The 288358-nt window shown below is 32.3% G+C and overlaps 6 protein-coding genes and 2 long non-coding RNA genes across 15 annotated transcripts; 3 read left to right on the top strand and 5 right to left on the bottom strand.

Annotated features, from left to right (window-relative positions):
* The first annotated feature begins 23260 nt into the window (after positions 1-23260).
* LOC143043581 (uncharacterized) lies at positions 23261-24930 on the top strand. Its single transcript, XR_012968479.1, has 3 exons — positions 23261-23359; positions 24218-24337; positions 24814-24930. It is a non-coding gene; the product is annotated as an uncharacterized LOC143043581 (long non-coding RNA).
* A 38526-nt stretch (positions 24931-63456) lies between these two features.
* Positions 63457-156417, top strand: LOC143042684 (uncharacterized). Of its 8 annotated transcripts, XM_076215112.1 has the most exons (9): positions 63457-63581; positions 63897-65186; positions 116679-116708; positions 138110-138479; positions 151206-151440; positions 151948-152171; positions 152810-152934; positions 153886-154020; positions 155035-156417. In XM_076215112.1, the coding sequence occupies exons 2-9, from the start codon at positions 65113-65115 to the stop codon at positions 155237-155239; spliced, it is 1398 nt and encodes a 465-aa protein (XP_076071227.1). In that variant the 5' UTR covers positions 63457-63581; positions 63897-65112; the 3' UTR covers positions 155240-156417. The 8 variants fall into 8 exon arrangements, with proteins under 8 accessions (XP_076071227.1, XP_076071228.1, XP_076071231.1 ...); XM_076215113.1 differs by lacking the exon at positions 116679-116708 and having other exon boundaries at positions 63458-63581; XM_076215116.1 differs by lacking the exons at positions 63457-63581; positions 63897-65186 and adding an exon at positions 116370-116466.
* A 16241-nt stretch (positions 156418-172658) lies between these two features.
* Positions 172659-177625, bottom strand: LOC143043580 (uncharacterized). The gene is made up of 5 exons (XM_076215825.1): positions 177467-177625; positions 176672-176803; positions 174859-175035; positions 173726-173816; positions 172659-172744 (listed from the first exon to the last, which is right to left on the bottom strand). The coding sequence occupies exons 1-5, from the start codon at positions 177525-177527 to the stop codon at positions 172729-172731; spliced, it is 477 nt and encodes a 158-aa protein (XP_076071940.1). The 5' UTR covers positions 177528-177625; the 3' UTR covers positions 172659-172728.
* A 16591-nt stretch (positions 177626-194216) lies between these two features.
* Positions 194217-203650, bottom strand: LOC143043798 (uncharacterized). The gene is made up of 5 exons (XM_076215979.1): positions 203642-203650; positions 197990-198255; positions 195883-196762; positions 195036-195186; positions 194217-194485 (listed from the first exon to the last, which is right to left on the bottom strand). Exons 1-5 carry the CDS (start codon positions 203648-203650, stop codon positions 194217-194219), a joined length of 1575 nt encoding a protein of 524 aa, XP_076072094.1.
* Positions 203651-203723: 73 nt separating this feature from the next.
* LOC143042683 (uncharacterized) lies at positions 203724-206332 on the bottom strand. The gene is made up of 4 exons (XM_076215111.1): positions 205665-206332; positions 204975-205058; positions 204513-204626; positions 203724-204079 (listed from the first exon to the last, which is right to left on the bottom strand). The coding sequence occupies exons 1-4, from the start codon at positions 206248-206250 to the stop codon at positions 203895-203897; spliced, it is 969 nt and encodes a 322-aa protein (XP_076071226.1). The 5' UTR covers positions 206251-206332; the 3' UTR covers positions 203724-203894.
* A 17444-nt stretch (positions 206333-223776) lies between these two features.
* Positions 223777-228946, bottom strand: LOC143043579 (uncharacterized). Its single transcript, XR_012968478.1, has 3 exons — positions 228732-228946; positions 226635-226706; positions 223777-223831 (listed from the first exon to the last, which is right to left on the bottom strand). It is a non-coding gene; the product is annotated as an uncharacterized LOC143043579 (long non-coding RNA).
* An 8954-nt stretch (positions 228947-237900) lies between these two features.
* On the bottom strand, positions 237901-248520 carry LOC143042681 (tubulin beta chain-like). The gene is made up of 7 exons (XM_076215109.1): positions 248362-248520; positions 241895-242003; positions 241244-241354; positions 240477-240929; positions 239961-240203; positions 239054-239239; positions 237901-238272 (listed from the first exon to the last, which is right to left on the bottom strand). The coding sequence occupies exons 1-7, from the start codon at positions 248416-248418 to the stop codon at positions 238091-238093; spliced, it is 1341 nt and encodes a 446-aa protein (XP_076071224.1). The 5' UTR covers positions 248419-248520; the 3' UTR covers positions 237901-238090.
* Positions 248521-262158: 13638 nt separating this feature from the next.
* Positions 262159-281397, top strand: LOC143042680 (phosphoglycerate kinase 1-like). The gene is made up of 12 exons (XM_076215108.1): positions 262159-262341; positions 266603-266653; positions 269354-269506; positions 270362-270506; positions 271432-271535; positions 274449-274568; positions 276950-277064; positions 277509-277688; positions 278058-278134; positions 278389-278489; positions 279923-280021; positions 280738-281397. Exons 1-12 carry the CDS (start codon positions 262280-262282, stop codon positions 280776-280778), a joined length of 1248 nt encoding a protein of 415 aa, XP_076071223.1. The 5' UTR covers positions 262159-262279; the 3' UTR covers positions 280779-281397.
* Positions 281398-288358: the final 6961 nt, after the last annotated feature.

The raw sequence follows: 288358 nt of genomic DNA, 5'->3' as shown, positions 1-288358 counted from the left end.
CAAATGCCTGAATTTTTCGTAATGTTAAAGACATTCCCAAGAAACTTTTGAGTTCACCATCCTGAAGCTCAATTGTTTGAAAAATAGTTGGCGTTTTTGGATGCAATTACAGTAAGTGCCAAAAATATCAGATGTCACCAATCAGAATCAACATTGAATATTATACATTTGATTCTCTTGTCCGGGGAAGATATGTAGATTTGTTTACCTGATACAGTTGATGTTTTCCCGAGGAAAATGCCTGAGGGAAATATGACTTTTTTTAAAAATTATAAATGCAAAACAGATCTAGAACTATGGATAACTGTCAACTTCCGCTTGAAAAAAAAGCTGAATCAGTCAACCTTTATGTTGATATAACTACGAAAGCAAATAGCAATTGTTTCTACTAGTGCGCCATTGGTTTATCAACATATTATACCGATGGACTTGGAATTGAAGGGAGGTAGACAAAGTTGTGATATTTACTAACAAAAAGAAAAATTTAGCAATGGAATATTGTGAACATACCAAGACCATAAAAGTGTATGAAAGAACTTGATCATGTTGATATATTCAACAAAGTCTGATAGCAATTTCATGTTTAATATGGATAAGTTTAAACCATTCAGCACTAATAACAGTTTTCAAAGGTCATATTGCTCAAATATTATATTAAATGTACATTACCTTTTTAAACAAGTTTACAAATGTTTTGCAACGATGCAAAAACTAAACTTCGGAGTAAAAATAAATATCTTTATCAATGAATTCAACATACTGGTATTTATTTGATTTAACAGATATATATAGAGAGTATTTAGTTAACTTGAATTTAAATAACAAAATAAGGAAATATACAATTAATGGTTTTAAACAAGGGAAATAACCACTGCATAGTAATCCTGCGCCACATCACAAAATTTTACTGGTGCGTTGTTGTTTTCTTATCTTTTCGGGGTAAGGTAATAAATGTTTATTTACGGGATCACACATTTAACAATTTCAATATTTTTATCTTTAGAAGGAGATTGAAATTTGTTTCTTTTCTAAAACAATCAAATTCAAATGTTTTAATTTATTTAAACTGCTGATAAGATGAAATCTTTTAAAGACAAACGTATCATTACTTTTTGTATTATCCTCGTGAAATCAAATAATGTAATCTCATGAAAATTACAAATTTCAATTCTCATAACGAAAATGATTTTTCAGAAGTGACTTCAAGAGATGTGTGTTACATTTATCAAACCAATTAACTTTCAAATTTGTAGAGTATTTTGCAAAATCTTTTTTTGCAGCTTAAAATGAAAAATGTTTGGCGTAAATATACACGGTTTTTATAATATAAAAACAGAAAACTTATCACCCACCCCAATACAAAAAAGCAATACAATTCTAGGAATTAGATTAATAGAACGCTGTCAATGTTAGTCTTTCCACTAAAAACTCCAAAATAATAACACATTCATATTTAACATAGTTTTACTGTTTCACATCAACTAGTTATCCATATTCATTTCGTTATATGCCTGATTTACTTGTTATCTTGTATATAATCGTTGCTGTATCAACTTTGTAGAACTTAAAACATTTCTCTTAATTAAAACTACAATATCTCAATATGTATATGGTGAATTTATGTCTAGTATAGTATACACTAGTAACCCGAATTTAGCTTGAACGGACAAAAACGTGTTAACGCTATTTAAATGAGATTAATTGTTATTTGATAAAGATTGACAAAAATTAAAAAATATTTTTACTTCATTTCAATTCATTTCAATTCATTTTAACGCCAGTCAAATAGATTTCTTTGCGGTGAATCAATTGAAATCAAGTTGCTGGTAATGTACGTCCAACTATTAGGCCACGCCCCCGTTAAACTATTTCAAATAGGCATCAATTCGTTTTAAACATCGTTGAGACCCGAGCTTTGTACAGGTAAATCACTCAAGCAAGACAAACTTTATTTATTTATCGGGTTTTTTTTCATCCAATTTTATCGAATTCAGTTAAATGTGTGTATTCTTAGTAAAGTCGCATGCTTCACAATTGTTAACAAATGAATGAACAATAGATGTGACATTTTTAAAAGAAATTTAAATAAAAACATTAAAATATTGATGCACGGTTTAAAATTCTGTTGAAAATAAAATAGTAAACTTGCAAACTTTCAATCCATTTGTTCTCATCGAGGTCCGCGTTCATGTGTCAATGCGATACGTAACATGAAAGTCCAATATGTTACAAATGTATAGACTCTACGATGTCCGAGTTCTGTCCGAAATAAATAATTGATAGCACTTATAAGACATAATGTTGGAATATTTGTCTTTTGTTGAAGTCGACACGTCTCCCTTTAGATGGCTTTCGGTTATTTCCGTAGTTCGGTTGCTGTCTCATTGGCGTATATCTTACATCTCCTTTTTTTTCGTGCATCACTTATTTATCATGTGCACTGATGGCTGAAAAAAATCTGATCATATACCTCGTTAGCACTGCCTGTCACGTTTCTTTTGCATCAAATAGAGCGGTTTGATTTGGATTTGAATGGGTTTTACTAAACGTCTAGTGGCAAATATTTCACCCATAATACAGCCATTATGTCAGTGGCACATCTGACGAAAATTCAAACCACAGATTACAAATTGCGTTTTTTTTTCTGAAGTTTATTAACGAATGATATGCTGCCTTATACTCTAATATCAGTTACCCATTCGTGAACGTAATGGACGTATGATGAATGAAGTTCCATGTTTTATCTTTTATATAAAATTTAAAAGGTTCAACCGGGTTGAATCATTACATTTACAAAAAAACATCATTTTATTTTTAAAATAAATTCAACAACAATATAAGTATATTTTAAAAATTTAATTGACAGTTTATATTGACCATTATATACATATAAAGACCGATGTCGATAACTCCATTGATCTTTTTTATCGTTATATTTTTAGCACGAAATAAATACAGGAGTTAATCATATCATAGAAAAAATATCAAACAACGTTAGTTAAGACACGATGGATAAAATCTAATGGTTTATATTTCAGTTTCGAATCAGATTTTTTTAGGCACAAGTGTTACTACTCATTTTGATAAACAGTGAGACGCTTACTTGTAATTCGGAATTGACGAATAAACGTAGCGAAATTACCGTACTTATAGATTATACTGTTGTTTTCCATCTTAATTGTATTGTCATTTTAGGGACCGTTATAGCTTGCTGTTCAATGAGGACCAAAGCTCCGTGTTGAGGCCGTACTTTTGACCTCTAATTAAATTATACCATGTGACTTGACGGAGAGTTGTTTCATTGGCACACATACCACATCTTCTTATTTATATTAAACGGGAGCAGTTTATTACATTTTCATTTAGATAAAAAAAAATATAAAAATTCAGTGAATCAAATGAATTTGTAGCATATTGTTACATTCAAAAGTATTTAATTTTGATTGATAGTATACATTATTTTTATTGCATTGGTCCACAAATAATGCCCAGTGTCAAATATTACACATCGATGACCACTTAGATTAGTTACTTTAATTAAACTCATTTCCTTGGCTGGTAGTACACGCTTGTATTTTGTCCTTTAAAGTTAGTCTGTCGGTTTAATCATGGAAGTAATATTAAATATTAATGAATCACAGTTTAAGGAGAATTCTTCGTCATTTGCAAATAGATAAAAAAAAAAAAAAAGTATGAAAATTTGCTTACGACTGAATTCAGGCCGAGAGAAATATGTTTTGTTTTATTTCAGATTACAATTGAATTCAGGCCGAGAGAAATATGTTTTGTTTTATTTCAGATTATTTAGTACATATACAAAAATATTCTTAATCTTTTACAATTTACAAATAAAATTTGATAGTCCTTTTTATGCACATGGTAGATGAAACTTGTATGATCTAATTTTTTCAGAGGTTTGTGAAATATTGAAAATAGTACGTTCCGGCAGTGTCTCTGGTTCCGGAAAACACAATTCGCTATATAAAATGCTTGTAAAATTCCGTTACATGTGGTACGCTCATATTTGAATGCCTTCCTATAAGAAAGTGAAAAAAACAGTTTTTGAAATTCACCTAAAAAAGATTAAACGAATAGTTTAACTTACTTTTCAAATATCGAATACACAAATAAATCTCTAATTTATCCACGCTTGAAATTTGTTTTTACTGACAGGTGTCTGCTGGTATTCGATTGGACATCAGTATCAATGTAGGCGTAACAGCCTATCATATTTATCCAATCAGCTGTCTTGTGTGCGATGACATACGGTCCACTTTTTCCTTGTAATGAATTATAAATTGATTGCAATAAAAATTATTCAATACACTATAAAGCAAACAATGTCTAGCCCAAAAATGACTTACACGACGCTATACTATGCATTTTATACTTAATAATTATTTACAAATTAAGACAGCGTAAAAATAAAATAATAACATTAATAATAATTACTATTTAACGGTAGAGCTCTGAAATTAACGGGGACTACTATGTTATTAGTATGATAGTCCCAGCAATTTAACAAATTGATCATCAAAAGGACGGTTGTGCAATTGTGGTCCAGGGACTTGCCGGTACGTCTAAAACCCACCCAGGCCGCTTTGGTGCACTAAGCCCTAAGACATTTATGGAACACTACAGCGAACTTTCTAGACAAATTTGATATTGTCAGATAAAAATAGCCAACGCTTATATTGAAGAATAAACAAGTCATGAAAAGAAATATTACTATACATTGTACGGACATTTTGACTAATTCACTAGCTTTGATACAGCGGAAGCAAAAACATCGAGCGTAGCAAAGATAAAAAAAATAATAATGCTAAAATTATGTATTTTTAAATCAAAGGACAAAGCGTACGCAATGTCACCCGGAATCCGAATCTGACTGACTAGCAAATTACTACAAAATTAAACCAAAAAAAAAAGGAACAACGTATGTTAGAATCAGGAAAAAAATGGATTTAGATTAGATTTGTGATCATTGGAATTTATTAAGACTTTTTAAAATATCTATTTCTAGGAACTTTTTTTAGATCGAAATTAATAAAGTTCATATATAAGTCATGATGTGGTACAGCTCACACCGATAAATATATTACGGCATATTCATATAAAATTACAAATAAACCTTTCAATAATGAATTCTTATAAGCTGATGTTAAAGCTCATAATATAAGAGATATGGGATATAATTCAATTTGACGGCAACCAAACGACAAAAACACTATAGATAAATCAAGACCGCATGTTTAGTCTTCAACAAGAAACATGTGTCTACACGAAATGCCAAGCTCTAAATCGTCATGAACTTGTAGATACAATATTCAAAAAACAACAATATTAAAGTCTAAATAATATAAATATTCATTATTCACACATATTCTAGATTTTCTAAATCGTTTGAGACACGTATGCAACGCCCATGTATTTTCCATTCACATAATGTTTTGACGGTTTTCCTTTTTGTCGAGCCTTCGACTTTAGTCGAAAAAGCGAGACTAAGCGATCCTACTTTCCGTCGTCGTCGGTGTCGTCGGCGGCGTCAACAAATATTCACTCTGTGGTTAAAGTTTTTGAAAATTTAATAACTTTCTTAAACTATACTGGATTTCTACCAAACTTGGACAGAAGCTTGTTTATGATCATAAGAGAGTATCCAGTAGGAAATTTTGTATAAATAAAATTCTATTTTTTCTGTAGTTTATTTATAAATGGACTTAGTTTTTCTTTGGGGAAACATTACATTCACTCTGTGGTTAAAGTTTTTAAAATTTTAATAACTTTCTTAAACTATACTGGATTTCTATCAAACTTGGACAGAAGCTTGTTTATGATCATAAGATAGTATCCAGAAGTAAAGTTTGCAAAAATAAAATTCCGTTTTTTTACTTATAAATGGACTTAGTTTTTCTACGGGGAAACATAACATTCACTCTGTGGTTAAAGTTTTTAAAATTTAAATAACTTTCTTTAACTATCCTGGGTGTGTACCAAACTTAGACAGAAGCTTGTTTATGATTATAAAATAGTATCCAGAAGTAAGTTTTGTAAAAAAAAAATCCATTTTTCCATATTATACTTTTAAATGAACTTAAGTTTTCTGCCAGAAAACAACACATTCGCTCTGTGGTTAATTTAAAAAAAAATTTAATAACTTTCTTATACTATTTTAAATTTGTACCAAACTTGGACAGAAGCTTGTTTATGATCAAAAGCTACATGTAGTATCTAGAAAGGACATTTTGTTAATATTTGGTACCTGTGTATCTGTATTTTACTTATAAATGGACTTCGTTTTTCTTCCAGTTAACATTACATACAGTCTGCAGTTAAAGTTTTTAAAACATTTATTCGATTCATAAACTATCCTGAAATTTTTACCAAACTTGAAAAGAAGCTTCTTACAATCAAAAGATAGTATCAAGAGGAATATTTTTATTGATTGTTTTCCTCATTTTTGTTGAGCCTGGGAGTTACAGCAAAAGTAGGCGAGACACTGGGTTCCGCGGAACCCTTACAAATTTTTTATTTATAACGTCCTACAAACATTGCTCAGACTAGACAGTATGAAAGATTAATTTTAAAACACTTTTATAAGTCAGCGTATAGGTTTATTCCTTGAATGCCAACATCCTTTGATCTACCGACAATTTACCTATAAATAATGTTGGCTTTCGAGGAATAGGTGCAAAAAGTTATCACAACACGAGAGCATGCTTATCAAAAATGGACATTTAGAGGTATAGGGGGAGGGTTGAGATCTCACAAACATGTTTAACCCCGCCGCATTTTTGCGCCTGTCCCAAGTCAGGAGCCTCTGGCCTTTCTTAGTCTTGTATTATTTTATTTTAGTTTCTTGTGTACAATTTGGAAATTAGTATGGCGTTCATTATCACTGAACTAGTATATATTTGTTTAGGAGCCAGCTGATGGACGCCTCCGGTGCGGGAATTTCTCGCTACATTGAAGACCTGTTGGTGACCTTTTGCTGTTTTTTTATTTGGTCGGGTTGTTGTCTCTTTGACACATTCCCCATTTCCATTCTCAATTTTATTTAATTCGAATTGAATTCGAATCGAATGCGAATCGAATTCGCTAATCGCGTACATACACGCTTCTTTTTTATTCGAATTAAATGTCCGTGTGAACGAGGCATAATTAAACAGACAGTTAAAATCTAATTCATGTTTGTTACGTTGTTGATTTTTTTTTTCTGATGATACTACTTGAACGAATATGGATTCTCTTAAAATGAAACTTTGAAAAGTGTTGCATCACATGTGCATATTGTGAGAAATTCCAGTTTACACAAATGTGAAGCCTCTTTGGACTTTGAAGGTTTTTTTCAATATTTCTATAGTTGTGTGTGCTGTAACATCCTACCATATTACTTGATTAAATTTCTTGAAACTTTGTATCACGTGTTAGAATACTATTGATGTATTATGTTCAGTTTGTTCAGGATATTTTTCTTGGTAATAATACTACACACTTTTTTGCAAGTGATTCATAAAATGATACTGGTAAGGGGTTTATCGTGTTCGCAAATCATCGGTGTTCTTATAAAACAAAGTAATGTAGTTTGATTGGAATTGAGACAAATTTCCACAAGAGACCAAATGACACAGAAATTCACAAGTATAGGCCACCGTACAGTCTTCAACTATGAACAAAGCCCATACCACATAGTGGAACTAACTATACACATCAGATGAAACCGGTTTAACTTATCAGATGTAAATAAATAGAAATACTACACAGAATAGACGTGGTCAGGTTCTTGTATATCCAAACAAACAAAAAACACTTGTAAAGTACATCCTCTGAGAAAACTTGCAGTTACTGGCAGCTAGTTCAAAGCCACAAACAACTAAAAAAATCAATCCGCTATAGACTAAATTCTTGTTGCCCTATTTTATGGTTAATTGTTTAATTAAAATATTCATATAATTCATGTATATATACGTAACAAATAAATATTTATAATAATATGGAACAAAATAAATCTCTAATATCCTCTTTTAGTTTGAAATAATTATATTTAACTAAATATAAATGTTATATTTATATATATGTCTTATGTTAATAAACATGATAAAACTTGTTCATTCCCAAATTTATTTATTTTTTAATAAATAGTAACAAAAATCATTTTCTTTCTATCTTTATATTCATAATTATTTAACCCTTAAATTTTGCTACTTTTCTTATCAAAATGGGATAAAATGTTACAATTTCATCAAGTTCACTAATTATTTTTTAAAGTTAAATACTTATAAAAACAGAAATATTTTTGTTGGCATTCAAGGAATAGGTAAGATATAAAATGTTGGCATTCGAGGAAGACACCAGCGTAAACACGGTGTTTTTTTTTAACAAATCGATAATTTCGTTGCCCAGGGATATGAATTTGACATTAAAAGTCCCTCAAACCTTTACAATACCCGGCCGTGTCATTTCCATTTTAATAGATCGAGAACACGACCTTTTAGGATATGCATGAATTACCATACGTATGTCCGAGCATTTGTTATAATGTATTAACGTGTGACGTAATTTATTTTGAACTCTTTTTTTTTGGGCGCTTTTTTTACCAATCCACTAAACAAGAAACAATGCATGATGGGCTACAACATGTTTACAATCAAACGAAAACAAGTGTTATTTACTGAAATACAACACATTTATTCATGCTTTGCGGTATTATCAATTTCGCTTAGATTTTTTTTTGTATCCATATTTATATCTTGTGATATGAAGTATTCGTTCAATGCTCAGATTAACGAAGAATTATTTCTATGCAAAGAACAGAGTATTAAATAACCAAATAACCCGATATAAAGTCATTTCTGTATGATTGCTGATGACACAGAGATTTCGGGTATTCGTCCGCAAGACAGCAACGTAACGACAGTTTTAACACAAAGCCAATTATCTTTAAGACAAACTTACTAGTGTAAAGCTAACAGTCGGTGCTAACTTTCATAAAGACAGTTAAAAAAATTAGGGATCCTTGAATTTTGTGCTCGTAAACACAGGAAAGATTAAGAGGGGTTCAAATTTATATTGGGGTCACTAAATTTTCATCGCTTTTCACAAAATTGATTTTATGATATTGTACCCTTTTTTATGATGTAAAAAATAATTTAAATCGATAATTTATTTCTCTATAGGAAACAACAACGTATAATGATCAAGCGGGACAATTTAAAGCCGATTATACCATGTATACGTTATGTTTTCTTCTCATTATTGAAGGCATTGCGGTTGCCTATCATTACTTACATCCATGCACTTCATTTGAAACTTTAAAAAAATTTATTCACACAGAAATCACAGCTTATATTAGTGTGGGTGTAAGGGCAGGAAAGTTATATAAAATACAAAACTATTAAACCGTTGTTTTCCCCGTTTGAATGGTTTTACACTAGTAATCATGGGGCCCTTTATAGCTTGTTGTTCGTTGCTAGCCAAGGCTCCGTGTTGAAGGCTGTACATAAGCCTACCATGGTTTACTTTCATTAATTGTAATTTGGATGGAGAATTGTCTCATTGGCACTCACACCACATCTTCCTATATCTATTTTCTATACACCTTAAGGGCGTTAGCCTGAATGTGTGCGTCTTTCTTACGCCAAAATAATGCAGAACGACAAATTGAATTATTAAGGACAGGGATTGATTGAATGATTGATTTATTGTTTGTTGCTTAACGTCCAGTGGCAAATATTTCATGCATATTCAGGACGAGAACAAGTTCACAATGTATACACTAGGTATGTTGATACGATAGAGGCCATCTGGGATGATGGTCAGGGAAATTTGGACTGCCACTAGAAAATGAGGATACCTTGTATAGGGACAGAAATTTTGATTTGCAACAGGCCACCTACGGACCCCTCAAAAGAGTTGTTGCAAGGATTCTTAACGTGCAAAGAGCAAAGAGCGTTGCAGTCTCTTTACACGAGGCATCAGATTTCACGTCCCCCTTCTGACCGGACGTGACTGCGAACTTGATACATCCCGCACAGCCAAATGGACGCCCCATTTCGGCAAGCGTTTTACTGCCGGTCGGGAGAAGACTGGCCAAGTGACCATATTTCTATACCCCATTCACCCTAAAGGACAGGGGGTTTCAATACTAACGGATTCCCTGTTAAGAAAATGTAGGTGATCTTTCAGCAATTTGATAATATGCTATTGAAATGCATATCCAATTTATTTATCGACAACTTTATGTCAAAAAAGGTAAATCATTTTGACAGAAAACAAAGACACTTTTCCTTGCATAATTTAATCTTAAATATTTAAAAATTGTTATAATAAATGGGTTTTTTTTTTAACATTTTGATCACAGCCAAATTTTGTACGGTGTGTAGAAATGCCGCAAAGGACTTCTTAGTGCACTGAAGGACTATACAAATCATTGGTGCATTAAGAACAAAGTTTTTGCACTAAGGACATTAAAACGATGTTATTAGACCACAAACATGGATATGAGAAGATATAAGTATATAACTCATAAATATAAATTTGGGTATCAATATATATCATAATTTTGAAATTGACTTTCTTTTTTATCAGCGCATGCCATGTGACCGAAGGCTTATTGCAAATTCCCAAACATCAATGTTCAGTCAACCTTATCCAATAAACAATTGTCATTTGATCGTTACTAATTGATAAGTTTATGATAGTTGTAGAATAAACTTAATGATTTAGCGTAGTTTATTTTCAACTTGATGAAAGAATAATTTTATTTTATGTCCATCTTAACAACACAGGAGTTTACATTTGTACATACTTTCATAAGAGATTGATAGACATTAAGATGGGAAAATGTGGCATTCGTGGGGATCTTAAAAACCCGATTACATCATTATTATATTGTGTGGGAACGGAACTGTACGGTTTCTACATTTTCGACATTCGAAAATATAACAAGTTGCAACATGGAAAGTTTTCCAATAGTGAATCAAATGATACAATATAACGTTTCTTCTAGACATTCAAAACATTCTATATGTATATATGAACCAATCAAATAATAAACGACGTATGCATACAAACGTTTTTCGTCGAATGGAGGAGCTTTTAATATATCGATCAGAACTGTCACACAACAGCGATAAAAATGTCAATAATCATTGAAATACACATCGTTGAGTCCAGAAATTTTAAAAGTACTATTTCTGATGTATGGTCTTACTTGTCTGAAAGTTTGAAAGCCATTGCACCAGTAGAGATTCACAAATTATATTTTTTTCAATATCGGATAAATTAATTGACTGTACAATCGCTTACGAGTTTACTGTACTATCACTTGGGCCTTTCCTGTACAATCGCTTGTCCAACTTATCAAAGCTTATTTTCAATAATGATGTGATATAATTTGCAATTATACAACTATCCATCAAATTAATTGGATGTACACATGTAAGCTATATTAGGCGACCATACCTTATAATCGGCTATATATATATATAAAAGGTCCCAACATAAACAAGTTTTGAACAATTAAATTCGAAAACTAACGGCATTATCTAGAAAAAACAACAATTTACAAAAACCAAAAATAAAATAATATGCCAGACATGAACCAACGGCAACCACTGAACTACAAGCCACTGACTTGGGATTTTCACAGAAAGAAGATGACGCGATAAGCATGCATGTGTGTGTACGCTCAACCTCCTAAACTGAAGTGGATGTAAGCAATTAAAGGCAACAATCCGGCCTTCAAAAACGAGAAAACCCCTTCCATATAGTCGACTGATCACTAAAAGGCCCCGACTGGAAAATGTGATTTTTTTTAAACTCTAACCAGAGTGCATGTTTATCAGCTTACAGAACTTGAAAACCAAAAAAATCAGTTATAAATAAAAATACGGATAAACATTTTTTTTAAGCTATCTTAATCATAAACAAGCTTCTGTCCTAGTTTATTATAAATCCAGGATAGTTAAGAAAGTAATTTAAGTTTCAAACACTTTACCCACAGAGTATTTTTTTGTGGTTTGTAGATAGCTATTGCAACAAAAGTCGGAAGGCTCAACAAAAATGTAATAAACTATTATACTTTGCGAAATATGTGTATCTTCTATTATATCAGTATGTGTTGGTTAAAATAAAATCTCTATACATATTTTACTATTTCAAAATATCTTTATAAAACATTTCAACAGAACTTTAAAAAGTGAACTTACGGAACAAGCAAACGAACTTAAAAGAAACAAAAATAAGAAGAAAATACACTCTTACATAGAAGTAAAAACTATAACAGTCAGAAAAGCAAAATAGATATGACAGTAATAACTATACCATAAAAAAACCAAGAACAACATGAAATAACATAATATATACATTCTTTATAAGTATACTAGTGTATTCAAAACGGGTCAAGGTTGAATGAACATGAATTTTTATATATTACTGTCAACTGAGTGTGGCGCGTGTCGATAAAATATAAAATAACTTTCTAAATGTGATTATAAAATTGTTTATTTTTAAAACGTTGACTTATATATGCAATGCCTTTTGTGTCAATTGTATCATTCCATCAGGTCCTTTAGTGCAATTTTTTGTTCTAAGTGCACTAAGGGGGACTTTTGCGGTATTTTAACGGACACCCCAAAAAAGAATTAAAGGACAAAACGTTATTATGTGGATTTTTTTTCGGAAAATGTTTCATTTGTCAAATATTTGAGAACAAATCTATTCTTTTTCAATTCAATACATTTTAGGTAAACACTTAGAGTTACACATACACGACCCTACATTTTTGATAGAAAAAAATGCATTTTCAATATCGTATAATCTTTTTAACTGTATTAAATTTGCGGTTTTGTGATATGTGCATGTAGTTTGAACAACGTCGTCAATAGTGTTTGAAAGATGCTATAAAACATGATTTAAAACCTTATACACCACATACGGTAGTACATGTATGATACCATTACGAGTGAACGTATGATATAAATGTGAAATAGCCATTGTAATTGCCACGTTATTTTATGGATCGTTCATTTTATTACCTTTAGATTATTAACAAGTGCCATCGAACTTAATCTTTATAGACCGTATATTCAACGCATACATACGCTAATTTTACAGTTTAGAGGTAGAAGACGAAGAAGAATTATTTATAATAGTGCAATCTGAACAAGCAAATAAATAAATACATATTTATATTTATATTAAACAAGTTTTTTATTCAAATGAAAGATAGGATAAGCGCATTTACAAACAAATGTACATATACTCAATGCTACACTTAAATTTAGGTCATACATATGTATTGTTTAAATCTATGAGGATCTTGACGGGGTCCTTCATTTCTGTTTTTATTGTAGTTTTATCACTCTCACTTCACGGCCTAAGAGCAGTTTCAGAAGCTTAGTTCAAACGGAGACACGGTTCCTTGATGCGGCCTAAAGAGGATAACGAAATTAACTATATAAATGATCTTACATATAAAATATTTGTATTTTGCGTTATTGATCGTTCCTGATGAAGTAAAATCCAGAAACGTGAATTGGACGTATGAAATTTATAAGATAAGATAAGATAAGATAATTTTATTAACCAATCAAGGTGCCCAAAATTTGAGCTATACAATCAAATGAATGAATTCCTTTTTTTTTTTTTAAATAATATCAACGAATGATTTTATGTTTCATAATTAAAAATAATATACTTTTTTTATTTTAGCATTTATAATACAATGTATCTTCCACATAAAAGGGCGTAACTCCTAATATCATTCTGACACACTAAACGGATCTTGACCCGATCTGAAACTTTTAAACGTTACTTTTTATGATTTGTCTAGGTTTGTCCAAACAGTCTTAACACACTGGATTTAACGCTAGAGCATATCAAAAGGCGTAAGAGAATGCCGACTAATAGCCAGTCAAGATCGTTTAACTAAACCTACCCGTTGTTATCGCAAACTAAAATTTATCTCATATATACAGGATACATGTTCATTTATTACAAGAATTTTTGTACGTCAAGGTGTATGATAGCACGATAATATACGAATCGTAACAACGCTTCAATATGCTCGTCTACTATATGCTCTTCCACAATTTACGCCTGTTTTGCTCCAGCGACCGGTATTACAGTTTAACATAGTTTAAAAGCTCATTGATCTGTTACTTTATTTACAATTTTGAGCAAGACTTAACTGTTTATTATTAAAATTCAACAAATGTCAACATTATCTTCATCAATTTTATTATTTAACAAAACATTGTTTTTCATTACAAGCAATTTCATATATTAATATACAGCTAGTGAATATTTGTTGTCTACCGAAAGTATAAGATTTAAATTATATACGCAATCAATAATTTCTGTGATGTTACTTTTATTTTCCGTTACATATCTAATTTACGAGTACAAAATAGTAAAACAGAAAAATAGAAACGATAAATATTCAGGAATACCTAAAGTTTCGTAAGCAATTGCAAGGTATCACACGTTACTTAGATTCCACGAGTTTTCATAGCAATTAGCAATTTTTAAAACGAATATGTGAGATAAAGATCTACTGCATTTTGGCAAATTCAAATTATGTTATACTACTATTTTATTTTCAACAGATTCACATTTCTTAAACCGTGCATCAATATTTTAATGTGTTTATCTAAATTTCTTTTATTCATTTGTTAAAAATTGTGAAGCATGCGACTTAACTGAGAATACACGCATATAACTAAATTCGATTAAATTTGATGAAAAAAAAAGTTAAATAAATGAAGTTTGTCTTGCTTGAGTGATTTACCTGTACAAAGCTCGGGTCTCAACGATGTTTAAAACGAATTGATGCCAGTTTGAAATAGTTTAACGGGGGCGTGGCCTAATAGTTTGACGTACATTACCAGCAACTTGATTTTAATTGATTTACCGCAAAGAAATCTATTTGACTGACGTTAAAATGAATTGAAATGAATTGAAATGAATTAAAAATATTTTTTAATTTTTGTCAATCTTTATCAAATAACAATTAATCTCATTTAAATAGCGTTAACACGTTTTTGTCCGTTCAAGCTAAATTCGGGTTACTAGTGATAGGGATCAACAAATGTATGCATTATTCGATAGAGATCATGGTGCATAACTCAATTAGAAGGTTACTCCTTCACTGAAATTAATAATGCAACAGTTAGCAGCTAGCCAAATTCTAAACCAAATGATTCATGAACCAAACTGTTTTTTGATAACGTCCATCAAGTCAAGTTATCAAAACAAAAAACTCAAAACAATTTTGATAGCAAGCTTTGTTAACAATGGTTAATATGGTTTGAAAACAATTGCGACACCTGCATGTATATGAAAAGAAAAGGCAGCTAATCGTAACCTTGAAATTCAGTCATTCACTATAATGTTATCAGTTTCCAACAACTTGTATGCAAAATTTGTATTTGAGTTGTCTAATCAGCGAATAAACGTAAAAAGTCAACCGATCAGGATGATTTGGAGAAGATTTTTTGTTTTTATCCTTTTTCGTATTTAAACATAATATATATATATATTTAATTATCATTAACTACATGTTGGAATGTATCATAATGTGTGGTGTTCATTTTCGTATTATCATTTGATCATAACTGATCACTTAATATTAAAAAGGATTGCATGAAAAACATTTATGTCTGGAATATTTTCTAAAGATTTGGAAAACAAAATGATTTAAAAACAATACAAAAAATATACCCTCTGACTTTTTTCTGTCAAGAATGCCTCAGAAGCAACATTTCTTTTATTATTCAAATATTGTTCGTTTATGCCACAATATAGGGGGAGGGATATTGAAGCCTGATAAATGGATTATTTTGTTAAATTTTGAAAATATTGATTTTTGTAAAAACATCCAATATTAAAATTCAAAATGTTTACTTTAGATCAAAGACATTTCGAAACTTTCAATTATATTTTGAAACACGAATATATAATTGTTTGATAGCAAAAGAAAAACTGGAGATATTTGATTCCATTATGTTAGAAGAAAAGTGGTAAAGACAGGAAAGAAAATAATTACGGAGCTTTTTTGTTTACGTTTTTCAAGCACATTCAAAGTAACTAGTTACCATGGCATGCTAAAAAAGTTGAAAAATAGAGTTCTCTAGCTTTTTTGTACAATGATGTTTTTAGGTCGATTCAAATTCTCCCAACTTTTATTCAGTTTTACAGGAACAGAAAAAGACCTGAATGAAAAATTCCAAATGAGGTTTATTAAAAAAATCATGAAAATTTTTAAAATGTTTATTCATTTTAAACATTCTGCATTGACATATAAGACCAAAATGTTTCTGGAACTCAAAGTAACAAGTCAGCTTTTCTGTTTTGTTTTATCGTCAATTTGTTTTTATTTAAGTATAATATTACACATACCATATGAGGACTTTTACAATATTTACTCTACTTGCTAAACATCCTTTGTAAAATGCACAAGATGATATTTGTTATTTAAGACCAGGTTTTAGAAATAATGATTTTATCATCGTACGCGGGTATGTTAATGCTGTATTTTCAAAAAAATGAAAAAATGATACTTAAATTTCAACTTTTAATAAAAAGACTTTTTGACTCATTTATAGTGTAATTTGTTATATTTTTTAGTTTTGCTAGTATGTTGACAATATAAATTTTCGTTTTCAAAAATAACATTCTCAAATTATCACGTGGTTATCACGTGACACTCAAAATCTATTTATAAACGTGAAAACAGTAAACTCAAAAGTGCTAGCGTGTAGACACTCTTTTTTTTCTAAGTATTGTTATCTGTGGATAGCTTATATACTAAAGTATTAGAAAAGTGTTACTCGCCTCCTTTGAATAAAAAGATTAATTAAATAAACGGAGATTTTCGACTGAATTGCGCCAAAAATACTATGACCTTCAGATATAAGATCGTTTAACACTTAAACGGTATAAACAACAAGAACCGAGTAGCAGTTTTCGTAAAATATTAATATTCAGCTTTCTGTACGTTCATTTGAATCGAAATTTCATCATTTCTGCACGCTAGCACTTTTGAGTCAAAGTTAACTTGTTTCACAAGTTTTCGGGTCCGTCATTGTTTACAAACGCACAAGTGACTTTCAAAGGGAAGTAATTCTGTAATAAGAAACAAAAATTTCAGTCATCGGGAAATTGTTGCTGATCTTTATTTAAATTATGTTTTGTTGCATTTTCTCCATGACCAATAAAGAAACAAAGTATATAAATATATATTTTACTCGGAGAATAGATCAGAATGATTATAATTACACATCGGCGCCTTGGTAAGAATACCCCTTTTCTTTCTGTTTGGTATTTTTTGGCAAAAAAATTATGTATTGAATTTTTCTACGGACACTGTAGCTTTATCTACCAATAAAACATGACCTCCGTGTATTCGCACAACAGTGTGGGAAGTGTTGTTAAACACCATTCAATCAATCAGATAGTTCTTTGAATTGTGTTTTCTATTTTGTCAGATGAGGTGCCTCTCATGTTTCGGTTTTGCCTCTTGTCACAGTGTAAACAGTCAGAGTGTACAATAAAATCTTGAATCTTGCTCATTCTTCATGAATCATACAGACCCATACACTGTACATCATTCAATCGTTGGTCACAGTGGCAATCACACCATATAGTAATGACAGCTTTGAATATATATATATTCAATGTCCTGCTTATTTTTCTCTCAATAAATCTAATTACCACATGATAGAAAACATAGATTAAGAAAAATAGATGTTGATTTCATAGAAAAAAAACTTATGATGGTCAGTAAGTATGGGACTATTAAATCAATTTATACCAAAGTCCAAGAGCTAATGGAAATTTGATTATGAATCAAATCCTGCAACATTTTTATCACACATTCCCTTTACACCATGTACACATTCAATGAACATTCTGTGTCTCATTCAAGCATACTTAAAACTCCAGAATATGTATTTATTCTATGTATGTATATATGTACCATTATCTCTGTAACTTAAATTTGTATTTAGTTTATGAGAATAAAATATTCCAAAACTGCAGAATATTTTCTTTTACAGCTTATTTCCTAAAGCTTGTAGAGCAAAAGTTTGGTTGGCTTGCTTGTTTTGTTTGTATAAACATTTACCCAAGCTTAAAGCACTTAAGATTGTCATCTTCAAACAATAAATATAGGCAAACTTAAACCTGTAAATATTATAGTTAAATTCAATTGGATGTTATTTAAATTATCATTGTACAATATATACAAACAAAGCAAGCAAGGTAACCAAAGTCTTGCTCTACATGCAATAGGAAAATAGCTGTAATCTGTGCCTTCTTGTTAAGGTACAGGAAAAAAAATATTGGTATATATAGGGTGTAAAGTTTTTTAAAGAATATATAATTTTGCAGGGTAAAGAAAAGATGTTATTTGATTAAAAAAAATAGATACAAATTCTCTTAACACCCCCCCCCCCTCAGTTCAGACCCCAATTTATGTATCTGAGGTCTAAATCTATATAAATTAGAAAAATCATGAACTTGGACAACTGTTTTAATTATCTTTATTTTATTTATATCAATATATTATAAATAATATATTATCTTTTACAATTGCAATGCTATGTAAGCTTCATGTAATTAGATAATTGAATTAATATTGATAATTGCTCTTTAATAAGCATTATTTGGTACTTACTGAAAAGGTGGAGTGAATGTTTTTGTAAGGGAATATATGATCAGTGTCTAACAGAAAACCCTACATGGCAATCTCAAAGTTGTTTCTTTTAACCCAAGTAATCTAAAATATACATTCACTGATTGATTGATTTGAAATTGTGTATTAAATGCAGTCAACATGACTTATTTTACTTCATGTGGTATGTTTTTCAATGTGTCACAACTTACCATCATAACCAAATAACATAGAATTTTTTGTTTTTTGTTATAAAACATGTTTCACAATCATAGAAATTAGGGAATGGTTGATCCTATTGATGAATCTATTTGCTAATTTGTATGTGAAAACATTTCATCATTCCTAACACTTTTGCTTTTGTTTCACATTATTATTAATAAACAATATTAATAATTTTAATTTAAATATTCCATGGAGCACAGCTAAATATACTTTATCCGCCGAATGAAATCACAATTTGTACACAGTGACACATTTATGAAGTAAAAGTTCAGTGAAACATCCTCTCCTCAGTGATCATATTAATTAGGACACAATATCACATACTATATGTTCTCTACTTTCTCATAAATTTTTCCTTTGTTGATCATGAACTAACACATGTTCCAGAATCATTGCAGTTAGTTATTCATTCATTTCAACATATTTCCTTTTGTTGAACCTGCTTTTTAATACAGCGGCAAATTTTTTTTCTCACTTATTTTTAATACAGTCAATTAACTTCTACATTGTTCTAATTTGTATTCCTTTTAGCACAGTTAAAACAGTCTTGATTCCATTCATTTTGTCACACATATATATGTATAAGTAAAGAGTTGCCTTTTCAGGAAAATTAATTTTCTCTTTATATCTCATGTACAGAAATCTGATAATATGAAAATAATATCCTTGTTTGGGTTTCATTTGTTGATCTTCCTTTGAATGACAAGTGCAGTCCTTGAGTCTTATTCATTTTATCAAATGTGCTATTGTATTGGAAGTGGCCATTGTTTCTCATTCATCTTAAAATTCTGCAAAAAAAAAAGGATATTATTATACACAATATAATTAATTTATAAGCTCCATTGCTATATATATGCATCTATTACTTCAATCATTGTACTTGATTAACATGCTCTTAATGTGCCCTGTTATTAATATTTTGAACATAAAAATTATCTTATTCTTAATCTGATACAAAAAGAGAACTTCAATATAATCAAATTTTAGTAAGCTTAATAGCCTAAGCCCTTAGTATCAGCAGTGGTTGGTAAAACCAATAGTAAACTTACATGTTTGTAATAAAATAATTGCCATGTTTGTTTACTTTCTTAACACATAAATATAATAGACATGTTAATCTAAACTCATAGTCATAAGCAATTAATCTTTAAATAGCTTTCATATCATTTCATGTGACTATAAAATAAGTGTCAGTTACAATAATATAATATTTGAATGCTTACATGATAATGCAGACTTTCTACATGTCAAGTCACTTGGAAGCAGTAAAGAAAACCAGTGAATACAAATTCTGCAAAAGACAAATATAAAATTGCATAATCAAAACTTTAAAAGCAATAAACACACCAAATTTTTTTTTAAAAACATGTAGGAAATAGGCAATAAAGGAGATATTTAAAAAAAAAAAGATTGATTGTTGGTTGCTTAACGTCCAGTGGCAAATATTTAAAAGACTGTTAGGTATTTAATCTGTATGATATTGAAATATTTACATCAATGTAGATTGACAAATTTTAAAGTCACTTATTTGTATTATAACATTTTAATAGTTATCAAGCAAATCCTACAAGTAATAAATAGTCTTAAAAATGTCAATTGAATGAAACTGGTGATCAATTTAAAATTTTCATATCTTTAACTAAAAATTTAATTGGATAATATATTAACTGAGATGAGCAAATTCTCTCATTTTGTAAAATCTCAGTAGCCTGTTAACTGAAATATGACTTAATGGTACATTTTATTTGTTTGTACATGCATTTATAAATTCTTTGTCTTTGTGTGACTGGTATTTTCTCATAAACTTAGAAATGACAATGTATATATAAATACTTTTTGTGAAACAAATCCAAGTTTTATATTTATAAAATTCATGCTTAAATCACAAATTAAGTCAATTAAAAAAAAAACAATGTCATTCTTTGTTTAACATGTAAAAACACCAACACTGCTCATTTGTGTGGGTGGTGTATAAAAGTATAAAAAAAATTGACTAAGCCTAAGGAGAGGTGGACTTGGTATACATTTCCATTCTCAATTTTATTTTAATGATAATATAGGGGGTGCACCCCTTACTACCAAAGTTAAGGAGCTATGTATACATAAATGAATAGTTTTAATTTATTGCATACACTAAACAAGGGGGAATTAAATGGGGGGAGGGGTAATTATTATGTAACAGTTGGCTTGGAAAAAGTCAAGTCTACTATAACTAATATTAAAACAATCTTTCTCTGAGCATTGTTTCCGTTTAGCCAACTTTATTGTTTCATTGATTGATTCATAGGTCAAAGGTTTTCGTCGTCGGTTATCGAAATAAATGACGAATTATGAATTTGTTTATTCACTTCAACAAATTCAATAAGAAGAAATGGGTACGGATGATAAAAAGTTACAATTTACAACGTATTTACCTCAAAATGTATGCAAAATCCACCTTTCCATTGTGATTTCCATGTGCCAACTTCTTTGACACGGTGCTCAACAGCTGATGATAATGAGTGTGACGTGACAAGCTAAAAATTGACGTTGATCAATCTTAGTTTTTTGCGATTTTCTTACTCAAAACTGTAAGTGTTCAAGAGAACAACGGTCATGTTTGAAGATTTTGTTAATGTCGCAATGATGTTGTCGAAAAACAACAAGTTGATAAATCTTTGATCTCGGTGTAGCCAAAAAATCACCACTCCATAGCAAATTCTCCCAACGTCCGATTTAGCCAATCAAAATTCGTATAGTTTCGAAAATGACGTAATAGATGAGATTTCGATGCAATCACCAAAAATCGTCAAAAATGATTTGAAACCGCATTAACCTACCCGCGTAAACATATGTTGCTGTTAACAACTATTTTCTCTCAAGAAATTTATATTGAAAATATCTACACCCGATTCCTTTGGTTGACAAGGTTGGTTGAAGAAATTATTTTATTATCGTAAACATGAATATGTTGTTATTAAAAATTAATTTCTCTGCAGAAAGTAGTATTATATTTCTATTGTTATGTGTCAAATGGAGTACAAAACCCACGTCATTTGCCTTTGGTTGTCACGGACGTTCACACATCCATCATCCTCGTGCAATTTCTTTGTTAATAGCGTACGGACGAATCAAAAGCTCACAACAATAACACTCCCATAATACAAAATATTGTTTTAGTGGTTCATTGATCCGACTCATTTAGATATAAAAGATATAACCAGCATCGTGTTAGGCATTTTCTGAATAATCTTCAGATAGCTAACATGGGAAAAACTGCTCTGCTCGTTTTGTTAGTTGCAATAAAAATGATTAACCAGAATAAAGGTAAGTGTTTGTTTTCAAAAACTTTTGAATAATGATAAAACAATTTTACAAGATTAGTGTAAATCAATGTAGTCAGAGATTGTTATATACCTCAATACGTAGGTTTGGCAATCAAATATAAGTACAACTAGCATGAATTGTCTATTTTTAGAATGTCTTTGCTATTTAGAAAAAATATGAAATACATAACATGCTAAAAATTAAACAGGGCTTCCATGTTCCATTTATCAACGGTTGTTAATAAATGACAGTCAGTTTTTAAGGAATATGATTTTGGGATCGTGTTCTTTAATTGATACGTTGCTGTGAAGTGGTTTTGTTGATCGTTCCAAATTTGCGAAAATTGAGAATGGAAGTGGGGAATATGTCAAAGAGACAACAGCCCGACTATAGAACAGACAACAGCAGAAGGTCACCAATAGGGTCTTCAATGAAGCGGGAAATTCCTGCACCCGGAGGCGTCCTTTAGCTAGCCCCTAAACATATATATATATATACTACTTCAGTGAAAATAGACTTCATACTAAACTCCAAATTATAGTTGCTAGTCGTTTTACTTATAGTCAGAAAAAGAATTAAAAAAGCCGAAACCAAAAATGATATTGACAGGAAAGTGTTGTTTCGTATTTTAATACCAATTAATGAATTTAGACTATCATTTATTTTCAAACTATCTTTACAAAACACTAACACATTGTGGTATTGAAATATTTTTCAACACAAATGTTTAGCCCATAGTAAATCTAGAATTTATTCTATCTTTGTGAAATAGTTGAGTCTTTCAAGAATCTACAGCTGTTGGGGTTAGTGTTATTCAATCATTATTTTTCTGTGAAATGATTCTGTGGAGTGTTGCATTTCTTTTTACTTTGTTTTTTTCTACTTATGGTAAATATCTTGACTACAGCAGTAATCCATTCAACAGGAAGATAATAGTTTACTTAATATAAATTAAAGATTTGTGAAGAAATACAGGGTTTGACTTATTTAAATCTATAATAAGTTATTATAAAATTACAGGCGAATCAAACTTTGCATGTACCGGACGAGGTGGACATTGTTCAGGTTCTCATACATGTCCGTCGTTAGGAGGTAATGTGGAAAAACTATCTGTGAGGTGCAGGTGTGGGAAGGCATGTTGCAAATGTACTGGTAAGTTTATACGAATTTAGTTTAGTTATAATTATTGTATCATTGTTTACTAATCGAAATAACTAATGCTAAGGCCTATACGCTAGCCATGAATAAAAATGTCAGAAAAGAACGATACAACACGCAAAACTGAATAACTTTAAAGATATTCTCTGTCTTCAATATTTCGAAATGTTATTTTAAATAAATAGAATCAAAGAATAGAATATTTATGATATAAACTAACAAAACATTAGTTCACCAATGCCGTAAGTCCATTAGGAAAATACAATTAAATCTAGACAACAACTGAAAACGAAGAGAAACATATAAATGTTAATATCAATACGACCGAGTGAGTCAACAAGGTGAACATATTCTGCAATACAAGGTAAGACACATAGTCTTAAACTTTCTCTCTTGGCAATGTAAAATGAACTAATGCGCAACAAATTCAGTTGAATTGTTATGCTAATTTGTCGTTATTTTCGTCTTTGAAATAGCAAATACTGACATACATGTATTCCTGACTTGGGATTTGCAACTACAATGTAATGATGATTTCATTGGTTTTATTATATGGAAATAACAAGACCCATTAACAAGACAAGTACGTTTTATAACTCTCATCGACGACTATGACTTATGTTTTAGGATCTGATCACTTACATTACTACTATTTTGTTACAAGAATTTATAGTTTTGATTTGCTATCCCTTAACAGTTGATACAAACCCTGGGACTGGGGTCATTCGTATTATATAAAGGATACATTTGTACCTTTGAAATATAAATTTAGACTAAGGAATCCTTTTAATGAATCCAAAAGAAGTCTCCGATGTGAGAATTTTTTAAAATCCATCATTCTTTTATTCCTAGACAAATGTCCTGTTGGTTCTACATGTATGAGCGAAGGTGAAACCTGTGATGGAACCAAAGATACTAACGGTTGTTGTGGCAACATGTTTTGTTGTACACCTATTCCTACAACGACACCACGTAAGTTATACAGTTGAGAATGTAAATTGGGAATTCGTCAAAGAGACAACAACCCGACCATAGAACAGACAACAGCAGATGGTCACCAATAGGTCTTCTTGAATTACAGTGGAAATAAACCTCGGTTAATATGTTTTCTTAGTCAAACAAATAAAACTGCAGATTCACTTTTTTACGATATCATTTTCTGTAGATCTTTATTAACTATATATCAATGAATCTTTTTTTAAAGCACATTACAATTTGATTTAAATGTGGAAAGGCTTTCAATTTGTGGTCTGAACAATATGTTTTGCAGTAGTCCTTAATAGTAATACTATTATCATTATTAGTTTAATTGATATAATGATTATTACTAGTAATAGTAGTATTAGTATTGCATTCATAAAGAAAAAAGTATTATAATTCTTCCTTCACTTTTAAAGACATTTTGGAAAATATGTTTCCTCATTCAATTTGTACTAATTTGTTTTTAGATGAAGTAGATTGCGTGTGTAAAGACACATGCAATAGAGACGGGACTGACGAGGAGTATGTTGATATAAATGAAGGGTGTTCCGGAAATAATAAATGTTGTAAACCCTGTTCTAGTATGTTTATAATTAATTAGCACAAAATAACCCTAAACAAATAAACAATGCTACTAACATAAACTACTATAGTAAAACATAATTATTTTTTTATATAACAAAACAAAATTATTCATGATTACACTAGGGTGAAATGTTTCTCAAGTGATTTCTATAAGAGGGATATCAGCTGAGTGTTATTCATTTGAAAGCAAATTTTTTTCACGTGAATTTCACATGGATCTCACATGAAATTTACGTCAAAGTTATGCATGAAACCAACGTTAAATTTTATTAGAACTTCATGTGACGGGAGATTTACATTTGTTATCTAAACATTTACATGCTAGATGAATTTCTTTATTTAAACCAATCATTTGATTCTTAAGTGACATTCACATTCTCTTGGCATGATATTCACGTGAAAATCAGACGAATTGATTTCACCAAAGTTTCAACTATAATTATAAAAAATCTCGAAAAGAGACCAAATGGCACAGTAATTAACAACTATAGATTTATCAGCTATAAAATGCCCCGCAACGAAACATGTATAACAATTCAAACAAGAAAAACTAATTGCCTAATTATGTACAAAAAATGAAAGAAAAACAAGTATGTAACACACAACATCAACAAACAAAAACCACTAACTTACATGCTCCTGGCTTGAAACATAATGTGGTGGTATTCAAATCTCCCCCATATGACAGTAGTATAACAGTACGACATTAGACCGAACTATGAAAAGAGCTTAACTCACCAGATAGATACAAATAACAATAAGCTTGTCTGTAACGATAAGCTCGTTTGAGGTGAAATTGGTGTGAGGTTTTTCTACCAGTGTAGGACAGTAATTTGATTGACAAATTGGTTAGAAATGAATGTCACTGCTGTTTTCCATCTAAATTATTAACTTTACAGGTACATGTGGTGGAAGTTTCACCGGACCAACAGGAAGTTTTACTTCACCAAACTATCCATCTAACTATTGCAATAATCAAGATTGCATTTATAACATCACTGTTGCGGATGGTGATTTGGTATTATTAAACTTCACAATCATTCATTTGGATGACACTCCTTTTTTTTTGGATCCAGATTTGGTTGAGGTATATTAATTTTAAATTGCAGTAAAAAAAGATCTCGTTTAATAATTCTATTAAGTTGATATTTTGATTTCAGGTTATAATACTGAACAGAAAAAAAAACACCAATACACTAGCGGCAAAGATGTTATACCACAAACATTAGGGTCAAACATTTGCACACCAGATCCTGATTTCGACAATAAATGTCTCTTCAGTGATGTTAGGGGTCGAAAGGTATTTGAAAGGCCACATAATTTACCTCAATGTAGAAAAGACTCTTTAAAATTAAAGAGTCTTTTTTACATTATATAGGATGAACGGATCATATGAACCGGATGGAAAATATGATTCAAGCTCAAACGAAAAAAATGTAAACAAGTCTAAATTGAAAACTACGTTCTAACATACGATTGCTTTGAATAATGACCACAATTTTAATACGTGTGCTTGTACACCAAATTTTGTTGTAGAAGGGTCTAAATACAACACAAGCAACATTTCAGCTAGAACAAATAAATTGTAAAACCGGAGGCATAGGATATGCAATGAATTATACAAAATGCGAAAAACATATATCTTTCTTGAAGGTGGTTAATGCAGATAGTATTGCAGAAGGTACGTGGAATCGTGGATATACGAGTGGGCCCCGTCCGCTAGTAGTTCGAGTTCCTGACAATCCTTCTTCTAACACAGTTATCGTCACTTTCCATTCTGGTAACACACAAACCAATCCTGGGTTTCAAGTTACTTATAGAATAGTTTGGTAAGTGCATATGATATATAATCACACTTTTTTAAGAGAATGGTATTGATATTGCAGTTGAAGAGATTTTGATACTGTTGCAGAATCAATGCTTAAGTTAATAAAAAAAAGACATGAACATATATAACGGACGTAGACGAACAACTGTTTACAAAACTGTACACATTAATGTTTTAAGTTTGAGTGACACGAATTTAAATGAATAGGAGGGCTTTGACAGAGACAAGATGCTCATCTATTTCGGAAAACGGGAAAATCGGAAGGTCGTCCGTGCAACATAGATAGTACTTACATGATAATGATTTTTCAATGCAGAACAAGAACTTACGAAAAATCATAAAGAGAAAAATAATGAAAATACACATCTGAAGTTTTATAATGCTAGTGTTACGAATTTGCAGTTTAAGAAGGTTATAATAGTTCTACAGTTATATATTTTCCGATATCTCTATTAGTTTCCCATAACATCTGTTCATCGTTGAAAACTGTATCTAAAATCATCCCTTTATCATTGGTTGCTATCAGACGCTTACCTGTACAGTTGTTACTAAGGTGCTCTCTTCGAGGTCCGCGTTAGAAGTATAAATAGTGGTTAGCTATCCAGTGTAAATTGTCATTCTTATCGGAGACGTCGGAAGAAGAAGATTAAAAAGGTAGGACCGTTAATATTTAAAGACGAGTAGCAGGAGTATTCAAACAAAGTGGAGTGTTTGAAACCTGTTGAAAAGATATAAATAGTTTCGGTTCCGTAGAAGTTGTATAAACAGGGTTAGTGCTAAGGTTTTGCGTTCCACATCTCTCACTATTGCAGTGAGTGTTTGCTGTTAAACCATACCTTAGTACTACCCTGTTCCAACAGTTTTATAAATATATTTCAATAAAGTTTCATACGTTCAAAGTTTACAACAGTTTGAATAGTTTCCATACATTCGTTTTATTCAGGTTTCAGCCCGTTTGATACATTTCGGTTCAGCCGGTTTGATACATTAAGGTTTAGTCCCGTTTGTAAACATTTAGGTTCCAGACAGGTTCCAAATATTTAGGTTCCAGACAGGTTCCAAACATTTAGGTTTCAGACAATAGTTCCAAACCGTCTGACCCGTTTCAAACATTTAGGTTCCAGACAGGTTCCAAACATTTAGGTTTCAGACAATAGTTCCAAACCGTCTGACCAGTTTCAATCATTTAGGTTCCAGACAGGTTCCAAACATTTAGGTTCCAGACCAGTTTTATACATTTAGGTTTCAAACCAGTTCTATACATTTAGGTTCCAGACTATAGTTTCAAACAGTTGGTTTTAAACAGTATCGGACAGAAAGGGTTTTAAACAGTTTTGATTTAACAAGTTCGGATTAGGTTGATAGGTGTTGAAATTCGTTTTTATGTATTATAGTATTTGTTTCATATTTGATAGAGATAGTGTAAACATTTAATTGACTTTAGAACTTTTGAATTGCTTTTCAAATCCAGGAAACTGGTACGAACCCGAGGATAAAAATATCTAAACGTCCTCGCCCGGTTACACGTTACAAATGGTGGCTTAGCGGTGGGATTTGTCTAGCATTTCTCAAGCGTATTTTGTATATATATATATAAATTGTATGTTATCATGAATTCAAATAGGAGAGATAGTGTTTTATATGATCCTGACATAAGTTTAACTGAGGAACAGTTAAGTCAGGAAATAGATATTTTAACTGCCGAATTAGAAAAATATCGGCATGTTAAAGACAGATCAATTTCCCATGTTGATACACCCCGAACAGTGTTTAGACATAGTGATTCGGGGATAGGTTCAGTCAGGCGTTCCGAACAATTGTCAAAACAAACAAACTCTCCGATTTATGAAAAAAATGTAAGTAGTAGTGTAAATGGAGGCGGTTTAGGAGCCCGACCTAGATCTTCAGTCAGGTTTGAAACATCAACACCTGCTGCAGAAAAACAGTCTTCGAAACATTTTACTGAACAATTACAATTCCCAATTAATGACAAATTTGTCACAAAAAGAGCAAGTAAAACTGGTTTAACTCGTGATACCGAGTTTTGTGAAGATAAACAATCCTATGCTTCGGATGGATACAAAAATAAAAACATAGTTAAAACTGCTACCTATGATGGGAAAGGTCCTTGGCTTGACTTTAGGTCACATTTTGATGCCTGTTCCCAAATTAATAACTGGACAGACAACGAGAAAGGTCTGTATTTGGCCGTTTCTCTCAGGGGTCAGGCTCAAGGTGTTTTGGGAAACTTAACCCAGGAGTCTAGACAAGATTTCAAAGAATTGGTTAAGGCATTAGAAGAGCGTTTTTCTCCGTCTAACCAAACGGAGCTGTACAGAACTCAGCTCAGAGAGAGACACCAGAGAGCTGTAGAGACGTTGCCTGAGTTGGGCCAAGACATAAGAAGGTTAACTAACCTTGCATATGCAACTGCACCAAACGAAGTGCGGGAAACTTTGGCAAAAGAACAGTTCATAGACTCGTTAATAGATTCGGATATGAGGCTCCGAATAAAGCAGGCAAGACCTACTGATTTAAATGACGCTATTAGACATGCAGTTGAGCTTGAGGCTTTTAACAAAGCTGAAAGCAAAAGGATTGAAGGTCAGGGATATTTAAGAACTGCGTCTGAAAATAGACACAGTGCTGACAACATGACAAGTCAGCTTTTGAAAACAATGTCAGAGACATTAATAGAGTTGCAAAAAGAAATGAGAGACTTGAAACAAAACAATAAAGGTAGGAAGCAGGGTGGTGCCCCGCAGCCCTTTCCATTTAGGTGCTATGCTTGTGATGAGGTAGGCCACAGAGCTTTTGACTGTCCTACTTATCCAAACTTTCAATATAATTATCAGCAACCTAGGTATCAGACCAAACCTAAAACAAGGTATACTAACCAAAACTATGAAAATTTAGATTTGACACCGGGAAAAGTGGGGGTCCATAAACTATCTCCTGATGCAGGTATGTTCTTGAAAGCAAAAGTAAACGGAATTGTCACAGACTTGTTAATAGATACCGGGGCCACAGTTACAGTTATCTCCACTAAAATGTTTCAGAAAATGTCAAATATGCCACGTATAATTCCAACTGAAAGGGATATAATTACAGCTAATGGAGATTCCTTGCATGTGTCAGGCAAAACTGAACTTGAAATTGAAACTGACAAGTTCAAATGTACAAACACGGCCATAGTTGCTGACATTAATGTAGACTGTATACTAGGGTTAGACTTCTTGAGGACACAAGAAGCTAACATAAATATATCTAAGGGGACTCTAACTATCAAGGGACACGAAGTAAGATTTTATGTCCAAGGTCACATAGGCTGTTATAGAGTTGCAGTATCAGAAACTGTGAATATCCCCCCTAGAAGTGAGATTGTTGTGAATGGAGCTATAACTGATGACGTTCCTGACTCATTTGAAGTAGGGATTGTTGAACCTGCCGATGACTATAAAAGAACTGATAAAGCAATAGTAGGTAGGGCTCTTGTTGCAAAAAGTAAAAACATTCCGCTTCGACTTATGAATTTGTCTTCACAGATTCAAACTTTGTACGGCGGAACGATCATTGCTAAAGTAAGTCCGGTTGACAAATTTTCAGAACCTAATTTTGATTTAAATCAAACATCAGAAACCCCTGTCCCTTCACATTTAACAGATTTATACAATGAAACGGCACAGGATTTAACTAAGTTCGAGGCTGCAAAAGTTAGAAAACTTTTACAAAAGTTTTCACACATATTTGCCAAACATGACGCAGACTTCGGAAGGACAAATATTGTGAAACATAGTATTGAGGTTCAAAATGCTAAGCCCACAAGAGAACCTCCCAGAAGAGTTCCATATCATCTTCAGGGGGAGTATGATCAGGCTATAAATGATATGCTAGATAAAAATGTGATAGAACCGTCAACAAGTCCTTGGGCATCAGGGGTGGTACTTGTTCAGAAAAAGGATGGATCGACACGCTTCTGTGTTGACTATCGTAGATTAAATAAAGTTTCCACCAAAGATGCATATCCTCTTCCCAGGATTGATGATTCATTGAATCAGTTGTCCGGAGCAAAGTGGTTCAGTACTATTGATATGTGTTCTGGATACTGGCAAGTAGAAGTCGAGGGTAATGACCGTCCTAAAACCGCTTTTGCGACACGGAAAGGACTATTTCAGTTCCAAGTAATGCCGTTTGGACTTTGCAACGCCCCAGCCACTTTTGAACGATTGATGGAAACCGTACTAGCAGGTTTGCAATGGGAGGTTTGTTTAATATATTTAGACGATGTAATTATTTTCGGAAAAACCTTTGATGAAATGTTAACAAACCTTAGTTCAGTTTTTGAAAGACTCTCAACTGCAAATCTAATACTCAAACCAAGAAAATGTAAACTGTTTGCAAAACAGGTAGAATACTTAGGTCACATTGTTGCAGAAAACGGTATCTCAACTGACCCAAAGAAAATTGAGGTTGTCAAAAACTGGCCAGAACCAACAACTGTTACAGAGTTGAGATCATTCATAGGTTTTTGCAGCTACTACCGCCGGTTTATAGAAAACTTTGGTAGCATAGCAAAACCTTTACACAGCCTTACACAAAAGGGTAAGACATTTGCTTGGACAGATGAATGTCAATGTTCGTTTGACAAATTGAAACGGTTCTTGACTAGTGCACCAGTGTTGGCACATCCAGATTTCAAGCAACCTTTCATTCTTGATACTGATGCAAGCGCATACAGTATTGGAGCAGTTCTTTCGCAAATACAAAATGGACACGAAAGAGTTATTGCTTTTGCAAGCAGAAGTCTCACAAAAAGTGAGAGGAGATACTGCGTTACAAGAAAAGAACTGTTGGCAGCTGTTTGCTTTACACAGTACTTCAAACATTATCTGCTTGGCAGGAAATTCACAATACGAACGGACCATAGCTCTTTGAAATGGCTCATTAACTTTAAGAATCCTGAAGGGCAGATGGCAAGATGGCTTGAGGTGTTATTTTCCTTTGATATGGAGATACAACACAGAGCTGGTCGTAAACATAACAATGCAGACCCTTTGAGTCGTTTGCCATGCAAACAATGTACACATTGTGAAAATCAAGACGACGATGCTAATGTCATATGCCTTATATCAGGAAATCAAATATCACACGGTGATGTTGAAGACAATTTAAGCATGAAAGATGCACAACGTGCTGATTCTGATATACAAGAAATTAAGACTTGGCTTGAAACTGACAGAAAACCAAGTTTTGAAGAAGTATCAGGCAAGTGCTACGCTGTTCAGTATCTGTACAGTCAACTGAGTAAATTAACACTCAATGATGGTTTACTATGTAGGAAATGGACAATGTATGAATGTCACATTTCCTATTTACAAGCTATTGTACCCCTAAAACAAAGACGGAAGGTGTTACATTTTTGTCATGACACTAAAACATCTGGTCACTTGGGAGTTAGAAAGACTCTTAGTAAAATTAGACAACATTTTTATTGGCCAGACATGCAAAATGACGTAAGACGATACATTGCTGGATGTGAAATATGTTGGAAGCGAAAACATCCAATTAAAAAGAAGCAGGCTCCAATGCAGTTAGTCAAAACGGGTGTTCCAATGCAAAGAATTGCAACAGACATTTTGGGCGAGCTTCCCGAAACAGAAAATGGCAATAAGTATATACTAGTTGTCTCAGACTATTTTACAAAATGGACGGAAGCTTTTCCAATGCCCAACATGGAAGCACAAACTGTTGCAAAAATCATTGTTGAAGAGGTTGTTACTAGATTTGGAGTTCCCCATTACATACACTCTGATCAAGGGAGGCAGTATGAAAGTAAATTGTTTCAAGAAATGTGCAGACATTTAGGAATTACAAAGACTCGAACCACTCCATATCATCCCCAGTCGGATGGTATGGTAGAACGGTTCAACCAAACATTAGAAAACATGCTCAGCGCTTATGTATCAGACAATCATAGGGACTGGGACAAACAGCTCCCGTACGTAATGATGGCCTACCGATCAACAGAGCATGAGACAACTGGGATGAGCCCAAACATGCTCATGTTAGGTAGGGAAACTGTAACTCCATTAGACTTGATATATTGCATGCCACCAGCTATAAAACCAACCCCTTCAAACATATGGGTATGGGAACTTCGCGAAAGACTAGAGGACGCACATGCCTTAGTGCGCAAACACTCCCACGGTGCGGCAGTCAGACAAAAGACCTATCACGACCGCCGGACGTCATGGGAACGGTTTGAAAAAGATGATAAGATATATGTCTACTTTCCACAAAAGAAGAAAGGTTGTACACCTAAATTTACTTCTTTCTGGAGAGGGCCCTTTCAGATCTTAGGAAAAGTGTCTGAAGTTTTATACCAAGTGGACTGTGGTAGGAATAATCAATCACAAATAGTTCATTGTGATAGACTTAGGAAAAAGGTTGCACAATCAATGAGAGGAGAGGATTCATGCGATGCAAGTGAGGCACATGAACCAGACATAATTGAAGTTGAAAATGTTGAGGAGGTTGAGGAGTTGGTACAGGAGTCGTGTCGACCAAAACGAAATACAAGACCTCCAGCTAGATTTAATGATTTTGTTGTACATAGTGTTAGATAAAAGTTTTTATTGATATGTTTATATGTATAAAAGAAAAAAAGAAAAAAAGATATATATAAATAGTAACCATATGCAACTAAATATGTTTATGTACTGTTAGATTAACAATTAAGTTTCATTCTTGTTTCAGTACAAAATGCCGCTTACTAAAGTTACAGCAAGGAAGACAAAAGAAGTTAGTTTGGTGTCGCCTTGTATCCTCTGTCAAAAGGAGTTTGGCAGCGAGGAGGATTTGAAAACCCATTTACTTCTCTGTGTAAAAGAAAAATCGGAAATAAGATGTGAAGATTGTGGAACCATCTTTAAAAAGCATGAATATATGAAAAGGCACATGAAAAACATTCACGGTGTAGAGACTGGGAAAAGGAGTTACAAAGTTATAGAAAAGAAAGCTAATGTTTCACAAGATGATCTGGATCAGTATGATCCAGGGAACCTGATAGATGATATTTCAGATAACAGTAGCAGTGCAGTATTAGATACTTCAGATGATTCAGATAGCGATGAGCAGGATTCTGAACGAAAAGCAGGCTATATTGGTGAAGTTACAGACAGATCAGTTAAAGATATTTATGAAGAAGACACATCACAAAAGAAAGAAGAAAAGAAGGTTCATACACCAGAGGATCAACAGAGTGACCCTACAGTAAGGAAAAGGTGTGCCCCATTACCAGTCTCGGCACCAGCAAAAAGAAAGTCTCAGTTCTGCATACGTGTAGACAATGTTGATAAAGAAGCGAGTGGAGAAATGACACATCAGAAAACACAGAAGTGTGTTACAAAAGAACAGGCCACACAAACAAATGTAGCCAAAGAAAGGAAAATGGTGAAGATTGTAACAAAATATGTTGAGAACGGTCACCAGATAGAAAAGGTTGAGGAGCATGAGACAGTTTGGATGGTTTGAGAAATTGATATCTGTTTATTGATGCAGGAAGCATCATATATATTAAAACTGTATCATAAAACATGTTTTTTTTATTGCTGTTGTTTATAAATGTATATGTCCGTCCGTCGGATGGGGACGTAAAATCCGAGGTCCCGTGTTCAGGAAGTACCACGTCTTGTGCACGTTAAAGAACCCTTTACAAGAACTCTTATTGAGGGGTCCATAAGTGGCCTGTTGTGAGGCAAAATTGTTTTAAACCGGTTTTTGGCAACACAACTTTTCAAGTGGTATTCAAACTAGAATATTTGAAATGGTTTTATGTGGTCAAAGTTTAATCTAAGTTCAGTATTCAGTTGCTTGTACAAATGTGAATTAAAGTAGGATATTTTGAAAATAGAAAGTTAACAAACAAAACAGAAAGAACATGCAAGTCGAAAGAGGCTGACAGGAACCCCGGAACTGTGAGTAGGCTAAGGTACCCCTAGGTCTGACGTTTGTCAACAGATTGTTGTAGGAAAGCCATTAGTTGGTTATCATGGTATAACCCTCGGTGTACAAACAGTTGCTGGGAGAGATATTCTGCGGAATGAGTGGATACATTGAGGTTTAAAGTAGAACCTTGGTATGGTGTCAGCTAGTTTTAACGAGAACAGTTTTGATTGTGTTTTGATTACGTCAGTATAAAATTGTAAAACTCATGCGAGGACGCATGAAATCGGAGGCGTGGGTAGTGTTACGAATTTGCAGTTTAAGAAGGTTATAATAGTTCTACAGTTATATATTTTCCGATATCTCTATTAGTTTCCCATAACATCTGTTCATCGTTGAAAACTGTATCTAAAATCATCCCTTTATCATTGGTTGCTATCAGACGCTTACCTGTACAGTTGTTACTAAGGTGCTCTCTTCGAGGTCCGCGTTAGAAGTATAAATAGTGGTTAGCTATCCAGTGTAAATTGTCATTCTTATCGGAGACGTCGGAAGAAGAAGATTAAAAAGGTAGGACCGTTAATATTTAAAGACGAGTAGCAGGAGTATTCAAACAAAGTGGAGTGTTTGAAACCTGTTGAAAAGATATAAATAGTTTCGGTTCCGTAGAAGTTGTATAAACAGGGTTAGTGCTAAGGTTTTGCGTTCCACATCTCTCACTATTGCAGTGAGTGTTTGCTGTTAAACCATACCTTAGTACTACCCTGTTCCAACAGTTTTATAAATATATTTCAATAAAGTTTCATACGTTCAAAGTTTACAACAGTTTGAATAGTTTCCATACATTCGTTTTATTCAGGTTTCAGCCCGTTTGATACATTTCGGTTCAGCCGGTTTGATACATTAAGGTTTAGTCCCGTTTGTAAACATTTAGGTTCCAGACAGGTTCCAAATATTTAGGTTCCAGACAGGTTCCAAACATTTAGGTTTCAGACAATAGTTCCAAACCGTCTGACCCGTTTCAAACATTTAGGTTCCAGACAGGTTCCAAACATTTAGGTTTCAGACAATAGTTCCAAACCGTCTGACCAGTTTCAATCATTTAGGTTCCAGACAGGTTCCAAACATTTAGGTTCCAGACCAGTTTTATACATTTAGGTTTCAAACCAGTTCTATACATTTAGGTTCCAGACTATAGTTTCAAACAGTTGGTTTTAAACAGTATCGGACAGAAAGGGTTTTAAACAGTTTTGATTTAACAAGTTCGGATTAGGTTGATAGGTGTTGAAATTCGTTTTTATGTATTATAGTATTTGTTTCATATTTGATAGAGATAGTGTAAACATTTAATTGACTTTAGAACTTTTGAATTGCTTTTCAAATCCAGGAAACTGGTACGAACCCGAGGATAAAAATATCTAAACGTCCTCGCCCGGTTACACGTTACACTAGTATCAAAACCCTACAGAACAACAATATTACAGTAAAGTTTATAGCTTCTTCAATATGTTATTGCCTACAAGACTTTCTCACTTGAACGACTGTTCACATCCTATCTAACTAACTTACCGATTCCATTCCATTTGTAATGTTCTAATCGTATTCAATTTATATATTATTTTAATACTGATAAATTAGTATTTAAAAACACCAAGTGGCTATAATAAAATATCAAATGTATCCCATGGTGTATTCATGAATTTATCAATCAAGAATATGTACAATTTGTATCGTCTGACATATTTACTCGGATGTATGCAACAGATTTGTATATCGTGTTATGATGTTATTATTTCTCATCTACAAAATTGCCTATCCATGTAGAAGTTCAATCAAAAGGTCAGTTTTATCTTGTCCAATAGAAACCTCTATTCGTGACCCCAAACACAATGATATTGCGAAATTGTGTTATACATTTTGTAAAACAAAGGACTGGTTGTTTAGATATACTGATTATATTAGTTATTTCAAGGCTTCCATATATATTTCAAACAGTATTTTGTTTTTCAATTTACACAGTTAAGGATGGACATGTCCCAAAGTCATAAATATTTTAATTATACGAAAACAATCTGTATCTGTGTTTTATTTCATTTTCATTTTTCAACTCTATTTGTATTTTACAGATGACAGACCTGCACATACATAAACACGTGGAACTACAGCCAGTAAGAACTAACTGTTGAAATAAAAACTAAATAAAATTGTTTGAATGCAAGCTATTTGTTTTCCTTGGTAAAACTTGTCATTTAAATTCTAAAATAACGTCTGACTGAAGATATATATCAATCAATTTGTTGAAGTTTCAATAAGCGTAAGATTTTAAAACATTCGATCATTATAATTTTTATTTCCTGAGGATGGGTAACGCCGTTACCCATCCTTGTTACGCAATATCTCGTATATAAATACTTTCAAAACGAATCAAAAGTCGTGGTATGAGTGCCAATGAGACAACTCCCCAAACATGTCACAACTAATAAGCCGATGGAAAGCTACATTATAAAGGGTCCAAACATGACTAGTGTAAAACAATTCAAAGAGAAAACATAGTGATTCACAAAGGATCCTTCAAGTTATTGTAATCGACCGATTCTAAACATAAGTGATTGATTAAAATACAGAGGAACAATACTACCATCAAGATAATTCTTTAGCATGCAAGAACATTTATATTGGTTTTAATACCAATATACACTCAATATACACTATTCCCAATGTAGTTGTTTATCATAATTATCTTCATTAGTATAAAATAAATTATCTTCATCCTTGAATATCTTCTATTGTTTAAAGTTTATGATAAGATATGTCAATATGTAGCAGTTGGCTGATGCAATCATCTATATTTCTTGAATAGTATGTAGGCATGTTTTATCAAAAGACGATAGGAAAATCTGTGTAATTTGTGTATTGTATTGACTTCTCCAACGATCATCAGCAGACTAGTTAGTTTTATTTTCACAATAACATATCAGAAAATGTTCTAACTCGTGTGTATTTATAGAGTATCGTTGATCATCTCAATAAGGTTTATTTTCTCGCTTGAGCTGGGACCATTTGAGATGATCAATGATAATCTGTTTATTGTTATTTGCCTATGAAGACGTTATCAATTTCATTGTCAATTTCATTTACAACACCACGTGCGCCCTTAATTTCTTGTGATGATTTTTCATATCACTCTACCGGGCTGAGAAAGGAAATTATGAGTCAGTTAGATCATGTAGATCAAAGGAAAATTTCGTAAAATTGTGATGAAACAGTTTAGATTTATACATGTACACAGGCACTGGAAGTTCTATCAATGATTATAACATATTGACAATTGGAAGCAACTAGTGTCAATTTATAAAATAAATTCCCTTATGTGGGCCACATTATTCTCTCAATTTTGGACCAGTTTGTATACTAAACTTTTTATTAAATGTACACAACCTATTATTGGCCCTCATTCCCATTCATGGTAAATTTTTTACTTCCAAACATTTTATGAGACAAATCAATATACTGTTATTTATACATCACACCGTACTGGTAACCTGAATTTTGGATACACCAAACCAGATACTTCATTTCTGAGAAAAAGGTTATACCCTCAATTTTTGATATATTCATACATTTTTGTATTTTTCAAAGTTATCAGTCAATGTGTGTTCTTCAAGGATCACCAATACTTCCTCCTTCGTCTGATACCTGAATTACAAAACTATGTTCTACGCAATTTTATATTGACACCTATGCGTAGGAATTACTTATAAATCTGTACTACTTTCATTGAGGTGAACATTTTTATTCTCAAAATTGATTGCCTCGCTGTGACTTTGATATAAGGAACAGCAATAAAAGCACTGTTCCTTTGCTTTTTTGTGCATTTTGTTATTTTGCGTCCTAGATAGATACCTATACCCTTTGTTTTTCTCGCAAAGTATATAGAAAAGAGCACTTTTTTATATACATATACATTGACACTTTTTTCTTCCAATCGCCCATATTTTATAATAATTGATAGAACGTTTAGTGGCGAATTTATGAACGTTGGCTTATGTTTGTCTACATGTTTTTGCAAAGTAACCTACAGCGTTACTTGAATTGCAATGGCTGTTTATCAAGATGGTTTAACATTAAACAGGTTATACTTTCAATGATTTACTTAAACACCTGTAAAGCAGCTTATCTGTTATTACACGGTTGCAGGGTGTAACTATGTCGAACAGACGTGCCACCATACTATATTAAGGTCAAGATCTACAAGTAACAAACAACTCGACTTACACATCAACATGTCAAAATGAAAAACATTGAAAATAGAGTTTATGTAATTATTTGCTTTTCAGCCTTGCTACCAATTTACGTCTGCGTAGCTACCACAAAATAGCGTCCCAATACCGTCATCACACTTTAGCCTTAAAACAATAAACTTTGATAAAAGCTGTTATAAAAATTACAAGACAGGTACATGTGCAAAAATGTAATATCCGTCAAATTGTGTGAAAACTGACCCATAATGGTCTATGCAAAATTGAGAATGGAAATATGATATATGAGAATCATTGAGAATGAGAATAGGATATGTGCATTGAAGATGAAATTAGATAATAAATCTTACTACTGATACATGTGCATTTTTTTTATGTGTTGTAAGTGAAAAATCATAGGTAAACACATCAGTTTGAGGTTGCCAGTCCCTAGTGTTTAAATTGATGTTTCCAGTATAAACAAACACGATAATCTCTTTAAACATGTTGCAATATTTCACAACCAACTTATCCATGTTATCTTTGATTGTTTTTCCAACATCGACTGTATGTTTTGTGTGCTAAACTCTTGATCGCAAATATATATTTTTGATTTCCTATTGTTGATTATTCATTATCGGATAGTGGTGTTTCCTTGTCGCCATCTTATGATGTTTAAATATATCGACTTCGGTTTGCTCGTATATGTTGCAACGTATTTGATTTTAACGAAAGAAATCTCTGTATTACTGCAAATATTACGACAGTTTTATAGATGTCACAAATTGAAGAATTTCAAAATTTGATCATCGATACAAGAACATTATCAGTCAATACATATCAACATGCAGACATTTTATACGTTCAAATCCAGTTTTTTTATGGTTAAATACGACACATAGCATACTCATGTCGGAATTTACCTAAAAAGCTAACAAAACCTTTAATCGGACGTATTCAGAATATAGAATACTGTTGCCAGGTCATTAAATATGTACCTTTTAAAATTAATATTGAATCATTTGTAAAAGTCTTATAAAATCGTTGTTTTTTTAATAGGTTTTGAGAACCTAAACTTGTCAATGATAAAGCTATGAAAAATCAAGAGAGAACATTTTCTCGCAAAATTTCAATGGCTAATATCTCAAAAACAAGCAAATTGATCTATATATATTTTGCTTTATTGGTTCCTTTATTAATCACCTATCATTTTATACTAGTGTTATGAAAAGCTTGTTATTTTGAAACTGAGTAGCGACTTTCCTTATCAAGAACTTTCGTTAATAGTTGTATTTAAGTCATTCACATTTACCGAACTAATATCATGGCAATTGACACCCGTATTCAAAAAGAAAAATCAACGCCAAATTACTTTGGAGCTCAATAAAAAGTAAGTAGGGTATTATAGAAGAACTTTGTTAATACGTAATTTAACTAATGCAGGTAAAGACCCTCAAACTTATACAATATGGTTTGATTATGAAACAAGAGGCTCTCAAGAGCCTCAATCGCTCACCTGTATTTCAGAGGAGATTTTTAAATGTTAGCAAACTTGATGATCAAATTGTGTAAAATTGTCTTTAAAAGGCAATAACACCTAAAGGGGTCAATTGACAATTTTGGTCGTATTTTTTTTTTTGTAGATCTTACTTTGCTAAACATAATGGCTGTTTACAGTATACTGCAAAATTTTGTTATAACTACCAATTCGGTTGCAGCAACCCAAGAATGGTTTGTTCGTTTCGTCTGAAAATTTCAGGGCTGATAGAACTTGACCAATTGAACAATTTACCCAATGTCAGATTTGCTCTAAACGCCTTTGGATTTTTTTTTAAAGGTTTTGAGGTATAAGCCAAAAACTGCTTTTGCGAGGTGATCCTATGTTCTATTTTAAGCCATGGTGGCCATGTTTGTCGATGGATCAAAACTTTGGATACAATTTATAAACTAGATACCCTACGGAACATTTACTCAAGGTTTGAAAGTATTTGGCACAGTTGGTTTTTTTAACTAGTTTACGACGACAGACGACGGACGTCGACGGACACCAAGGGATGGCATAACCTCACATTGGGGACCCTTCGGGTCCCGGTGAGCTAATAAAATCTAAACTTCTCCTGTTGAACGATGAATGCAAACCGTTCTAGGAGAAGCATTTGGACCTAAAGTCTCTTCAAGTTGGTGTTTAAGATCCCTTATACAAGAAATATATTATTAACAAGTACACTGTTTTACACAACGTACAAATGCTAAGTAAAAGGAATTCAATGCCAAGGTTGGATTACACGGGAATTCGATAACATTAAGAAAATCATCAACATGTGTTAAAAGGGAGATAATCAAAAAATATTGACGGGGAAAAATCAAAATCATGAGGTCCCCAAAACTTTACAATTATTGATAACAAAGACTTAGAAAGAAAAATACCCGTAACAATGAGAAAATTAAATACCAGTAAACAATCTTAAAAGTGACGACGATGAGAAAATGAAATACCAGTAAACAATCCTAAAAGTGGTGACAATGAGAAAATGAAATACCAGTAAACAATCCTAAAAGTGATGACGATGAGAAAATGAAATACCAGTAAACAATCCTAAAAGTGATGACGATGAGAAAATGAAATACCAGTAAACAATCCTAAAAGTGGTGACAATGATGACTTTGCTGAAACAAATCCCAAAACTTCAGTTGATGATAATGATAAAGAAATTGACAAGATTGAAAAGAAGACAGGAAGTAATGATACATGTATCCCAAGTGATACAATAAGTAAGGAAATTTTTGATGAATAAACTCACAATCAGAGAGATTGTGCGGGTAAACAAAAGATATCGATAAAATCAAAGAAACTTCACATAAAATGGAAACTTCTATTTAATGAAAAAATTCAAACAATTGACAAAATAAATGAATTTGCAAATAAATTGATATACCTAGAAATATCTAGTACCAAGATGTGTTATAAAATATCAAAAATGTCAACAGTGACAAAGGGAATCAAATCTGAAATGAATATTATTTCTGAAAAAGTAAAAAATGAACACACAAAAAAAAGAAAAATTGCGGACAAAAATATTTGTAAAGCTGTTGACACTACTAACATGGAATACAAAAATATATCACAGAAAATGTAAAAAAAAAATGTTGACCACAGAGGATAAAATATACAGTCAAAATTGTATATTCAACTGAAAAAATTGATAAAAAATGATTGAGAGAAATTTATGATAAATTCGGGGGAAAAAAGTGATAAATTTTCAAAACAAAAGAAAAAACTGAATCGCCAGAACGTAAAATATCAACAGATTGAATTCATCAAAATCAAAGGAATCACTAAGAAATACAGGTACTAGAAGCTTCATTCGATCACAAAGCATCAACATGCCTGTCAACAATGTGGTTATACAATAATATTTTAATGATTCAGATTTTGAGGACAGTGTAGATCAAGTTATTCCTTCTTTTCTGGAATTATATTGAAGAAACAAAAGAGAGTATGTCCCCTGACTGCAACATCTTTTTAGGAGATTTTTTGCCTTGATACTACCAAAATAGAACAGAAACACAAACATTTGATGAAAAAAGGCTAGACTTTAATAAAATCCATTAAAATCATACTGAAGAATATGGATCAAGCATTAGACAGAATAAGCTGACTCAAAATGACTTCATGTAAGGAATACTTCTGTCTTTAGAAAAGAGGGTTCCTACATATGTCAGAAATTTAAAGAATTTTGTTTACCCAATATTAAAAGTCAGTTCTGTGAACAATCAACAAAGGTAAGAAGGAGTCCAGTACAACCGAGGCTCTGATCAGACAATTGTAATGAGGGAAAATGTTCAAACACATTTGATGCATGTGTGTATGTTTAAATAAAATAAACTAGGACAAATTAATATCACATCAAATGCATTGTTAACAACGAAGTTGCGGAGAGATGATATAAAAGTAGAAGTTTTCTGTTAGAGTTTCATTGTCTGTCTGTCTCTCTGTGTATCATTTAATGACATAAAGTAAATTATCAACATAATTGAAACACACGGCTTTGTATTCGAACGAACGAGTATTCATAATTACAATCACACTAGCACTAAAAATTAGTGAAACTCGGAAATGGTCTATATCTATACTCGACTTACTGGTTTTTACTCGACAACTCTAAATTCTTTTGAAAGTTACTTGATAATACTCAATGGTAGTCTGAACCATACTCAATAATCTAAAATTATACTAGACTAGTACTTGACCAGTTTATACGGGTCTGAACCATGTTCGAACTAGTCTGAACCATACTCGACCTAGTCTGGACCATACAAGATAAAGACTTAACCAACCTAGACCTATTCTTTGTATCTATCAACTCAATTTATCAATATAGGAAATGTTTTTAAGCTTATTTTTAAACAATGTTATTACATTTTTATTGAAAAATCACATAAATTAATGTAGAGTACTCTATCTATGGCCTTTAAAGCGCAATCACAAATCAAATAACTTTATTTGCAAAACAACCACGCAGGAACCGTGATCTGTTATAATACTCATTGGTCATTAGTGTTATTCTGTCATCAGCATAAAGTTGACCTTTTCCGAATTACGTCGATAGTACAAGATTTGGCGGTAATTATTATAATAGTTTTTTTTTTCCTTTGTTTGAGATCGTTCTCTACAGCAAAGTAAGAAATAAATGGTGGATACTTGTTTATTATGATGCGCAGAAAATGTTGGTAAAACTGAAAAATGTCTACGTTGGTGTTCTAAATACCTATATCCAAAAACAGTAAAATCTCAAAAATACTTATCTCCGAGGAAAATTCATAATGGAAAGTCCCTTATCAAATTGCAAAATAAAAAATCTCAAAACACATCAAACAAATGGATGACAACTGTAATATTCCTGACTTGGTACAGACATTTTCTCATGTAGAAAATGGTGGGTTGAACATGGTTTTATAGCTTTCTAATCTTCTCACTTGTATGATAGTCGCATCAAATTGACAACGTTGCGTGATCTAAACAAACAGACATAAAAGGCACAAATGCAATAATACAGTAGTCAACATTGTGTTATAATCCTTATTACTAAAAAAGCAAACACACATGTAACAAAGAAGCACAAAAGGGCATACATACCAAGCATATTAGTAAAATTTAAAGACAAGAATACACAAATTTACCCTAGTACAATAATGCAATGACGGGATGTATGGAGCCACGTCATATATGTACCGAAGAAAGGTAAAAGGGCATTTAGACAAAGCACATAGCAAAACTGAACGACGAGCAAGAAAAAAGTTTTCGAAGTAACACCAAAAAGAGACAAAGCACATGAGCAACATGAAAGACACGAATACGAGAGTATCAAACAATAATGACAGAATGTACACGTACAACAAGTATATTCTAATACCAATGTAAAAAATACCCAACAGAAACAGCACTTGCATTTCTGATAATACAGAACAATACCAGACTGTACTGAACTGATACTGATTTTTTGTGTAAAGAAGAGGTATTAATTGACTTTGTTTTGAAATATGCCGTAAGATTAATCAACAGAATTATTTAGAAATGAACATTAAAAATAAGCAAGCAGTATTGGTAAAATACATTATACATGTGATATTCCCACTAATGAATGGTTTTTACACTAGTAACTTAGGGGCCATTTAAATCATGCTGTTAGGCGTGAACTAAAGCTCCGTGTTGAAGGCCGTACCATGACCTATAATGGCTTATTTTGATAGATTGTTACTTGGATGGTTAGTTTGCACTCATACCACATTTTCTTCAAAATAGTAACCTAGTTTACCGACGTAGTCAAAAGAATGATATTTCAGTATTTCACACAATGCATAGGAATTTTTACGGTTGCTTCAAAGCAGTAAAACAATATCTCAGATTAAAAGCAAGAACATAATTACCAGGATTGTTAAAGATAAACAAAAAGTACATTTCATCTCGACAAGTAAAAGTAAACGTTGAAATTCTGTCATAATATCAAAATCTGTGAGGTCGTCGTTGTATATCATAACTTAATTCATCTATAAACACACATCCTCGCCGATCTTTAAATACGTCAAATAAGGCTGCGGTGTCTCCATGACAAATTAATTTTTCGTCTCGCAGACTAGGCTCCACACAATATCGTTTGTGTATTTTAATGACATTACATATACTGCTTGATAACGAAATAAGGTCATAACCATTCATATGCATCTTTATATACCTACACGACACTTCCTATGTTGAACATTTTATAAAATCATCATGTGACTTTGTCTTTCCTTTGAATTTCTACCTAGACGACGATCTAGGTCTTGATACGTTGTTAAAGATAATTCAGTTACATAACTGTCATTACAATCTACGTTATATCGCTTGGTGAACCAATTTGATCTTTTATTTTTTTCTGATTCAAACCACATTGACGAGTCGACTCGTGTGTAGTGAAAAGGCAATATTTGCAAACTGTTATCTTAATGATTGATTTATCAAGAACATTATTCCTTATTCTGAAATCGTTACTTTCAGATTAATAAAAAAGTGGCATATTATAATATACAAACAAATTAATATGCCATATACATGTATATATCAGTCTTTAAAAAGAACAAACATATAAAGTAAATCATAATATAACATCTTCACACGCTTAAAACACATGTCTTATGTCTATCTCTGGATTCGCCTTTAGTGACAAGGTAACACTACGACTATTGAAGTTATATGTTTATATAGTAGATGTGGTCGATTGGTCATACGGCTAAGCGATTGGTGCTGTAGTGTATCAAAGATGTGATTTCGAATCCCGCTACGGAACGGACAAAAATTTGTCAGCAAACAAAATCTAATTCTTACACTGTGTGGTGTAACTTTCAGACTTATGACCTTCTGCTGTTGTCTGTTCTATAGTCGGGTTGTTGTCTCTTTGACACATTCCTCATTTTCATTCTCAATTTTACATATATATATATTATTTATATTTTCAGTGTACTTTGAAAAATGCATGTGACATTTGGCTGATGATGTCAAAACTAATATAATATTGATTACAAGGTAAGAAAGATGATATACGAACAAAATCAAGAAATTCATAATTTGCATAATCAATCATATTAAAAATAGTGTTGTATAATGAGCTTATATCACCAATTGAAAGCAATTTAGTTTGCTTTTATATTTGAATCTATCAAATTATTATATCAATATCGTGATGAAAGATTATACTAAATGACATTCCACAGTTTCTGTAAACCATACTCTTCATATACCTCATTCGAAACAAATGTATATTTATGATAAGATATACTATTGAAATTATGTGAACAAAATGTCCTATAAAAAATGCCAGAACAAGTTATTGTATTAAACCAGAACAGAAGGAACACAGCATGGGAGGTATGTGGTCTGTACCCTATGTCAACTCAGTCTGTACCAGCCATCATGGATCCGTTCACTTAAACGGACTCAAACTCAAATTGGCTTGCACTATGCCAAACGCGCTAGACCATTCGACTATCTAGGCTCTACAAATGATAAAACTCTCGTCAGTTTTTATCTAGCGTTTTAACACAGTACATGATGTATTAGGCATGAAAATGGAATTCCTACAGATCAGCTGAACTATCAATCGCTGAGGATCTCGGTTTTCTTAGGAAGTACTTCATATACGTCAAAAATAGCCATTCAAGGTGATATGGGACTTACAAGTACGAAATCAGCACAAATTTTGGAAACTTTTCGCCTTTTTCTTAGAGTGAGCAAAACTTACGATACAAGACTTGCATATAAAGTTCGTATGTGGAGTAAGGATTGTTTAAGTCATGGGACGAAAACTGTATTAAGAAAGGACGAATTTTGGGTATTGAAAATGTTATTGATGATACTTTTTCCATCAAAGAACCATAGTATATAACAGGCTCAACTACAGACCTATATAGTTTCGTAAACACATCATAAGTCATTCCACCACACGAAATAAATTTAGCATGAAAGTGCTCTGCTTACTGATTTAGTAATTTCTCGTACTGTATGTTTATAATCCAAAACTTCGAATTCATTCAATAACATTAACGGTACCAATTTTCCTGCACCAGATGCGTATTTCGACAATACATGTCTCTTCAGTGATGCTCGTGGCAAAAATATTTGAAATCCAAAGCTTATATAAAAGATGAAGAGCAATTATCAAAAAGGTTCAAATATTATAGCCAAATTCATGAAAGGAATCAGAGCTTTTCACGAGGGAGATACATTTCTTAATTTATAATAATTTCTAATATTTTGTAACAGCAAATTTTAATAACACAAAAAAAAACGTATTTTCATGCCAATACCGAAGTACTAGCTCCTGGGCTGGTGATGCCCTCGGGGACTAATAGTCCACCAGGAGAGACATCGATCCAGTGGTAGTAATAACATTAACGGTAGTCCCAAATATCTGTAGGATGAAATATAATTAACTGAAATATCTCCGCATTTAAATTCAACGGCAGATCTAGCAATGTTTTTATTACGAAAATGTATAACCTTCGTTTTTCCTGTATTTAGAGTCATTCTCCATTTCCTACACCAGGTGTTTAAACAGTCCAACATCTTTTGTAAATTCTGCTCATTTGAAGCTACCATCGCAACATCGTCAGCGTAAAGAAGAATAGATGCATTTAAGTCACCAATATCTACACTAGCATAAAGCGAGCGAATATCATCCGCAAGATCGTTAACATATATAGAATACAAAGGAGGAGACATTTTACAGCCTTGTTTCACACCGTATTGAACCGGGAAAATATCTGTCAAGTTGTTTCCTAATTTTACAGCACGTTGTGTCGCATCGTAAAGAGACTGAATTGCTTTTAGAAACGTTCCGTTAATACCAATTTTCATCAGCTTATACCACAACATGTCCCGATTAACATTATCAAAAGCCTTCGTCGCATCCACAAAGCACACAAAAGAATAATTCCTTTGTAACTTTCTATTTTTAATAATTTTTGTAAGTATATATAAATGATCCAAACAGCTTCGGTTACGTCTAAATCCATATTGCTCTTCTGCTAACATGTCATTTTGTTCTAACCAATTTGTCAATCTTTTATTCAAAATATCCGCATACATTTTGCACGGCACTGATATTAATGAAATTGGACGATATTCAAGTGGATTAAGGGGATCCATTTTCGGTTTCGGAATCGGAGAGATCATACTCGTTAACCATTCACTAGGAACGTGTCCTTCTATGAAACAAAACTGAAAATTTTTATATAGCAAGTCTATACACGTGTCATTTCGCAAAATCTCACTCGGTATCTCATCAATTCCTGCGGATTTACCTTGCTTAGCTCGAAAAACGGCCTCACGTACCTCATCTCTTTCTATAGCTCTATTAAGTTTAGTTGTATCAATATTATTGTCATTGACTAAATTATTCCTATTTTGAAGTTTATTTTTAATGTCCTTAAGAAATTCGTCATCATACGAACCATTCATGTCAGCACTGTTGTACAGCTTTTCATAGCCTTTTTTTTATTTTTCTAAAACAGAGTCAATGTCACTTATAATTTCTCCTGTTTCTGATCGAATTTGAAAAGTCTGTCTCGATTTGCGATCATTGGCAAGTCCTAATTTGCCTATAGACTTCCAAAATTCAGAAGAATTTTGTTCGCCAAGTTTTTGAAGTTTATTGTGTTGTTCTAGCTGATAATTTTGCTTCGCTTTACGATTTAATTTGTCGAAATCTTTTCGTGATTCCATAAATCGAGTACGGAGTTTGGATTTTCCAATTGATTTACACCGCTTCCATTGCCTCTCAGCATAACACGTTTTGTTCCACGAGTCCTGTAATTCCTCAGACCAATACGGTTTCCGCTTACACTTATTCGTTCGCATATTAGAAACGGGCGGTTTCAATTCTTTACATGTTAGCTCCAATTCCATAATAAGTAAACGTTTCAGTTCGATAAAAGCCTTATTCACGTCTTTACTGCGGTTTAAAGCAACTTCAATTCGGCATATAGTATCTCGTAATACATTCTGCATATTTTCACTAGAAAAAGGTTCGTTAATCAATCCATCTAGCTTGAACTTTCTTGGATCTTTAACCCGATTTGCTCCTATACCGCTTTCGCTTTGTTCTATTTCCGACATATCCGTTCTAACTCGTATGCCCCATTCTAACAGAGAATGGTCCGGAATCGATTAGTATCCGACAAGAGATAACTCAGTCACTAAGTCTGACATTGTATTCACTTTAAAATTAATTACCTCATTTAACTGTTCATGTGGAGAAAGGACATAGTCTTCAACGGATTTCCATGTACCTTTAATATGAGTAAAATCTTGCGAGCCAATTCGTCCATTTACCATACACATGTTACAATCTACTAAAATTCAATGAGTAAATCACCATTTCTATTTGATACACTATCAACAATTTCTCTTATTTGTACATTATCAACATCTTCAATAAAATCTTGGGCATCTCCACATCTAGAACTAAAATCACCACAAATATACAATTTACCAATATTTTGATACATATACACCTGTTCTAGCAGTTTAGTATAAAAAAAACTAGTGAGTCATTATATATATACAGAATTTTCTGGTGGTAAGTAACATACACATAAACATATTATATCATTTTCATTACTCAATTTTATCCATAGAATATCTTGTACTTCACTGTTTAAAATTTCAACATTAAAATAATTCAATAAATCGTTTTTAACTAAAGCCGCAATTTTAACCCCACCAGAACCTCTCTTGGAATTAACATGAACTTTGTTCCTGATTCTCTGAAAACAAGTATACTTTTATTAATCTTCTACATGTATTTTATCACTTTCTCTCAAAAAAGTTTCACATAAACATAGAATATCAAAATTTAAAGCGCTTACAACATGACATCTAAAGTTTGAAATGTCCTCCCTTGTATGAGGGGGGGGGCAAGGGGGGTCCCAATAACAGCAAAACAGCAAATTGATTTGGCTTATAACAGATAACAAGGAATTAAAATGGACAAAAACAGATAACAGTAAATGAAATATGATTGAAAGATTATGTCTCCATCATATGAAAATCAAGCACAATCCCTCCAGTTGCTGAATGTTTCCATTAATTGTAACTCATAACAATACAGAAACAGGTCTGCAATTAGTGGTGCACAGTTAGTCCCCATTGGAATTCTGATAACTTGACGATATATGGAAAATCCATAGCAGACAAAAATGATGTTTTGTAAAAAAAAATTAAGGGCAGTTATGGTATCAAAGCAGGCTCAATAGACATACTTCTTTTGTTTGTTATTACTAAAAAATGACCTGAAAGAGTTTGAATATATTCGCATTCTGATTTTTTTTAAATGCACGTTCAATGCATGAGGTGTGTGGTATTTTTCTTAATAAGACTATGACCACAGAGGTATATGGGGTAAAAAAAATCAAAAGCACCAATTATAAGTTTGCAATTTATCAAGTACTTTGAACTAATTTTGAAACTCAAAAGTAATTTATTTCACTATTTTCAAAGGCTATATTTGAACAATTTATTATCAGTTTTTTTACAGTGAACTAGTAAGTAGAATACATAGTAAAGTAGTGGAACAATGGCTTGAAGACGAACTAAATCTTTGTTTGTAATGAGTTATGTGCAGCTTAAGAACCCAGGACATGGTTGGAACTTTTATTGTACAATGTATTTGGTTCTGCTTTGAAAAGAATCACAGATCTGAGTCTTTGTACTTTATTATATGGTTGTAAGGACCTAGTCCTTAATTGACATCCTCATCAGATATCCCTGGCCATATATTTCCTTTTTGCCATATTAAGAATTGTTCGAATTTAATATGTACGTACTGGAAACGAGGAACAATATCCCCATACAAAAAACATTACTACATATATATAGGAAGATGTGGTATGAGTGCAAATGAAACACCTCTCCATCCAAGTAACAATTTATAAAAGTAAACCATTGTACATGTAGGTCAAAATACAGCTTTCAACAGGGAGCCTTGGCTCACACTGAATAGCAAGCTACATGTTCATAAAAAAAATGGATTTTATTACAAAGGATAATCATAAGATATACTGGAGTTGTCATGGACCTAACCGTTCTATTAATATGTTTATGTGATGATCTGTGATGGGTATATGTTTATGAAATCCTTCACCGAATACGGGACCACCATATTACCAGTGGTAGATCCCAATGTTCAATAATCTTCAATTTTTACCGAATATTGGCTGTCAAAACAAATGCTAACATTCCAATTTTCAATAACAGTTAACAGCAAATACATTATCACAATAACAGATAACAAAAAACCTAATATTCCAATAACAACTAACAATGAATAAGACAATAACAGCTAACAGCAAATATATTTTCAGAATAACAGATAACAAAGAATCAAATTGCCCCATAACAGCATAACAGTTAAACCCCTTGCCCCCCCCCCCCCCTCTTGTATAACATATTAATTCAAATCAAATGAAGTAAATGTTAAGTTTTAATTTGGATTATCCTTCTTTTGATAGTTCATGTTTTTTCCCGAGACCTCGTCTCTTATTTGAAACTTTAGTACGCTACAAATAACATAAATCTATCAAAAGCTGTTCAATTCTTATTCACCGATTTAACTCAAATTCCCATATTCGGTTTATAACATACTACAACGTATATTCAAATTACAATATGTCTGAAATAAACAATTTAAAATAACAATTTAAAATGCATAGGCTCAATGACATATGTTACAGGGAAAACGGTAGTATTTAATTTTCCCAGCATTAGGTTGGCCTTTTGTGTACCAAGACAGGTGAAGGAAGTCAACTTAGGAGCGCCATGATTGGATGTAAGGGTACAATATATTTTTTTTATTTATCTATGAATAACTGCAGTGTTTATATTTACAATATAAATTTTAAAACCTATTGAAATATTTTCTAGAGAATTATTCGAAAAGGCTTTCAAAATTTTATAAATTTGCTGCAAAATGACGGTGGGCATGGATAACATAAACAAGCTCCGTTGGAAATTGGTCATGATACTATTTGGCTTAAATATTTAAAATAGAGTAATAAACTACTAACACCACACATAACTGTTTAATCCAGGTTGTTATTATAAAAAGTGGTAAACTTAGAAAATGTTAGTATTGTCGCCTATGGCAGAATAAATAGTACCGTTTTCCCTACATGCATCTTGTGTGTATTATAGTCTAGACGCCATCTTATTCGCCATCGAGATTACCTCGGAGACTGCCAACGATCACATAAGGCCACAGACCACAATTAAATTCTCTATTAGTTCTTTACAACGTTTTGTTTCATTTAAAAAATTTCACCTAGTCTTTTTGTCAAATTTTTTGTGTGTGTAAAGTGCAGTTCGTCCAAAAATATATCCAAAATTCAGAAAGATTGCTTCTCTGTATTTTACAAATTTAGCCAATACACATCCATACCCCTATGAACAAGTCATGAGATGTTCCGAAAACTGTAAATATAACCTTTTTGCACCTGGCCTAATCACTCTTTCCATATCAAAATCAGTTAAAATAAAACATCCAAAAGTTTATTTCAGCTCTCTTCTTTAATTTCCAATCCAGAAAAACAGAAATGTATGAGAAAGGGAAAGAAAAAAATAAAGAAAAAATACACCATAATTAAAGGGAACTATATTCGTTTTATACGATTTGATTTACAACGAAAAGCGGGATCATTAATTGTGGTCAAAACCCGATATAAACATAAGCATAAAATATAGGTAGATAGATTGCGAACTCGTGTCACTGGACATTTATAAGTCTGATTGATTTCATGTAATATCTTTAAAAAATCAGTGTTTACCTGTATATTAAGAATGAACTTGGTGAATCAAATCAGTAAACGAAATGATTCACAATCATGTTAACCCTGAATTGCAGATGCATTGGTAGGTCAATTATTACATTGAACAAAATTCAAATAAGAAAAGTATAAACTGATTGAACAATAAATAATATGTGTAAGCTTCGTTGTAAAGCGAAGCGTTGACGCGTGATCTGTGCTTCAATCAGATTCATCCTTCTTATAGCGTTTTTTTGGTTATGTGGTTATTTGGTCGTTTGTATAGTAAGTATTTGATTACCGGAACAATTTTGGTCATTTGATAATCTAAGACTAAGACTGTAAGATTTGATCATTGTGTTTAAAAAAAATAATTACCAATAACAGACGGGGCACTTAGCGAACTCCATAATATTATGGTATTCCGTATTTTTTAGGAAAATTAAAGTTGTCTCCCTTAGACTAACATGATAAAATTCATATGGGAGATAACTATATTTTTAATTGATTTTTAATAAGGGAGACATGAATAATGTGATTATCTTAATGTATTATAGCTATTTTCACATTTCTTGCTTTCCTCTGAATTTACCGATGCCAATTAATGAATTCTGTTTCCATATAATGATATGTTTAATATAACGGTTTTCTTGAAAAAGTTTGCCTAATAATTTGTTTAAAATCAGCGTTAACTATCGATGGTACACATATTCAAACCCAATTTTTCTTTCTCGTTTATTTGAAACGTTGATTTAGATTGATATTTTTATTTATCTACCGTATGTTTTTTCCTGTTGTTTTTTTTTTTTTTTTTTTTTTTTAAATCTCTGATATCTACAGTGATGTGTTTTGTGATGCTTACACTTTGGTCTTTGTTCATTTGTATGTCTACTATAAATGAAATAGTTGCCACTGGACGTTGACTGCATGTCCCAAACAATATTCAACCATGATGTGTCTTTTATACACGTAGAAGGAGTAATCAAATATCATCCTCCAGATTTTTATAAGATATTCTAGCATACACAGTGGCGGATCCAGCCATTTTAAAAAGGGGGGGGTCCCAACACAGAGTAAAGGGGGATTCCAACTATATGCTCCCATTCAAATGCATTGATCGGCCATAAAAAAAGGGGGGTTCCAACCCCCGGACCCCCCCCCCCCTGGATCCGCCACTGATACATCAATGTTTTGTTTATTTCCTAATTGGTTTACATTTTTGCCTTAGAAATTCCAACTTATATCTTTAATGCATAACTCATTAGACTCATAGAAAAGCCAAGTTTGTTATCTTTTCATTAATGAAAATATGTACATTTGAATATTATATATCAGTATTTATAAACATATTTGAATTTGATTTATATATCTACTAAATGAATTAAAAACCCATAATAAAATTAAGAATGGAAATGGAAATGTGTCAAAGAGACAACAACCCAACCAAAGAGCAGAAAACGTGAGATAACTTATTTTGCACAATGTTTCTTATACAAAATTTACTAAACGGCTGATTTTTCAATTATCTATTTTTTTTTCGTAATGGCAATAATCTAGTGAGCGATGTCATCACAGACATAACAATAGCCCAATAGTCCTATTCGACCCATTAATTAAAAAAAAACTTCATCAGTAAGCATGGTAAGTGGAGATTTCGCACTTTATTTCTCGTCTGAACCTGCATGAGATATTTGTCGATGGACGTTTAGAAAATAATCATAATTAAATCTACTAATTAGAAATAAGAGAGAAATTGTCTGTCGTCTGATCTTATGTGTTCACTTTAATATAACGAACATGTTCTTATTATTAAAGGTACAACATATCATCTGTTTCTTTTCAAATAGAAAAAGAATGAAAATAAGGCACGTGGTTCTAAAGATCAATCAATAACAAAAGAACAATTGATGGAAAAAATATATATAATTATCTCAGTTATTAACAACAAAAGACCAATTATTGATGACAAAAGAACAATCAATGACAAAGGTTCAATTAGCAATGGTAAAAGAACACTTTTAAAATGACAAAAGAACAATTATTGACAAAAAACTAATGACTAAAGAACAAATATTTACTAAAAAAACACCAACTACTGCCAACATACAATTAATTGCAAAAGAATAATAATTTCTCTAGGACAAAAGAATTACTAATGGCAAAAAATGGCAAAATAACAAATAATGGGAAAAGAGCAATTAAAGACAAAAGAAATGTATAAATGACAAGAGAAAAATCGCGGCAACGAGTGTTTTAATGCTGCTTGCAAAACCTGCAGCATACTTACCTAACATAGTTATAGTTATTTTATTTACGATATATATAAAAGAGAAACGCTGTTCACGGTACATGTATGTGCCTTATTCTAGCGTAAAACAGATTTCTGTTTATCATAAAATTACGTCTATTGCATTTAATGTGGGCAAAATTATATCTTTTTTTAATTTTGGGGCAACTGAGCACCTGAGATCTTCCCGCTTTTAATACATGTATGTGCTTATCGGTGTATTTAATTTTCTGTGTTGCATGTCATTTTGGGACTATCTATTATTTTCATTTGGCCAAGGTCAGGTGTTCTGTCTTTTGACCCTTTATTCTTCATGTAACATTTTTGAACGTTGAACGTGTCGATTGAGTATAATAACGGGGTTGTTTCGCAAATAACAAAATGTAGTAAAAGTCTCTTTCTGGTGCTTATGTGTCTTTAAATAACCAATACGAATTACTAGCGCGGTATAAAAGCTATTATTGCATTTACTGCACGCCAACTATTGACTATAAAAGGACATTTTTAATATTTTACTACTTATATTTGCTAGACCTCACCGATAAATAAAAATAAAATAGTTTCGCATTCTTTAAGAGTTTTATTAATGCATAAATAAACCTTAAGATGACATAGTGAAATGACCCCCGCATTACGAAGTTGACCTGACACACGTGACACGACAGAGTTGTTAATTTCCTCTCCTTTGAAGCCAGGTGCACCCATTACTGCGAACAGGATTTTAATCCCATGTTTTTTATTCATACCATGGTATTTTCATGTTGTACATCATGTAATTACACTAAAATTGTGTGTGGCGTAAACTGTTTTCATTCATTTTTTCAATCTTCTTTTGAAAGAGGTGGTTTTATGGGTTGAACTGGGTTATTTATTTTTTTTTTTTTTTGTGGTTTGATTTATATACATAAGATGAAAAATCTAAGCGCTTGTATTTTTTAATTTTATTTTTATTTATTTTTTTTTTTTTTTTTTACTATTGTAGTAAAAAGTTTTAAATTTATCAAATGATTGTTCTTTTTTTTTATCTAAAAGGGCAATATGTGTTCATAATAAAAATTGATCATATAGATCTTCATGCTTTTGTGTTTTAGATAATATTGTTATACGTTATACATTAAACTTATTCATTCTTTTATATCAGCTTGCAATTTTCCCTCACGAAGTAAAGCCCATTTGCTCCACATAGGGCTCGGTTCGCTGACATAAGGCTCAATTGCCCGTGTTCTGGTTTAATAATTCACTTGTCAGTTATCATGACTTGAAATCGACCGCGTGTTTGGAAAATGCGACACACTAGATGCATATTTCAGAGTCATTGCAAAAACTCTTTGACGAGTTTGTCAGAGGACTGTTACAAGTTCAATATTTTATTCATAATCCATTTTATATACAATTTAATCCCAGTAGCAGTCAAAATAATCCAACCCTTCATATAGGAGGTTGAACCAACTCATAGCTATTATATGTCCTCCTCCTCCTCACAATGTACGTATTCGAGGAATATTTTTATTTGAAATTAAACAAGCAGGTATCCATCAAGTAACCTGTTATTATCTTCGATGTTTAAAACACAATAATGTAGTTTTGTTTGAAACTTTATTAATTAGAATACTTCGAAACTTTGAAACCTCTAAAATTTCGTGGTAGCATGCCTGCCGCGAGTACGAGGACACGGTTATAATAGTTTTATTGATGTAGATGTCATACCAGAGTTTTTAATTTCTATTCTTAATTTTTCAACTAAGAGCGCGCAATGAGGAACAGGAGCAATCACTGGTCAACTCGGAGTCCGTAATGTGTTTGAGCATGTTGTCTTTGTTAACTGTTACCTAAGAGCTGGTACATTAAAACCTATATTCCGCGTGTCTTTCTAGTACAAAACAGATACTATTTTCAAAATAAATATGTTCTTGTCCTGATGTATGTAATATTTGCTGCTGAACGTTCTTAAACACAAATCAATCGTTCTTTTAAACTTGTGCTACATACATTAACTTGTTTTCGTTAGCCTTCTCCTAATCAAGAAGCTGCTTAAGGTGCCAACACTTTAACTAAAATTAATTTGGCTCGTTTAATTTTCTTAAAATTTTTGACAAAGTATTTACTTTTACCCTTTTACAAAAATATGAAAATTTCAAAAAATTTGAACCAACCGTTTTATCAGAAAAATTACACTGGTTATATAGCAGTTTGACAGACACTTATTTTGATCATTGAGAAGATTAATATTCCCTTAACAACACAACGTACACTATGTAATTAAAACGTTTAGCTGATTTTACAGAGTTATCTCCCTGTAGTGTTAGGTACCACCTTAAATCAACAAAAGGTTTGAAAATATCGACTGAAATAAGTTTACCGTTAAAAGAAACTATTTGGTCTTCAATCCACCAAACAAAAAATTATGCAGTCTTAAAGAAATACTCCAAGGTGAACAAACAAGTATAGATGTCTACATAGTGAATTCAAATATCACTGAACTAGTATACATAATTGTTTAGGGGCCAGCTGAAAGACTCCTCCGAGTGCGAGAGTTTCTCGCTGCATTGAAGACCATTGGTGGCTTTCGGCTGTTTTCTGCTCTATGGTCGGGTTGTCGTCTCTTTGACACATTCCCCATGTCCATTCTCAATTTTAACTAAAGTAAATTTATTCATTTTGTATTCTCATTTTGCTAAATGAATAAAAGATAGTTTGAAATGAACATTTTTGCCTAAAAATAATAGAGAAAAGATAATTTTGTTCAAAACCTGAAGAAAGGAAGACTCTCCAAAATAAATCTAGAATTAGCTACATGTGCGTATCAAAGTATTCAAATAGCCAAATATCCAACTGTATACCCTCCCCAACCCCACCTTATCCCCCGGAAATTAAATTGGTATATCCTAACAAGTCTCAGTTTAATTTAAACCCATCAAAATTCACACGATAAACCGTTAAAAACTTGTATATTTGTGTATGTCTTCTACGTGTTAATTTCAAAGTTAAATTATTCAGATTACAACTACTTTATACAAGGGTATCATCTTTTAACATCTCTTCTTATACAAAACAGATTGTGCATGATCCCTAACTGTTCGAATTTGACCATTTAATTCAATAATAGACGGGTTTTGTTACACACACATATATATATATATATATATATATATATATATATATACTATGTATGCCGATCAACTAGAAAACAATTAAGAGGGGCTGAATAGGGGTTCTCTATTTCTGTCTTCTTTAACTTTTTTCTCTGTTCTATGTTTATGGTGTCCCCTTATTCTCTATTGTTTGTCATAGTCAAGCGCCCTATTATTCTTTATGTGTCCCCCCTTTTTTATTATCCAATTGTTTAACTATGCCTTAAGTTATCTCGTTTTTCTTTTATTTTACCTATTTTTCTTTATGTATTACCCCCCCCCCCCCCCATTTTTTCTATTCTTTACCATCTCTTCTATCTCACTATTCTTCTTGTTTGCTCTTTATTCTGCGCTTTTTCAACATTACCCTTTAGACCCCATTCAGACCCTCAGAATAAAACCATTTATATAATGTATGACAATAACAATAATATCAATTTCATTTATATCAAATACTTTAGTATATATCATGAGTAATTAGTACTCGAGCACTGTGGTGTACATTTTATACAAAATGTCTAGTCATCATTTTGTTTGTCAAGACTTCAATCCGTTGATTTATCTTTTTCATGGGAAATTAGTTTTGCTCATTTTTGAAGGTCGTATGACAACATATATGTGTTACATCTACGTCATTTCGTCTCGATTAGATAGTTGACTCATTGGCAATCATATTACATCTTATGTTTTATAGGTCTGTCCAGAGAGTATACATTATTTAGCAATATCACTATAATGTTGAAATGTTCCGTTTTGATGTCTAGTAATCGGTTTATCTACCATAGTTTCGTTCGGCTGATATAAATCCCAACCAATCTATCTTAATAACTTAGTCCTAAGTACTGCGTTTTTAAAATATGTATCGATAATACTAATGTTTAATTCTTTGGTTTGATCTTATCTATGACCAAACCCGCAACTGTCCACACTCGAGGCCCGAAAGCTACCACAAAGAGTTCGGTCATTTAATCATTGGTCTCAGGATATAATTTTTAAAATGTATACGTATTTATTAACTGTCTTGAATGTAATAAGATAGAAATACACGATTTACAAACAGAAATAAATAAATATCGATTTGAGGACCGTTCTTGCGAGGTTGTAACATCATACATTTAGTCTTTGCAATTTTGAAATGAATAATGCAAAGTAAAAGATGTTCAAAAGACAAATAATTTCAAAACTGCATGGTAGAACGATCGGATATGGGCTATTTATATTGATATAGCTGTATATTTTGTGTACTTTTTACACATGCGTTTATACACGTGTTGACGACTGTATCCGGCTATCCTAATGATTCGGGTTCCCTTACAGATAAAAAAAAAACTGTTCGCTGAAAAGTCAAATGATGAATATTTAGATATAAGAAGTTGTGTTAAAATTCTATCTCAACTATGCAATGGGATTTTGCATTTTAATAAATACCATTGAAAGTACATTTCAACAGCTTGGTGCATTGGGTTTACTTTTGTCTATCCGATATACTTTTTTACATACATAGATTAAAGAGGATGTGGTATTAGTGCCAATGCAACAACTCTCCGTCCAAGCAAGGAGGTTATATGTCATATAACTTGGTCCAAGTCACAATTTGTAAAAATTAAGTAAAACCATTATAGGTCAAACTATGGCCTTCAACACGGAGCCTTGGCTCACACCGAAATGTACATACTTTTTAAACCTATTTATGGACATACATTTTTGTCATTACACAAAAAATACATTTGCGATGAAATGTCAGATTAAATCGAAACCGCAGACTTGCAGTTTCAGATTTGCCTTTCACAACTGCATAATTAAACAATTAATTGAATTATATTGCAGAATTTTCTTATTAACAATGAATGAAATTACATATTTATATATTTAATGATCTTTAATGCTGAAACCATCACTAACAATATGTAGTGTCATTTCTTTCTACTGCATCAATGTCAAGATCTGTAAAAAATGTGCTAACTGTTGTATTTCAAGTAAATATTTTTTCATAAAGGACGGCTTGTTTCAATAGATCATGTGACAGGCCGATGTTTTTTTCTCAATTGAATTGTTTCATATTTTTCTTGTCGGGTCGACTATACGGTACTGATTTTTTCTCATTGTTGAAGGAAATACATTTACATATAATTGCTTACATTTCCTTCATTTAAACCTTTGTAGATGGTTGTCTCATTGGCAATCATATACCACATCTTCTAATTTTCATACAAAATCTAGTTATGAACAAAATCGGATGCTTTTGAAGTCCTTGCTTTAAAAAAAAACGGGCATTGTAACAAAACATTGTTGTCGGGAAAAAAGATGATGCTGTATTTTTCTGATGGAGTCTACGGGACGGGGTTTTCTCATTGTTGAAGGTCGTATGGTTAATGGTTTAACTCACTCTCAACAATGGTGAGCGATCACAGACGACATTTTCAGGCAAGTCCAGTCACTGTTCGGTGTGAGCCAAGGATCCCTGTTGAAGGCCGTACTTTGACCTATAAACGTTTACTTTTTTATATGTATACAAATTGTGACTTGGATTGATAGTTGTCTTAATGGCACTCGTGCCATATCTTCGTGCATCTATTTGTGGAGAATACTGTATCGAATGGAAAATATACCCGACGCACTAAACTTGAAATGGACTTTCAATGGTATTTAAAATGCAATGTGTTATTGCATAGTAGAGATAGAATTTAAATTTCCGTTGTTTTTTTTTTTTTCTACACAAATCTGTATAACTTTCTTTTTAATCCTTTGGGAAGTTGTCTTTCGTTTTCAATTTGAAAATATTTGTATTTCAGCGCGTAGCTAAGCTGCTAAAAATTTAAATGTCAACTGTCTTCGATATTTCAAAAAATGTGTACAAATTCTCGGTCAAAAAGATCACGACACATACACTTATGAAGTGCAACCTTGATTACAAATGCATTAATCCTGAACAAAGTAAGGTGCGCTTCATAATATTTGCATACCCTTGTATCTACGGAAAACTGCATTTACTAACATCACTTACATATCAACAGATTAAACAGGTTAAAAAGGTCGGACAATTTCCCACATTTATAAAAATCGGAATGCAAAAAAATTGACAATAATATTTAAATAGAATAGACCGTATTTGTTAAGTTTAAAGTAATCCTCTGAAAAGGGCATTTGTCTGGATTTTTGACAGAAATTGATGAAAAATGAAAATCCGATCATTCAAATAAATATGCACGAAACAGCAAAAAAAATGATATAAGTAAAATATGTTTAAAATAGTGTGCATCAGAAGTCTATTATAACATTCATCTTTAGGATGAATGCATAAACGCGAACGATGTGGAAGTCAACGATGTATAAATACCAAACTACAGGGTAGCTCATGTTAACCTTACTAGTGACACGTTAGCAAAGCCAGTAAACTGGTATTTGCGACCATCAAATCACCGGAGCTTAAAATACAATAGTGTTAGCTCCATTCTAATGACACTGACAGTAAAAGCAATGTCAAATCATACATTTAAAATCTGTCCTAAGTGATCTGCGCTTATTTGTACGTTTTCAAATCATCAATTGTGAATTGATGCAATGAAAATTAGTGACATTATCCAATCAAAATAAGCGTTCCAAACGATGTTGTCTCTATCAGGACCATCTTACAACATCTTTTGGAAATATTTTACCCAACAACGATTTAGAAACGATGCTTAAATTGTATGGAAACTAGAACGTTGTTTCTACATAAAGAATATTGCAATAAGTCTAGGTGGCATATTTCGTAACAAAACTTATTTTAATCGACATTACAAATTTCCACTATCACTCCAAAGACAGTTGTAACAATTGATAATATAGTTCATTTGTTTTCATCCTGACCCGACCGTGGAACATTTTTCACAGGACACTTAGTTAACAAAAACAACAACCAACCAATGATTACGTCCACACACATAAAATCGAAAAATCCGCCGCCCCCTTTTGTCGACTTATTTTTGCAACTCTCAAATTAATCCAAACATATTTTAAAATTAGTATATGTGTCAATATATAAATAAGGAGATATTGCAAGATTGCCAATGAGACAACTATCTCCAAGAGTTCAAATGATGTCGATAGAAGCAATTAAAGGTCACAGTATGTTTTCTTTAAACTTATATATTGAACACCTGGTACTAAAAACGTACGTTTTATATATGATTGTATGTATTAAGGATGTTTCAAAATAACAAGCCTTTTAAAAGACTGGTATAAATTGACAGTATAGAAATAAAATAACAGAACATCCAGGAAAAAATTAGGCTCTGTGTTCTTGTTTTCGAGTTATAAGCCATAGAAATATTTTAATGGCGCTACATGGATAAAACCAGGGGATTCCGAATATCTGGCAAAACATCAAGACATCCATATCTTCGACAGTGCTTATCTTTTGTCATACCTTTATGTTATTTTGTAAATTTGAGAATTTTGTTTTCATGTTATACATGATCTTTAATCGTTTGAACGTTCTGTTTATTCTAATAACAACTTTTTCGACTCGAGACGATTTAGAGATTGATATTTGATATAGAAGTATATTGTGTGCTGACGCATACATGTTTTCTTTCAGATGTTTACCTTCCTATTTTTCGTTAGGTTGTCAGCTCTTTACAGGAACAATTATATGTTGGCCAAATCACCTTCCATTAATATTTCTAAATGCCAAAAACGAGCACATTGTGTTTGTTCTTGTGGGCATATAATAATTGTGATAATCTCAGAAAACAAAAGATATGAATACAAAGAAATGTGGGGATACTTTGATGAAACCGAACAAACAACAAAACTATTCTAGGGTAAAACAAACAATTCTACCCTATAACAAAACTATTCTAGAGTATAAACAAAAAATGTTCTTTATTAGAACAGAATTATTACACGGTAGACTAAGACCGATGTTCTTTGATTGAACAAATCTGTTCTAGGGTAGAACAAAACTGTCAGAAATTGTTCTACCTGTGTTGTGAGAATGTGTCTATACATAAACTGTTCTAATACAGTTCTCCGTCAAGTTCCTCCGTATGAGAGGTTAGACCTAGTCCGAACTGTAGTTAACATATTGAAGTTGAACTTTCTCTATTTGTTCTATTTGCATGTTTGCATAATCCAGTATCTAAAGCTAATCTTAGTGTTGTCTTTCAAAACTGAAATTTTTCTAATCATTTTATCAAAATGATTAAAATTTCATCACACGTGCCAAGAAAAATTATGTCATTAAGATAATATATGGACAGACAGATAATTACAAAACAATATAATCAGTCGATGAATATAAATGCATTTTTATTAACCTGCATTATGCAGACGTAATATGTAGTGTTTAATTTGTTGAGACAGGCGTATGGTTCAATTTGAAATTGTCTTTCATCATATACATGTAGGTATTATTTCTGTCTTATAACGTGTTAAAATTTAAAGTTTGAAATAATGAATTATTAGAAAGTTTAACTTGTCAAAAGAATTACGTATATTCAGACGACAAATGTGAAAGGGATTTGTATATTTTTTAACTTTTTGTATATTTTTTTTTAACTTTTTGTATATTTTTTAACTTTTTGTATCAAATACTCGATTATAAAACTATCATTTATTACATAACATGAAAGCAAATGTTCTCAATGTATTTTATCACATTTGACTAATTCTGTCTTTATATGTTTATTTGTTTTCCTTTTTGTTAACATTTTTTCAGAATAGTTTCGGAAAAAAATACACGGTCAGATGAGACATATACTGGTTCTTAGAATCTAGGGAATCTCACGAAAGAACAGCTAACCATACTTCTGATATATCAAGACCAGTAAAGGACTAGAGGTCGAGAAGGTTAAATCGAAAGTGTGATACCATGCATCTAAGCGTGATATTCTATTCGGAATAAGTTCTCATAGCAGTATAATGATAAATCCGAACGTAAAGGAATATTACAATTTAATATCACCTATTATGGACACGAAGACTAATACAAACATTAAATTAATGTATTATAGTATATGTAATGTATAATTTGAGAAATCTTATCGTGTATGTTTATTACAAGTATCAGATGATTTAAACCAGATTTTGACTTAATTCAATTATTTGCTGAAGTTGTTCACAGTAAAAGGTGAGGACAGTTTCTATACTTATAAAAATCTATAGAACACATTCTCCATCGTAATGTGCATTCTCGTTTGCTGTCTTAAGGATTCAATATACGTGTTTTAATGGCGTGCACTTGTCGCCGTTATAGACAAATAATCGAACGCACGTTTGCTTCGTTTGATATAATAATTGCCGTAACAATTACGGGCAAGTGGAATACGGACTGAAAATTTGTAGCAACAGACACAGTGAAGTGTTATAGCAACGTTTAGTATCGGAGAACACTTGTTGTATCTTTATTAGATATGGTTAAGTGAATATGGATATATTTTATCAGTCTGTATACTTGTCAATGCATCAACACATTCGCTAGCTGTTGTATGTGCATTTTGTAGAGTGAGTTCAGTGAATTTTTTTTCTTCTTTGAATAATTGAACGATTTACTTTAGCGAATCACTACTTTGTAAACGAAGAAGATCTACCCAACTTTGTGCGTTTTGTTGAGTGACTTGGGTGATTTTTTCTCTGAGTTATTAATTAATTTTCCCTTAGCGAATCTCTTCATTGTATTCAAAGAAAATATACACAACTTTGTGCTTTTTGTTGAATGACTTGGGTGAACTTTTCAAACTCTGAGTACTTTACTCTAGCGAATCACTGCACTGTTTTCAAAGAAGGATACTTGATTCTACAACATTAAATTACTTAACAAACATTTGAATATAGTAAGTTTATTAAACTTGGAACATTATTTAAATTCGATGCAAGTTAATTTAATGAAGGCGCGTGTTTTGTGTTATTAATTAGTTTGAAGCGACAATATCATAATGGATCTGACCAATACTCATAGACGGCGGAAACAGGAGTTATTTAACCCTGGACACTGGCATCGTGATCACCGGTGAGTTTTAATTATTTATAAATTTTTACCTTCAACTTCCTTTGTCTGGCTTTCACTTTTTTTGGCTTTTAGTATCCCAAATGAAGACAAAACCAGAGAAGTTTATACTTCCGAGACTTTCATATATTGTTTGCCTTGAGTGTCCTTGATGAAGTTAAATCAAGAGAAGCTAAAATTTCCTTGACTTTCATTTTTTTGCTTTGAGTACTAGTGTACCCGATAAAGGTAAATTATTCCACTAAAGCGGATGTTTTCTTGCCTTTCAATTTTACGTCTTGAGCATCCAAATTGATTTAAATTCAAAAACTGATCTATTAAATGTTATTTCATGCGTTTGGTTATTTTACGGTTGTTGTTTCGCATGTTTTGTTGTGTACCTGAAAAGTATATTGACTACCAGTAAAGATATAGTTTCAAATTGTTGAACGGTACTAAAACCTTTTAAGCATTTCAGAAACTCAGATTTTGTATTGCAATAAACACACTACAGAAACGGGTTGTCTCTCCGGCAGATCAAATTGATGTGTAGACAGAAATATTTGTCAAAGAGTTTTGAATTGATATTCATTGAATCAAAATTATAACATTAAACTTAATATTTTGGTGGAGAATTTAATAGCATTCGTAATCATTGACAAGCAATGAATTAAGTTATAACGTTTATATATTCTGTTCGAACTCTTAAAAGTTTTTCGATTTCACAAATCGCCTTTAATGAACAGTATTTCACAGTTTGTTTTTAAGTGTTTTCGAAACAAATGTTCACCTATCTAAGAGTTAGTATAACATTAAAGTTTAAATTTAACTTACAATTATTTAAACCTGAAGTGTGCATACTTTTATATAGTTAACATCCTGAAAGTTTATTTTAATTAATTTTATTAAATGCATGGTAGTGCATATTTTAAGGGCCAAAACTGACAAATTTCTATATCTCAACGTAAATACTAAATTTAAAAAATGAGCCTTAGTTTTTATTAAAATTTGTAAGGTTTCAATTTCAATGAATATGTCAATATACATATTACGTTTCCTTTAAATGTAAAAAAGATAAATGTATTTAATTGAACATTTCTTTATGAAAAAGCATGTTTATAAAAACTGTTGATAATGAACGAGAATATTCATACAAATTGATAACCATTAATTATAACAATTTCGGTTACGAACTAGGAGTATGTATAACAAAGGTGATATCTTTGGGGGAAATGGCTACACTATGTTTGCTGGATAATTATTTTTTTTGGTCGAATATTAGTAAAAGAGTCGGTTTAACGTCAATAAGACAGCAACCCAACTATACAGAACACCAAGACACATTCTTTTTGGTTTGCTTTAAATGATTTTCTTAGGATTAGTATAAACAAATATATAGATAATGAAATCGTGAAATCGTTTGTTTCATTTGCTTTGATAAAGAATGTGGTATCGTCTTTGTTAAGAATACATATAAATCGCATGCTTTCGATGCCGCTTCCGGGTATGAACAACTCTGCAAGATTATTTCAAATTCAAAGAAAGTACAATTGCAGTTTTAATTTTCAGGTTATAGTGCAAATGTTAGTAAACTACTTGTATTATTGTTGCGAAATAAGATAAGCTAGATATCAAAAATGTGTATAGATTACGGTAATATAGTATATCTAAAACGAATTTACATCAAAGTGGATTGAATCAAAAAGCTGATAAATGTTGTCTTTCTTCGAAAAAACACAGCCTTTTTTCACATGTACAACGCAGTATTTGTATAAGCTAATATTTTAATTCAATGCAGGGTCAATTTGAAACTTAGCCATCTCCTTATGTGTATAGCGCTTGTGTGTGAATGAGCGAGAAATTAGACTTTAAGCCACATTAGTCAACAAACAAACTTACTGTATGTCATTGTGACACACAAAAACATAAATTAAAGACTAACAACCATATTTATGACGTCCATTTATATCATTGTGCTAGTACATATTTTTGATTATTGGCCAGCTGAAGCCAGCCTCCGGCTGCGGGATTTTCTCGCAGTATTGCAGACCCATTGGTGGCTGCTCTTCGGTCGGGTTGTTGTCTCTTTGACACATTCCCCGTGTTCATCCATTATACAAAAAATACTATTTCCTGGTTTCTTCTGTCGTCATTCTCTTAAACATTGCTTGCCAACTCACGTTACAGTTTTGATCAATCAGGAAATTAACACTCGTTTGCTCACTGTGGACAAACAGTAAATGAACACTTCACTTTTAAATGACCACTCCTTTTCCTGTTTATTTCGCCTTTGCTATAAGTGGACATCTGAAGTAGATCGATTTCAATCAGTTTAATTTGATGGCTATTTGTTTTCATCAATATCAAATATTTGTAAACATTTAAATATATAAACGTAACCTGCAATTAATGTATTCGTTGGGTCATGTTGTTCCTCTTCACACCCTTGTGATAAATTTTAATGACTTCCGGTTACTTATATGGACAAAACGTAGTAGTTACCAGAAGCAGACTTATATTATTTTATCGTGATTTTATATTCTTATTTCAAGTGAAAGAGTGCTTGAGTTATATTTCGCGATGCCAGGTTTAAAACCAGCTGATATTATACTTTTAATTATATACAAATACGACTATTTGATCGTATATTACAATATGTTGTACTATACTTAATAACTATACACACACTTTCGGCATGTTTCACACAAATATTGTTTCAGCCTCACATTTTTCAATATTATATGTGAACTACTTGATTTTTGGCAAGATTGTGTTTAACCCTTTGTCTTATTCAGGCTGTCCCGTAATTATAAGGAGGTCAGTCAAGGTCGTTAAACACTTCCAGTAGTAGTAAGGAGATTACGTCTTTCCATACCATACTTGTACTGGACATACCAAAATATGCCCTAAAATCGTCGAATATAACTTTTAAACGGAAAAGAGTTTTGCTGATAATCGGGGTCGATCGAAGTTGCACTACAAAAAGAAGATATGTGTCAAAGGGGTAAGGTTCCGCGATGTAACCGGCTACGTATGGATTTAATGACACTCTCTATACACGTGTTTCGGAATCATGTTTCCGGTGTAACCGGATGTGGCTTTGCATGTATGTACATCTAGCATAAACGGACGACCCTCTAACATTGTAACCATTGGTTTTCCTGCAGAATGGGAAAAGTCATTATCATAGACCCATAGACTTGAGTGTCATATGCAATCCCTTGAAGAAAAAACTTCATTGTGCACATTTCATTGTGGGTCTCATTGGGGTCTAAGCGTGACGCGGGATTGTCTATTTTTGTAAGCGTGACACGTGAAAGTCAAATTATTGTGTCGTGAAAACGGGAAATGAGGTCTAGCGGGACCCGGGAAATGACAAAAAAATGAGAATTGCTTACGTACATAGCATAAGCGGGATACGAGAATCTGACAAAACAATAAGCGGGATCCGGGATCGGAACCCCCCCCCCCCCCCCCCCCCCCCCCAATGAGACCCCCTTCATTGCGATCGTGTTGCTGAATCTTTCCTTTAACCACACATAAAGAGATTCAATGAGATAAAAGTATGCTGCCATTTTTTTTTAAATGGACAATTAAATTGACAATTCGAGTAGTTTACTAAAACAGCATAATATTGTGGCACGTGAAGCGTTACTTAATAAATTTGTATAGAATGAAATAAGTAAAGGGATAGATATGTTTACATAACAAGATAGTTGTGTGGTATGTAAAGTGCTACTTGATCAAATTATAAACTTTAAAAATTTATTAAATAACACTTGTTATTTAATTCCAGTGGTCATGTTTCGAGTAGATTTGGTAGGCCACTTGTAAAATGTGTCGCACTTATTATGATTGATCGATTTTTGTTTGTTCAAACGTCACACTTGGTAATAATGTCAAGAACTCAAATGCACTTAGTCAATAAAATGATGAACGAATTTAACAGCGATATCTGAATAAGATATCAATATTAAAGATGGCTAACTCTTCGATGAAGGAAAGGCATTACCACCGGATATGGTGACATTCATTAGATAACCGGAAGTGCATGGGTTTGATGTGACTGGAGACATTATCGTTGGTGGAATATTCGTTTTCACCTACATTTGGCTTACATGTTGGTTTAACAAAAAAATGTCGTCCTCAGATTAATTTAAAGATTTAGTACTACGCGCTAGCTTGTAGACAAGTGCATGTAATGTAGGCTATATACAGCAAACGTGAACGCACATACATATACAAGAATCCAACAACCAGTTCATGTTAATCTGGTTAATCTAATCCAGCCATGAACTTTGAACTCATCGTTCAAAAAACTTTGATATGTGTAATTTTTAATTCATTCTGCAGGTGCATGTCTAGATCATATTATTTTGAAATAGCAAACCAAAAAAAATCAAAGGACTTCTTGGCAAAATGTATGACCTCATCGCTGTTTCGATGATTTTTATCTTGTCATTGTCCAAAAATAAGGCTATCTATCCTGTTTATTGTGCATTTCCTTTAAATTAATGTGAAAAGAAAGTATATGTAGGTTATGCGTTCATCAGACAGCAACCCAGCGTCATTGATAACTACATGTAATAAATTCAGTGCCATTCCTCGTCCAGTTCAAATTTAAAGTTACATCGATAAATTTCGAATGAAGCGACTTACAAATGTATATAATTAAAATAAATACTTGAAGTGTATTGTAAATGCACAAGGCAACAATAGTTTATCAATTGGCAAAACTAATGAATAGGAGATCCATTTCAAATGAAATAAAAATGTGAGAAAATTCACAAAAGTACTGAACTCCGTGGAAAATTCAAAAAGGAAAGTCCCTAATCAAAATTAATGGCAAAATAAATAGCTCAAACACATCAAACAAATGGATAACAACTGTCATTTTCCTGACTTGGAACAGGAAGCATTCAGTCCTCCCCAATTTTTGAAAGAGTGATAAACGATTCTTATATTATTTGGCTGTCATATTCATGATATATTTGTCACTGGACATTAATCAAACAGCAAAAAAACAATCCTTCAAACAAGCAAGCAAGCAATTGATATCATGGTTCGTTATAAGTGAAATGCAAAACAAAATAAAATGTATTCTCAACCATATTTCTGGATTTTTTTCCAACCCTAAATCGACTTGTCACATGTCTGTTCCCTTTTCACGAATACATGTATCACAAATGTCCATTTCTAATTGTGAAGTACATGTCTCAATCATTTCGATAAGAATAATGTTTTCTATCGTTTAAAAAAAACTAAGATTAAAAATGACGAAATTGTGAAATAGTTATTTTTAATCTCAATTGAAACAAACTATATCGGTCTTTTCTGATTACGTAAATGATAAAATGGCGTTAACAACAACACCAGGACTAAAGAATGTCCTAAATATTGGACAATTACTATACAGGGACATTTGTGTCAATATGTATTGATAAAGTTTAAACGCGAGATAAATAAATATATGTGATTCACGGGCACATGTAGTTATGACTGTGAAGCTGCAGTCCTTGTCCTTTTCTTATGCATGCATAAGTTATATTATATACATGTATGTCTGCCGAAGCTCGGTGGTTCTCTCGGGCGCTTAGGCATCGTCTATCATCTAAACTTACCACCGGAAAAACCGATAGTGCTGAAAGTAACGTTAAATAATTCAATATGCATGTATGTGTGTGTATCTTTCCTTGTTTCTTTACAAAGTTTATATATGAACTGCCAGTTATTTCCTTCCTATCCACCTAAATGTCTATTTAAGGGTTTTACAGAAAGCCTGTTTTAGGTTATCAATGCCCTCAACTTCGTACTCTTTTTTTGGCCTATTAAACTGTGTTCGTTACTGGTGAGTCTTTTGTAAACGAAACGCGCTTCTGAATTACAAAATGTAAAGCCTGATATCTGTGATGAGCAAACTAGACTCCAGCTGGCAGCCACGCACAACTGTGTGTTTAAAAATGTACAAAAGCAAAATATACACACAAAAATGTATTGTATAGGGTTATTGTACCAGTTTTAAAAGAATATTGTTAAGACGAGACAAAACACGAAAACACAGGCCCAATACTAAATATTGCTGTTTTCTGTTCTTTGGTGGGGTTGTTGTCTCTTTGACACATTCTTCATTTCCATTCTCAATTTGATATAATAATTGTGCAACGGATGTGTAAAGTTATATTGTGAAAGTTACATTATATAAATTATCCGGACACTGATGCGCCTCGTTTATATAATTAGAGGGTTGTTTAAATGATGTCTTGTGGCAAATATTTCATGCATATTCAGTTGGAAATTAAATTAAACAATATATGCATGGTATTCATCTTGCAATACATGTAACAGATGCATGTTCCAAATATACATGCTACAACGATCTGTCAAATAACGTTAAAAAAAATGGAATAATAAATAAATTATAATTGTCCCTCAAAGAAAGCAGAATGTTTAGTCACTTGGCATCTGTTTGTTAAATTTTAAATTCAGAAATAAATATGAAATGTCAATATATAAAGTGTGAATATGAATTATTATGAGTTTGTGTACGTTTAACGCCCTTTTTAGCTCACCTTTCCTAAAAGGAAACGTGAGCTTTTGCCATCACTTGGCGTCCGTCGTCGTCCGTCCGTCGTCGTCGTCGTCGTAAACTATTTCAAAGATCTTCTCCTCTGAAACTACTGAACCAATTACAACCAAACTTTAGCTGAATGATCCTTAGGGTATCTAGAATAAAGATTGTGTTTTATTTTCCATTTTGTGAAAAAAACATGGCCGCCATGGCTAAAAATAGAACATGGGGGTAAAATGCAGTTTTTGGCTTATATCTCAAAAACGAAAGCATTTAGAGCAAATCTGACATGGGGTAAAAATGTTCATTAGGTCAAGATCTATCAGCCCTGAAATTTTCGGATGAATCAAACAACCCATTGTTGGGTTGCTGCCACTTAATTGGTAATTTTAAGGAAATTTTGCAGTTTTTGGTCATTATCTTGAATATTATTATAGATAAAGATAAACTGTAAACAGCAAAAATGATCAGCAAAGTAAGATCTACAAATAATATGACCAAAATTGTCAATTGACCCCTTAAGGGGTTATTGTCCTTTAATGACAATTTTTCACAATTTGTTCATCATATTTGCTAACTTTAAAAAATCTTCTCCTCTAAAACTACTCAACCAAATTCAACCAAACTTCAACTAAATGATCAGTAGGGTGTATAAAATAAAGTTTGTGTTTTATTTTCTATTTCGTCAAAAAACATGGCCGTCATGGCTAAAAATAGAACACAGGGTAAAATGCAGTTTTTGGCTTATATCTCAAAAACTCCAGCATTTAGAGCAAATAAGACAAGAAGTTAAAGTATTTATTAGGTCAAGGTCTACCTGTCCTAAAATTTTCAGCCGAATTGGGTAACTGGTTTTTCAGGTATAATGCCCCTGAATTGATGATTTTGAAGAAATTTTGCAGTTTTTGGTTATTATCTTGAATATTATTATAGATACAGATAAACTGTTAATAGCAAAATTGTTAAGCAAAGTAATATCTACAAATAAGTCAATTTGACCAAAATTGTCAATTGACCCCTTAAGGAGTTATTGCCCTTTAAAGACTTTTTTCACAATTTGTTCATCATGTTGACTTACTTTAAAAAATCTTCTCCTTTGAAACTGCTGTATCAATTTCAGCCAAACTTAGGCTAAATGAGTTTCAGAGTATCTAGTATAAATTTTATATTTTATTTCCTTGTATGTCAAGAAACATAGCTCCTATGGCTAAAATAGAACATAGGAGAAAATGATTTTTTTTTTGCTTTTGAAGAAAATAGGACGATTCAAAGAACATTTAAATAAATTGAAAAGCCAAAATAATCATTGATGAGAGATTTAACCCAAAAAATTAAGGTGAGCGATTCAGGCTCTTGAGAGCCTCTTGTTCATATTTACATCCATATTTTCGTTTCAAAGAAATTGACTTTGACAGATATGCTAAATTGTTCTTACATGTCTATTCTGAATATTTGATATGCAAGCACGTGACATTTGTCAATGTACTGAATCGTTGTTTAATTAGACAACAATATTAATATAAGGAAACCATTGCCATGCAGTAATTGTTTCAATGGTCTCTTCATCTGTCACTTTACGACTGATACAAAACAAACCTGGTGGAATATATAGTTTTGAAGACTTTGATGTCTTAAGGATGTACTTAGGTAAGGTTTTGGAATTCGTGTTAAATTTTCAGACTCCTTGGTGTTTTTCCATACAAAACAAGGTAACATATTTTGCCCCATAACACCCATTTCTTTTTTCATATAAGACTAAATAGCTCATGAAAGGTCATTTACCAAAATTTTAGAAGATTCTTAATTTTTTTTCTTTTGTTTTAGGACCCAAATAATACCAATGCAAACATCAGGTAAAAGTCCAAGTCAGCATTTTCCCGCCATATTTTTAATCTCAAATATCTCGAAAAGGAGGTTCATGACCTATCAATATTTTTAGTTTATTTTAATCCTTTAAGAATGCTCTACTACCTTATAGTATCAATTTTAAATTTCTGATTTATCAATTTTCACCTAACCTCACCTAAGTAAAAATGTACATCCTTAAAAGTGACTTTGAGATGAAGAACATCAGTAAAGGCACTGTTCCTTTGCTTTTTGTGTGGTTTTGATTCTTGCTGTGCATTAGCTGATTTTGTGTCATGAATGGATGCCCAATATCCTTTGTTTTTCTGTTATAAGCAAAACTGCAGATCGTGTTTGTTTTTCGTTTAATGTTTAATAAATATTTAAAAATAAGATTCGAGGCTTTTCATTGCTTGCCATGCTGTATTGGTTTTGTTTATTGTTGTAAGCTGTATTGGTTTTTTTTTCTATTGTTGTAGGCTGTATTGCGACCGAACTGCTTACTTCTACTATCTTGTTATTTCTATATTACACTTAAGATGCTTTCCTATACCGGTATAGTTAACAGACAAGATATAATAGTTTGGTGGCATAAAAATAAACAGACATTATAAGTTAAAACCTAAAAGGGGAAGAGGTCGAAGAGGTCCCTTTGTGCCGCTGCTGTTTGTCTGTCAGTTCAAGTCCACGTGAGAACCACAAGGCTCTTCACGCCGATGATGTTTGCTTTTCTGTGTAAAACCATACGAGAATATGAACGAGTGATTGCCATAGTCCGGATTTCGTTATATGAGCAATTTTGATTGATTCTTTTTTTCAAGATATAACAGCGTTAGAGAAGGCAGGGGCGCTCGGTCCACCTTTTGTGCAAAATTTATTTAGGAAATCACTGAAACATGACTCTTAGGCAGCCCCTCTTTCCATCCTTCCCCTGATGAAATTTTATTGATCCGCCACTGAGAGGGACAATCCTTTAATTTGTATGACAGTCCTGACACACTGTGTCTATCATTACATGTATATGTGTATACAATTGAAAATTGCGCGTGTATCTGAAATGGGTCGGTAACAGCATTCAGTTATGTCTGTTTGGCTACTGTAAACGCGTATGCTAAAGAAATGCAAACCTCACTTCATGCATCTAAAACGCTTCTCTGGTATAAACTGCCCTCAAGATCGGTTAAAGCCGTATATTCGAATTCAAAATATGTATAAGAACCGGAACAGTTGAAGAGCTTTAAAAGTGACATGTAGACGACTTTGCGGTTTTGGGTGCAAATATATCAATCATTTTAAAATAACATTACAGTTACGTAATTTAGTCATCACATAAGTAATGTGTTGCACAAAAAATGAACTTTCCTTCAAGGCAATAAACATATTGTTAATTTATATGTGTGACTGTTTTCCTCCTTTGTGGTTTTAGGATACGTCCTTGTTACTGAGAATGTCATTCATGAATGTTAAATTTGTTAAAATTTACACCTTACTATTAACTCGAACTAAATACGAACTATTGCATAATTATTGTATGTTTTGACAATGTTCGTTTGCAGTATATTGCTTATGTCTAGTCATTAACCGGTTGTTGGTCTTATCCGGAAGAAGACAGCCATGCAAATGAAAAGTATAAAAACTGGATTATGACAGTCATTGTCACCGCTATAATCCATATTTAATTGCAAAGATATATACAAATAACACACAAGTTGAATTGAACAGTATGATTGACTTGAAAATATATAATTCTTGTTTTCGTCAACTAGTCTTTGGTCTAAATCAGTAAAGCTGCGTTCCCAGCGTGATAAAGCAATAACCAAATTCTGATACAGTCGGGATCAAGATAAAATGCTTGACTTCAATAAGCGAGGCGAGCGCTGCATGTTGAAAGGAGAAGTAATGCTTACTTATTTCAATTACGAGTTTATGTAATAGGTAGCTTTGACATAAGCGGGTATTGATCTCATAGGAGGCCACCCGCACGCTAGGCGAACTTAATACCACGAGTTTGTCGAGACAGTTCTATCAAACCATACCGATTGAACTTCTAAAGACTACTGACATTCAAATAAAATTAAAACGAGAAAGAACTTGTCATCTCTAAAAAAGAAAAACGTCACCGATTCAATTCCAATGTATTGTAGTACAAAATTGACATCCATCTCAAATTGTAAACAATGTATTAGTGAAAGTCAGCATGCCTAATGTAATTTAAGCCATTATCTTAAAAATGATATTAAGAAATAATTAATTTCAAATTTGAATATGTATGTGAAGGGCGTTTAAACCTGCTTATTGCGTAAACATATCATTCATCCAAATGCAGACTGTATTGTTTATGATAAGACGAGACAGTCTTATTTTATTATCAAACAATTGTCACACATTTGTGATATAAGTATTAAAATGTGAACGTGAAAACAAATGAAAGACATCTTTACTGGTTCTAATTTCTGTCAAATCACGACATTATAGAAAATCACATGTATTTGAAACACAGACTTTTTTGGGGGGGTTCATCTTTGTCAAGACCAATCAGTGCACAAAAATAGGGATGAATGAACTCTACGGAAAAAGCAACTGTAAGCATATTTACACTGTATATCATCTCCACCGGATATAGGTACATGTACCCTTGGCCTGGTTCTCTGTTCATTGTCCAAGAAAAACAACATTACTGTACAAATACCAGAGTATAGCTACATGTACCTGGTTATCCGGTGGTGATGATACACAGGGTGAAGGTTTTGTACCATTAAAACATTCAAACAGGCAGCAATTGTTTGCACCTGTCCTAAGTCAGGAATCTGATGTTTAGTAGTTGTCGTTTGTTGATGTGGTTCATAAGTGTTTCTCGTTTCTTGTTTTTTTTTATATAGATTAGACCGTTGGTTTTCCCGTTTGGATGTTTTTTATTAGTAATTTTAGGGACCTTTTATAGCTTGTTGTTTGTGTGAGCCTAGGCTCCATGTTGAAGACCGTACTTTGACCTATAATGGTTTACTTTTATAAATTTTTACTTAGATAGAGTGTTGTCGCATTGGCAATCATGCCACATCCTTCTGATACATGATAGCTATCTTACTACTTTTAGAAATATCATATAGCTGCAACACAGCTTTATAGTCGTTTAGAAAGAAAGTTCAGGGGTTGATCTGATTCTTAAAAAAATCAGGCAGATGTGTAAATGAGTCAAGATGAAATTTCAAACAGCGGTTTGAGTTTACGAAAAAGTTGTTATGACACTGATCAGCGTACTTGACTATTGTCGAAACTGTTTAAAGAATGACTGTAATATTTTTTCTCTCTATGAAGAAATAACATAAAAAATGTGGTGCACACTGAATAACGCGCGTAGCGGGTTATTTAACAGTGTGCACCACATTTTTTATGTTATTTCGAATAGACAGAAAAAATATTACAGTCATTTCTTATAATTTAATTCTAAATTCCATTTTAAACCGTAGAAAACCTTGAAAAAACGTTGATGACGTTACGGTCACATGACTAAATTATGTCTATGGTCTGATAACAAAATAACGTCAGCCAATCAGAAGACGCGTTACATCCAAAATTAAATTATATCCAAATAACAATCATGAGTCCATAAAAAATACCTGATAATAATATTATGAAAAAAAGGTGTTTTACATAAATTCAGAAATGTATTGATGAACAATATGAAAACAGTTACTATATGGAAACCAAAACTAAAGAAACAAAACAGAACTGCGGGAGTTTCGGGTAAACTTCGGAAACATTTCAGTAAAATTATGTTAAATGTCAGCTATTGGTATCAACTATACTGACAGATCTTTAAGGTTCTATATATATGCCATCTAAAATGTCCCTCGCAAGCGATTTGTCGTGCATTCAAAAGAACAAGGTTTGACATGTTCATTGTATACGTATAAAAACAACAAACTATGCATTGTATATAAACAACAATAAAATGTGTATATAGACCAGACAGACCAGACAGACGTATATCAAGTCAATTCATTTATACTCTCGAACCTCTATTCTATTTTTTTCCTGCTAACATCTGTTCCATGCAACAATTAGTGATTAAACTGTTTATCTCATAATTGGCAACGAATTGAATTAATAATTTAAAGAAAATTAATAAGGGACATGTTGCAAGTCTAAGGCCACTTTTTTCTTTGTAGATAGTCATCCATTATCTTGAGGAGACACACACGTAGCCGTTTACTAATGGTGTAATATTTTTATTCGTAATTGATTAACGTATTATTTCCGCATAACATTCAATTGTGTCAACGTTAATATTATGCATATGAACACTCTGGTGGGGTCGGCTTCACGTGTATGTACTATGTACGTATGTACTAGTAAATGCCGCCGTTATCTGAGGAACGACTCGAAAGCTGCGAGGGTGCATTGGCATCCATGTACATATTGACTATCGGGATTAATGGAGATGTGTAACTAACGTATTTGTACGACAATGTTTTACAAGAACAATCAATCTCCACCCAACACAAGAGAATGCTAGGACACCGGGAAGTCTGTTATTATAGTGGAGGAAGCCGAAGTACTCGGCGAGAACCATCGGGCCATTCGGTAGAAACATACACACCGGAGAGATATCAGAAGATTGGGGTCAACTTTGACCAACCGAGGCCTCCAAAGTACCCTTTCTAGTTTAAACTCCCATCTGTGTACCAGAGAAGTGTGTGGGAGGATGAAAACCACCCTTGGGATGTACTGAAATTTCCCGGTGCCCCGAGTCGGAATAGAACCCGGGACCTTCAGCAATCTAGCCATTGGTCTTTTTTCTCTTGGTCACTAGACCACGAGCCAACACTAACTATCACTCACTGTTACATGGGTTTGGGTCTACTGGTGTCTGTTTGTCGGTACAACGGTCTTGTAGTAGGGTGTTCACGGTTGCTGCAAGTCATGATTTTACTTACTGAGACTAAAACAGAGAACTGTCTTCATTTCGTTCTTTACTCCAACATAAATGAGGAACTCAATGGGGAATCAATCGAGCTTAATTTGACAAATGGAGCCAAGGCTCCGTGTTGAAGACCGTACCTTGACCTATAATGGTTTACTTTTATAAATTGTGACATGGATGGAGAGTTGTCTGATTAGCAATCATACCACTTCTTCCTATATCTCTCTATATCTTATCAATGTATTAAAATATCAGTCCAGATCGATAAAATGGTGCACTTTGTTTGAGATCATGACAAAAAATACTATAAAAACTATAAAAAGCATCTATTAAACACACCTGTCCTATTAGAAATAGTGAAAGTATTATTGCTTGTAACATAAATTTTAACTTTACAAATAAAATCTTTTATGATCAATCCATTTGTCTTGAAATCAAGTTCTAAAATCAAGAAACAATTTGTCTAACTTAATTGGACGCCAAATTGAAGTTTGTGGATTACTTTGTACTATGAATATCTTATATTGAAAATTAACATTATAAATTTAAGTCTCCACGATTTTATGATTTTTTTTAGATTTTCACAAAATTTCAGTTTTTGTCAGAAATGGTTTTGGAATTAACTATGATGTCATGAAATATACATCGCTTTAAAAATCACCATGTGAAATAGATTGTTATCTGTTTTCATTTCAATGCAATCATCGTTAAAGTCAAAAGCTATCTGAAAACAAATATCGTGCCGCGAGCATTTATGTTTTTTGTCGCACTTTAAAATGACAAAAATTAACAGAGTTGCAAAACAAAGCTTTTTTCAATATTTTTTACTTTAAACTGATTGTCATAAGTTTATCATTCGTAGATATTTCTTATGTATATTATCAACTACTATCTTATTAAACGAGTGAGAGAATAACAATATAGATAAAAAGATTTACAGGGATAGATAAATTTATAACAACTTTCTCTTAAATTGTGATAGTTTTATAACATTGTGGTTATTTCGCAGTTGATTTCAAATAAAATCTACATGTTTTAAAAGACGAGTCTGTTTCTCATAATATTGAAATTACAAATAAATACGTTTTTTGTTTTTCCCTTTCATTTGTTAATTTTGACCCGCCTTTATTTTCAAAGATGAAACATACATTTGTACCTAAATGCTGGACAAAAAAAAATTTATACTGATGAATCATGCTGAAAACTTATTGTGAAACTTTAAGACAGCGACCATTCATTCCTATTTCTTTTATAATGAGGGATATGTGTGTCCATGACTTTTAAATATTTACTTTGACGTATTTGGGTAAACATACTTTGTTTTAGAAGAGAAACGAATATTTTTTTTTTCATTTGAAATTAAAGTACAAAACAACAAATATTATACCTGTATGTTGTTTATCATGAAAAGCTCGTTTTTATGTGAATGAACCTGTAGTGTCCCAAGAACAACAACCAATTATCATATGTCTATAAAAAGGTGAATGGTGGGTGCTAAAATATAATAAGAACCAAAGGTGGGGACGCACTCAGTATCAAGCGTAGAAAACTGTTAAACGCCTCAACCAAAATAGACAATCTCCCATGCAGAGTTATAGGTGTCATACCACCAATTACTCCTCCAAATTTAGAAAGTAGGCCTACTCGGACAAAAAATAGTGCATTTGATGGTATTGTTCACCTAAACTAACCAACAAATTTGCAGAAATGAAACTTTTGTTCAAAGAGAATTATATTAAGACCATTTTGCGCCAAATTTTACCTGTCTAGGAGTTTGCATTTAAAATTGATGATTAATGCGCTCCATGGTATACTAATTTAAGATTTCCAGAAAACCAGGGGTTATTTTTAGTGGTACCTCCTTTCGGGAGCTCTCTTCTTTCTTATATGATTTTAAATGTATGTTGAAAATTGGCATGCAGAAAGGTGACACCTGTACAATTCAGCATATACCTAGTTTCTATGAAGTTAAACTTAAGGTAAAATATTTAGAAAGCTGTGAAAATTGCAAAATTTGGTTGAACAGATAGGGACTTTTAATTGGTGATGTGACACCTTTAAAGTCCTTGCTATCTCTCAAGGACCGATAACTCTGCATGGGAGATTGCAAAATTGGACGACAGAAAATAAAAGGTACACGGAAAATTGAGGACTAAGCAACATGAACCGCATTTAAGCGTGTCCATCGAAGTCTATCATAATATGCTCAACACAATTTAGAACAATTAAATAAGATAGAGAATGGGAAAAGGGAATGTGTCAAAGAGACAACAACCCACTCGAATAGTAAAAAACACCGAAGGCCACCAAGCATGTGTCCTCGACACAGCGAGAAAATAATAAAATATTTATTTGTAAAATTTAGGATAATTAAGGAATGACTGTAATATTTTTTCTGTCTATGAAGAAATAACATAAAAAATTTGGTGCACACTGAATAACGCGCGTAGCGGGTTATTTAACAGTGTGCACCACATTTTTTACGTTATTTCGAATAGACAGAAAAAATATTACAGTCATTTCTTATAATTTAATTCTAAATTCCTTTTTAAACCGTAGAAATCCATGAAAAAATGTTGATGACGTCACGGTCACATGTCTAAATTATGTCTAACAAAATAACGTCAGCCAATCAGAAGACGCGTTACATCCAACATTAAATTATTAGAAAATGCTTTACAGTCTTTAATTTAGATTATTTAAATATCTTGTTTGATTAAAAAACAAACCAACTCTGACATTTTCTTTTTTCTCACAGGAGAAATCGCAGTTTTAAATTTACGGTATAATAGTAGTCGTAGTAGCCAAAGATATTCGTTAGAGATGTTGTCTAGATCTGATCGATGGGGATATATCTGACATTTCAGATTGATGGTTAGAAGTACATCAGTATGTCTAGAAAAGTTATTTGATACATAATTTAATGTTAAAGAGTTTAAAATTTACTATCGGCCATGTGTATAGAGACAACTGGGTCATCTTCAGTACACATCTGCGAGCAAAGGAAAATAAAAAAAAAATGAAAAAAATAGTTGAAATTTGAAAAAAATAACCTATCTGTTAGCGAAGTGTCTTAGAAAGGCACATTTTGATTCGCAGTATCAAACGCACCTAAAAATATTTCGCGTTCAGGTTCATCATTTAATGGAAAAACCATCACCGAGTTTTGCACGTTCATTTTAATACCTTAAATTTCTTTTTAAATTAGACACGTTTAAATATTTCAAGCAGAATTTCAATTTCAGAGGTTATCAAATAAAAATCAAAGTTCATTTCTTGTTGACAAGTTGATTGACATATTGAGGGACATATTTCACACGTGCAGGTGTAAAAAAAATACTGTGAAATAAAAAACGCAATCTTACCACTCGTAAAAGAAATAGTGGCAATAAAAGACAACCATTATGGTGTTAAACTTATAACTACGTGAAGTTAAATGCACTTGGTCTTGATAAAGTCTCCAATGCGCAATTTAATCAGATTTTGTATTTTAGCACGCGGAAATTACATGCTAACATCGGTGGTTTTTGGCGTACCCTAAAATAGCAAACAATTTGTCAAATTTGTCCTTTCCGGTTCAAACATGTGTACATGTACAGCACAACAATTGTTCTGAATTATTAAAGCAATGGTAATAGGAAAAGACAGCTTAAACAGCCATTCAATCATCGTTGTGTGAGAACGGTGTGTTTGATTAGTACTACATAGTACAATTTAGACATCTGTGGTTTGCTTAATTGATAATGATAAATCACCTACACATTAATTTTACGCTAAGGATCGTCCCGTGGTTAGGTGTGATAATGAAGGCATGCTTCTATTTCACCTTGTAAACAACTGTAGGTTATTTAATACTTCAGCTGAAGATTATGAACTTAGCCGTAGAAAAACCAAGGAAGCTAAACCAATAAGGGGATTGCCTTTGTACTTGATGTACAGTGGGTTTAAAAACACAATTGAAGCGATTTGACCGTTGATATATCTAGATGTAGGAGTCGCCATTCGTTTACCGGATATGTTATAACGTATGTCCATGAATGTTGTCAGTTCTTGAAGTCGACCTTAATAAAACATTTGTTTATTGCTTTATATGCGTAAATGGCAAATAGCAGACCCACTCGAAGCTTGTTCGTGATCAGCTTGTGGTCATGCAGTGGGCAACTAGTTTATGTTAGAAAGCTTACTTGACTGTATATAATCAATTTAAGCTTTCTGACTTTAAAAACAGCAAACAGCAATATCTGTTAATTTATATTATTAGTATTTAGAAACTAATCATTGGAAACCACCATTATCAATTATTGTTTTTAAGTGATAAGACGTTCATAAAAGTGATGAGCATACATTTTTTTTACAAGTTCTATTATTTTATTACACTCTCTTCCATTAAATAATACAAATGTTTGACATTTAAGTGTGTTTATAACCCGTGTCTCGAAAAAAAATAATTGCCAGTTACTACTGTGCTTGATCTTTGGTTCATGCAATGTTGTTTACATGTTAACATATTTAATGGAAATTACATTTTCCAGATAAAAACTGTGAAATACATCACTTCATACTTGAAGGTTGTCGAGTAGAAAGAAACTACACATGCAGTTAACTATCGCAATAATCTCCGTTGCTTCTGAAATTTCAAATGTTTACATTTTCATAAACGACTCGTTTTTTAATCAATGCTGTATAACACATCATAATATAAGAAAATTGAGGCAGTTGTGTTAAACTTTGTATCTTAGTGGGGGGGGGTATGATTGTTTTGTTTTTGTGTCTATTTCACTGTGGTGTATTCGCGCGAAACACATGAAATAAATCCTGAAGTTAGAAGAAAAAAGAACGTTTAATGTCATGGTTGGAAATAACAAGGATTTAACATTTTGTTTCTTCGATTATTGTAATGTAAACTGGACCTTGACAGGGCGGATCCAGCCATTTTATAAGAGGGGTTCTCAACCCGGGATAAATGGGGGGTTCTAACCACATGTCCCCATTCAAATGCATTGATTGATCGTCCAAAAAAGGGGGTTCCATCCCCGGAACTCCCCCCCCCCCCTGGATCCGCCAATGCTTGGTGACCTAAAAACAGAGTAAAAGCCCTGAAGGAAACCGAGTAATTCACAAATTGAAAAGATTCACGTAGGACTTTCTTTTAATTTAAAATTTTGAGTGTCATCTGACCAGTTCAAATATCAATAACAGCTAGAAAATATAGAAAATATTTTTCCTCTTTGCCATTTAGGTTCTTAAGTACCAGGGGCCTGTTTATCGAAACTGTCTTAAGTTCCGTCGTAAGAAATTCGTAGGACAGAATTTAGGATAAAGTTAGGACCGACTTATGACACGTCTCAGCATCAGCCATGCACATCGACGTTATCTTAGGATTATCTTAGCAAGGACGTCCTAACCGATGTCCTAAGTATTGGCGGAAAAGATTAAATAAAAACCCGAATGTCTTTGCAGGTGTTATATCTTAAAGCGAAAGTTAGAAAACAACAAAAAATAATTAAGCTGAAAAACTCAAAATAAAAAAGTTTGACAAGAGAAAAATCGAAACATAAAAAACATTAAATTGCGCATTGTCCAACAACAGTTACATTGCAAAAAAGAGTGCACTAAAGAAAACAATGTCAGGAAGACTGTGTAGAAGTTTGGTCATAAATAAATTGTTCAAAAGCAAAATGGAGTGGAAACTTTGAGGGATTATAAGTTTATGAAGTTGTAAACTTTTTCAGTAATGTTAAAGGTAAACTATTATTTTCTAATTGGATTAATTATTTGTAAACTAGACTGAAGCCGGCTGCAACTTTTAGCAGCCATTAAAGATAACATCCACATTTTTCCAGCAGCAACTTTTGATGATATGTCTAAAAACCCAAAAACTGTACGAGACTCAAACATTCAAAAAATCGCAAAATCTTAGTTGAAAATAATAATTTACAATGTATACGTAACAGCGGAATTCGAAAATTTCCCGTTTTAAATATGTATGTGAAGTAAGCGGCCGGTTCGTCATTCGATATTCAATATCCACTGTCCAAATAGTAAACCTATATTATCAACTCATGTGCTTTTTACATCAATATTTTTTTTTAACTAATGTCAGTTTCCACTAGTGGCCCAATACCCATTTTAATAGTTACTCCTAATGATATGATTTGGTTTTGCATATAAACAGACTTAATTAAAACACCAAAATGCATGTTACAAATAAAAAGATTTAAGACTAGGAGAATATTTATTTAGCTAGTACAACAATGTAGTCTACAATGTTAACCATTTCCAGCTATTTCGAGGTGCATGGTTATTTAACGGATTGTCTATATGTTTCAGCTAGTCGGAAAAAGTTTAAAATCTTTATTTTTCGTGCCATTCGATTGCGTATATTTTAGCACGAAAAGGAGACTGCATGATAATGTCCCTTAAATTCGAAAATGTAAATTGTAATTTTAATCCACCATAATAATAACATACTCGTATCAAAATGTATTTTGTCCAAAAACTAGGTTGAATGTAATCACCTTTTTGCACTTTTACATGGAAAGGTGTCAAGATTATCTAAACATGTTCATTTATCAATGGAATTAACTTACTTATGTAAGACTTGAATATTATATTGTAGAACTGTATTGAAATTTTAAGGGGCACATAATCGCCGTTATAATAAGATACCATCTTTATTATTTTAAAATTATTTTCAGATTTATTTCTTTTTTATCTATTTTTTAATTTATTTTATTTTAGAACGTTGAAAGCAATATAAAAACGCTAAAGAGAAAAAAAATGCCATCCGAACGATACAATTTAAAAATATATATATATATATATATATATATATATATATATATATATATATATATATATATATATATATATATATATATATATATATATATATATATATAAATATATATATATATATATAAAGAAGTCAAGTACAAAGGAAAATTAAAGGAAAATTAAAGGAATTAAACGATTTCGGTATTTTTGTTTTCACTTAAGGCTATAGGAAATACAAATCCATTCTCTTGAAAAGTATAACAATCGAACAAACGAAATATGAAAGCATTTTATTGAGGACATTATCTGTAAAGACACATAAGTTTAGACTAAGCTTTTTTTTAAACTTTCGCTTATCTACGAGAGTGGCTAGTTTGATGTGAGGCTGATCAAGATTCACGTTATGTTAAAGGGGCACTAGCTACGAGATGATAAAAAATATAAAGTTTGATTTTTTTTTGTTCAATCAATAATGAAAGTGAAATAGTGAAATGACAATTCTCTTTTCGCAGCCAAAAAGGTTCAATTTTGCCAAATTACGCTAAGAAACATTGATTATTAGTTATTCACTTGCAAGTGAATGAGTCGACCTCTTTAAATCCGTATTCATGTGAACTTCAATTTAACCCCTAGCTAGAGATTGACAACGCATGCATTGTACATGTATGTGTATTGGTTATTTAAAGAAAAAGAATGTCAACAATGAAAGTGAAACTACGGTAAATCATTTGATTACTAATTCGATGCACATAAAATTATTCTTATACGGCAAAAAACAATGAGAAACATCTATTTTTAATCTATAAAATAAAATCAAACAGACCTATAAAAATCCAATTGCACGTGTTGGTTTAATCTATTCATATCTTTATTTATGTTTACATCGCTTACATGTATATGGTCATCTGAGGTCAAATCGATAGTTAATTAGATGACTAAAATACACACGAAACGAACCTATATATTATCTACCCTATGCTCTGTAAAACTGTTTATTTAAGACTTTTGATAGTTTGGATAAATGTTTTACATTGTTATAAATCAACTATGAGAATTTGAGTCAAATCGGTGACCATGAATTTGACAGCTAGTGCCCCTTTAATTAGCCGGAAACAAGACACGGATCCGAATGATGCAATTATAGATCTTTTATGGGAAATAAATCAATTGTTCAAATCGCTCTCATTAAATTGGTTTCTATAATACTAAAATTACGAGGTCCAATTTGTCAGGCGTCATCACGCAAAAACGACGAATCAAAGAATTCAACTTTATATACAACTAATATAGTACAAAGGTGTAGATTAAAAATTACACCACTCCAGGCCCTTTTGTTTTCCACGTAATTAATATCGCCAATAATAAGGAAGTTCCGGGTCGAGTCCGATACCGATACCAATAGTATAATCACCTGTTACCTATTACCTTATCTGTACGTTCCGCATCTGACAGGCGCACCACCAAACGGTGTATTCAGGATTAATATGCTATATAAACGGGTCATAATAACAGGGTTGACACTACTAAATTGTCAAATTGTTACCCATTGTAGTATTTTAATCCGTAAGACTTTCTAAGATAACAATACGAATACTAAAAATCTGGACTAAAAATAAGTTTCAATTTGTGAGCGGGCATGACGTAAAACAGCGAATCAAAGAATTCAACTTTATTTATAACTAATATAGGACAATGCTGTTGATTAAAAAATACTCCATTCCAGGACCTTTTGTTTTCCAAATATTTAATATTACCAATAATTGATAAGTTCCAGTTCGACGGGTTCAAACAGAAAGATTTGAAAGCAGAGAAAATTGTGTATCTTATAATCGGCATGACTTTATCAGATGACAGTACTAATACTAAGATAAGGCTTTCGCATAGTTATATACTTTAATTCAGTCACGGACCCGCGATATCACGGGTGTGTTCTAGTATTTTATAAATGAGATAAGCTGTATTATCGCAAAAATAAACAAAAACGGTTTTGGTAATAGCAATACAAACACAAAACAAACATATTTAACAAGCCTAAAAATGGCCGAAAGTTGTAGTCTGACTTTACCGATATCAAATATGTACGAATTATTACCGTATCATTAATTTTCGTCTTATTTGCAGGTCGTAATTTATTAGTCTATAGCTTAACCATTAAAACCCGAACTATTGACTAGTTATTTTTATAGTTATGTAACTTCAATAATTATTGTGACGAATTACGCTCCCAATTTGGTGTTAAAATTTTATCAGCAATTTAGTTTTCTTATTAAAAGAAAAAAGTCAAGAGTTCAATAAGATATTAGACGGGAGATTAAAGTATATATCAAAGTCCATTAGAAAAATGAATCAAACCTTAAAATACCAAATATCGATATGAAAATGATAATTAATTATTCAAAAGTTTCAATAGTTTGAAAATTTGTTCTCAAAGCCTGTCTGCATGGGTTTATTTATGTATTCCGTTTCCGTGATTAACACCTAAATTTTCAAAAGTGTTTAATTGTATCTCTGGACTGTGACTTCACATGCCGCTGTCTTACAAAACAAGAGTTATCTCCCATGTATGCAAGGGTTTGTCGTTCTTTTGTAGATATTCAGAAAACGATATCTATAGGGAAATGAAAAAATTGAAAATCCAAACTTATCGATCTGTCGACAGGGAATATACAACCGTTTAATTGAATTGAATCTTTTTTTTTCGAATTGGCCCTGTTCGAAAAGCAATGTCAACTCTTGATTTCTATCGACAGTGGAACGTTTTCAGTATTGCACATGCTGATTTATCAGTATTAGGGCTGATTTCTTCATCTATATTATTAAACGAGAAGACCTCATTTTGTGTGTCGCTTCTCTTCCTTCCACGATAAATTAATCAACATGCCTCTGTGTTCTATAGGTAACATACATAGTCGCATTTGTCATCCATTCTGACTTAAGATTTTTCAGATTGAGTTATTTTTGGAGAAAAACGACAAAAAAGAAGTCCGGATATTGATTCCGTCATCAGACTGACTTTTAGATGTAGATAAGACTTCCGGTTTGGCACATGCACAAGTACAACCAATCGTATGATAGATAACAAAAATGAAAAATAAATAAGCTAATCAGAGCGTTCTCCATATCATGGTGTTTAGGTCACAAGGACCACAACTATTACACCTCCTTAGAGGATAGGACAATTATTTTTCGCGTTTATCTACATGTTAACTACGATTATACTACTTTAATATATAGAGACTCTGTATTCTGTCTACTGTTTTCTTTGAAATGTTTACTATTTAGGGGGTCATACCAGTTGCATATATATTTGAAAAAAGTAAAACACGTTGAAACAAGAATATGTCCATATATAGTACACGGATGCCACATCGGCACTATATTTACTGAAGTTCGAGTTGATTGGACTTAAACTACCTCGACCAAAAACTTTAACCTGAAGCGGGACAGACGGACGGGCGAACCATCAAACGAATGCACCGATGCACCGACTAGAAAACATAATGCCCATAAATGGGGCATACAAAATTTATTGTTGAAAGTGAATTTGAAGGTAGTGATTTGGCAAAAATATTGTTGAAAGTAAATTCGCAGGTAGTGATTTGGCAAAAATGAAAGTAGGGTAGAGATTAGAGGGAGGCAGGACCTATTTCTGGACGTCGGGATCGGGTGTTTTTAAGCTCGGGATTTGGGGATTGGTTCTTACGGGATCCGGGAATATATTTTTCGATTTCGGGATTTTGGGATATGAATTTCTTTAAATTCTGCATCTCGGGATTTCATGTTTTTAAGTTCTGGATAATTGAATTTAACAGAAAGAAAACAAGTATCGGACTTTGGAAAAAGGAAGAGGGCTTTTGATACCTTTTATGAACTTATCCATACATAATATCTTTTACAAAAAAATCATCCTGTAACAGTTCACAAGCTGTATATGCCCGCGATTTCGCGGGTGTGTTCTAGTATCATTTAATAAGTTAAGATTATACATGTTGTACATAAAAAAAATCTGAATGGGTAATTATGGATAATATAAAGTTTGGGTTTTAGTTGCATTGTGGTAAGCTAAATACAATAGGATTGAGGATGTTTATAATTGATATTAAATTTTCATTGTTTGTTGGCTGCTATACGTCCAGTGGCAAATACTACATGTATGTTCACGACGATTCGTCATTGATATTTCATTTCTAAAAAATATTCCAAAAATCAATGGTATTCGAATGTCTCGGGGTATCTTGTACTACAAGGTTGTCTTTGAAGCAAGTTATTAAACAGAAATTAATCTTTAACAGAAGCTCATTTTTCATTGTAAAATTAGCTGCATTATCGAAATGTATGGGGTCTTGATTACGTTTTATTCTCCCTTTGATAACATTTGCTTCTTAAAGCTTCTTTACTTACAACTGCGTACTAAGATGAATATACAAGCGTATTTATTTCTGTTTTATTTCAACTTGATAGTGGATTAAATCAAAGTAGGCCTGCATAGTAGTACGTGCTGAGAACACGAGTTAGAGGTTTGATCGGGATTAGATTGAAGCAGGTAGAAACAAAAATTTCTGCTGATATTGTAAGTCAAAGGAAATGTAACAAGATAGGAATTGTGTTTTTGTTTGTTAAACAACCTACAGGAGACTGAAGACAAAAATCGTCGCTTCTTTCAGTTATTTACATGTAAATATAAATGAGACAGCAATATTTAGGGAAACATTCGATTCGCAAGCTGTTTGTTACCTATCTAAGGGCAACTTCTCTTTGGATCTCACTTTGCCTCTAAGCGACACGACAAGTTTTCACCATACATATTTAAAGTAAAGTCAAAAGTTATATTCCCATCCAGACACTTAATTGCCCATTTGTTCCCTTGGGCTGTTTTCTGCTCTTTGGTCTGGTTGTTGTCACTTTGACCCATTCTCCGTTTCCATACATTCTCAATTTTGTTAAATGCATGTTCGTTTCACTTGCTTGTTTAGACAAAGATACAGTTTGTTATAACTTTTTGGTTTGTTTTTCCATTTCAAAAATCTTAAATTGCAAACTATTCGATAATTGAAAAATGGACTATTATACTAGTGTACAGTGAAGTACATTTATCAATATTCCTTTATTCCTTATTGAAGATGTTATATGAGTATGAGTGACTACAACAGTAAAACTGACCATGGGCGCCCTCAGCAAGAGTAAGCTGAAAAGTTTCATGTGTCCAGATAGCTTGGTATTCTCACAAATATTTACAGACATGGCTGAATATTTATCTATCCCTAACTCGATATACAAGTGAAACTCATTACTTTGTATGATATAATTAAAAAATGGCCACGAAACGTCCTTGGCGTAACAATATTCATATCATGTGATTTATAAATTACAACATAAATCATATGGATTATGATATAAAGAATTTCATAAGTGACGAATTTAATTTCTTTGCCGAGGAATGCACATGATCAAAGGTGCATTCTGAAAGGTGGTCTGTCTTCGCCACCTGAGGCAACAATTACCTCACAACTGGGGTGAAGTGTTGACTACCATGATTTATTTCCATTATTTATAAATGAACACTTTACGTTCTTGTTTAAACATTTGTACGACTGAGATTTAACACCTTCTTCAAGTTTTTCAAATTAAATGGTGTCAAGTTGTTTTTATATTACATAATGTCAATATACAGTAATCAAACCTAAACAGTTATATATGTACAATGTAAGTAAGTGTCCTATTGTGTCATATTATATGCTGTTTAAATGCTCATCCGTTGTATACGAGATCCCTTTTATAGAAATCAATTTTCTTATGGGTAATATACATACGATCTTTTTTCTTCTTCTCAAGATAGGTTTGTAAGTTTGTAAACAAAGGTGAAATGTATTCCATGACTCTGCAGAAACAACAGATTCACACTTTGAACATGTAGATAAAATCTACAAAAAATAGATTATTTCATGTTGTTTGTTTTACTTGTTACGAACGAATATATGATTAAAATAAATTAACGTTTTTAGTTCCTTTTATTGAAACACCAACCCAACACCACAAATAACTCAAATACATTTAGATTTAAATAATGAGTACATCTAGATCTGTTCAAGAGAATTGATAAATAATGCCAAATGTCCAGTAGCAACTATTTCAGACATGTTTTACATTATGCATCAATTTGCTTAGATCAATGAGCTTCTTTGTTGGGTTGGTGCCTTTATGCAACGCTCTTCCGGGTATATAAAATGAACAATTTACTTCCTCTTCCCGTTTAGTCTATGGTTGATAAATTTGTCCCAAGCAGTAAACCAACTACATGTAATTACAAGATTGATTATTGTTGACATTTCAGAGGGTGGTAAAGGGTTATTTTCGTGCAACGTGATCGCCGTTTTTTATTTCACGTTCAACGTGTTTTTACTTTTTTATTTGACGTTCAGTCGTGCAAGACGGGTGCCTAGTTCAACGTGTTCTGCTTATTTAATTTTACGTGCATCGTGATTTTCAGTCTTATTTTGCGTGCTCGGTATTTTTCAAATAAAATTCAAACACTCGGCAGAGATCGTCAAAAAATACTTTTTTAAAAGCCGTAAACCAATTATATCATAAATGTGTATACTAAATCGGGAATATCAATTAAAAAAAAAAGAGTCAAGATATACAAGAAGACAGTGACTCAGTCACAAAAGGTTCACATAAAAGTATTTATTTTTCGTGCAACGTTCATTCAAGAAATTTTTTTACGTTCAACGTGAAATTATGTCTTATTTCACGTTTTTTTTTTCGTGCAAGCACCCCCCTTTACTACCCTCATTTCATTACTAGAAGTTCATAAGAAATACCGACAATGTTGTCCAATCCGATCAGGGAAGCTTTTAATTAACGATTGGTAAACATCTTACAGAAACAACTTTTTACCTCTGCTTGCCTGTTAACTGTTGTCGGGTAAATTGTTATAACGGCTTTTTTCAATTTTTTATTTATTCGAGCGTAATTGCCGAGTCTTCTGTATACGAAATGGGTACCTAGCGTACATACTTTAATCCTGACATTTACGAAGAGTTTAATGACAGAAACAACTTATCCTCTCTGTTTACTTGTCCGCTGTTGACTGTTAAATTGTATAAGGGCAGAAACAAATTCGGCGACGTCAATTTGTTTTTCGGGGGGATTTCGAAATTGAATATTCCTCAGTGGCGGATTCAATGGGGTTCGGGTGTTTGAACCGTATCTTCTTAAACTATCAATGCATTTAAATGGGAACATATAGTTGGAACCACTCTTAATCCTGGGTTTCTACCACCACTTTGAAAAATGTCTGGATCCACCCCTTTACCTGGCCAAGTAAGAGGTGAAAATTATTAATCTTGCACACGTCAGGATGGAAATTAATATTCAGTACGCAATTTAAAGAAAACATATAAAAAGATGAAAATTATTTTTTTGCGCATCAAATCCACGGGGAATACAAGACGAGTGCATACATGTATCAACAGATAAAAAAGAATGCAATCCGCGAAATATTACCTTCACCTCCCTCGTAAACATATTAATGGTGTCCCTTAATACCGTTAGGTCTGTTTGCGGTTATTCTCAACAGATTAATTATAGATTGATAGATATGACTATTTTAATGATCTGGTAATATCTACGAAACTATAAAAAAAAACTTCATGTATGCTTTTAGAAAAAAAGTAACAGAAATTGCTTGCTTAAGTTCGACATCTTGTTTCTTAGTTGCGGTTTAATAAACGTGTTTAGATTGTTCTGGTGAAATATCTTTTAAATTAGTTTTTTCAAGCACCATTGCCTTCTATAAACGTTTGCAATGCCGATCTTTTGTTGAAGGTTATTTTACTTATAAAATTAAATATAATCGATTATACAACTATATATTTATATATATATAATATACGATGATTTAATTACAATACCAAAATATTTATTTTTAATTTGTGAATATTTATACAAATGAAATATACCAGATCGTCAGCACTTTTTTTAATTCTGTTTCAACAATTATCGTGCATTATTTTTAACACCTACATAAAATGTAATTTCATGCACAATTTAAAATTATGTAAAACGTTATTATTTACTATAAAAACGTCAAATTTGACATAATGATGCTGATTACTAGATGAAAAAACTGATGAAAACGACTTTAATGTCAATTGTTTCACCTCAAAGATCAAAAGACTACAAAAAAAACTCCGTCGCCTGCAATATATGTTCTACTGTTAATGTGCACGCATGACCTCCAGACGCTGTTAATGTGCACGCATGACCTCCAGACGCTTCATCACATGCATATGCACCAAATTACAAGATCATTAAAATTGTTCTCAACATATATTTGTTAAAGGCCATGCCAAAAAGAATACCTTAATATGTACTCTTAAAAAATAATACTTATAGTAATTAGCAGCATAATAAAATCCGCTTACTGTGGTTTTATATATTTTCTTCCGTAGATTGAGTTTAACTTGCAATTCCGTGGACATTTGATTTCGTAGCTTTAGCAAAGACTAAACATACATGCTTCTCATACGGCTGATGCGTAATATTCAACGGCAATTATCACATGCATGTTCAATGAAAAATGTAGCATGTCTGTTCAACGGCAAACATATCTGACATTGGACTCGGACTTCTCTTAAACTGAGTTATACTGTATATATTGCTGTGCGTTTGTTTTTTCTACATTGGGTAGAGGTATAGGGTGAGAGTTGTGATCTCAAAAATCATGATTAACCCCCACCGCAATTTTGCGACTGTCCCAAGTCAGGAGCCTCTTGCCTTTGTTAGTCTTGTGATTTTTAATTTTAGTTTCTTGTGTATAATTCGGAGTTTAGTATGACGTCCATTCTCACTGAATTATTATATATATTTGTTTAGGGGCCAGCTGAAGGAGGACTCCGGGTGCTGAAGTTTCTCGCTGAATTGAGTGCTTCGGCTGTTGTCTGCTCTATGGTCGGGTTGTTGTCTCTTTGACACATTCCCCATTTTCATTCTCAATTTTATGTTCATCGGCAAAATGTCGCATGTGTTTTCAGCGGCAAATAGTTCATGCATGTTTAGAGGGAAATATTGCAAGTATGTGAAGCGAAAAATTTAACATGCATTTTGAACTGCAAATGGAACATGTCAAGTTGCAAGTATTGCATGCATGTCCAGCAGCAAATGTTACATACATCTAAACGTTAAATATTACGTGAATAGTCAGCGACTTCTACAATCCCCTTTCCTTTCATGAATGTGACCTACCGAATTAGACTATTTACCCGATTTGTTATAACATGAGCAACAGGACGGCTGCCATATGTGGAACAGGATCTGCTTACCCTTCCGGACTACCTGAGATCACCCCTAGTTTTTGGTGGGGTTCGTGTTGCTTATTCTTTAGTTTTCTATATTTCGTCATGTGTACTATTGTTTGTCTGTTTGTTCTTTTCATTTATAGTCATGGCGTTGTCAGTTTATTTTCGATTTATGAGTTTGCCTGTCCCTCTGGTATCTTTCGACCCTCTATTATAACATTCATTTTCAGCGGCAGACATTTCATGCATGTTCAACAGTTAATATCACATGCCTTGTCAGTCCCAAATATTACATGCATGTTCAACGGCAAGTATTGCATATATGTTCAGCTGCAAATATTACAAGTATGCCCAGCGGCGAATATTACATACATGGATATGGTGATAGCATGTTTTATTAGTTTGACTGGCTCATTGAAACAGATCACGATATGCTTGTCTAATGAAGGACGCTTGCTGAACACTAGCATAACTGTCTCTCCGACCCAACAATGATTTTAAAATGATTGATTGATTGACTCAAACAACCAAAACATAAAAAATGAGGAAGGTAAAAGTAAAAACAGTCAACTCCATTATAATTTAGTGTTATCAAGTAAAGCAAATAAACAAACCTTAAAAACGTTTCATGTAAGACAAGGAAGATATTTTAATGACAAATCAACGATTACGTCACTTTCATATAAATAACCAATCAGAACTGTTACTATTTTCACTTTCGAAAAGTAAGTCTTTAGTTCAGTGAAAGAATTTCGGAGTCCTTGAACTTTGATCTTGTCTTTTGCGTATTGAAATTTATAATACTGTTGTAGAGACGAGAAAAGAAAAAGGTATTTATATATGAGCCTTTAGTCCATATCATTTTGTAATGGCAGAAAATTGAAATTATTTTCTATTATCTTTAAAAAAAATATATGGTTTATATATTATTGCTAAAGCAAACGAGTGGTAAGCATGTCCTTTGTTGTGTAAATATTTGACTAGTTATCATTTCCATGACAAAAAATGATAATTCCAAACATAGATTTTTGCCAAATTAATTGTGTAGATAAAATTAAGTTAAGTTACGCAAGCAAACTTAAAAGTGGAAGGATGACCGTCAAGTGAATACCAGCTGTTCAATCATAAGTGAGTAGTGTATGGCGTTGGTGTCCGTCTAAATCCGTACGTCAATTGTATGCTAACATTTTCACATTTAAAACTTAACTTAATTTCTATCTGCCCCACTCCCCCCCCCCCCCCCCCCCCCCCAATAAACTTGAAGAAACGAAACTGTTTAAAGGGATTGGTTTATTACCAACAGCAAAATTCATATTCATATTATATATATTTCAAAAAATGGAAATGGGGAATGTATCAAAGAGCAGAACACAGCCGAAGGCCACCATGTATATATATGTTAAGGAAGATTAGTCAAATATAGTAATTTAATCATCCTAGAGTTGAATCGTACTTTCCCAAGCCCGTGTTTTTGTACTTTTACACTTTTTACATGTATACGTTATGTGACGAAAATGTCACGTATTCAATAAGGTTGTCCCGCTGTTAGTTCAAATCTTGACGCAGTTGGAATTATATTCGATTAACGAAATACAAATATTATTACATACCTTCGGGTTTTCAAATATTTCGTCACCGTTTGTAAAAGAAAGTATACGAAAAGAGGGGTATTTACACGATGTAATCGGTTTCAGAAGATCTAAAAGCGGTTGGAAATATCCCAAATTGTAATGCTATTGACTCCTAAATTAAGTTTTAATTCTGAAAATGAAGATAGATCGATTCTGTTAATCGCATATGGTATTTTCATTAATTATACGGTGTAATTAAAAGAACATTAATCAATTTAAATAAATACTCACACGCTGTTTCGCTTTCGTTAAAATTAAAATTATTTTCTGTAAATATCGGCTTAATTAATTTATGACCAACTGGTATTTTGGTTATCGTAAATAATGTTTTAGAATTTTAACGTTCCGCAATATTATTTTTGCAAAACGAATTATAAACATAAAAAGCTCTGATATAATGATGATGCTTATGTAATAATATGTAATAGATATAAAGATTTATTACGAAATACCAATGAACTAAATCTAACTGTTAGACAAAATATGTTGAAGTGAAATTAATGAGAATCTGTAAAAAAAATATATGATCTTATGCATTCTACGACTGGGTTTCTAGATAAGTATTCGTTTAGATGAATAATTCTCGTGTATAGTTAACAAGTTTCAGCGACTGTTAACTGCAATAAGCTTTATCAACCGGGATTAGGATTAGTTTCAAAGACAATCTAAATCAATTGGCGCACTGGGGACAAAAACAACTCAAACAAATTGAAAATAATGATTTTTTTCTTATAAAAATCCTCTTTACTAACACCATCTCTACCTTGAATTCTCTACAATGAATCACACCAAACCACCTTACAGTTCTGTCGCCCTGAACATGCACAAAGTATTTGCCACTGAACGTTAAACATACAACAATAAATTAAATCATTAGTTCCGGGATGTTTTACTCTCCTGAATAGGACCATACTCCGGGCCGTATCTGAAAGAAGTAAAAGAAGTGGAAAAATTCAAATTCGATTCATTGGATATTTGTTTAGTGAAGAAACAAAAAGGTAGTAAAGGTTGACTCTATGAGTTCGGTACAAAGCTATTTATAACAAACCTTACATCACTGTCAATTTCAATGTTTGCTATCTTTATTACATTACTATTTATGATATAATAAGTTAAAACCAGGTGTGATTAAAATATGTTTTACAGTTGACACGGCTACCGTTAGTTAGTCTTTCTGTATAGTTTACGACTGTGTGATCATTTTGTTTAGACGTTATATATAATAGACGTAAATCAAGAAATGTAACTAATTATAGATTGTTCTTCTTATAGCTCCTTAAACAAGGATGTTTCTCATTGTTGAAGGCCATTCAGCTACCTAATTGCTTTTACCCACTTTATCTGAACTTTGGTGGAAAAGCGTCTCATTGGCAATCATACCATATCTCCCTATCTCCTTATATTCGGCTTTTAACAGTGTAATTTGAGTTTTTCTAATTGTTGAAGCTAAGGTCATACTGTTGCCTATAAATGCCTATATCCACTTTATCTGAACTTTGGTTGAAAGTTGTCTCATTAGCTATCATACCACATCTCCTTATTTTTATATTTCTTAGCTGATATTTCTACACGGCTTTGTTATTCAATTTAGAGTTGTGACGTGGTTGTCAGTTTGCAAAGAATTCCAATCAAACCGGTACTAGAATTAATTATCACATCGTGGTCGTGTTTGATTGACACATCATTATCGTGTGTGATTTACACATTTCTATCGTGTTTGATTGACCAATCATTATCGTGTCTGATTGACACATCGCTATCGTGTTTGATTGATAAATCTTTTTTGTGTGTGACTGACACACCGTTGCCATGTTCGATTGACACATCGCTATCGTGTTTGATTAATAAATCTCTATTGCGTGTGATTGAAACATCTTTATCGTATGTGATTGACACAATGCTATCGTGTTTGATTGACACATTGCTATCGTGTTTGATTGACAAATCATTATCGTGCGTTATTAACACATCGCTGTCGTCTTTGATTGACACATCATTTTCGTGTGTGATTGGCACATCGTGGTCGTGTTTGATTGCTACATCATTATTGTGTTTGATTGATAATCCTTATTGCGTGTGATTGACACATCTTTATCATATGTGATTAACACAATGCTATCGTGTGTGATTTACACAATGCTATCGTGTGTGATTTACACATTGCTATCGTATTTGATTGACAAATCATTATCATGTGTGATTGACACATCGCTATCGTCTTTGATTGACACATCATTTTCGTGTGTGATTGACACATCACTATTGTGTTTGATTGTTAAATCTTTATTGTATGTGATTGACACATCATTTTCGTGTGTGATTGACACATCGCTATTGTGTTTGATTGATAAATCTTTATCGCGTGTGATTGACACATCGTTATCGTGTGTGATTGACACATCGTTATCGTGTGTGATTGACACATCTCTATCGCGTTTGATTGGTAAATCTTTATCGTGTGTGATTGACACATCGTTATCGTGTGTGATTGATACATCGTTATCGTGTGTGATTGATACATCGTTATCGTGTGTGATTGATACATCGTTATCGTGTGTGATTGATACATCGTTATCGTGTGTGATTGACACATCTCTATCGCGTTTGATTGGTAAATCTTTATCGTGTGTGATTGACACATCGTTATCGTGTGTGATTGATACATCGTTATCGTGTGTGATTGACACATCGCTATCGTGTTTGATTGATAAATCTTTATTATGTGTGATTGACACATCATTATCCGACTGTCATTGATAAACTGCTGTCAATCACACACGAACAAAGTTAAAACTATACAAATTTTACCGAATAAGTCAATTTCGACATGTTAATGACAGTATACTGACAAAACATGTGACTTTTCTGCTCTAAATAGTTTAGATTATGTCAATCTGTTCATTTATCAATTAAAATTAACATATTTTAAACATTGTGTACATTTTTTTAATTTTGCCAGTTCAAGGGCCAAAAAGACTCTAAGACTAAACGTTTCACTTCATTTCTTATTTTGTATAAGTGGAGCTACATTGTACACTTAATACCAGTTCGAACCGCTTTTCACGTTCTTGTTTTAAACTAGGCCTGTTTAATTCTTCTAGGTCAAAACATTATAATAATGAAACTTTTCTAGGGTAGACTGTAGTTCAGTTGTTGTCGTTGGTTCATGTCTTTCATTTTTCGTTTTTCGTAAATTGATTTATATGAAATAGGCCCTTAGTTTTCTCAGGTGAATTGTTTCATATTTTTCAGTCAAGGGCCTGTTTATGGAACTATAGGATATGGGGTTTCCTCATTGTTGAAGCCCGTACGGTTGTCTAGGCTCTAATTAAATTGCTAACATCCACTTCATTTGTACTTTGGGTGACAGTTGTTTCATTGGCAGTCATACTACATCTCCTTGATTATGTATTATCATTTGAATAGTACAAACTTCTCCCTATTATGTATTACTATAATTATTATGATGAGTTTATTTACTGAAACTGCCGTATCATTGAAATAGTGCAAATTTCCCAAGAGATTAATTTCAAATAAAAAAACGATGTCTTAACCATAAGCGTAAGTGTGATCAGATTTATACTGTACACGGGGGATGGAATAACAGCTTACTCAATCATAATTGTTTAAAATGGGATAAATCATTTTAATGTTTTATTAATTCTATTTCGTTTACATTCGTAATTGGTTTTATTATAAAAAGCTTCAGATACATACATTTTTATGGGTGTTCGTCATATTTCTTACTTCAAATGAACATAAATACACGAAATGAAATATATTAATTGTTGAAAGGTTGAAAGAAAACTGAACCCTGTGAAATGGGATAGAAATCGTATTTTAAACTGAAAATGGAATTTTAAGGTCGTATATTTGCATTCCATGTCATAAATCATTGTGTAAAAGAGACGAACAGTTATTGCATGCATATTTTTAGACATAACTGGCAGTAGATTCAATTTTTTTGATTGATTGATTTGAAATTATCAACATTTTCATCACTACTGTGCTGTTTCGTGGCTGCCAGTTTGTATTGATGGCGGAAGCCTAAGCGGGGAGGTATGTTTTTTAAGCTGTGGTCAAGCAGATGACAAAAAAAAACAATACCCCCTTTAAAGTTCAACACAGCCTCTGTAGAGGGTAAGAAAAACTGCTTTCATAGAGCACGTTCTTTAACGGTACTCTCATAGAATTTAAACTGAAAAATAGACCGCATGCCACCTTATAGGCTCGAGATTGAACAATTTATTACTTTAACGGATGATGCACTCCCTTCGGTACTCTTTTTAGTCTTCTAGTATCCTTTCTGAAACTGAGGTCCCTTCGGTACTCTTTTTAGTCTTCTAGTATTCTTTCAAAAACTAAAGTTCCCTCAGTACTCTTTTTTGTCTTCTAGTCTCCATTCAGAAACTGTATAAAAATTGGAAATGAATGAATTCTTGACAGTACTTCTTTTTTACTTTGAATGACTTTTTTAAACGTTGTAATTAGATTCCTTTTATCTTTTTATCTTTTTAATTTAATAGTACAAAATCTGATGAAATTGACACTAAACAGATTAAAAGATAGTAAATAGAAAAGATACAATGTAACAAATTATTGTATTATCCCTTAAGTTCGTCCTATAAATATCTGCATACAAAACATAAAGATCCCAACAGAGTTATTATCATGTTATTAAAATACAATTTATATTCCTCATAAAAAAATAACCATTGATCTTAAAACATCTTCTCGTGTCCAAACAATAATTTATGATATTACTTAAAACCTCTCAACAAGATTTTTATAAATGATAATGTCTTTAAAATGACATTTTCATTTACAAAAAATGAAAATTCACTTAATTTGAATGGACACTTTTTATAGTTTGACGTGTTCTTTTGAAGTGAATTAAAGTATGATCAAAATAGAAAGTAAAAATTAAAACGTCAAGATTCTAACGAAGATGAAATAAATTAAATTAATATATTATAGATGTAAGAATAGACCGGTCGGGTCATTTCAATCAAAGAGGGAAGAGAAGAGATTGAGAGATGGAAGAAAATGCCATTGACTGTTACAGTACTACATGTAGCCAAGTCATGAAAGGGAATGAGGGAACTTCAAGACTATAAATAAACAGTTATACTAGTTTAATACTTTACACCAGAAAATTATCAAACAAAATATGTAAGAAAATTTGTATTGATGCGCATTGCGCATACACCAAAACAGAAATCTCACCAATTATCAATTTGACTGTTCAATATTCATATGAAAAGCTTTATTTTGTGTTCTTATAAAACATATGGACTGGATTAGCAAATGATAGTGTTTATGCGCATGTCAGACTCGATATGCATCATTGTGTCTCTGTATTAAGTTAGACTATCTGGATCAAATGGTGTTCGCTCTTTGTATGTCTTTATTTTTATGAGTCAGTTTTCTTTCTATACTGTTTATTTGCGTTGCCAACGAAAAACAGCCGGTTTGTTAACTGCTCTACTGCCGTCCGTCCGTCCGTCTGAATTACTAGAGTTTAAAACTTTCGTAAAACTTGCATGTGGCTTCTTTGAACGGGTAATGTATTATGTAATATTAAGTATGCAGGTTGGCAATGACGAATTGTAGTCTGTATGCAATGTATGTATTTACAGCGCAGCCACTTCCTGTTTGCGTATAGTTTGAAGTTTTACAATACTCTCATTGAACAAGGACATTTTTTTAATTTCTTGGCTTCCAGAAAATGTGATGATCAATCTTGTTTCAGTATGAACCAATTGCATGCATCGACGCAAGTCCCGTCAGACCCGTAATAGTGCTTAGGTAGGATTCAATTACAAAGACTAGTAAGTGCTGATTTCATGTGGAACTCATTGGGTTTTATACATGTGGTTTTTACATAGGTTAGAAACATCATAAATGAACTTATTCTGTTTGGAATATCACTTTCCGGTGGTACATGTAACTTTACGGATCAGATGATACTAGTAGTCGGAAGTAGTACAACGTGTATTATATTTTACCATATATATTAATTATATGAAAAATTCCCTGTTTCACATGTTTTATTTGAAACATAAACAATTGAAATAATAAAATCATTGTTCTACTTGTGTCGAAAAATAAAAAACAAATGCGTAAATAGTACATGTAAATAAAAAGGTGGACTCAGTGCTCTGATTATTGACACAAAGGGATTCAAAGTTTAAGTGATTCCTATAATCTTCAGTTTCAATATTTTATACTCTATATAACACTACACAACAATATTATACATCCATATATCAGTATCACATGTACGAATTTAAAAGACTTGCTAAAGACCAAAATGTCATCGTCATAAAAGAGAGCAATTTTGTAGTTTGAAAGACGAAACCAAACGGTAAACATTTCAACTGATATACTCCACTAGTGGTGGCAAAGGTAGCTGTGTGTCCTGTTTCGGGGTCAAAGTCACACAGCCAATATCCGGACAAGATATCGGAAGTACTGAATATGTTGTGGTCAAATGTATCCTCTAGCCTTGGTAATGGAAAACAATTTGGGCGGGTTATCTTGTTAACGTACCTAAAATCCACACAAAATCTTCATTCCCCTGATGTCTTTTAAATACACATGACCAGTGCTAAAAAACATACACCCATAGATATGCATTCCTTATGAAAAAAGTATACATGTAGATCAGAAACGCTATGATAATATCTTTACTTGTTTTACTTTGATATAGATAAACACATGCAAATGTTATACTCGTGTGAAAAGTAAAATATTTCTGACAATTTGATAAATTTGTAATCAGAAATAAAAAGACTTTTTGCGTAATATTGTCACTTTTTGTCTGACATTTTTATTCGCTTTATGATTCTACAATACAGGCATTGAAAATAAGAGTACATTTCGACTATCGTCTTTTAAATCTAAAGTTTGTCTCATCCTAGACACTGATCTATTTCTAAAAAAAAATATTATTATTAAACATATCGCATTAAACTTTACTTTTTGTTGATTGGTATTTAGATATTTCATGTAATTACGTGTAAGACCACAATCCTTGACAGCGGAAGATACCCCTAGATACCCCTTGTTATCTAATATTTTATTCTAATGGGTGGTATACCAACTTTACAACAAATAAAAATGACAAAAGTCGTAATCTGCAGCAATCATACGTAGTTTGGTAAATTTTATAACATAATATAAAACTTTGAGAATTCATCCTCCCTTTTTGAATTCAGCATATATGGAGGTGCTGGCAAGGCTGACAGAGAGACAAAGCATACTATTCCCAAGTCTTATTAAAGTGAACGTCTGCGTCCTTATGTTTCTTTTGGTATCTATTCTAACATCTGAATCGGACTTCATTCAATTGAATTTTACTGTGCGTTTTGCTGTATATTGTTTTTTTTTCTACATTTGCTAGAGGTATAGTCGAGGGTTGCATTTGAGATCTCACAAAACAATGTTTACCCTCCCCCTCTTTTTTTTACCTTTTATGCGCCTTTTCCAAGTCAGGAGCCTCTGGGTTTTGTTAGTCTTACATATATTTTTTTTAAATTTTAGTTCAATCATATGTTTTGGAGTTTATTATAACATCTATTTTCACTGAACTCAGAGGCGGATTTAGGGGGGGCAGGGGGCCCGGGCCCCCCTTTTTGGGAAAAATTTGGTTGCTTATATCGGGAATCACTGAAGCGTGACTGGCGCGGGCCCCCTCTTAGGTCAGTCAGTGGGCCCCCACTTATGAAAATTTCTGGATCCGCCACTGGAACTAGTATATATTTTTGTTTAGAAGCCAGCTGAAGCCTGCCTCTGGGTGTGAGATTTTCCCGCTGTGTTAAAGACCATTGGTGCCTTTTGTTGTTTTATGCTCCTTGGTCGGGTTTTTCTCTCTTTCCCAATTCACATTCTCAATTTTATTATAAATGTAATTCTACCATTATGAAAATTTGTTAGCCCTGGATGTATTTTTGGTAATTTATGTTGTTAGTTGTACGTTACAAATTTTCATAGAAAATTGAACAACATTGAATAATAAATTAATGATATGAAAATAAACTTTGAGATACATACTTGATCTGAACTTTCATAGGAATATATTCCACTGGGCATTAAGAGTTCGCTTCTCAGTTTCAAAATAATAAGCTTTTCAAAAATCTAGTTTATATTGATTGGGGAGTAATAAATGAATCAAAAGAGCAAAATAGGTCAATGTGCTAGTTTTCGAGATATTAGCCATTGAAATGTTGGCGGGAAAATGTTCTCTCTTGACTTTTCATAGATTTATCATTGACAAGCTTAAGTTTTCAAAAACTATCAAAAAAATAATTACAGTTTTATAACTATTACAGGTTGCTCATCATTATACATGTTAAAGATTTATACAAAGATAAATGGAGTTAATTAGCAATTTTTTCTGAGGCATTCAAATGGATAAAACCAGAGGATTCCGAAAACCTGTTAAAAATTCCATAACATGACAAGCGAACATCCTTAAGCAACCAACAATCAATCAATTTGAGACTCATTAATACTGTATCCGAAAATACACGGACAATTCCGGAGATATCATGTGGTACAAACGAAATGTTCCGATACGAATTTCTATAACACTGATTCGTCTCACTTTTCTCTGAGTTGTTTATAAGTGAATGTACCTTTTGAACTATCACAATTATGCATGTCGTATCTGTCTTGTACATACATGTTTCATATTCCCATCACAATGACATGTTTCGTCCTCCATCACATTGATGCATATAATTATTGTCACCAAAAATAAACAATCATACATCAATCATTCAGTTTTAACCTAAATCTTACACGTGTTGCTTTTTTTACGTGTTCTACATGTATGTCCTACTATACATGCGTGGCTTAAAGTATCTGGGCGTCACTAGTAAGTCTTGTGTGGACAAAATGCACTTCTGGCGTATTAAATTTTTTAAAACTTTTAACAACTCTTTTGTTAGTTATTATTCGTGTGTTTTTTTTTTGTCAATTGTGTTCTCCTATTTATATATATTGTAGTCATGTAATGTTGTGTTGTCATTTTAATGTTATATTTCACATGGCCATAAAAGAGGGAGGTTTGGCATGCCACAACACCAGGTTCAACCCACCATTTTTCCTTAAAAAATGTCCTGTACCAAGTCAGGAATATGGTCAATTTGTTATATTATAGTTCGTTTCTGTGTGTGTAACATTTTAATGTTGTGTCGTTTGTTTTCTCTTATTTTTGAGTGTGAATTCACATTACTATAAGACGTGTCACGGTACTTATCTATCCCAAATTCATGTATTTGGTTTTGATGTTATATTTGTTATTCTCATAGGATTTTGTCTAATGCTTAGTCCGTTTTTGTGTGTGTGTGTGTGTGTATGTGTTACATTTTAATGTTGTGTCGTTGTTCTCCTCTAATATTTAATGCGTTTCCCTCAGTTTTAGTTTGTTATCCCGATTTTGTTTTTTGTCCATGGATTTATGAGTTTTGAACAGCGGTATACTACTGTTGCCTTTATTTAAAGAATATAAAACTATTGTTGGGCTATTTATAGACAATCCTTGACCTTGTATAGCATTAATATCTTTACGATAAATAAAATGAATCAAAAGTTTATAAACAGTTTGACATATTCTTTTTGTGTTTGTGTTTTTGTGTTTGGTTTGTTTTTTTAATGTTACAGTTCCTTGCTGTTCAGGCAATTTGCTATTGATATTCACTTAAAATTCAGTTCACAACAAACTACTGTTTTTTTTATGCTCTTGAATGAGTGATATAATTTGATTGTTGCTTTATTTACTTGTTGTTTCGATATTTGTATCTGTTTTTGTTGACATATTGTTGTCTTTTGGTTTACTGTATCGTTGGGTTGTTGGCGTATACCTACCATCTCCTTATACTTTAATCTATGTATTTATTTTCGTTGCCGAAAAATATACTTAACAAGCTAGACTATAAGATAATTCGATACTTAGCTTTATAGCTTTTTAAGTTGCAGAAACATAACGCTACTCGCCGTATGATGCCACTGAAACGATGAAACCGAAACCAATAAAACGTAATTGTTATTAATATAATGAATATAAAAAAAGCAATATACATATATTATTTGCGGAATTAACCTTTCTATCACAATATACACATCACAATTATAATGAAAGATCCTTTTAATTTTATTACATCTTAACAAGGGTGTTTTCTCTCTTTACAGATAGAGGTTCAGCGGTATAATATTTTAGTCCTTTTTTATTTCCCTTGTCCTCTTGAAGTTCGTTTTGAAATCGGATTTTATGTCCCTCTATTTAACTATTATCATGTAAACGTTTAATTTATAGGTATACATTTTTTACATCACGATAACTCGGTTTTAATGTTGCATTAATTGAAAAATAATAAGAAGTTAACAACAATAATGTTTAAAGTTTCCAGCCATTCGTTTACAAAGATTAATACAAGATCGTGAAGATTTCACCCTCTATTTAGATTTGTCAAAGTTTTTTTTATTAAAGGGAACCCCAAAATCGTTCTATCATAAATTAGTTTGAACTTCACATGAACATTAGGCTCTGAAGAATTAACATAAGTATTGTAATCCCCGTTCAGGTTGCAAAATTAAAAAGTGAGCATTAAAGCAGCGAATGTTGATGTCCAGAAGAACATAATTATCTCCAATTTCTGTCGCTCTGTGAATAAACCGAATAATTTAACCCATCATCCGTATTCGATATGATTGACTGTTGGTTTCTAAACGTTCAGTGGCAAATATTTCATTCCTGTTGAGGACATACTTGCATAACCCTCGTAGAGAAACGAAATACATCGACTGAACTATTCGGATTACTTTTTCCTTGGCGAATGAAAGTATATGATAAGTTTTAATCGTTAACTTGCAAAAAAGTACAATTTGAATGACATTATGATTAATTGCAATCTTTTTCTTTTTTTAAATATTTGACAATTACATTTTCTACCCTTCAGATTAATTTTTAAAATTTTCTATTTTAATTCAAATTTTTAAAATACGGTCCTTTAAAACTGAATTAAGTAGATTTTAATAAATTTATCAATGAATTTTCAAATTCCCATCAAAACTATTTTTCTACCTTACATTCATATTGATCAATCTAATGTTCATACAAATTATTTGGATCACATAGATAACAGCAGATAATACCAAATAAAGTCATCAAAGCGTGTGATCTTTGGTATGAGGGTCTGTGTGGTAGTCATTCCGATTTGTCCTTTCAGCTTCACTGAAATCTGTATTTTCAGATGCGATATTATCGAAATAAAATTGAGAATGGAAATGGGAAATGTATCAATGAAACAACAACTGACGAAAGAGCGTATACCAGCCGATGGTCACCAATAGGTCTTTAACGCGTCGAGAACATCCCGTATCCGGAGGTCCCTAAATAAAAATATGAACTAGTTAAGTGAAAATGGACGTAATACTACACTCCAAAACATGCAAATAACTAAGTTAAAAACACGCATACACACAAGATTAACAAAGGCCAGAGTTGTTATGTTTTCTCTATTCTTTATAATTTGTTTTTACCACTATTGTGTATTCTCTATATTTTTGCATCTCATTATATTCACTGATGTTTAAAGTCATATGAAACGAGTGAGTGGGGAAAGATAATGTTTATCCAATTCTCGAACCAATGCATGTATATATCATAAACTTAGTCCTCTGTGCACGAATTTCGTATTTGTTTCTCTCTGTCTGTTATGATTTAACAAATATTGCTGCTCATTAAATGCCGTGTTTTGAAGCCGAAGTTTACCAATTGTCACCTTATAGTAAACAAATAACAAAAAGTATGATTATTGAGCACGTGTTTAACATGAATAATCAGATAATTATTGTTTATTTTAATGACAGATCCATGCGTATTTCGACCACCGGATTTTTACGAGGAGGGTTACGCTCAGGTCACTATGCATATGGAAAATATGTCGGCGAATTGCTTTCTTCCAGCTTCCTGGAAAGAAGCAATTAAAAATATTTAGAAAACTTAATATTCTAAATGTGAACAAATTAAAGAATTTTCCTGAGAAAAAAGTATATGTACATAAGTTGTATAATGAAAACTATCCATTTAGTTATAAAAAACGTATGCATATTTTTTTTTAATTTGAGGTTTCTTATGACTTTAATGATTGTTCGCCCCGTTTTCTCTATATTCCTTTCTGTTGTCTATTTTTCTGAAGGTTATATGCCCATTATTTCTATTCTGTAAACCCCATCCAGAGCCTCTGGTATACATGTACATCCTTGACAAACATTTAAAGGATGGGTTGTCACGACTGCATTCATAATACTAGTATTGAACTGCGTGCGAATATGCATGTTGCATTCATGAAATATTTAGTGTTCTTACGCAAGAACTACTTTATGATGACTTTTTAATAATAATCCATGTAATATACATGTGAAACGTTAATTTAATGTGAGTTTAATACAATACACGTCACAGGTGTGGGAACGTTCGTCTAGTATTCATTGTAGTAATGTCATACTGAAATAAACGAAGGGTATTTCATATTTGCAGTAAAAGTGTCAAGCATATTCTCACACACTTACGACGCGTTTAAATTGCGTAGTATATACCTTCGGTCTCTTGCTTCTTGTAAAATTGATGATAAATAGGATAAATGAGGGCCCTCATGGGGTTTTTGATTATGTGATTACTTGGCCGTTTTTTTAATGATTATTTGATTATTAAGCCAAATATTTCATGATTATTTGATTACCTAGGACTGTATTTTTAGTTTATGATTATTTGATTACTAAAGATAAGCAAATATTTAATGATTATGTGATTATATTGGCAAAAAAATGGTGATTATGTGATTACTAGGACCCCCCATGAGGGGCCTCATAAATGTACTAGTAGTATAATTTTCTAACCGTACAGTAAATTACTACATTTAGTATCGATGTTTTATAATATAATATGCACGAGGGTCTAGATGGAGTTCAACAAACTATAAAGTAATGGGCAAACATTTCAGAGTTAAGGGTAACAAAAATAAAGAAAAGAATAAAAAGGGCGAAAATAATAATAATAATAAGAGAAAAAAGGCTTACAAAATTATGAAAGAATAATGGGGTGCTAAAAAATAAATAAAAGAAAACAATGGATTATAAAGAAATGATGAATAAATGGTCGTGAACCTCGAAATCTCTGAAGGACCTAGTTTGTAGGTCTTCGCATCGGGTTTAGGAGGTCGTTGATTCGAACCACGGCCATGTTAAACTAGACATGTAAATTGGCATTTCTGCTTCTACTAATTTGCCGCTGGACGTTAAACAGCCATCATCTTCATCATGCAGCAGCATTATACTAGTATTATGTTCAGTCTATATAAACGTGTTCTTTGTTATTTTGAGACTTTGGTCTGTGTTGTAAGTTAGACTGGATTTATGTTTAATTTCCATTTGCAAATATAAAATAAAAATCATCTAATTGCGCCAATTTTATTTATTTTTTATTCATATAAAACAACTAAATGATTTAAATATAATAAAATTTTCCCGCTTTCTGGATAGTTACACAATACAAAGTCATCATCTTTGTTTGTAACAACACCTATACCATCCAATATTCTGTGAAATTCTGCTTGATTTTTAGGTTAAGCCGGCCGCAGTTTTCTTCTCTCTTTATACATTGACTGACGCACATATTTTAAATCTTTCTTTTCTAAATTTTCTTCTTCAATTTTGAAGAGCTCTGAATTTATTATTTTTGAAGGTAGCTCTGACAACATATAGGTTGCTTTTATTTGCATGCAGTCCTCAAAATTTGACGTTCTAATTTCTGGACACTGATAATGAAAACTTTATATTTCTTTTTACAAATGAAAACATGGTATTTTATACTGCCAAAATCTGTTTGTATTCTCTCTCATTCTCTATTATTTTTTGTCTGTTTTTCTTATAAACATTTTTGTTTTGTTGTGTTGTTGGGATACAGTCTTATTGGCGTATGTTGCACACGTCAATTGACGAGTGTGTGAGTTTATTGTGGAGAGCATTTTGGTATGCGGTGGAGTTAATAAATACATGTCTGACATTCCTACATGTTAGTAACGGATAATGCGTTTCAATGTACATGTAGCTGCAATAATCAGTGACATCACCACAAGTGGGATGTCATCACAAACAGGTTTTACTGGAAGTCTACACCAATTAATAATCCTTGTCTCGTTTGTGTTTTTATTTGCATAAAACATTTAAGATTTTTCATGTAATACACATTTTATGGACGAATTAAAAGTTCCTCTCGGGCGTTCAACGTATAAAGTCAATATGAGGAAACTGATGCGTTGTCGTAGGTCACGTTTGACTTTAGTGTTTGAAAAGCAGTGTCATTTCTCTACATGTACAAGTACTCTTGACCTTTAATTGACACTTTACTGACAAAAAGTTTGAAGTGACTCGTTTGAAGCTACAGGTGCGAGACTAGATTTTTAAATATATTTTTATATACTAAATGAACTAACGGTAGTGTAGTCAATATGTATACAAATATTTTGAAAAACTCGTCTCCGGCACTTGTGAAGCTAGGTGACGCTTTGCTTGCAAAAAAATGATGCATTCCTTTACCGATATTCCTGGGTTGTCGAGATGTTAAAGTGTTATTATAAAAGAGCGTTCAATATGTGCAAGGGTTCGAATAAAAGAAAATATGTTGGAAACGTCAATGAAATACCAGACAAACGACAAAAAAAAAAAACAGTTGCAAAGAAAGGGGCGTACATTTCTTTAGTCTCGCTCAGCTCGACGCTTTATCTTGCATCGTTTCAAGAATCTTACAAATAGACAAAAAGATGTCTAGATGGCAACATAAACTACAGTCTTCCACAATACACAGATGCTTTTTCACCATCATTTGTTTAGATTCGCCCAGCCCTCACTGTATACCAATTGTCTTGGTTTATCTGTACTACTTGAAGTACACACTTTGTTCAAATGATTACAGTCAAAACACTCCTACAATATAAAGATGTATAAATAATTCTATATGTAATATACATGTTTATTTTAATAATTCAAAGTTTAAAATTGATTTACACAGAAAGCCTATATATTGACCCTATCTATCATCATCCAATATCTTGTCGATACTTCACTCTTACCTTTTATAATAAAGTCGAATTTTTATACTGTCCTTTCGTTCTTCTTTTCGACTTGATAAACAAGCCAATATGTGGATCGGTCTTTTTTCTTTAATTCTTACAAATAAGTCATGTGTTTTTCTTTCATTTTCTATGTGTTAAGGATGTACTGTACTTAGGTGAGGATAGGTAAAAATTAAGAAATTAAGAATTTAAATGTGATACTATAAGCTGGTAGAGCATCAATTAAGGATAAAGATAAGCTAAAAATATTGATAGGTCATGGACCTCCTTTTCGAGATATTTGAGATTTGAAATATGGCGGGAAAAGGCTGACTCTGACTTTTACCTTATATTTGCAGTGATATTATTTGGGTCTCAAAACAAAAGAAAAAAAATCAAGAATCTTCTTAAATATTGGTAAATGACCTTTCATGAGCTATTAAGGATGTTTGCTACTCTGTTAAAAAATAACAAGCTTTTTAAAAGACTGTTATAAATTGATAGTATATAAATAAAGAAACTAAAAAAGTAGAAAAAATGGAGGGTTCGTGTGCTTGTTTTCGAGATATAAGCCACTGAAAATTTGGCGGGAAATAATTCTCTCTAGATTTTTCATATATTTAATATTGGCACCTTATCTGTTTCAAAAACTATGAAAATATAACAAGAATTCTAGAAAATTTTGAAATATGGCTTTTCAAACTTTATGTAATAAAATTATGAAAAGGAAAGTAGGGGTTAGTGGGCAAATTTTTTTCATGATAATACATGGATAAAACCAGAGGATTCCGAAATCTGGCAAAAAATCAAAAAATGGAGGAGTAAACATCCTTAAGTCTTATATGAAAAAATAAATGGGTGTTATGGGGCAAAATAGTTTACATTGTATTGTATGGAAAACACTAAGGAGTCCGAACATTTGACACAAATTCCAAAACCTCACCTAAGTACATCCTTAAAACAGAAAGGTACTAAGCTTGCTAATACAACAACCATCCAAAGAGACCAAACAACTTTCCAGGTTAGCTGGATATGTTTATGTTCTGATGTGACTTGTTATTATTTTTTTTTTTTGTATACATTTTTTTAGGGGAAGGGAGGAGCTGGTTGACAATGGTATAAAAAATGTTTCTTGACTAAAATATGTGCCTCAGAATTTTTATTCATTTAATTTCCAAGGAAATGTGAAATTATGGGAATGCCATTGAAATTTTTGTATACAAATATTTAGATACACTTTACCGTCAGTATTCAAGTTGGTCCTCAATATGTGACGAAACGTTTGCCACTGAACGGAAAGCAAACAGCAGTTAATCAATTTAATATAAATATAGGCCCCTATCGTTTGTTTCGTCGATTTTTATCGCATAATTTGAAAAGTAATATCTCCGTTTTTTGTTGTTAAGTTGTTGGTTTTTTTTTGTTAGTCTTTTTTTTTTTTTTGGCGGCCGATATTTTTTATACATTAGAAGATGGGATTTCTGCTTATCTAAAACTTCATTAAGTTTTTTATATTATTAGGCTAAACCTAATCTTGTAGACGCTAATTTATTGATTTTAACGCGTTGCCCGAAAACTGATACGTGTACGAAAGTTTAAGGATATTCGCTACTCTGTTTGAAAATAGCAAGCTTTTTTGAAAGACTAATATGAATTGATAGTATATACATAAAGAAACTAAAAAACAGAAAAAAATGTAGGTCCGTGTGCTTGTCTTTTGAGATATAAGCCATTAAAAATTTGGCGGAAAATAAATCTCTATAGATTTTTCATGCATTTAACATTTACACCTTTTTTGTTTAAAAAAATATGAAAAAATAAAGAATTTATAAGATTTTTAAATATGGCTTTTTAAACTTTAAGTAACAAAATAAGTGGGAAAAAAGTAGGGGTTAGTGAGCATCTTTTTTAATGGCAATACATGAATAAAGCCAGAGGATTCCTAAAGTCTGGCAGATACTCAAAGATAGAGGAGCAAACATCCTTAAAATAGACTATATTGGACATAAAAAAAATAGTAGTATTACCGTGCACGCGCAAAGACATGTTTCCGGAAACATCATTAATCGGGTACTTCTAACCAACAGACTATGACTGGAAAATTAACCAAGAATCTGTACCTGTTGAAGACAGTCATATTCATCTAGGCATTGAACTAAACGGAAAATTAAACACACTTGCACGAACGACAAAAGCTTGTAGGAAGGGTAGAAACACTTATTTTGCAATTGCCAACTTAAGAGGTGATAATACGAATCCTTTAGTTCTCGTCAAACTGTACAAGTCAGTAGTAATTCCTACTTTTTTATATGGCTGTGAAGTTTGGTGTGACCTGAAGAACCAAGATATCACATTACTGAATAGACTTCAGCATTTTGTTGTAAAACACGTACAAAAGTTTAAGACGTCAACAAGATCAGATATGTGTGAAAGTATGGTTGGACTTCGTAATATAACCTGTGACATTGAAAAACGTAAACTATATTTCTTTGGAAAACTTTGTAAAACGAAAAACTCTTGTCTTGCAAAACAAATCTTTCTACAAAGACTTTTTTCGTGCCTTTTAGATGGACGAAACCATATTGGATTTATTCCGGACATATTAAACATTCTATGTAAATACAATCTGTATGAATTTCTTATAACCTATATTAGTGATGGCAACTTTCCTGATAAGCTGCAATGGAAACGTATTGTTGTAAATGCAGTTGAATCAAAACATGATAATGACTGGCTGATTCGCATTAATTCGGACAATGACTTTAATAGGTTCAAATATATTCATAAATCCGTATCTGCAGCTCATGTGTGGAAATTCCCCTCGAACAGCTCTGAAATTCGCACTGCATTGTTTATCGGAAAACTTATATCTAACGCTCCAAACCATGTTTTCAAATTTTGTGAAATTTGCGACCGTCCGTTCACTGACGTTTTCGTGCATGCATGCTTTGGCTGTACGTGTACATCAAATATGCACAGCACTTGGATGGACTTAATCATAGAAAACTTTTGTCTCGACCTCTATGTTGAACTAAGTGAGTGTGATGATGAATCTTTATATACAATCTGTCTAGGAAAAAACCCTTCAACTATGCTCAGTGATTCCGACTTAGAGTCATTCAAGCGACTTTGCTACATCCATGTTACAAAATCTGCATCCGAATACAATCGTCAATTGAGCAATATAGTATAATGCTAGCACATGTAATATCGGCAGCACGCGATATACTCTCTTTTTCTTTTGAACTGATCATTTTCATTATATGTAAATATTGCGTATTGCACACAACTTTATTATTTATATGTTCTGTATTCATGTTTTAATGTATTGTTCATGATTATATAATTTATGTAATCTCTGTAAAGAGGAAATAAAGATATGAATGAATGTGTTTTTCTTCCATTTTCTATGTGTTAAAACAGAAAGATGCTAAGCTTGGTAATACGACAACCATCCAAAGAGACACAACTACTTTCCAGGTTAGCTGGATATGTTTATGTTCTGATGTTACTTGTTATACCTTTTTTGTGTTTTTGTATTCATTTTTTTGGGGGGAGGGGGGAAGCTGGTTGACAATGGTATAAAAAATGTTTCTTGAATAAAATATGTGCCTCAGAATTTTTATTCATTTAATTTCTAAGGAAATGTGAAATTATGGAAATGCCATTGAAATTTTTGTATACAAATATTTAGATACACTATACCGTCAGTATTCAAGTTTGTCCTCAATATGTGACGAAACGTTTGCCACTGAACGGAAAGCAAACAGCAATTAATCAATTTAATATAAATATAGGCCCCTATCGTTTGTTTCGTCGATTTTTATCGCATAATTTGAAAAGTAATATCTCCGTTTTTGTTGTTAAGTTGTTGGTTTTTTTTTGTTAGTCTTTTTTTGTTTTGGTGGCCGATATTTTTTATGCATTAGAAGATGGGATTTCTGCTTATCTAAAACTTCATTAAGTTTTTCATATTATTAGGCTAAGCCTAATCTTGTAGACGCCAATTCATTGATTTTAACGAGTTGCCCGAAAACTAGATTTGCGACAGATACGTGTACTAAAGTTTAAGAATGTTCGCTACTCTGTTTGAAAAAAGCAAGCTTTTTTGAAAGACTGATATGAATTGATAGTTTATACATAAAGAAACTAAAAAAGCAGAAAAAAATGGAGGGTCCGTGTGCTTGTTTTTTGAGATATAAGCCATTAAAAATTTGGCGGAAAATAATTATCTCTAGATTTTTCATGCATTTAACATTTACACCTTTTTTGTTTAAAAAAATGTGAAAAAATAAAGAATTTATAAGATTTTTAAATATGGCTTTTTAAACTTTAAGTAACAAAATAAGTGGGAAAAAAGTAGGGGTTAGTGAGCATCTTTTTTAATGGGAATACATGAATAAAACCAGAGGATTCCGAAAGTCTGGCAGATACTCAAAGATAGAGGCGCAAACATCCTTAAAATAGACTATATTGGACATAAAAAAGTAGTATTACCGTGCGCGCGCAAAGACATGTTTCCGGAAACATCATTAATCGGGTACTTCTAACCAAAAGTTACAAAACGAAAAGGTCCTCAATACATGTAGATCTTCAAAAATCAGTTTGTTTTCGGGTAAACTTGGGATGTTTGTTGTATACCCAACATATCGATCCTTTTATATCTATACAAATTATCAGTATGGTACGAATTGAACTATTTGTAATCGGTCAGTAGATCATTGATACAATTTTAATATAACTGTGTTTTAATTCAACATGGCACTATGACATATCTACAAATCAATGAAATAATACATATTACGTGCAACGAGGTGCATACAATGCATCGAGTTGTGCATACGTGAGCAAAGACATCTTTCATCACAAATTTTATCGCAAAAATAAAAAGTCCATGTGGTTATTGTATAGACTTCGACAACTAAAAATATGTGTGATGCACGTGTTTTCCTTTTGGGGCTTTTTCTATATTTGAATGTTGTAAAGGTTTAACTTAACGAGATTTGATTTGTTAATTGGTAATACGTTATCACATACACGTCACAATACAAAGTGACTTTGAGATACATGATTTATGGTTAAAATATATCGAAATTTTTGGAATATCACACTTTGGTGAAAGGTCTACGGAGTACTAGTCTGTAAGTCAGCTTTTTAAATTTTCGTGCGGTATTTGAGATATGATATTTTATGGTATAGAGTGAAAAGACATTTCTGGAATATAACACTTTGCTGAAAAATCAATTGAGTGTGTGTTTGTCCGTTGTTGTTCTCTTTTGTTAGAATTTTCGCATGATATTTGAGATCTTTATTTTGTGGTATAAAATAAAGGGGCTTTTTTGGATTATTGCAGTTTGCTGAAAGGTCCAGAGATGTGTAAAATGTAAGTTATATTTTTGTTTTTCCTACTTTTTTTACTGGTTATTGTGTCTTTCGTTATTGCTTATGTGCTTTTTTTGTATTTTGTTTTTTGTTTGTTGGCATATTATGTTGTTTTTTTTTAATAGTTATTCAGATTATAACATAAAATTAACCGCTGTAACCCTACTTATTATGTATGTTTGTTTTGTCTACACATTGGTTTTTTTTTCAAAATAGCGGAGTTTTATACGACTGTCATACAAGTGAGAGCTTAATCTAGCTATAAAACAAGGTTAACTCCACCATTTTCTACTTAAGGGAATGCCGGAACCAAGTCAGGAATATGACAGATGTTTTCCATCTATTTCATGTATTTGTGCTTTTGATTTTGCCATTTGATTTTTCGTTTGTAATTTTCCCCGTAGTTCGGTATTTTTTTTTTTCTTACTTTGTGTGCTGACATATTAAAGGTTTAGATGCCAAAAGATTTTATAAGCCGGTATAATCTTAATGTGCGGTGCTTTTTAAGAGGTATTAATCAAAATTAATGATACTGAACGAGTTGCGACTTCCTTAAACTTTTTTTCGAAATTTTACGTAGCATACATGACTGTTAAATTGCGTAGTTGTAAATCAAATCTTAATTATTTTAAAATTTATTACTATTATATTTAAGCATTGATTGAGTGTGTCTGATTGCGTTTGACTTGTCACTATATAAAAACTACTTTTTAAATACGGTCGCATCTTACAGTTAAGGATATGTCAATTGATTGCGTTATGATAGATCATAACAGGTGTTACTAGTGGGGCAGGAATTTGCATCCTTCTAAAGCTCCTGAGTTCATGCCCGTTTTTTATGATTCGCTTGCTAAATCTTTTTTATTTTAAATGTTTTGTTAACTGTTGTAGATCTTTAGTATTCTGGCATGTTGCTTTGATTTTAGCGCTTTTTGGATTTGTGTGCCTGGAATATTTTTTTATTCTTTTTTAATTTATTAAATAACACGGTATCCGTTAACAGAATTAAAGACAACATTGTATATCTAAGTTTAATCATGCACTGTAATTGAAAACGGTTTAAAAAAACTAATATTCTTCAGGATTTTAGTAGTACTATTTCTGCAAAGAATTTAAATCATTTTGTAAAAAATAAAAAAGACCGTTAGTAGAAATTTAACTATATGTCTTATAGATTTTTAGTAGTTTTTGTGATGGCATATGAAGACAAATGAATTCTTGTGTTACATAATACGTAAATTGATATCATTTCAAGGAAAGTTATAAGTTTAGTTCTTATCATGAACTGTCACCAATAAATTCAATGTATGACTTTTTTGTGTTAAAGTGTTTCATCATGAATGAAGTAGTATTGCTATTTTCAAGTGCTCTACAAAAGTTACAATTGACATAACTTAAAGGTTTACAGTCGGATGTTTAATATCTTATCAGTAGATTTGACAAAACAGACATATATTGGATAGGCTTTATTTAAACTAATGCACGCACGATGATAAACCACTCTGGGGAAAAACGACAATCGCTAAGTTTTGTGAATTAAGATCTGGTATAAGCAAATATAATGACGAGTATAACATGTATTGCACAAACCTGGCCCCAGTACCCCAAGAATACATATCTAGAGTAAAAATGTAATTATGATGCAATAATAATACTTTACTTAAATCTTTGATAAACTTTGAAAAATATGTGGTCGTAAATCGTCCAAATTGTCGTAAAATGCAGGCCAACAATTTTGAAAAGGGGAAGGGGCAGGGGATTTATTGTTTTGGTTTGTGCTTTATATTTTCAATGCTGAATAACACGACGAGATTTGGAAGACAGATTCGTGCAATAACTGTAACGAAAGTTTTATCAATGTTTACTTTTCATTGCTCGTCACGAATCTTCAAGATAAATCACGTGATTTTTTAGTCATGTTTGTCATGGTCGCACCAAGCACCAAGCTATCTTATATTTATGTCATGCTGCTCTACGGAGTAGTTATTTTTTTTAAAGTAGTCCCTTGTGATTCATTAATTTTCTTTTAAATCGATCAAAATTTAAATTTATATGCAGTATTATTTCACAATGAATCCGTAAATTCATTATTTTTACAGTTTTATTATATAATAACAGTTTTAGTTTATCTCACTATAGTGAACTAGCAGGCGAGAATTAGTCAGTTAAAACAATTTGACTATACTATACTTTACCATGCATGCAGAGCAATAAAGAGAGTTTCCTTACGAAATATATCATGAACATGATACGACTCGCTCCCGTTTGTATGAAATATTACTGCTTTGGGAGTATCATTATTCTGAAATAGGAACGTGAAACATACATTTATTTCTATTTCAATATGAGATAGGTTGCAAAAGCAGCAACGACTATCAGGTATACCAACTGAGATGTATAGCAAATTGAAATCTTCGTTATAAATGAATGTCTCACTTGCAGATAGACAGTCTTAAATAAAATAGAAATCGATGCCTGTATGTTCGGCTGTCTTAAATAAAATGGTTATTAGCTAATTTCAAAATATTCAAGTTTCGAAAATTTTGATTTTGTTCCAACAATAATTGAACTTTTCGCTGATTTCTTATTTTAAACTTTATAATTTTAACACTACACAGAAGTGTCTTTACAATGCAGCCTATATATAATTAACTTTTCTTCTGTAAATTAGTTTTAACAAGTGTTATATTATTCAAACAGCCCGATAAGTGATGTAATGTACGATTTCCGACTATTATGCAATGACCTTACCACTCATATTAAGTGAAAACAGGAAAGTATAAATCAAACGGAAAGATATGTGCCATGTGATGATAAAATGAGTATTCCTATTTCTGTATTTCATCAGATCAAGTACTTCAAATCTGCTTTTAGCGACTACAAACTTATTGTTAACATTTATTTTAAAATTGAATGCTTATTTCTGTAAATTTATTGGGTTGTAAAAGCGTCGCTTGAAGTGCATTTTGCTTATTTGTTTATAAAGTTGCTCAAATTATATGCTTGCTGCAATCTGTCTGTTCAATTGAAAATCAGCATCATTTGTTATTTTCTAGTAGTTATGTCCTATAAGTCTCAATCTGCCAATGAATCTGCCAGTCAAATAGCGACTAACAAAAACACATTTAAGTTAGGGAGCTACCATTTGATTTTTATGGGGGGGGGGGGGGGGGGGGGGGCTAGGATGAAATTTGAAAAAAATAGGCAGGACAGGAGTTTTGAGTAAAAAAAAAAGGGCAGGATGAGACACTTGCAAAAAAAAAAGTCAGGACGACAATTTAGGTAAAAAAAGTCAGGATAAACTAAACAAAAAAAAGGCAGGACCGAACAGAGTGAAAAATAAAAAGGCAGGACAGAGATTACAGCTAAAAAAAAATGCAGGACAAAATTTTTCATCCCCCCCCCCCCCATAAAAATCAAATGGTAGCTCCCTTAGTTGACTTTTCGACTTTTTCATCTTTAGCCATGGTGTTGTCAGTTTATTTTCGATGTATGATTTTGAGTGTCCCTCTGGTATCTTTCTCCTCTCTTTGACATTATCTCTTTGACATTAAGTCAAGTTCAAATTGTTTAAAGGTGCACGAATGTAACATTCTTTTCCTCTTCATGTTCTGGTAATTCGAGATATAATTTGGTTGAAATGCAATGCAAATTAAAGGGAGCAAACTCGTTTTTTGTTTTTTTAGATGTAAGATCAAATTGAATTAGTAGTTTTTAATTCAACACTCTTTTGTCATGTGACTTTATTTTATTTTTTTAAATAAATAGAATTTGATCGGTAACCATTTAATGTATCTTTTCTTCTAGTTTCAATTAAATGTATACAGTTATTCGTTGACTAAGGGATATTTGAGCTTTGACGTACCACCTCAACTGAGTCTGAACAAAATAGACTATATCTAGTATACCTTGCAACTGTAAATTAATGTTAACCAGTGTTATATCACTAGAATCTGAGCACTTCGGTTAAATGAAGCGATATGAAATTTCCGACATTGATGAAATGACCCTTCCTTTCACATTAAGTGTAGACATTCTAATCAAATGAAAAAGGAATTTGATTGGAGGTGATAAAATATGTACTTCTACTTTTATGAATGAATATCGTCTTACGTTCAAACTTAACGCGTAATGATATGGTTAAATAATGCATTAATCTGTAGTGATATCATGTGTACACAATATTAAAATGTTCGCCTCAAAATTTTTCTTCATTTTTGAGACTCGCTGTTTTTTTAGGTGTACAGTAAACAGATATGTACTTTAAATAAAAATTTAATCATGAAGATTAAAGATAAAGCACATCACTATCTAAATTTTCTGTTTATTTATTACCTCTCAAATAATTCAGCAGTTTGTAGTTGTGTGTTGTTAGTTTTTGAACGATGTCCTGGCCTTGCACCAGTACATCTTCGCTAGCCATGCACGGGTTACGATCCACTGGATCGTATCCCTTAGCCAAGATGGCACCAGTAAAGACTGTCAGTTTTTTTCTGCCGAAGGACCATGGATGTTCTCTCCGGGCTCTCATCCGCTAATAAAAACTTACCACCAAAAAATAGCAAACAACGCTGAAAGTGGCGTTAAAACCAAACACAATCAATCAATCAACATTTTAATTTCATGCTATTTTTTTCCGAATACTTTGTCTTTGTAATTGTGCTTTCTTTACGTTTTTTGTATCGGTGAACATTTGAAATGTTTTTTTCCACCAATGTCATAATGTCAATTCAGTTACCGAATCTGAAAGCAACGACAATCCATAAAATAAATATGAACACTTTGAAAAGTTCAAATTAAACCTTTTGTTCACCACTTCATTTGCAAATCAAATGTCATGATTAATTCTTAGACTATATTATCAGACGTTTTCTCATTTAGATGTCAAATTAATCAATCTCAAATTTAACTAAATTCAAAACAAATCAAATCATCTTGCGGTATTTTATATGGGTTTTCCTCATTGTTGAAGGCCGTACGTTGACCTTGAACTTTTACGTCATTTTGGTCTCTGATGAGGAGTTGTCTCATTATCTATCAAACCACATCTTCTTATTTTCATATTGGTTTGAATTCAACATTCAATGTGATATCAGATTTAACTTTGTCGAAATATTAAAATAAACTTTAGGTTAACCTTTTAAACTTTCATTTAATCAGAGGAGACATGGTTTCTTCATAAAGCCAATAATTTGCCATAATTTAGTACATTCTGTTTAGATTTATCAATGGCCAAACTGATACATTTGTTGTGAAATTAGATTTCAAATAATTCCATGAGATACCAACTTATTATGGTCTGGTCAGTTTCGATTACGTTCTATATACTAGTATACGGTCAACAAAAAATGTGAATAATGTCATAGGATACCCGGACAGGAAAGTTGTAAGTAGTATTTGATATATTTTCTTTTTAATATTATAAAACATAAAGTCGAAATAGAAATAAAAAAGGATGATGAGAAATTTGAAAATATTGTTGAACTTAAAAATTACTTGCCCTGAATTGTCCTGAATTAATTGAATTGGACGTTGAGTGAGAAAGGTTTTAAGTTGATACAAAGATAAAGTCGTGGAAGAAAATAATTAAAACTTATGTTGTTAAACTTTTTATTTAAAGCATTCACACTTCAAATAAATAGGCTAAAAATAGAGACTTTGGTGAAAGGTTGACAAAATTGTGTTTAGCAACATTTCATAGAAATCAGGCTATCATATGATATACTAGTTTTCATTTCAGAGAAAGTTGTTATAAAAAAGAAATGCTAAAAGATGTTTTTTCGACGCAGGCGCTGTATGTTGAAAATTGACCTGTTTTCATAGCATTTTGGCACCGGAGCCAAAATAATACTAAATAAATAAAAGAAGGTCATAATTTATAAACTAATGTTATTGTAATATCGTCCTATAACTTAAAATATTTCAGAATATTTACTCATAAAAAATAGACAAAAAAACAACCAAAAAAGCATTTGGGTGCAAACACAAAATTTTGCTATTTGTAACGCCATGAAAAGAACGCTATTTCTAAAACTTACTTTATTTTTCAAGTACAACACACGTTTATGTCCACCAACTTTATATTAAAAAATATAGTACGCTACTAAATAATACAGATTGATAGAATACTGTTTCTCACGAATGCATAAAAACCTTACTGTCACCTACATATTATTGGTTTAAAAAGCCATATATGTTAACCTAGTTCTATCCTAGCCATATACAGTTTCTTTTTCTATTCTAATTTCAATTCTAATTTCAATTCGTCTTGTTAAAGGCCAAATTTAAAACGGAAATTTGCAACCCAAATGATTAATTTAAAACAAATTTTGTTAAAATATGTGTCATTCAAAGACCTTGACATACTAACGATTCAATAACCTCAGAAAGGAAATCGTATTCGTATCTGATGCTTAGATTTCACATGATGATAACTGATTTCTTCAAACACTGTGTAGACCTTGAAATTGTAATGAAGTTACCTTGCTGTTGATACCGTCAGAGTTATCTAAACGCTTAAGGTTGCCGAAGGTGGTCTGCATTACGTCACAACTTGAATGATTTACAACACGTGAGAACATCTGTTGACATAGCGCTGCACTGAAATGATATCACGTGATAACTTTAATGTTTATGCTGCAAAAGACCATAAGGCAAATAGATTTAGATAGGAAAACTATGTGTCTTGCGTAACTCTTACTACTAACTGCATAATCTAATCCAATTAGAAGTTTTTATCACGGTTATCTACCTTATCTCTCAGAATTATGCCCCTTTTGACGTTGTTGATAAGAAAACCCAAACTTTACCCGATAAGTCAGATGCCTCTGATTTGCAGTTTGAAATAAAAAAGGCGGCCATTTAGTTGTATCAGTAAAAAGTAGGGCTATAAAATTTAAGCAAATTAAAATTTTAAAAAATCAAGGTCGTTTTTACGTACGTACGTCAGTGAACGCTTGTATACTAGTGACATCTATTGATAAGCTGCGTTTATTTTCATTAAAATGATACACCATTGATATCGACTTATCTTTATCAATGAGGAAAATCATCTACATTACGCGAGAGGGGAACGATAATTTTCTGCTATGCTAATTTGAAAACAAATGGTTACCCCAGACATTAATATATCAACAAATTAGAAATTCGATCGTCAACCAAGTTAGAAATAAACAGACTCTACAATCTGTGTACTAGCATCAAGTTATCAAAACTCTTGTATGATTTCTAATCTTCTGGCGTTTGTTTTCTGCACCCTTTACCAACGGGAGGATATTTAGAGGGGTAATTAAAAGGTCCCCATTCGATGACAGACAAATAGTATTGATAAAAGAAAAGAAAGAAAAACACCAAAAGTTTTTACATCAAACAGAAAGTTAATATATATAATAAATTTATTGTACTCAGATGACCAGGAAGGGTCTAATTGTCATACTATAATATAGCTGTTGTCGTATCACGTTATAGAAATGTCCGCTTACTCCAATGTAGCTGCCGCCGTATCAAGTTATAGAAATGTCTTAAGCTAATTTGAAGACAGACTTATGAAGGCCTAAAGGAAGAGATTTCTTTTACTCATAAGTAATCTAGTTGCAGTGATAAAGACACGCATCTTGATAATTATCAAATGTAATTCAGTGCCAATGTAAAATGATTTTATCCAGTAAACTGCCGAATGATAGAAATGTAATATAATATACAATTATACCGACATTGCAGGTGGCAGAACTGTTGATTGATAACTAACAGTATATGATAGCATGGATAAGCTCATTCTTTAATGAGAAATATATCTAATAATCTAATTTAAAATTCTGAAATTAAAACCTAAGTATCAATGTGGTTCTTATTCTGAATAAATTTGATTAACATCGAAGACTTTTATAGTTGACAATCTATTTTAACTTCTTCATATTGAAGAGTGATACTCTATTTAAACTGGACCCCTGTTGTGTTCGCAGTCTACCTTCGGTGCGGAGATATAGATGGAATGGCGGACCAGTTTACAATATATTTTAACTCTTTCATATTGAAGAGTAATCTTGATACACTATCGATATGCATCTGATATATGTCACGTGACGTTAAGTCAATATTGTTTTCAGTGTATGTTTTTGCTTTCAGACCGCTTGTTGTTTCATTCGAATTGTTTTGTATATTGTCATGTCAGGGCCATTTTATAGCTTTCTATGCAGTATAAGGTTTTCCTAATTGTGAAAGTTGTACGACGACCTGTTGTTGCAAACTTCTACGTCCTTTAGTCTAGTGAACATTTGTCTCCTGGAAAATCATATCACATTTTTTTATTTTCATATTACATGTACATAGGTACTGTACTTTTGTATCTAATATCTAAAACTATCATTTATCAAAAAAAAAAATGTTCAAACTTTAATTACAAATTAAGCATGTTGAGAAATAAATGACGAGGGTTACATTTTGCTTTGAAAAGAAATGTTCATACTCATTTATCTATCATATAAATATGTTTTCAACTTCAAAGTTCAAACAAATTAAGTTCGTTTGCTAGCGAAAGCAGAGGGAATCCTTTGAAATATATCGACCTGGTGACTGCAATGCACTTTAAAAGTTCTCAGAATAATGTTTCTTTTTCTATCTTTAAATTTGAAAACTCTGCTCTACATTTTACGATATATAATATCTATACATGTAGTAATGAATGCATATCGGTTGATGTATTGGATTATACTTGAACTATAATGTGAACTACAAATGAATATCTAGACAGCTGTTAACCTATTTAGGGTTGAACAAAATTTCTACGGAAAGTATGCATCTGTATGAATCTTATAAGAGACCGAAATTCCTCTTCAATCTTCAATTTCGTATTTGAAAGTTAAAAAATCCACCAAAGTCTTTATACATGTACAAGTATACGTGCATTTGCATAAAGTCGATTTCTATCCCATGCAGCTCATATAGTGTTTATTATCATTTTAGTGTATTTATTATTGTAATGAAAACAATTTGTAGTTACATATATAGACTGATGCACCGATTGCTATAGATCTCTGCTCTTTTTAAACATAACATATCAAAACAGGTCGAACCGTTGCTGATAATGGTTGCATCAACTTCTGATAAACTTTGGTAGACAGTTGTCTCAATGGCCATTATTTAAAACTACAAATAAAAATAGTGATTAACGTATTTATACTTTTGAAATTAAGCTGATTGTTGTCTCCGAACGTAAAATAAAAAAAAATTACTGAACTCCGAGGAAAGTTCAAAACGGAAAGTCTCTAATTAGAGTGCAAAACAAAATGATAAAACACATCAAACAAATGGACAACAACTGTCCTATGCCTGACTTGGTACAGGCATTTTCAAATGTAGAAAATAGTTGATTGAAACTTGTTTTATAGCGCCAAACCTCTCACTTGTATGACAGTCGCATCAAATTCCATTATATATACAACGATGCATGAACAATACAGACAAAATGTCTTATTATATATCTTAGCGATTGATATACTAAACTCTCAACACAATCCCGTTATGTTCAACAAATAATAATTACAATGGATGCATGTTTCATTATGATACTAAAAGTTTATTCTGATTGGCTAACTGCACATCACGTGTTATTCCGTATTTCGCGCTTCATACAAAATGTACTTCGGTCAACGCTTTTACACCCCAATGAAGTTACAAAAAGAAGCATGCAATTCTTAATTAAAATAATTTTTAACGTTTTGTTCAACAAATATTAAAATAACATTTTTTCCAATATTTCTTTTTAACACCTTTTTAAATGAACCTCATAAAAATAAGTGTTGGTCACTATACCCATAAATTAAACTATCATTTTCATCATGCCCTTTTTAGCATTCCTGACACACAGACTACTACTTTGTTCAGTAGAAGTACTTCGTTCTATATTAACTTTATAAAGTACATAATCAAAGTTAATTGATATTGTTTAAACTCTTAATTCAAATTTGCATGTAAGAAAGAAATTTACGAACATCACCTTTTACACCTTTTGAGGTTAAATTACTGTTTTTGGAGAATGTTATGATTGGTACAAAATAAAGTAGGTAAAATTATCTTCTTAAAATGAGGTCTGAATGTGATAATGTATAAAAAAAAGAGATAGATTTAATTGATATGTTTTTCAAATGCATGCTTGCATCAAATGTTTAAACAGGCGTATAGTATATCATAGTATATCATATACAGATATCAATGGTAGTAAGTATATAAGAGTAACTTGTGTGAATATACAACCATGAATAAATCAAGGTAAGATTATTTTATTACTTTGTCATATTTTCGTCGCGACTTTTCAAATTATATGAAGTAATACAATTTTAATATTATTTAGGTTTTAATAGTCAATTTTATTCAATAAATAAGAAATAGAAAAATACTTTAAACTTTAGAATAATAATCCGCTCTAAATTGATGCAAAAGTTTAAAATCTGTGACATTCAACATGGCTAATCGTAACAATAGTATTGAATAAATTTGTCTACATATTTGTTTTGAATTAAACATCTTATACAAGTGTATTTGTAATTTGATATTTGACTCTATTTCAATTATTGGAATTCATATTTACCAATTATTACTGCTGGAAAAATACTTTATTAGGGGATTTTGAAGCTTAAACACCAGACTCTCCTTCTACCACGTCTACTTGTATTTTTGTCCATCTGATGAGTTAGCCTATTTGATCCTAATTCAACTGATTTTTATAGTTCGTTCTTATGTTGTACTGTTACACCACTGTCCCATGTTAGGGAAAGGGTTTGGATCCCGCTAACATGTTTAACCCCGCAACATTATTTATGAATGTGCCTGTCTCAGGTCAGGAGCCTGTAATTCAGTGGTTGTCATTTGTTTATGTGTGACATATTTGTTTTTCGTTCATTCTTTTATATAAATAAGATCGTTAGTTTTCTCGTTTGAATTGTTTAACATTGTCATATCTATAGCTGACTATGCAGTATGGGCTTTGCTCATTGTTGAAGGCCGTGTGGTGACCTATAGTTGTTAATGTCTGTCATTTTGGTCTCTTTCGGACAGTTGTCTCATTGGCAATCATACCATATCTTCTTTTTTTATATGTCTCCTTTTATGATCTGGATGGGGTCCTGCATTTCTGTATTTTCAAATTTTTGTTTGTATTTGAAACCATTTTTCTCTATTCTTAAACATTTTGCCTTCATTTTCCCGATTTTTTAAAATGCTGTTCTTTCGTTTTGTTTATCATTCTCTATTCTGCAAAACCCATCTTTATCCTCCCCTAGCTAATCACTTCCATCCACAATATACATGCGACGTTCGATATTGTTACTTTTCCGGAGCACCAGACACTTTCTCGGATTCAAACTACATCCGCTTGAAGTTGTGCGCATGTCTTACTGTTTATTTGTACAACTAAATCGTAGAAAAGAAAAGACAGAAAAGACGAAATACACCCCCCCCCCCCAAAAAAAAAAACAAAGGTGATATTATGTGCTCTGAAAGTGTCTGCAGATCCTGCTCCACATGTGGAACCGATCGTTGTTTTGGTTTGGGTTTGGTTTAATTTTTTAATGATGTTGTCATTTACTTCGACTATAGACTTATGATTTTGATTGGCTCTTTGGTTCTTTGGCACCCCTAAAAACCCTTGATCCATGTCGACTCACTTCCTGATCTTAATAATATATTGATTGATGAATTGATTTCGATCACAATATGCATGAAACACTAGTCACTGGACATTAAGTAATTAATAAATTCTGTCAATTCATTAGTTAATTAAGATCTCTAAGCTCCGTAAACCGATATAAAGTAAAAAGAAAGGGAAGGCAGCATAACTTCTTGATTAGGTACCAGTCTTGTTTTACAACTCCAGTTTCCGGTCAAAACATGGAGGGAAACAAAATAGTGCATTTTTTTCTGAATTTTTTTCTGAACTCATTTTTTTCTGTTTGATTATAGGTTTATTTTTTTTCGATTAAATCACAATTTCACATTAGTACATACATGATATGAACATGAAATTTTTTTTCTATGTAGCACTTTTTATTTTTTTATTTTCTAAGATCAGCTGTTTTGCATGTAAGCCTATGGAGCAGTCAATTACAAGACTGCAAACATTATACAGAAGATGCCTCAGTTAAGCTATAGTATGACTTCCCTTTTACGTTCTTATCAATCTTCGCACAGCTAAATATATGATACGAAAAGTAACCATACAGACTGAGGATTTGTTGATATAGGCGCAGGAAAGAATGATGTGTTTTGATGCGCATCTCCGATATGCATAATTTGTCATTTTCCCTGAAAGGAAGAACTAATTATTGGAACTACTTGAACCTAAACACTTCCGGGTGCGGGATTTTTTCGTTGCGTTGAAGACTCATTGGTTGCGTTGGCTGTTATCTGGCCCTAAGTCGGGTTGTTATCTCTTTGACATATTCCCCATTTCCATTCTCAATTTATTCTTTTTGTGGACAGTGTTTTTCTAAAAACTTATAGCAAATTAATAATTTAATATTTAAAAAATAAATATTTAAAATGAAACACCTGAAATTCGTTGTGAAGACAAATTCAATTTCAAGCTATCGCAATTTTTATACCAAGACTGTACAACTTTACGTCTTAAAACTTTTGCGCGTATAAGAGGTAATGCCTTTGTATTACACTGTGCTGAAATCAATTGAAAATTTATCACTTTTGCTTTCTATCTAAGTGAATTTTGTATTCAGAAAATGTGTTCATGTGCTATTACATGTATTGAATATACTTTCTAAACCGTTATATTTACAAGTTACGCCTGACAATTTATTTGCATAAAAATTCATAATAAAGTACTAGTATTGCATCATCGAAGTGAATTAACTTTGATCTTGAAACATCTGTTATTGTGCAACTCCCACATCTTACTGAATCAATTTTATGAATGAAAATACCAAAACAAATCATTAAATGAATGGAAAGCATACATATATTTGCTAGTATGGTATTAATATCAACAAATATTTATAGCGGCGCCTTTACAAAACTCAATTTTAAAAGGTAAAATATGTTTGTCGTTGTATATTTAATTTTTATATCTTTGAAGAGTATAATACACATTGTGCAGTTGATAAATTAAATATGAAATACCGCTGTGCATTGGATATATAAATCGCGTGGTGCAACAGGCGAGGAATAAATTAACGGCACGAAAATAAAGGGGGGTAATTTGAATGTGAAATGTATCAAAAATAAAAAAAATTTTTAACTGATAATAATTTATGGTATAAAATAACCAACTCGGTAAGTCACAATTTTTTTTTTACAGAGTATTTCATTCAGGTATATTTACATTGCAAAGCAATTTCATGCGATTCATTGTTTTGATTGATCGAGTCAGTCCAAATGGATATGTTTTATTTGTGTATAAAAAAAAATGAATATTATGAATGCACGTGCTCTTCGTGACAAAATTGAAGAAATGTAGAGTAAAACAAACGGAAGTCGTGATGCAATTTTTAATTTCATGGTTGTAGCATAAAAATGTAATTATAATAGTAAATGCTTCTTTTTGTAATGTTATAGGGTTGTACAAGAATGTGCACACATTTCTGCTTTCGTACAACATGTTCTACGGTCGAGAATATGCTCCCCAAATATAAAATAAAAACATTCAATTCTTTTTTAAACACATGTATATTGTACATTTCGTAAACTAAGTTTAACCTTTACCGAATAAAACCCCTATAATAACTACATGTACCAGGTCAGAAGCTTGTCACGGTACAATCCTTTCCTATTTGGATATTTAAGATATTCATTGATTTCTAGATGTTTGAAACAGTAATTACAATCTTATAATACATAAACATTTGAATAGTATCAAGCTAAATTTCAAGATAAGTATTTTAACACTGTAGCCCACGGCATCCATTTACTAAACAACCAAAGTATACCGGATTTGATGGTATGACAAAGAGTGATCGCCAAGACATTTCTGGATTATACAAAAAATGACGCGAACCAAAAGACCTTAGAAAAGGAGTGTCTACAATATGAAAAAGGGTTGTCACATTTGTAAAGAAAAACAAAATGTGACGCGAACCAAATTAAAACAATTTTACTAAAAGAAAAGGAGTGTCTACAATTTGAAAATTATTGTCACATTACTATTTAAAAAAAACACTCAATGTGTAGACGTTTATATATAAGAAAAACTATAGACACTTGTCAACATGCATGTAATTATAATTTCAGTCTGTTGACATACTAAAAGCTTTTATGTTTTTCATTTTACATTTCCGCATACAAACCATTAAACTTTCGACATTGGGTTTTTAAATGACCTCTAAAACTGTTACTTTCTCCTTTTGAAGATTGCGTCATAATTTATGATATTATATAACAATGGTACATATGTCACTCTGTATGTTGTTACGTTGCATCATGGGGATTATTTATAGCTGGCTAGGTAAGACATGTGATTTTTTTTGAACGAAACGATATCTGCAATATGTATGTATTTAAATTTGGATTTGATGAGAGAAAACTATTCAATCAATTCATGTTATTTATGTATGTATTAGTTTAAAGTTACATGAATTTGTCTGGTCACATATTACGCATTTGTTCAAACAGAAAAACATGTTCATTTGTTTATTTTTCTTAATGTTAGTTTAGTTAGACATATTGATATTTATTTATTAAAAATTTGATATTTTTTTTTATAACTACCGTGTTTTGAATTGTTTTTAGGTAAGCTCATGACTATTACTTTGTGAAAATATTAGAAAATGAATTATTTTTGAAAGATTCTTTCTGATCCTTTATTTGTTATTAAAAATATTCTTTTACTCTGATATACATCCGAGAAAGCTAAAGTGTAATATCATACAAAAAATGTTGTTTTTTTTATGTAAACTGAACACGCTTTATGGTATAAGGGCACGGGAGGGGACGAAAGGAACCAAAAGGAATATAAAAGACCTTGGAGTGGTGACGCAACCACGGAAGTTCTTTTTCTTATTGTTTATTTTTAAATTCCCGTAATTGATCCTGTAATTAGAAATTATCAATTTTTACAAGGGCATTTAATTTTCATTGACAATCAAGAGCTAGCGGAATGAGCAAATTTATCTGAACGTAATGTTTGTAACCTTTTAAGTTTGCAAACCTTTTAAGTAAATATTTTTTTTGTTACACTAAGCTAAAAGCGTTTGATAGCAGTTGTAATGTTTCACTCAAAACTGGTAAAAACGACGATATATCACTTTCAACTTATTATGCTTTGCGTGGGCAGAACCAGCTTTGTCTGGTAAAAAACAGTCTACAATTGATAAAGGGATATTTATGTTTAAGGTGTATAATAACAGGAATCAAATCAAAATTTGTCAAATGGACTATCCCTGCCCATAAATGGTCGTCTTGACTTCCGCTACGAAAATCATTTCTTTTTCTTTTTTCTTTTACAATTTAGAGTGGAACAAAAAACTATCAAAATCCTCTCTAATGATTTTTTTACGCGAATTAATTGCAACAGTTAAAAAGGTACAGAACACCTAAAGGAGTTAACTCTTTGAAAACCATCTGAACGTTTTTATTATATACTTTTAGTAAAGAGAAATAAAGCTTCTCAATGATCGATCAACATTAGAACTTGTCAAACTGCTATGTTTGAAACTTTCCAATGAAATGCCTGTAAATTGTGTGGTTCAAATTTCTCGAAATTTTTATAGTTTTGTCAAAAGGTCAAAGCTAATATTACGTCAAAATTTTATTAGTTTTATACTATCCATATCTATTTTTAGTCAAAGTGTTTGGTACCCCTTAAGGGTCCCAATAAGAAAGAATGTTGTCTCAAGTTTCGATCAGGATGCCCCCATATGGAGTGAAATGGAATTTGTGAATGTATAAATGAAGGTCAAAATCTAAATATGACATTCAGAAGTGACGAAAAAGGTACCAGAGACGAAAATAGCCGAGATTATGTCTAAAATTCCCACAGTTATCAATACACTGTCAATTTCACAGCTGGCGATATTGACATTTCATAAAATATGTGTACATGCACTTTTATTTGTAAGTCGTAGTATATTATGCATACTTGCAAAATGGAGAATTTTAAAGTTTTATTAAAACAATAAATAACGAGTGTAAATGATACAAATTAAGTTGCCTTGAAACGAAGATCAAAATGAAACATCGAACGTTAGAGGACAAACTAACCAGAGGACAAGAGCGATCTTAATAGGTACTTGATGGTAGATACCAAAGTTACTCTTTAATCGTGAGTGACATTGACATAAGACGATTTTGTTATTCGAACATCGGTTTTAAAGGAAAAACTAAGGACAAGAACAATCTTAATAGGTACTTTATACCATAGTTACTCAAAAATCGGGGGTGACATTGACATAAGTTATTCATCATTAGAAATATGACGGATGCCATTAATGTAGCGGGATCTTTAACAATTCCGAAGAAAAAAATAATATCCAAGGATTTAATGGGTTTTGTAATCCTCACTTTTTAATTTTCTGTGTAGTGTTTTGTAGACGAAGTTTGTCTTTTAATCGTAATTTCTTTCTGCCAATGTACTGTCTCAGATTTTGTCCGCCTTAAGATATTTGATTAGCCCCTTCGGTATCTTATACATTTTGTTTATGTCGTGTGGCGTGTTTGGTTTTTCCCTATTTTTAGAATTATCGTATTATCTTTCATGCATTATTTCACAATTTTCTTATTTGTTTGTAACCTGTACACCTTTTTCCTAGGTATAGGTATGAAGATTAACGAAAATAAAGAATTAGGGAGAATTTGTTATGCAATATTCCTAAAAATGTAGTTCTGAAATATCTATGAAGTTGTAAGTAACGTTCAATTTCAAAATATATGTTCCAAATATAAAGCGTAGTGCTGGTTCAAAACAACAACACACCTTGTAGGTATAATTACTTAATAGCAAGATTAAAGACATTACTGCGTTACGTAACTGTTGTATTTGTATATGCTTATGATATAAGAAGATGTACTTTAATTTTAGTATGTAAACACAAGCTTCTTTTTAACAACTACTGCAGATGTGCATATTCCAACGTCCATTGACATTTTATCAGAGATACTTCAGAAAAAGTGAAAGTCATATTTGTCTTGGAGAGGTATTCTGGTGCATTGTGGGAACTTGAATTTCAGTTACGCCAATTATCGAGCCCCGTAGCGGAACATTTCTGCATTAAATAAACAATTAAAACATATATGATTAACGAAACGCATCTTGATATATCATGTGAAAAAGAAGCTGATATATTACGTAATAATGCTGTGCTTTAAACATGCCTCATTCATAAGCTGGGTTTAGATGTCTCATTCATAAATAATCATTATCCATATTTGAAATTCTTTAAAACGATTCGGATTTTCCAATAGGAACGGGTATAGAATAATCCGGGTCACTACAATGACGTAATTATTTTATTTCCCTTTCAAATATTTAATTTCTAAAGGAATTTTATTTCAAAAGAATTGATGTTAGACAGAAATGCTATCAATTGACTTTTGTATATGTGCCAGTGTTGAGACTGTCAAAGGCACTCGTTTAAAGAACTTAGCTTGCTATGCAGTTTTAGTTTTTTCTTTAATATTGTTGAAGGCCATACATCGACCTACACATGCCATAGTTGCTAACCTTCATCATTTTGTCTCTGATGGAGGGTTGTGTCGTGTCGATACTTGGGGGTGTTTTGTATCGTACTATGCTTGATAACTTTTTGCCGCTCGCTCATTTGTCGCTTGTGTTGTAAGAATGTCTTCATCATCAGATGTTGTAAATCTTATTTCTAGTTGTTTTATAATTGATGCTAGATTTGTATTGGCTGAATCTGGCAAACTTTGAAACCAAATTTTTGCTGGACCAAATAGATAAAATGTTAACGCACTTATGGCGTTTTTGTCTGTTAGGTTTTGCAGTTTAGTCCACGATAAAAATTGGGAAATCCATGATGAAGGTTTTGAAGATCGGTCATATATTGACGGTTGAAGGAGTGCTGTTGCATTAAATATAGAAGGTTGTACCTGTGATTTTTGTTGTGCTTGGTCCTGTTGTTGCATGGTTGTATGTTGTATTATTCCTTGTGTGTCACTTTCTGGATGTATGGATTTTCAAATCAGAGAGTAGACAACGCACCCGCAGGCGGGCGTCAGCTGCCACCCCCCCCCTTTTTTTTTTATCCCAAAACGCAAATGTGTACGTCTAGTTCAGTGAATTAGACGTCATACTAAACTCTGAAACATATAAATGAACTAAAATTAAAATTGTACATATTGTGTAGATCTCTGTTTATTATTGAAGACTATATATTGCCTTCTTTATATTTCTTTTTGTTATAAGTTATCCGTTAGCTTGAATTTCATTGATGTATCAACTGGGTTTCCTTTTATATGATAACTATTTCTTAAACAATCTTGACAATAAAAATGTTAAAAGATACATTTCAACATAAAAGTAAAGGTTATGTTTTTGCTTCATACATGTACAATTGTTTATGTGTCTATTTCTTCCGTCTACGAGCTGGTATTTACACACAAGAATTCAAAGTTACATCATAATACGACTTAATCGTCAGAATACTTCAATCTTAGATTATAAAGTGCGACATGAAGATGTTTTCTTAATATCAAACTATTCATACGGGATTGTAAGTACATTGTAGTACATGCTATTTAATAAGCGGAACATAAAAGATGGGCTCTTCTCAAATACAGCGAGGATAAAAGAGGGGCAGAGGGGCCTGATTGGGGGGGGGGGGGGGTCGGGGTCTCATTCACGAGTTGATTTTTTTATCAATCACGATTCAAATAAAATAAATTTCCTTGATCACGGATCACGAAAATATGAAGAAAAAAAAATGTACGGAAAAACGGATCACGATAGCGATAATGCGCAGACAACGAAGAACGAAAATAACCCATCAGGCCCCTCATAAAACAATAAAATTACCGTCTGTCAACCTTCAATTCAAATTGATAACAATCAACTATATTCTATTTCCGAGAGCTAAATGAATATCCTACAATTCAAAGCTTAATTCCGTATTTTGATAAACACTTCGTGAAGCACTAACTTCTTTTTATATTAAAAAAGGTAAACAAGCAAATTTACATCGCGATTAAATATACCATTGAAAGTAATCTATTGAATTAAAGACCAATGTAAATATAGTGAACTCGTAATAACAGCATGTAATATAGAACTGAATGTTTGATATGTGTTTTAGATATCTTTGTCAGATAAATTTTGTGAAGTACCGGGATTTCAAGACTGATAACATATAAGAGAAAAACAAGCCCTTTGCTTTAATAAATAGTTTTTTTTTCAACAAAGTTTTTTTTACGTACGCATTGTGATTTTGTGGAATAATTTTTTTTTAAATCAAGTTGGTAGGTTCTGAGAGTGTGTCGACCGGGTGAGAAATGACGACTTCTTGTGGAAAATGAGGATACTCATAATTGTCATTTTACGATGCAACAGGCCGACTGTGGATTCCCGAGAGAGTTGTTGCAAGACTTATTTAACGTTAAAAAAGCGGCGTTGTACACTCCCCACACATTTCAAACAAATCTTCACTTTGTCACCAGGTTTACTTCCGAGGTTAACATAGCTCAATACTGCATGACAACGCTATAATATTATGTACAGGAATCAATATGGGGAAAAAATCAATTTTCGGTGGTATTTTTAACCGCAGTGCAAGTTTGTTATCAGTAAATGAGTGTAACTATTTTGTACATCAATAACAGAAGCAACATGTTTTTCGATCAGCATTTTAACTGCACGAGATGGCATGATATAAATATTATCTCGTCTGATTATAAATCCAATTAAAACATTAGAAATACCGTACACCAATAATGATTATAAATCTGGTAAGATGAATTAGTCATATAGAAAATATGTTTGTTTTTGTTTCAAACCTTCCTTTCAAATTTTAATTACTTGTAAACATTGTGTATAAGTGGTGAAAATGAGTTCAATTTTGCGACATTGTACTGGTTTCTACTCTATGTATTTAGTTGTATACTTCGGTGTCATTTGGTCTCTTGGTTAGAGTCTTTCTAATTGGCAATCATACCATATCTCCTAATTATCATTTTTACGACATCCTAATTATCATTTTTACGACAATAAGAATAAGTAAATGTGAAAACTACCCACCAACGTGAACAATTATCCAGGGGCGGATGCAGGAATTTTCGAAAGGGGGGGTGCTAACCCAGGGCAAAGGGGGGTGGAGGGGGGTGCAAAACATATGTCCCGATACAAATGCATTGATCGGCAAAAATAAAGGGGGGTGCGCACCCCCGGAACCCCCCCCCCCCCCCCTGGACCCGCCACTGATTATCGGCAATTGTATGGCCTTCAACAATAAGAACAACCCATATCGTACAGTCACTTTTGATGTCCCTTTTGGATCTTAAAACATTTCATGTTAATCTGATCTGACTGATTACATGAAAAAAATGCCGCTTTTCTTGTCTTGGAAAATTATAGGCAATTGTATTCTTAAAACTTCGAAAATATGTCTATTTTACCATTTTTATATATTTTGAAATTCCTAGTTTATGCATAGTTGTTTACTTTTCAAACGTTGGGGGAAAAAACAAAAAAAAACCAGCATCCTTCTTTAACTGCATTTATCCACAAAGTCATGTTTTAAACAGTCATGTCTTTCTTACTCCACCGTCTGTGTAGTTAAGAATAACTACAACATGTTTTCGAAAACATATGTAATAGTTCATTTGCTCTTCTGAGAGAATGCTTTTCTTAATCCGCAGTCCAGAAAAAATACATGCTTTAGACAGGCACATATAGTCATTCTGATTGCTTAGAGAATAATTGTTTATATATAAGTTAAAAGTAGAGTACATGTAGGTAGATATTTGATTATTGTTACAATACATTCGTAATTACCTATATTGATACTGTTATCATTACTAACGATATTTCTCTCGCCATCAGTACAAAATGCAACACAATCAGGCAAGATGCCATTGTCTGACCCGTAGAGACTGCCAATGTTTTTATTCCGGTTAGATAAACCCTGTTTAGTGTGGCTGTATTTTTTTATTCTCTGATAACGGACTTTTTTGTTTCGTCGATAGATAGTCATGAAGTGATACTAAAGAATCAATTCACGTATTTGTACAATTAAGATTATTGTATTTATTACATATGACACGGAGAAAACCTAATTTGTTTTTACTTTAGGTAATTTCATATTACGTATAATTTTCAAATTAGTTGAAAAATGATCTCGCTGTGAAAACGAGAAAATTACTACAAATGTGTATTTAAGTAACTTTGTAAGGTCTTTTTGTATCGAAAACTGAAAAACATGACATCGCAACTTTAAAATTATTTTCTAATTTTAGGATCAGAGACGGAACAGCTCCGCAACATTCCCAGGACGATTCAGCTATATCATATGGAATATATAGTTCATTAAATAACACATGTAATAAATGTTGTAATCGTGATTGTGAGAATAGTTTCATTCATATAGATAAAATATATCATCAGAAATTCATATCTGCACAAAACACGTGTTGGGATTGTAATACACTACGACGATATTCGGTCAAGCCAAAAATGTTCCGGACTTTAGGTCACTGTGTTTTGTTTGTATTGTTTGTTTTCACTTGTTTTGGAATATTATATGGAAATTCAACTCGTCAAAACAAAACATTCATCAGTGAAGGTGACAATGAAATAGAACTTGGAGGACCATCAAAATTTCAAGTCGTAAGTATATATTTTTATACTTTTCATCATGAGCAACACGACGGGTGCCAACATAATGAAGCAGGGACTGCTTTATCGTCGAATGCTTCTGAATTGATTCATATAGGCCTATTTTAGGATACGGTTCATCTTGAACTATTTCCATTTTTGTTTTACTAGTATTATAGTGTTGTGTGGGCTGTGGTGTGACTTTTTTGCTCTTTACGCAAACAATCGGTTCAGTTAGGTTGGGGGAAAGGGAGGGGGTTACACTAGCAAACAAAAGAGTGGCGAAAGATACAAGAGAGACAGTCAAACTCATAGATTGAAAATTTACTGACATCGCCATGGTTAAAAGCGATCGCGCAAAAATCGTTTCATTTGCCATTATCAACTTCAGCATTATAATTATCACAGGGTACAAGTTTATAAAAATAGCCAATTGAAATATTTAATTTGTTTTATGAAGCATCGCTTTCGATAGTTCTTGAGCATCATATGCACTGGTCTGTGCGTCTGTTCGTTTGTCCATCCGGTATCAAGTAAAAGGATTTGTTTCTGATGTAAAATAAACCCAAGAAAAAGGAGGAGGATTTCAGATTTTTAGATGATACAACTTTCTACCAAGAATTAACTTTGACGTTGAGGACCAGCCCTCTACTCCTCAGTCACCCTGGTCTTAAAAGTTAAGCTTGATTAGTGCCATTGAGACAACTCCTCGTCGAAGTTACAACTTGTAAAAGTAAACCATTATAAGTCAAAGTACGGCCTTCAACCCGGATCATTGGCTCACACCAAACAGCAAGCTATAACTGGTCCTTTAAGAGTCGTGCATTGGCCAAGTTCTGTGTTTATATAAAAAGTCATAGCACTGCGAAAAGTGAACTTATTAACTACATAGTTATATGCAATTAACATTTTTTCTAATTTGTTGCATATTTCAGTTATTTTTTTCTTGTATAAGTTTGTTCAATTGTTATATGCCATGAATCCTTAAGGTTAGAACGGTGTTTTTAAAATTACGTTATTATATAATTATGTATATGAGTAAACAAACATTACAAAACTCATATATATATATAATATACTGCAATTTATTACTTTTGTCATCTTTTTTAATAAGATTTCAAACGAAAACATAATATCTTTAAATAACAACATTTTAGAATCTTAAAAGTTCGTGAAATAAATCACAGGCTACAATGTTTACCCATTACCCGAAATGACCCTACTTTCGAATACTTTTACACTGCTCGTTTAGTTTAAACATATTTATTTAAAGTGGATTGGGAAACAAGTTTTGCAACCTATATTAATCCCTTTCCACTATTACACCGCTCGTTTGACCTTGCCGTTATCTTCGCTATCCAAGGGTTATGATCCCCAGAGATTGGGAGGGGATCGGCCTAACCCTTGGCTAGTGAAGTTGGCCTTGTCGTAAAATAATCAACACTGAATGAACTGGTTCTACGTTATAAACAAAAAAGATCTGGAATATGTTTTGCATAATTTTGAACTCATTTCTTATATAAATACATATGCAGTTCTGTACATGGCTAGACTGAAGGCTTAGTTCGACCTTTACCTTTTCATTCACTTTGTATTTGACAAGGTGACTTAATTACTTATCTTAAAATTGCGTAACCGCAAAGACCATAAATGTCATCTCGTAACGAAAATAAATTCCATACTTAAAAAAAGGGTTAACAGTATCTAAGACTCTGTTTAAAAATCTATTGAAGTTAGTGTTATATAAAAAAGAAAATTTATTTCTCTATTTATTTTGAACTTTAAATAACTCATAGCTGATAATACCAAATACTTGCTTACTGTGAGGTCTAAACAACATTTCAGGCAGGAAAGTCAGTCAGAGCCTGAACCTGAATCTAAAATTAGAAATTAGAACTAGTGCTTCCTCCTTCTATAATAATTAGAATATATGTTTCCCTCCCTTGAGGCGGAAATGTGAAATGAACCTATATCATAGCCTTTGATTCGAATATACGATTTGTCCGCATTTTTTGTAGCAAAGGGGAGCAATTCACTCAGATGTGAACGTTGTAACAACGTCAGTGTAAGTGAGAACCTTGTCGTGGGTGCAGGTTTTGATGCATCTCAAAATGTTCAATTCGTAGCTACTTGCATATATTTTGCCATACCCTTTTTCATTTTTTTTTTATATAAACTCGGATGTGAGAGATAAGAGAAAAAGGGGGTCACTAATCATGTTATGAGTGGTTATATACATTGAAATATGCCACTATTTCAACATTCGTGTTAAATGATAAGTTCACGAAAATAAGATTAAGGATGCTGACTACAATTGTAGACGTTGTTTCCCTTAGCTGCTTGTGTGTTCTCTATTGTTTCAAATATTTTAAACAATCGGGAAGAAATCTCGAAATTGAAATTTTGAAACAAGTTCGATGATTTAAAAATTTATTCTTATTTCATGTATTGTAAGCGTATCTGTAATATCTCACGCTGGACGTTTTACAATTCACGAATCGTCGCTTTCTATGCTCTGATTTCGTAACATGCATACTAAAAGAAAGATAAATTTCCAAATCATTCATAAAATTGATGAAGCATATTTCGTTAATTACATAAATACCTGTGAAGTTTAAAATAGTTACAGTTTTGTTCGACAATTCCTTTGACTCAATGACATCGTATACACTTTATGACGAACTAATGACGATTTTGGCACTTTTGCATCATTCAATTCTTAAGATGAAACAAAGTTGTTACTAATAAAAATTACGGAGTGTGTAAACTGGTGCCGTAATAAAAAAGGCATGTTGGTGTAGATCTAAACATTGAAACGTTCACCTATCATACTGTTCTTATTGTATACATTTAGTATGTCATCTTGTAACGAAAATAAATTCCATACTTAAAAAGGGTTAACAGTATCTAAGACTCTGTTTAAAAATCTTTTGAAGTTAGTGTTATATAAAAAATAAAATTTATTTCTCTATTTATTTTCAGTGAAAATGAACACACTTTAGATAACTCATAGCTTGTAATACCAAATACTTGCTTACTGTGAGGTCTAAACAACATTTCAGGCGGGAAATATCTGTAATATCTCACGCTGGACGTTTAACAATTCACGAATCGTTGGAACGTTCGGTTCACCTATCAAGCTGTTCTTATTGTATACATATAGTATACATTCTGATATGACGTCCTCATTCCTAATTCGCTTGATGCATAGTTATTTCGCCACGGACATATATAAACAATGATTGCTACATGTACGATGCCAAAACATTATTGACCAACATGTTTATATAGGGCACCTCCCATTTATCATTTTCATTCTAAATTTCTTGATCAAGATAAGTTATTTTATTTTCACGGCTAGCATCAAAAACAAATGTCTTGTGAATGTTATTTATTTAAGTAAGTTTAAAGCATTTTTTTGTGCTTAGAAATAATAAAAAAAGTGAAGACTTAACAAAAATGGCAAACATGTCTATTGATGTCAAACATTAAAACACTCTTCGAGCGTAAAACCGTTCTAAATGAGGCCTAGAGGAACAGCAATAGCACGATAGATATTTCAATGACTATAACCATTGAAATGTACAATAATGCAACCGCTTTATTTTCAAAGCATGATTTCAGGGCTGTCCTATTGGGCTTCCTATTTGATAAATGGACAGACTTTTTACAAGTATCACTAGCAGCGTTAGCTTGCCAGGCCCCCTTTTTCAGAATCCTTTATCTGTATCATAGTGATGAATAAATAATGAGGTTGCATCATCACTGGGACATCAGTTAATGCAGCGGAAATGAACACAGAAACAGACGATAAGAAGAAAGAAGTGCAGACAAAGCCACGATAAATCTTTTATTGAAATAATGAGAACAGAATTGATTATCGTAGTACAACATTGTGCAGCATATGATGCAAAATTACTCTCGTTGATCCAAGTTACTTTTTATCTTATCGTAGAAATCTCATAGTAAAAATAAATAAATCTTTCTTTTATCCGATCATCAAAATCTTCACTTTACTAAAATCATTGAGAAATCTTTCTTTTATCATTTACCTGCTATAAAACCTGCTTTTGATATAAGTGCAGATAGATCACTCCGACGCATATTGAACAAGTAACTTAACAACAGTATCTTTGCTAAGTGATTTTTAATGGAAATATTCTAAAAATATTTCATTTTAAATTATTTATTAATTGAGAGCATTTATGCATTTTTAATCCGAAACTCTATTTAAATTTTTTTAATATGCATTTGTTTTCGGACATTAGTACATTATAACACTTAAAATCAGTGAAAAGCATTTGTGCAACATAAACATTATCTTTACTGACATCTAAATGTGATTTTGTCGGATGGGAACATGTAGGGAACATTCTGTATGCGCATGTCCCAATTCATAAGCAGTGGTTGTCGTTTATTGCTGTATACTAGTATCGAGTTTGTTTTTCATTTCTTGTTTTGTTTGTAGATTAATAAAAAGACAAACTATGCTGCTTTTGTCCTCTGTCCTATTGACTGTTTCTATATTTTTGGGGATCTTTTGGAAGTGACATAAATTTGTCTTACAGTTTTTATTATATAGATTCATTCTTAATCAATTATTTATGCTACACTTCATGAGATATTGTTTCTTGTTTTCAAGAACATTGTTTTCAAAGTCTGTCTTCTCACTATTTCAATTTCAAGATTGTAATCACTTACTCTTACTTATACGGAGTTTGGTGTATATTGCATTATATTGTATAATTGTTTGATTGTATTGTGGGTATCTTTGGGGTCTAAGCGTGACGCGGGATTGTCGATTTTTTGTAATCGTGACACGTGAAAGTGAAATTATTGTGCTGTGAAAACGGGAAACAAAGTCTAGAGGGACACGGGAAATTACAAAAAAATGAGAATTGCTTACAGTAAGTGGGATCCGGGATCAGAAACCTTTAATGAAACCCCCTGTATTGCTTGACCCTAATGGGTGTAATTTTGTAATAAAGATTATGATTGTATTCGACCAAGAGTAACTATAGAGACGTTAGCGTTTTCTATACAATTTGAATGTGTGGTTTCCGAATAACAGTTATTTGAAATTTCATATATTCTCCTTTAACTGCATCAAAGCTGCATATCTTTCTGCCGATTTTATCACATATCTTATTCAATTATGTCTAACTAACTGAAACTAATTTATAATTTATTCTTTTCTTCAAACATCCGTCTGCAACTTAAAGCATGTAATTTGTTAAAAACGCCACTCAATTATTGTCAAATTATAAATAATGTTTTATTTAAATGCAGTTTAAGTGTAACAGGTTAAAAACATTTTGTGCAAACATATAAGTTCATCGACACTATTACTATACTAACATCAATGTTTTGTTAAAGGTATTTATTCTAGAGATATAATAATATTTTGATAACTTTAAGGATGTTTAAGAGATGTTAAAAACTATGACAGACGGAAGTTTCGGAAGGAATACAAAATAAACGATTGAAGAAAGAAAAAAAACATTTAAAAATAGATATAGAATAAGAAAAACTTAAGTAAGAAAAAAAGAAAATCTAAACAAACAATTTTCCACAAGAAAACTAAAAAAATAATCTAAGATAAAAACTCTAAAATCGGGAATTATCCAGATTCAATGAAAAGATAAACATCTCTTTGGGGAGTTACCATATGATTTTTATGGGAGGAATGGGGGATACAAAGGCAGGACAGGAGTTTTGAGTAAAAAAGATAAGCAACTTGGCCAAAAATGGGCATGATAACAATTAATGTAAAATTAAGTAAGGATAAACTACTATTGAGAAGACTGCGAGGTAGGACAGATAATACAACAGAAAAAAGAAGGACAGTTCATCCTATCCCCCATAAGAAATCAAATAGTTTCCCCTTAATACCATACACCATATATCGGTAGTACTAAATATACAAGATTGATTTATAATATAACAAAACTGTTTGTCAAGATTTGGTTGGCAGTTATGGTACATCAGTGTCACAAATGACCACGGGTATGTTTCGATTGTCGAAGCTATTATTTCATGCTCCTTTGCTAGATTTGACATCACTAATTGCCACTTTTAAAAGAATTGTACTATTTGAGCGGGATATGCATCCTTCCTTAGCTCCAGATATTAGCCCTCGTTTTGGTAGGTTTCTATTGTTATGTCTTTACCTGTTGGTGTAGTCTTTCTAGACGATTGATTGTCTTTACCTGTTGGTGTAGTCTTTCTAGACGATTGTTTGTCTTTACCTGTTGGTGTAGTCTTTCTAGACGATTGTTTGTCTTTACCTGTTGGTGTAGTCTTTCTAGACGATTGTTTGTCTTTACCTGTTGGTGTAGTCTTTCTAGACGATTGTTTGTCTTTACCTGTTGGTGTAGTCTTTCTAGACGATTGTTTGTCTTTACCTGTTGGTGTAGTCTTTCTCGACGATTGTTTGTCTTTACCTGTTGGTGTAGTCTTTCTAGACGATTGTTTGTCTTTACCTGTTGGTGTAGTCTTTCTAGACGATTGTTTGTCTTTACCTGTTGGTGTAGTCTTTCTAGACGATTGTTTGTCTTTACCTGTTGGTGTAGTCTTTCTAGACGATTGTTTGTCTTTACCTGTTGGTGTAGTCTTTCTAGACGATTGTTTGTCTTTACCTGTTGGTGTAGTCTTTCTAGACGATTGTTTGTCTTTACCTGTTGGTGTAGTCTTTCTAGACGATTGATTGTCTTTACCTGTTGGTGTAGTCTTTCTCGACGATTGTTTGTCTTTACCTGTTGGTGTAGTCTTTCTCGACGATTGTTTGTCTTTACCTGTTGGTGTAGTCTTTCTCGACGATTGTTTGTCTTTACCTGTTGGTGTAGTCTTTCTCGACGATTGTTTGTCTTTACCTGTTGGTGTAGTCTTTCTCGACGATTGTTTGTCTTTACCTGTTGGTGTAGTCTTTCTCGACGATTGATTGTCTTTACCTGTTGGTGTAGTCTTTCTCGACGATTGTTTGTCTTTACCTGTTGGTGTAGTCTTTCTAGACGATTGTTTGTCTTTACCTGTTGGTGTAGTCTTTCTCGACGATTGATTGTCTTTACCTGTTGGTGTAGTCTTTCTAGACGATTGATTGTCTTTACCTGTTGGTGTAGTCTTTCTAGACGATTGATTGTCTTTACCTGTTGGTGTAGTCTTTCTCGACGATTGATTGTCTTTACCTGTTGGTGTAGTCTTTCTCGACGATTGTTTGTCTTTACCTGTTGGTGTAGTCTTTCTAGACGATTGATTGTCTTTACCTGTTGGTGTAGTCTTTCTAGACGATTGTTTGTCTTTACCTGTTGGTGTAGTCTTTCTAGACGTTTGTTTGTCTTTACCTGTTGGTGTAGTCTTTCTAGACGATTGTTTGTCTTTACCTGTTGGTGTAGTCTTTCTAGACGATTGTTTGTCTTTTTCCTTTTGGCCATAGCATTGACTGTTTTCCATCAACTTGATTATGTATATACTGGACGGTTACCATCTGAAAGTAAATGGTCTTTTATAAGAACCCCAAAACAAAAAGTATATATCATGGCCATTTCTAAATTAAGGGGATCAAAATCACACCCCTCTCTCCAACCAAATTCAAAACTTGGAAGTTTTATATTTAGATGAAGACCCCCCTCGTCGTATCGCCATTTCCGATTTAACCTTCATGTACAATTATAACTCAAATTGCCAACATTTAAATACATTATTATCTTATTACTGTCTTACATGTTTATCGTCGCACTCGATTCAGATATTGCAAAGACCTACACAGTTACTAATTGCATCATTTTGAGAAAAGGTTAAAATTGCCACTAAGGCAACAACTATAATCTTGGTCGACGTGGAACAATGGAAGTTATGTAAGAGGTATCTGTTAGCGATTATACAGTAGAATATTTACGTTTTATAAATTACTGTTCCATTCATTCGTATAGAGGAATGCATTAAAGAACGTTTATGTTATAAGATTTTGTCATATAATCAGACTTCTGCGCATACTCTCACTCATCCGTTAAACGTTTGATGTCAAAATCAACATTTCAGACATACGTTGTAAAATCATTAAATTACACGTTACAGTTGTCGCAATCGCTTTGAGTATTTGACATGTTTCGCCTTGTGAAAAACTTGTTATTTTAGCCTGTTTGACTTTTACCTATGATCTTGCTGCTATAAAAACAGATATACTTCTTAGTTTGTTATACTGTTCCAAGGTTTCTCTGTGAAATGTAAACCTTTTAAAAATCTAAACTTAATAATTTTAAATATGTATAATAGAAAAAAACAAAGATTACTAGTAGCTCATTGAAGATAAATGTGAAGATCTGAAAAGTAAATATTTGATGCCAGCATAATCAGAATAGCAAACATAAATATAAAGTTATGTTTGTGTCATACACATCGTTTAAAAATCCCATTGAAAGTTCATTTCCAGCACGGGAGGTTCATGTTTCGCAATGTATTATGAGTAATACTGAACTTTTCTATTATCCGTACTTATTTGTCGGGATGATTCGTTTACGTCAAACATAATGTTGCCCTCATCATATACCTTTTGATTTAAAGTTAGGGGAAGCTCTTTCCTACTGATTTGTACAATTTATTCTCAATTCATGCTGTCTCATGATAGGGAGGGCCGAACATTTACAAACACATTTACCCCCCCCCCCCCCCCAAATTATATATTGTGTGCCTATTCCAAATCAGATCAAACCAGTAGTCTATACTTCGGTGGTTGTCGTGTTTTTGCTGTTTAACATATTTAGTTTAAAGTTGATGGTATCCAATGCCATTATGTACTGTTATAAAATACTCTTCTGTTCATAATGTCGCTGTATGGAATCTACTCGGATGTACAGTCACCGATAAAAGAGTGCACGACTGAATGATGTCTATATATCCAAATAATATATTCAATCCACATATTTGCCCAATTCAGACCTTTTGTGCCGTCTGTATACTTAAAGTTATTAGTTTTCCTTAGTTTACTTGTAATGTTGTTTAAAAAAAATGTATTTACTTCTCAAAATATAAGACCGTTTGTATCGTTTTCTCATGCTGTACGTATTACATCTCAAGGTCATTCTGATAACAGTATTACAGTAATTACCCCCTTGTTAAACTGTGAACATCAAGGTTATCTGAACGTTTATCATATCATTTAACACTGGGATTTCCCGAAGTTTTTTTAATAGAAACTTATCTCAGATAAGACAGGTCATTTTTGACACTTCGAAAATCCTTAGGAATTGGTTCTTTCAGGAAAAGCACGTTTTAATTATCATTTCAGAGATTATTCGGGTTTTTTTTACAGTCTTTTAGACACTTTACTATTCACTGTATAGGAAAGGTTTTTGACAACCATCACTCTAACAGAGTAGAGTATACTAACTTGTTTAATTACGTCCGTCCGTCCGTCCGTAACTCGCTTCTCGTTTTACATTGTTTTGTATTAACTTGAGATGGGCGAACAGTTTGTTATAATGATACACGTATAAGAGATTTTCGTAACCTTTTTCTTAGAAAAGAAAGTCAAAACTTTTTTCTATATATGGTACAAAATTTGTACTCTTTGAGAGGGGGGAATTTTATATTAGGTCAGTTGGTTGATAATGTTGCGTAGTAGCAAGTATGCAATATCTACATCCAGCGTTCACCAACTTCCTGTTTGCCGATTGTTTGACATTTTACAACACTTTTTAATTGTACATGTCTTTATAATATTAGCGAATGAACTCAGTTATGCTTCACTTGAATTTTTCCTCCACCAAACAATTGAATTGAGCGATGCAGGTTCAGACCAGGTTTTGTATTGTTTTTACGCGAATAATACCAATACTACATAGAGAATATGTAACTTTTCATTTTGATGCAAATTGACAAGTCTAAAGAAAAAAAAACGTTTGTTTATCATTCAATAACCTCCACAATTTGTTATATGCACAAATTCACGTAAACCATACCACCTTTCGCAGCCAAATTCAAAATTTTCTAAACTATCCCGAGGACGCACGTGCAGCATGAGAATTAATTTACACGTCTGTTTTAGTTATTTTTATTATATTTACGGAATCTGAAGTTGCTATAAACAAGCAGACAGAGATATCAACATATTGTTAATCTTAAATTTAGATTAAATCTGCATGCAACACTTAATTAAACATGCTGTAATCATATGGGATTTAATGGTATGTTGATTTACCTTGAAGTTTCTGATGTTTTTGCAATATTTTGAAAAATACTGCATTATTTTTTAGACAAGAATTTTGAAATTGTCTACCAGGTTAACATTTTTGTGTTTACGTCACAACAATAATTAATGCGACTGTTACTAGAAAATGCAGTTTTGTTTTTACTATAAATGGGTGTACCTAATTAGATAAATAAGTTATCTGCTCAGAGATTTTTTATAAACATTCATCAAGGACGATAAATCAAAGAATATAAAAATACAGAACGATGTACTTTTTTATTTTTATTAAAAGGGGCATAACATTAACAACCAAAACTGCCATGACGACAAATTGCACGAAGAAGAATGCAATTGAATATACAGTTTGAATGTAACAAATGTATTAGTTAGCGTGTTGTCTTGAAAGAAATGTGTATAAAAAGTAAAATCACAAAAATACTTAACTCAGAGGAAAATTCAAAACGTGAAGTCCCCAATCAAATTATAAAATCAATGGACAACAACTGTCATATTCCTGTCTTGGTACAGACAATTTTTTATAATTTAATTTTGGATGTAACGCGTCTTCTGATTGGCTGACGTTATTTTGTTGTGAGCCCATAGACATAATTTAGCCATGTGACCGTGACGTCATCAACGTTTTTTTCATGGTTTTCTACGGTTTAAAATGGAATTTAGAATTAAATTATAAGAAATGACTAATATTTTTTCTGTCTATTCGAAATAACATAAAAAATGTGGTGCACACTCCTTAAATGTAAAAATTGTGGATCAAACTTTGTTTTCTAACTAGCTCATCCTCTCACTTGTATGACAGTCGCATCTATTCAGTATCTTTAAATTGTTGATAAATTTCATCCTAATACGAGAAAGTTTTGCTTTGAATTTTTGTTCGTGCAGATCTTATTCCGAGCGATGTTTTCTCTACCTTGTTATTTATCTTTTATTATTATTCGAGTTAGGTTTTCCTCTGCTTCTTTAAACGACCTACGTTTACTTTGTCTTATTGTTATTTCCGATCTTTATGGGACTGCTTCATGAGTTCTTGTTCGGGCTATACCCGGTTAGCCCTATCAAGTGACCGGGTTAAATATAGCCGAAAGGTAAAACGAGTGGAACCGGCTGATTAAAAGATTGCAATAGAAGTTAAAATTTGCGCTTTTTGGTTTCTACGCTTTGGAATATAAAAAAATTAACCTTTTAATATATTTTTGATGTGCATTTTTTTTTTATCCGAGGACTTATTCGTCATAAAAACGTTTTCCCAAGATAATTTTTTAAATTTGAAAATAAAATATATGGCTTGGCAATTTAACTCTACTAAACGCTATATAGATGATGTTCTTTCACTAAATAATTCAAAATTTGGTGACTGTGGAACGCATATATCCCATCGAACTAGAGATAAAGGATACTACAGATACAGTAAAGTCGGCCCCATATCTTGACTTACATCTAGAAATTGACAATGGGGGTCGGTTGAAAACAAAACTTTACGACAAAAGAGATGATTTCAGCTTTCCAATTGTGAACTTTCCATTTCTAAGTAGCAACATTCCAGTAGCACATGGATACGGGGTATATATCTCCCAATTGATACGATATTCCCGTGCTTGCATTTCCTATCATGATTTTTTTTATAGAGGGTTGCTGCTCACAAGGAAGCTATTAATTAGTTCCAAATGGTGCAGTTGAAATCATCCCTTCGTAAATTTTACGGACGCGAGTTGGTTGACCGTTACGGAATAACCGTTTCACAAATGATATCGCATATGTTCCTTACGTCATAACTACAATCCCCTTCCCTTTCATGAATGTGACCTACCGAATTAGACTATTTACCGGGTTTTTTATCACATAAGCAACACGACGGGTGCCACATGTGGAGCAGGATCTGCTTACCCTTCCAGAGCACCTGAGATCACCCCTAGTTTTTGGTGGGGTTCGTGTTGTTTATTCTTTCGTTTTCAATGTTGTGTCATGTATTCTATTGTTTGTCTGTTTGTCTTTTTTTTATTTTAAGCCATGGCGTTGTCAAGTTTATTTTAGATTTATGAGTTTGACTGTCCATTTAGTATCTTTCGTCCCGTCAGTAGTGGATCATTGCAGTATCACATATTATAATCTGATTGAAAAAAAAACAATCTTCACCTTTCCAAATTCCCGACTTTTACCTAAAATTGCGCTTTCCGCCATACTTTTATTGACCGGCTGATTGTCTGCCGGTAAGTGAAGACCGGTAAGATCGGCGTATGACTATTATGTGCACCGGCGGATGATTTTACAGAAAATGAAGCGACTGTGCCTATACCGGAAGTACCCACCGGGCTTACCCGTGTTAAGTCGCTATGGCATATGAAGTACTACCTTCCAACTTTTTAAAATCCTGTACTTATACGAGCTAAGTTTACTTTCACAATTTATAAATCCTGAAAATTATACATTTAGAAACTGGGTTTTACTCACGTTTTATATCTTGATCTTATTTCATGCGACGTTTGTTGTAAATATATTATGTACTTTGATTTAATCTTGAAAATTATTTATTTCAGGAAAATTATTTATCTCGGGGAGTATCTTTAGAACAATTTAGAACTTTGTCAAGGAAGGCAAAAAGTTTTCGTGATATTTATAGAATGTTTATCCAAAAGAAAAACGTAACGGATGATCAAATCGACAAAATATTAACAACAAGGACATTAAAAGGAACAATTCGGAAGAAAGAAATTTATTACGACGATACAATTTATGATGAGGCTAATCCAATAGATCCTGATGTTCAAAGAGGTAGGTTAAAGTGTTTAAAATGAGAGAAACTGGTTTGTTTACGTCTTTCAATTAACAAAAAAGTGACAAATGATTTTGAGCTATGTGGCGTGTCTCACTCGTCTGTGACGTGTCTCACTCGCTAATGCGGAAGATGAAAATATAAATATTTGGCAGACATTTTTAATTTTTTTTTTTGAAAATTAATGAATTTATAGATTGGAGAAATTCTAAGGGCTATTTGAATCCAATATTCCATTTAACTTTTAAATATTTTAAGTTTGACGTAGAGTGTTGTTTTCTTTCCGTCTTTAAAAAAAGTCTTTTGATATTGTTTTTTTTTAATCATGTTATTCAAGTGTGTAGAAATGGGGAGGTGCATGCATCTATCTACTTATCATTTTGTTTTGTATCGTTGTCACGTGCAAATTGTTTTATGTGATAAAAGGACTAAAGGTTATACTTTTAGACAGTACAACTGTCATACAACTGTTCTAACATTTTTTAACCTTTAAAGATTCCTTTCAGTTGCTGATGAGGCTTTTTTGCATTACTTGGCAGTAAAAGAACACCCTTTAGGAAGTTGTAATGATCCTACACCAGAACTACATCATATACCACCGGAAGGAAATAAATTATATTTCCCAGAATACACAATTCTTCATGTATGTCGGAATGTAAGCGGATGTTGCTGGAATCCAAGTCAAGAATGTGGAGAAAAAGATATAGAAATAATAACAAAGCCATTTATTGTAAGTTTAAATTTACTAATAACATGAAGATTGTTGATGATGCGGAATACCCAATAGTTTAAAACTTATAAAAGCTCCTATGTTCATTGTATATAAGGTGTAATTTTGCACTCTATTTTACTATTTAGATATAGGAATATGTGGTGTGAGTGCCAATGCGACAACTCTCCATCCAAATAATAATTTATAAAAGTAAATCATTATAGGTCAATGTACCAATAAGCCTTCAACACGGGGCCTTGGCTCACACCGAACAACAAGCTATAAAGGGCCCCAAAATTACTAGTGTAAAACCATTCAAACGGGAAAACCAACGGTCTAATCTATATAATAAAACGAGAAACGAGAAACACGTATAAATTACAAAAACAAACGACAACTACTGTACATTTGTTCCGATAACAATTACATTCATAAATGAAATTTCTGCTTCCCAATTTTTTTAAGGCATGTTTACCTGAATATCACAAAATGTTCTCTGAAACATCGAAGAGGCAGATGTTTTGTCAAAATCTTTTAAAAAATTATGCAATCATAAACAAATTTACAAATTATGTTACGTATATTTTTATAATAAACTTAGTGATGAATACCACTGTTTTTTATATTGTAGTGTTATGTGTTGTTTTATTTCTTAGGTAGCAGAAATTCAGCATTCTCAGAGAGGTGACGAGGTCAATATACCAGATTCTAACAAAGTGGAAGTCAAATTTTTCAAAAATGTCACTCGGTGTGGATGTAAAGATTTGACGCCTTTACCTCAGTAAGTTTATGTTTTTTTCAAAACTAAATGATTTGCTTGTCCTTGTTCAATTACAACTTATTTAGCGAGTACTTATTTGGCTTTGAATTGAAAGTTTCTCCATTTGTATTAAAGAAAAATTGATAGCATACCAACAAACATTTAAACTGCCTACTACTGTGTAGAAACATCTAAAAAGATATGAAACTAAAATGTGTCCCAAGTACGGACGCCCCATTTGCACTATAATTTTGTATGTTAAATGGATCGTGAAAATGGGGGAAATCGTGGAAAATCTCTAATTTGGCATTAAAATTAGAAAGATCATATCATAGAGAACATGTGTACTAAGTTTTAGGTTGATTGGACTTCAACTTCATCAAAATCAACCTCGACCAAAAACTTTAACCTTGAATTAACGGACGAACGGTACCACATACGGACGGACGCACAGACCAGAAAACATAATGCCCGTAAATGGAGCATAAAAATAATCAAATTTAAATATGACAGTCAAAACATTTAGAAATAAAAAAAAATGTGGTATACGTTTTACGTTATTGAGATAGCCACCGAACTACACAAGCAACATGCCAGTATATTTCTCTCTATAGACGAAAAAGAATTTAGACTAAACCTTTCTTTTTATATAAATTGTTATATTGTTGTCCTTCATGAAATTTGATAGAAGTCCAAAGAAATAACCATTGGTAAAAAACAAGTAAAACTAATCTGTGGAGAGATGCTATAATATATATTGATTAAAATGAAATCAAGGTGATACGAAACCTCCAAGACAGACATATACACATTACAGTCGGACCATACACCAAGAGTTGTTGACCTATTTTTAACAGGATTCTCTTATTTGACTCTTAATTCCACAGAACATATTAGTAACAACTATGTGTAAATATTGTAACTGGTTGTGGATTTTTATGGACGTAAATTATTATTTAAATCTATTTTTAGCTGCGATAAACACTGTCCATTTCCATTCATCAAGAAAAGACCCGGATTAGAATGTGTTTGTGACTGTAACGATGATACACTTCAATGCTTAAAAATCAAGTTTGGAATAGATCCATTGAATGGTGAAGATTTTGAGTAAGTAAAGTTACAATGTTTAAAAATTAAGTTTGGAATAGATCCGTTGAATGGTGACCATTTTGAGTAAGTAAAGTTACAATGTTTAAAAATTAAGTTTGGAATAGATCCTTTTGAGTTAGTAAAGTTACAATGTTTAAAAATCAAATTTGGAATAGATCCATTGAATGGTGAAGATTTTGAGTTAGTAAAGTTACAATGTTTAAAAATCAAATTTGGAATAGATCCATTGAATGGTGAAGATTTTGAGTAAGTAAAGTTACAATGTTTAAAAATTAAGTTTGGAATAGATAAATTGAATAGTGAAGATTTTAAATTAGTGAAGTTATTTCAAAGTTCAGAGTTTGGTTTGATACCCTTTCGGGTTATTCCACAAAGACTTTTAGATTGTAAAAAGGCATATATAGATATAAGAAGATGTGGAATAATCGAGTGCCAATAAGGTTACTCTCCATCTAATCACAATTTGTATAATTAAACCATTATAGGTTAAAAATGTGCCTTCAACACGGAACATGGGCTCACACCGAACATCAAGCTAAAGGGCCCCCAAAATGACAAGTGTAAAATCATTCAAACTTGTAAACCAACGGTATAATGTATATAAAAAATAAGAAACGAGAAACACGTATGAACCACATCAACAAACGACAACTACAGATTTCTGACTTAGAACAGAGGCAAACGAATGCAGCGGGTTTGAACATTTCAGTGGCGGATCCAGTCATTTTAAAAACGGGGGGTTCCCAACACAGAGTAAAGGGAGTTCCAACTATATGCTCCCATTCAAATGCATTGATCGGCCAAAAAAAAGGGGGTTCCCACCCCCGGAACCCCCCCCCCCCCTTTTGGATCCGCCACTGCATTTTAATAGGTACCAACCTTTATCCCTTGATAGCTTAGTGCTAGCAAAAACTGTTTGGGTAGAGTTACATTTTGTTTTTACTGTAGACCACTTAGTGTTTTAGCTCCAAATGTCTATTTGCTTGTAATTGTTCTACTTCTATTTTTCAGCTGTGTCAAAAGTGGTCGGTGTATGAAGCCTTTATGTGATTCTGGTGCATTTGATATGAGAAAAGGATATTGCGGAGGGACTCCGAATGCAAGGTTACATGTACATTTATCATACAGACGATCAAAGCGTAGAGCTATAACTTCTTCGCACCGGAAACAGTATACTAAATTTAGATTTTTTCAAGAAAGAGACCGGAAGTCATAGAATATTGATTTTTTTTTTTTCATCTGACAGCGTTATTGTTTACTACCTCAACATTTTGTGCCATACATTTCATCTCGTGCCTTATTAAATTATATCAAGTTAACACTTCTGAATAATATGTTGGATGGCCAGAGATCAACATCATAACTTGACAATCATACAACGCTAGAACGCTAGAATCGGCTGCGGAATGAGGAGAACATATTCAACATAATGGTTTGATATGTGTACATTACTTTACGTTTAAATATATCATTGAGTGTGTCTTGACAACTCTGTCTCCAGTTAAAACAATGGGGATTTGTGTTGTCCAAAATTATTTAACACATGTTCCTCGTTGAAGTCCAAAGTTTGAAATAGTGGCGAAAATTCACTACAACTGAAGCTTATATTCACTATTCGAATAATGATTGTTCAATGGTAATTTTAAACGTTGTGTAACCGCATGATATTGTTCAGTTTGATCGGGTTATCTTTTATTTTCTGAAAATGTATCATAAGAGTGAAAAATCCTATTTCAACAACAATTGGCGATTGATTGACAGCTGAAAGTGAGATGCACATATATTTTTGAAAGTTTTTGTATAAAATAACTTATCTCAATGATTAAATGACAAAGTGTGAAACTTTTTTATTATAACGGAACGAATCTCCGACAGACATAAGTGATATTAAAATATATTTATATGTCTAGATTGATATATGTGATATGATAATTAATAGACGTACTCAGTAAGCATAATTTTAGAAGTCCTGTTCGACTTCTGTGATTCCTCAGAATTCAAGAATAAAAAAGGTGATTAATATAAGAGTTAACTTTTTGTTATGTATTTGTACATTTTCATTTCTCAATATCGATTTTTTACAAGTATTTTAACATGTTTGTGTATTTATATTTTCTCGCGAAAAAGTATAAATTCCTACGGTCAATTGGCAAAGAACGTGAAGACATTATGAATATCTTTGTTAATTTGTCTGACTGACCGCCTGACCCATAATCTTGATGCACATGCACATTAATACAATTCATCATTTAAAGATCTACTTTGTAAATGGAATGTGTTGTCTGAAGGTTACATTTGTCGATTTGTGGCACCCTTTGTGCACTATTTTGTGCAGATTGTCAAAAATTAAAAATAATTGAAGAGATTACATTGTGGAATAAAGAGAAGACACTATGCTGTTACTCATTGTTTTCGTTCCCTCAAATTTCTAAGGGTACGTGAGATTTTTCGTCACTTGGCCGTCTGTCGTCTTCCACTATGACTAACTTTTACTAAATCGTTTTCACGAAACTACTCTGCTAATTTGGATCAATTTTACCGCAGTTCTGGTTGGAGTTTCTAGTAAAACACATACACAAATATCCGATGATCTCACCTGCTAAACAGCATGGCCGCTTAAAAATAAATAGAACATTATATAAGGTCATTCGTCATAACTCGGCCGATTCCGTAAGAGAGAAGCGGAGTCATTCGAGGATTGCCGATTGTATATAAGGTGTGAAATGTAGGTATCGTTAGTTATCGTTTATATCGCTACATAGAACATTTGACGGTGAAGACATGAATGGAATGTCAACATCTACTTACTGTATGAAATTTTGACAAAGTATTTACTTTGACCCTTTGACAAGAATATAAAATTTTCAAAAAATTTGAACAAACCATTTTTTCAAAAAAAAATCACTGAGTAGATAGCAGTTTGACAATCACTAATTTTGATCATTGAGAAGCTTAATATTCCCTTAATAACACAACTGAATTAAAACGTTTAGCTGATTTTACATTATCTCCCTGTTGTATTAGGTACCACCTTAACAATTAACTTGCAATCTATAACAGATAGAGGAATCTAATGATCTGTTGCAGGACAAGAACCAAGACTAAGTAAGCATGGCCTAATTCGTAAGGCTAAACAAACTCATCTTTTTTGTCATAAATAAACTTTAGGTTACACTGGCTTATGTCCCTTTAATCTGTAAGGTGTGCATCTGTAAAAAAAAAATAGAGCTCGTAGTAAGAAAATACATTGAATAATTTGTCATCTCTGAACGAAAATAAAGGCAGAATTATAAATTATAAGTATACGGTCTCACTTATAAGTAATACCTTTAAATTATTTGTAGTTTCTGTGTTATGCTGTTGTCTCAGTACGTCATGTGCATTTACCGTGCATTTAAATAATTCTAATTTCTTTCACTTATTTCTAATATATTTTTACTTAATTTATATATGTACGACAAACCTTGCTTCCTTCTACAGCTGTACTTTTATTGTTTCTCATGTGGACGAAAAGCTAACAATTCTCAAATTTTTAACTGATAAAAGTGATAATTTATATAAAAAAGCGTGATATATCATCGTTACCCATTTGTGGCCCTGCTCCATGATAGGACTGTTGTCTCTTTGACACATTCTCTATTCCAATTTCATTGTGTCTATTTTATTTGATATGTAGTATACATTTTAACTTCAACAGTCATTTGAACGTTACTAAAACTCCAAAGACGAAGGTACCAAGAGCATGTAGTTTTTGAATTAAATATGTGAGGATTGGCATTATATGTTTTTAATTTAAATGTTGCATTACCTTAATAGTATTTTTTGCTTATTATATGGCTCTTATATTGGTTCGATAAAAGGGAACAAGAAACTGCCTGTTCAATCTTGTATACATGTACTATCCTTAATCAATAAGTTAAGTATTTATATGATAATATTCTTGTGTGAGCCGACCATGCAAGGGCTGTATAGGCAGTCAAGGTCGTTAAAACTTCAATTTGTTTGAATATTCTTGTTAAAACTAAGGAGTTCTAACTTTATAAAAAGCTGGTCTTAAATAAATTTCTCGACAATGATGACGCGAACCTTTGTAAGTAGAACACTATTATTGTAGTACTCTGCATAGAAGTAAATAAAATCAATGCAAAAAGACACAACATGTAAACTGACCTATAAGGGTTTACTTTTTTAAATTGTTATTTGGATGGAGAGTTGTCTCATTGGCACTCCCACCACATCTTCCTACAACTAATTAAGGAACAAGAAACAACAAGTAAACTTAAGGAACAAGACACAACAAGTAAACTTAAGGAACAAGACACAACAAGTAAACTTAAGGAACAAGACAAAACAAGTAAACTTAAGGAACAAGACAACAAGTAACTTTAAGGAACAAGACACGACAAAGACACATCAAGTAAATTTAAGGAACAAGACACAACAAGTAAACTTAAGGAACAAGACACAACAAAGACACATCAAGTAAATTTAAGGAACAAGACACAACAAGTAAACTTAAGGAACAAGACACAACAAGTAAACGAAAGGAACAAGACACAAACAGATTGAGTTTAAGTTGATATCGGGATTTAAATGAGGTTCGTGTTGCCCAGTCTTTTGTTTACCATGTTGTGTTCTGTTGGAGACGGTTTATTGTGTTTTGATAGTTTTCCGTATGGCATAGTAAGTTGGTTTTCGAATTTTTAGTTTGGTATATTACTTCTCTCTTTTAAGAAGATCACACAGTTTCATTTTTTTTTTTTTTTTTTTGTGGTTAATGTTTGGAAGTTTAACCTTTAAATACTGACAATTGTACCAAATACTATTTCTACATTTTTGTATAACATTGTAATGGAATTATATTTCTGACTTTGTTTATACATTCTACAACATCCTTTCGTCTGATAAAAACAGGCAATACCACGTAAAAAAGACAAACATTTCGCAAAATACTATTCACAGAAAACTAAAGATGGACAATAAAACAACTCCCAAAATCCAGGGGTTTGTCCATAACTCGCGTAATATCTCATCTCTGATCTACCGATTCATGTTCAAATAACTTTTTATGGATATGTCCATACCTAGCGTGATATCATATCTCTGACTTTCCAAGTCGTGTTCGTATAATTTTCTGAGTTTATCCATATCTCGAGTAATATCATTGTCAACAACTCACAATGTATCACTATGAAAAGTATGTACAACACATTTGTATTTCGCAACCACAACAGATATCTATTTTTTGACAAACTACACCTATAATGAACGGAATAATAATAATTGCCAACAATTACATAAAAATAGTTATATATCAAAGTATGAAAACATTAGTTTTTTGATTTAGCAATAAAACCTCATCAGATATCGTGAAAAAATGTCGATGTCTGTATATTTTTTCTATTAAAAAAAATTCAGTCGTTAAAGTGTTTACAATGTCGTGATGATTTTAAAAAAAGGATTATCACATAGATGCCACCTTGACTTAAAGTCATAAAACTTTAGAGTCAGTTTTTTGTACTCATACTCCAAAATCAACCAATGAAAATGCTGGATTTCATTTTTCGAACATGATATCTGTGCTCCGAGCACTGAGAAAAGTTCTATGACTTCAACCCTTTCCAACAAAACATTTATGACCAAAACCAGTTAAACTTAAGCAAAGCATCATATAGAAAATTTACTTTTGATTCTATTTATTTATCTTATTATTTATGAGTTTTAGGTGGTTATATATTCTATATAAATCGGATTTATGAAGTTGGACCAGCATTGTAAGCATTAGTTGAAATTAAATGCCTTGCTCATTGCTCATGAAACTAACAGCCAATGTCTTTTTCAATTCAAAATCTGTGTATGACTTATTCCCATGTCTAGTGAATGAACAATAGAATTCAATGTGCAAGTTTGTTATTAATGCCACCATTTTTATTTTTTTCTTGGGGTTAAATTCCGATTCGCAGTTTGTGTGATCGTGGTTTGCCTCAAAATGAACATTTTTCCATAAAGGGAGTCTTGTGTTTCCCAATAAAACACCAGTACATTGTATTTTCGCATACCTTGCTCTTTTGTCTGAGGGCATTTTAGATGGATAGTAGTTACATGTTATATATTCTAAGAAATATAGTCTATTGGTGTTCAAGTTTTTAAGAATTTTATATCGGTATTTAAGGAATTTTATATAAAAAAAAATATTGTTAAGTTAAGATATCAAATATTTTTTGGTGCTGTAAATTATTATAGTTGTAAAGTCATGAATTATTAATAATTATTTATTATTTTGAATCTCTTCTAAGGCCACACTATAAGTTGTATTATCTTTTCTCTCAAAAATACAAAACGATTTTTTTGCAGATTGAAAGACTAGATTTATTTTATCAAATTATTTTTTTAATCAATTTATTTTAAGTATAAATCCTAATATTGAATTGATATAATGTTTGATTTTTAATATTTAATACAAATGCAAAATATGAACATGTTATAATAATTATTGCAAAAAAAAAACCCAAAACAATTCACTTTTAGCACGTTCGTTTTCAATTATGATCCTTTATCTCTTTAAAAGACATCATTACAAAAAAATAATTTTATACTGTAGCATAAACACACAGTGTGAACATTCTGTCGAAAACATCATTTTGTGTGGCCTTAGGTAAACCTTTTTTTTTATGTTCAGTTGTATATGTACATCCATATAGTGGAGAAAAATGTTGTTATGACTGTGGATAATTATATTCACATTTTGTTGAACAAATAAACAATATAATATCTTTGATTTATTTTAAGAAATGCATAATGAACCGCCGTCAACCACTGAACTACAGGCTTCTGACTTGAGACAGGCCACTTTATTGTGCCTGGGTTAAACATTTTTGTTAGCGCTCTATCCTCCTCCTATCCTAGGACAGTGGTGTAACAATACAACACAAGAATAAACAATAAAAAAGGCTCTCATTGTTACTCATACCAAATCCTTTTATTATATCTATCCACTTCTCAGATTAGTTCATACAAAAACAATATCTAACAAAACACACAGAGTTGACGTGGACGGATGCTTATACATCTAGCAAAAAAATAAAATCCTAAAAATACTGAACTCCTAGAAAATTCAAATAGGAAAGTCATGGATAATATGTACAATGTTTCCCTTTGCACATAAAGTTATGTTATCACATGCTTAACTCACTACAGCAATTCGCAACCCAATTTTCCAATAGGCATGCATTTAAAGGAGATATGATGTTTAATGAATAATTATGAAACACACAATTTTCGATCAGAGTTCAACGTCTGATGCAAAAAAAAAAATTAGACACCGTCACTGTTACTTTTAAAGTTTTTCTGCTCTTTGTATATAAAGTAGAAACACTTATGTCCATCATAGCAATTTACATACTGTCCAGCCGAGAGGGTAAAGATCGGTAAACCAGGATGAAGGACGTAAAATGTAAGTACCTAGGTACCTAGTACAGTGGTTACGTGTTACCTGTAATGCATCACCTTGCAGCGAAATTGGTGTCCAAATAAAACACCGATTTTAGCTCTTTAAGTGTTCTTTAACCTGAATTATTATTTATGAATAATAAGTAAAAAAGGAAACACAATACATATGCATAACTTCGAAGGACAGACCATGTCCGGTTCAAAGATCAAAGCTGAAAAAACATTATCAACAGAACGCTTCACAATAATCTAAAATATTAGCACAAATCCTAGAAAAAAAGTCTATGAACCACAAAATAATCTTGACCTTAATTATTATGAATAGTTAGTAGAAAGAGGGAAAACATATAACATACATATACATTTTTTTTATCTACGAAAGAAGACAATGTGCAAGGACCAGAGATTAACAAAAAATAAAATTAACAGAACATTCAATAATCTAAATATTTATTACAAATCTCAGGAAAAATGCTATGAACCAAAAAAGACAATGTCTTGTGAAAGAATATCAAAGATAAAAAAAAAAATTAGCAGATCACTTCACAATAATCTTTAAATTCCAGCAAAAAAGGTGATATGCACTCAGTATTAAAAGTTCAGAATTTCCGGCTCCACTAATGCCACACCTGTTTTTTTCAGTGACATACCTGTTCTTTTCCTATATAAACAATCAGTGATTCATTTTTTTTTTTTTTTTTTTGCTGAAAGTTTGTTAGAATGTTGTCTATGCAGTATTCAACAAATAGCCGCTTGAGAAAGGAAGTGCGTTGACCGAAAAGCTTTGCTTGCAACAGGTCACCAATACTGTCTGTAATCCACAATCAACTATTGTATGGATTGATTCAACAATACACTACCTACATCAGGCATATAATTTGTAACATCATAATGTCCACCGTACGTATAGCAGCGTATTTCCCTAAACACAAAATTAATACCAAAAATTAAGCATGGGTTACTATAATAGGAGTGAAGAAAAGGTGTCAGTATCTATCTATATACTATTACTCCTTTCAATCATTAGGATATTCAGATATTTTGTATCCATACAATTCAACATTTACTTAGGTATCTTCAATTGTCAACTAAACTTTAGCGAAACAACCATTCACTATGTGTCTTGATCACCATCCCGTGGGAATAATTCATTCATATCCAGGGCAGTACGAAAGTAACAATATATTTTTTTAAAATAGAGGAACGAGAGAACCTTTTTTGGGGGCGTTGGGAGTAGTCGATTGTGGTAATTTGGCATCGTGCCTTTATTTTTGCGGGATTTTGTTTTTACCCTAATCGGGACTCAGGAATAATTAATGATTACTTTTTTAATCCGGAAAAGAATTCTTTTTTTTGTTGTTGTTGTTGAGAATTTGGAGTAATTAACACTCCCACCTATCAAACCTATCATACGCAGGTTCTGCAAAAGAAATCGACCACGAAGAAGGACATGATATTTTGACTGGGACTGAGAAAAGGAGATTTTAGACAAACTATGTTCAGTGGACCGTGAAAATGGGATAAAATCTCTAATTTGGCATTAGAATTAGAAAGATAATATATATAATAGGGAACACGTTTACCAAGTTTCAAGTTGATTGAACTTCACCTTCATCAAAAACTACCTCGACCAAAAACTTTAACCTGAAGCGGAACAGACGGACGAAGAGACGGACTGAAGTATAGACTAGAAAACATAATGCCCGTAAATGGGGCATAAATGTATTTATATAAGCCGCTATACATTCTAACCATAAGATGACATGGCATATCGATCCCCTGTACAAGGATGACGTCATATGATCCCATTTCGGTTCTGGCTTAGTAGTTCCGAATCGTTCAGTCATACATGCGTATGTATGGGTTTACTTTTCTACATTGGCTAGAGGTATAGGGGGAGGGTTGAGATCTCACCAACATGTTTAACCCCGCCGCATTTTTGCGCCTGTCCCAAGTCAAGAGCCTCTGGCCTTTGTTAGTCTTGTATTATTTTAATTTTAGTTTCTTGTGTACAATTTGGAAATTAGTATGGCGTTCATTATCACTGAACTAGTATATATTTGTTTAGGGGCCAGCTGAAGGACGCCTCCGGGTGCGGGAATTTCTCGCTACATTGAAGACCTGTTGGTGACCTTCTGCTGTTGTGTTTTTTTCTATGGTCGGGTTGTTGTCTCTTTGGCATATTCCCCATTTCCATTCTCAATTTTATTATCATCCACATCCACTATACATTTCAACGATCAAATTAAGTGATACCCCTCAAATGTCATCAAACATGCGAATTTGAAGGGTGTGGTATTATTATCCCTTCACAGCAGCTTGGCTGTTTATTTAATTTTATTTATATAGTTTGCTCGTGTAGAGGGTAAAATCACAAAAATACTTAACTCCGAGGAAAATTAAAAACGGAAAGTTCCTAATCAAATGGCAAAATCAAAAGCTCAAACGAATGGATAACAACTGTCATATTCCTGACATGGTATCGGCATGTTTAATGGGCTTAACCTGTTTTCGAAGCTAGCTAAACCTATGACTTGTATGACAGTCGCATCAAATTCCATTATATTGACTACAATGCGTGAACAAAACAAACAGACATAATAGGTAAAGATGTCACATACACAACAGTCAATACTGCTCTACAATCCCAATAAAAAAAACCAAAACATGTAACAGAGAAATATAACAAAAAACATAATTTGCCATATTACAATGACGGGATGTATAAGTACAGAGCCACGTCATATATGTAACGAAGAAACATAAAAAGGCACATAGACAAAGCACAAATAAAAAATTGAAAGACAAGCAACAAACAAGGCAGACGTTTCACAAAGAGATTATATGTGTCAATGCTACCCGGTTAAATCAACAATTTTCTACCCCAAAATAAGTCAGAAATATGACACTCATAATCCATCCGTTTGATGTGTTTGGGATTTTGATTTTGCCATTGATATTAAGGGACATTCAGTTTAGAATTTTCCTCGGAGTAAGGTATTTTTGTTAATTTGTCTAACATGATTGAACATAATGTTGTTCAATATGCAATCTCCATTCGCAACGTGACTGTATATTTATATACCTGCACCTCCGAACAGGTGTTTGACATAACTGTTGCATATTTTATTTAAGGAATGACTGTAATATTGTTTCTGTCTATGAAGAAATAATATAAAAAATGTGGTGCACACTTAACAACCTGCGGAGCGGGTTATTTAAAGTATGCATCACTTTTTTTATGTTATTTCTAGTAGGCAGAAAAAAGTATTACAGTCATTACTTATAATTTAATTATTGTTGACGTCACGGTCACATGACTAAATTATGTCTTTGGGCTGATAACAAAACAACGTCAGCCAATCAGAAGTCGCGTTACATGCAAAATTAAATTATTTAAGGAATGACTGTAATATTTTGTCTGTCTGTGAAGAAATAAAATTAAAAAAATGGTGCACACTGAAGAACGTGCGTAGCGGGTTATTTAACCGTGTGCACCACATTTTTGTATGTTATTTCGAATAGACAGAAAACATATTACAGTCGTTTCTTATAATTTAATTCTAAATTCCATTTTAAACCGGAGCAAACCATGAAAAACCGTTGATTACGTCACGGTCACATGACTAAATTATGTCAATGGGCTGATAACAAAATAACGTCAGCCAATCAGAAGTCGTGTTACATCCAAAATTAAATTATTTAAAGAATGACTGTAATATTTTTTTCTTTCTATGAAGAAATAAAATAATTCTTTATTTGCAAAACAGACAAAAACCAATTTTGGTTATGGCAAATACATTGACAAAACAAACATGATCAAACATAATGAAAACTCGACAATATTATAAGAGATATGATAAAAACAGTATACATACATCCTGTAATCCTATGGTTTTGTAAACGTATTGGTATGTTATGGCATTGTTGTATCATGCATAGCAGTCCTTCAAAAAAAACCTAGAGAGTATGGTATGATATGTTATTCGTCACAGCTCGGATAATTCCGTACCTTCAATTAACAGATATATGGAGCTCGAGGTAAACAGAGTCACTCGTAGTTCGCCGATGTTATGCGATACAACATAAAGGCAACAGTAGTATACCGCTGTTCGAAATTCATAAATCGATCGAGAAAAAAACTAAAACTGAGGGAAACACATCAAATATAAGAGAACTACGATACAACCGAAAAACAATACTAAAATGTTACATAAACAGAAACGAACTATATTATAACAATGCCCATTTTCTTGACTTGGTACAGGACATTTAAGAAAAAATGGTTGGTTGAACCTGATTTTTCGGCTTACCAAACCTCGAGCTCGCGCTTTAATGGCAATGTTAAATATAACATTAAAATGACAACACTATATGGCAAGATTACTGTACAAATAAACGGAAACACATTCAGGACAAAGACATACACAAATAAACATTACAATAGGACATTACGACATGCTAATAAGTATCAATTCTACCAAACATCGCAGAGACAAAAGAACTACATGATGCCATATTACTTTTAAGGTTGGTTTCCAAATAAATTCATCATAGATACCAGGATAAACTTTTGTGTTTACGCCAGACGCGCGTTTCGTCTCTTTAACTTCGGATTTGATTCGGTCGTTAGTAATTTGTCTTATGTAGACGAAACACACGACTGCCGCAAAACATAAGCAATGCCATGTTTTCTTTTATATCTTTTTTTTTTATTAAGGTTCCGATACAGAGCATACGGAACATGTGTTAACTAATGAACGAACGCCTAAACAGATCTTATATGTGAATTATTACATTTGTGTGTTCACAATTAGTTGAAACTTGCTAGTCGATTAATTATATAGAAAATTGTTTAAGCCACATACATGTACAACAGTTAGTTACCTTAAACACCTTAAAAATAATTAAATTTGCAAATTGATGTATACCGAATATAAAGATATATTTATTCTCCTAAAATAGAAATAATTTATTCCACTATTCTATATTTTAATAATAATAATAATAATAATAATAAATAATAATACATAATAATACATAATAATAATAATAATAATAATAATAATAATAATAATATGTATTTATCAATGTTATAAAGAACACGTGTATTTGATGTGACATTTGTCACATGACTATACATACCGGTTTAAGGTATATTCTAGAGTAATGAGTATTTCACGAGCTAATACAAGCGGGAAGAATTGTAACGGTAAATATGTGTGTCATTCGACGCTTGCATTTCGGACAGTTCTGTCTGACTATTTGACCCCCCACACCCACCCACTTGTTATTTTGTCAATATTATAAATTGATGTATTCATGCTTATGATTGATGTGGATATTTTGTTAAGATTATACAAGCTTTTAAAGATTGTAAAAGATTTTAAACAGTCATGAATTAAAAAAAAACTTTTGAACTGGCAAAAGAGAGATAATTCAATAGAGACACAGTTTGATGTGTTCGTTATAAATTTTCAAATGTGTAACTTTGACACTTTTTTTTTTGCATATACCAAAAGGTACAATTACATAAAATATGAAATTTAAGGACAATTCAAAACGGAAAGTCTTTTATAGAATGGGAAAGTTTAAAGCACAAACACACCTAACGAATGGTAGAAATCTGTCACATTGCAGATACAGTGGAGATCACTTCTAACCTCTCATTAAATCTGTCAGGAGAACTGTTCTAGAACAGTACGTAGAACTGTCAGCCTGACACCTTTTAGTCAGTTCTAGGTTAGAACTGTTCTAGCTAGAACTGATTTGGTCAGTTCTACCTAGAACTGATTTGGACAGTTCTACCTAGAACTGATCCTGACAGTTCTACCCTAGAACTGATCCTGACAGTTCTAGCTAGAACTGACCAGATATTTGGTCAGTTCTACTTCTAGAACAGTTCTACGGTTAGAATTGATTTCTAATTCTACGGCTAGAATTGATTTTTATAAATTCTACGGCCAGAATTGATTTATAAATTCTACGGCTAAAATTGATAGCTATGGTTTTTTTTTTGAAAAAAAAGTTTGTTTCCAGTTTTTGGTGAAAAAAATAATTTGTTTGGACCCTGAGAAAAAAAAAAGTTTGTTTCATCCTCAGCTGCCACTATATGTAATGCTAAAATTGAAAGAAAAAAATTGTTTTCGGTTTGTCGCTCAAAAAATAGATTGTTCTTCGCCGAAGTCGAAAAAAAAAGTTTGTACAGAATAAAAACCCATAGCCCCCCCCCCCCCCCCCCAGAAAATCAAATGGTTGCTGCCTTAGAGAACATGTTTAACCTGTTAACCCCGCCATATTCTGCATGTATGTGCCTGTTCCAAGTCAGGAGCATGTAATTCAGTGATTTTCTTTTGTTGATGTGTTACATAAATTAGGCCGTTAGTATTAGGGGGGGGGGGGGGCATTATTATTTGAATTGTTTTACATTTGTTATTCCGGGAGTCAGGATGGCTCATTATCACATAACAAAATTATCGGACCTCAATAACCAATATAATATCTGTTTACGAGTAGTTTCCATACCTCGGACGACCTGTTTAACAAAAATCTTTTGACCGCATCAATCTAAACTGCCTTTATTTGCTTTTTCTTTCTGCAAATCTATATAGGTGCACAGTACTTCAGTTTTAATTTTAGGTCTAGAGGGACTGTAATATATACAAGTAACAGCAATTTTGGAAAAAAAATGTAATTGTTCACATCAATTTATAGTGCCAGCATGCAGGGGCAGCTATATCCAGGCTGGGGGTCCAACTATATGCTCCCATTCATATGCATTGATGTTAAAAAAAAGTGGGGTTCCAACCCCTGGACCCCCTCCCCTTGATCCTCCAATGAGCATGTCCTTGTTTTATTCAAAATATTGAATCATAAACAAATATCAGTAGTTTATATACTTCAGACTGAGTCGTGTAATAAAATCTTTTGACTGCATCAACCAAAACTTACCATATTTGCTTTTTATTATGTAAATCTATATAGCTGCACAGCAATTCAGTTATAATTTTAGTTCGAGAGGGACTGTAGTATATAAATAACTGCAATATTGGAAATCAATGACCACAAATTTTTTTTTCGCATTAATTGAGGGTGCCAGCATTTCCTATTTTTATTCAAGATATCGCATCAGAAACAAATATCAGTAGTTTTCATACCTCAGACTGACTCATGTTACAAAATTATTTGTCTGTATCAATCAAAACTGACCATATTTGACAGCATCAACCAAAACTGACCATATTTGACCACATCAACCAAAACTGACCATATTTGCTCTTTTTTTATACAACTCTTATAGTCGCATAGTAAATCTGTAATATTTTTATGTAAGGATGGAGTGTATTATCATTATAATACAAATGATCTATATTATAGGGTTATTGCATTAATATTGGGGAATATTGTTCCGAGTAGAATTTTATATTGCACGTGCTTATATTTTTATATCAGGATGGATTGTTCAATATAAACATGATAAAGGAAAGCAACATTGGAAAACAAAATTATGCTCACATCAGTTTAAAGTGCCAGCATGTCCAAAACTGAACTTATTTACACTTATCATGTAAATATATATGGCCTCATTGTAAACCAATAATATTTCTATGTCAGGACGGATCGTATGATAAAAATGACACCAACTTTGGAACACAATACACCTATATTGCTAATCCTGGCTGACCCGGCCTCTTGAACTTTTGAAGCATACAACAATCACTTTTCCATTGTGGCGTCAGATATTTTGTTTTATGATGTCAAATTTTTACGGGAACCTGTGCGATATCCAGTAATGGCAGACAAATAGCGGTAAGATGTATTTATACCATATCTAAAAATTTAGCGCACCCTTATTTTCTCTCTGTATCCATAATAATGAACCGTCACTAAAGTGACTTTTTAAGTCAGTTAGTTTGTGATGTTTTTTTTTAAACAAAACTATTTTACGGCATCATCCAACACTCACATGACTGATTCATATACTTTATTTTAAAATAAAAAGTACATGTATGGGAAGTTCTCTTCTTGGAATAGTATACTGTTAATATAATTTGAAGACAAACGGAAGAAGGCAAAGAAAAATGCATGATTTTGTTTGTAGTCGAACGTCCAGTGGCAAATGCTTCATTCATGTTCAGATGAGTATATTTTTTCTGAGTTTCAGACTCCCAGATATCATTTATAATCGTTATGGATAAGTTTGGCTAAATTGACGAGATGGTGCAAATGTATATATAGTTTTTTTACGTTATAATACAACACTTTTATCATTAATATCCCATAATTCATCCACTGTACAATTTTCGTATGAACATTTGTCAAAACAGAATCTTAAATGAATGTAAATCCAAGGCAAACAAGGTAAATTAAGATTAAAATTCCATGAATTAAATGCAGAGATATATTTATGACATGTATGAAGAGACTGTTAAAAACGGGGAACGAAGAAACGTAAACAATGATGTTTCCTATGCAATCTTATAAAAATATTTCTCCGATGAGTTGGATAACCTCCTATTCACTTCGATATTTTTACATGTAACGTATGATCAGAAAGAAATATAGAAAATCTGCTATTATATAGCAAAGTAATTGGAAGTGATTTATTTCTTCTAAATTCTAAAGTGACCTTACTGCAGTGACGTCAGTTTAGAACTGTTCTACAGTCCTGACTGATTTAGTCAGTTCTGCTGACAGTTCTACGGTTAGAACTGATATGGACAGGACTACCTAGAACTGATTTAGACAGTTCTACCCTAGAACTGATCCTGACAGTTCTACCTAGAACTGATTTAGTCAGTTCTACCTAGAACTGATTCTAACAGTTCTACTTAGAACAGTTCTAGGGTAGAACTGTTCTAGGTAGAACTGTTCTAGGACAGGTTAGAACAGTTCTATGACAGTTCTCCTTACAGTTCTAATGAGAGGTTAGAAGTGATCTCCACTGTATGGTGCATACATTTACTTATGTTGGTGGAATAAAGCTCAATTTATAGCTAGCAAAACCAATATTCCCACACCGTGTAATTTGGAAGATATTAAAAAAATCTTTATAACCGTTATTTACAACGTTTAGTTGAAATAATTATGTAAACAATGCTAGCAGGTAGAAATAACTAATAACAAGAATGTGTCCATAGTAAATGGATGCCTAATCCGCACCACCATTTTCTATGTTCAGTGGACCATGAAAATGAGCAAAAACTCTAATGGGATTAAATTTAGGCAAATAATATAATAGGGAACATGTATACTAAGTTTCAAGTTAATTAGACTTCAACTTCATCAAAAACTACCTCGTCCAAAAACTTCAACCTGAAGCGGGACAGACGAACGAACGAACGGACGGACGCACAGACTTGTAGCATATAACTTCTACTATCCACCATACACGAGAAATGACTTTAGGGTGAAACTTGTACTATCTTTCAAACACAAGTGTTGTCGTAAGAATATAACTTGTATTATCAATCAAACACAAGAAGTGAATTTAGGGTAAGACTTGTATACTTTCAATCATACACAATATTTTTTTATTATATAACTTGTTCTATCAATCATACACAAGAAGTGATTTTATTATATAACTTGTTCTATCAATCATACACAAGAAGTGGCTTTAGGGTGAAACTTGTACATTCCATCATACACAAGAATTGAGTTCAATATATAACTTGTAACAAGTGATTTTATGGTAACACTTGTACTTTCAATCATACACAAGTGTTGACGTAAGAATATAATTTGTACTATACATCATACACAAGTGTTGACGTACGAATATAACTTATACTATCAATCATACACAAGTGTTGACGTATCAATATAATTTGTACTATACATCATACAAAAGTGTTGACGTAAGAATATAACTTGTAATATACATCATGCACAAGTGTTGACGTACGAATATTACTTATACTATCGGTCTAACTCAAGTGTTGACGTGAGCATATAATTTGTACTATCTATCATATCCAATTGTTGACGTAGCATATTACTTGTACTATACATCATACACAAGTGTTGACGTAAGAATATAATTTGTACTATCCATCATATCCAATTGCTGACGTAGCATATAACTTGTACTATCCATTCTACACAAGTGTTGACGTAATAATATAATTTGTACTATCGATCTAACACAAGTGTTGACATACGAATATGACTTGTACTATCAATCATACACAAGTGTTGACGTAAGCATATAAAAGAGGAACGAAAGATACCAAAGGGACAGTCAAACTCATAAATCTAAAATAAACTGACAACGCCATGGCTAAAAATGAAAAAGACAAACAGACAAACAATAGTACACATGACACAACATAGAAAACTAAAGAATAAACAACACGAACCCCACCAAAAACTAGGGGTGATATATGACTTGCACTATCAATCATACACAAGTGTTGACGTAAGAATATAATTAGTACTATCCATCATATCCAAGTGTTGACGTACGAATATAACTTGTACTATCAATCATACACAAGTGTTGACGTAAGAATATAATTAGTACTATCCATCATATCCAAGTGTTGACGTAAGAATATAACTTGTACTATCAATCATACACAAGTATTGACGTACGAATATAACTTGTACTATCAATCATACACAAGTGTTGACGTATAAATATAACTTATACTATTAATCATACACAAGAGTGACATAAGAATATAACTTACACAAGAAGTAACGTAATGATATAACGTGTACTGTCCATCACAATCACGAAGAGACTTATAGCATTACTTGTACTCAGATAGGTCTCAGCTATCATTACTATAATTCCTTTATTTTTTATTGGTCATAAATTTCGCTTTCACCACTAGTGTGTATATCATTGTGGGCAGTACTTTTATTAGAAGAGATGGTCGGAATGCCCGAAAAGAACTTTCTAATGGGAAACTAGCAAACCTATTTAGTTAAGATATGAGTCAAACTAACCTTATCCCAAACTGGCAATCAAACTCACAACACCAGTGTGAGATCACTGTAGCTTGAAACGAAATACGGTATGGCATTTTAGAAGTAAAATATGGCAAAGAAGGACGTAGCAATGGACAACAATAAACGGCATACGATTATTTCTAGATGAACCGTTTTGTATCTGTGCGTTTTGAGTTTGAAGTATCCCTGTGGTTTCTATGCGGATTTTTTTACGCACAACAACAATATTATACCATTTTTAATCATTTTATTTTAACTGTTACACATACAGTAATTGTTCTCCAATAAACTTTTTCTTCAGTCATCATTATAACTGAAATAAAAAGATTGTTTTCGTTAATTTATAATAACTGTACCTGTTAAAATTTTACTGCACTCAGCGCAATGGGTGCGAATGCTAATTTAAAATGTTTGCAGTGTTGCTTGAAGCCCAAAAATTTGAAAATAAAAAAAAAAAAACAACATTAAAATATGAAGAGCTCATCAAACGTTTAAGGACATGCAGTTCATAATATATATAGTTTATCAATGACTATAAAGTAAATTAAGTATTTACGTTTAAACTAAAACAAAAAAATCAAGCATTTTATTAAGCTTGTTTTGATTGAATTTTAAACATGCATAACTTGTCGAAGAAATGACTTTTATATAAATTTGTAGTTTGGCTTTGCACACACTTTTCAATTCAAAAGCATATTGACACGTTGAACCAATACATGTAAAACCGAGAAAATTACAAATAACAGGGTTTCATTCGGGGTAACTGGTGAAATGTGAATTGTATTGATATAAAATTATTACTTTGGAACTTGAAAATGTCGTTTTATTTTAATCAGAGCTTTATTTGTAATTTTTGTTTCTATACATCATTTGAACGAAATACTCGATTCAGCTATTAATTGATATGGATAATACAACGATTATGTCAAACTTTAAATAACCACGGCTTTAAACCAAATGTGATTTTTTTCAACCGAGGCCTTCTAAGGTTTTGAATAATCTTCAATTCCTAAAACTACCACACGAAGATACGGTAATAGACAACCGCTAATGATCGATGTTTATGACAGGCATATTTTTAATTTTTTTTTTAACTAACAAAGATTTGGGAGACAATTTGCGGCTCGTTTCTGAACAGTGATTTTTTTTCGATGAAGTGTGTGATTCAAATTTCTGAAATGTTTATACTTTTGTCAAAAGGTCAAATTATATGTATTTATAAAATTTTATGAAAATTAAACGAGCCAAATTGACTTTAGTCAAGATAATTTGTACCACCCTAACTTAAACTTACATGCAACATTTCAATCCGCAGCATCCTGAATAAGAAAAATCTTCACCACGTATACACTTGTTCCTACAAGTCCCAGCACAGTTTGGTACACCTGTAAAATAACACACTTGATGACTTGCTTTTTATCTTATTGACTTAATTTAATAACAGTAACGGCACGTAACCTGTTTGCACAGCTTCCGATGTGCATTTCTTCAATTAATGTCTCCTCAGTGAAATTGGAAGTCATAAGATTTGAAATTTCAAAATCTTAATACATTTTTTGAAAACTATTATATTAAAAAGTACCATTGTATTTACAAACGCGGACATGGATTAAGAGCGGTGTATGAGAGAGACACATTTTGTTTTATTCAAAAATATTTTTTTGTTATTTTATTTATAACTACAACAAATTTCAATAAAACCAATATATCCATATTGTCATGCCAGTCTAGAAGTGTTGAACTACGGGTCTGATGAAACCCTCAACAACTTACAGTCAACCAGTAGACATATCACATATTAAATGATTTATAATTTTGTATCAATATCAGCCCATTTGTTCTCATCTTATTAAAAAGTCACCCCCCCCCCCCCCCAAAAAAAAAATGAACCCGAGTTGGATAAGTCATGTTATTCTCATATTTCTGATTTTAAGTTAGTAGTTGTCATTATCATTTATTTCAAATGGTCTATATTTTTTGCTATAACTGACGACCTTATATTGAATATTTAGATTTTTGGTTTATAGCTCTTCAATGTTTCCGGTTCTTATATGTCCTTGCCTTTCAAATATTCGGCGTTGAGCGTTCCTGATGAAGGTAAATCCAAAAATCACTTCGGACGCATGAAATTGATAACGTGTTTTCATTTTTAGAGCTTATAAAACGAACTAGAACTGCAACACCCATAACGTCAACCTTCTCAGTGATAACGACCCAGGATCATGGATCACCTGAGGTCGATCTTTCGGGACGTTTTGAGACGTACAACTTTTAATTGATAAAAACCTAGGATCATGTATAATCGATTCTGTTGGAACTTTTCAAAGATTAGAAAGTAGACTATTTTTCAGTAAATTATGATTAATTATAAATGTTCCGCATATCATTTTTTTTATTATCTGTGAAAGCTACATGTAAATTACTTACACGGTTCAGGTGTCGTTGTCATAATAGGTGTTGTTGTTATTATAGGTGTCGTTGGTTCAGGTGTTGTTTTCATAATAGGTGTACAACAAAACCTGGTGCCACAACATCCGTTTGTATCTTTTATTCCATTACATGTTTCACCGTCATTCATACATGTAGAACCATCAGAACATGTGTCTATGAATAAACGGATGAGTGATTAACAGGTTGATCACAGCAGAGACTGCTTTGTGATAAATTAAAAAGAAATTTAAATTCATATTTTAAAGAAGCAGAGATACCAAACTGGCAAAAAAGGGTTACAAAAGTCTAATAAACCAGTGCTCTAGAGTTTCATCGAAAAAAAGACTTTCATCGTAAACAGAGATGTAATCAATTGCTTAGGTGGATAAACATATTCTGATACATTTATTATAACTCGAATACGGAGAAATAATGGAATACCTGTTTGAGTGAAGTTTGTTGATATGGGACGGTTTTCGTTTGTATTGCTATAAGATGCGTTGTTGATATGTGTTTTAATCATAAAACAAACTTCCCCGGGGTTTTCCTGCATTGCTAAGGAATAGATAATCAAATCCATTTCTACTTGTGACATCCTTATAGTGGTATCAATGCTCTTCAACTTCGTACTTTATTTGGCCTTTATAAGATTTTTTATTCGAGCGTCACTGATGAGTCTTTTGTAGACGAAACGCGCGTTAAATGTTATTCCTGGTATCTACATGTATGATGAGTTATATGTAATAAACCCATAAAACATACCATGATTACAAATGTGTTCGCCAGACTCGCGTTTCGTCTACAAACTACTCATCAGTGACGCTGGAATGAAAAAAATTAAAAAGGGTCAATTAAAGAATGAAATTGTACATAGGGAATAGCGTTGAAAGAAACAAGTCATAAAAGTAAACCATGATAGGTCAAGTCACGACATGTAATATACGGTATATTTAGATTTCATATTGTGTGATTCACAAACATTATGCAAAAAACAAGATATACATGTACCTTCACGATGATTAATTTATAGTGTAGAGAAATAAAGTCTATTCTCACATGTTTGATGAAGAAGCACCGTGACCAACTATAAATGGAACACGGATCATATGATCATATCGATAGCGGAGTGGATTCAGGAAAAGTCATGTATAAAAAAAGGAAGGAAAAAAACACAAGATCTGTATGTGTATTCACAATGATTTATTAGATATATTTGTGAAAAAAAAGTATTTCGAAATATTCTATGTCATGGAACTTATTTACTTGGTCGATGCCACTGCTGGTGGAGATTTATTTCCCCGAGGGTATCACAAGCCCAGTAGTCAGCACTTTTTGTGCTGACATGAATTATCATTGATATTGTTATATTTATAAATTAACTGTTTACAAAATTTTGAATTTTTTGAAATAATGAGGCTTTTCTACCTCAGGCATAGATTACCTTAGCTGTATTTGGCAACACTTTTAGGAATTTTGAATCTCAATGCTCTTCAACTTTGGACTTTATTTTTTTTTTTCTAACGTTTTTGTATTCAAGCGTCACTGATGAGTCTTTTGAAGACGAAACGCGCGTCTGGTGTATATACAAAATTTAGTCCTGGTATCTATGTTTAGTTTATTTTCAATTCATTCAGAATAGTTGTTGAAAATTTGGACCACACAGAATATTTTCCAAATGAATCAATTTTGCGTATGCGTACAGTTTTTTTTTCTCTCAAATTTGTATTCATGACTAGCAAATAGGCCTGAGCAATAATCATACCAGTCGGTATACATGAAATATTATTGCTTAAATGAGTTCGTTACCTACCAGTACATTTGCAACATGCAATACCACATTTGCACTTAAAAGTTAGTTTTTCCACATAACCTCCTGATGATGAACATCTATTAGAATCGGAACAATATCCACCTCGACCGGTACATGCAACGTTCGGTTCGCCTGTAATTTCATAACAAATTATTTTAGAGTTAGGTAAATAAAAATCTTTAATATGTAACATATTATATTCTTGTAAAATGAATCACTGCTTTAACTAGATAAAACGACGAAAAAAAATCACAAAATCACTTATAAAAAAATAGCAATAAGACCCTCCCCCCCCCAAAAAAAAAATCAATTTTTTTAAAGACTTTTAATTATTTCACAACAATAAAATAAATTATAAATGTGCTATGTGTTAACAATTTATGTTGAAGAACATTTTGACACAGTAATGTGTTAGTGTTTCGTAAAAATAGGATGAAAATAATTTTTTCACCCATCAAATTGATAGGTTTTAGAAAAGCCATACTGAACAACACTTTCCTTTCGATAGAATTCCAATTTTGGCTAAATTCATTATCTTTCAAACCAGAAGTAAAGCGTCGAAAACAAGAAACAATCCACAAAATCACTTCACAAAAATATAACAAATAAACTACACGACACACCCCAAAAGGCATATCCCTCAAAGACTATCAATTATTTAACGGCCGTTGAGAAATTGAACATGGAAGTTTTACAAATTTGAGGTATGCGAATGTAACAACCTCTACCTACATCGATGTATATTTGTAAACTTCTTTTATTATTATTAAAAAGTCCTGAAAAATTAACACTTACCTTTATACTGATTAATCATTGTTATTGCCACAAACAAAACCACCAGAGTAGTTTTTCCCATGTTAGCTACGTGAACGGTAATTCAGAGAATGCGTGAAACGACGATGGTTATAGCTTAAACATCTAAAGGAGTCTGATCAATGGACCACTGCAGAAATTATGTTGCATTATGGGATTGTTATTGTTGTGAGTGTTTGATTGGTCCATACTTCATTAACAAAGGAATTGCATGATGATGATGTACGTGTGAACGTTCTTGACAACCAAAGTCAAAGGACGTTTATCTTGTTCTCATTATGAACACTTAAAATAGAAATATAACATTACTTTCTACAGGCGATAATTTTAATAACAACATACTTATGTTAACGATGATATAATCATTTCTTCGACCAACAGAGGTATCGACCACAGTCAAACAAATTGAATAAATAAAGGCAACAGTAGTATACCGCTGTTCAAAACTCATAAATCTATGGACAAAAAACAAAATCGGGGTAACAGACTAAAACTGAGGGAAACGCATTAAATATTAGAGGAGAATAACGACACAACATTAAAATGTAACATATACAGCAACGGATTAAGCATTAGACAACATCCGATGAGAATAACCAATATAACATTAAAACCAAATACATGAATTTGGGATAAAAAAGTACCGTGACACGTTTTATAGTATAGTGAATTCACACTCAAAAATAGGAGAAAACAAATGACACAAAGGAAACACAACGTAAAAATGTTACACACACAGAAACGAACTATGATATAACAATGGCCATTTTCCTGACTTGGTACAAGACATTTTTAATGAAAAAATGGTGGGTTGAACCTGGTACTGCTCTGATGCAATTAATTGACATGAAGCAACACATGAAATACAAAACTGTCGATATAATTTTTCTGCGGTTTTCTAGTTTTCCTATTCTGTATGTTATTTTGACATTTTTTGTTTTTTTTTTTAGTTTTTTCTTGGCAATTTAATTGATTTTAAAAAGACATTCTGCCAAAATATTGTTCTTGACCAAATACTTTAAAACTTTTACATTTGTTCAAGCAAACTTTAAATCAATTACAATTAAATTGTGTAACTATCTAAAACATGCATGGGAAATTAGATCATGTATTGTAAATTGATTGTAGACTACCTTTATTACATTATGTGTCGTTCTCTACTATATGTCGTTTTGTCACATTGTATATACCTGTCTATTTATTGTCATAGCAAGTTATTTATGCTTTTGCAAACAAAATGTTAATTCATTCATTAGATTAATTGCATCTGCTCAAATGCATGCAATTGAGAATGGAAATGGGGAATGTGTCTAAGCGACAACAACCCGACCATAGAGCAGATAACAGTCGAAGGCCACCAATGGGTCTTCAATGTAGTAAGAAACTCCCGCACCCGGAGGCGTCCTTCAGCTGGCCCCTGAACAAATATGCATACTAGTTCAGTCATAATGGACGTCATAATAAACTCCGAATTAACACAAGAAACTAAAATTAAAAATCAAACCAGACTAACAAAGGCCAGAAGCTCCTGACTTTGGACAGGCGCAAAAAATGCGGCGGGGTAAGACATGTTTTTTTTTTTATCTGAACGCTCCCCCTATATTTGTAAATTACTATGTAAATGGAGGTGTGGTCCTAAGGAGTAGGGGCGGGGCATTAATGTCTGGTTTTGGCCCAAGAAAATAAAACATTTGATAACTATTTCAAATTGGCACATAGTGTTAAAAAATGCATACTGTGGAGAAACATAAATAAAAAATATAAAGATTTTTATCTGATGACGCCACAATTACGTCATAATATGTACTGTTTTCACAAAAATGATGAAAAATACAGAATTTATGCAGTTTTCTAACTTTATTTCCATTGTGGAAACATCGTGCGCAGCCAGGAAACAACAAAATAATTTAACAGAAGCTTTATTATAACTATTGACATAATCCCACTAAATATAAAGTTGTTTCTCGGGTGCGCACCTACTTTTTCAATCTAAAATATACTTAAAATTTTATGAAAAACATTGAAAATCACAACATTTTGCACAATATGCAAATTAAGTCATGATTTGTTGCCATGGTAACTCGTTCAATGTCAAATTTGATTTTTTTTTTTTTTTTTTTTTTTTTTTGAAGACTTTGTACCTGAGTCAAGTTTTCAGTAATTAAAGAATAATTATGATAACTTTTAAATTTGCAGTAAATTTTGGGCCAAAAAAGGGCCTTATTGCCCCTAATCCTTTGTCATTTTACTTCAATGAAATTCAGTTACATACTTGATAATAAGTACAAATATGTCTTTTTTTTATTACGGATACATTGCCGAATCATAACAATTTAATGGAAATTTAAAAACGACATAACAATACAGTATAACAATAGTTTTTAACATTGCCATTAAAGTGCGAGGTTTGGCATGCCACAAAACCTGGTTCAACCCACCATTTTTTCCTTTAACAATGTCCTGTACCAAGTCAGGAATATGGCCATTGTTATATTATAGTTCGTTTCTGTGTGTGTTACAATCTAACGTTGCGTAGTTTGTTTTCTCTTATTTTTGAGTGTAAATTGACATTGCGATAAGACGTGTCACGGTACTTGTCTATCCCTAATTCATGTATTTGATTTTGATGTTATATTTGTTATTCTCGTGGAATTTTGTCTGATGCTTGGTCCGTTTCTGTGTGTGTTACATTGTAGTGTTGTGTCGTTGTTCTCCTCTTATATTTAATGCGTTTCCCTCAGTTTTAGTTTGTTACCCCGATTTTTTTTTAGTCCATGGATTTATGAGTTTGAACAGCGGTATACTACTGTTGCCTTTATTTAACTGTGCGTATAATTATGTAAAAAAGAAATGTCTTCAAAATATAAAATCTTTACCACGTTCATATATAAAATAAAAAATTTACGAGTTTTGATCATGATAGTGCTTTGCTCTCTTGGTTGTTATTAATAGAAATCATTCGTTGTTCTTTAATCATCAATAACTATATCAGTAATATTTCGTTTGTTTATTGCTCAATATTAATGAAAATTAGAATTTTCTTAAATTCACGTATAATCATAAAAACCAAGGATAACAGAGGAAAATTAAACAATTTCATTCTACCCTTATGTTTCAATCTCGCTATTATGTAATCATACAATACTCACAGTTTTTACACTCACGGAATTCATTCAATTATTTTTCTTTTAATTCCCCTGTTCATGCATTCTTACATAGATAAAATTGAACGTTTTAGTTAAAATACACCGTCTGGTATCGATTGTTAGTACAAAAGAGGGAAAAAAGGGAGCGATTATGGTCTTTCGGCATGCAAAATCCTGTTTACTGGAGGAACTGGGGACATCGGTTTAATTTTCAAATATGTTGTTTTGTTCTAAAGATAAAGGGCAAATTTTCCATGAATTTGTTGCACTCACTGGTACAAAATCAAAAAGTTTTTAAGACCTACTCCGTGGAATTCGAAGTCGATATACCATACTTATAATATCTAAACCGCATTCAATCTAAATAAAGCATGGTCTATTCGAAGAATTCGACTAAATTTGTATGTCTGCTTAATTTTTTCTTAAATCTAGAAAGAGTGCATACGGTTTTAAGTCATCTAAATGCATCGCTAACTTTCAAACGAACTTGAAATATTCTGATATATGCTATGATGATGATAATATTTTACAGTAAACATAAGAACGGATAATGTGTGTTCTAGTCAAGATTGGAGGACTTTAATTTAAAAATGACCCTGTTTTGATTGAAATTTATGGAAAATTGATCCTAACCCTCTTTATAATGGTTGCCAGAAGGTAAGTGAAAAAAAGTTTGATTTAAATCGAAATAAAAAAAATGGTAGTGATTAATTTCAACTTCTTTTGATATTTTAAAGGGGCACTAGCTTTTAAATTCATGTTCACCAATTTTAATCAAATTTTCATGTTTGATTAATAACAAAGTAAAACATTTATCCAAACTATTAAAAGTCTAAAATAAACAATTAAGGAAGCTGGCTTGTCATGTTTTGGATTTTTTGTCAGATTTTTGGAATCCTCTGGTTTTATCCATTTGAATGCCTTGAAAAAATTTGCCCGGTGACCCTCATTTTTCTTTTTGTAAATCTTTTACATGTATAATGATAAGCCATCTGTAAAAGTCTTATAAAATTTTAATTACTTTTTAACAGTTTTTGAGAACTTCAACTTGTCAATGATAAAGCTATGAAAAGCCAAGAGAGAATATTTGCCCGCCAAAATTTCAATGGCTAATATCACGAAAACAAGCACGGTGACCTATATATTTTTTTTGCTCTTTGGATTCCTTTATTAATCCCTTATCAATATAAACTAGTGTTTTGAAAAGTTAATTACTTTGAAACTGAGAAGCGAACTCCCTTAACAGGGCACGGGCATTAAAAAACGTAGCTTCGTTTCGTGTGTATTTCAGTCTAAACGCCATCTAATTAATTATCGAGTTGACATATAAAGTCATCCGATGACCATATAAGCGATGTAAACATAAATACAGATATGAATAGATTAAGCAAACTCGTGCTGTTGAATTATTCTAGGTCTATTTAATTTCATATTATAGATGAAAATAAATGTTTATCATTGTATTTACCTGTATAAGAATGATTTTTTTGTGGATCGAATCAGTCAATCAATGATTAACCTTTTATTTGTTTCACTTTCAATGTTGACATTCTTTTCCTGTAAATAACTTTACACATATACTTCAAGTGTTATCCATCTCAGGCTAAGGGGTTAAAAGTTCACATGAATACGGATTCAATGAGGTCGAATTATTCAGTGGCAAGTGAATAATTCATAATCAGCGTTTTTTTAGCTTATTTTGACAAAATTGAACCATACTGGCTGCAAAAAGCGAATTATTATTTCACTATTTGCATTTCTTTTATGATTGTGCAAAGAAAAATAATATATTAGATTTTTTATATATCTCGTAGCTAGTGCCCCTCTAACTTTTATCATTCCATGCATAAGTAGCCCCCACGCCTTTTGATCTCTTTAGAATCTCTCCTAATGAAATTTTCTGTACTTATTGTTATTACCTTCTATCCCCCATATCCCCATGGGTGACTAGTGAATATAAATACGGTCAGATTGATATTCTGCCGACAGGCAGTAAAACACTTGGCGTCCGTTTGACTGTGCCGGATGTATAAGTTCGCAGCCACGTCCGTTCAGAATGGGGACGTTAATACAGATGCCTCGTGTAGAGAGAGTGCCTCGTTCTCTTGACGTGACCTTTATAATTGGTTACGTATTTTTTGATTGTTTTACACGCCAATATCAATTCAACCCAAGGTCTTAATAAAATGTGTATTGGTCAATCAACATTAATAATCAAAACAAACTTTTACAAGGATGATTACATGCGATGAGCTAACATATAGCAAACGGTAATTAGAGAAAGATTCCGATTTAAGTATTCCTAAAGTGAAGACTTCAGTAATTTTAGACATATGACTTATGAATTTTATTTAACTAAGGGAATTCTTAGTGAAATCTAAATTAAAGGGACACATCAATTAATATGTTTTATGCATACGGGACGAGGCTTATGTATGAGATAAACATATTCCTTATTCGATGAATGGTTACCACAGAAAAAAAAAGAAAAAAAAAAACGAGCAAATATTATCTACGGAACTTTAAAAATTTATGTCGATAGAAAACACAATATTTTGAAATATATATATAAAAAAAATACAAACTAAAAAATTTGTAAACTTAATTCCTTTCTCAGTTGTGTGATTTCGTTTTAATTAAGCGGGTTAAACATTATTCTAAATGACCCATCATTCTTTTATAACCCATTATCTTTTGAACTTCTTCAATCCCTCGTTTGCTATTGCCGTAATAACTAACAATCAACGAACTGATCCTAAATTTAAACCACATTTTTGAAAATGACTTCCATAATTTCAACTACATGTCCTACATTAATATATATGCAGTACTATTCATGGCTAAACTAATGCATACTTTGACCTTCACCTTTTCATTTACTTTGTTTTTGACAAGGTGACGTAATTATTTTTTTTTTTTGTTAATACTTATATATATATATGTATGAATGCATATGTGTTGTAAATCGCTTAGGGTAATTTTAATATTATATACTGCGCTCTTATACATATTGTATAATAAGTACTGATTACACAATATGAAGGCATTTCAATGTTGTGTTTCTGTTGTGTCGTTGTTCTCCCCTTATATTCGCTGCGCTCACTCGACAAAAAGCTTCATATTGTGACTCGCAGCTGATAATCGATTTATCGGGACGTATTTGCGTCTTGTTAAAGTATTTTCTTAGTTTAACCAGCAACCGGAAGATGCCATGATAGCTTTGGGTCAAACTTATCAACGTCAGGTAAACATTATGACGTCGCAGATAAGTCTGGGTCATAGTTATTGAGGCCGGGTCAAATTATTTGACGTCATAAAGCCGTGATATGCAATTGTATTAAGGGCTGGGGATAGTGCTATAGACAGTGAAACGACCGATAATAATAATTACTTATCTAAAAATTGCGTAAACATAAAGGCCATAAATATAAAATCTTTACAAAGATAAATTCAATACTTAAAAAAAAAGGGTAAACGGTATGTTAGACTCTTTTTAAATGTATTTTGAAGTTAGTTAGTGTAATATAAAAAAATAAAATTAATTCTCTATTGACTTTCATTAAAAATGAACGCAATAAATAATACTAGTAGCTGATACCTGTATACTAAATACTTGCATAGTGTGAGGTATAAACAACATTTTAGGCGGGAAAGTCAGTCCAAGTCTTAAATGTAAAAAATGTATCAAGTTTGCATTCTCTTGAGCAACTGCGATAGCGCAATGATTAAATCGCCGTACTACCTTTCTGATTTGTCTTGTATTTTTTTTTTATCAGGAAGGTCTTGGTGGTGTGATCAAAAAGAAATAAGAAATATACTTTGCAATAGTTGCTGGATTGAAAAATGCATTTTTAGAAACAAGCAAATTTTCGTGTAATTGAGAAAATAGCGATTGAAAAGCGGTGTCATTGTCTACTACGGTGACACTGTTATTCAAGGTTTCAGACTTAACCGTTGTATCTTTTCTCAGCAGAGATTTTGTTGAACTTGAATAATAATAGACAGCACTGTTAATATATGCTAATCATACTATTCGATCCGTGATATTCCCTTGAACTACAATGTATGGTCTTGGTCATATTCTATGTTGTGTCTCTTACGATTATTTTTAATGTCTTCTGTTCACAAAAAGAAAGATGCCAATTTTAAACTTGGCAGATAGGTTGAACATGCATCCCTGGTATGTCAGTTCCAGCGGCTGCCCTCGTTTGCTCGGACAATGTGTTTGCAAAATTAAGCTTTGAAGTGACTGTTAGTGTATAATGTATAACACAAACGATTGTACATTATTTTTCTATGTTGCGTCTTGTGTACTATTATTTGTCTGTTTTTTGGGGTTTTTTTTAGCCATGGCGTTGTTGAGTTATTTTCGATATATGAGTATATCTGTACCTCTGGTATCTTTCGCCGCTCTTTATATTTAACATAAGAAGTGACTTAAGTTTTATCCACCATACACATGAAGTGACGTCAGAATTTCAATTGTACCATCAATCTTTACAAGAAGAGACTTTAGGATATAATTTGTACAATCCATCATACCAAAGAAGTTACTTTCAAATATACCTTTTACTATCAATCATACACAAGAAGTAACGTCAGGATATAACTTGTTCTATCAATCATACACAAGAAGTGACTTAAGGTATAACTTGTACATAAGACAGGCCTCAGTTATCTTTTTCGATTTGCAATCGCTATAAAACATTAATGGTTGTTGGTCTTTAATGCCACTTTAAGCACTCCTTGATATATCATGGCGAACTTTTATTAATTAATGGAAAGAGACAGAATGCATAGAGAACCATCGGCTTTATGCAGGAAAGCTAGAACACCTAGTCAATGCAGTCATAACCTCTTTTCTGACAAGCCAAGGGATCACTGCAGACTACAAACTAAGTTAGCTTGGCTTCTGGTAGAGGTAAATGCAGATATGACATTTTCGAAGTCAGAAAGTACAGATGAGAAAGGATACAACAGTTAAGTCTGAAACCTTGAACAACATTGTCAACGTAGTAGACAATGACACCGCTTCTCAATCGCTATTTTCGCGATTACACGAAAATTTGCTTGTTTCTAAAAATGCATTATTCAATGCAGCAACTGTTGCAAAGTATCTGTCTTATTTCTTTTTGATAACATCAACTTCCTGATACTATCGATGGACAACCAATAGACGGCATTTAAGACAATTTCTAGATTAAACGTTTTGTGCTGTGGTTTTTAGGTTTTTAGGTTTAAAATATCAACGTCGTTTTTTATGTGTTTTATTTTTGTCGAAATTTATTCGAAAAACATGGGTCATATTAACAACAACAATATTATACATTTTTTTTATCATTTTTTATAACTAGATATGTTTAAAGAAATTTCTCTCTGTTGCCATCAGGTTCAGAACAGAGTCTTTAGAGACTACTGAAATTACTGAAACGATAAAATAGATTTGTTACTTCTATGTTACTTTGTTCCTCAATACATATAGTTTATTTGGATTATATTCCTAATATGTTCAAGTATTCCTTATGATTTTTCATCTTTGAACCGTTTAATAACTTCAAAATATCGGTACTTGTTCCCTTTCTTACACGTAAATGAAGAAAATGTATGATCAAACATCATCTTGGACAACATTTGTGGCTAAACACATCGTGAGCTACATTAATAACTTTGTATGTTATGCCTTCAAACCGTTTATCACATATTTGAACTCTTTATTCGTGATTTAACGGAAATTTCACCTTCGCGTTAAAATGGCTGTGCTATTGCTTAAAGTAAACATTCCATACATTATATTATAAATTCAACACATTATAAATTGTATTTTATTTTGAATTTTCAGATTTTTACCATTTGCTGGATTGGTTCTTGATTTAAGTATAAGTACCTGGTATTCTTTTCTGCTTGAACCCAGTTGTCATGTATACTTAATGGTCAGACCGTAGCAGTAAATCTATACTTAATATAATATTACGAATGTAACTGTTATTTCTGCAATGTTGACAAAAAAAATCTCTTCAGTGTTGCTTGAAGCCAAAATATTTCAATATCCACAATCCAAAACTAATTTAAAGTTGAATAACTTATAATTAATATGAAGTTGTAGTTTATTTATGAAACTACGTTTCCAGTCAAAAGCATTCTAAAACATTGATATATAAGAATATTACAATTTCGGTTTCATTCAGAAGAATTTGTGAAATGTGAAAAAAATCAGAAATGTATTGATTTAAAAATTATTACCTTGGAACTTGACAATATGGTTTTATTTTAAGAGCTTCATTTCAATTCGAAACAACATTTTAACCACATTTAGCTATTGATTAATGGGCGTATGGATAATACATCGATGAGTTAAATATAATCGATAGGTAAATATGTAAAGCTCATGTAAAACGACGTCTTTTAACGAAATGAGATTTTTTTGAAAGAGGCTTTAAAATCTTTTGAATCATTTGTATCTTCCAAAACTACCATACGAAGATACAACCAGAGACAACCGCTAATCATGTACTTGATAGACACATTTATAAAAGCTGTGTTTGGGGGAACCAATTTGCAGCTCGTTTTCTGAACAGGACAATAAATTGTCTAGTATATGTCTGAATTTAACGTCATATATTTGGATATGTTTATTTCCACTTATCTCAACATGCTCAGTGTTTGGGTCTTCTGTTAAAATGATTGTACATAATGTATAATTATTCTGTAAATACTTCCCATTTCAATCTATCAGTTTATAGTATTGAGCATAGTACATATCAACATTTGTGTTTACTCACTTAGAGCGTAATTGTTGACGTTACTGAACAAGATTGGTGTATTGTATGCACGAAAGACATTAACAATCAAAACCAAGGAGTAAACAAAGACTCACGAAACCAAGGGGCATTTACATCAACAGTAAACATAAATAATAAATGACAAACAACACAAACTCCACTTAAAACCGGGAATGAAATCAGGTGCTCCGGAAGGGTAAACATTTCCTGCACCGTATACGGCACCCGTCGTGTTAAAATTATGCTGTTAACTTTAACTTACGCGCAACACCTTAACCCACAGCGCTCAGCTAACTATTCTAATCAAAACATATGCAGAAATTTCAGTGAAGAACTAAAAAAAAATATGCGTTTTTTGATAAATTCATTTCGAAATTGATTATGTATGTCTACAGTACTATTTTTCAATCAATTGCGCTTACAATACATGTTCGTTTACATTTTTATCATTATTGTTATCATTATTTGTTATAGCCATATAACTTACATGGTGGTGGTATCGTTACTGGAGTAGGTAACAAAACCTGTTACCACAACAACCGTTTGTATCTTTGGTACCATCACAGGTTTCACCTTCACTCATACATGTACATGTAGAACCATCAGGACATGTGTCTAGGAATAAAATAGAACACGATGAAAAGATTTCTCACAGCAGAGAAAGATAAGAGATGAAACAAAACATTAATGTATCTTAAGGTGGTACCTAACACTACAGGGAGATAACTCTGTAAAGTCAGCTAAACGTTTTAATTACTATATCTAAATTTATATTTCGGAGAAACAGATGGAGATATCAAAATGGCAGAAAAAGAAAATAACAAGATTAAGCAAAAACATCAGTCATCTAAAGGTACACTCAAATGAAAGGATTGAAAACAAAACCTAAATCATAAAATAAGATGTACTCAATTCTTTATTGGAGGTAACAGGTTCCTGGTTCTCTTTTCCCTCATAATAGGAGAAACGAATGAAGTTTGTGTATATATGACGGTTTTTGTTTTTATTGAAATACAATATGTTGATACTACTCCTATTCATGAACAAAATACTCATACACCGTGGTTTTCTTTAGTTGTAAGAAATAGAAAATCTAATACCTATATGTATAGAACACCGTTTCAGTGTTATTTATGTTTACAATACAATTCTTTAAAATAAGTCATATTTGGTGACGACCGGTTTTGTTGATAAATAATGAAATCATAAGACTGGTATATTTTAGTCGGAAAAATGCATTTTTCAAGTGAGGAATCTGACAGTTATCTTTCGGTGATTCCGTTGATTGATATACTATTAGTCGAGCGTTTGTTTCAGCAGTTTTTATAGACTTTTTTTGCAATCATCTCAGAATTTTTGAAAAAAGACATAGCATATCTTCATTATGTTATACAGCTTTTTTGTCTATCACTTGTATAAAGACCCTGACAATAGTTATGTCGGTCGGTTAAAGAATACGACGATGATAACGACGATAATGACTGAAAACATTTCATTACTTACCAGTGCATTTGCAACATGCTTTCCCACACTTGTACCTAACAGATAGTTTTTCCACCTCGCCTCCTGAGAAAGGACATGTATTCTAGTCTGAACAATATCCGCCTTGTTTGGTACATACAAAGTTTTGTTTGCCTATAATTTTATAAGAAATAAGTTTGAAAATCGATATAAGCATGATATGAAAAAAGTCTACTTTTCTTCAAACCCTATACTTCAAAAATCTTTAACAGATATTATATATTATTCTTTAATATATCAACTGTTTTAACTACATATTCAAGATAACGACGAGAAGAAAATCATCGAAAAATCAAACAACAATCCAAAATCTACAAATCATTTCACAGAAAAATAAGAATTGAAAAGCACAAATCATCAAATAAAACAAGATCAATAAATTTTGAATATCGTCCAGTGCTTCACATTTCTGTTGAAAATGTAAATACTGTAATGTTCTTGTGTTTTCGCCGCCAAAAAAGGATGATGATAAATAGTTAATCTCAATAAATCGGCGTTTCAGAATCTAATGCATCAATTTATCATAAAAGGAAACAACTGCCTGCTAATAAAGAAACATATATGGCCTGTGCTAATTTTGGAAGGCAGTACGGTGACCTATAGTTATATATAATTTTGTCGTTCATTCTCTCTGGGAGTTGTCGAATTACCAATCATACTATATCTTTTTTTTATTTTAAAGTATTACAAATTGGTAGTACGTGGTGTGTAAAACATATGTGAATTCCATATATATTTTTAAAACCGTGTCATACTTGACAAAAATAAATCATGATACTTGGTTTTTTTTTATTCATTTCACTCTGTCTACTTTATCTATCGTTTTATTATTATAACAAAATCATTAGAAATAAACACTTACCATGCTTACATTGAATCATTGATATTGCCAGAACCAAAACGAGTAGAACAGTTTTTAGCATGTTTAATATCTGAGAGGTACTTCAGAGATAGCCTAAAACAACGAAGATGATAGCTTTAAATCTTAATAAGTCGAGCCAATGGACCAATGAAGAAATGATGTTGCATTATGGGAGTTTTATTGGTGTAGGTTTTTGATTGGTCCATATAAGGTTAAAGTACGAGTTCCATAATGCTGATGAATGTGTTTAACAACCCCTAAATAAGTACATTTGTCTTTGACTTCTGAAGAAAGAGTAATATAGCATGTAAATATACTTATAAAAGCAACATAATCATGTCCTAAAAAAAACCTTTACCGTGCTTGAATTAGTTTTGTCTTTAAGAAACAGATGTGAGTTCTAAAAATAACAAACTATCTATTTGATTTTACATGAACAAGTACGGTTAGTTATCATTGTTATATTATACTGTATTGAATAAGTGAACAATTCAACGAATAAACAAAATAGACATTGAATTTGCAGTGTAACCGAAAATCCGACATAATTGTTCGTCCAATATATTCAAGCATGGTGGTATGTTAGCATTTGTATAAATAAATATATTCAAATGAAACAGAACGTGGAAAGGGGTAAGTGACAATTCACCGGTTCAGAATCTAATGAATCCTGGGTAATATTTTCGAAAGTGTACACCAAAACGTCGTGATTGGTTAAAAATGTCATAAACAATGAAAATTGAACCAAAGACGTGACGTTATTTTCATTTTGGGGTACGAACAATGAAATTACCCATGATTCTTTTTTTCTGAGAAGCGAATAGTTCAGTTCTAGTAAAATATGAGTTGAGAATAAATTTAAAACCTCAAAGCTCTATGACTGAAATTGTTTATGATGTCTTTATCTATATTTTAATCAAACTGTTCGCTATTAATATTCGTAGCGTAGTTAAAATGTATATATATAAAATTTGTATTCTAATGCAACAACGTTTGTAACGTTCATTTTGATTGGATAACATCACTTATTTATATGGCATCAATTGACAATTGATGCTATGGGACGTACGCGCAAGCGCAGACGGCATATGACAGATTTTAAATACATGTTTTAAAGTTGTTTTCTGTTAGTTTCATTAGAATGGAGATAACAATATTGTATTTTAAGCTCCGACGGCATCAATTGGGGATTTGATGGTCGCAAATACCCGTTTACTGTCTCCGCTAACGCGTCGCCAGTAAACTTAATCATGTTAATTTGCGACCATCAAATCCCCAATTGATGCCGTCGGAGCTTAAAATACAATACAGTTATCTCCTAATTCGTGCCTCATGAACCTCTGTGGCCGAGTGGTCTAAGTAGTTCAACTAATTTATCATTTACTTGTTAATACCGAGATGTAAGTCAAGTTCGCACGCCGCACGTCGCATGTCTGCTCGACTCAAATCTTAACAGACAACGATTGTCATTTTTTTTATGTCGATGGTTTATGGTTCTCTCCGGGCACTCCGGCTTCCTACATCAATAAAAACAGACCGCCAACAAATAACCGCCAGTGCTGGAAGTCGCGTTAAACACTTATCAATCAATCAATCCATGTGCCTCAGTTGAAAAACATCATGAATCAATACAATAATAAAATTATTTAGTCTATTCGAGTTGTTTATTCTTTAGTTTTCTATGTTGTGTCATGTGTACTATTGATTGTCTGTTTGTCTTTTTCATTTTTAGCCATGGCGTTGTCAGTTTATTTTCGATTTATGAGTTTGACTGTCCCTCTGGTATCTTTCGTCCCTCTTTTTTAATTATATATTTATAATAAGATTATAAACAAACTCATTCCGTTCATTTTGTGTTCACGCAATAGTCAATCTAAGTCTGTGATTACATTGAATAGTTGTATAACATGTTTTTAGAATACGTATTTTTAAAATGAATTTCGATGAAAGATTTATTCTTACTAGTCGGGACAATCGATTGCAAATTTGTTTAGCCATTATGAGCTCGTCTGTGGTAATAACTATGAAGCTTGTAGACATATATATTTAAGCAGAAATACTTTCATATAGTATTCAAATACTTTAACTGCGTGCACTACATCTTAGTTTTTGATTTATTTTCAAATAAAAGTTTTGTCACTACTAAAGATACTTAATCAAAATTCTAAATCCAATATTTCTTATCCACGAGTCCGGTTAGACAACATCAAGCGTTGAATCTCAATCTACCTCTAAGTAACAGACGAAAGTCGCCATTTTGAAGTTAAAAACAATTTTGATATGTGATTTCTTTTAGGATAAACGAATAAATACATCGTTCACCCAAAACAATATCCATAACTATTAAAACCACTGGGTCGATGCCACTGTTAGTGGATGTTTCGTTCCCGAGGGTATCACCAGCCGTGTAGTCAACACTTCGATGTTGGTCATTTTTATAAATTTTCTGTTACAAACCTTTGAATTTTTCGAAAAACTAAGGATTTTCTGATCCCAGGAATATATTACCTTAGCCGTATTTGGTACAACTTTTTGGAATTTTGGTCCGCAATGCTCTCCAACTTTGTACCTTTTTGGCTTTGAAACTATTTTGATCTGAGCGTCACTGATAAGTCTTATATAGACGCATGTATGGCGTATCAAATTATAAGCCTGGTATCTTTGATAACTATTCATAAACAAACCCAAAGAACAATCGTTATGTAAATCACGATGAAACGAAAACCGATTTCTTTTAATACAAAACAGTTTTATTCTAAATACCTATGTTCAAATTATTCATTCTACGTTCTGGTTCAAAATGAAACCGCTCATTTTAAATCGAATCATTCTCTTATAATGTTTAGATACTTGTGTATTAATATGAAATATATATATATATATACACATTTTATATCATCTCTTCGCTTCAAAGAATATTTATATGTTTCTTCTTCAAACAGGATGTGAACATCATTATTACAAAAGAAACTACATTCTTCGCTTGCTACATGTATGACCAAATTTGAAGTTCTTGACCGTCTAATTTGCAATTTGGTAGTTTTGATACAATGTAAAGAAGTCTTATGTGATTCCTCTCATTTGTGTTTGTTTTATTTAAGTTCTGTTCTTCTCATATATTTTATGATGGTACAATACTAAACCACTAACAAGAGGTATTGTGCTCATATGATGAAGACATAATCTTTCAATCAGCTTTATTGAGGTCTGGAACTACATGTCAGTAACTGCTAGTAGTCCTTTGTTAACTTATGTATCATTGTCATTTTGTTTAGTTTCTTTTATTACCTATTCTGACATCGGACACGGATTTCTTTTAAACTGGGTTTTATTATGCGTATTGTTGTGTGTTTGTTTTTCTACATTTGCTAGAGGTATAAATGGGGTGAGATCTAAAAACACATGTTTAACCCCGCCGCATTTTTAAGCCTGTTCCAACAAATGGAAGTTTTTAACGACCTTGACTGGCTATACATCCTGTTCCAAGTCAGGAACCTCTGGTCTTTATAAGTCTGATATGCTTTTTAATTTTAGTTTCTTTTATATATATTTTGAAGTTTAGTATGTCGTCCATTATCATTGAACTAGTACACATTTTTTGTTTAGGGACCAGCTAAAGCACGCCTTCGGGTCCGGAATTTCACGCTGCTTAAATACTCATTGGTGACCTTCGGCTGTTATCTGCTCTTTTATATAAAAAAAAAGAAGATGTGGTATGATTGCCAATGAGACAACTGTCCACAAGAGACCAAAATGACATAGACATTAACAACTATTGGTCACCGTACGGCCTTCAAAAATGAGCAAAGCCATACTGCATAGTCAGCTATAAAAGGCCCCGATATGACAATGTAAAACAATTCAAACGAGAAAACTAACTGCCTTATTTGAATTAAAAAAAATGAACGAAAAACAAATAAGTAACACATAAACAAACGACAACCACTGAATTACAGACAGATTGTAGATCCATTAATCTGTATATGTATATAACATACTAGTAATATTTAGTTTGCTTTTAATATACTGATAACAAAATCAATATTTATACCAATAAAAACAATATTCAATGATCTTATTACAGTGTTGAGTTGGTAACCTTTTAGAATAAGTGTATTTAAAGGAGCGATAAGTTTACAAGGATCATTTCTAAATTTTCGGGCATGGTTAACAACATTTCCGTAAAAATGAGGATGAGCTATCCCGTTTGAAATAAGTTTTCTACAGGTACAACCAAACTTCAAAACTAAATCGTTATATCTATGGAAAAATTTAGTAAAGGTTTTAAGTAACGATATCCCTGGTTTAATAATTAACTAGTAATACATTGATTGCGTTCGTTAAAATCAAAAACGTCACAACAGACACGGGCATAGCGAACGAGCTGTGAAATATAAACACCGTAAGATGGTGCCAAAAGAACATCACCATCTAAATATAAGAATTTGACAATTGCCTTCTAAGTGTTCCTGAATGTAGCTAGTGCTAAGTTTTAGTTGATAGACACCGCACGTTATGTTTCTCAGATCTTCTTCATCAAGAAGTGGAAAATCGTCTAAAGTATGATTATCTGGCTCTTTCCAAATTGTCTGACGCCTCTCCAAATTTTCTTCTTCTACCCTCTGTTTCAGTGTATTGACTCTTTTCGACAGATGGAGCATTTTTGCAGCCAATGCTTCTTCATTGTCACATCCTTTTTAAACAAGAAAATTTCAATTATAATACAAGTAAATAGTTTCACAATTTTTAAATCAAATATGAAAAAAAAGTGTGGTGTGATTTCCAATGAGACAACTATTTACAAGTTTACCAAATGACACAAAAATTACCAACTCTTAGTCGCAGTATGGAGAGTTGTCTCATTGGCACTTATTCCACATCTATATGTATATGCAAAAGAACAATAATAATTAATGTTTTATATTATCATGTGGTATTATTTATCATTTGTCTTATAGATTTTGTTTAGATTGCTTGTTTGGTTAATTTGCTTTCTAATGAATAGTTATGGAAAAGTGATTAATACTTTTTAGAGAAAGTTTTTTTTCTTCGTTCATTTTCTTAAAAATATATTTTTTTAACTTAGTGGAAAATGACAGCTCTCACAGTGCGAATTTCCTTGTGAAAAAAAATGTGTCTTTAAAATATCGCAAATTCGATTTGATCACTATTTATGATTTCATGATATACATAGTATACTTATCACAGTTATCAATACGAGCTATCTTAGTGAGAATGTTTACCTGGAGACAACGGCGGTAAATATTTATTTGATATTCCAAATACAATGCAAACATAATCTCCGATATATGGAACTTGTTTATTTGGTAAAACATGGCTCAGATACTTCCATCTCTTGATTCTTGCATTAGCAGATTCTACTACCCAACGGACCTAGAATGAGAAAAATAGTATTCTAGGGCTATTTTCCTACAGCTTGTAGATAAAAGGTTTGGTTGGCTTGCTTACTGTGTTTATATAACTGTTTGCTCAAACATTGAAATAAAGTTTTACAATTGCAATTAATACATAGGTAGGGCTTCAGTTAATATAATGCTATTGGATGCTTGAGCAAACATATATACGATAAAAGCAAGAAATCCAACCAAACCTTCGAACTACATGCATTAGAAAAATAGCTCTAAACATAAGGTCTGAAATTTATAATCGGTTGCAATTAAAACTATGTTTGTCAATGTCAATTATGTTAAATACATTGTCATTTTTGCGAACAGTAACAACAATACCGTCACGTGTGAAGAATATAAAACGTTTATGGAAGGTGTGCTACCTTTTTTTCGTTATTGGTTTGTTTAATTGATATTTATGTGTAAAAAAACTTCATAGGGGAAAACTAAAAATACGCAGTCCTATAAGTTACTTTTCTTTATTTTTATTAGTGGCACAATAGTCATAGTCTTAGTAGTAACTAACTATGTGCATATGTGAGTTGGGTGTGCTTCGTATGAATAAGAGCATTTTATGTGTAGCGATAAAAATATCTTAACATAATACTATATATAAAGTGACGCTGTTTCAAAATTTGTTTTGAGAATTATACTACAGTATTTTGGCTGTAGGGGTACAAACCTTAGTAACTAATCTGCTTGCATTGGCTTCATCTGTTGTCATCTGTTTTTGGCCTTTCGTTAAAAAGCTTGGCATCTGTGCCTTTATCCCCAAATCATCAAGAAGCTCCAATGAGTCCCTGACTCCTCTGTCAACTACAAATATATCATTGTCTTGTAGCCATTCTTTGATATCTTCTACATCTGTGTTAAACATATGTTTGAGGATTGCCGCATCATTATTTTTGCAGTCGGCCATGTATGGTCCAAGAACAGTCACAAAGTACCCTGTAGTAGTAACAACTACCATTGGTTTAACAAGCGGTCGTCCCTTGTGTAAACTATATGACCGTCTTTGAAAATGAAAATTTCCGCTTTTCTGAATATACATATAGGTGCCATCAAGCACTAAGACGGCCTGTTTGTTTGTTCCATCCCCAAATAAAGTCTGAGCTAGTGGTCGTGTGTGCAGATTAACGACTTCATCATGGCTGATGTGATTAAAACCCAAATTTTCAGGTACGAAATTCTTAACTAAAGCTTGTCTGACACATGAAATACCTCGGCGTAAACTTGATCTTGATATGTTGAAAATGGTAGATAGCACTTTATTTGAAATTCCAGATTTTAATTTAAAAAGGAAAATTCTAAGAGAAGTTCTTGTGCTTCGTGTAGGTGTATTTCTTACTATATTTTTGATGTAGGAATGAAGATCATTAAAATTGTCCTTATTTATACCGGTTAAATTGATAAAGTCAGAGTCAGATAACACTTTATCTGTATCAAAGTCAATTCTTGATTGTTCATTTTGTAAGGCTGTGTATCTTAACTTCTTCAAAAGATCCATAATTGTAGATCTGTTAAGGATGACATTATCATTTGTACAGTTTATTTTACTTAGTTATAGTTATTGACCAAGCAAGTCGGTATATAGAATTTAATCTGCACAGCTCAGGTGACCCTTATTAACCCGAACGACGTAGGAGTTCGGGTTAAAGGGTCATCCTGAGCGCGTGCAGATTAAATTCTATATACCGATTTGATTGGCCCAATAACTGTTTTAACACATGACGTCATTAATTTACGTGAATGTTTTAGATGTGGACGATTTTCCGCAATCCACGGATCCTAAGAAAGGGGGAAATACGACTTTCATTGGTAAGTTTTAAATTGACAACTTTTTTGGGGTTTAGACTTTTGCGATTTAATGGCAGATTTTTTCTTAATGTTTCTGTTTAATCTATTCCCATTTTTTTATTTAATAAGTGACGATTAAGACTTTGACAAATTGAGTACTTTCAAATCGTTGTATGAAAAAAAAATCATAACTGAAAGGGTTATTGAGTTTAGATTAATTGCTTTTGAATTTCTTTCAATCAATGATATGCTTCAATAGAGAAAGATAAACCGAGGAAGATGTTATATTACCTAAATTTTAAATGTTGAATAAACAGAAAATACGTTTCTCTTTCCAATCTTTTCCTCCCCCTCCCCCAAATTTCTTTGTATCTACTGTATTAATTTTTAAAACACGTCCATCTAAATGAAGTCTGATTGATCTCCAGCTAATCTCCTTGTTTTAAAACAAACTTAAATATGACCCCTTTAAATTCGATCCAAAAATATAGGGAATAGATATTGAAAAAGTCGTTATAAATTCCATTGAGTCTAAAACTAATCCAAATCAGATTTCTTTTATTCGGATATTCTTAGCTACATTTCTTTTTTGGCGGAAATGACCAAAAATTGTTTTAACTATCTTTCTTCTGGTTTTAAAACACTAATTTAAGATTTATGTTGTACGCAAAATATAATAAAAATTTAATGTTCAAGGTAAGATGAAAAAAAGAAATGAGAAACCTTTGTTTTTTCCTATTTTGAAACTACGTGTTTTGCCTTAAAATCGTCAATATTGTTTTAGTCTCGCTACACTCGGTGATATATTTTTTTTAATTTGATAGAATAACGCCCCTGTCAAAATCTAGGAACCGCCCCTAAAGGTAAAAATAGATTTGAACTGTGCAGTAGATCTGAGGTAGTTAATGCACACCTTTGCTGTGCATTATCCAGATTATAGTACAGTAAGAACAAAGAGATTTTGCCCATGTCATGTGTTAATTCATGTTATTGCATCTTCTGTAAAATTATCTTCCGTCAAATGTCCCGGACAACAGCGACATCCTGCAGGAATTATAACCTCTTTTTGAAGAAATGCAGAAAATCGTGCTTGTGATGGAACAACAATTAGCTTTGGTCCAGGATTTTTGCATATGAAACAGTATGAATGGCTTTTTGATGTAGAAGGTATTGAAAGAGATACTGATGGTGGACTGGATAAAACAGTAGATCTACGTTTTGCTGGTGGAGCATAATCTTCATCGTCAGATAATATGTGCTGTACAACAGAGGATTGTCTAGTTTCCTGAACATAGTATTTGTGTCTACACGTATTGCATATTTTGTCTTCTTGTTTATGTGCTATCAAAAAAGTCTTCTTCAAATGCTTAAAAATTTGCTACAGATTTATTGATTGATCTTCTTTCATGTGGTTTAGTTCTTTTATTGCATAGAACGCAAGGGTAATACTGTGGACCGCTTCCAGGCATTCTGAAGTGAAATAAAGAAATGAATCTTAATACGCAAACCACGATTGCAGTTTAGAACAGGAGATTTGATGCATGCGATAATGAACAGCAACCCAACAATATAAAACAGAGCAACAATTTTATAACACATCTTATTTTTAATTATTGTGTATAAACATATGTGTTCAGGAATGAAAATTGAACAACAATGTGTAATAAAATAATTTAGTTTCCAGTCCTAACTCACTGCCACTAGGAGTCACACTACAAACAGTATTTATAGATCATATATCATATTTGATAATTTATGGGGGACTGAATATGCAGGTATCTTAACTTGTTTAATTTCTATTACTCATCAGAAAGGCAAGTTCTATATAGAAAAATTGTTAGATAACAATTTCTTCTTAAAAAAAATCAAATGCCAAATAGAAATGTTTCAAAATAATGTCATCAATTAATCAGTAAGTCTAGAAAATATAAAAATATCAGTGGATCCATTCAAACAATCACAGAAATGAAAGAAATGCATTAGGTTTAATGGAAGTATACAAAAAAAGAAGATTAAAAATACTTTTTAAGAACCCGTACTAGCTATACCATGTCGGTCTAATGCGTAACGCTCTAACCATTACACCACATCGTCGTACATTCCAAAGAAGGAAAACAAGAGGTATATAAGTTACAAGGCGGTACTTAAACTAGTCGTCTGATTTTGTTTAATTTTTGTTTTTATGTTTTTAAAATGAGTAAAGATGTATTACTGCTTTAGCAAAGTTATGATATTTTTAAGACGGTTTTTTTAGAATAAATTCGGCTTTAATTTAAAGCTGCCCCATTTTTTTTTTTTTTATATTTTTTTTTTTTATTTATTTTTTTTTTTTTTTTTTTTTTTAATTCATGAAATGCACATTTATACCCCTGGGGGTTGAAGGCATATACAAACAATTTATAGCAAAGCCGACCAATCTTAAACATAACATTTCAAAATCCTTTTTAAGCGTTACAATAACCTTGAAATGAACTCTCATTTTATTTTCCAATAATAGAATAAAACGTTGTATAAACTACGGGAAAATCTCCGTCGGCAGTTGACGAAGCTACGGAACTTTTTATTCCAATTTTTGTTTGTTATTTAAATCTATAAATTAATTTTGACTTACCTCAATACGTAATCTCAAAGAAAGGCATACTTCAGTTGCAAGAAAAGATTTACATAATGGACTACAGTATATATATATATATATATATATATATATATATGTCAGAGAAAATACAAATTCGAATATGTCACCGTCCGGCAAAACTGCCTGCATCCATATTTCTGTTGGTAAGTGCAACAAACATGCGCCATGTAATTTCAATACATACAAAATAACAGAAATATGATAGATTTTATTCAAAATATTATAAAAAGAAGATGAACTATATAAATTGTTTCTATTTTAATATAATTTCGTGGTATATGCATAAGACATTTCGCCACAAAATCTATCGTACCTCGGAAATAACATTGTCGAATCCTGATTTGCTTGTTTGCAAAAGTTTATTTTTCGATGTGGCCACAGACCTCGACCACGCTAAAAATTGTTGCAAACGATTTCAAATTGTCAAACAATTAAAATGAGATTAGAATTACTTTGGTCGAGGCATGTGGCCAATGCGAAATTGAGCCAAGAAGTGTGAAATTCTTCGAAAATTTTGATGTTTTGAGCATTCCGGTTCGACTTCGGGTGTTACGTCACATTAGTGACGTCATGAAAATATGATTTTTTTTTTAACAAAATAACAAACGATATTGGTAGATATGTTTTAACTATAATGGATCCACCTTGTTTATATTTATTTTTTGTCATTTCACAGGGCCAATGTAGGCACTTCGTGGCCATACTCTAAAGAAGAGAACAGATGGAAAAGTAATTTAGAAAATAGAAATGAACTCAAACGGTATTCCAAAATTTATCCTACCCTCTGTGAACATAGATCAATTCAGTTGACAGTTTTATATCCCGATGCAAAACTCGAACTGTTAGTACTTGTGGCTTTAGTATCGGCAGCCATTTATGTAACAAACAGTCTTTTGATATCGTTAAACATTTAATTATGGAGTGTCATGTTCTATTGGACCGAAAGGAGGGAGGCTACCTTCTGTGGTGCTTAGTTCGTTTTTGGTGGTGCTTAAATCTGTATTTAATTAAATATATCTTAAAAGACCCATTGATCTTCAATTTGACCATACTTGTATGTGCCTGTGGACCAATAGGCCTTTCAAACTAACTAAGACTCCAAGCTAAAAAAAACTACATTATGCATTGATTCAAACACAAATCAATGGTATCAGTCAGTGAGAGAGAAGCCCCAAGACAAAATACTTAAGGTCAACAAACAAGTCTTCAACAATAGACCGTAGTCTATATATACATTACGTCATATATGGCCCAAATATAAGTACAAATTAAAAAGTAACCATACAAGTTCTTAAATTTGTCCTAACTATACTAAGGAAAATAAAAACAAATTTCATATTGACAAATAACCATGGCAACAAACCATGACGAAATTTGCATATTTTCCATCAACCTTTAATGTATATTTTGGATTGGAAAACCATGTGTGCACCAAAGAAATAACTTTATATTTGGTGTGATTATGTAAATATCTATAATGCAGCTTCTGTAAAATTATTTTGTTGTTTCTTGGTTGCATATTATTACATAGTGTGACGTTATTACATCAAACATATTGTGTTATTTATTCATATTTCTTGATCTTATGAATTTCTTAACATAATGTGCAAATTTGAAATACATGTATGTGTAGATCTCAATAAATTTATTTTCTTGGGCCTTTTCCCTAGAAACAAATTTAAACAGTGCTATGTTTTTCTTCAATTGGTCCCATATGCAACGGTCATTATGTCGTGACGTCATATATCGAATGACGTCGTTGTTTTGCATGTTATGTCACAGACGTTGAGCTGTCGTATTTTTCGTCATATGAAATGCAACCTTGAAAAACGGTCGGCAACAAAAGGGTTAAGTCGGCCTCATATCTTGACTTACATCTAGAAATTGACAATGAGGGTCGGTTGAAAACAAAACTTTACGACAAAAGAGATGATTTTAGCTTTCCAAATGTTAACTTTCCATTTCTAAGTAGCAACATTCCAGCAGCACCTGCATACGGGGTATATATCTCCTAATTGATACGATTTTCCCGTGCTTGCATTTCCTATCATACTTTCCTTGATAGATGGTTGCTGCTCACAAGGAAGCTATTAAACCAAGACTTCCAAATGCTGAAGTTGAGATGATCCCTTAGTCAGTTTTACGGACGCCATCACGAGTTGGTTGACCGTTATGGAATAACCGTTTCACAAATGATATCGGATATGTTCCTTACATCGTAACTACAATCGCCTTCCCTTTCATGAATGTGACCTCCCGAATTAGACTATTTACCATATTTGCTATCACATAAGCAACTCGACGGGTGCCACATGTGGAGCAGGATCTGTTTACCCTTCCGGAGCATCTGAGATCACCTCTATCTTTTGTGGGGTTCGTGTTGCTTATTCTTTAGTTTTCTATGTTGTGTCATGTGTACTATTGTTTGTCTGTTTGTCTTTTTCCTTTTAAGCCTGGGTGTTGTCAGTTTATTTTCGATTTATGAGTTTGACTGTTCCTCTGTTATCTTTCGTTCCTCTGTTATAATTGGTTACGTATTTTTTAATTGACATGTTTAACACGCCAACATCAATTCAACCTAAGTTCTTGATAAAATGTGTATTGGTCAATCAATTTTGATAATCAAAACAAACTTTTTCACGGATGAGAACATGCGATAAGCTTATATATAGCATACGATAATAAGAGAAAGATTCCGATTTAAGTATTCCTAAGTTAAGTAATTTTATGCATAATGACTGATGAATTTTAAATAGCTAGGGGATTTTTTGGTGAAATCTTAGTTAAAGGAACACTTAAGTTAAGATGTTTTATGCATACGGGACCAGACCTATGTATGAGGGAAACATATTCCTTAATCCATGAATGACTGCCACAAAATAAAAACCAGAGCAAATATCATCTGCAGAACTTTCTAAATTTATGTCGATAGAAAACACAATATTTTGAAATAACAAAATTTAGCAAGTTCTAAAATTTGTGAACTAGATTTCCTTCTCAGTTTTGTGATTTCTTTTTTATTGTGCGAGCTACACATTATTGACCCAACAACCTTTTATAATCCATAATCTTTTGAAAGTCTTATCATTCTCTCGTTTGCTACTGCCGTATTAACAACATTTCTGCAAATGTCTTACATAATTTCAAATACATGTCCTTTATAAATATGTATGCAGTTCTATTCATGGCTAGACTAAACATGCTAAAGGCATACTTCGACCTTCACCTTTTCATTTACTTTGTTTTTGACAAGGTGACTTAATTATTTTTTTTATTTTTTTTAAATACTTATATGTATATTTATGAATGGATATGTCTTGTAAAGCGCTTAGGGTAATTTTAATAATTATATAATAATGTTGTGTTTAACATTGACTATGCGAAAATAGTAGCCAGGGTGAGAGACAATAGTGCACGACCCGAAGGGGAGTGCACTATTGTCTCAAACCCTGGCTACTATTTTCCATAGTCAATGTTAAACACAACATTAATATCATTATTATACTGACTGTGTACTATTTTGAATAGTGACAATAGTGTATTTCAATATAAAAAATATGCCTTTTATGTAATCTTATCAACATATATTTGCTCTCTTAAAAAGACTTTGACTTTGTCTTTATAGCTGCAAGAAAGATTATCAAAGGGATTGATTCAATAGTATGTTTTGAGGTGAAATGATTGATTTTAACTCTGTATCTGAATATAAATCATTACTGACATACAATAGAATACTGGTTGGCCTGGTGCTAGAAGTTGTGTTAAACTTGCTATAAAAGAGGGACGGAAGATACCAAAGGGATAGTCAAACTCATAAATCTAAAACAAACTGACAACGCCATGGCTAAAAATGAAAAAGACAAACAGAAAAACAGGTTCCAGCGGTTTGCTCATTGTTGAAAGCTTAAACTCATGTTCACTTCAAGATGAAGAAGTACAATTAAAGCATTATGTCCTAGATTTGTCTCTGTATTATTTTGGATTTTTCTCAAGAAGGTGTACTCCAAACCTCTTCCATTTCATTTATTAACCTTCTTCACAGTACTCTATAACTTAAAAAAAAAACAAGTAATAGTAACAGTAAATGTCATTTATTACAATTTATCTGTAACAAATGACTATTTTGGTTTCAATAGCAGTAAACATATGTTAACAAATATAAAATAAAGTTTTAACAGAAACTAAGGTATCTTAAAGTCTCTTAAATGTCCTTATAATTCAAGTAATATCTACTACAATGTATTTTCCATTATTGTTCAAATTCAATTATTGTAATAGTTGATATTAACAGTACAATTTGAAATATTCATCAATGGCATCATCTTCATTTGCTTTGGGGCACTTATTTGGTGGTCAGAATTCTCGACTGATTGGCAATAGTCCACCAAAACATCATCAGGTAGTCCCAAAAAGTCAATGATATCTGGATCATATGGTGCAGTTTCAACTGAAATAATTTAAATAAAGTCAGCTTTTGAGTGTGAACAAAGTACCAATACTATTAGGTAACAAATTATTCTAGTTGAACATAAAAAAAAGTTGCACAAATAGTTCTTGGCCATATTTACACATCCAGCGGTACCATCATTTGTACTATCAAAAACAAGTAAAAGCGTACTTTCATTTTTAAAATGTACTGAAGAATGTTGAGACATAAATGTATTTACATGTGTTAAATATGCAATTAATTCACCTGAATGCCATTTTGTTCATGAACTCCATTATATGTAACGGGACATGTAGGAGAGTGACTTTAAGGAAGATCTCATTGTTGAAGACTATGTGACAAACCTTTTGTCATTTATTTCATGTTGTTGACCCAAAATATATGTTGAATAGTTAATACTATTTCAATAGTACCTGAATACAAAAAAAAATACCTTGTCTCTTACTATTTCTAACAGCAGAAACAGTCTCTATTACTGGTAGAGGTATTGGCTGTTCATTCTCATCCGACGTGAAGGTAGAAACAGTCTTTTCCTGGGACAAGCTAACTGTAATAAAAAGAATTCAGTTTGTTTTTACACTATCTTGCATGTAAGGAGAACTATTTATATATTATATAGACTATATGTACAAAAGGACTTAGGAGCCATATGAAAAGTTGTCTTATCAGTATCTTTAAACAGTACAACCCAAGTTTAGTGGCAAATATTAGAATACAATTTTCGATGTGATTTTATTGTGCTATAATATTTGAGGGGAGTCAATGCAACAATGTAGTGTGCTATATTTCATGGTACCAACAAGACGATAAATACATGCATTTCTCCTAGGTTATTTTTTCTTTGCATTTCTTTGATTATTTTGTTTAATTTTATAGTTTACATGATTATACTTACTAGTTACACTCCTACTTTCTGTCTGTTGTAATGTGCCATAGGTACATTTACTTAATGCATCAGACATACTCTTTTTCTGTTTATCTGAAATGTATTTATAAAAAAACAATGAAAGCATTTATATGAGTTCAGAAAATGATTGACAGACAGTAAAATTAATTTATAAACATGCACAATAAAATAAAGAAATGTACAAGAATAGTCATTAGAATAAAGAATATATAAATATTGTACTCAGTCATTTCACACATTAAACCCAATACCTTTTTGAGATTTTACATACAAATTTTGGATAAACTCAATTATGATATTAAAAGCAGAAATATTCTTACAATATTGTTGTAATTCAATGTATATTTTTGTTATTATATGTACAAATGATGTACTGCATAAGATATATATAGATATAATTTAATTTTGGATGTAACGCATCTTCTGATTGGCTGACGTTATTTTGTTATCAGCCCATAGACATAATTTAGTCATGTGACCGTGACGTCAACCTTTTTTCATGGTTTTCTACGGTTTGAAATGAAATTTAGAATTAAATTATAAGAAATGACTGTAATATACCACATTTTTTATGTTATTTCTTCATAGACAGAAAAAATATTAGTCATTCCTTAAATAACTGTAATAAAATTTTAGCAATTGCACAATGAATATTAAATATTTGTGTATAGCATTTACCTGAAGTATCATAACAATAGCTTGATAAAGATGCCTCATTTCTGTGTCCACTGATAGTCTTGATGTGACGGGATTGGAAGCCACTATAGTCCAGCAAGGTTATGCATGTTGACCGGATACAGTGGTTGGTGTATTCTCTAGATAATTTTGCTGACTTCGACAAATTCTTCATAAACACTTTTATGGTGTTCTGTCCAATTGGTTCATTTCTGAACCACATATCATCTTGTTCACTGAATGAATTCTTTGGATGCAAGAATAATCTATTGCTTGCGTTATTGTGTTTCTTTAGATATTTTACAAAAGACTTAACAGGACATCTATCTGTGCCAGTAGCATACATCATTCCCCCTGAACCCTCTGGCTCATTTGTAGTACCTTGGTGGTTTTTTGTTAGTTCTGTTGTAAGTTTACGGACATACATCTGCCCTTTTTGATCCGAGTCAACTTTAAATTCATCAACCTTCAATTGTGAGAGATTTTCTTGACCCCTTCTGCAGAAATATAAGATTGTCTCGAATATAGTTTTATTTAGAAGGCCCTGGGGAGTTGACGTGTTAAAAACTAGTGGGTGTTCATAAAGCATTCTCAAATCCTCTAGGGAGATAGCCTCATGGTGGGTAACAGTTCCTTTTCCCTCTTCTCTCGTTTTCCTGAGTAGGGAAGTAAAGTTGCCGTTCGCTCGGGTAAATTCGGGGTCGGTTATGATGTCAAAAAACCTGTCGTTCTCCTTCAGATATCTATTTATGCTCTGTCGTATGGCTAGAAGAGTATTTTTCTTGTAATATTTTTGACTTTTATTTCGGATGTTGGCATAAAAATCTTGCAATAAGTTTGCGATTTCATCTTTTGTGGCTTCCAAAATGTCAATTTCCATACCTCTTTCAACAATGAAATCTGACAAAACTTTAACAGCAAAATGTTTCAGAACAAAGGAAAGCATGCATACCAAAGAAACTCAAACTGGGGTGATCCGGCTCAGATCATCCCTGTTAGAACAAAGGAGCTGGGATGTAAACTTTGTTATTGTAAATATTAACTCTATATCTAATATAAAAGTAATGAAGTTGTATGCAGGATCGCGGAATTTTTAGTCCGATCCAAAAAAATAATGATAATTTTTACCATAAATGTCTCATTTTGAACAGTGATAGGAGTTACAGTATATTAAGAATAACCATAAATTGACTTGAAACATAACTTTTATTTGTATTGACCTCGAAACAGGATGGCAATACTCGGCAAAGCCTCGTTTTCTACATTTTTCCAAACCTTGTACAAATAAGAAAATAGTATGTATTTTAACTTGATTTCCTGAAATAGAACTAATTTCTTAAAATCAGTTCTCCAATGGTACAACAAAGTTATTGTTTCAGTCTATGCTCTTAATTGTGAAAAATGTATCAAGTTTGAAATCTCTTGAGCAACTGCGATAACACAATAATTAAAGCGCTGTAATACCTTTCAGGTTTGTCCTGTATTTTTTAATCAGGAAGGTCTTGGTGATGTGATTAAAAAAATAAGATAGATACTTTGCAATAGTTGCTATATCGGGAATGCATTTTTAGTAACAAGCAAATCTTCCTGTAAAATAGAAAGAAGCGATTAAAAAGCGGTGTCATTGTCTACTACGGTGACACTGTTGTTCAAGGCTTCAAACTTTACTGGTTTATCTTATCTCAGCAGAGATTATCCAACTTGAATAATAGACTGCACTGTCAATAAATGCTGATCATACTATCCAAACCGTATGACGTGGCTCTGTACTTATACATCCTGTCATTGTGTAATTGTACTATGTTAAGTTTGTGTATTCTTGTGATTCATTTTTACTTATATGCTTAATCTGTGATAAGGATTATAGCACAATATTAACTGCTGTATTATTGACATTTTTACCTAATATTATGTCTATTTCTTTTGTTCACGCATCGTTGTCAATATAATGGAATATGATGCTACTGTCATAGAAGTGAGAGGTTTAGCTAGCTATAAAACCAGGTTCAAGCAACCATTTTCTACATTTGAAAATGCCTGTACGATGTCAGGACCATGACAGTTATTATCTAGTCGTTTGATGTATTTGAGCTTTTTTTTTACCATTTGATTAGGGACACTCCGTTATGAATTTTCCGCGGGAGTTCAGCATTTTAATGATTTCACTTTTTAATCATATGTCCGTTCGGACTATTAAAGGCTCAGTTTCACAGTACTGTAGAATTGTGTTATTTCCGGGGAGGACACGAGACCGAGAATTTAATCCTTATACCTTATAATAAGAAATAAAAAATATAACAATACAACACAAAACATACGAGACAAAAAAAAACAACAAACGACATCAAATAGTATACGAATAATACATAGCTGAAAGGGTGATAGAGAAGATTGTTAACCCAAGGCGAATGCTGTCCCCGCAGATAAAGCCCCAAACAACATCATTTTGTGTGTAAATCTCATTACATAACATGCTTGATAAATGCATTCGGTATTGACAATTCACTTGGAAACTCAACATATACTCTCACGTTGCTTACCAAAGAAGAAATCCTGGATAATCATAGGTCTGTTCCAAGTTCCTTTGGAATTTCAACCAAAGATAGAGAACTGGATCTTCCATCACTGTATGGGATACATAAACCACAGAAGTGTCCTTGCAAACAACGGTATATTGGTGGGTCTTCCAAGTGCTCCGCGAAACCTCTTTCTAAATTATTGACCTCTATAATATCAGCAATCAAAGTCCGGCTGTTATTGTGAAACTGACTATTCTAGAGGTGGCGTGAATCAGATGTGGATACTAAAAAGTTATAAAGATCTTTTAGATTTCATTCAATCTAAGACTCTTTCATCTTGCAATTGTATTAAAACGTTTGACTTTCTACACTTTACACAAGTATTCCCCATTCCTAACTAAAAGACAAATTGAAAGAGTTTGTATTGCTTTGTTTCATAAAAAAAGATTGGCCAACGTTAATACAAGAAGTTTGTTTTAGAAAGGGATAAACACTCTGATTCAAACAAAAAAGTCAATGAAACTGGCATTATCCAGGTGCTTGATTCTGCATTCCAATGGGGACCAAGTGTGCCTTCTTCTTTCTTCATTATTATGAGGCTTACACCATACAGGATTCTTAGGAAAATTTATTAGAAAATAGCAATATCCGTTAACTTTACTTGTCACTATATAATTGACGTTCTCTCTCGCAAAATAATTCAAAATTTGGTGACTATGTTAGACACATCTATCCCATCTTACTAGCGGTAAAGGATACAACAGATACAGTTAGTCTGTCTCATATTTTGACTTACATCTAGAAATAGACAAAGATGGTAACTTGAAAACAAAACTTCTCGACAAAATGGATGATTTCAGCTTCTCAATTGTTAACTTTCCATTTCTACATGTATGAAGTAACATTCCAGTAGTGCCTGCATACGAAGTATAGGTATCCCAATTGATACGATATTCCCGGGCTTGTATTTATGATCATGATTTTTCTTTATAAAGGGTTTCTGTTCACAAGGAACTTATAAAACAAAGATTTCCTAATGGTGTAGTTAAAATCATCCCATCGTAAATTTTACGGACACCATCTTGATTTGGGTGACCGTTATGTAATACCCGTTCAACAGATGATATCGGATATGTTTCTTATGTAGTAACTACAATCCCTCCCCTTTTCAAGAATGTGACCTACCGAATTAGACTATTTATCCGGATTGTAATAACATGAGCAACACGACATGTGGAGCAGGATCTGCTAACCCTTCCGAAGCACCTGAGATCACCCCAGTTTGTCGGGCTATTTCCGATTTATGAGTATGACTGTCCCTCTGGTACCTTTCGCCGCTCTTTTTTTACACAAAAGGAAGTGAAGTCAGAATTTAACTTGTACTATCCATCATACAGATGAGACTTCATGATATAATTTATAATTTATTACTGGAAAGAGTCAGAATGCATGGAGAGAACCATCAGCTTTTGCAGGAAAGCTTGAAAACCTAGTCAAATAAGTCACAACCTCTTTGTTGACAAGCTAAGGGATCACTGTAGACTACGTACTAAGTTAAGTTTGCTTCTTGTACTACACACAAGAATTAACTTAAGGATATAACTTATACTATCCATCACACACATGAGACTTCACGATATAACTTGTTTTATCCTTCATACAATGGAAGTGACGTCAGGATTTAACTTGTACTATCCATCATACACAAGACGTGACGTCAGATTATAACTTGTTCTATCTACTATACACAAGAAGTGACATAAGGATATAACTCAAACTATCCATCATACACATGTGACTTCACGATACAACTTGTTTTATCCTTCATACAATGGAAGTGACGTCAGGATTTAACTTGTACTATCCATCATACACAAGACGTGACGTCAGAATATAACTTGTTCTATCTACTATACACAAGAAGTGACATAAGGATATAACTCAAACTATCCATCATTCACATGAGACTTCACGATACAACTTATTTTATCCTTCATACAATAAAAGTGACGTCAGGATTTAACTTGTACTATCCATCATACACAAGACGTGACGTCAGAATATAACTTGTTCTATCTACTATACACAAGAAGTGACATAAGGATATAACTCATACTATCCATCATACACATGAGACTTCACGATACAACTTGTTTTATCCTTCATACAATGGAAGTGACATCATGATTAAACTTGTACTATCCATCATACACAAGACGTGACGTCAGAATATAACTTGTTCTATCTACCATACACAAGAAGTGACTTAAGGCATAACTTGTACATCAGACAGGCTTCAGCTATCTTTTTCAATTCACAAGCGCGATAAATTTTTTATTAATTGTTGGTTGTTTAATTTCACTTTCAGCACTCTTTCATGGCGAACTTTTATTTATTAGTGGAAAGAGTCAGAATGCATGGAGAGAACCATCGGTTTTATGCTGGAAAGCTTAAAACACTAGTCAATAAAGTCGCAACCTCTTTGTTGACAAGCTAAGGGATCGCTGAAGACTACGTACTTGGCTTCTGGTAGAGTCAAATTCATGTATGGCATTTTTGAAGTAAGAAAATGTGGAGAAGGCCTTAGAAATGGACAACCAATAGATGGCATTTACGATAACTTCTAGATAAACCGTTTTGTGTTGTTTTTTGAGGGGTTTAAAATATCAATGTCGTTTTTTGGTGTTTAATTATGGTCGAAATTTATTCATGTTATTCGAGAAACATTGATGGTCATACTAACAACAACAAAATTATACATTTTTTTTTTATCAATTTATTATAACTAGATATTTTCAAATAAAATTGTCTTCTGTTGGCATCAACGTTCAGAACAGTGTCTTTAGTTTTCACTGAAATAATTAAATAGAATTGTTGATATTACGTTACCTCGTTCTCAATACATATAGTTCGTTGGATTATATTCTTAGTCTGTTCAAGTATACTTTATGATTATTCATCTTTGAACCGTTCATTCCCTTTAAAATATCGCTACTTGTTCCTTTCCTTACACGTATCCCGACCTGCAGTGCATGGTAAATTCAGAACTGGAGAACATTTAAGATCAAACGTCATCTTGGACACAATGTGTGACTAACCACAGCGTGAGCTACATTAATAACTTTCTAATTCATGCCTTCAAACCATTTATCACATATTTGAACTCTTTATTCGTGATTTAACGGAATTTTTACCTTTATGATTACAGCCTTACTTTGCGTTAAAAGGGCTGTGCTATTATTGTCTAAAAATAACATTCCATACATTATATTATAAATTTAACACATAATAAATTGTATTTTGTTTTGTATTTTCAGATTTTTACCATTTGCTGGACTGGTTCTTGATTAAAGTATAAGTACCTGGTATTTTTTTCTGCTTGAATCTACTCGTCATTTATACTTAATGGTCAGACCATTACAGTGAATTTATAGTAAATATAATAGTACGAATGTAACTGTTATTTCTGCAATAAGTGCATGCTGACAAAAAGGAATGGCAAAATGTCTGTTATAGTTCGTTTCCTGTCTTATAGAACACGTCAATTGGTTTTCTCAAACAGAAGGAAACTATAAAAAAACAACGAAGATAAACTTTTCATTTCAGAAAACTTAATAAGATACCGCTATGGGCTCCTGAAACATTTAAATGTCCTACGGTTCGCCGAAAAAAATCTTTTTTTTTGGACCCATGATGGTAAAATCATAGGTAACGAAACACCAGAATCGGAGGATTATATCGTTATTTCGTGTAACCAGGATATATAGTTATCATAGGTACCAGGATTATAATTAAGTACGCCAGACGCGCGTTTCGTCTACATAAGACTCATCAGTGACGTTCATATCAAAATATTTATAAAGCCAAACAAGTACAAAGTTGAAGAGCATTGAGGATCCAAAATTTCAAAAAGTTGTGCCAAATACGGCTAAGGTAATCTATGCCTGGGTTAAGAACATCCTTAGTTTTTCGAAAAATTGAAAGTTTTGTAAACAGGAAATTTATAAAAATGACCGCATTATTGATATTCATGTCAACACCGAACTGTTGAGTACTGAGCTGTTTATACCCTCGGGGACGAAACGTCCACCAGCAGTGGCATCGACCCAGTGGTGTAAATCAGAGACCTAGGAGGTGATATATCCGACGAAGACGACGATTATTAAACTGTTTACAGCTACACGTGTATCATTGTTTACAGCTACACGTGTATCATTGTTTACAAACTATATACTATTTACAAACTTGTCTTAAAATAGATACTAGTGAGCGCTTTTCAATATAACAATTCAATTATTAATCTAAAATTCATTCAGAAGAATTTGTGAAATGTGAAAACATCAGAAATGTATTGATTTAAAAATTATTACCTTGGAACTGGCAAAATGTGTTTATTTTAAAAGACTCATTTCAATTCTACACAACATTTTAACAAAATACCACATTCAGCTATTGATTAAAGGGTGATTGATAATACATCGATGAGTTAAACATAATCGATAGGTAAATATGTAAAGCTCATGTAAAACGACGTCTTTTAACAAATGTGATTTTTTTGAAAGAGGCTTTCAAATCTTTTGAATCATTTGTATCTTCCAAAACTACCATACGAAGCTACAACCAGAGACAACCGCTAATCATGTACTTGAGAGGCACATTCATAAAACCTAGGTTCGGGAGCCAATTTGCAGCTCGTTTTCTGAATAGGACAATAAACTCTCTAGTATGGTATATGTCTGAATTTAACGTCATATATTTGGATATGGTTTGTTCCACTTATATCGACATGCTCAATGTTTGGGTTTTCTGTTAAATTAACTGTACATAATGTATCATAATTCTGTTAATACTTCCCATTTCAATCTATCAGTTTATAGTATTGATCATAGTAAATATTTACATTTGTGTTTACACGAAATAGTTATCAAAGGTACCAGGATTATAATTTAGTACGCCAGACGCGCGTTTCGTCTACATATTCATGAAGTGTTGACTACTGGGGTGGTGAAACCCTCGGGGACGAAATGTCTACCAGCAGTGGCATCGACCCAGTGGTGTAAATAGTCAAAATCCTGCTTCTAACTTTAACTTACGTACAACACTTCAACCCACAGCACTCAGCTCCGATTTCTTTTTCGCCCATATTACAAGAGTCCTTACATTGAATGAAACAGTCTGGTACACCTGTAAATTAATCACAATATTAAATTTTTAGCACAGCATAATTTTACTGTTGTCTGTCTTCTTATCTTTCATCTACTGTTATATATCTATCGTTCTACGAAAAAAGTAGGTATGTTTCCACAAAAACTATTCTAATCAAAACATATGCAGAAATTTCAGTGAAAAAACTAAATAAAAAATATGCGTTTTTGATAAAATATTTCGAAATTGATTATGTATGTCTATAGTACTATTTTTCAATCAATTGCACTTTAAAATACATGTTCGTTTACATTTTTATCATTAGTTGTTATAGCCATATAACTTACATGGTGGTGGTATCGTTACTGGAGTAGGTAAACAACAAAACCTGTTACCACAACAACCGTTTGTATCTTTGGTACCATCACAGTTTTCCCCTTCACTCATACACGTAGAGCCATCAGGACATGTGTTTAGGAATGAAATAGAACACGGTGATGAGATTTCTCACAGCAGAGAATGATTAGACATGAAACAAAACATTACTATATCTAAATTCATATTTCGGAGAAACAGAGATATCAAAATGACAGAAAAAGAAGATAACAAGATTCAGCAAAAACATCAGTCTTCTAAAGCTACACTAAAATGAAAAGACTGAAAAAAAACTAAATCATGAACTCAGATGTACTCAATGCTTTACTGGGGGTAACAAGTTCCCTTTTCTATTTTCCCTAATGCATAGGAGACACGAATGAAGTTTGTGTATATATGGCGGTTTTTGTTTTTATTGAAATACAATATTTTTATACTACTCCTATTCATGATACAAATACCCATACACTGTGGTTTTCTTCAGTTGTAAGAAATAGAAAATCAAAACGTTATATGTATGGAACACCGTTTAAGTGTTATCTATATTTACGGTAAAATCCTTTAAAATAAGTCATAATTGGCGACGAGCGGCTTTGTTGATAAATAATGGAATCATAAGACTGGTATATTTTATGGTATATCCTTTGAAAATGTCCTGTACCAAGTCAGGAATATGGCCATTGTTATATTATAGTTCGTTTCTGTGTATGTTACATTGTAACGTTGCGTCGTTTGTTTTCTCTTACTTTTGAGTGTAAATTCACATTGCGATAAGACGTGTCACGGTACTTGTCTATCCCAAATTCATGTAGTTGGTTCTTATGTTATATTTGTTATTCTCTTGGGATTTTGTCTGATGCTTGGTCCGTTTCTCTGTGTGTTACATTGTAGTGTTGTGTCGTTGTTCTCCTCTTATATTTCATGCGTTTCCCTCAAGTTTAGTTTGTTACCCCGATTTTGTTTTTTGTTCATGGATTTATGAGTTTGAACAGCGGTATACTACTGTTGCCTTTATTTAGTCGGAAACTGCATTTTTCAAGTAAGGAATATGACAGTTATTTCCTTTGCTTTTTTGCAATCATCTGAGATATTTTGAAATTTTGGACGACATATAAAAAAAGATTGCCAATGAGATAACTCTCCACAAGAGACCACAATGACACATAAACCAACTACTATAGACCACCATATGGCCTTCAACAATGAACAAAGCCCATATCGCATAGTCTGAAAGAATATCTTCAAAATGAATAGAATTTGCGGTTAAAAATACGACGATGATAATGACAGAAATAAATTCGTTACTTACCAGTACATTTGCAACATGCTTTCCCACACTTGCACCTAACAGATAGTTTTTCCACCTCACCTCCTAATGACGTACATGTATCAGAGTCTGAACAGTATCCACCTCGTTTGGTACATGCAAAGTTTCGTTCGCCTGTAATTTTATAAGAAATAAGATTGAAAATCAATATAAGCACGATATGAAAAAAGCCCTATGCTACAAAAATCTTTAACAGATATTATATATTATTGTTTAATATATCAACTGTTTTAACTACATATTCAAGATAACGACGAGAAAAAAATCATCGAAAAATTAAACAACAATCCAAAATCCACAAATCTTTTCACAGAAAAAAAAGAATTAAAAACACGAATCCACATGTCATATACTTAAACACGATCAATAAATTTCAAATATCATCCAGTGCTTATTATTTCTGTTGAGCATTTTAATAATATTATGTGCTTGTATCCCCCCCCCCTTTTCCAAAAAAAAAAAGAATGAAAATAAATAGTTAACCTCAATAAATTAATTCGCCGTTTCAGAATCTTATGCATTCGTGGTAACTATTTTTAAATCGTACACCAAAATATTGTGATTGCTTAAACAAATTCTAAACAATGGAAATTAAACCAATGACGTAATGTTATTTTCATTTTGGTGTACGAACAATCAGATTCCGCATAGTCTTTTAGATTTTGAAATGGCAAATTAAAATAAAAAAACAAATCAATACAACACTATTTTACAATATGATTTAGATTTCGGCATGAAATGACCTAACAATTTTTCAGAAAAATACCCATTTACATTACGATTGCAGTTTTGATCCAATTATCATAAAACAGAACAACTGCTGAAAAAGAAACATGCATGGGCTTTGATAATTTTTGTAGGCCGTACGGTAACCTATATCTTTCAATTTCTGTGTCTCTTGGTCTCTCATATAGTTGTCTCATTGGCAATCATATTAAATCTTCTTTTTTTATTTGAAAGGAGTATGTGGTGTACTAATGTGAAACATTTGTGCATTTATTATTTTTTGTTAAAAACCGTGTCATACTTGACATAAATAAAACATGATGCTTGTATTTTGTAATTCATTCCCAATACAATTTATTTAACCTCTGTCCACTTTGACAATCATTTTTTTAAATTTATTTATAATTATTACAAACCATGCTTACAATGAATTATTGATATTGCCAGAACCAAAACGAGTAGAACAGTTTTTACCATATTTGCTATCTGAGAGGTAATTCAGAGATAGCATGAAACAACGACGATGATAGCTTTATATCTGAATAAGTCGGATCAATGGACCAATGAAGAAACTATGTTGCATTATGGGAGTTGCATTGTTGTGGGTTTTTGATTGGTCCATATGTGTTTAACAACCCCCAAATAAGTACGTTTGTCTTTGACTTCTGACGAAAGAGTTATACAACATGTATAACATGTAAATATACTTCTAATAGCAACTTAATCATGTCCAAAAAAAACCTTTAACGATGCTTGAATTAGTTTTGTCTTTAAGCAACAGATGTGAGTTCTAAAAATAACAAACTATCTATTTGATTTTACATGAACAAGTACGGTTAGGTATCATTGTTATATTATACTGTATTGAATAAGTGAACAATTCAACGAATAAACAAAATAGACATTGAATTGGCAGTTAAACCGAAAATCCGACATAATTGTCCGTCCAATATATTCAAGTATGGTGATATTTTAGCATGTGTATAAATGAATAAATTCAAATGAAACGGAACGCGGAAAAGGGTAAGTGACAATTCACCGGTTCAGAATCTAATGAATCCTGGGTAATATTTTCAAAAGTGTACACCAAAACGTTGTGATTGGTTAAAAATGTCATAAACAATGAAAATTGAACCAAAGACGTGACGTTATTTTCATTTTGGGGTACGAACAATGAAATTACCCATGTTTCTTTAGATTCTGAAAAGCCGAATAGGTCAGTTCTAGTAAAAGAGTAAAGAATAAATTTTAAACCTCAAACTGAGCTCTATGACTGAAATTGTTTATGATGTCTTTATCTAAATTTTAATCAAAACGTTCGCTATTAATATTCGTAACGTAGAATAAACTGTACATATAACCTTTGTATTCGTGCCTCAGGACCCTCTGTGGCCTCAGGACCCTCTGTGGCCGAGTGGTCTAAGTTGTTCAACTAATTTATCATCTACTTTTTAACACCGAGGTTGTACGTCAAGTTCGAACGCCGCACGTCGCATATCTGCTCGACTAAAATTTTAACCGACAACGATTGTCAGTTTTTTTTCTGACGATGGTGGATGGTTCTCTCCGGGCACACCGGCTTTCTCTATCAATTAAAACTGACCGCCAAAAAATGACCGTCAGTGGACGAAGTGGCGTTATATGGATCAATACAATCATAATAATTATTGACAGTTTAATTATATATTTATAATAAGTGTATAAACAAACTCATTGAGTTCATTTTGTGTTCACGCAAAAGTGAATCTAAATCTGTGGTTACATTGAATAGATATAGGAATATGTGGTATGAGTGTTAATGAGACAACTCTCCATCCACATGATCCAAGTAACAATTTACAAAAAGTAAACCATTATAGGTCAAGGTACGGCCGTCAACTCGGAGCCTTGGCTCAAACCGAACAGAATGCTATAAAGGGCCCCTAAAATTATCTGTATAACATGTTTTGTGAATTCGTTTTTTTAAATGAATTTCGATTAAAGATTCGTACTTACTAGACGGGAGAAATCAGTTTTAAATGTGTTAAGTCATTATAAGCTCTTCGGTGATAATAACTATGAAGTTTGTAGACTTATATTTGAGCAGAAGTTCTTTCATATTTTATAAGGCATCCAAATACCCGAACTGGGTGTATTACATTTTGTCTTAGTCTTTGATTTATTTTCAAATTAAAGTTTTGTCACTACTAAAGATACTAAATCAAAATTCTAAATCCAATATTTCTTTTCAACGAGTCCGGTTAGAGAACAACGCTTTAATCTTAATCTACCTCTATGTAACATACGAAAGTCGCCGTCTTGAATTGAATGTGATTTCTTTGATGATCAACAAAAAAAATACATCGTTCACCCAAAACAATCTTCATAACTTGATAACTATTTACACCACTGGGTCGATGCCACTGCTGGTGGAGGTTTCGTCCCCGAGGTTATCACCAGCCCAGTAGTCAGCACTTTGGTGTTGACATGAATATCAATTATAACATTTTGAAATTGCCTCAATGCTCTTCACCTTTGTATGTGTTTGGCTTTATAACTATTTTGATCTGAGCGTCACTGATGAGTATTTTGTAGACGAAACACGCGTATTTCGTATTAAATTATAATCCTGGTACCTTTGATAACTATATATTCATGCGATGTCAAGGTTTAACTATATATTCATGCGATGTCAGGAAAACCTATGTTTTACGTAGTCAGATTTCTTTTAATAAATAACAGGTTTATTCTAAATACATATGTTCAAATTATTCCTTATCTGTATTTGGTCTTATAATGTTTATGATACTTGTGTATAAATGTGATGTGACACATTTTATATCAAATCTTCGAGTCAAAGTATATTTATATGTTTCTTCTTCAAACAAGATGCGAACATCATTATTACAAAAGAAGGTAAACTCTTCGCTTGCTACATGTATGACCAACTTTGAAGTTCATGACCGTCTAATTTGCAATCTGGTAGTTTTTATACAATGTAAAGAAGCCTTATGTGATTCCTTTCATTTGTGTTTGTTTTATTTGTGTTATAACTTAACGGGAGGGATTGTGCTCATATGATGAAGACATAATCTTTTAATCAGCTTAATTGAGGTCTGGAACTACATGTCAGTAACTGCTAGTAGTCCTTAGTTAATTTATGCATCATTGTCATTTTAGTTTCTTTTATTACATATTCTGACATCGGACCCGGACTTCTTTTAAACTGAGTTTTACTAAGCGTATTGTTGTGTGTTTGTTTTTTTCTAAATTAGCTACAGGTATAGGGGAGTGAGGCTAAGATATATAAAAAAATGTTTAACCCGTCCGCATTTTTGCGCCTGACCCAAGTCAGGAGCCTCTGGTCTTTGTTAGTCTTGAATTAGTTTTAATTTTAGTTTAGTTTAGTATATATGACGTCCATTATTACTGAACTAGTATACATCTTTGTTAAGGGGCCAGTAGAAGCACGCCTCCGGGTGTGAGATTTTCTCGCTGCATTGAAGACCTATTGATGGATGACCTTCAGCTGTAATCTGCTCTTTGGTCGGGTTGTTGTCTCTTTGACGTATTCCACATTTCCATTCTCACTTTTATTGTGATGATACAAGGTCAAAACATACACACCATATTTAGTTTTGAAAAGAGGCAGGTTTGGAGATATTTGTACTTTAGTCATAAGTTTCTATCAATCGAAAACCGATTCAAAAACAAAAAAATAAGGCATATCATGTCTTTGACTACTTTGTTGTAAAATTTCAAAATAAAACAAAAATAATTGCTTAATTTGTAATCGGGTAATTATATGAATTATCTATTTGACTATTTTTTATGCTCCCGCAACAAAACGTCGAGGGGCAGATAAAATTTACCCCTGTCCGTCTGCCTGCAGTCCGGAGTAGACATTGTTTGTCTGGCAATTTCCTCCTACAGTTTTTAAAGAACAACTTAAATATTTCGTATGTTTTTTAAAAACATAATGAAGTGTGGATGGCCACAAGACTTGATTTTTTTTTAAATTCAGAAAATTCAGTGGCGGATCCAGGGGGGGGGGCGGATCCATGTTCCGGGGCTGCGCAACCCCCCCCCCTTTATTTTTGCCGATCAATGCATTTGTATCGGGACATATGTTTTGCACCCCCTGCACCCCCCCCCCCCTTTGCCCTGGGTTAGCACACCCCTTTCGAAAATTCCTGCATCCGCCCCTGAAATTACAGGTAGGTTTACTTGGTCATTTGTTTGTACACGCTGCATAAAAATATCATGATTTGTCCGGCTATCTCTTCCATCCTACAGTTTTGGAGATACAGCTTTAATATTTTGTAGAAAGTTCTTACACATAATGGAGGTGCATAACCACAGGATTTTGATTTCTTCTAGATATTTTGAAAATTACTAGAAGATTGACCTAGTAACTTTTTTTTATTACTAGTTGCATAACGAGATGATGTTTTGTCAGGCTGTTCCTACAGTTACATCATTAGATCAAACGGTCACCATCTATAAACAAAAGCTATGCCCTTTAGATCGTCATTGTGGAAAAAAAAACATTACGTTTGGTTTATTTTTTGTTGCGCATGAACTGATTATGTTTCATGGATGGATACCCTATATCCTTTGTTATACTATAACAAGTATTCTGTTTTCTTTATAAATTAAGAGATGAATTGATCATCTACAATTGTCATCATCTACAAACACAAGCTGTGCTAATAAGATCTTTATTGCGGAAAACAAAATATTTATACATAACTTAACAATGCTTTATGTTTGTATTTATCATGCATGTGTATATATTTAAACATTATCAAGTTTGTTGCAGTTTTTTTTTTTTATTGCGAGCATAATTTTATTTAAATATTAATCTATTTAATAGTGAAGATAAATAAAAGCAAAATGTATAATACAGATAATACGAATTGTATTTGTCCAAAAAACACCCTGATACCAAATTTCCTAAACAGTGCTAAATTTCTTTTAAGCAGAGTGTCAAAATGCTTGTTGCCTGAGTGTCATGTTATTATAATGTGTGCTCGTCCTTTTTTCTTGAATGTGTCATCATCGAATGAAACTTGACACCAAAGTTGTAATTTTTATGAGCAGCCCGGTGGTCAGTCTTACAAGAACAGAGTATGTTCTCTATAAAGGACTGATTGATTGTTTCATATTTAGGTGCTATAACATCCAGTGTGAAATATTTCATGTCTGTTCCAAACGATTATATAGATATAGGAAGATGTGGTATGAATGCCAATAAGACAACTCTCCATTCAAGTCACAATTTGTAAAAGGTAAAACATTTTAGGTCAAATCACTGCCATCAACAGAGTATTGGCTCACATCGAACAGCAAGCTATAAAGGGCTAAATCATGTCTAGTGTGAAATCATTCGAACAGTAAAACATACGGTCTTTATTGGGTCACTTGTCAAAAAATATGATATATATATCTCCTTTTTCATTTGTTCTGCGGTATATCTGTATGATGTTCAAAAACAACCATGACTTCGTGTTTTTAATTTTTTAATGCATACTTTACCATCTTCTTTACACCTAGTCATGATGGTACACTACCCTATATAATTTTAGGAAAAGTTGTAAATATATAATTGTATTTTCACTTTACACATTTTTACCTTTCAGTTTGTATAAGTTTTCAAAGTATAATTTTAAAAGGAAGTTGTCCTTCATTTCTTTAAACTTATACATTTAAAATCAGTATACATGAAATACTTCAGATGTCCATATCAAATGTAAATACCAAAATTTAAAATCAGCCAAAAAGCTGGGGATTCAAGGATCTTGTGACAACAATAAAAACGATGAATTACTTGATGCATACTGTATCGCTTACTGATGAACATGTTTTAATTTTTTAAATGGTAGAGTTGGAAAAGGTCTTTAGATGCATGTTAATAAGTGATGTAGAAATAACGAAAGTACATTTAGGCAGATAGACTATGTAAATACATTCAAATATATCATCAATAGAAGCCAATGCAAAACATAAGACACTATTTTCTTTCAATTATGACTAAACACAACCAGTGTGTTGTTCCTTAAGTTAACTGAGGATAATGACGTTCATACTTATTCCAATATGTTCCTTCCTATAAAGTTGCAAATGAGGGTACAATTTAGAATACAACCCATGGTTTATGCCACCAATCATAAAATGTAAGTTTTCTACTTGTTTTTTATCAAATCCTTTACAAAACAATATCGAACAAAGCTGGAAATCTATCAGAGAATTATAACTTATTAAAGTCGAGGATAACTTATACACATTTATAACATCGGCGAGGCTTTATCATACCTTAACCTTGCTGAATTGCAATTGGTGGTATTGTGGGTACACAACAAGCGTTGATAGATCGACTGACCTCGATCATAACACTATATGAATGACGCATAGCAGACAGTGACAAATTTGGTGACACAATTTACCTCCCCTGAAGACACAAAAATCTAGATCTTTTCGAAGTTTGTCCCGTTTAATCAAGGGTGCTATATTGCATGATTTCATGGAAATACTATCTCGTAACAAAGATAGAAAGAAGTTGAAATACAAAAAAACTTCCATTTCCATCTTAAATAAAATTGAGAATGGACATAAGGAATCTAACAATAAGACAACCGCCCGACCAAAGAACAGATAACACCCGGAGCCACCAATTGGTCTTCAGCATAGCGAGAAAATCTCGCACCCAGAGTCATGCTTCAGCTGGCCCCTAAAACAAAGATGTTTACTAGTTCAGTGATAATGGACGTCATATTTAACTCCAAAACTAAACATGTCAAATAGCAAACGACAAGTACAGCTGGCTAAATTAACTTGTTGTAAAATTGGTTTGAAATTATGATAAAAGAAAAAAAATCAGAATTCAAATGAAAATTCTCTCTACATTTCTACAGGCTGTATAACTCTCTGGAAAATGCTAATTGTCCGAAAATATATTCATCTAGATCATGATGTTCAGGGGGGAAACTCTTAAGAAATCGATCGATAATCGACATGCAGCAAAGATTGGCACTTTTGAAATAAAGTTACTACGCAAATTCAAACGGACATTGTAAACATAGAGAGTAAAAAGATCGAGAAGACCTCAAATAAATATACATAAATTAAAGACTACCTTTTCTTAATATTGTATAAAAAATAGAAAAAAAAGATAGCTACCTTATAGAATAAGTATCTGTAAATTTTGAAACTGCACAGACAATAAATGGTAAAAAAGGTCATACGCATTGGCTTGGAAGCACTTTATATTAGAAAAAAAGTAAAATCACCAAAATACTGAACTCTGAGAAAATTCAAAATGGAAAGTCCCTAATGAAATTGCACAATTAAATGAGACAACACTCCATCCAAGTTACAATTTATAAAAGTAAACCATTATTGGTTAAGAGCCACCTTCAACACGGAGCCTTGGCTCACACCGAACAGCAAGCTATAAAGGGCCAGAAAAATTACTAGTGTAAAACCATTTAATAAGGTTTATCACTTATAAGATAAACCAATTTAATGAAAGAGATTTGATTAATATATTTATTTTCCATAAATGACATACAACATGTACTTGATTATTTATTTTGGTTTCCAATCATATTGTTTCTTTAACTCACTAACATCTGATACAAAGTACAAAATCAATGTAATTTTATCAAGTATTACAATGATTTATTCTAAAACAGAAACCGCAGTGTCACTTATTTATAATGAAATAAGAAAGCCAGAAAAAGAAGAATAATCATTTGCATTCAGATGTTCTGATGCGGAACCAAGATGTCGGACCCAAACTTGATCACCGACGCTCAAGTAGATAACAACATTCAGTGTAGAGGATGCGTAGCCAGGCACGGGAGCTAAAAGTTGACCCAAATTCTGACCATTCTTGACCATTTCGCAATGAACACCATAATTATCCATAGAATAGATTGTTGTGGAGAATTGATACAATCCGGAAACCGGAGCTGTAAAATGTCCCTGACGCGGGTCGTAACCATTACCATGATTTTCATGAATATGTTCAAACTCTATAGTCTGCTGAGCACCTAGGGTCCCACTTGGTTTCCTCCTCGCGTAGAACCCAATTGCTTCTGTAAAAAATAATATGTTAATTTCGTTTTGCTCTTTTCCTTATACAAAATGATATGTTAAGTTCGTTTCGTTCTTTTCCTTAAACAAAACGATATGTTAAGTTCGTTCCGTTCTCTTTTGTTCTTTTCCTTTAACAATGTTATTGCCTCTGAACATGATTATTCCTCCAATTGGTTGTAATGCATTTTTTGGAAAATAATAAAATTGAATTAAAAACATTCACCGCATCAAACATAAAATAAATTTAAATGCTTATAGACCATTATTATTTAAGTAACATATGTTTGTTCCAGGACAATCCATCCGTGCCTTTCCTTTTGAGAACGAAAATAACATGCCAATGGTAGGATTTGAATCTTGAATAAATGAGGAAGGCTAATTTCTACTCCACTTTAATTTTGGCCAAAACACTACTTTCACTTTCAAATATTTTTTTTTCAACATGTTTTACATATAGCAATATATATGCAACTTAGAGGAGTACTTAAGGTGGTACCCAACACCTTAACTAAAATTAATTTGGCACGTTTCATTTTCATAAAATTTTAACAAAGTATTTACTTGAACCCTTTGACAAAAATATAAAAATTTCAAAATATTTGAACCAACCGTTTTATCAGAAAAATTACACTGGTTATATAGCAGTTTGTCAAACACTTATTTATCTCTCTGTAGTGTTAGGTACCAAATTACGGTCCAACGATTTACAGAAAAGAGCGACGATTTACAGAAAAGAACCGAAAAGAACCGAAAAGGACCAAAAAGAACCGAAAAGGACCGAAAAGAACCGAAAAGAGGATACATAATATATATTTATTAAATAAAGTTAAAGCAATGTATATGTACACGGTTTTTTGTTATATTGTTAACAATTCTTCGTAATAATAAATTTGAATGCACAATTAAAAATTTAGATTGTGCATTTATTGGGATATGTGAATTTACAAAAAAGAAACAATATATAACTTGTTTTTTTTTAGTAATATTTTTTAATTCGTCGTACAGAGACATATATGTCTCTGATTCGTATAAAACAAAGGGCTACATGGGAATAAAAGAGTTTTATAAATTGACCATAAACCCACTTATGCATGGTATGGTATCTATATTTCTGACCTAACTGATATTTTTATAATTTTGTTTTTAAATAGATTGATAAACTATTCAGGTTGAGGTCAGAAATATTGATATCATACCATGAATAAGTGGGTTTATGGTCAATTTATAAAACCATTCGGTTTTCCCTTGTACTTGATCTCTTGAAAGAAAACGGCATCACGTCTCACAGTATATAAATACTTATTCAATATGACAAATGACATTGCAATATGAAATTGTATCACTCAGTAAAGTTCAACATTCATAAATAATTATAAGATTCGTTTGTATGGCCCGCCGTAGCGAAATGGCCATTAAATCTTTACCCTTGTCCGTTTGTTCGTCCGTGTTATGAAATTTATGTATGAAATACTCATTACCATATAAAACAGAGTTCGATTTTTGTGGCGTTACTTTTCTATTTTTCTATTCTATAAGATAGGCATCCGACCCTGCCTGTAATTTTTCACATACATGTGAGTTAAAATTAGTCCTTTCACAGTATAAGGTTTTCAATGATTTGCAATTTGCTTATTTCCTTCGATTACAAAAAAAAAATCGATATCCTTTTCGGTTGTTTTCGGTCCTTTTCGGTTCTTTTTGGTCCTTTTCGGTCCTTTTCGGTCCTTTTCGGTTCTTTTCTGTAGATCGTCGCTCTTTTCTGTAAGTCGTCGAACCCCCACCTTAAATAGTAAACATTGCAAGGAAAACAGTAGTCAGAATTGTTAGAAAGAAATACCCCACATAATAATGGGGATCTATATTCCTAGATCACATACACACGGGATTAATTGTTGTCTGAGGCCTATTAGACCTTAAAAAATATAGTATTCGTATGAAACTTCACAATTACTTATCATGATATCATAGTAGTATAAATGCCAAACTATATTACATTCTGACAATTATTAAAAAAGTTTTTTTTATTTTTCATCTTTCTGTCCTCTCTATTAGTTATATACTTCTGAACAACTAAAAGTAATTTAGACTGGACACTTTTAAACTTTTAAGACACTTTGCTTTTCATATTTTAGATGTGTTTGTGTGTCTTGTTAGATCCCAGGATCAACTCATACGGGAATTGGTTGTTGTCTGAGGCTTTATGTGCGTTAAGTTTTATGTCAGACTTCTAATTAATTTTTCACGTATTTCTATTTCATCTATGCAATTGGGGGCATGGATTTAACCTAAATTATGATATATTTTTCTAACCAAAGTCGTTTTAGTTTTATGATCTTCTGGATAATTCTGTTTTATTATCAGAGTGGGGAAATATTTTATCTAAAATATTTCACTTTTTAAGTAAGTAGCCATTGATTTGAAATTGGCATAATATTTATATTTCATATTGCATGTAAATAACCGATTCATAATATCATGCAATTGCTAGCATCTAAAGTTGCTATCAGAAAACATCTGTTGTGTACATGAAAGCTATCAAATTCGTTCATTTAGTCTAGAAGGCCGTACTATGACCTATAATGGTTTATTTTAATAAATTGTGCCTTGGAGGGAGAGTTGTCTCAGTAGCAGTCATATCTCATCTTCTTATATCTTTTAAATGTCTTTGTGTGTCTCGATCTGTTACTAAGCTGGAGTTGGGTTTTTTTTTGTTTGTTTTTTTTGGGGGGGGGGCGAGCGAGGGTTTCTTTTCGAGTTTGGTTATGGGATTGGTTTGCTGAAGGTTATTATGAAATTACTTACCTTCTAATTGTCTTTTATTCTTAGCTGAATCAAGTTCCTTTTTTAAATTCCTATTTTCAACTTCTAGATTCTCTGTAAATATAAAAAAAAAGAAGATGTAAATATAAAAAAGAAGATGTAAATATAAAAAAGATGTATATATAAAAAAGAAGATGTAAATATAAAAAAGAAGATGTAAATATAAAAAAGAAGATGTAAATATAAAAAAGAAAATGTAAATATAAAAAAGAAGATGTAAATATAAAAAAGATGTAAATATAAAAAAGATGTAAATATAAAAAGATGTAAATATAAAAAAGAAGATGTAAATATAAAAAAGAAGATGTAAATATAAAAAAGAAGATGTAAATATAAAAAAGATGTAAATATAAAAAAAAGAAGACGTAAATTTATTAAAGACGTATTGTATGTTAATAGTCATATAGGTTTCAAATTCATATTTTCAACTTCTAGATTCTCTTTAAAAAAGGAGATGTTAATTTATTTAAGACGTAATACATGTTAATAGTTATTCGGGTTTCAAATTCATATTTTCAACTTCTATATTCTCTGTAGATATAAAAAAGAATATGTAAATTTATTAAAGACATATTATATGTTATTAGTCTTTTAGGTTTATGTTCCTTATTGGGCAATCGTCACTGTATGGACTAATTATAAAGCTTTTCGACAAAGTGTTTGGCTACAAATTATTGGAACCTGATTATCCCAGGGTCACCCATGAAATACAAAACTAGAAATAAGATTATTTTCAAATAATTTCACATTGTTGTTATATTTCAATGAATTGTTCTACGTAAAATGATACAAATGGAAAATGTAAATAAAATTGATTTCATTATCTCTAAAAACTATATATTGGAGTATTTCATATCGAAAAATCTATAATGAACTCAGATCCAAATAAGACACCTTATCTTAATTTTAAATCTAATATATCTGGTTAATGTTTATACGTCCGCTATCTATAATGATCGACCGATTAACTATTATATTATCCTCTATAAACTGTGATTATCTCTGCGTTCCTAATACTTATTTATAAATTTATATTTTCAAAAAATAGATTTGATTTATCTCCCTTTGGCCTGAGTTCATACAATGTATGACGAATATGAGCGTTGATAATTTTTTTATATTTGGGATTCCGATATTTAAAATGTCATGTTCTGCATGATTTAGAACCAATAAAAGTAAAACAGTTGTAATTCTTTAAATCTAAACTAAAGTAATAAAATTTTGAAAAGCAATAACAATCATAATTATTCAGGATTTTTTTGTAATAACATGAACTATTTAGAATTAATTCTTATCTGTTTCTTATCTCGTTTTTTGTTCGTTTTTTTCTGTCATATTCCTGACTTGGTACATGCATTTTCAAATGTAGAAAATGGTGGATTGAACCTGGTTTTAAAGCGCTAAACCTCTCAATTGTAGGACATTCGCATCGTACCACCGACCTTCGATATAGGAAAATCCCAATCGTAGAAGCTTTTAATGCAAATATAACATGTAAAAAATAAAGTAGTCACTTCCAAAGTTGAATTTAAAGAATTTCATTTGGAAAAAAACCTTGTTTATCAGTTTATACAACAATGGTTTTCTGTAATCAATAATACTTCAAGTTGAGAATTGTATAAGATATTAAAAATATATATATATATTTGCATTAAAAGCTTCTACGATTGGGATTTTCCTATCGAAGGTCGTTGGTTTGATGCGTCTGTCCTACAATTGAGAGGTTTAGCGCTATAAAACCAGGTTCAATCCACCATTTTCTACATTTAAAAATACATGTACCAAGTCAGGAATATGACAGTTGTTGTCCATTCGTTTGATGTGTTTTATCATTTGATTTTGCCATTTGATTAGGGACTTTCCGTTCTGCATTTTCCTCGGAGTTCAGTATTTTTATGATTTTACTATTTTCTTAGATAAAATTGTGTACCTAATTATCACATTCAATTCACTCCAAGGCAGAAATTGATCAGTTTACTGTCATATTGCAACATAAAGGTCAATAGGAAAGTATTCAAGTAAAAACATCACGATGTTGCATATATCAAACTCTTTATACCTGATAAAAATACCACTTACCATATTGAGAATGAAGATCATTAAAGTCATGCCTTAAAGTGCCAAGTTCTTTCATAATAAAGTCCAGTTTCGATGTTTCTGATGGCTCTCCATTTACAGTTTCAGCGGAATAGCCCACTGTTAAAATAATCCATAAAAACATTATATTCAGCTTTGATTCCTTCTTTAATCCACAGATCTTTTATTGCGATTATTCTTATCACGTCTTTGACATAGTTATTTATTATCTACTTACGCTTCCGAAATTGGCACATATATTATGTCTGTTAATATTCATATCTTTTTCGGACTTAAGGAGCTTCACCTCTGTTATAGACGCAATTCCGTTGTTGAAGACCATATTCATCTTGACCTCTATATATTTGTTCTCCTTTTTTAGTCTTTGTTTTCGTCCGTGCGTCCTGTCGTCTCACTTTTATATCAGATAGCTCTCCGTAACCATTTGACAGATTGTGTCTGTGTTTGTTTGTGTTTGTTTGTGTTTGTGTTTTGTTTTTGTTTTTGTTTTAACTTTCATCGAATCTTGCTTACATAACGTTCTTTATAATCTCTGATTTCATTTCTTTGTCCGAATCATTTGTGTGGTTAATATGGATATTTTAAAGTGTGTCGTTCTATGTTGTGATGTTAAACTCATGTTTCAGGTAAGCTTAATACCTATTACAGCGTTTAAACCCGCTGCATTTATTTGGACCTGTCCTAAGTCAGGAACCTGTTGTTCAGTGGTTGTCGTTTGTTGATATGGTCATACGTGTTTCTCGTTTCTCGTTTTTTATATAGATTAATCCGTTGGTTTTCCCATTTGAATTGTTCGACACTAGTCATTTTTGGGGCCCTTTATAACTTGTTGTTCGGTGTGAGCAAAGGCTCTGTGTTGAAGGCCGTACTTTGACCTATAATGATTTTTCTTTATAAATTGCGACTTGGATAGAGAATTGTCTCATTGGCACTCATACCACATCTTCCTATGTATATTATAACATTCAATTTGGCTAGACATAGACATCTGCACGATACTGTTTATCCCCTCATATACCCTTTATCAAAATTCTATGATTTAATGAAATTCTCACCACAAAATCACTTTTTTCTCAATTTGGTTTTGCCCGAGACATGTAGTACAATTAAATGTCTCTAAATGGGTTTGCCTTTATGGGAAAAAAAGTAAAATAACAAAAATATCGAACTCTAAGGAAACTTCAAAAAGGAAAGTCCCTAAACATGCATGTGCTGGTTTTGTTTTTCATATTATAATTACGTCTATCCATCATCGCTTATAAGTGCTATACAGATAAATCACAAAGATTAAAAAATATATTAAAAAAAATGCATGTTGGATAATTTAAAATTAAAAGATAGAGAACATTTATATGTGAATCATTGTCGTGGATACCAAAATAAACCATTTTAATAAAAACAATCGTACGCCTGTCGCAAGTCACTCGTAATACAGTCGCACGATTGTCTCAAGATTACCAAATTTCGTACGATGCTCGCACAACATTGATTGTCTGTCGAACGACAGTGGTAAGTTCATCGTGCAACATATTTTCGTTTTATTAAAAAAAAAAACAAAAAAAAAACAATTCGACGGGACTCCTCCCCGTCCCCCGTCACAGTGACGACATTATCAGCTGGGTCGTATTCAGCAGTTTCCGAATAATCATTTGTTTCAGCTTATGGTAGGGGGTCCTCTGTCTGGTCAACATCACCCACGTTTACTGCTACCACAAGTCTTTTGTTAATTTTTCTTTTCGGGGGCGTCCTGGTTTAAATTCGATGAACAATTATAATATAAACTAATACAAAAACGTTGTTTCTTTGGACCGAACTTATAATGACACTGAACAATAATGGAAGCAAATGTCAAATGGCACGCAATAAATCGGGACTTCTTTATACTAGTAGTTCGGAGTCAAACGCGCCAGTGACCCACGACTGTAGTGCGACAGTCGTTCGATAGTGACACAACAGTAACACGACAGTAACACGCGCATCCCATGACATGAAAACATGAAAAATAGACCCAATTGTCGTACGACGGTCGCACGACTTTCGCACGATTCACTTGCGACAAACCCACGACAGTACAATACAATTCTTTTTTTCTGTACTGTACCCATCGTGGACATGTCGTAGCTGATGTGACCACTCGAATTATAATATTTTTGTGACATTTTGCACGACAGTGCCATGACAACTATTTTATAGATCTTCCACCACAAAAAATCGTACGATCTGTTGTGACCGGGGCTTTATTCAAGAGAAGAGACAACAACCCGACCATACAATCAGGACTCTACTTTGTCAAAATTATCTCCCCATTACGCCAGTTCATTTTCACAATCGTAGAAATGGAAGCCATTGTAGGGATGACGCGCTGCCAATTTTGCTCTTGCAAACCGATAAATTTATCCACATTGCATCATTACGATCCTTATATGTCAGTTGTATTTTAAAAGACAAATGTTTCAACTAGCTAATGGGCATCAGTAAATGATCTTGTCTGCACTGAGTCAACTTAAAACTATTGTCTGATCGGTTGTCAGGTGGAATTTTCGAAAATTCATAAACATTTAAAAAAAATTCTAATTAAATATTTCGTGGATTTTTTTAGTGGTTGAAGACTGTAAAACCCTAGTTTTCACACACAAAAAACAATATAATTTTTCGAAGATATGCATTTTCATCATCCAACTCGGAAGACTGTCGTCAAGTACTTTTAGTAAAAAAAACTAGCTATTCGAACACACCTTCTCATTGTGATTCATTGGATAGGTATTTCACTTGACCCATATTTTTCATCTTTTAGTACTGTAATTTTTTTATGTTATAAAGTTAACCTGTAGCTTTGATATATAAAAATGATAGAATCTGAAGCGAGACGATCTATGAAATATTCTTGCTTTGTACGATATCGAGACAAAAGATTAAACTCAAACACGCCCTAACATAAAAAGGTGCACTCGATTTTCGCTTTTCGATACGATAGTTACCCATTTGCTGGAATTTTATCTTGAGTCACATAATGGAAGGGCAGACACGAAAATTACTGAACTAATAGATTGATATTTTTTCCGTCCGTGGTATTTTTTTATTTTTTTTAAATCGGAGGTTATGCATTTTCTACATCCAACTTGAAAGATACCCATGTCGTCGACTTGATATCTAATGTTCTGCTTAACTATGTACTAGATAAATTGAAAACTTATGCAAATGGTGTTTTTAAAAAAAAACACTTCGTAATTGAGAAGAAAATTGTCATTTTATTTGTTTCTGTTAGCTTTTAAAATTTTGAAAAAATCATATAAATTAGTGCACTTTATTCATCTCTACAAACATTTGGTTTCGTTAAGAATATATTTTTAACAAAGTTTTTAGATTTCTTGCTTACTATTTGTATGTTTGTTTGACTATTTGTAATAATAAATATAATGAAAAAAAGAATTGAGAAATGAATCAGGAAGGCAGAGAACAAAAATAAAGAAAAACGACACTATAATAACAAGAAACTATATTCGGTCGTGGGCCGGCCTTCTGAAAAGAGTCACAGAAGCTGTACCTGTACCATCAACATCTTACTGAATTGACTGCACGTTAATTGTCTGTAAAGTCCTGAATTTACCACAGTGGATAAGTCCAAATATTTACGGAAAAAATTAACACGACTAAATAATTGATTCAATGTTCAGTTCAAATTGGTCGTTTTAGACTATAATCATTTGGTAGTGAGGGGTTTTCAAAATCAGAGACAATCTTGTTTATTCCTGTTCTATTTTTAGGCAAGTCGGTCATCTTTGTTAGCAGTTGGGGTCTTCGGACATACCTTTAAACTAGATGGCTTTGTCCAATAATTGTGGCCAATTATAGCTAAATTTGACGTGGCAGTTTCAGAGAAAAGGAATTATGTAAGAGTTAATGGGCGACGATGGTCGATGACAAAATGAAGACGGACAACAAATGATGGAAAAAACTGCCAACGGCCCTTTGGGACATGTAACCTATAACAGAAAATCCAGTGATGACATCAAAAAATTTAAAAAAACAGGCTTTTTCAGTGGTAGCATGGGAGGCTACGAAACAACAATCAGTTAAAACTTAACAGTCTGGAATAGGACGCAAAAGATAAAGATCAGACGACGTTTTCTGTTATCTGATTTAAAGATCCAAGACCGCGGAAACTTGTCGATAATGGGTTGAGACATCAATCAATTAATGCAATTTTGGGCGAAAGGACTTTGTGGGGACCGTGGGATCTATGTTTACAGGAATTTGGGATTTTCACTTATCGGGAATCTTTTTTAGGGAATTTTACGGAAAAGCATGCTTTATTGTTTTTAGGAATTCTTATATCTCCTCTCCAGTCTATGTTGAAAAATTTTGACTCCAGAATTTTCGATATCACAAATTAGTAAAAAAAATACTAAATTTAATTATCAGTACAAGTACATCATTCGTAAATATAATTCAACATGCAGACATCTTATTCGTTCAGGTATATCATATCAAATCTTTAATGGTAATATTCTGTACAAAGCACAAAAATGTTGGCATTCACCTCAAGAGCTACACAAACACTTCAATAGACTGATTCGGAAGGGATATAGTTACGAAACTGTTGTCAGGACATTAAAGATGGCATATGTTGGTATTACTATTGATTCACTTATAGTATCATTACATCGGAAATAAACACATTTATTCTAAAACCAGTTGTTAACATGATACGGGTTAATATGTTCTTCTAATATTTTTTATGATGGTTTGATACTAAAACCCTAACGGGAGGAATTCTGCTCAATTTTTCATATGACAGAATATAATCTTTCTATCAGTTTAATTGAGGTCTGAAGCTGACATGTCAGTAGGTCCGAGACCACAATTATTTCGTAGTGCATTTCTTTTAGAACATAAATGAAAAGAAAAAAAATCCCACCTGCGCTTTCTCAAAGAAATTTTTACAGTGTGTTGTACTACTTTTGGGACAAATTATATCAAAATTATAGAAAACTTCATCGTCCCTTACTCAAAAATATGGACAATTTTATCTTTAGGGCGTCTTGAAATCTTTTGACAGCTTCCGAAGTACTATTTTTCAACCTTTTTTACCTGGACCAAATCACTACTTTCCTTTAAAATTCTGGACCCAAATTTTTTAACAGTGCAATTTCACCCCCCTACTTGCAATCTAAGGCATTAAACATGGAGAAATAAATGGAAGGGTTATAAAAATTAATGGCAAGTAACTCACTATCAACACTAGGGACTATATTTATCGAAAATCAAGGGACGACAATTGTGGTCTTGGACCAGTAACTGCTACATGTAGCAATCTTTTGTTAATTTATATGTTATTCTCATGTGGCTTCGTTTATTTTGTTATCTATTCTGACATCGGACTCGGACTTTTTTTAAAGTAGATAGGGTGTCTTCCTCCATTTTGAATTTTGAAATACCAGAAAACAAGGTATAGATTTTTTATAAAATGTGCAAATTTTGAGATTAGTAGGTAATTCGTGTGTAAGATATTTCATTATAATATAGAAAATGCCATGGTTTATCATATTTAGGGTTGTATTTTACCAAAAAAACAAATACGTTCGTTTGATTCATTTTTTTCCAACTTTGCCAAATAAGGGGAGACAACTCAAATGCAAGGACAGATAATTCAGATATTGTTACTTTTACAATAGATTGTGTTAGGAATTTACCCATTTTTATTATTTAGCAAGAAAACGAGTCCGGTGACCCCATTTTTTCTTCGTCTTATCTGAAAGAATATTATTGAAGCTATCTTCTCATATTTTATCTCAAAATTCTATGGTGTAGTTTTCGTTTATGACCGAAAATTGGGGTTTCCATGCATAATCTATACAAAATCGGACAATTTTGCACAACCTGTAGTGTGAAAATAAGTCCGGTGACCCATTCTTTTTATTAATGTTCTTAAACGAGCAGGATATAAACTACATTTTGGCAAATTATTAAGAAATTCTATGGATTATAATTTAGACACCCCATCTATCTAACTGAGTTTTAATGTGCGTGTTGCTGTATGTTTTTTTCATTCTACATTGGCTAAGTGTATAGGGGGAGGGTTGAAATCTCATTAAACATGTATAACCCCGCAGCATTTTTTTGCCTGTCACTAGTCAGAAGCCAATTGCCTTTGTTAGCCTTGTTTATTTTTTTACTTAAAATCATTTATATGTTTTGAAGTTTAGCATGCCGTCCTTTTTCACAGAACTAGTACACATTTTTGCTAAGGGGCCAGCTGCAATCTGCCTCTTGGTGCGGGGTTTTCTTGCTTCGTTGAAGACCTATCGGCGGACTTCGGCTGTGTTTTTATTTTACTCTATAGTCGGTTTATTGTCTCTTTGAGAATTCCCAATTTCAATTCGTAATTTTATTGCTATCAAGATTTGATAGAAAATTTACGTTTTTATTCTAAATAATAGGGATGTTCTGGTACCTAACAGAAAACCCTGGCCGTTTTTGGCACAGCTTTTTGAACTTTTGGTCCTCGAGGCTGTTCAACTTTGTACTTGTTTTGGCTTTCAAACTTTTGTACCTGGCGTCACTAGTAAGTCTTGTGTTGACAAAACGCTCTTCTGGCGTATTAAATCTTAAACCTGGTGACTTTTGTTAGCTATTATTCGTGTGTTTATTTGTCAATTGTGTTCTCCTATTTATTTGTATTGTAGTCCTGTAATGTTGTGTTGTCATTTAAATGTTACTAGAACACACCCGCGAAATCGCGGGCATTCAGAGCGTAGTTTAAAGTATGTAAAGTGTTGTTGGAAGAATTTTGTGAAATATTGAATGACTGGAGAATTTCAGCAAAAGTATCATAAATCATAGGTTATTGGGAATAGGAAAATGTTCAGTTTTTTAATCCCTCCTCCTTTATTTCAAAAATTCCCAATTTGTGGTTTTCTATCAATTTCAATATGAATATACATTTAGTATGTTATGAACATTTAAGTAAGGAGCCTGTACTTGAGTGGTTGTCGTTTGTTTATGTGTTACATATTTGTTTTTCGTTCATTTTTTGTACATAAATAAGGCCACTAGTTTTCTCGTTTGAATTGTTTTACATTGTCATTTCGGTGCCTTTTAAAGCTGAGTATGCGGTATGGTATTTGCTCGTTGTTGAAGGCCGTACGATGACCTATAGTTGTTAATTTCTGTGTCATTTTGGTTTCTTGTGGAGAGTTGTCAACATGGCCATCATACCACATCTTCCTTTTTTGTAATCAATGAATTTTGTAAAAGATTTAATGACTGGAGAATTTCAGAAAAGGTATCAAAAGTGCACATGAATAATTTTAGCGCTTATCTGTATATTATGAACATTCACTATGTAAATAAAGTGTATTTACTTTCAATTCTAAGTTTTCTAATCGATCCATGGTGGTCATTGATATAGTATACAGACCCTCTCTATTTAATAAACTCTAAACGTGTATTTACTTTCAATTCTAAGTTTTCTAATCGATCCATGGTGGTCATTGATTATGATATAGTATACAGACCCTCTCTATTTAATAAACTCTGTGACCACCGTGGATAGTAAACTTGAAAATGATAGCAGATAGAATTCTGAAAATACACTTTATTCGTAGTATATATACAGAAAAACGCAAACCGGAAGTATAATCTGACTTAAAATTTTGTCCAATGACGGGACAATATCCGGATGCCCTTTTTCTCGTTTTTCTCCCAAAATAACTCAATCTGAATAATCATATGAATGGATGACAAATGCGACTATGCACTGTACCTATAGGACACAGAGACGTGTTGATTAATTTATTGTGGAAAGAAGAGAAGCGACACCCAAAATGAGGTCTTCTCGTTTAATAGTATAGATATTTAACATGGCCATAATAGAGGGAGGTTTAGCATGCCATAAAACCAGGTTCAACCCACCATTTGTTTCTTTTCAAAAAATGTCCTGCACCAAGTCAAGAGTATGGTCATTGCTACATTGTATATTATAGTTCGTTTATGTGTGTGTTACATTTTAACGATGTGTTTCTATTGTGTCGTCTGTTTCCTCTTTTATTTGAGTTTGAATTCACATTATTATAAGACGTGTCACGGTACTTTTCTATCCCAAATTCATGTATTTAGTTTTGATGTTATATTTGTTATTCTCATCGGATTTTTTCTAATGCTTAGTTCGTTTCTGTGTGTGTTATATTTAATGTTGTGTCGTCATTCTCTTATATTTAATGCGTTTCCCTTGGTTTTGGTTTGTTACCCGGATTTGGTTTTTTTCTATCGATTTATGAGTTTTGAACATCGGTATACTACTGTTGCCTTTATTTATTTAATCGAAATTCCCAAACGGAATAAGTACTAATACTACATTTGATAAAAAACAATCAACAGTAAAGAAAATTTTATTTTTCGTATGACTTAATGATGTAAATTCGAAATGTTTTGGGATGATAAAAAGTATCATTTACAAAAATTAGTTGATCGAGTTGATCAACATATCGAAAAAGAAAATGGCTATGCAAAATGATAGGGAAATCATTCACATAGCAACATATCAAAACCGAATCATGACTTTCCGGATACCTTTTAAAAATAGAATCCTCGAACTGAATCTTCCGTTCGGCTTCCCAAATATTTGCCTCGGTCAAGAGCGTATACATATACGTAGATGATCAATTTTTCCATCACGTCACGTGATGTACATTGAAGTAGTGAATGTCGCGATATCAGATTGCAAAGAAAACTTCACAAATTAACAAAAACACAATAAAACTGATAAAAAGACAGATAGGCAATCATAATCATGTGTGATTATTGGAAAAATGGAAACATGACTTTTGGTTTGATTTATTCAAATGAATACAGTTTTGTGATTCACACAGATCTTTCTGTCGTTCTTTCTAAGTCCTCTCTAATGTATTTGAAATACTGTGGATTCATTATTATTCGTTGGATACCAATTTTCGTGAATTGATTGTGTATAGGGTCCATTAAATTTACGTTCAACCAAGTACACTTTTTCTATATCTGTTTATGCAAAAATGGCGAAAAACATGAAATTCAAATTCTATGAAAAAAACAATTGGCTTCAATCCACGAAAATTGGTACCCACGAAAATAAATGAATCTACAGTACATACTGATTACAAAGATAAACAAAGAATGTTATCGTGTAACTTTATTCAGCAGAAAATGTCAAAAATTAATACCCAATATTGCCCTGACGTCCTGCTTTATAAAATAAATAAATGCTTCCTATGTTGTATACATTTTTAAATGTGTTGGAACTGATTGTCAACGAATTTTTCGTTAATGGACGGAATTTATAAATAATTTAATTGTCAATTTATCCCTTATTGTGCTTCTTCTTCGCCTTCTTCTTCCTCGAACTCTCCTTCCTCTTCCGCTGTTGCATCTTGGTATTGCTGATATTCGGATACCAAGTCGTTCATGTTGGATTCTGCTTCTGTGAACTCCATCTCGTCCATACCCTCACCAGTGTACCAATGCAAGAAAGCCTTACGACGGAACATGGCTGAAAATGAAATCAGTAAATTATAAATAATGAAAAGTTCTAAAAAATGAAAATTTTTATATTCCTATTCGGGTCTTCTGGTTATCGGGACTGCCTCACAATTAATCTCTGATGTCGGAAAGGTGGAACATATTTGAGCTATTATGGTTTACGTCATTTGTCGTCTGCCATTGCAGTAGCATGGTCATGTAATACAAAATGATTTGAAGAACAGTTTATTCGTCAACTAGTTACTTGGGCTTATCATAGTCCCCCAGCCACTGAGTACACGATAAAATACCAGTTATATATCAGGTTTTTCTGTTAATATCTTCTAAGTTAGTTCTATGAATTCCTTTTTATTTGAATTTATCGTATGTTCATTAAAAGAGATGAGCGATACCTACATGTATATGTCAATAAACAAATTACTTTGGATCTGCATTCGATTTTCAACTAAAGTCAAGAACCTATACAATATGTCGAAGTCTACCCGATTCTAAGTATAAAGTTTTGGATGAACATAATTTGGAATGGCCAAATTCTGCCAGTAAATATTTTCCCCGCCCGAACTGCCTTACTAGTATGCTGACTTACACCTTTTTGAATTAGTTTGTATCTAAAATATGCATTTTCCTATTTGAGCATTTTCCTATTTGAGCAAGTCTTCCGTTTTCACGTGTGCAAATATTTTTTTTTTTTTTTTATTGCGATCAGTATGTTTTCTCCTTCTTTTAATGCAGCCTTTCTTCAAGTAACTAACGATAGTAACATGGTTACCGCAATATTTTCTTAGACTTACCAGTAAACTGTTCTGAGACACGCTTGAATAATTCCTGAATGGCTGTTGTGTTTCCAACAAATGTGGCAGACATCTTAAGACCACGTGGTGGAATATCACAAACTGCTGTCTTGACGTTGTTTGGAATCCATTCAACGAAGTAACTACTGTTCTTGTTTTGTACATTCAACATTTGTTCATCAACCTCTGTGAAAATAAATATTCTATATGTCAGAGAAGTGTCAGAGAAGTGTCAGAGAAGTGTTTATTAGCCTTATAGTTTTTCTAAAGATGGTTTGTCTTATGTATTTCAAAGGTAAACCAATTCAGTTTCGCGTATACTTTATTTCGCGTTTATGTCTTTCTAGTCGACTTTGCAGCGACTGGTCTGGTTTTTGCGATTTTCCAATTTTCTTACATATTTATTTATTATAAACGGTTTTTCATGTATTCGCGACGATTTATATTCATGTTATTGTCTACTTGCGAATGTCGCGAAAATAAATCGCTCGAAAAAAAATAGTTGGTGTACATTATTTTTTCACGAAATACATTTTAGGTGTATCAAATGATAAGCCTGGTATCTTTTGTGGGTTTCTTTTCATAATTTTTCTATGCTTTATTGTTTTCTAAATAACCAGTAAGAAATATGTCATGCATAATCAAGACGTTTGCGATTATAACATCATGATTAAATCTGAAAAGGATACGTATGCATACCACAATACTAAACAAGTAAACACATCTTATTCAATTCGCCGTTTCAGAAGTTTATGCATTCTGTGTAATATTTCCACAAAGCGTACACAAAAACATTGTGATTGGTTTAAAACGTTCTAAACAATGGAAATTAAACCAATGACATGAAGTAATTTTCATTTCGGTGTATAAACAATGACATTAATCATAGTTCTTTTGATTCAATTACCTTTCATTGACATCCTTCCTCTGAAGAGGGCACTGACTGTGAGGTATCTGCCGTGACGTGGATCGCATGCTGCCATCATGTTCTTGGCATCAAAGATCTGTTGGGTAAGTTCCGGTACTGTTAGTGCACGGTACTGTTGGCTACCACGAGATGTTAAAGGTGCAAATCCGGGCATGAAGAAGTGAAGACGAGGGAAGGGTACCATATTGACGGCTATTTTCCTGAGATCGGCATTAAGTTGACCTGAAATAGGGAAAGATTTAAATTCAAAGGTTTATTTTTCAGTAAACAATGTAAAAGTTTAAAGTAGTTATGTTTCTGTTTACCAAAATTTGGAACTAAGTTTAGAAGGTAAATGATCATCGTGACTGATTTGAAAAATTTGATGCTATTTATACAACACTGTTTCGTTTTTCGTGAAATTATTTTTAAGTTCTGAAATAATATGTGTTAATTACAGATGATTTCATGAATTTGTTGTTTAATAATAACAAAACTAATCATAAAGCAATGTACCTGGGAATCTAAGACAAGTTGTTACACCAGACATGGTTGCGGAGATGAGATGGTTAAGATCACCATATGTTGGTGTTGTAAGTTTCAATGTACGGAAGCAGATGTCATACAGAGCCTCGTTATCGATACAGTATGTTTCGTCTGTGTTTTCAACCAACTGATGTACGGAGAGGGTTGCATTGTAAGGTTCTACGACAGTGTCTGATACTTTGGGTGATGGTACAACGGAGAAAGTGTTCATTATTCTGTCTGGGTATTCCTCACGGATTTTGCTAATCAATAGTGTTCCCATTCCAGCGCCAGTGCCGCCACCTAGTGAGTGAGTAAGTTGGAATCCCTGAACACAGTCACAGCTTTCTGCCTCTTTACGTACAACATCTAGAGCAGAGTCAATAAGTTCAGCGCCTTCTGTGTAATGTCCTTTTGCCCAATTGTTACCTGCACCGCTCTGTCCTGTAAAAGAAATTATACTGTTAAAAACTGTTATTTTTAATTAGAACCCAGAGAAATCTTTTTGTCATAAAATTTTGTCAAACATTCTATCCACACTGATCTGTGTCCACACTTGTTAAAATTAGAAAATACTTATTCTAATTGAAATCATGTTTTTGTTGGGATTTGAACAAAATCAAACATATTAATCCCTTATAAAGGTTTTCAGTTATTTAACTATGTTTGAATAAATGCCATTGAAATGAAAAGATGAAATACCAAAATTTCTAATTTTCAAAATTTCAACAGTGTAATTTAAGGGTTATATATCTTACCGAACACAAAATTGTCTGGTCTGAAGATTTGTCCAAAAGGTCCTGATCTGACGGAGTCCATAGTTCCTGGTTCCAAATCAATAAGAATACTTCTGGGTACATATTTGCCTCCTGTAAAAGAAAACAAATATACATGTACCAAATGCGACATACCGACCGGCTAAGTTTTCAACGTATGTGATTCTTTTGCTTGATTCCTGATTTGAATAGAGGTTAAATTGTGTGTAGACAGGAGTAAGTTAAATTAAAAAAAACGTTTCATAGCACTGTCTCGAACTTTTAAAAAGAGAAAACACTATGATCGGAGCTGCTATAAATACGTTCTATAGGCCAACATGGTTTCTTTTATAGGGCAAGGATTTAAGATTAAACATATCTTCAATTAAATGTCAATGTTACATTATTATGATTATCATTGATGTTGTTGTATGTTGACATTGTTTTTGTTGTATGTTGACATTGTTGTTGTTTTTGTTTTTGTTGATGTATTTGTTTGAAACAGTTGAATTATCGCCCTTTTATTTCAAAATTTTATCTACTTTTTTTTCATTTTGAAATACATGTAAAATACGCAAATAATGCTAAAAGACGAAATTGTAAATGCTTAAACACAAACTGGATGTTAAAAAAGAATCTACAAATAAAACTGACCTGTAGCCTCGTTATAATATACATTGATTCTTTCTAACTGTAAATCTGAGTCACCATGATATGTTCCTGTGGGGTCTATTCCATGTTCGTCTGATATTACTTCCCAAAACTAAAGAAAAATGAAAAAAGAAAAAAATTAAAGTCGGAAACATTTAAACATGTTTGTCCTGTAATAAAATTGAAAATGGTGAATGTGCCAAAGAGATAATAACTCGATTAAAGATATAAAAAAAAAACAGACGAAGCCACCAGTGGGTCTTTAACACAGCGAGATTATGCCGCACCCGGAGATTGGCTTCAGCTGGCCCCCAAACTAAAATGTGTACCAGTTCAGTAAAAATGTATTCATGATTAAATGAATTTGAAAGGTGTTTCTATGATTTTTCTTCTTGCATGTCATGATATATAAAAAGAAAATAAAGTATTTTAAAATCTCAAGGAATTAGAGTTTCATTTTGGACTTTATATTTCAAAATTTCTTCATTCATTACTAATTTTGTTTTAAATAAAAGTCTTAAAGGTTTTGAAACGTGTATTAAGAGTATATGTAATGCTTTGAAACAAAAGAGTAGAATATTTGATATGCTTTTCGCTTCGGTTATAAATCTATGGATTGTGCTTCATGTACAAAGTCGGGTATGAGACAATTGTTTTCCGTTCCGTTCATTTGATATGTTTGAGATTTTAATTTCGTCATTTGATAAAAGACTTTCCATTGGAGTCTGTATTTTTGCTATTTTCCATTTTCCTTCGTGCTTCTGCCTAAAAGGTGCACATCACCGTTTTACATTATGTCCACAGATGACAGCATAATATTTGTATAGATATGTATTCTTTTTCAATTATATTAAAATTTAATGCTAATTGGCTCCTAATCTTAATGGTCGTCAATTTGATGACGAATATCCTATAATATTGATATGTGCATTTATTTTAAATGAATTGAAATTTGATATCATGTACAATCTTTGCCCTTACATGTCCTGCCATTGTATCTTTTTAATGTTTTTGGTACAATATAAAATAGTTTGTCGTATCAAGTGTCCAAGTATATGTCATGGAATATTTTAAATTGTCAGGTTTATTTTAATTTGTCATCGAGTGAAGGAAATAAATGTTAAATTAATTGAGGGGATTTTTTTCATGAATTGATATTTTTGCTGATCTCAGTATAACTTTACAATTATATAATATTTTGGATTACTATCATATTTAGTACTAAAATTTTATCTAGATTTTTTTCAAATATGCATCAGTAAATCAATGTAAAAGTAAACTAATCTTTTAAAACACATGAAACAATGAATGTTTTATTTTGAAGTGTTCATTTCAAACTTTGTCAAATGAAACTTTCGATCAAAGCTTGATGTTCGTTTATGAATAAGTTATCACCAAGAGATAAAGGGTACGAAATTTTATTGTCCAATTGATTTATTGATTTTTGGTTGTTGAACGTCAGTGGAAAATATTTCATTAATGTTCATGAAGATATTCTTGTACACATTTTGTGTCTGATGCATGAAAATATTATTCTTATATAAAATAAATGAGACGACAACAGAAGGACTCATCATAGCTAAAAATCGTTAAGTGTTCAAAAGGCAGTCTTAAGCAACTCCGAACTCTCAGGTAACGAGAGTATTAATTTAAATACAATAAAAGAATTAAATTCAACCAAAAAATTAAAAATATCTGCCATAACATCATAAGCAGATGCATTAATCGCAACCTTATTTCGCCTCTCTCTAAATGTTTTTTTAAGAAAACAAATTTTTGGAGAAAAGCAATAACAGACAGGCATGCAGAAGAGAAATTGATGAGCAATATAATTTTCAACGAAACTTGATTGACGCGTTGTTTTATTAAATATTACAATAATGTATTGTATTTCGTAGAGATACTCTTAAAATTCATCATTATATGTTCAAATCGCTTAAGAAACTTTCAGTCGGTATTTGAGCGAACCGGCATTGTTTACGGAGATTAAAGTTTATTATACTCGTATATCCGTTGCTATGTATATTTCTATTTCTCACGTTGATTTAAACCTTAAATCTTTTCAATCACCCAATACCTTACTATCTGTATATTTGTACTTAATAAAAATGCACCCCAAGCATACAAACTGATCTGTTATCTTATTATAAGCAAACAATAAAGAATTAAAGAGCGTCTTTGACGGTCTATCACTATATATCAGTTGTCGTTGTTTGCTGACCCCTTATCACGTGATCTGACACGCCATTGTTTGCTTTGTTTACCTATATGCATCATCCATCTACCGCTTAAATTCAGAGACAGGTAAAAACATGCAATTCCTGACGCAGCCGATAGATGATTCCAAAAATAGACAATCTAATGCAACATGCATGGTGCGCGTGTCGCTAGACGAACTAAAAGTTGGATGCTCGTCCTTTACTGAGTACACGTAACTGAGTAGTGCGTTCTGATTTCTGATGTGTTTATCACCTTGCACTTTCAAACCACTTTGTGATTCTTGTGTACTTTTCTGTTGTATAGAACAAGTGTTTTGCTTCTTTACTTTTATTTTGGTACCCAAACGCCGCGAATCAGAAGGAAAGAAAAAAAAACAATTTTATTTTTTAAATCAAATTAAAAACTGACGTCATCAATCTCAGTCATCAATAGCAATTTTATTTCAATTTTCTTCCCTTTTAACAAAATTGAAAGAAGTAATTAATTATCTTATTTAAACATTTAGATACGTTTAAAGTAACCAAATAAGTTCTCACACCTAGTAATCATTAAATACACCTTCAAATCATATGTATTATCATTAAGCTTTGGTTCTATTAAACAGAAAGTGGCGAATATCAGATTGTGACAGATCCGTAATCTCTGGTCTTTATGTTATTCATACCCACCTGGACAGAAAATGGCCGGCCTTTTGAACTGTCAAATTAAGGATTTATGTCTGTTAATGGGTATTATAGATTAATGACATTTTTTAAAGAAAATATGCAACAAATATTAAACTGATAACCGCCCTTTGAAAGGAAAGATTGCAATCTATGGACTAGATAATATTTTACCAATGTTTGTTAACGCGAATATTTAAGCTGAAACAATAAAGAAACATTTAAGACTTTCTACGTTACATTTTAATCAATACTAATTTTTGAATTTTCTATCTTTCTTCTGTAGAAGACAAAACTCCCTCTAGGGCAAACGCTATCGGAAATGAATATCACTACTGGATAAGGTATATTTATTACTTTTCTTGATTTAATACAGATATGTGTTTCTTCAAACTATACCAAAAGCGTTCTGACGAATGTTATTCCAGAAGAGCGCTTAGCATTGGATTCGTGCGTGAAGGAATGTTCAGAATATTTTATGTTACAGAAGAAAGATTTAAATACTGGGTATTAGCAAATGCAAATGACATCAACCCATGCGTATAGTAGATACATGATACAAAAAAAACATATCGCCTTCTTAAAACGAAATTCGACCCTCCATTTCCAATTCTTAGTATATCTTAAAATCAAAAAGCTAGATGATTTCTTGGATTCAAAATCAATTTCAATTGCTAAGTATTTCGTCACCTTATTATTGTTTTTTTTATTTCAGAATATATATACAGGTTTTCTCTAAAGCTGTCTTTATTCCATTATTTTAAAATGTATGAATTGTTCTTTGCGCAAATCGTTGAAACAGAACTAATAAAGCGAGTAGGTTTACCCACAAACTTGGTATTTAAAATCCCATTCAAACGGTTACAAATCTCTATTCAAATGATTCGTTACTGTATCTAGATGTCCGATGATAACGGTATAGTTTTGTACAATTGTTGCTACGAGGTTGGAATGAACCCGTATCAGACCAAAATATCAACACCTAGTTTTTGTTTGTGTCAATGATGAAGAAAAAAAGATTTATTGGTTTTATTGTGTAGATAATGTACAAAAAATAACATGTCATGAATTAACAAAATATGGCACACAAAATAAAACGGACAAAGTTGCTTATATTTGAACTTTGAACTTTGGTGGCTAGTTGTCTCATTCGCAATCGCTATTTTGTTTAAAAAGAAAACGCGTGTTATTAACGGAAGAACGCAGGCTTTCAAATTGTTTTAAGTATTCCAGATATTAAAGGTAAATTAAGAAATCCAAGTCAGACGCACGAAATTCACAGTAAAATTGAGAATGGAAATGGGGAATGTGTCAAATAAACAACAACCCGACCAAAGAGTAGATTATTTCAAGGACGTATGGTCCTCCTATAAGTTATCTTAATTCTCCGTTGTATACATTACGTTGTTTAAAAAAAACCAAGTAGGTCTTGTTCTTCCGTTCTTATAAAAGTCAGCAGTAACTGATTATTCTTTGTAAATCTATAGGGGAAATATGAATAAAAGATTTAGAACGCACGAAACAAGGATGTATACATTCAATTTATATATCTAAATGCTCATTGAAATACATTGCGTTGTTTTAACTATAAGTAGGTCTTGTTATTCCGTTCTAATAAAAGTCAGCAGTAAATTATTTACTGTAAATCTATTGGCGAAAAATAAACAAAGAGTATCAATGTATATCGTTCATTCTTTCACCCATGAAACTACTATTTTATTTACTTGACGCATACTGTACCAATAAGATAAGGATTTTTGTTTAAATTGGTTTTGAATTTAATCTCGATTATTAAACATTGGCTTTCCTTTTTAATTCATCTCAGATAATATTGTGAAAGCTTAAAATCTTCTGTTGTATTAGTTCGTTTTATTATTGTTTCAAACGTGCTTGTCGGAAGCTTCAGTTATCAAATATATAGACCTCTAACCCTATCAGGATTTTATAAGATCTTTGAGAATTCTAATCTGTCATTCTTGTTTGATTACAACTTATTTACGTCTAGATAGAACTCATTCGGACCTGATGATCGAGTTCGGAACAGCTATAGACAAGTCATCCTTTTACGCAGATTTGATCATTTAACAAGAGCCACGGTATGCCTTGATTTAAGTTTTTGATGTTTTGTTGAAATACATTGCATGTAACAAAAACATAATAAAAAATCATTTAGAACTTGAAACAACACCCATTCAAGCTCGAACTATTAAGCGTTAACGTAAAACAAAGAATTTTTTTCGTTCAGTTGGTATTCTTATTTAAATGTGTTCCTACTGTTACAAATATCAGGACACAAATGCATTTGCTGAAGGATGAACATGTATATAGCAATTTTAATTCAGGGAGGTTCTTAAATTGAAATGCAAGACTTGATAAAATTACAAAACTCAATCTCCTGAAGCAAGGATTATACTTTTCATTGGTTTTGTCTATTTTCCCGTTTTAGTTGAAGTTCTTCATATCTTTATACATTTCTAGTCCTCCAAACTCCTGGATGTAGTTCCTGGTCTCATGATTAACCAAGGACAGAGTACATGGCGTTTAAATAAACTATTGACAAAAACTCTTTCGTAAAAACGAACGACTATAAACAAAATCTACTTTTGTTGAAAATAAATTTCTTAATTAATTTTCAATGATATATTTAAACCATTTGAAACTTATTCTATCTCTATAAGCGATAAGTCGCAACACAAAATGATGCACTCTGATATTCTATTAAAATGTGAATTTTCAATGGTGTAAATATACTGCTTGTAAACGTTCAACTCGAATTCACTACAAATCATTCATAATACATGTCTATTTAACTTCTCTTCGTTAAAGATTTAAAAGGGAATGAAACTTGATATACTATGGAACAATGCAGTTTACAATAGCATTTAAATAGATGCATTCCGCTGGGTACAGGGGTAAGGAAAGAGAATACAAATCTATCATTCATCGTTACCAAGGGAAGATATATTGATTATAGATTACAAAAGTACTTTTGTTTACTTAATTATCTGTTTTATTGCACAACTGTTTATTTTTCGTTTGATCAAAAAGAAAAGGACGAAATTAAAAAAAAAAAAAAAAAAAAAAGATAAATTGCATCACTGCTTCAAGTTATGCATATAAAACTGACAAATCAATATAAGAAACTGTTTCATTTAGATGTAACTTCCTAGAGTTTTAAGTTTTTATTTATTTGTCTGTTTGCCTTTTTGTCTTTTTGTCTTTTGTCTAATTTATAAGTTATCTAATTTATTATACCGAAAAATGATTTCTTAATGTTAAAACTTTGCATATTTAATCAGTTACTAGTAACTGTTTAACGTAGAAGATGCTTTATCGGGCAGAAATATAGATTTCAATAATTGTATTTGTGATTGAAATTGATGAATATACTAATATTCAATCAAAATACTAATGTTAAGATCGCATTACGTATTTTTCAAAATGGTATTTTTATCTAAGGATTTCAAACTACTATATTAGCATTCTTTAGAAAAGACAGACCGCAATAATGTTAACAGAAACCAAACTTACTTGACAAGGAAAAATAAATTTACTTCTAATTTAATAAACTTATTAGATGTACTGTACCTTAGCACCAATTTGGTTACCACACTGACCAGCTTGCATATGAACAATTTCCCTCATTTTGTCTGTAATTTATTTGTGGTTACGGAAAATATCCTTCAATATAGGCTCTTAGCCCTTCGTTTCAGTTCTATGTGTATCTTACAAACTAAAAATTTAATTTATCAATTTATATTAAAATCAGGGTTGCTTTACTGTTATTCCTCCGCGAATTAGTCCTGCCTTAAAACAATATTTGTATTGTTACTCGGACCACGTGTCTTTGTTGAATTTGTTATCATTAAATAAAATTTAAATGATTCCTGTATAAAAGATATAACGGGTGTTTTGTTTGACAAAGACAAATGATGGACGAAAGATTTGACAAGAATAATCAAGTTGCAAACAATACACCCTGTCAACACATCGTCAAATTTACCCGGTAACGAACAATTCACTTCTCAACATGACAAACGGTTTCTGTGTGTATTCCGTTGTCACATAAAACCGTTATATACTTTAGTTTATATGTAAGAAATTTGAAACTTGAATTCTTTCTTAAATATTGATATAGTGTTGTTTACTTATGAAAACGCTACTCTTTTTGTATCTATTATAAAAGTGCAAAAGGTCTGATGTCGGATAGATACAAAAAAAATATTATATATAAATGTGAAAAGTAAAATTTTGCACTTAATATCAATAAAACTCATCATAGAAACCAGGATTAAAATTGGTACACCAGGCTCATCAGTTACGCTCGATCCAAAAATGTAAACTGGCCAATATAGTTGATGTTAAAGAGCATTTGGTACCTAAAAATCATTTTATGACTAAAATAGCCTTTGACTATCCTGAGACTTCTACTATAACAGTCTCAAATAGTACTGACAGTTTTATAGGATCATTTTTTCTTTGTATTATTAAAGAAGACCATGCAACATTGTGCATTGTTTGTTAAGAGTTTGATGACTTGGTCTGATATAATGCAACCTATTATTTTTTTTTAAAACATTCCAAAAATCTATTGAAAGCAATTTTTCTAAAGCGATGTGTGTGTATATACATTTAATGATAGTATTTATATCCTTGCAATGTATCAAGCTCTAAATTACCATTTGTGTGTGGAAGTTATGAATAAATTTAACCAAGACTACCAAAGCCTATCAGTTTTAGATCGAATTTAAACTTCATGCCACGCATTACATTTTTCAAACAAATAATCAAAGACAACCACTGCGTGGTAGGATTCCCGCCTTTGTACTTTGACCTTTGGCGATGTTAAACCTCAACTCTCCCCTATTTGATCGCAACTCAGTGGCTGATCCAAGGAAGATTCCGGAGGTGCGTTTGAACATCCCCTTTTTTAACGATCAATGTTTTAAAATGGGGACATATATGGTTGGACGGAAGTTCATGAAACCCCCAACTTGTATGTTTTTGTTGTGTCTGTTTCTTTTTTGTTCTTATTTTACCCAAGAAAGACTAACCAGTTGACGGGATAACACATTGTACGAAGCGATAGGGTAGTACACGAGGCGTCTTCAAGATAAACGACAAATGCATAGTGGCGGAAAAGATGTCTTTTTTTTGGTGTATGCTTCTACCCTTTAACATTTTGCTTTCCGACGACGACCGACGACGAGAAACTAGTTTTTTAAGTTCTTGTTTAACTGTAGGAATACGATGTTTAGAATTATATGACTACAAATGTTTTGTAAATATTGCAATGTACATTTGCCCATTTCAATACATGCAGGGGTGGCTTTATAAATATTTTGTTTCCTTACACACAAATTTGGCAATCAGTTCGTCAAAAAATTGATGTTTTCTTCAAACTTGACCAAACATGTGAACTTTATAAATCAGAGTATAGAATGTTGCCATCTAAAACTGGTTATCAAATCATCAAAATGACTGGTACCTATTCAAACGTTGGGGGTAGTTGCTATGGTGATCTATCTACAATAAAATGTTTGAAACAAATAAATTGTATACAGTAACGATTTGACAAAGTCTATCTTTATTCGCCATCCTACAGTCCTTGCATTAAAACAAATGGTTGGAATTTAACACTTTATCGCGATGCATCTCCATTTATCCTTTAATAAAAGAATCATGGCACTGTGTATTAAACCCTACTCATCGATGCTTCACACCTTTTGTGTTCTATGTATACACTTTATGTGCCCTTTTGTATTCTATGTATACACTTTATGTGCGTACTAATTATCTTTATATAAAGTTTAACTAGCACCTTTAAGTAAATTCTTATCTAGTTTTGTAAATAAATTATCAAATTGTCCAGCTAACATGTAAATACAAATAAAAATTGTTTGCTGTTAACATAACTAATAAACAAACACACTGACACGATTCTAAAGCTGTTGATGGCACTTAAGATGAAAATCAAACTTCATGAAGATATATGATTAAAATTAAAATTGTCAAAATAAAAATTTCTGCTTCGTTAGCCAATTGTGACTGACGCATTTAGATCGGTACTGATCGACTTAATGGTAGAAGTTATGATTAAACTGTTGTAACTTTTTCGATGAACTACCTTTTCTATTTTAACTATAATATAGAACTCACTCTGTGTTTTTGTTAGATGTATTTCTATTTGTATCCATTTTATGACGGTCAAACCTTTTCGACTAATTTTTATAATTCGTTCTTATGTTGTACTGTTACACCACTGTTTAAGGTTAGGGGGAAGGTTGTGGTCCCGCTGACATGTTTAACCCCGCCACATTCTGTATGTATGTGCCTGTTCCAAGTGAGGAGCCCGTAATTCAGTGGTTTTCTTTTGCTGATGCGTTACAAATTTGTTTTTCGTTCATTTTTAACCAGATTTTTGTGACAAAAATGTCGGTTATTGATTTGGGGATGTACGGCGGGCGGGCGGGCGGGAATCAAATGTTGTCCGTGCATTTACTCATGAACCGTTCAACCAAAGCTTTTAAAATTTTAATATGTTGTTACTGACAACTAAATAAAGATCAAGTTCAATAATGGCGATTTTTACTCTTACCGTTCAGGAGTTATGGTTCTTGAAAGATTGAAAAATGGAGTTTCCAGTCGTGTCAGTGCATTTACGCATGAACTGTTCTACCAAAGCTTCCCAAATTTTAATATGTTGTTACTGATGACAAAATGGAGGTCAAATTCAATAATGACGATTTTGACTTTTACCGTTCAGGAGTTATGGTTCTTGAAAGATTGAAAAATGGAGTTTCCAGTCGTGTCCGTGCATTTACGCATGAACTGTTCTACCAAAGCTTCCCAAATTTTGATATGTTGTTACTGATGACAAAATAGAGGTCAAGTTCAATAATGATGATTTTGACTTTTACCGTTCAGGAGTTATGGTTCTTGAAAGATTGAAAAATGGTGTTTCCAGTCGTGTCCGTGCATTTTCTTATGAACCATTCAACCAAAGCTTTTGAAATTTTTATATGTTGTTATTGATGACAAAATAGAGGTCAAGTTCAATAATGACGATTTTGACTTTTACCGTTCAGGAGTTATGGTTCTTGAAAGATTGTAAAATGGCGTTTCCATTCACATTGTTGCATTTTCTCATGAACCATTCAATCTAAGCTTTTCAAATTTTAATATGTTGATACTGATGACAAAATGGAGGTCATATTTGATATTGACGATTTTCACTTTCACCATTCATCAGTAATGGTTCTTGCGATATTGCCAGGACACAAATAAATATTAATAAATCCGGTTTGCTGTCGTTGTGACAGCCTCTTGTTTGTACATACATTAGGCCGTTATAGTTTTCTCGTTTGAATTGTTTTACATTAGTCATTTTGGGGCATTCTATAGCTGACTATACAGTATGGCATTTGCTCATTGTTGAAGGCCGTATGGTACCTATAGTTGTTGATTTCTCTGTTATTTGGTCTGTTGTGGGGAGTTGTCTCATTGGCAATCATACCACAACTTCTTTTTTTTTCAATAATACAGAGTAACTCAGAAGTATTGTTTTACAAGTCGACCTAAAAATGACAGAAAAAGCTAAAATTATAAACGTAACAATATAATTCAAAGAGTCACCCGAGATCATCCTATTTTCAGAAGCTTAAATGTTATTTATAAATCACTCCCTGTATATATTTTCTTCTTTTTTTTTTTTTTTTTTTTATATAAGCTTTGTATTTTTAAAAGGTTTGTACAAACACTGGGTCGATATTACTGCTGGTGCATGACGGTTTGAGGATATCAGACACGCACTCCTTTCCCCTTTTGCATACATGACCGCCGCCAGATTTAGGAAGTTTTTGTTTTAACTGCATGTTTAATTCTACAGTCAAAACGCGCGTCCAACGTACTAAATTATTGGCATTATTAACCTACAGAGTATTATTCGCTCAACACGGCCCTTGTTTCAACATTGATTTTGAAGATTCCACCTTAAAATACTAACTTTTACGGTAACTCTGGAAATTTTTATGATACATGACATAAAGAGTACTCTCGTGTATAATAGAATAGAAAAGAGTCAGAATAATAAAAATAACCTGAAGCTAAACTAAAATAAAACGATGGGATACTCTCCTGCTTTGCATCTTTGTACAGAAAACAGAGGCGGATTTAGGGGGGAGGGGCCCGGGCCCCCCTTTTTCAGAAAAAAATTGGTTTGTTATATAGGGAATCACTGAAACGTGACGGAATCCCCCTCCCACAGGCTGTCAGTGGGCCCCCTCTTATGAAAATTTCTAGACCCGCCACTGGAAAAAAAATTGGAAAACTGACCATACAAATGAATATTAAAGTGACTACTTCAGCGTCAAGTTAAATGCATCGAGTTCTATCTCAAAATATTTTTTTAACATTTCAAAATATAATATATTTTGTTAGATCACACAGAGTGAAACATGCAAGTCAATTGAAGAGAAGTAGAAATACATGTATGCGATTAGAGATCCATTACTGAAATTGATATGGCGTGTCGATAAACTTTTTATTTGATGAAATAAGCATCTAAATAACTTTGATCAAAAAGGTGAAGTGTCAAGTCACACATCCCCAACCACGCAAACATATCAGATTTAACTCTTAAATTCTTTGTAAATGTAATCTTGATAATAAATGAAGTGTTAAGTAATTATATACTGATAACACCATCTTAAAGCCCAAATATTTTCCCGTTATAGTTCGCTGTTGAAGACTTCGCATTGGATACTTATTTATTTCTCTATTGTTGATTTTTAATTTATTTATTTTCACGGTTGTAGAAAATTTGGTATGAATGTCATCATAGACACATGCATACACTTCGAGAGTTGGAAAAATTATTTTCCTAACACCACTTTTAGTGCACCAGATGCACATCTCGACAAGTATCTTCAGTGATGTTCGTGGCCATTATATTGAATATCTAAATGCTAACACAAATGGTGAAGATAAGATTTAAACCAAAAATGACCTAACGTGTAGACAAATCCGGACAAGGAATTAGAGCTTTGCATGAGGGAGATATATTTTAAGCCAAATATGAAATGTGTGATGATATGGTATAGTTCAACAACTTGCCATAATGTTTTACCCAATTTGTTCACTAAATGCATATATGGCAAGTTAAAAAAAAACTAGGAAAAAGTTCAGAACACTAGCGTTTAACATATCAACCAAGTAAAAGACAACCACATGAAATCCAAATAACTGCTTAGATGGGCGCGTCGACAGAGTAAGTGGTTTCTCTTGCTATGTATGCATGCTATGCTTCTCTGGAGTATTTCAGCTAATTTTACATACAAGCTATCTGTTAAGTAAGTATTTGACACATCGAAAAATCCTGATCCTGTTTGAATAAAAGTGAATTGAAAATATGTGTTGGACGGACGGACGGACGGACGGGAGGACTAAAAAGGTGAAAGGATATAGCCCAAATCTTGTATGAAATCGTATCATATACATATAATTGATATGCACTTCTTGCTACTACGATGTGAAAATAAGACTGAGCAGTTATAAGTCTGATTTATTATCATTATGTAACAAGCTTAAAATCCAACAATCTCTTTTTTTCAGTTTAACGTCACCTCTATATGTTTCTTTTTATTTGACAACAATTACCTATGGCGACTTAATAGTCAAACACTGACGAAAATAATACATTCCTCTGTTATATATTGTTCTGGACCTCAGTACATGCATTAGTGTGTAACCTTAACATAAAGTACTCGGCAACGCCGCGTTTCGTATTTTTCCCTACTTAACACTGCACATTAATCGTAAAACAACTTAATCACGTCAAACAAGTACTCTTTAACACAATTTAAAAATCTCACAAGATAAATATCATTCATTTCATTTAACCAAAGGGGTACATCACTTAAAACCTGTATAGATAAATTAACATTCGTTTTATTTTACCAAAGCGGTCTGTTTGATTAGCCAATGTCCCACTCATCATTTGATAGGCAACAATGGTATGATTTAAATAATAATTTTCCTTTCATTTAATCACTAACACTTCTGTGCATTAAATCAATATTGAAAATAAAATGTTTTATCTTCAGAAGGGGTCTATCACCAAGCGATATGTCCTTGACATTGCAACCTGCAAAACTTATGACGCTTCATGTTCATTTGCCTATTCGTATAGTCTCGATCATCCATTCGCTTGTTCAAAATATATTGTTATGCCCCATTTATGGGCATTATGTTTTCTGGTCTGTGTGTCCGTTCGTACGTCCGTCCGTCCGTCCGTTCTTTCGTTTTCAGGAGGGGTCTATCACCAAGCTTTATGGCTGTTCTTGACAATGATACGTTCGTATTGCCTATATATGTTGATTTCTATTGCTTACTTTTGTATAGATTTTTGCTTGCAAGAGATTAGCTGAATATAAGATGTAGTATGAATGCCAATGAGACAACTCTCCATCCAGGTCACAATTTATAAGTCAAAATACGGGCTCACACCGAACAGCAAGATATAAAGGGCCCCACAATGACTAGTGTAAAACCATACAAACAGGAAAACCAACTGTCTAATCTATATAAAAAAAGTTTATTTCCGGAGATTTTTGGTTGTGTAGTTTTGTCCTGTAATCTTTTCGTTTCAGCATTAAAAGAAGAGTCGAAAGATACGAAAGTGGCATTTAAACTTATAAATAGTGGAAAGATACCAATATGACGAAGGGGTCATCAAAATTAATAACAAGTCATAGACTCTTGATACCAGATATACAAAAGGGGGAAACCATTTATAATTGACAACACGGTAAGAGCTTCATTCCTTGTTGAAAGCAGTACGGTGACCTATAGTTGTTAACTTCTGTGTCATGTGGTCTCTTGTGAAGAGTTGTCTCATAGGCAATTACACAACATCTACTTTTTCTTATATCATCATAGATATCAATATTAAAATTGTGTACGCCAGACTACAAAAGACTCACAACTGGCACTCGAATAAAAATACTATTCAAAAGGTATAAAGTTGGAAGAGCATTATGAACCAAACTTTCACCTATCAATCCGATTTTCCTTAATCATTTCATCTTTTTCATTACTCACTTATTGCCTCTATTGTGTGGATTCAAAAAAAAGGGAAAGTTGGGTGTAATATACTTAAACATAATCGTAATATATGATCATATATCAAATGTGGATGTATTATAACATGTATAATATGGACCAGGATTTGTCAAATATATAAAGTTCATAAATGTCATATGAGATTTTTTTTTCCAATATTGCGGCTTCAGATCGGTACTCTCCTAAACAAGATCAAAAGTGTAACTTGTCTGTTAAATTGGCAAGTAAAATTCAAGTGGAATTAGCACATCTTTGTGTAATCTAAAACGAGGCTCTTATAATTCTCGATAATATCTGAGCCTTTATTGACAAACTGTCAAAATTTTAGATTCTCTTTAGGAATTTAGAGTCTTCCTCGTTTGTCATATTCTTTTGTGAGATTTAAATCTTTATACAAAATAAATAATTATGAACATAAAACAAACTAAATTGAAGTAAATATTAAGAAGTATATCAACTTAGTGGTGATAGTATAATTTATTGAAGATTGTTTGAAGTGGGTTCATCAAATACTGTTATGTCAAACAGATTATAGTGTAGACTTGTCTCGTTCAGAATTACTTTGAATTTCATTTGTAGTGATCACATTGTTGCCCTTTATATCACATAGTTGCCCTCTCTATATCTCTTAATTATTTGAGACGTTGAGTTGTAGTCTCGTTTAAAAATTGGTAGTTATCAAATAGTCCGTTTCTATGTATGTAGGCGTTTGTTTTTGTACTATTTTTTAAGATTGCCATATGAGAGGGAGGTTTGGTAAAACATAAAACCAGGTTCAATTCCCACCATTTTTTAGCTCACCTGACCCAAAGGGCCAAGTGAGCTTTTCTCATCACTTGGCGTCCGGCGTCTGTCGTCGTCGTCCGTCGTCGTTAACTTTTACTAAAATCTTCTCCTCTGAAACTACTGGGCCAAATTCATCCATACTTAGCCACAATCAATATTGGGGTATCTAGTTTAAAAATTGTGTCCGGTGACCCGGCCAACCAATCAAGATGGCCGCCATGGCTAAAAATAGAACATAGGGGTAAAATGTAGACTTTGGCCTATATCTCTGAAACAAAAGCATTAAGAGAAAATCTGACCTGAAGTAAAATTGTTTATCAGGTTAAAATCTATCTGCCCTGAAATTTTCAGATGAATCGAACAACCCGTTGTTGGGTTGCTGTCCCTGAATTGGTAATTTTAAGGAAATTTTGCCGTTTTCGGTTATCTTGAATATTATTATAGATAGAGATAAACTGTAAACAGCAATAATGTTCAGCAAATTAATATTTACATAAACTTCAACATGACCCCATGGTCAGTTGACCCCTTTACGAGTTATTGCCCTTTATAGTGAATTTTTAACCATTTTTAGTAATTTTTTGTAATCTTTAACAAAAATCTTCTCCTCTGAAACTATTGGGCCAAATTTAACCATACTTGGCTACAATTATCATTAGTATCTAGTTTAAAAAAATGTGTTTGATGACCTGGTCAACCAACCAAGATGGCCGCCATGGCTAAAAATAGAACATAGGGGTAAAATGTAGATTTTGGCTAATATCTATGAAACTAAAGCATATAGAGCAAACTGTAGTAGGGTCAAATTGTTCGTTAGGTCAAGGTCTATCTGCCCTGAAATTTTCAGACCAATCAGGCAACCTGTTGTTGGGTTGCTGCCCCTGAATTGGTAATTTTAAGAAAAAATTTGCAGCTTTTGGTTATTATCTTTAATATTATTATAGATAGAGATAAACTGTAAACAGCAATAATGTACAGCAAAGTAAAACCTACAAATAAGTCACTATAATAAAAATGGTCAATTGACCTCTTAAGGAGTTATTACCCTTTATAGTCAATTTTTAACAATTTTCATAAATTTTGTAAATTTTGTAAATTTTTACAAAAGATTTTATCTACTGGGATAGATTCATAGGTTCATTAGATAGAGATAATTGTAAGCAGAAAGAATGGTCAGTAAGATACATATTAAATCTACAAACGCATCCCCATCACCATAACTCAATTTTGTCATGAATCCATCGGTTTCCTTCGTTTATGATATGCGCAAAGACCAAGGTGAGCGACACATGCTCTTTAGAGCCTCTTGTTTTCTTATAATGTCCTGTATCTAGTCAGGAATATGGCAGTTGTTATCAATAATCCGTTTCTATGTATGTTGGCGTTTGTTTTTGTACCTGTTCAGTGTTTCTGATGTTCCGTTGTTTTCCTCTTATAGTTGATGTGTTTCCCTCGGTTTTGGTTTGTGACCAGGATTTGTTTTCGCTTAATCGATTTACGACTATTAAACAGCGGTATAATACTGTTGCCTTTATTTGACGTATACCATGTCTTGAATTTTATTCATATACATTTCGCAACAATTTGATAGAAAGAAAAAAAGTATTTTAACTGCGTTATATTTGTAAAAATGAGAGGATATATCAGGCAAGTAAAGTCTGACCTCTGTATTATTGAAAAACATGATCTTTAGTAAACGCGGTCGATATTTAAGGTGGTACCTAACACTACAGGGAGATAACTTGTAAAGTCAGCTAAACGTTTTAATAACATTGTGTTGTAAAAGGAATATTAAGATTCTCAATGATCAAAATTGGTGTTTGTCAAATTGCTTTTCTGACAAAGCGGTTGGTTCAAAATTTTTCAAATTTTTATATTTTTGTTTAAGTGTCAAAGTAAATACTTTGACAAAATTTTATGAAAATTAAACGAGCCAAATTAATTTTAGTGAAAGTGTTGGGTACCACCTTAAGAAAATTTTAACAAAAAACATGGTGCCAATTTTAACGTGACGGCGACTATAGATAACCATGGGACCATATTCTATATAGTAAAAAACCAAACAACTTTCAAGCTCATCACATGAGCATCATATGACATAAAACATTAAAATGAGGTCCCATGTGTAGAGGCAAGTTCGGATTTAACGAAGTGAAATTATTACATTAGTATAAAATCCAATTCGATTGGGATTTTTATTGGTCATCGACATTTGTTGCTTATTTTTTCTGTTCTTTTTTAGAAGTAGGGGTGGGTTATATTCCACGACAAGCCCCGGCTAAACCACAACCCCGTACTCTAGTATTATTGTATGAGTCGACATCATCAAAGGCGAATAATAATCGGGTGTGTACTGGTCATGAACCACAAAAACAATGTATCATCTCACAAATATAAGTAACGTTCCTGAAATTTTCAAATCAAGTTGTGTATCTATTTCTTCTTTTGAGGGTGCAGTTTTTTTTTTACGACTGGTTGTCTAAGTATAGGTAAAGAGGGAATGGACATTCTTAATTTTTTTTAGCCAAAACATATTTTGCGTTTACCAGCTAAGTTAGGATATAAGCTCAGTGCTTGTTTTTTATACTCTTTTGCTTTTTTCGTTTTATCAAATGTCTTCTTGACTAGAAGATTCTGTTGATATTATATATGTAAATATCAAACTCATAACTTTGCATTGCTCTTCCATTTAAAAAAAATCCTGGATCCACATACGAAGTCGAGAAGAAGTGTTTATAAGTTACAATGATTTTATTATTGAAGAAAGCGAGACAATAAATGTTTCTTGTTAAATATATTCGCACAGAACTTTACCATGTTTACAAGATGCAAATACACTGAAAAGCGTAAAATCAAGACACCATGGCCTTAACTATTTTGTTTACTATTTGTATCATGTTTATATACACTGTATCTAAGATCGAACAGTGATTTAGTTTGGTAAAACAAACACCACGGTAGGCCTATATACACTGGTCCACAAAACGCAACTTTCACTCGGATCATCCGGGGATCATTTACTATATTTGATAATACCTTCTCTCTTTCAATTCGTCGTCGTATCAGTGTATGTTCATTTCTTTGTTATTGTCATGTATATTTCCTTATGTCAATTTCATAAATTTCTTCCTAATATTTGCTAACAGTCTTTTTCATGAGTTTAATGACTAATCAGTGGGATTATGTGCAACAAAAAGCGAATTATATTTTATCAAATAAGTAATATAAGATACTTGAAAAACATCTGATCAAATACTTTCAAGAGACGCTACTGAAAATTTAACAACTAAATAAAGAATTTTAAAAACTCTTCAAGAATTGCGGTCAAAATATGGGTTTAAACTAAACAAATCCTTTACGATTTGCAAACTCTAAACCAACCAAAGTCGAGATAAATACAAAAATGTAGCAAATAAATTTGATAGACGGTACTTCGGTTAAACATGTCTCCAACATTGAAGTCTTCAAAGGATAAACAGAATTAAATAAAATATTCACAAGCAATATATATAAATCTGCACAATAATTGTTTGTTTCAAAATGTAAGAGAGATAACTTTACATTTTCGGCGAACAAAATGAAACAAAAATCAAAGTACTCACGTACTGTTAACTCGGATAAAGCCAAGATCACGGATGACCGACGAACACTGAAATCATTCAGAGTTCCATCTCCTTGTAACATGATTCGATTCAATCAGTTGAATAGGTACTTTGGACACAAAGAGTAGAAAGGGGCAACTGGTCTGTGGGTGTGTTTTATACAATGTAAATTATAGCAATATCTTTATTTATCTGTAAGAATTGGTCTTCAGAACATCACAGAAGCACATTTTAGTTCGCTTAAACTTATCCGTAGTGTATCCTTGAACTTTTAATAAGGGTGGGTGGTTACATGTAAAGCGGGAATGAGGAGGGAGCCATACTTATGTTACACTGCTTTTTTTTTAAAAAAAAGACGTGAATAAGGATACATCATCGCGATAAACTGGAATATTGTCCTCATATATGAAATTATGTTTAGAGAAGGTTCATTGTAAAAATGGTCTGTATATAGACAATATTTCACAAATGAATATTTGGAAATTTTGTCCTGGTAAAAAATATTTTTGTGTGTATAGATACAATATTTTATTCATATTATCATGAAATTTTGTCTCATCAAGAGGAGGTTATCAATGGAAATTAAATACAAGTATTGAATAAGGATATTACAATTGTTCCTGGAATTCTAAAACATCGTTGAAAAAGATCTGCTGATCTAGTATATTCAAATACTATTAGAGTTAGTACATCATCACGTTTGGATGTTCTGTACATTACCGTTAATATATCGATACAGTATAATGTTCAGCGTACAATGTAATATAAAAGGCCTGTTTTTGGCCCCCCTATTTTCTCATTTTTCAAATTCTGTTTTGGAAAGCTACTTATTATTTTAAAACATTCCCTAAGATTTGAAGTTTTACTTTATTTGGATAATTATAAAACTTCAAAACCACTAACTTTTGCAACTGAGTGAGGCGAGGGGGGGGGGGGTAACTTTCTGTTAATATTGTAATAATTATTCATTTTGCAGGTGATTTGACAACAAATTTTTATTTTTAGTGCCTGCGACAACGTGACCCAGGTATTTTTTTTATTCCAATGTCATGAGAACTGTTTTTGCTTTCTAAATCGCCTATTTTTTTCCGGGTCACGTAGGCGCACGCTATTAAATTTTAAGAAATGATGGCCAAAAATCGTTATTTTTCCTTCTTTTGACGTTTTTGAAGACTTTTTACCCCCCTAACCTCATCCATTTTCTTAAATTAATGGTTTTGAAGCAAACTTCAAACCTAAGGGAATGTTTTAATTACCGTGACAAGTAGCTTTCCAAAACAAAATTTTGAAAATGAGAAAATACTATGTTTTAATATATTTTTTTTAATAAATAATTTGATGGAAGAAATATTTTCATGGATATTCTTTCACAGTGAACATATCATGTCCCCCAAGAAATATTGTTCGCAGACAATATTTCATTGTGCAGTATTGATTTCAGTATTGTCATGGACAGAATTTCATAGTGAAATATTGTCCAGAAGGAGGTGACAAGATTTCATGAACAAGGACACCATTTCATAAAAAAAATGTTGTCCTGGGCAATATTTCATTGTAAAATAGTGTCTGTGGATAGAATGTTATCTGAAATTCTGTCCGACAGACAATATTTAATGTTACCGTGATAATCACTCACTGAGTGATTATCACGGTAACATTAAATTATAGGTCTTAAATAAGTCTCACGGTGAACTTTCAGTAGATCCCACCTCTCCCTTTTTATCGAAGTTAGCCTCAGTGAAATATGATCTGACCTAGGGACATAACATATTGCTAAATTAAAAACAAATTTATAAACCTGTTTTCTTTCATCTATCACTTTCATCTGAACGGACACATCAGCTCTCAGTACACGCTTTTTAAAAGCAACTTGTTTCTGACGGGGAAAAGTAGAGTTGTCTTTCTTGCACTGAATCTTTAATTTTGGAAGGTTTTGCCGGCTTGTAAGAGAAAGAAAAAGGAAATATTGTTTGTCAACCTTACTAAGAAATACTAAAATGGCATTGAACAAACTCGCTATAGATGCATTGGACCTTAAAGATAAACGTGTGTTGATGCGGTAAGCGTTTACAAGATTAATTTTTAATGCACAGATCAGTCAATGGGAAATGACCTGTCCTTGACATTTGTCAAAGTGAAAGTCGAAGAAATTATAAATTTTCCGCGAACGTTTCTAATATACACATGTCGGTGAAAACGTATAAAAAATACGTATGTAACGTAACGGTACCCAAATTGCACCTATTAAGCCAAAATAGTAAAAATAATCTTGCACAAGATTTCCTAGAGACCGTAAACAATTTGTATTTTTATGATTTGATACTATGCACATCTTTCAACATAGATAAAACTATTTAGATATGCACAAAACGTTCACAGTATTTATCCACAGGTGAAGTGTTTACTGAAAAAGCAAAATGTACTAAAACGTCATCAAAACGTCCTTCTTTTTAAAATGATCAATTACAAATTATATGTTACAAGTATCCATTTAAAAAAAAAATAAAGAGTAAGCATGGACTAATATCCAATTGTTCAAAATATTTGAAGAAATTAAACAAAAGCTCTGTTATTAGAATTTTGACAGTGCGAATTTAAGCATGGATGCAATTTGGGTACTCCTCATTTCAGAATCATTGATGGTTTGGAGGTCAGTTTAGACCAATTTTTCTATGATTCCATATGGATTAAAAATCAAATTGGTGTACCTATATAATAAAGAAGGATACAGCTACAAAATAACACAGAATGGAAATGTTTGTCTTTATCATAAAAAAACGTAGGTGAAAAAACTGTCAAATAGGTGCAATTTGGGTACCGTTACGTTAGTTAACAATTATGAGTCTTATAAGAGTCAAAGTTCAAACTGTCATAAAGGCTCAATTGGTTTGCTTTGATTTGACTGTCAAGCCAAATCATTTTAAAAATATGCCCCCCCTTTTTTTGTGGGAAAACTTTGGTTGATTCTTTAGGGACTCACTTAAGGATGATTAGAGCAGGCCCCCTCAATGGCAGTCAGTGCCTCTTGACCCCCACCCCACTCCTTATGAAAATTTCTGTATCTGCCACTTATAATTCATTTTGTAGTGATGTGGACTTGTAAAATGATGCTCGGTCTCAGTTGTTTTCATTCACGAAGTTCGTAAGTTTCTGCAGAGGATATCCATATCCACATCAATTAATGTTATTAAATTTTAAAGTTTATTTTTCTTTCAAAGTGAGGCTTGAAGCTACTTGTAGCGTATGAACTTTTGACAGACAGTGCAGTATTTCAGGGATGATTCCAGGTGTTTTCAAATGGGTCCCTTGAACATCAAATTGGGAATTTTTATCCCAATTGGGAATTTTTTATGCATACAATCTAAAACGAAATAATATCATTTTCCTAACCTGTAAAAAAACGGAAAATATATAAAAACTTTCACCTGTACACTGGTTGAAGAAGTTATTGGATTCAGACCAGGAAAGTTGTAATACATGAATACCATTGCATATGATGCACTATCATCTTAACTTTGGTAAACAAGGCATATATTATACCAGCTAACATAAACCTATGGCACTTAAGCAGTTTAGCTATTTATTCGAATTTCAAATTATCTCAAATTATCTCATAATATATAAGATATCTTATATAACATATTAGATTTTTATGAGATATCTCATTTAATATATGAGATATCTTATATAATTATTTTTTTTAAAGCTATCTTATATATTATATGAGATATCTTATATATCTAATAAGATATCTTATATACTTTATACTTAGATATCTTTTATACTTATAAAATATCTTCTATACTTATAAAATATAGTTTATAAGATATATCTCATTAAGTATATGAAATATCTTATAAATTTTTTTTATACAAGATATCTTATATAGTTTAATGGATATCATCTGAAGAAAATCATATAAGATATATTATATGAATTATCTTATAATTTCTATACAATGTCTCTAATAATATATCTTATATGATATATATAGATTCTACCACTGCATCGAGTGTAATACGATATTTATCCACTCGAGACAGTTAAATATTCAAATTTAAAACGCAAGGCTTGCCCGAGCGTTTTAAATATTTAAAATTTAACTGTTGAGAGTGGATAAATATTGTATTACACGAGATTTGGTGGTGGAATCTGTTTCTCTAATGATTTTCTAACATTATGCAGGCAAACTTATTCCTTCTTTTCGAATGATCTGCAAAAAGATGTGTTCTTTCTATGTGACGTCATCAGGCATGGTCGCCTTTTTTCATGCCGTCACAATAAGAAATTCAGAGGAAAGCAAGAACATTCGACGCCATAATCGGATTTTAACCAATGAAGTACTGAGATCAAACACACCACTTGCTGATAAAAAAAAATTTATACAATGGGTGCAGAAAGGGATAAATTGATGAAGAATTAGAGAAATAAGATATCTTAAATAATCTTTTTTATAAGATATCTTATATAATAAAGAAGATATATAATATCGATTATAAGATATCTTATAAATATACTTTATATAAGATATCTTATAAATATACTTTATATAAGATATCTTATAAATATACTTTATATAAGATATCTTATAAATATACTTTATATAAGATATCTTATATATAGTTTATAAGATATATCATATTGTTTATAAGATATCTTATACAATTTATAAGATATCTGATAAAGAAAACTATATGAGATATCTTATAAACTTTAAAAAATATTGCATAAATTTTATAACATATCTCATGAACTTTATACATGTTATAAGATATCTTACAAACTAAATAAGATATCTAATGAACTATTATATAAGATATCTTATATAAAGTTTATGAGATATCTTGAAGTAAGATTAAATAACAAAAGAAACGGCTTGCCATATTACCCACTGAAAAAAATCATCCATTTGGTATTTTTTCAACAGATCATCTTTATATAAAACTTACCTTGATTCAAATGGATTTCAAATTGAACTGGCCAATTGTCGAATTCAGAAAAGCAATTACAAAAGGTTATATATATACTTAATTGATAAGATATTTAAAGACCAGTGAACTTTAAAATTATTTGGATCATTTATAATGATGACATCGTATTTCGGGAGGGGGGGTGGGGGGTGGGGGGGTTTGGCTCATTTCATGAATGGTCCATCATCAACATTATTTTCAAAAACGCTCAAACTTTTGTCTTTTGAGGAAATAGAGCAAAATATGAAATAATTTCTTTTACAAAACAAGTTTTAATCAAGTTACATAAAATAGTTGCCGTAATTGGTGACTGAAACTTTTCCGGAAATATCGATTTTTATTTTATTTTCTTGAATTGGGAATTTATATTCACAAACATATTTTTGGGGGCGCTGGCAGATTTAAGGGGCCGCTTAAACTATATAGTGGAATCATCCCTGTATTTGCAGTGAGGAACACCTGTGAATTCTATTTGCTCTAGACTATTTATAAACCACTTGAAAGGAAGCAAGACAGCTCTCCCCAACTTTCTCTAAACTCTCTCCACTTCCTACAAACTCCAGTATTAAAATGAAAAAGAATGTAATCCTGCTGTATAGAGGCCTGCCAAATCACCCTACTAGTTATAAGTTTATTACTGATGAAATCTTACAAAGCCAATCAATTGACCTTGATAGTACATGTACTAGAAGCTACTACATGTATTTTGGTAAGGGGATATTCAATGTGACTTGTTTGCATAGTAATTGCTTTATGACACAGTCACTGTCATGAGAGTCTATTAAAAGAATCATCTACATCCTAAAAAAAATCTAAATTACAATGCAGGCAAACCTATATTTCATGCATTTGGTTTTTTGTACACCTGTATTGTTCTAGAACCCATGTTAAAAACCTCAATTGTTTCAAATAATTAGATAGTTGTTTACCTGACATTGTTGTCCACTTTAAATAGTCCTAAAGCAGCTACCATTTGATTTTTATGGGGGGGGGGCTAGGATGAAATTTGAAAAAAAATAGGCAGGAAAGGAGTTTTGAGTTAAAAAAAAAAAGGCAGGATGAGCAACTTGGTAAAAAAAAAAGGCAGGATGACAATTTGTGTAAAAAAAAGTCAGGATAAACTAGTAAAAAAAAAGGCAGGACCAAATAGAGTAAAAAATAAAAAGGCAGGACAGGGATTACAACTAAAAAAAAATGCAGGACAAAATTTTTCATCCTAGCCCCCCCCCCCCCCCCCCCCCCCCCCCCCCCCCCCCCCCCATAAAAATCAAATGGTAGCTCCCTAAAGCAGACAGACAAAAATTAATTTTGTAGGTCATTAATTTAACTTTTTATAATTTATTTTTACAGTGTTGATTTTAATGTTCCATTGAAAGAAGGAAAAGTTACAAACACACAGAGGTAATATATCATTATAAAAGATGTAGAAATAGTGTTCAAAATGTTGCCACTACAGTAAAAGCAAGATGATTTTACTTACACTGCAGTGAAAGCAAGATGATTTTACTTAATGTTAAGTTTTTACTTAATTATCACATTGGTACTTTGGTGAATGTGGATTAATATAATTAAAATTGAATCTCTCACTCTCTCATTTTTTAATCAGACTACACGAAATACGTCGGACCGTCGGACAAATCCGATGAATAATGGATCGGTCTGGTAAAATTTTGTTGAATTCCAACCGAATGTCCAGTGTTTTTTTTTCATGGATTTTTCTAACATTCTAGCAAAATTGCCAAACGATCTCAAATTCATTTTTATCTTTACTATTCATCACAGCGATGTTTATTTTGTTCAAATGCTAGCTTTATGCCGAAAATTGCCAACCAGTAATGTGTAAATCCCAATAAAAACATATCTGACTGTCAAAAAAACAATGGCTGCCATCATTGGCACAACGGGAAATGTAAATAAAACTGGATCAGATTCTGGGAACGGATAAGGATAATTCCGGGTTTGCCAATTAAATACAATAAATGAATAAAAATCCAAGCAGATCACAAAATTCAGCTATGAAATATACACACTAGAATTGAAAACCAAAAGATATATGAAAAAGAAAGAAGAAACAGGAAATAATATTTTATACAGAAACTTTAAATTATATTTAGTTCACAAACATTGTCAAAATCCAATAAAATGGGACATTACTCTTCACTGAAATGCATTCATGAGCAATTGTGCACAACTTTCATAACAATATACCCTCTTGTTACATCATTTTGTTTTAATTTGTGCATTTTGGGGAGGAGTTAAGGGCACAATAAAGTCATATGTTTGTTGTTTATTGTCGGATAATATACAATTAGATGTAAAAAAAATTGGTCTGGTAAAATTTCATTCGGTCTGGTAAAGCTAGGATGCTTACCAGACCGAATGTCCTGTAAAATTAAATTCATTTGTGTAGTCTGTTAATGACTGGTCACTGCGTGGGAGATCTAACAACATCCCATGCACTTTCACGTCAGAGGTCAAAATCGATTATCCAATCAGCGACCAAGCATTAAAAAATGAGCGAGTGAGAGATTTAATTTTAATTAGATTGAATGTGGATTATAATATATCAAGCAATTTACAATATGTATACCCAAACTACTGTATAGAGATAATTATAAATATTTCCATACAATTACATAAATAAATAATATAGAATAAAACAATAAAGACAACAACACCCATCAATTATCGCATATAAGAGTTTATTCTGGTCAACATGTTTCGCCAAAAAGGGTGGCATCTTCAGGACAATATTATACATGAAATCAAACAGTGAAGTACAAATTTTGCGGTTGTGTTGTTCGCTGAAAGTATCATAACAACAGAGGTTGTTTTGACATTATCGATATAAATAGATATAAATAGAAAGTGAAAGTAAAATAAGAATCTAGTATAGTTAAAAGTGAAAGTTGGTCAATAAAGTTTTTAACGATGTGGTTAGCTGCTATTCTTACATGTCTATGTAGTTGTTCTCATGGAGGTTTCTAGTGGTAATATTGAAGAAATGATGTAAGTAAATCATAAAATGTCAGTTCATTTCCAAATTGGACAACACCCCATTGGCCATCCCTTACCAATTCACTGGCTTTGCTCTAAGGGAAGTACTGCTTCTAATTGCGTCGGTAATAGGGTAAGTGTATGATCGCCGCAATTTTGGGAATTGTAAATCTAGGTAGATTCGTTCATAAAGTTTACTTGCTTATAAAGTGTCCGTGGATCAAGCTTTTCTTTATAAATATGTTTTGTGGTTTATGTGGTTCATTTTGTTTCTGGTTCCTTCCTTTTTTTACTAAGTAAAATGCCTAGTATTCCGAATTATTTTGAATTCGTGAACTTATGTATGGTATGTTGATTTTCAGTGATGGACTGCTTCTTATTTGTATGTTTCTGTGGTTGCTACTGTTTCCAAACCTCTAACATTAAACAATGTACAAAAGTAGATAGAGGAATTCACAATTGATCAATCTTAAAAGTTCTATTTTTTATTGACCTCCTTAATACATGTAATTAGTTTACATAGTTCATTTATTTCTGTGCATTTTTTGGAATTCACTTAGTCATGAAAAACTTCAACGTGTTGGGTTTATTTCTATTATGAAATGAAAAACATTGTAACCTACAGTTATCAAAAGCTGAACAATTAAAAAGCACAACACATTGTTTTTATAAAATTTAAAAATACTTCTACTGGCATGACTGGTGTTTGCATTAACCCTTTCCTCCATAATGATTCCTTTTTGACACACCCCCTTTACTCCATTAATGACGCCTTTTGATGCCTGTGTAGTGCCTCAGTTGAAATGTCTTGTCTAGGAAAAAACTGTATCAAACTTAACAAAATTTGTATCTAATATAAAAAGGATATTCATGAGAATATCTGACTGGCATTTCATTGATGAAATATTCATTTCACAATTGCATTAATACTTAAAATCTGATGGTTTTTTTTAATTGAAAAATCCTTATGCGAATCAAGTATGTAAAAAAAAAATCTATGTAATTCAAGGGTATTTATACACTTTTATAACTTGCCATGCTTGCAGTCTATCAAACATGTAATGATACATGCACTTTTATTGTAAATTGTAAATTTACTTGTAGAATCACAGCGGCTTTACCAACTATTAAATATGCCCTGGACAATGGTGCAAAGTCTGTTGTATTGATGAGCCATCTTGGACGACCTGATGGCAGAAAACAAGACAAATATTCGATGGCGCCTGTCAAAGGAGAATTAGACAAACTTCTTGGGAAGTAAGTATGAGATAAATTTGGTTGTTGGGGTGCTGTCTCATGGAAAAAGTTGTAAGTGTGAGATGAATCTAGATGTTTGGTTGTTGCTCGAAAAAATAAGTTATTAAATATCTCAGGAATGGGGAGGGTTTGGCGCCATCAAACATGTTAAATGTTGCCATATTCTGTATGTGCCTGTCCGATGTGTTTTGTTGCTATATATCATACTTTTGTTTTTACATTTGTCCTTTTGGGGCCTTTTATTGCTTGCTGTGAGATATGGGATTGCTGATAAAAGCGATTGCTGTCTTACATAAGGTTACCTTAGTTCTATATATAAAAGAAGATGTGGTATGAATGCAAATGAGACAACTATCCACAAAAGACCAAAATGGCACAGACATTAACAACTATAGGTCACCGTACGGCCTTCAACAATGAGCAAAGCCAATACTGCATAGTCAGCTATAAAAGGCCCAGATAAGACAATGTAAAACAATTCAAACGAGAAAACTAACGGCCTTATTTATGTAAAAAAAAAAAAAAAAAAAAATGAACAAAAAACAAATATGTAACACATACACAAACGACAACCACTGAATTACAGCCTCCTGACTTGGGACGTTGTTGGTCTCTGGGCATAGCACATCTTCTTATTTTCAAAATAAGGAAAAAATATAAAATTTGAACAAATTGTAGAAATTAAAAATAAAAAATTCTGTTTTTATAAAAAAATATTTGAGTTTATCACATCAGGTAATGGATATGACAGTAGGTTTTACTACCTAAGATGACAAACTTCATGTTCTAAATATATTGAGTTATCTCCCATTTTTATCTTCTACTATGTTTTAATTGTCTCCCTTTCTTTTTAAGACCAGTAACATTTTTATCAGACTGCGTTGGACCAGAGGTTGAAGCAGCTTGTACTAGCCCTGCCCCAGGGACAGTGTTGTTACTTGAGAATCTCAGATTTCATGTTGAAGAAGAAGGAAAAGGTGTAGATGCAGAAGGGAACAAAGTATAAACACAATCTTCCATTCAGAGTTGTCTGTCCTTGCTCATGAGAAAAAGCAAGGACTTAATGATTTATTATTTGCCTTCAACCGAGCCCATCCCCATACAATCTATATTTTTATTAACCCATGCCATTAGTATCATTGGTATGGAGATATGCTCATTTGATTACCTGGAATGCCACTTCCTTGAAACAATAAGTAAAATAACAAAAACATTGAAAGCCGAGGAAAATTCAAAATGGAAAGTCTAATCAGATGGCAAAATCAAAAGCTCAAACACATCAAACAAATGGATAATAACTGTCATATTCCTGACTTGGTACAGGCATTGTCTTGTGTACAGAGTGGTGGATTAAACCTGGTTTTATAGCTAGCTAAACCTCTCACTTGTATGACAGTCACAAAAAATTACATTATATTGAAAACAATGTGCATACTTGTATTTGATTTAAATATTTTTTCAAGGTATGAATTATCTCCCCTTCAGACATTGTCAGATGTATCCACAAAAATTTAACATTTTAATAAAAACAAAATGACAACAAATGAATTTTATGTTTTTTTCTGATTTTCTAATACAATGTGATTTTCCCAGTCTTAAAAACTCAAAAAGATTTTTTTTCTAAAAATATTGAAACCAAATTTAAGACAAAGTTTTATTGTAGTAATGGGAAGATTTCTTTACATATTTCTTTTTAACAGAATTTAAGAAAGACACACCAGGCTATTTAGAGAGCACACCTGCTCCCACTAAAAGTCACTATTGGTAAACTTAAACAAAACACTTTAAAACATTTGTGAAGTTGTAGTAGGGAACTCTTGTTAAACTTTCAATCATAGAATATTGTACAGTAATCTCTATATGTCTATTTATACAGTTTCTGTTTTATTTTGGTTAACTCAGTATTTTCCATTATTTATTTATAGATAAAAGCAGACAAGGCAGCAGTAGACGCATTCAGAGCCTCATTATCAAAGTTAGGAGATGTTTATGTAAATGATGCTTTTGGTACCGCCCACAGAGCACACAGGTAAGAAGGGCAAAAAAGTAAGTCTTACAAGGATTTACTCACATTTGTTAATAATTTATTTGTATGTCCCAACCATAGGCAACTTGGATGCAATAAGTATTGTGTCTTTACCTTTCATTTTTGTTGCACAATCTTACTCAAGTTTGCTTCTAACATACAAATTTTATGAAAAATTATACACAATGCTAAGAACTAAAACTTTTGTCCGTCCGTCAGTCCCTTTTTTTGTTCCCTTGCACTAACTTATGTTTGGTCATGTAAATTTAATCAAACTTGTACATAATGCTAAGAATCAAAACTTGCAGACAGAGTTCAAATTTGGGTCACTTAACCTTTTAGAGTTCTCCCTCTTTGAACTTGGAAAATTGCATTATTTTCATTTCTACACTCTAACAGAGTTATTTTAATAGTAAAAATGCAAATGTTAAAATTAAGATAAAATACTTGAACAAGCAAAAGTATCAAGGTCAATCAGACATGGGGTAATTGAAATATGTAATTGTAATTGACTGTAATTAATTACAATTTATCATGTAATTGAATGTAATGTGTAATTGAGCATTTTTTCAATTACATGTAATTGAATGTAATTAATTACATAGCCAAAATTGCCTGTAATTGACAATTACTTTTCAATTACAAGTCAATTACATTTGAAATTTTGGATCAAAAGATTAAATCTTGTGTTTTCTCAAAAAATTATTAAAAGCAATAATCTTAACAAATGTTGTAAGCTGACAAAGAAAAGCCTTCACAGTATACTTTCTGTATTAACACAACCATGGTAGATTCTTCATTTTGTATTGAATGATAAAAAAAAATGTAGACACATGCCATAATTTTAAAAGAAACCACTAGGAAGTCACTGTCTTGACCTTAATTAGTAGATTTAGATAGATATTTTAAGACATTGATTTAACATAATTAACTTTATTCAAGGACTTAAATAACCAATAAATATAACCTCTGGCTATTTGTTTTATTACAAACTATATAATGACTGTTTTTATAACAGTTATGTTAAACAGATATAAGGCTAATTAGAGAGAGATAAATATACCCCTAGGGCCTATAGGTACATGTTTAAATTCTTGAAGGGATAATGCATATGACAAAATCTCACTTGCAAAATTTGTTCACTATATATATGAATGTTGAAAGAAAACATTTTATCAGATTTAAAAATGAGCTCCAAGAGTGTACTGGAACATTTTACTGTTCCTGATGACTTCCAAAATGGAAATACTTTCAAAGGAAAATGTATGCATTGTGGCACCCTCATTAGTGGAAGTTACTATACTTGAACCTTTTGACAAAGCTACAGTCCTTGTCCAAGGTGAAAAAACTGTAACTGCTAGCTTGCCAATTCCTGTAACACTTGGATTAAAACACCAGTTAAAACTTATATCAGTTGACTATAATTGTAAAATGATAAAATCATTGAAATCTTCTGTTGAAGAAAGATTGTTTCAGTTTGTAGAGGATGAAGCATATATTCTTGCTAGCTTTTTAGACCCAAGATTTAAGACCAGATGGTGTGAAACTGAACAGATTGAGCAGTGTTTAGCTGTTGTTAAGGACAAACTTAGTCAAGTCCCTACATCATCTGAGCCCCCTTGTGATCAAAATTCTCCCCCATGTAAGCGAGCAAAAAATGATGATCTTTTCAGTTTCATGCCAGCCCCATCAGTGGAAAGAAAAAGAAACCCTTCAGGGATTTCTGTAAGTTCAGAAATGGATGATTACTTGTCAGATAATTGTATTGATATGTCAAAAGACCCTCTTTTGTATTGGCATAGTAACTGTCAACGTTTACCACGTCTAGCTAAGTTAGCAGTGCAATATTTAGCTATTCCAGCCACATCTGCACCAGTTGAACGCTTATTTAGCACTGCTGGAAAAACATTTAGGCCGGAAAGGTGCAGACTGGCTGATGGAACATTTGAAAAGCTGATGATGGTCAAATGTAATGGGAAAATGCTTAAATAAGTTATATGACACAATACAAAAATGTATATACTAGTTGAACACTGTCTAATTGTTATAACTATAGAGCAATGTATAATACTTATGTACATATCATAGAATAAATGCATGTTTTCAATGTTTTATCTTAAATTTCCTTTCAAATGTAATTGAAGTAATTAATTACATTTGCCAAGTAATTGGAATGTAATTAATTACATTGGTAAAAAAAGTCAAATGTAATGTGTAATTTAATTGAAGATTTTGTAATTGTAATTGAATGTAATTAATTACTTTCAAATGTAATTGACCCCATGTCTGAGGTCAATAGACCATGACTGAGGGGATGGGGCCGAATAATTTCCATGGAAATGAGATGTGCCAATGCTAATACAACTTAATACCTTCGACTGTTTTCTGCTCTTTGACACATTCAACATTTCCAGTCACAATTTTACTAATCATAAGCTGATACACTGATGACAAAGTTGCTGCTGCGGCCAACACTGGAAACAGCATAATCTGGTTTGATTATTTTTGTGTGGTACTAGTTTTCGTGTATTTCATGGGTACAGGTGACCCATGAAAAAAAAAACCAAAGAAAAACTTTTTTTTTGGCTTGTATGCAGACATCGATAAAACCATGAAATCAAATATCCTTAAAAGAGGGACAAAAAATACCAAAGGTACAGTCAAACTCATAAATCTAAAACAAACTGACAACGCCATGGCTAAAAATGAAAAAGACACACAAGCAACAGCACACATGACACAACATAGAAAACTAAAGAATAAACAACACGAAACCCCACTTAAAATTGGTACCAACGAAAATAAATGAATCCACAGTACGGATGTCTTGCTTTTTGACTGTGTCAAATGAGACAAAAAAGGAACTCAGCAGGTGAATAGTAATTGTAAAATTTATATTCATTTATTCCATTACAGTTCTATGGTTGGATGTCAGTTATCACAGAGAGCATCAGGGTTCTTGTTGAAGAAAGAGTTAACTTACTTCGCCAAAGCATTAGTCAGTCCAGAGAGACCATTCCTAGCTATTCTTGGAGGGTAAGTCTAGAGAGACCATTCCTAGCTATTATTGGAGGGTAAGTCCAGAGAGACCATTCCTAACTATTATTCTTAGAGGGTAAGTCTAGAGAGATCATTCCTAGCTATTCTTGGACGGTAAGTCTGGAGAGACCATTCCTAGCTATTCTTGGAGAGTAGGTTAGCAGAAACTATTACTATCTCCTTGGTGGATAAGTCAAGAGATACAATTCCTAGCTATTGTGGGAGGGTAAGACCAGAGAAACCATTCCTAACTATTATGGTAAGGTAAATCTAGAGAGAACATTTCTAGTAATCCTTAGTCTAGCATCATGGCTTAATGAATTTGACATAGTAGGGGTATGCATGGAAGGATTCATAGGATTGTTCAGCTTTGAACAGGATTGAATAACTGTGCATGCAAGAATGATAAAAACAAAAAATATACTCTTACATGGCTAAGTATTCATTATAGTGTTGTTAGTGTGTGACAACATGTATGATTTTAAAAGTAGCTGTTTCAATCATAATAACATGATTTTCTGAAAGGAGAATGATTCTAGTTTAGGGTTTTACATGTAAAAAGATAGTTATTTAGTCAGAAAACATAAAATTAGACCTAAATAGCATGTTTGACAGAGGTTATGTTGGATGTAACAGGACATTGAAAATTGAATATTTTCCTTTTATATGAAGGCTTTGTTCATAAATATATTAATTTTTCTCTGACAGTTCATAAGATCTTCAATTAAAGTATATCATTTTGTTAAATTTTTCAAAAACTAACTTATAAGTTGGAAAAATCTTAAAATATGTCGGACAAACGGGGACATTTTTGGATGAGAATTTGTTCCATTTGCATCATTTAAAGTCAAAAACAAAATCAAAACTATGGTGTTTATACTAATATCTACAGCTGGTGTTCCTCAGCAAGAGGTAAAATGGTTCATTATTAAATAAATGTATAAAACAAAACCATAAAAAACTGTTGGATGAACAGCGTACAGAATTCATCTGTTGTAGGACAAACATAGGACAGATTATATTCCCTGTCGGACAAAGATAGGACAGAATTCATTATTTTACTGATTCTAATGGCAATTTAAAAATGGGCACCTCTTAAGAAGAGACTATGAAGGGTCTGAGAACTATTTTTAAATTTATGTGGACTTGTTAGTTGTTAACAAGTTTCTTTTTACTTTTAAAAAGCTGTTACGTCCGACATTAGAAGATTTTGTCCTAAGGTTCGTCCAACAGAAAATTAATGGACTCTTGTTACGTCCTAATTTTCAAAATTATGTCAAATTTAGACTGTCAACAGTTTAAAACTTCTTTATTTTTCATATATACGGTAGTATTTAAGGTTAAGTAATTGTCAAAGTGGAAGCGAAATTGATTCTGTGACTTGTGGTAGCCATTTTAGAGAATATCTTGGACGTTGGACGTAACATTTATTCGGATGTAACTTCCATCTCTTGGTTGGACAGAAAGAGCGTTCACCCCTTCGATGTCGTTGACCTCAAGTAAAAAGGAACAGTTGACAGCAATACCGTATGTGCATCGCGATTGTCGTAAAATTTGTTGTCATAAACATTAAAAAAAACTTAAACTGAGTTGGCAACTTGCAAATGAAAATTGAAATTTTCGTCCGTAACGGTTGGACTGATTTTTCAAGAGTAAACTTTAATGACAATTCCTGAAAAAAATAAAACTTTCTGCTGTAACTTCATGATGAATTATCACATTTTAGTTAATAAGCTCAAGCCTCAAGATATTTTGTGCATTTAATTGCCCTCTATTGTTACATAACTTATATTTCATTTTCACTTAGGAAGAAGACAGAAAATGTTAGTCCGACAACGTTACCATTTAAAATTGTTTTTAATCCTTATTTTTCGATGATTTTTCTTGTTTTAGTGTCCTTAACCTTGCCAACCCTATTGTATTACCTGAAAATCCTTTTTACCTAGTTGCCATTCATACAAAAAGGTTAATAAAACAATTTTGATTTTGGGTCATTCGACCATGTCACAAAATAAGCATGCAAAAAATAGGGAATTCAACACTTCATTTATAAAATACTTTATTCAACAATAAACTTTTCATATGAGACTGTTTATATTATCTCTTCATCATACAGTGAATTGAATAAGCTACCTGCATTAAAACTCAAAATAATTTAAAATATGAAAAAAATGCATTTTCTGGGACACCCATTGAAACAGCACTTTACTGAATACTTAGCCACTTATGTTTATTAAAAGTTGATCAGCGTTATTAATTCATACATGGAGCCAGATTCTAGCAGAGGACTTACAATTACCTTTTTGAAGGGAAAATGTTCAAGGAATATAAATCTTCATCTATTAGATTTATTAAGATACATATTTTTTTTGTTTCAGAGCCAAGGTAGCAGATAAGATCCAGTTAATAGAAAATATGTTGGATAAAGTGAATGAAATGATCATCGGAGGAGGCATGGCATTTACCTTTCTTAAAGTACTAAATAATATGGAGGTATGATAAAGTACACCTTGTCATACACACCAAGACATATACATACACACACTCACACGATAAAGTGAATGAAATGATCATTGGTGGAAGAGTTACCTTTCTTAAAGTTCTAAATAATAAGGGGGTACATGTATGATACTGTACAAATAGCTACACATTTTTTCAGTTCAGATATAAAATATATAATTTATAGTAGGTACCAGGCTTAAAAAAAAATGTATCTGTAAAAACTCATCAGTGACTCTTGAATAAAAAAAAATCAGAGTCCAAAAGTACTGAATGATAGTTTGAGGAGGCATGACTGTTTGTGCAGATATGCACAAGACTAAACTTAAATGGAAAGATCAAATAAAGCACTTTGAAGCATTGAAAGTAAACAGTTGAAAAGGCATGTATTACAGGAAAAATAATTTGAATTGGCCACTATGAAATTCTATAATTTAGATTGGTTCCTCGCTGTACGATGAGGAAGGTGCTAAGATTGTACAGAAACTGGTAGATAAAGCCAAGGCTAACAACGTCACCATTACCTTACCAGTAGATGTTGTAACAGGGGACAAGTTTGCTGAAAATGCTGCTGTGGGACAAGCCACTGTAGAATCTGGTATCCCTGCTGGAAGTATGGTGAGGTTTAAGTATGACTGGTCATTTCAACATTAGAATCTGGTATTTGTGGTGGTCTGATTAAATCCCTGTATTTGTCATTTGTTTGGAGCAGACTTTAAGCCATGGAATCCATAAAAAAAAATGTATTCAGTAGATTTGGTTTTCTTTGAAAAATCCACAAATGACTGTGCACAGCAATCCTAGTACTGTGATACACTGATGTTGTCTGTCAAGAATATTTTTCCACCTGGCCAACATTCCTAATAAAAGAGATTTGAAAAACAAGTTATGTTGCCTTCCTGACCAACTTTCATGACATAATTAATAAGAAAGTCAGAAATCACAGATTTCTAAATCAATAAAATAAACTGAATTTCTTTGTTTTAGGGTCTTGATGTTGGAGAGAAATCTATAGCAATGTTCTCTGAAGTGATAGGTAGAGCAAAAACTATTGTATGGAATGGGTAAGTATTATTTTCTGCAACTAGAACTGTTTCAGAATTTATTTTTGAAAGCAAGAATCGAACTTAAAAATAACTTTTATTTTTTTTATTTTTTGATAAAAATTAGTACTTGGCAATGAAGATATTAAATCAAATTACCTCCCATGCTCCCAACCTTCCCTCATGTGTTAAATTTTGGAGAAGCTAAACATAAAACTTGTAAATAAGATGATGGTCATTGTTCCATGGCTGCTAAAATGTTTGTTTTTTTACAGACCACCAGGTGTATTTGAGTTTGCCAACTTTAGTAAAGGTACCAAATCTATGATGGATGCTGTTGTCAAGGCAACACAAGGGGGAGCCACAAGTATCATTGGTAAGGTCATCTAAGAAAATCTAGTACTGTTGCCAATGTGATAGATATTCAAATATAACCAAATCTGTACATTATATTAAAGGGCATTAATTATCTGCCCCTTTTAAGAATATGACTTTTATAGTAGATAAGGGCTATTCCATTAAAATGTTTGTGGGAGGGTAGGAAAGGACTCAAAATATCCCTTCAATCAAGAAGCATTTTTTAGATAATTTTGCATAATGGTAATATACAAATACTGAAAAAAGACCCATAACCCCCATTCTATAATTGAACTTTCCTTCCTACCCTCCCTACCCTCCCACATACATTTAAATGGAATAGCCCTAATTGAGAAGTAACTGCAATATATCTATTGATGCAAAAAATTGAAGTGAGTGAACTTCCTATTTTCAGTAGTGATTTTTCTTCATAAAATGTTTCCATTCACAGTAATTAGACTTTCAACTTTTCCAGCGCTCCGGAATTTTCAATAATAAATGCATGCATTGATTTCTTGATTTACAGTATTTAAGTGCACCTTGTAGACAGTATTCTGATTTACATAATGACATTTGGGATACTACCTTTGGATTTGAAATTTAAAATTAAAATTAAAATTAGAAATATCATGATATTATTAGAGACTAATATTCAGGAAATTGAATCACTTTTTTCCAAACAAACTTTTAGAAGTTGATGAAATCTGAAATCTGTTTATATTTCTTTTAGCTCATTTTGTCACTCTTTTAAAAGAAGTAAATTTATTTTTGAAAATTCATTTCAAGACATTTCATAATCTAATTAAATTTAAAAATTTGTTACTAAAAAATTAAATCAACAAAAGGACAGAATTGAATCAATTTAAAACATAAAACTTTGCAAAAGAATTTTTTATACCCATTAATGGTATTGACAAAACAACTTGAATTATCTCCCTTTGATTAACATATACAGTCTAAATTAAATGCTGAACTTAAGTAAGAAATTATGCAAAATGGTATGGAGATGCAACATTCATTTCATTAGCTCATATTTTAATATTCAAATGTAATTATATGTACTACATTACATACTAATCTTTTTGATACTTCTAATTACCTCCCTTATATTGAATAAATTTTGAAATTAAATTGCAATTTTTTTAAAAACACAAACGGCTAAGGTTCATATCAGTACTAAGCAGCATAATTTTTTTCGTTCTGTGCTTCTGTTTGTTTGTCTGTCTGTCTGTCCCACTTCAGCTTACTATTTTTAGTCAAGGTAGTTTTTGATGAAGTTGAATTCCAATCAACTTGAAACTTAGAACACATGTTCCCTATGGTTTGATCTTTCTATCTTTTAGTGTTTAATGCCAATTTCATGGAGAGTGCTTTAGTATGGTATCTATGTACTATGGACAAATTACAAAAATTTGAAAAAAACTGTATGCAAATGTTTTGTTTCTTTTTTAGGGGGTGGTGACACTGCTACATGTGCAGCTAAATACAACACAGAAGATAAAGTCAGCCATGTTAGTACTGGAGGGGGAGCTAGTTTAGAATTGTTAGAAGGTGAGATTAAAAAGGATTGACAATAAATTGTTTTAAATTTTAAAAATTTTAAATATGAAAAAAATGCTATAAATTGATGAAAATATTGTATTTATTACATTTAGTATGGAATCAGAATCCAGCAGACTTTACAGATTAAAAGACAAAATCCCTTCAATTTAAATAGACCCCTTTTATATAAACAGATATGAGATGTGGTATGAGTGCCAATGAGACAACAACTCTTCATCCAAGTCATAATTTGTAAAAGTACACCATTTTAAGTCAAAGTACTGTCTTCAACACTGAGCCTTGGCTCACACCAAACAGCTAGCTGTAATGGGCATCAAAAATGACTAGTGTAAATCCATTCAAACAGGAAAACCAACGTTCTAATATATATTCAAAAAACAGAAAGAGACACTTAAAATGAACCACATCAACAAAGACAACCCTTAAAAATCTTGACTCAAGTCAGGTGAAAAGCCTTCTTTAATGCAATTATTTACACAATCAGATATCAATATAAGGTACTCTAGAAAGGAAAGGATGTCCTGTTTCACATTGGGTACTAATCATATTTTTGAATGGAAAAGAATTAATAATTAAAGTTTACTTAAAAAAAGTATAAAGTCTGATATTCAAAATTAAGTAAAATGAAAAGAAATTTAAGTGTTTTTGGTGATCCATTATCATGTATTAAAGACGAAATATGAACTTGTTGTATTTTTTTGCAGGTAAAGTTTTACCAGGCGTAGCAGCATTATCAGACGCATAATAGAATTGAACAAATCCTACATAGAAACTTTTTAAACTAATTTGTGTACTTTGTAAATGTTAATTGATGGTAGGGATGATTTTAAAGTAAAGTATTAAACATGATAAGTGCTAAGAAAAGATATAGTTTTCATATTTATTTCACATTCTCCAGTATTTTTTTGTTTTTGTTTGTTGTTGTTATGATATGATTATTGCAATTCCTCATACTAGAGTTTTGATTTGATTTTCCAATGTTATTGTATTTAATTTTAAAGTTCTGTTTTCCTTAACTGTGGTCCAAATAAACAAATTCATTTGCATTTACTTTATAAACGAAAATCTACTGATTTTTAAGCTTTTTTATTTATTTTTTATTCATGTTGATAAAAGTTCTGCATGCCTATAGTTCTTCAAAACAGTTTAGCATGCACTTTAAAACGAGTAGTATTTGTTATTGGTTCAGACAGCAAATCATTGATTTTATGTCTTCAAACTTCAAGTTTATTCAGTCATAGTCAAACTTAACAATACAAGAAATATTTACTTGGAAAATTATTATATATTAACTGCTTGTTATCCATTAACATATATTAGCTGTGCTTGTTGAAAAAAAAGTTAATAAAACTGAGATTTCTTTATTCTGTTGTGTAACTTTATTAATTTCTCATGCCAGATTATTCTCATGTTTTTATGCTTCACCTATATAGGTGCATTACATTTTCCAGTCTGTGTGTTTGTGAATTACTGTGGGTACCAGTTTTCATTAGATTTTTTTATTCTGTTGTTTTAACTTTATTAATCCCTCATGAGCCAGTTTATTCTCACGATTGTTATGCCCCATCTACATTTTCCAGTCTATATTTTTTTGAATTACTGCGGGTATCAATTTTTGTGTATTGAGCAAAATCTGTTCATCGAAAGTTTAAAATCATGGTTTACAAATGCTTGTATGGTTGTACCAAAAATTTCCAATAAAATAAATTGAACAAGACTATATCTGGTTTGAGTTGTAAGGATAATTTGTTTTTATAAAAACTTTTAAACATTTGTTCACTGTTTGTTATCAAGGCAACTCCTTCATAAAATAGAGGATGGAAATATATATATGCCATTTACCTGCTTTGATCAATATGGGATGGCTGTCTTAACATTGAAATAAGCTTACCGGTAAGGCATATCTAGATATAAGAAGATGTGGTATGAGACAACTCTCCATCAAAGTCACAATTTTTAAAAGTAAACCATTATAGGTCAAAGCATGTTCTTCAACACTATTTTTGGCACACAAAGAACACCAAGCTATAAAGAGCTCCAAAATTAACTAACGATGTAATCTATATATATATAAATTGACAATCACTTATGAACAAACAACAACTACTGAATGTCAGGTTCCTGACTTAGGGCAGATTCGAACGAATGCAGCTGGTTTAAATGTTGGGTACCAACCATCACACTTACTGGAAACAATAGTGCAACATCACAACATGGAAAGACACACTATAAAATATCATCGAAATGGCTTAAATCAATAAAAAGACATATGAACACAAGTGAACATACACTGAACATATGAACACAAGTGAACATACACTGAACATATGAAATTTGATCTATGACACAACTATATACAAAATAAATAAAAAAAATAACCTTGAACCAAATGCCGCCAAATAGAATAATGTACACAAGTAGGACTGTTTCCATGTACATAAGAGCACCTCTATTGCCCTTCTTCTTCATTACTGGAACATTGATTCATTGGTTAATTGGTGATTCAGTACTGTTGGTTATTTCATGGCAATCAGCCCTGAGAGAACCACCAATGTTTTGCATAAAATTGAACCATCTTTAAAAATTGAAGTGTTAAGCACCTCATATATCCTGGGTTAAAACTCCCAATATTATAATTGACAGGCTAGTGGTGCAGTGGGAAGCACCTCCCAGATGCTGGGTTAAAACTCCCAATATTATTATTGACAGGCTAGTGGTGCAGTGGGAAGCACCTCCCAGATGCTGGGTTAAAACTCCCAATATTATTATTGACAGGCTAGTGGTACAGTGGGAAGCACCTCCGAGATGCTGGGTTAAAACTCCCAATATTATTATTGACAGGCTAGTGGTGCAGTGGGAAGCACCTCCCAGATGCTGGGTTAAAACTCCCAATATTATTATTGACAGGCTAGTGGTACAGTGGGAAGCACCTCCGAGATGCTGGGTTAAAACTCCCAATATTATTATTGACAGGCTAGTGGTACAGTGGGAAGCACCTCCGAGATGCTGGGTTAAAACTCCCAATATTATTATTGACAGGCTAGTGGTACAGTGGGAAGCACCTCCCAGATGCTGGGTTAAAACTCCCAATATTATTATTGACAGGCTAGTGGTACAGTGGGAAGCACCTCCGAGATGCTGGGTTAAAACTCCCAATATTATTATTGACAGGCTAGTGGTACAGTGGGAAGCACCTCCCAGATGCTGGGTTAAAACTCCCAATATTATTATTGACAGGCTAGTGGTACAGTGGGAAGCACCTCCGAGATGCTGGGTTAAAACTCCCAATATTATTATTGACAGGCTAGTGGTACAGTGGGAAGCACCTCCCAGATGCTGGGTTAAAACTCCCAATATTATTATTGACAGGCTAGTGGTACAGTGTGAAGCACCTCCCAGATGCTGGGTTAAAACTCCCATTATTATAATTGACAGGCTAGTGGTACAGTGGGAAGCACCTCCCAGATGCTGGGTTAAAACTCCCAATATTATTATTGACAGGCTAGTGGTACAGTAGCTGAACTTCTAAGATCACTCGACTACCCATCATCATTACAGAATAATTAAGGCATTTTCAAAAAATATACATAGACCTCAAATTAATGATTCATCATTAATTGTTATGTTTCACTTTTAACACTTTCACTAAAATTAATTTTCTTCAAATTTTGACACAGTATTTAATTTGACCCTTTAACAAAAATATAAAAAATTCAAAAAATTTAAACCAACCGTTTAATCAGAAAAATTACACTGGTTATATAGCAGTTTGACAAACACTTATTTTGATCATTGAGATGCTTAATATTCTCTTAACAACACAACGTCATTAAAACGTTCTGCTGATTTTACAGAGTTATCTCCCTGTAGTGTTAGGTACCACCTTAAGATGTCATGACAAAATAGAATATACACAGGTCAAAATAGTATTAGGCAAAAATGAGGTGTGACAACATTTTCAATAGAATATAAGAATATTTTAATGATCCCCAATTTTAAACAAATTCTATTTTACTCGGAAGATAATGAGTCTAAAATATTTGTTTGGGGGGTAAATGTTTCTATGTATTTTATATTTTGATATTTTTAAATACTATGCATGAAAACACCATTTTAGGGCAGACATTTCAATACGGACATAACTCCTGGAAAGAAAAATTATCACTTTTGTTTGAATTCATTCAAGACGGTGCTGATATTTGTCTACTCTTAACTCCCTTTCTCCTTATAACAATACATGTAACTGCCTGGTGGTTGTTTCTGGATCCCTGGAGACTCAAGTCTTTGTTTTTGTTTTGTTTTTATTTTAAACGATGTGCTGTTGGGTTCTTGTGCATTTATATTGCCTCGTCTTGGTCAGATAACCATTGTTGTCAACTTATATAACCTTTTCAAAGATCTTCTCTGAATCTATACTACATCAATTTTTATACAGCCACATTTGGCAGGAGTGATCTTTAAAGTGTGTAGATTATAGCCCATTATCAAACAAGTCTAAAATGGAACAAAAAGGTCAAATGCAATAAAAGTCTTTTAAAAAATCTTTAAAATCTTAAAAGACACAGAAAATCTGTTGGGATAGCAGTACTTCCCATTTTTAGTTATTTGAATTGCTATAAAAATGTCTTAGCTAAGCTTTCATATAGTTTTTCTTTCGAAAAGTCTTCTATATTCTTAAAAATCAGACATTATTTGAATTTGAACATCTTATATTCACTAAAATATATGTAAAATAATAATACGGTGTTAATAAGTTTCAATGGGAGATAACCTAACACATTCTTTAAATAAAGACATTTTGAAAAAAAAATGATTATCTCCCATGGAAACGTATTGAGATTTCATATTGTATATAGGGTCATAGTCAAATACATGATATAGAAGTCATTTAATTTTTTAAAAGAAATTCGCGTCTTTGGGCGTTTTTCAATAATAGCGTGAATTTCAGACCTAAAAAAATGGAAAATCAACTTGTCTAAAATTTTATTTCAAGAGTTAATTTGAATACCTCTTTTATAGACCTGTTTGTAAACAAAAAGTGAAATCTAAAATACTCTTTAAAATGATATTATTTTCATAATTTATGTACTGTTTCGTAGGGGACATTTGTTCACTACGAAACTGCTTCTAAACACACATCTTATTGCTACTTTAAATGTCTCCTATAGACATTCCAGTTTGTTTTACCTTATATACTAGAAAGATCTCATTTTTTCTGAATTGGAGAACCATTTTTTATCGATAAAGATTAGACAGTACTTCACTTATGAAGGTACAATTCATGTTACCAGAGACATATAATACAATTGTATTATATGTATAATACAATTGTATTATATGTATCTAATGTTACCTGAGACTACTATTACACATGTTATAGTAGTCTCAGATGTTACGTAGTGGACATTTTGATGCGTTTCGTAGTTGACAAAACCGTTTCGTAGTGGACAAAAAGTTTCTTAGTCAGTGACATCAACCTTATTCTATGTTAATTACATGAAAATACCCATTGGTATTTGTTTTACACGAATATAATTGAAAAAAGAGTAAAACAAAACTGCATGATAGTGGTAGTGTTTTCTCCCATACTTGTTTCCGGTAGGTGACCGTTTCGTAGTGGACATATTCACATGTTTTATTTTTTTCCACAATCCCTATATTGCAATAGTAACAAGACTGATTGTATTCATCATTATTAAGCTGTATACTGAATTTTTTTTTCATAATTTTAAAACTAGACACTGAAGGAGATTTGACCCATTTCGTAGTGGACATTAACAAAAATACTGGTCCATTTGATGTGTTCAATGTTTTTTACCAACAATTTAACTGCCGTTATAAAAGCATCACTTCTTTTGTAAGACCCTAATGTTTATATCTCTTTCAATCAAAATGACTTTGATTTTATAAAACTGTTTATTAGCAAAATTTAATATCTTCGTTTCGTAGTGGACATTTTGTCAGGGACACACCTACTATAACTAAAAATCCTTTGCCAAAAGCTGTTTATCAAAATATGTTGGCTCTAAACATACTTTTGAATTATTAAAGAACTTATATAAAGTAAAAATAATATTTATTTCTACTTTTTTTTACAATATTTTAGAGTATAATTGTTGAACAGGAGGTTTAGGGACATGCCATTTTGGTTATTTTGGACCATTCAGGAATCGATATCTTATCAATCCCTTTAAAGATAGACTTCTTTGCTTAAACATGCATGTTAAATCTAAATTCAATGTACTGACTGCACAAAAAATTACTATTTTTATTGAAAAACGCCCCTTTATGTGTGTGAAGAAAAAAATTGACAAGAGGTTAAAGGGCGATGCCACTCTCCAACACCATGATAGTTTTTCTGTCGTCTCTTAAACGTTATAAATAAAAATCCGGCAACCCTATGAGTCTTATCGTATAAAAAGGGACAGGCAACCCTATGAGTCTTGTCGCATAAAAAGGGACAGGCAACCCTATGAGTCTTATTGTAAAAAAAGGGACAGGCAACCCTATGAGTCTTGTCGTATAAAAAGGGACAGGCAACCCTATGAGTCTTGTCGTATAAAAAGGGACAGGCAACCCTATGAGTCTTATTGTATAAAAAGGGACAGGCAACCCTATGAGTCTTATCGTATAAAAAGGGACAGGCAACCCTATGAGTCTTATCGTATAAAAAGGGACAGGGAACCCTATGAGTCTTGTCGTATAAAAAGGAACAGGCAACCCTATGAGTCTTATTGTATAAAAAGGGACAGGCAACGCTATGAGTCTTATCGTATAAAAAGGGACAGGCAACCCTATGAGTCTTATCGTATAAAAAGGGACAGGCAACCCTATGAGTCTTGTCGTATAAAAAGGGACAGGCAACCCTATGAGTCTTATTGTATAAAAAGGGACAGGCAACCCTATGAGTCTTATCGTATAAAAAGGGACAGGCAACCCTATGAGTCTTATCGTATAAAAAGGGACAGGCAACCCTATGAGTCTTATCGTATAAAAAGGGACAAGTTCACAGCAATATCATAACGTTTGAAACAAATTCTGTCCACGGAAATCTCAATTTGAAGCGATAAAGAGATGCACGTTCTTTTATTAAGGAAATAAACCAGTCAACTTCTTCTTTTGTAGAACTCGTCAAAAGTGCTAAAGACGAGGACCACCTCCGGGTGCGGGATTTTCTCGCTGCATTGAAGACCCCTTGATAGCCTTCGCCGGCTGTCATCTACTCTTTTGGTCGGGTTGTTGTCTCTTTCATATGTTCCCCATTTCAGACCACTCTCAATTTTAGATTGTATGATCATACAATACATGATTATAAATCGTTTTACATTGTCATTTCTGGGCCTTTTATAGCTGACCCATGCGGTATGGGCTTTGCTAATTGTTGAAGGCCGTACGGTGACCTATAGTTGTTAACTTCTGTGTCATTTTGGCCCACGGTCTCTTGTGGACAGTTGTCTCATTGGCAATCATATCACATCTTCTTTTTTATATTAACCCCACCACATTCTGTATGTATGATGTCGTTTGTTGCTTTGTCCGGTTCATTTTTTAATGTATACATTAATTAGGCCGTTATTTTCCTCGTTTGAATAGTTTTACATTTTTGATTGTTGGGCCTTTTATAGCTAATAATGGGGTGTGAGCTTTGCTCATTGTTGAAGGCCGTACGGTGATTTATAGCTGTGAATTTCTTGGTGTCATTTTGTATCCTGTGTAGATAATAGATATATCTCATTGGCAATTATACTACATATACATCTTCATAATTATGACAACTTTCGAGTTCGATGCATATCCGTCAAGAACTCTGGTTTTAGTGAACGTCATTTGTGCGTTTAGGGGCGTCGTCACTTCCATTCCAATGTTGAGCGAGTGGTTGGAAAACTATAAGTCTATATTGTACGAAATATTCGGCAAATTGAATCCTCAAAATTGACAATCAGCATTGCTGTCATTAGGGAATTGTCATTAAGTACATACAGAACAATCATTATTTCTGGTTTATCCTGCGCAATGACGATCACTAAGACGCTTGATGAACGCAAATAGTGCAGGGATACAGGCGACTCCCCTGTCTGGTAAATGACGTCATAAAGGCGCGCATAATATTGACGAGTGTTTACGGTGACGGATGAACTCGAAAGTGGTCTATTGATATTAGGTCAATGACAGTTACATTGTTAGAATGATCTTGAACGAACTAACAAATACTAAAGAGCATTATATAACATGCACCCAGATAACTTACAAACCGTATTAGATAATACAGTTTTAAAAATAGTTTCTATTTTCTTTTCTTTGTGTCAGTCGTATAGAATAATATTA

The sequence above is a fragment of the Mytilus galloprovincialis genome, chromosome 8, assembly GCF_965363235.1.
Source record: "Mytilus galloprovincialis chromosome 8, xbMytGall1.hap1.1, whole genome shotgun sequence".
Lineage (NCBI taxonomy): Eukaryota > Metazoa > Mollusca > Bivalvia > Mytilida > Mytilidae > Mytilus > Mytilus galloprovincialis.
The sequence above is the reverse complement of the archived record's forward strand: the minus strand, read 5'-3'. Positions and strand labels throughout refer to the sequence as shown.

Excerpts from the sequence above, each read along its gene's own strand:
- LOC143042684 (XM_076215112.1), top strand. The coding sequence starts at position 65,113 with ATGGATCTGACCAATACTCATAGACGGCGGAAACAGGAGTTATTTAAC. Across the intron at positions 65,187-116,678 it reads CACTGGCATCGTGATCACCG|TTTGCTGAAAGGTCCAGAGA; the intron begins GTGAGTTTTAAT and ends GGATTATTGCAG. Across the intron at positions 151,441-151,947 it reads AGATCCTGATGTTCAAAGAG|TTGCTGATGAGGCTTTTTTG; the intron begins GTAGGTTAAAGT and ends GATTCCTTTCAG.
- LOC143043580 (XM_076215825.1), bottom strand. The coding sequence starts at position 177,527 with ATGGGAAAAACTACTCTGGTGGTTTTGTTTGTGGCAATAACAATGATT. Across the intron at positions 176,804-177,466 it reads AATGATTAATCAGTATAAAG|GCGAACCGAACGTTGCATGT; the intron begins GTAAGTGTTAAT and ends ATGAAATTACAG. Across the intron at positions 173,817-174,858 it reads GACAACGACACCTGAACCGT|GTGTACCAAACTGTGCTGGG; the intron begins GTAAGTAATTTA and ends GTTATTTTACAG.
- LOC143043798 (XM_076215979.1), bottom strand. Across the intron at positions 195,187-195,882 it reads CAAGCAGATTAGTTACTAAG|GTCCGTTGGGTAGTAGAATC; the intron begins GTTTGTACCCCT and ends TTCTCATTCTAG. Across the intron at positions 194,486-195,035 it reads TTTACCGCCGTTGTCTCCAG|GATGTGACAATGAAGAAGCA; the intron begins GTAAACATTCTC and ends TTGTTTAAAAAG.
- LOC143042683 (XM_076215111.1), bottom strand. The coding sequence starts at position 206,250 with ATGCTTTATGAACACCCACTAGTTTTTAACACGTCAACTCCCCAGGGC. Across the intron at positions 205,059-205,664 it reads CTATTGTTATGATACTTCAG|ATAAACAGAAAAAGAGTATG; the intron begins GTAAATGCTATA and ends AATACATTTCAG. Across the intron at positions 204,080-204,512 it reads TAGAAATAGTAAGAGACAAG|TTGAAACTGCACCATATGAT; the intron begins GTATTTTTTTTT and ends AAATTATTTCAG.
- LOC143042681 (XM_076215109.1), bottom strand. The coding sequence starts at position 248,418 with ATGAGGGAAATTGTTCATATGCAAGCTGGTCAGTGTGGTAACCAAATT. Across the intron at positions 242,004-248,361 it reads GTAACCAAATTGGTGCTAAG|TTTTGGGAAGTAATATCAGA; the intron begins GTACAGTACATC and ends ATTTTTCTTTAG. Across the intron at positions 239,240-239,960 it reads AGGAAGGATGTCAATGAAAG|AGGTTGATGAACAAATGTTG; the intron begins GTAATTGAATCA and ends TTATTTTCACAG.
- LOC143042680 (XM_076215108.1), top strand. The coding sequence starts at position 262,280 with ATGGCATTGAACAAACTCGCTATAGATGCATTGGACCTTAAAGATAAA. Across the intron at positions 269,507-270,361 it reads TTAGACAAACTTCTTGGGAA|ACCAGTAACATTTTTATCAG; the intron begins GTAAGTATGAGA and ends TTTCTTTTTAAG. Across the intron at positions 270,507-271,431 it reads TAGATGCAGAAGGGAACAAA|ATAAAAGCAGACAAGGCAGC; the intron begins GTATAAACACAA and ends ATTTATTTATAG.